General features: G+C 31.4%; 5 protein-coding genes and 1 long non-coding RNA gene across 15 annotated transcripts; 2 read left to right on the top strand and 4 right to left on the bottom strand.

The window, feature by feature from the left end:
• Positions 1–6577: 6577 nt before the first annotated feature.
• Positions 6578–151326, top strand: LOC130442438 (muscarinic acetylcholine receptor gar-2). 5 transcript variants are annotated; one of them, XM_056776547.1, is made up of 9 exons: positions 6598–6774; positions 100730–100885; positions 136605–137014; positions 137997–138196; positions 142377–142581; positions 143209–143491; positions 143583–143913; positions 145260–145740; positions 145795–151326. In XM_056776547.1, exons 2-9 carry the CDS (start codon positions 100785–100787, stop codon positions 146163–146165), a joined length of 2382 nt encoding a protein of 793 aa, XP_056632525.1. In that variant the 5' UTR covers positions 6598–6774; positions 100730–100784; the 3' UTR covers positions 146166–151326. The 5 variants fall into 5 exon arrangements, with proteins under 5 accessions (XP_056632523.1, XP_056632524.1, XP_056632525.1 ...); XM_056776549.1 differs by having other exon boundaries at positions 145260–145346; positions 145605–151326; XM_056776548.1 differs by lacking the exon at positions 6598–6774 and adding an exon at positions 74964–75080 and having other exon boundaries at positions 143586–143913.
• On the bottom strand, positions 21692–24981 carry LOC130442448 (uncharacterized). Its single transcript, XR_008909775.1, has 3 exons — positions 24787–24981; positions 23039–23260; positions 21692–22982 (listed from the first exon to the last, which is right to left on the bottom strand). It is a non-coding gene; the product is annotated as an uncharacterized LOC130442448 (long non-coding RNA).
• Positions 151327–152771: 1445 nt separating the features above from the next.
• Positions 152772–173377, bottom strand: LOC130442442 (uncharacterized). Of its 3 annotated transcripts, XM_056776559.1 has the most exons (9): positions 173021–173352; positions 171691–171773; positions 161156–161301; positions 158483–158596; positions 156250–156463; positions 156119–156192; positions 155493–155806; positions 154235–154319; positions 152772–153052 (listed from the first exon to the last, which is right to left on the bottom strand). In XM_056776559.1, exons 3-9 carry the CDS (start codon positions 161294–161296, stop codon positions 152894–152896), a joined length of 1101 nt encoding a protein of 366 aa, XP_056632537.1. In that variant the 5' UTR covers positions 161297–161301; positions 171691–171773; positions 173021–173352; the 3' UTR covers positions 152772–152893. The 3 variants fall into 3 exon arrangements, with proteins under 3 accessions (XP_056632537.1, XP_056632536.1, XP_056632535.1); XM_056776558.1 differs by lacking the exon at positions 171691–171773 and having other exon boundaries at positions 173021–173377; XM_056776557.1 differs by lacking the exons at positions 171691–171773; positions 173021–173352 and having other exon boundaries at positions 152783–153052; positions 161156–163383.
• Positions 173378–173489: 112 nt separating this feature from the next.
• LOC130442441 (troponin T) lies at positions 173490–196805 on the top strand. 4 transcript variants are annotated; one of them, XM_056776554.1, is made up of 12 exons: positions 173497–173550; positions 182203–182251; positions 182661–182693; positions 184995–185021; positions 188633–188834; positions 188895–189068; positions 191476–191694; positions 191871–191963; positions 194482–194562; positions 194754–194832; positions 196045–196269; positions 196564–196805. In XM_056776554.1, the coding sequence occupies exons 2-11, from the start codon at positions 182226–182228 to the stop codon at positions 196254–196256; spliced, it is 1146 nt and encodes a 381-aa protein (XP_056632532.1). In that variant the 5' UTR covers positions 173497–173550; positions 182203–182225; the 3' UTR covers positions 196257–196269; positions 196564–196805. The 4 variants fall into 4 exon arrangements, with proteins under 4 accessions (XP_056632534.1, XP_056632532.1, XP_056632531.1 ...); XM_056776553.1 differs by lacking the exon at positions 194754–194832 and adding an exon at positions 195443–195521; XM_056776556.1 differs by lacking the exons at positions 182661–182693; positions 184995–185021 and having other exon boundaries at positions 173490–173550.
• A 1801-nt stretch (positions 196806–198606) lies between these two features.
• On the bottom strand, positions 198607–206596 carry LOC130442450 (coatomer subunit beta). Its single transcript, XM_056776568.1, has 9 exons — positions 206303–206596; positions 205513–206064; positions 205313–205454; positions 205036–205244; positions 204633–204958; positions 203706–203983; positions 203424–203620; positions 200522–201525; positions 198607–198805 (listed from the first exon to the last, which is right to left on the bottom strand). Exons 1-9 carry the CDS (start codon positions 206391–206393, stop codon positions 198731–198733), a joined length of 2874 nt encoding a protein of 957 aa, XP_056632546.1. The 5' UTR covers positions 206394–206596; the 3' UTR covers positions 198607–198730.
• A 2714-nt stretch (positions 206597–209310) lies between these two features.
• On the bottom strand, positions 209311–210015 carry LOC130442969 (uncharacterized). The gene has a single exon (XM_056777388.1). It carries the CDS (start codon positions 210013–210015, stop codon positions 209311–209313), a length of 705 nt encoding a protein of 234 aa, XP_056633366.1.
• Positions 210016–216087: the final 6072 nt, after the last annotated feature.

Raw genomic sequence — 216087 nt, forward strand, 5'->3', positions numbered from 1 at the left:
AAAGTTAAGTATAGGCATTTATCAATGCAACTAATTTTTTTGGAGCTCCAAAGAAGAACTACTTCCATAATTATTGTTTGAGGTGTGAAATCAATTTCTGGAAGTATTTTAGCGCAATAAGTCAAATCTTTTTTTTCGAATAATTGAAATACTGAAATTTTGCCCCTTCTGTACATTGCTGTCGCTGCCGGTTATTCCATGTAAAAATAAAATATAGTTTTGACATTTGGGAGAAGCAGTTGCACTTTTTGAAGAATATATTTCTGTTCGCTGTTGAGCCTTTCCAGGTTTCAGAAAAAAAATATTTCATCTATTGGAGTCCTTGCATGTATGTAGTACTAACAAATCAACATCTTGTATTCGTTGCATCAAATTGTTCAATTACTCTTTCAATTATGAGGACATCTGAGTCATTTTGAGGTTTTTATACTTGTCTGAAGTGCCTGAGATGTATATACGTGGCTTATTTGTGCATATAATGCAGGAATGATAACTCTTAGGAAAAAAACGATAGGGACTATTTTGTTGAGAATTTTAAGATCTACAACTTTAGCTTGAGGTTTTTTTTTTTGATTTTTTTGATAAAAGTTTCCGATTTGAGAAAAATCCAAAAAAACCTTTTGACCTTTGACACTGAATAACTTCTGTAACACACATAGGATTGATAGGAATTCTTAAAACTTTATTTGTAATAGTAAACCCCAGCTCTCCACCAATATTTGGTTTTCTGGGAATTTTTGTTATTTGACCAATATTTTTATGTCTAAATTGACCGGACTATATGCTTTCACGTCACTATAAACCGCACTATTTATTATATGTAGTATATCACTGCATACCGTAGCGTCTCTTGCGAGTTTGTCAGCATCTTCATTTCCTTATATTCCTTGATGATAGGGAAACAACAAAAATCTAATATCTAAGTTGTTGTTTTAAAGTAAATGCAATTGAATCTTGATTTGTAGTTTGAGAGTGTTGTTTGTAAAGATTTTTTTTTAAGAACTGAAGGTATTCAAGGAGTTTGTTATAATTACAGTTTTTTGTAGGTTTGATCATTAAATTGTGGCCAAAGCTGGTAGGATAGCATATGTTTCTGCTGTTTGTACAGAGCTTACGTTAGGTAATACATATTTCAAAGGAGATTTATGATAAGTTATAGATTAGATTAATATCTATCCTATTCGATAATGTAAAAACACAGATTTCACGTTTGAAGTTTATTTTATTAAAAATATCAACATTTATGAAGCTGTCTTCCTCCTTTGATTGAATTATTCATGTAAGTTGAATTTAGAAAAAAATGAGTGAAAACTCGATTGCTTCATAATTGAAAGGAGTCAGTCAGAATCAGTCGACGCAACAGGCAATTTCCGCAAGAGTTGGCGAAACCTTACACAATTATACTTTTACGATTTATATAAATCATAAAACAAGTTTTAAATCTAATAATAATTGGAAATATGTTATGGATAGAATTTTTTACACCAAAGTGTATAGTACATTTATTTTATTTTCTTTAAGTACTTAATCTGTTTTCTTTGTGTTTGCTTCTATTATACAATATATCTTTTAAAAAATGAAGCTAGATATTTTCACAACAATGAATAGTACAAACAATCAATTGTAGCTGAAATATGTTATTAACTACACAATTGCGTTCTGATTCAAGTTTATTGAAGTAGTAAGTGGTTTCAACCTTGTCACGTGGAATTTTTCCATTATTAATGATACCTATTTCAGAACGCGTAATAATTTAAGATTTGATGCAAATTTATTGTAATTTGGGGCGTACATGAAACACATCAAATCAATCTGCAAGAGGTAATCATACTTTTTAATTGTGGCATTTTCATTACGCTTTCAAATCAAATTTACATTTTTTACATTCTACTTTGTATTCATTTATCATTTTAATAGGTCGACATCATTTGTCTTTTATTGTTCTTAACGGAAGAGTAAGCTCTTACTAGATGCTTTATTATGTTAATCTCGCACAGTAAATTTCCGCTTGCTTCATTTTGTCTTGACATTGTCGATACTCAAATATTTGACAATTCTCTTGATAAATTCTGCAAGAATACCCTAACTAATAGTTTATAAACTCGGTGCAACAATGATTTATTCATCTCTTATGATTTTATTTGCATTTTTCCTAAAACACAAAATATATAGGGTGATCTACTCAAAATAACAAAGTTCATTATTTTTCCGAAAAAGGAAAGATCTGACAACAATGTAGATACCACCATAATACCGCCGTATCACAAAACTTTTGCGCACAAAAATTTATAAAAATCGTACAAGCTACCGAGATAATTGAGGCGTTCCATACATAAAACTCACTCTGTATAAGACGGTTGAATTAATAATATAATTAATAAATGCATACCAATAAATAATAAGCAGCGTTACTTAATCAGTTTGAATAACGTTTCAAATAAATATTGCGGTCAGCATCTAATTTCAAATGTGGATACATGTAAGACAATACTTAGAAATGTGAAATGAATGTCATTGCGTTAGGTCAGTTTATTTGGCTGCTTCTTCTTTTACTTGATCTTCACACCTTATTGGTTTTTTTTTACTTCTCTCATTACAGACTCCAGCTACCGTTTCTCTTCGTGTTCATATAATTTAAGCCTCTGGGATATTATAGATGTCTTATCCTTCAATTATCTCTCTCAGTTCCTTATTTATTCATTTTGTCTTGCCCTAATAATCTTTCTGAGTATTTTTTTGGATATTCTACAGTTTTCTTTATTTCTCTTCATAAGACAAATGCCACAACAGGTCTTGTCTCTTATAAATCTATAGTATTTTCAAATTGTATAAAGTCCGTTTTCTCTTCTGCTCGACTAATATTCACTTTTGAAATTTCACTAGTTTATATATAACCATAATATACGTCAATAAACCCTCCCTATTTCTCAAATTTCAACTCCTTAGCAACAATCAAACATCAAACAAGAATTTCAGTCATTGTTCAATGGATAGATGATACGAAGAAAACAACCGCCCACGACAATAGCAGCAAACACCTAATTGATCGCTTCTGAAAATATAACGAAACCTATAGGGACTTGGCAGGATAATTTTGCTTGATGTGCCATTGTTTAATTAAGAAATCTGACGTTCAGCATCATCCGTCTATATATTATTACTTTTAAAAGCGGATAACTTACATGGGACGGATTAAAATTAAAAAAATATTTGTTGTCGACCTTCCACTTAATTCGAAAAGTTCAATAAAACATGAGTCTAGATTTTAAACGTCCTCTATATTTGCAATGCCTATCAGAGGTACTTAAAAGTCAAATTTAGTATATTTGTGATGATATTGTAACATTTTTCTTATTTATTTATATAATTTCTATCGGTGGGGTGAATCCATAAGCACTGTCTCTTACTTATTTAATTTATTTAAACACTAACATTAGACTTAACTTACAATAATTAGTCATTCACTAATACTTAATTGAGTTTTATAATTTATTTCAATTCACCGTTCCGTTCACGATGACTATTTATTTTAATCTAAACTATCTCTGCTAAACAAACTCGTTTATACACCCAAAAGCTTTCAAAAGTTCTAGAAAATCAACAAAGAAAACAAATAAATGAAAAGACTTTCCTAAAAATTAGTTCTAAAACAAAACAATATAAATAACTAGCCCCTGTTTGAAATAGATTGAAAAGACTTTAATATAGCACACAAACTTTTCTCATGTCCGTTTAATATCATTTTTTAGACGAGTGAATTCAAAGTTTGAATTTACTTTATCTTTCTAATTTCTATTATTGCAACATGGAATATCATTTTTTTTCTTTTAACAAATACACATGAAATAAATATGCTTTTACATTGATAATTCTGTATCACAAAAATTTTATTTTCACTAATCTACACTGATATTTTTACCTCTTCTCGTTGATTAATATTTAAACCAACTAACTTCGCTGACTTTTGCGTTTAAACGAAACTTATGGTAAAATATTGATTGTTACTTACTATACTTTATTTAACGAAGAAAAATAGTAATCAAAACATATTCACGCATAGTGCACGTGATCAGAGTTGAAAACAGCAAAGCCGAGCATGTAACAGGACCGCACTTGAGAAATAATTTGCCGTCTCATACAGCAGTTTAATAATATAAATTATGAATTATCATGCACAATTATTATTACAAAAATATACAATGTAAACGTGAAGTTTGAAATATGTACATAGTGAAAAGCCAAAATATGGAACACATTCATTTAAAAATTTAAAAATATGTGTATTGAAATAATAAAATGAAATCTTACTCAACCTCAACAAACACACTTTCTAATTCCCCATGGCATTGAGCTTCCACTGTCGTTAACGTTTATAATAATTACAACTTGCAAATCAATGACAATGACTATATTCCACATTTTTGTTTCAACCTTTTCCTGGACACGTTGAATACAATCGTTCCACTTATCAGGTGTAATTCTCTGAACAGCTTCGTGAAAAATATTTTTAACCTCCGAAAATTTAATTTAATTAATTTTATTTTCTGCTGCAACGTATTTCACATCTGCCCATATCAACTCAATGGGATTGAGTTCACTAAGTATCTTAGTTTGTTTTTTGGCCATTTCATCAATAATGTTTAAGTATTCTTATTTTCAAGCTCAAAAAGCTTTGCCTTAATCGTTTCATCAAAATCGATAGTTTTGTTGTTGAAATTTTTGTTGAAGTTTCTTCGTGCGATACGAAGCATTTTCTAATACGACAACACAATTCTCTTCAAACTTCGATAGTGTTTTCTAAGGTTTCCTTGGGTCGGCCTATGAATGATTAGCTCTTTCTTATTCCCAATCAGATGAGATTGAGCATTCCTCTGTTGTCAACATTTATGAGAGACTCAACTTGCACATAAATGAGACTGTTTACATTCCGCTTTTTCAATCTTGAAGAAGATAGATGCCGTTCTGAGAATAACGTCTTCAACAGTCTTGTCATAATTTTCTTGTATTTTATTTTTATAAATAATCACAATCATTTGATGTTGCTAGCTTTAAAATGAAGTTTTTTATCTCCTTTCTTTGGCGGAGTATAACAATTCCATCAGCCATATCCGTGTCAGATATGCTTAAGAAAGTTACAGAACGGACAAAAATAAACAATCTCACTGCAGTACGATAATACTATGCAGCACAGGCTCCTCCCACGCGGCTTTTTATTTGTGGTATATTATGGTGCCTCTGATATGAACCAATAACGATGCCGCGCTCCGTTTCGCCCGAGATATTCACTTGATGATCATGAACTGATCATTGTTTTGGTTAATTATTTCTCTTCCATAAATATATTTAATATAATTGATTTACTATAAATTCAGTAACTCGAGAATATTTTAATTGACTGCAGAAACTGACACCATTTCCAACCGTTAAATATGAAACAACTTCCTAGTATACTATTATTTTCTATTGTGAAATTATTTTCATAGTTAAAAGAAATTTAAATTTCGTAGAAAAATAGATTTTTAAGTAAAATAAAGTAACAAACTTGGGATTCAATAACAAACGAAAAACAACGAAGCAAAGTGAAGAAAATAATATAAAAACAAGTATGTATAACAGATCTGGATAAAAGTATATTATGCTCTAACACATAGAAAAGCTAAGAGCTAGACCGAAATCTATTATATTAATCGTGCCTCGAATGAATAGAAAGTAGTAGAGATTGGAAATTGGAAAAAGGATATTTTGAGCTCGAGACTGATATTTTCTTATTTTTTGATTGGGGTGAGAGGTTGACAACAAATTAATTACTTCCTGAAAGAGGCTAAAAAACAGAAGTAAACGCTATGTTACAATCATTCTTTAATGGAATAAACCAAGTATTTGAGGAAAAAACGTAACAGGCCAATTATCAAGTTATTCAAGGTATACAATATTCTGCATGAAAGTATACATAGAAAAAATCTATCTCAAGATGGGTGCCATGATTGGTAATTCTTATCAAAAACCCGTTCTCTTTAAAAACTATATCATTTTCAAACGTAATCCAAGTGAATATTATGATAAGGAAAATAATTTATTTTGATTCATCACGTCTGGCTGTTTATTCGCTGTTGTCATAGAAGAATTATACGAGCTGTGCTACGAATTATTGCCTCATTTACCATATCCACATGATCTGGTTTTTTCTAACTTCTTTCTCATCCCTAACCTAAAAAATCTATGATTGGAAGGTGATTTCAGACAAAAAAATAGGCATTTGACCAATGATATTATGTTGTATGTTATATACAATATTTTTTTCAATAGTGAAGTAACTTTTACATTGATAAGCCACTTTTCGTCTAAACTGCCCTCGTATTTGTTATAGTTTATACCATACACAATTCATGTCCACTTTTTATATGATAATATTTAGAACCTCCTCTATATTCTATAATTAAAATTAATAATCAACTTCCACTCATAAAATTTGAAAATATGCTGAAAAGACATACATTGCGCATGCATATTCCCATGTTCTTCTCGCGACGCCGCTATAAGCGTCGTTTCTGTAACTGTGGAATAGCACCGCGTCGTTATTCACTTGTTGTCCGACACCGCTCCAACCGCTCTTTCTGGCCAATCATGTATGCTTTGGTTTAACGGTAATACTGACTGTGTCGTCATTATGAAGTTTCCAAGTTTTTGCGCGGGAATTCCGGCTTTCATGTATTGAGGATGGACTCGTCAATTTTTGCGAAAACTTTGGAAACTATGAAAATCGCGCGACATGATGTAAGTAAACAAATTTCGTATTATTTTTTCGCATAACAATATATAAAGTTGATACCAAATTGACTGTATGAACCGGATTAAAACTTTTATACCAAACATGAACCATTGAAGCGGTTTTTTCAATTTAATAAAAAATAATGACATAAGTATGCAAATTTGACTTTTTTAAAATTGTTTCTAAGGTTTCAAGTAATTTTGGAGCGCTGAATTTGATACGATATTGGATTTTTTAAAGCGCTTCATTTGTTGAGACATAATATAACACAGATCCAAAAAAAATCTGTGTAATACTTGTTCGCTCTTTATCGAAGCTGTCGTTCAATTCTCCAATCTCGAACATCCAGTAATATCCTTCAATTATTTCATCTTCCTTTATAATGTTTTACAATAGCCTCTAGATCTCTCCACTTTTTTCACTGAAATCTCCGAAATTTTCCGATAAAATTCTCTGAATCCCAATTTCCTGAAATTTTCTATCATTTTTGTATCATTTTTTCTATGAAATGAACGTAGACCGAAATTTTCTCATTTGCCCAGAAAATTTTGAAAAACTTTTTTTAAAGTAAACTCATGCTTCCTTCTCTTAAAGATAATTTCGTCAGATAAAAATGTTTGGACCAATAAATTCTATTCTTTAAGTTTGGCTTATGTGAGTAAGGGCAATATATCACATAGATTTAAGAAATACTTGCTTATATAGACCATATATTCTTACAACCCATCTGTGATTTTGGTATCAGATCTTTTCAAGAACCAGAGCTGAATTTTCGTAACTCTCTACTAGATTTACAGAATGACCTACAGAAGCATTTTATTTCCATTGTGTAAAAGTACCGCTTTCAGGTTTCTTTTCGACTAGTCAATGGAACAAACAATTTTCATTATCTTGTTTATATCTTTGTAATATACTAAATCGATATCTTGAGAAAAGAAAATTGAACAAAAGCTATTTCTTCATATCTATACAATGGAAAAGATAGATAATAAATGTTGTTATTTCAGTGTATATTCAAAGTTGTGCCACAATTTCACAAAGATCTAATTCACACACCAAATTGTTGTGTAAATAGTCGTGGCTCGAAATTATCGATAAAGAAATCTTCATATTTTATTTATTTAGATAATGTATCAGTAGTATCAGTTCCAGATCATCTCTAGGAGGTACAAATACGGCAACTGAAGGATCTTGAGGTATGGGGTTAATTGCAGGCTAAACTGAGGATAGTGAATTTCTTTCTTCTTTTTTCAATTGAATTCTTTTATTCTGCAAAAGTACTGCAAAAGTAATAGTCATTATAGTGATTCAGTGATTCCATCCATCCAAGTTTTTTCTCTTAAGCCACTAGCGCAATTTTTTTAAGCAGCTCTAGCAGAATTTTTGATTGGATTATTCTGATGCGTAATAAAAGTACCAAAGTAAGCACAATAGACGCCTTATTTCTTCGTTGTCTCTTCTTGACATTTTCTTAACAAATATAATAGGAATGTTGGTATGAATCAACCAGTGTTGAAATGAATTTCTCATTAATAAAAAAAAATAATTTTGTCACGTTCGAGTATCAACCCATCGACTGTTCTGGTAAAATGCTCACAATACGACTAGTCCCGATATAAACTGAGCCTTTCAAGGCCAGGGAGATGACTGATGCGACAAAATTATTTACTTATCAACTACTACAAATTAAATTAACCATGGATAATAATAATTCTTTTCATATTATATTTGTACCAGGACAGCATGTTTGAAGATTTCTACAAATCTCACGTGATGGAATTTTTTTATTGTTTTCTTTTAATCAGCACTTCGAAATCTATAAGAAACAAGTTTATTTGCGAAAAATGAGAAGATATACGGTTTATTTGCTACATTATGTCACTTCGTTTTGTTTTTGGTTTTCCTCTCAGTCATTTTTGTTTGGTAATTCACTTCAATAACGCGCACTCTACATTATATAACTTTTTTTTAGAGACTCCTAAAATATGAAAAGTAATGATTGAATGTTATTAACACGCTTTTAATAGTTGGACTTTTATGTTTGTAACTGACTTTTTGACCGCTATTTTGTCGAACTTTGAACGATCACATTTAGTTTAAACTTTACACACTTTTCAAAGACTGACTAAAATGCAATAATTCAATTAAATTATTTGATATCTATATCTTTTGCATGAGAGTAAAAAAAATGGGACTAGTGGATGTTATACGCAAGCGCGGAGTCCCAGAACTAAAAAAATCGAGATGCAACCATCTGTATAACTTATCTGTACATATTAAAGGCGGGATTGAAATAGAAAATTGAAATAAATAGTAAACAATAATATACAGTTTAAAAACTGCTATTTCGAGCTTATTAAGGCAATGGAAAAATAAAGCCAAAAATGGAAAGGGAAATCCTATCATTCGGACAGTTCCCAAACTGGAAATCAGACTAAGATCTATTGGTTACAAAACGCAAAGTTGGATTTAAATTGCTATTTATTTCTCACTTTTTAGTTTGATTGTTGCCAAAGCGTGTTTTTTAGTTTTTTCAACTAAGATTTATTTTTAATAGTGAATTTCAACAGAATTGGAACCTAATAGCTAGGAAATGACCCAATTGGTTTTGTGAATTTTGTAAAAGTCATTCCATTGCCTCTAAAGATTCATGAATAAATTTGAGAGAAAATGTCTTAATCGATGATAACATACGTAGTAATTGAACGTATTTATGTGTAAGCATTTTTTTCTGTGATTTATCACAAATTCTGTATTAATTTCATAACCAGATCGACAATAATTTATTATCTACCGTGTCTCCGCTTCATCTGCAATGTGTCGAAGTACATTAATTAACTATATTAATTAATTATATTATTTAACACGTTTATCGGTAAAATAGCTATTTGCATACCAAAATGATGCGTTACCTCCTGTTGATAGTTTAATATGCATTTTCCTCTTGAAGTATGTATAAAATTTTTTGGTAAGAGTATGATATGCCACCCCACGACAACCATCATGAAATTATACATAGACTATTGATTAATTTTTCGTGAAAAGAATGCATTTTCATACTTTTTCCACAGAAACTTTTCTGCGCATTCGTCAATCATCATGACTTTTCACACACAGATAGATCTTGATGAGATCTATCGAACAAAGTTATACATGGCTCGATATATGTAAGCCTTCCTGAGATAAAGGCCACTTCCGATACCTCCTAAAGTAAATGGATATGATAAATCGATTCCTCGTAATATCAATAGTATATGTATAGAATTTCATGATGATTGTTGTGTGGTGGCTTATCATACTTGTGCCAATTGTGTTGACTATACCTTATGTATGGATAATATAGTAGTTCATACCCAAGAACTCTTTCACAAAGAATAGGATGGTCTGCCTAACCAAATCTTTCAGAATGTCTGCTGTCACAAATTATACACCTCACTTTATAGTAAAATGTTAACAAACAGCAAACAATAATTAATATTGTGGTTTCTTTTTTGTAAACCTAACTTGACGAAGTGAATCAAATGTGAGTAGCTAACATTATAAGTACAACTTTAGAAACAGTCCCTAAAAATTAAATACTGTACTCAAGGAACATGATGAATACAATCTCACTAGAAGCTTAATCAAATGATTCGAAAAAATATCCAATAAGAGACTAAAAATACCAAGCTACCTTGAATTCTCGAGTGGGAAATATGACCATTCTTCTTGTCAATGAAACCAAGATGAGAATTTTCGTAGTACGGCTTTAGAGTAGGAGACTGTTTAGTTTGCAATATCTTCCACAAGCTCTGACTCAAATAAAATTGTTTACATCGATATCCTACAAACATACCAGCAAGCAACGACTTGAATATGAATGTATTGCTTATTTGATAAAGATCTTTCAGATAGGTTTTTTAAAAATATTAGTTTTGCTCTAGAATTTTTAAGGGAGGAAACTGTTCAGTGTGCACCATCCTCCACAAGCTCTAGATTAGTTAAAGCAGTTAAGACCCTTAAGATATTTTGAAAAATTTTGTTTTTCTCTACAATATTTAGGTAAGGAGGGCATTTAGATAGACATTTCAAAAATAATCTGCTATAAGATATATTCTACATTTAATCTAAGTAATTGAGATAACCAAACTGTTGAAATATTTTCATATTATGTTAACTGAATGGAGACGCTTCAAATTATAATTTGCAGTTGAAATGATACCATATTTGTCAGCTTGTAACCAAATATTCTTTCAAAAAAATATGCTTGCGTGAAACATATTATTTGACAATATTCATTATTCTAAAAAGAATCAGTCTGATCATCGTAAACTAGGGAATGGTTGAAGGAAGAAGGATTCAAAAACATCTTTTCTAATAAACCTACCTACCTCATAGAAGTGATACTTTTCAAAGAAATATCATATATTATTGGATATAATAGATAGTAGATTTTCAACCAAAAACGATAATGATTATATTCACTACTACAAACGTAAACAATCCTACTTTTGAAAAACTCACTTTTAAATCAATGGCATGAACTTTCAATAAAATTCTACTCATCTGTTTGTAAATTACCAGTATTCATGAATTCGAGTTTCAAAGTCAATAATTCAATATAAAATAAGTTATTATTTACATCCATTATCCCGTGATGTTTATTACTGAACTGGTAGAACAGATAATGAAGTTAATTAATTTCTACTCCTATAAATCAAAACTATACTTCTCGTATTTCCAGTGAGATTCCTAATTATAAATTAATAGTAGTCAAGTTAATGGACCCTTATAAGTTAACTTTCCATTTCTGTAGTGAAAAATTATCAATCAACTTCGAGCTAGTTTAATATCGCATAAAAGCGATCCCCGAGTTTGGATTTCCACTTCGTGGGTATAGATAGGCCAACCGCATTGATAAATTTATGTTATTTATCACCTAAATCTTATTCTAATAGTTAAAATTTCACATTACTAATTTTAGCAAACTAAAAAAATAAAACTTATTTATTTTGATAACTATATTTTAGCACAATAAATAATATCACATTATGACTTTTACCAAAATTAGATTATAACAAGACTAGTAGCATAAGTTCTAACTAAGGTTGACTATAAAATAAGTCACTTGTTGGCGTCATATATTGGCTACCGATTGTTGTTCAGCGTTAAGGCCAGCACACACTTGTCATACACCACTCCTATCCGACTCAGGTCCGATTTTACACTTTAGAACGGATCGGTGCAAGATCAGAAGGGTTGAGCACATATCTCCAGCTCGATACCTTCGCCACTCTAGACCATCTTGATCCAATTAAAATGGCGGAAGGTTTTGTGCGCAAAATGGTCAAAAATTGTGGCAACTACTATTCAGGCATGCTCCAACTTTGTTTAGGAGAGGAAAATGAAGAAAACCAGAAACATTTCATGGAGAACAGAAGAAATCGCAGAGTAAGGCTTTAAGTTTAATCTGTAGAGTACCTTTGACATTTAATTCCTTGTGCAACTTTTTTCCAAATCATATCTTTGTAGTTGGCATTTCGGTACTGCTCGTTTGTCTGGTCATGATAATGAAACATGATAATAAAAAGTTGTCACGTAGCAGCAAAGTATTATTAGTATTATTACAGATAATAGAATACAAATTTCTGTTGAAACTAAGAAAATCAAGTCGGTGCAATAATTTGAATGTAACATTTTTCGTATTTATTTACACTCTTTATATTTGTGGGGTGAATTAATAAACACTGTCTCTTAGGTTCTTAATTTATTTACACACTGTACAACACATTTAACTTATAATAATTTATTTATAAATATCACTTAAACAATTTCTGCTATTACTTTTACTAATTCGTTCTCTTCGTAAAGACTATTTGTTTAAAACTAACTTACTGCACTACATAAACTTATTTATATACCACTTATAGAATTCTACAAAGTTCTAGAATAAAAAGAAACACAAGAAATAGATAAATAGACTTTTCTAGAAATTATTTAAACTAAATATTATAATAAACCGTCTAAAATAGAAAAATCATCAAAGGCGCATCCGCCATTTATAAAAAACAAATCAAAGGCACCCCACGAATTAGCCAAATTTTAAATTTCCGTTGTAGCTAGAGAAGGGCGGCCTAAGTACCCATTTTGCGAGATTTTTCGTAACAGTAATATGATTCGGTCGCTCGAACCATTTAGTTTGCATAATGAGACAGTTTCCGCTTGACTGCAATTAGTTCAATACATAAATATTTGAGTATTGTTCGGTTCGCTTCATGATAGTCAGAAGAAGTTGTGAGCTAAGTAGCTCGGGCGAGGAAATTGTGACAACTTTCTACAGCAGTGACATTCCGTGAAAAAACCAACAACTTAAAAGCGCTTGCGCACGACATAGGACGCCAACAAACGAATTATTGTAGAATCAACCTACGCCAACAAAGGAAATAGTTAATATTCTCGAGGGTGGTGCTATTTAGATATAAAAGATACAAAATCTTGTGAAGATCTCCGAATGCAAACTGTTCACGTAAAATATATGCGTGGCTACCGCCAAGCAAGTATCATAAAAGATTTCTTTGTAGCGTCTCTCAGTATACACGTTTCAAAGAAACTTTACGAAATTAGCGTGATGAAAATAAAGTTCAATTGTATTTCTAATAAGAGTTTTTTCCGAAAAGACTGTGTTCCTGTATATTGGAAGATATACAAGGTGTCCCCAAAAATTACCTTCTCAGAGCAGAGGCGTATAGGGGAATATTGAAGGCAATATATATATATATATGGTCTCAAGGTAGTGCCCAAATAAAGACACATTGGGAAATGTTTTTGTTCCTACACTTTTTTCTAGGTTTTTCAAAAATTGTAAAACATTGAAATATCATTGGTATTGTCTGAATTGTTTTGCATTTGTGTTTAAAATTTCTTTGTATTATGAATTATAGAACTACATTGATCAATCTTTACGTGTATGGTTATAATTTCTTTAAAATTACATTAATTCAACAGCACTATTCTTCGAATATTTTCATGGAAAATCTATGTAAAACGTAGAAGGCTTCTCTTAGCCATTACCTGCTTGAACTATGGATAATTTTTTTCACTGCTTATACTATCAGTTCTCCAATATTGTTTTCCAATTTTTATACATTAGAAATTTATTTATATTAATGCTGTTTCTTGTAATATTTAAAATTTGAACATAACGCTGTCAAAATTGAATCTTTATTAGTAAAAAGTCCTTTGAACCATTCAGTTTTGGGATAAAACTTCCAGTTCAACACATTGAAATCACTATTACAAAACTGAAACTTTCTATTTCATATCATATTCCATAGTTTTTTTATTCTATTGAAGCAAAAACAACCAATAATGAACCTTCTTGTAAGCTCTGGGATTAGGCTTGTTTCTGGAAAAAGTAGATTAGTCGCAGGATGATGTCAACTTAAAGTATTCATATTCGTCGAACAGATTGAAGGGAACATGTAATTTATTCATGAAATCTTGGGTTTATTTAGTTTATGAAAGCACTAAACATGTTTTGAATTTTGGTCTCACTTCCTTTATTGTTTAGAGAGGAGGAATATCATCACGTTCATCGCTTATTAATTATAATAATATTGTCAACTTCAACAACAATTTTCAAAAATATGTGAGTTGGAGATCATAAAACAGAAAAATGAATAATTTTGAATTGGTATGAGAAAAGCCGACAAGTTCGTCGACTACATTTTAAGTAATAATATACTAAAAGGGTATTTCCAAGTCCACATTTAACATAAAAATATAGTGTTTTTTGTAGACATATCTTACTAAAGAAGACTAAAATATTTCTCACACTGATTTTAATCAAAGAATATCAAATATATGTTCCTCAAACTGATTTCTCTTCAATAGGAAAGGAAAATAAAAAATTCTGTATCATTAATATAATCTTCGTCCGCAATCTTTGTCTATTATAGACATACATTGAAATGTATCCAGTATAACATCTATTGTAAAAAAGTTTCTTCATCATTATTTACAATTGTGGCTTTTTTGGTTTAGAACCGTTGCCATTTATTTGTCATTTACCACTGCCTTTTTTATTTGCTGCTCTCCACTAGCTGCTATTTATAGGTGATATCGAAGGTAGTTTTTCATTGAAATATCTAGGTCCAGCTTATTCAAGATCTGCTACGATAGAGTTGGTTTTTTTTTGTATCTCAGCTCTATTGCTCTTTTCAAAATAATTATTCTTTCCTGTAACTGGGTAAGACAATTCTCATCTACGCTTGAGTAGAAGGACTCATAGTAGACTTCTAATAAGCTTCTTCTATGATTGATTCAGGTATATAGCCCGTTTTTCTTCCAGCTAGCTGAACCTTCATATATTTGTCCATTTCTTTGGAAATATATATAGTAAATGGTCCAAATAGGTACGACTACATCTAGCGGTTGTAATCTATTTCTGGTGTGAGATGGGATTGTTAACACAATTCGATTTCTCGCGGCATATATTTATAGCCCATCGAATAGAAGAAGAATAGGATGAGAATTAGTACCCGGAAGGAGCTCATAATAAACTGGGTTGATTTTGAACTCTGAGATTATTGGTTTCTGAAAGATAATATTTTTCCTCTCAGCCGATGTGATTCTTCCAAGTTGTTTTACCCTCAACATTCCGGTCTTATTGACGTGGAAAATTCTGCCAAGTGGAAGGAAATGCTTGTGTAAACATCCTTCAACAAAAAAATCCCCCCACTTAGCGTTTGTGAATCCACCGTTCCATACTTCTTAGCGACGGCAGGGAGATTCTTTTCATTTCTATCTTGAAAAATTGCTTGCTTAAGTGCACTGTAAGTATTTCTACTTTTTCTCTTGAATATTTGAACCAATTCTAAAATAAAAAGAATAAATTGTAGATTAAAACAATGTTTGCTGGCAAACTTGGTGATATAATTTTTAGCTTTGCCCCCCGCAATTGATGTTTTTGACGTCATTTTTGAATTAATTTTTCCTGCAGAATTCCAATCTGGACACGAAAATTGTTTCATTATAAGAATTTTGAATAAGTCTAGGTTAAAAATGCAAATACAGTATTTTCAGTTATATTAGAGGTATGCTACTTCGAAGTACTGCTATCTTATCGGTAATAATTTGATAAAAATTTTGATTTCAAATAGTTTAGATTGGCTTGCAACTTTGATTGATTCAGCCAATAAAATATCTCAGACTTGTTTTCGAAATGTTAGGAATGGTATCAACACATTCTCATACATGTACATGTTTACTTTTGGGCTAAAAGTGTTGAATCTGGTGAATAGAATGAGTATGGATAGATAGAAATGCTCCTACGTTCAAAATATCGCCAAATAAAAACGACTTGTGGTATAGCCGATGAAGAAGGAAGACATTGGTCCATCTTATAGAACTTTTTAATTGCATACAGTTACTTTCCCTTTCCCTTTAAAGAGAAATTCACAATCGAAACAAATAATGGTACTAATTTCTCATAATTTGAAAAATTAAAAACTACGTTCTTGAAATTCGACTTTGATTAATAGGTATAGTGTGGACGAGGTGGATGATTGGTTTAGTATCAAGAACTCTCTATTCTGTCTTAGGTTACGAATCAGAGAGCTAGCTTTTATATCACATAAAAACATTTTCAATAAATACGATTCTCCATGAAGATGATCATTCGGTTGGCGTCCCATATGAAAATCAAGTGTTGAAATCCTCAGCACATACCATGCTAGATTATAATTATCTGTTTGAATGAGAGTTTGTCCACTGTTTACATATTTTCATCTATTTGTAATATCGAATAACGCCCAAATTATCTCTCTTCCTCAGATTCACTTTTACATCAGTTAAATCACTTGTAATCACTTACTGTGTAGGACTAAGATAATCGAGGACACTATTGAAAAAATACGGGAAGTAGGAACTTTGCTGCCTGAATGGATACTTGAGGAAACTAAAACAACGACAGATTCAGTAGGTTGAAAAGGAAATACCTGTATACTTACTTGATGCATGCTAAACAGTGAAGAAACTCAGGAAGCAGTGAGCGTATGTTATGAAATGTATCTATGGATTAGGAATGGAAGGTCTACTGGTTTTAGAGACAGTCTTCTGAAACTGAATGGAAAAGGGTGTACAAAATATCTTTTAGATATCAGTGAACCTTCACCACACTTTATTCAACTTACTCTTTTTGTCTGTTTGCATAATACAAATTTTATTATCAATATTTAACTAACTTCCCGTTTTACGTTAATTTGACGTGTTCACTTACTTCCGATGATAATACATTAATCATTTGAAAAATTATCGAAGTAATCGACTAATTAGTTCTAATTATCTAAGTTAATATTTCATATGGAGACATTTTTTCATGATTTCACCAATACAATGCGCTAATAATAATTACCTATATTCACTAAATAGATTGCAAAAGATGGTGCTAACAATATTAACAATTGAAATACAAATTTCGGTTATACCATTGCCAGTATTACTTTTTATATAAGTTATTATAATTAATTTTCTGATGTGGAACTAATTATTCTGATATAAATTAAGAATGCTACAAATTGAAATTTTGTGGGAAGAAGATCTTAATGTACTAAAAATTATTAATATTGATTACGATACTTTACCAATATAATTATAAGACTAAAATTGAAAAATAATATAGATATCGTAAAAGAATTTTTTCAAAAACCAAACTTCATAAACTTTAAGTGAATAATACGAGTATATTATAGAAGAAAACTTTTTGGAATCCAAAATTTTAAAAGTGCACAAAAAATTAGAACATAAGGATAGGATCGAGGTCGTAGTGGGTATGGATGGTATGTAAGACGTCAGAAGTTGGTAATAATAGAAGTTTCCCGTTTTATATAATTTTGCAAAAATTCTTCTCACCGTGCTTCTAGCAATTGGAGGCCATTTAAAATGTATTTAGTGGAATGAAGTAAATGCTACTTCATGACTTCCAAGTCTCTCATCGTAACCTACCATTGGAGGTGCCGAACACACTGGTCGTCCAACAACATGTCGTTCAAATATCAATATCGAAGCAGTGTATGAGAGTGTTGGTGACAATCAATGAACATCAGTTTGGCGTCCTGGACAAGAATTGCAAATATCAAGAAGCCCTCTAGACTAAAAATCTGCATCCATGCTTACAAAATTCAATTACCACAACAATTGAAGCCTAATGATCATGCACAGCGAAGAGAGTTTGTTGAATGGATTATTGACCATCAAGAAATAAATTCTGATTTTCCAAGCATAATCATCTTAAGCGACGAAGCATATTTATATCTTGATGGGTTTATTAATCGCCAAAATTCAGCTTTTGGGGCTCTGAGAACCGTCATGTGGTAGTCAAAAAACAAATGCATCCACAACGTGTCACTGTTTGATGAGCAATTTGGTCTGGAGGGATAATTGGACCATAATTTTTTTTGAAAAAGAGGGTGGTCTTTTTATGAGGTTATTTAAAATCATCAGAAGCCCACAACCACGCGTAGATTCAATGTTACATCAACGAACTTCGGCCACATTTATGGAAACTTATTCCATGTACTTTATGATTCAATGAAGAAATTACAATTAAAATAATAAAAACCATTTAATCTAAATCTTGTATTAATTTTTGGACATCTTTTACAATTGGTATGATAATAATTATAAAACTAACACTGACAAAAAGTTGTTTTAGTAAAAGAATTGAAAAAATTTTTAGAACTAGATGAGGTATCTTCAAGTTCTAATTATATAATTCGAAATCAAGTTTTATTGTTTTTAATTTATTGTTTGTGTTTCTGCATTTTCTTGAAAAATGAACGTTGTATGAATTTTTTGCATCACTTTTTCATAACTGTGTGTAATGAAATTTTTCAAAACTTTTGAGTATATCGAGTAAAAGGTTACTGAATACAATTTTTACACCACCACTACACCAACACTCACAATTACACTGTGTAAACTGAGTTTACCTTCAGTCTCTGAAGACGATAACTTGGTTATATGGTTGGATATGTTTTGTAATTTGTATGAAAGATTTTGTTTTCACGTGAGAGGTATGCTTGCTTCATTCAACCTTATTCCATTATACTGAATATGTTAATATGTCTTAATTAGAAAAAACTTAACTCAATTTGAAATCTACCTGAAGACATTTTTGGATTGCAATTATTATTCATCCCATTTCTCCATCACATCACTTTTGATTAATCTACTTTCTTGTATGCTAAATAGGCTCTTTTTCCCTCAAATAAATGCCAATAATTTTATCTGAATAGGCTTCGTTGAGTTAAGTACACACCGTTAGTATTGCCTTATTTCCAATTCAAATTATTTTTGCAAATCTGAATTTCTGATATGAAATCTATCGAACCATATCATACATCTCATCTTCTCTCAATTTCGTATCCTATTTGTGATTATCTTTAATTCACGTTCTTTCTCACCTCTCCTCAATTTTCAAGAGTTATTACACATATTTCTCAGAGACGGCTCTCGACTACCAAGAATACTCGTATCGAAAACACAAATTGGATTATTGGAAAAATACATTTACTAGTAAAACATTCACTCACTCCAAATACAACATCTGAATAGAATATGACGAATATACAAAAAGTATCCAAATTGTTTTGTTACTGAAGCGTTCTTTTCTGTTAAAAAATTAAATTTCTTTCTATCGTGTTCCACATCATAAAACATGAAATTTCACATAAAATTATTTGATATAAAATTTGGATCGATGGTTATTATGTATATTTTGAAAATAGTACAGTTATCCAACCCTGTTTTTGGCTAGCAATTCTTTCGGACAACAAATTTTTATTAACAATCCGGATATTAATTTATATTTTTGGGTTAATTTACTCGCTAGTGTTATATAATCTTACATCTATAATGTCTTGATGATCTAGTGATGTAACCTCTTATACCTGCTACTAGGTCTATTCGCCAACTTCTTTCAGTCTTTTCGCGTTGCTTGGTCTTAACAATTCGTCTAGTAGTGGAATTTGGTGGGTTTTTATAGTTTTGTGATGTTTGATGATCCTTTATTGGATAACTTTCTGTACAGTGGGCACTCGCAGGTCCGCGTGATTTGATACATACCATAGAATCTACTTATTTATATTAGATTTAGAAGCGCAACCCCACAGCTCAATTCCATATGTTCATATAGGCTTGATGACAGACTTGTATATAAGGAATTTGTTTTCAAGTCAGACTTTGGATTTTTTCTCTATCAACTAATGTTTTTATATCAAGTTTTATTTTTTTATGATGTGATGTTTCCAGTTAAGTTTTTTGTCCAGGTGGATTCCTTCGTATTTAGACTGTATTATTTACTTGACTGGAGAACATGTATCCTTACGTAGCACGAATTTTACATTTGTTGATTTGGTCTCATTCACTTAAACTCTCCTTTTTGTAGCCATTCTTGGATGAAGCTGAACATTTTTTGTTGCTATTTGTGGTTCTTGATTAGAAGTGTCGTCAGCAAAAGTTCATGTTGTTGTATACTGTGTCTCTGTTATATCTGATGTATACAGTATGTTAAGTTAAGTTAAAAGTTCGGACTTTTCCTCGTTCACTTTTATTTGGAAGGTTCTGTTGATTAGGTAAGATTTCAGAAGTAGGTGGTAGTTTGCGGGAAGAGTTCTTTCAATTTCGTATAGCAGTCCTTTGTGCCACACTCTGTCAAAAGCCTGTCCGATATTGAGGAAAACAACAGAGCAATATTTTGTGTTCTCCAGGACTTTATTTATTTTTTGCGTGAGTCGGTGGAATTGGATCCATTCCTGTAAAGGTAGGTTTTCAGCTATTCTTGGTAGCAGGCTTATTGGACGGTAAGATGACACGTTGATTTGGTCTTTGCCTAGTTCACCAATCAATATGATTTGTGCAGCTTTATATGATTTTGGCCAGTATTCAAGTCTTAGGATTGCGTATAGGTGGGGCTGTTATCTTAGGCCTTTTTGAATTCTTTATTGACTTCCAAGTGAAGTTATCTCCTCTAGTAAGTTTGGACACGTATTCCTTAAATTGTGTATCCCTTATCGCTTTTCTGCTATTAGTTTCTTTATTTCGAGTGGGACAACTCGTCAACACCAAGTCCACACAGGTCAGAGGTACATAAGCCCCTTAACAAAATAATGCAGGGAGCTTGGTTGTCAAATACGTGGCCTGATGTATGAAATAAAGCGTGTATAAGCAAAAATACACGCGGTTTAGAACAGCTCCGTGTGTACTCAGATATACACAGGCAGTCAATGTCAAAGTGTTAAGTCAATAAAGTTAGCTCTGATTATAAATTAAAGACAAAAATATGAATCCATCTCATGAGGAACAATCCAAATGAAGTGGAGGACTACTTCGTCTTCGATTTAATGTCACACAGACTAGAAGTGCACTTTTGGATAAATGTGTTAAAGACATATATCGTCGAAAATGTAAACTTTTCTCCTACTATACGGGCGGAAGGAGATGCCTCGGTTACAAGAGCGAATCGTTTCATGCAAAATCTAATTCTTCCTTTTAATCAGCACATCTCTCTATATATTATGCCTTCCTTGGAAATTTAGGAGAATTTGAAATTGAAACATATATAAACTCAAGTTTTAATGTTAGTACCAAAGATATTAGAATCATTAGAACTCCGAAAATATATTAGTTATGTTAAATTTTTTTGTTTAAATTTTGATACTCATTTGGGAATCATGAGAAATGCAGTGAATATCTTAAATAAATTAAAAAAAATTATTGTATGTCTATATTGATTACATATTATGGTGATATATTATTATTTTGAATGGAATATGGGAAAACATTCTACATGAGTATCGAATGAAAAGTATCGTACTAATAAATGTATCGATACCTCAAAGTCAGAATATCAATACATATTAGTCAGTAAATAAAAATAAAAGGTTTTGGCACACAAATTTATTATAATAGTACAGAGATTACAATAATGAAACGACTGTAACTTTACAAATTTTGAATTTTATGAAAAAAGAACTATTAATTTAGGCACTAGTCTGAGTCAGCTATAGGGAATAGGATTCTATACACGTTTGTCTTGCATACTCCACATTTTTTTGCTTTTCTTCGAAAGTTCTTGTCAAATCATTTTCGCTGTTGCTGATCCGTACATGGAAGCTAACATTCTTCGCCTGTGGTCTACCCACAATTTTGGAATCTGACGTAGAAGAGACGTAAAATAGTGCATCGTTAATTCTTGTCTAAAATCCAGAAGTGGCATTTTACCATTTACAAAACAAAAAACCACATTTCCATCGATAAATGCTGTATCTAATATTTGAGTAAATATAGGAAAGTACCATTTTTTCCACGTATTTTGATTCTGTACTTTGGGAACTTCCAGTCTAACAAATCTACTCCCCCCATAAACTTATTATATTCTGAAATCAAATATGGTTGAGGAATATTTTTTTTCGTTCTTTCTGTTCTGGACCATCTATAAGCTTTTGATAGAGGTAATATGCTTTCATGGTTGGAAAGCATTGTTACGCAATTATTGTCTTTTCATATTACCCCTAAGACTTTATTTTTGGTGTCAAACCTACTTTTTTTCATATCTTACTCAGACTTTATTCTATCAAATTTACATGTGCCTTTTGCGCGTATATTCATTTCTAGATGTTTTTGGACCAATGAAAAACTTGTAAAGAAGTTGCAAATCTAAAAGCTATTTAGTTGAGGATTTTCAACTTTTGAAAACAACCTTATTACAACGTCTCCTACTAGTCCATATGATACTTCAGGTTCTCTCGTTCTTTTTCCTTCATAAACCTCAAAATGGTAACAATAAACTCTAACTGAACAACAAATAGCCTACATTTTGAACCCGAATCTTATAGGTTTTCTTCTGATGAATTGTTTGAGATAGTGGCGTCCGAAGTATCTTACCATTTGTTCATCAATACTCCTGTCCTGGTTGAACACTCCAAAGGTCATGAATTTCTTATTTAGATGCTCAATTAACGGTCGAATTTTTGTCTCTTTGGTCATTAGGAATACCCAATTTTTTCAAACAGTTGGTGGATACGTGTTATTTTGAGCAGCAAACTTTGAACTTCCACTAAAGACGTAATCCAAAATTACGTCGTCAAAAAATAATTCCAAAATTTCAGTACTATCAGGGATTGTTGACTTCCTTTTCTTACTTTGACAAGGAGTGGATGTATTCGAATTTTCACTAAAATCATGTTCTGAATGGACATTATGTATTTCAAGATTATGAGATTTTTTTACCCTAGGCAACATTTTTTTTCTAATTGGCTGGTAACTCGAAATACTCGGACCATCATCGACAGTATCTTCTGCATGAATACTGTGAACTTTCAGTGTCTCAAAAACTTCTGTGGGATATTAAGCTTCCAATAGATTTTCGTCAAAATCCTCACAATCTGTGACTTCATCTACATCTTCTGGTGGTAATTCAACTATATTATTGGTATTGACGTCATCATTATCCTAAAAAGATCATTTAATATCGGTTCAAGGTCTCTTACATTTACAATAGGCCATTCCTGTGAGAAACGTGTTCAACTAAGAAGAGAATAACATGATATGTATCACGATCCCCAAATGTGGATTAATTAAAAAAATCGTATAAATATACGAAGAGTTTAGTAACTCTGATTTTAGTGCACTGCTCTCACTCTTTTTGCTTAAAAACACAGAATTCAGGAATTCAAGTTTAGATTTCTATCTCTAGAATTGAGGAATAAATTAACAGTACGAACGATACAACCCAGACAGAAAAATCAACAAAACGAAACTGCAGTAAGGCAAAACTCATGGTACTTAATGGGTTAACGATTAAACCTGCCTGGTTTGTAAAAAATGCCTTTTTGGAACTATTTTCAATAATAAAGTAAGATCTATGCACTTATGGAAAAAATTAGCAAGAAAAAATTTAAATATGTGAGTAAGCTAAGAGTTTGGTTTTCTAAAAATTTTTATAGCTACAATATTCACCAAGTTTTTCTACGTTAAAGAAAAATTTAAATTCACAGTTGAAAAGTTCAAGATTAGATAACGGGAAATCGGTTAATTGAAGAAAATAATATTCTAAACATCACAAGAACAATTTAAAAACAATAGAATAGAAGAATAGAAAAAAAAAAGAGATTTTCTGTCATAATAAAAATTGGAGTTTGTTAACATCAAATCAGTGTATCAATGTCCCAACGATGTGTTTAAAATTATAATTTTCAAATGCATGTGATTTTCTCAAGTTTTATTAAATCTTAGAAAACTGACCGTTATTTATTGAATTAATAATTGCAAGGATTGAATGTCGCTTCACTGCTTCTAAAATGTTTAATAAAATGAGACTGAATATTATTAGAAATTCTGGTAACAGCTTCCATGATATTATCAGAGGCGAAAAGATGTTTCTCAACGCTAACTCGATTCATAAAGTTTCTTATAAATTCACTGACAGAAGATCGTTTAACACTTCTTTCCATGCTATCCATTGAGAAAAAGTTCATATCCGAAATAGATAATTTTAATGACAAAGTAATTGCGAAATTTACGATCCGAAAGATAAGATTGATAAGAAATAAATTGTAACACTGTAACGAAGATTACTCTCAACATGGTTAAGTTACTGGGAGAGTTGCTTAAGTTAATTTAGCATTTATGAAAATTGCTTATTTTCTTTGAAGTCAATAAAAGTAAAATAGCAAAGTAAAGACGTTGCTAAAGACTGAAAGAAGTGATTGGTGATTCATATTTTTATTGTGTGATAAATGTTACAACAATCCATCAGTTTAGCACGAAAGTTGACGAAATCAATGCATATTTGACGAAGATGCCAAACCTTCTAAAAGATATGTTTTGTTGAAACATTGTAAAACACCTAAACCTTTTTTTCACCAGCCGCTACTATAGTTGTCGATAATATACCTATCTGTATTCGAAAAATGTAATATTCATATACATTTAATTTATTTAACTTGAATTATTACATTAAAGTTACAAATACTTACACGTAAATTTAGTTATTCAGTAGTATTTTAAATTGAAGTGTTTACCCATACAAAATAGCGAGAAAAAACAAATCCCTGTTAGCCAGAGAGACGAAAACCTTGAATTAACTATGAAACTTTTCAAATTGTTAACTTCAATATTCAGTAAACTGTTGATTTCACATTTTATTGTGCCTAAGGAGAAAGCTTAGAACTGAGCAGAGAATCTCTTGGAATGTGTAATATATCACTTGGAATCAGGACCGGCTTACAAAATAATTATATTGTATTATACAATAGTGTTAGATAGAATGTGGAGGTTTAATTTGAATAATGATGGAGAGAGATGGGTGTTATACCTTCATAAAATACTTATTATTGTCCGTTGAGAGAAACTACGGAAATGAAATAAAAACTGTGAAATATGAATTTTATGCAAGAATAACAAATGCACTTTTTGCATAATATTGCAACAAGAAAGTAGATACAATATTAATTTTTTTCAAATTATCCATGCAGTTATCGTGGAAAACGATATATAAAGCTTCAAATTTCAAGTCTCAAATTACCATCATTCAGGAGGAGAAATAAGTTTCACAGAATTATTGATATGGTAAAATTGTTATGAACGAATTCGAACAATTCACAAATTGTTTAAAATAAAAAAGCGGATGATTCCACCAATCCTAAAATTAAACATCTGCTATATAGTTAAATCAGCCAGGAAAATGGTTGAGATCCAGGATACTCTCGTATTAGATCCTAAGAAACATTCTAGTAATGGACGAAGGCTGTTATGTTTTGAAATTTAAATTTCGAAAGCATTAAAGTTGAAACATTCATCTTGGTCAAAAAATGGAATCAAATCGCGAACATTTTCGTGCGATGATTTCCTATGACTTTTGATGTGGATTAAACCAACAGTATAGTGCTGATCAACTCGCTCCGACTTTCCGTGATGAAGCACCATCTGTGTTACGCTGATTTTTTTAATTCAATCGTGGTCACACTTCACTACAGGATAAATTTCGTGAAGTTCATTTAAAATCGATCCGAAAACATAAATCGGTGCATAAACTGATATTGCATGATCACATAGGACATACCGTGAGATTGATACATACTTGGTCATTAGTTCCACTTGCATACATTCACAAAAAGTTCATGTTGATTGGTGCGAAGAAATTCTGAGAAAATTTATGGGTCTTTAAAGACGAACAAATTCCATCAAAAGTTGTTCGCACACGAAACACTTCGAAGCAAATGGTTCCCTGTTTTTTCGAGATAACTGGACATGTCATCACCGTTCCATTAGGGCAACGTAGATTGATCAATTCTGAATGGTACAACAGCATTTGTTTGGCAGAAATGTTCGAGCTCTTACTTTGAAAGAGAAAACATCGAGTTGATAGGTTGAGCCTTACTGCTCTTGTATGGTACCCAATGTTTTCTTCTTATTCCCAACTACGAGATCAACATTTTTCTGCTCCTGCAGAAGTGGTTGATGCGTATCAATCACATGTTTTGGAGTTACCTCAATCGGAATGGAAAAAATGCGTCGACAATTGGTGCAAACGTACACAAAAGTGTATTTATCTTAATGGAGAATATTTTGAAAAATAATAAAGCCATATCCAATTATAAATATTTGTTTTTATTTGTCTATCTCAAAACTCGCAACCCGCGTAGTGTATTTGCGACATCTTGTATTTAACTTCAATTAGTTGCAGAAAAAATAATTTTGTATTGTAAAAGTTTGTTTATTATGATCATTTTGAATATTATAATGTAATAAGCGAAAGAGGATTCTTCTGTTAAGCCATCCCTGAAAAAAAGCTACCACTCAAAAGACGTACAATAGTCTTACAAATATTAATACAGAGAAGCTGGTAGACCACAATTTGCCATGTATCCCATTTAAGTATTATCCGCAACGTATTTCTGTGGTTTCAAATCTATTGTCAAGACTGGAAAAAAGGATGAGGAAGATTGTGGAATTGGATTGAACGAGCTCATGCTGAGAACCTACTGGTTTCAATAGCGTCAACTCAGGATTAAAGCTCTCATATCAGCATTATGTAAACTAATCATGAGTATACTGTGTGAGGAGAGGTTCAAATAAGGAATTGTTACAAAGAAACATAAAAAATCTCACTCTCACTGTTTTAAAATATAAAAATAGTACATCGATTGTACGGAAAATTTTGATTCTTAGTAATTTCTAATACTTTCACTAGCTTATCGACTCCAGAATAAACAGTACGTGAGAAACCTCAATTCCACTTCATTGATACAATACTTTTAAACATTTACGTAAACTGTTATAAGGAATTAAAATACTCTTCACGTCGCGTCGTCCTCATTACGTGAGTAGTTTTCTATTCACGTATTTAATTGAATTCTGTAACAAAACGAGTCAAAGAAATTCCAAAACAAATGATAGTGACACTGAATTGGCCAGCAGAAAATACACGGTAGGCCTTCAAACTTGAATGGCACATTGAAACAATAGCTAATCTATTTTGAATCTACACTATATTCGATCCATAATAGAAGGAAAATTGGACTGATTGCATGAAACATTTGGAGAACATTAGAATTAGAATGTATACGATTCGCTCTTTCTAAAAATTGTAATTATGTTAGATCCAATAAAAGAATTCATAAACTCTAAAAAATTTTTTCGAATTACACATAGTTCCATCGAAGATTTTGGCTTTACTCCTTTCTTTATATGGAAATCTTTAATAAAATTTATACTAATTTTTAATCAACCTATCGATATAAATTATTCATAATTTCTCGCTTTACATGATAATACATGATTCAGTGAAAAACTCTTTAAATATAGAATAATATCACGTGATTTTTTTACTTCACCACCTTGAACGTTAGTATCCATGACAATAAATTTTAACTTCACTCAATAGTACTAGTTCTTACATGATCAAATTTATTTTAACTACTTTAGCCATCCATTTAGCTAGATGCTGATGAGACATCTCATGAGGCCACATTAGAGTTCTGGCCCAAAATTTGGAGTAGTTGTTTGCTCTCTCATTGCGTGATGTACCCTGGAGGCCTAGTAGCCATAAAAGAGTGCACTCAAAAGGCCTACAAGGCTATAGGAGAAAATGTAAATGTGCTGTCTAGCGAGGTTTCTGTTCAAATACTGATGTACACATATGTTTATTGCTCATAGCTCTGCATGAAAAATAGTGAATTATTTTTCTAGTAGTTCGGAGGGAATGTCATTTGGTCCAGAAATAGAGCTTGTGGAAGATATTTATTGACCCATGATTCTCGATAATTGATTACCACTTCAAATGGGATATCTGTGTCAATCATGCTATCCATCTGGTCCATTGGTATGTCATTGATTTCTAGCTTTATCTTTTTGGAATCCTTTTTAGATTCTGTGGTATCAATTTTTACGTCTGTATTAGTCTGTGGGCACCCTAAATGCCTATTTTCTCACTATCAGCTTGGGAGGAGGCAGGTTTAGCAGCTTCCATTTTTCAAATGATAAGAAAATCAAAATAGAAATCTGTTTTGACTTGAAAAATTAATTTTTACTTCGCTTCTATATCTCAAAAATATGTAGCAGCTATCAGGGACATAATCTACATTATCTAAATATTTCAGTAAACTGAAATATAAAACATCCAAAAACAGAAGAATTAATATTATATATCAAGTACCTTGTAATGGTTGCGACACTGCCTACATAGGACAGACATTTCAGTATTTGGAAAATAGACTAAAGGGCCATCAATACAATAAAAAAATAAAAATGTATCAACGAATCAAGAAATATCAGAAAAACCTAAATTCGAAAGTAAAATTTATAGCTCTATTTTGTAAATTTTAATACAGTACGAAGAATTGGACTGACAGTTGCTAAATATTTCTGAGACGCAAGAACTAAGAAAAAATAAATTTAGTTGAAACAGATTTCTATTTTGATTTTATTTTTATTCTATTGTGTTCTATTGATTAATATAAATATGCAAATTGTCAGTGTCAAGTCATATTTTAATAAAGACGTCAACAGAACGATCAAATTTCTATTTGTCTTCAATAATAAAATTAATTTTAAATCAGAACAGAGCTCAAATCAAGACGATTTAGAAATATGAACATATCAAAAGGTGTAAGAAATCAAATCTTTATATTTTATTATACTTAGTGCATTTTAAATGAAGTGTACTTCATGAATTTTTTCTACTTGTAAGTGAAAATCTGATGCTTTTTCAACAAAGTGTCAAATATGTATTGTTATAATGACAATCAGTATCTAGTGTGTATATGTACATCTACCATGAAAACTGTGCATAACTTGCACGGAAGAATTGAAATAGTAGGTTTACACTATAAAAATAATATGCTTATGTTACAAGAATTTATCACAAATTGTTTCTCGCTGTATTGTTTCCAGAATTTTATCTGAACATAAACAAAGAAAATTTATCGAACAGTTACATGAAATCCTTTCAGTTTCAGTATATTTCTGAGTCATATATTTACCTTTCGATACTATTTTAGTATTTTATACCAATTTAGAGGGAAAGTAGATATTTCCCCTGCCTTTACCAGGGTACTCTCATCACTGCTTCTCCGCTTTCCTTTGTACTATAAATATTGTAATAAACACAATTTTAGAACCTAATAAATATGTAATGGGTTAATTATATACACAAAAATTGAACTTAAAACTTTAGCAAGACAACATTCAAGCATTTTTTTTATTAAAACTAAAATTTCAGTCAGTACAACTCTGTATTATACAGTTGAACAAATTGTTTTGTTTGAGTCAGTATTGTATACGATGTTCGTACAAATCCTCCATGTGTAATTAATAAGGGAACTTATCTTTTGTTCTATCGTTTTTCCAGATTTTTTGCTACAGTTAATGCTGCTTAATACACATCTTCAAATTCAAAGTCACGAATTGTTTCATTTAATTTTCTATTGTTTTTCACGCAAAAAAGAAAGCTGAGTAGCTTAATTTATATTCACAACAGTGTATTCAAATTATAAGTGTACATTAAACAACAATGTTTATGAGAAAAAGGTCTGTATGTTAAGATGCCACATTATATTATAAAACAATGTTAGAATTTAATATCCATTATTTTCTCTTCTCTATAAAAACTTAATACAATTCATGAGATGTTATTTTAAGTAGTAGTAGCTAGGACGATCCTTTCAAATTCTATTCCGAAAACTAGATTCTCGACAGTTATTTCCAATAAAGTTAATTTCCTATACAATCACACCTGAAATGAATAACTACTACATTCAAATGAAATTGTAAAAATTTATGTTACTTTATTCTGTTTATTGAATGATTACATATAGATACATAAAGAAAGCCTCAATATTCAACGTTCATCAAGCTCTTTTATATCTTGGTAAAACCATTCTTTGGGCTTGGGTGCAAAACATTCTGCACTCTTTTAAACCTTAATAACATCATTTTTTGGTCTTGGATGCCAAAAATTGTTGCATTGCATTCTCAATACCTCCCAAGAGTTCAGAAAGCTCTTTCAGATCTGAGTACAACCATTCTACGAGCTTAGAGGCAAAACTTTGTTACACTGCATTTTAAACATCCCTCAATATTCTAATTTTTGGAATTGCTGGAGAGTGACGACGGCGAACTATTAAAATGGTTGAAGACGCTATTTAGGATAAAGACTTGATGCATATTTGTCGAACTCTACGAGATATTGTAACTTACGGCCATTGAATTCGACCTCACGTTAATTTTATTTTAAAAATGTAGAAGGATGTTGACATAATCGAGTTGTTGGGATGAAGCCTATTGCCAAAATTCCCGTGGATATTGCTTCATAATTTCTTAAATTAAAAACCCTGAATTCTTCACTGGTCATTTCTTCCAGCGAACACCAGATATTCTTTTACATAATTTAGACGCTACTTTGATCCAATTAAAACGATATGGAGGCTGGAGGAGTTCAAGTGTCGCAGAAGCATATATAGAATACGCTTTTAGTGGTAAACATCTGTTGTTCATTCCAATTTTCAATCTTCAGTAATAGAAGAAATTTCTTCTGAATAAAAAATTGCAATAAATAATTGTAACAGTTATCTAACATTCAACAAATTATTTGACAGGTAAAATATCAAAGTAGTTAAGATAATATAAGTAAATGTTTTCATTATTGAAAGTGCGAGTAGTGCGGGTAGAAAAAAATTGTGCTCTAAATACACAAGTAATTATTGTACAATGTCAACGATATCTCTCTAATTCGTTTTATATCAAATGTCCATTCGTCGAACTAATGTGTTTACGATTATTTCATATATAAGATTTATGTGCATCGATTTTATCGTATGTTGTGGTTGTTATACTGTGAATTTAAACAGACTACCCCGGATAAAATCAACTCTGAAAATTCATTAAAGGAACTATGTGATTGATTCAATTTACTTCAATAATCATTGAAAAAGTAGGAAATAGTACTTTTATTTTGGTATCAATATTGCTGCCTAATCAATAATAACTAATAAAGTATATATAATATTTCTTATTTCTTAGACCTATTATATATGTTTATTCTTCTAATTTTCTAATTTTCTTGATTTTAGGTCTCTTCTGTTTTATTTCAATAATTTTTTAGAAGAAAGATAAAAATTGACTTTTCAACTTATTTCAGTCTTTTCAAAAGTCTTTGCCAGCTAGATTATGGTAATGGGATTGTGGCAAAAATAAACACCAAAACACCAAAGTCTACTAACTCTAATATATTCCCAGCTTTCGAATACTTATGTATTCATCATCTGGGACTAAAATTATCATCAAGTTCAATATAAAAATATGTTTAAAACTATAACAATAATGACAATTACTTACATCAATTAGTTAAGAATTGCTTTATTCAAATTGACGCTTGTTAGAAATATTAAGCGTATTGATTCTGGTTACTATAGAAATCGTTATTAGTTTTCATTGGTTCGATTATGAAGATAAGGTTAGCTGGTTGTCAATGACGTTGAATTTATTTTATAGAATCTGTTTTTTCGAAATATTAAAGATATGCATAGATTACACGTCAAGGTTATTTGAATCAGTTTTCTTATTAATGCATTGATCATTTTGTGCAATATATTTTGTTTCTAAAAGTAGACGTGTGTTGTAGTTTTTCTCAGTCGTGAAAGCAGATTAATAATTCATATTATGTCCTTGATGGTAAACATGTGTTGCTAATGAACACCTGTCAGAATATAATTTGCTTTTGTGGGAGGTTATCTAATTGGAGAGTGACATCTTTGACTGACCAACGTCTCAATTTAACAAGGTATGCCTAACATACATTATATTTGTCAATTTATTGATTGGTGTTTTATCTTTTATTTTAGTAAAAATACACTGAGAGGGTTTGACTGTATGCTATCTTAATATTATGTTCCTTAAAGATTCTAGAAAGTTTAGGAATAACAGATTTCGTAAATGGTGGAGGTGTCTAAATGGGTGAGATAGAAATGTCGTTTGACGTTCGAAGATGATATCGGTACTATGTTAAATTCAGGCTATTATGTGTTACACAAAATGCGTTTCAAAAGATATGAAGGATATGAGTTTTCATAAAAAAGTTTGTGAAGTATTTTAAGGTTTTTATAGAGTATTGGATCAGAAATTTTATAGATGCTTTTCATTTTCTCAGTGAAATTCTAAGGAGTAGGCACTTAAGGCCATAGAATCAACATAAAAAAAGGGTGATTCTTTACGTGGAGTAGGCAGATAGACCACGGAATCGGATCAATTCTTGCCAATGAACAGATAACCACACTACGTGGTAGTAAAATGCCATAAACCAAAGGACGCTTTGATGAACGAGGGTATTTTCATTGTATCTTGAATAAAAGAGTTGATAAAACATCCAGTATGTGAAGGAAAATTTAACGATCTGGAGAAACGAGCACAAATATGTTTTAAAAACTTTGATGCAAGTTTTTTAACCATAAGAGTAAGAAATACAAATATTTTGTTAGAGAATTGTTGTTTCTTAATCATCATTAAATTGTCACTTAAGATAAATCTTTTAAATAATGGATTTTCTTTCTGAGATTTTGGAGCTGTGAGTGATGAGCCCCGGGAAAGTTTTCATCAGCCTATTATCAGAGCAAATGGAACCCAAGGATGTTGGTTGATTACTATTGGACGTTATCACTACTATTCAGGAGCTAAATTTGCCAGGAAATCATAAATTTTAAATTTATAATAGAACTTTTTCACGTGTATCGGTTATTATTGTTTGAAATATTTCAATTACATTGATGAAAAATATCTTGTCAGTTATTTTAAAAAGTTTAATTTATGTGGAATGACAAAGTACAAATTTTGTTCCTCAGTGTGATTCACCATCTGAGTATTCTTGATGTCAAACCCCGGTTAGATTTAAAGTTAAGAGTCTTATCTTTTCTTAATTTTGCCTTCACTTATTTACAATGCTGTCCCTACCAGCAATTAATTCAGTTTCAAAATTAAGGTTGGAGCTAGAATTAAATACTCTGCTGTGCCTGTAAATATTAATAAATGCAAATTCTAATGAAAAGAAGCTTGATTTTGATATGAAGTTGATATTAATCCTATTCTGTTATAAAGCTCAAAAGAAGTCAATAAAATTCTGAATATTATTGTTTGCACTGTATGCGATTTACAATTATGATAATGTACTTATCTCAAGATCAAAGTGGGCACAAGATGTGGCCCATGAATTGGGTTACAAATGCAGAAGGCGGACAACTTCTTCATTGGTATCCAAGACCGTGCTCGGTTTCAATTTGTGTTTATATAAGTATTTCGTTCTTCTGATCAATCAAAATAGAGTAAATACTATTTTAGTACTTCATCTCAATACTTACCTCCATGGGCAATTATTTTATCGTATCTTTTGCTAGCTCGACCTCAACATGAAGCATAATGAGCTGCTCCATAGTGATACTTTAGAGATATATCAAAGAAATTAGGTTATATTTTGATAAAAGTTTTTTGTAGTCTATTCTGAATTATGCATAAAATAAACACAGTTCTGTTAAATGATATGTATTTCTAAATTTCAAATTGCTATAACAATCAAGAGAATTCTCTGAAAATAAAATTCGTACTTTTTTAAATTGTGTGAGATACATTGTTTAGAAAATTAAATTTTTTTAATGCTGTAGTTAGGATAATACCATTCGAACTCTGTTAAAGCTAGAGTTCAGTAATATGAAAATGGGTGTAAAATGCTGAAATTTCTAGAAAACTTTCAAGACGTATTTGAATCATCTATCCGTTTAGTTGCATGACGCTACAAGACCGTTTTCATCAAATGCTTTTGTTTTCACTTGAATAATTAAAATGTTTAAAACAAATAATCCATTTTTCGGCTACATTTTTAACATTTTTTACGCAAATTTTAGATAAAGTAAGAGTTCGTTGAACTTGATGATGCTACGAGGCCCTTTTTTTTGATTGTTTTTGGAATCCACGCACAATTTCAATATAACTTTATATAAGGCATAGTATGCCTGAAGTCCACCATTTCTTAATTATTTCACATTTTCGAAATTTTTGGAGACATGCAGCCCTCCACTAAAAAAATTATATTTCTAAGCTTAAGTGAGCAAGGACCTGGCAACGGAAGAGATAAGGAAGGGGAGTGAAATGGTGCTGACTGAAAAGTCAGCAAGGGCATCATAATGGGCCTAAGGCCTCTGAGTGGATCTCGGCTGACCTATCACAATTTGCTCACAAAAAACGACCATGGAATTTCGAAAATTCAAAACTTGAATATTAGTATATATGTACAACGAAGTCGATCAAGTCACAATGTATTAATGGTCTAAATTCTGGACTGAGTGAATCTATGGTGATCGAAATGGAAGAGGTAAAAGAAAACTTCTTTGATTGTTTTATAGAGTAATTGATCATACTTACACAAACAACCTGAACAGTTAAATGATGTAAGCAAACATAAAGTTAAATGAAAAAATATCATACTAAATAAACAATAGTAAAACATAAAAAAATAGGATAAGACTGTCAAAATATTTTGTTTAAATCACCATAGTCAATAACCCCTACACACAAATTTTAATAAAAGTCATACGAATCCATATCGAAATATAGATCTCGTTGCGGGTCCTTGCGTATTTTACCTACATGTATATAGGTAAGTTTCAGATATCGGCATTTTTAAATAGGCAAAAAACAAAAAAATATATTTGTACTACCGCTCGGAAAGTACGTACTTTAAACACACTTTTGAGTGCCTAAAACTTTAAGCAGTAGTGCCTATTAAGGACCCCGTAGTTTAGTTGCCAGTGTACGAGGCTCAAATGCGGAAGGTCCCAGGTTCAAATCGCGCTGATACCATTTTTCTACTTATGTAATAATAAAATAATTTTTAGGTAACATTTATACATGCCGATCAGAAAAGTTGACAAATTTAATAACACAAATTTCTCTATTGTTCTGTTAATTTTGATTAAAATATTCAAAATATTAATAAAAAATAATATGTATTGAGGACAATCTCCATTCAACTTCTGTATTTTGATAAAATTTTCCCTAGCAGAAAAAATATTGTATGCAATTCGTGTATAAAGGCCATTTTTTGTATCATGTGATATTCACATTCGCCTAAAAACTATTGCCTATTAAATGTCAAATCAAAGACTCATAACTTTGCTTCGAAGTTTTTTAACTATCAACTGTTACTTATATTAATAGGTCGGTAATTCGCATTTGAGGACTCATTTTCTCGGACTAACACTAGCTCCTAATGAGCACTCACCTTTTTAAAATACATTTTCGTTTAGTTAAAAGACCTTGTTTTCTCCCTTCAATAAAATATATCTTACCGCCTAATAACTGATGCAAAGGCACGTTTCACGTTTCCGTCTTTTTTTATCGATATTATCATCATCAGTTTTCCGCGTACTACCAATACCATTATTATTCCATGTCCACAAATAAAAAAGTCTAATTGGTCCAATTAAGATTAATCGATATCAAAATTTCACAGTGGTATCAAAATCACAATCGACAGAGGCGTAGAATATTTTCCTATATGAATTGGATTTTCTGAAACGAAATTCCATAACCAAATAGAAAAACATAGGAAACTAAAGTCTATTAGTCAAAGAAAAATAGCAAACCAAAAACATGATCAGTACGTGATCAGCACGTGAACATTCCGGGCGAAACGCGGCGTGGCACTATTATGGGGGCACTATTACCATAATACCACAAATAAAAATCCGCGTGGGAGGGGTGAGCCCCACATCGATGGAGACGCCGTTAGATCAGATGTAGTAAAGGGAAGACATCGCATTATCATACTGCAGTGAGATTGTTTATATTTGTCTGTGTTGTAATTTCCTTAAATATTTCTGATGCGAACACATATGATGAAGAAGAGGACTAAAAAGCCTCATTTTAACGCTAGATAAAAACAAATGATTGTGATTACTTATAAAAATGGAATGCAAGAAAATGATAACAAGAATGTTGATGACGTTATTTCCAAAACGGCAAATATTTCGGGAGTATCTTTTTGAAATGTTCGAGGCTCAAACCAAAATGTGGAATATAAACATTGATGTGCAAGTTGAGCCACTTATTATAAATGTTGACGATAGAGGAATATGCTCAATGTCATCTGATGGGCAAGAAAATGTGTTTGTTGAGGTAAAAAATTAAGATTTTATTTTATTGTTTCAATACACATATTATCGATTTCTGCATTCGGTGTTAAAGTCTATTTATCGAAAAAAAAAACAAAAAATAGTAAACCAAAACATATTCACGCACAGTGCACGTGATCAGGGTTGAAAACGCCAAAGCAAAGCATGTAACAGGACCGCATTCCGCACTTAAGAAATAATTTGCGGTTTCATACAACACATTAATAATATAAATTATGAATAATTATGCACAATTATTATTACAAAAATATATAAAAGGAAACTTTTCATGTGATACAGAGAATTGATACTTTCTCAAGAGGAGGCAAATGTCCCAATTGTTGTATCTAAACGAGGGAGGAGAAAAGTAAAGTAAATTCACTGAAAAAAATATTTCAAGCATAAACTCTTTTTAACACGTCATTCGCCTTTGTGTTTATCACCACCAGATCATTTATCTCAAGTCTCTTTCCACTAATAATTTTAATAGCTTTTGGAACAGACAGTAATCTAAGATGGCTAGGTCAGGTGAATATAACAGACGTCCTAAGAAATCGTAACACAGTTCTATACATTTTTCTACAATAATAAAAAACGAATGAGTAGGCGTTTGTTGTTATCGAATAAAACTTCAAACTTCGTCATCAAAACGTCCCAGGCTCAATATTTGTTAGTTACTGGTTTTCCCTTTCCTCAATAATTGATAAATATTGAGCCTTTTAAATCCCATGGCCATAATCTTATCCATTGTTTCGACGAAAGTTTTGAGCCTGTGATAATATGATATATACAAATTTCATTTATCGTCACATATCAGGGTAAAATCAGGTAAATTATATCTAAAGATGATATAATTTTAAAACGAGCTAGCTTTTTATTAGTATTATACAATCGCGGCACCCATCTTGAAAAAAAATATTTCATATGTAATTTTTTAATCATATCCGCCACAAATTTTCATTTGACGATCGCCGATTTTATTTTATCTAACATTTATAGAGTACCTAGTTAAAGTAGATGATGAATGTTTATATTTTATATTCAAAAGTATATAACCAGTTGCAAATAATTCACTGGAAAAGTGAACTTCCAGAAAAATATTCACAAAATTTTTTTCGGTTTATTAATTGTTTTTCCATGTAAAATATGAAGTTAAATCACAATCCAAATTCACTCAATAATATTGAAACTATTTAAACCGAAAGACAATGTTAAACCACGAAAGTTACGTGGAATAAGGTCCAGGAACCTGGTGGTATTGAACTCCTACCACATACAGTACTTAGTTCGGATTTTGCACCGTCAGATTATTTTATCCAGATTTATCCAGATCCATGGTGAAATTTATGCGTGGGAAAAAATTTTTCATCCAAGCCAGAAGCATGGTTTTACCAAGGTCTTGAGGATCTTTCTTAACGTTGGGTTAAAATCATAGAATACGAAGGGATATATTTTTAATATCAAGGCTTCCTATTTGTATGATTGCTTAATAAACAAAGTGAACATTGAAAACCGATTTTATTTATAAGACACCCTCTATATTAATAAATAATAGATTAAAAAACTGAAAACAGGATTTAATAGCAAACCAATTAGAAAATAAAAAACTCTAAAAGGTACATCAAACTTGCTCGACTCCTATTTCTTTTATAATAATACTGATAATACATCTTCGTATCGAAAAAATGTTTACCATCGTATATTTCATATATACTTGATTATATCATAGTCTCTCATCATATATAAAAGAAAAGTTATAAGGAGAAAACAATGCGGCAAGGGAAAACATCAAAATAAAAGTACAGAGACTTAATTTTATTACATTTTGAATTGACAGTTTGAAATGATGCTCTCAATGTTTCCAATAAGTGGAAGGAACGCGTTCATAGAGTAAAATAAAATTCCTGATCAAATGAGAAAATGCTGATAGAAGTTATATTAAAATTTTAATGAAGATGCATTAATTTGAAATTCAAAACGTCTGCTTTATTTAACTTGTTCACCAAAATACGTCGCCGCAAAATTCCCGTAACAAGAAACACGATCATATGCAACCACAATAACCAGTTAAGAGTATTATTCCATACCCAGGTCTCGAGAACGGATATAAATTGTCTTCGTACTGTAAACACTGTGTTTTCCGCTAGGAATATTCATAACAGGACTGATTAAAATTTTAACTCAATATCTTTACGTGGTTTTATGTTTTATTATCTCCAGATTTTACATGATTACTGAAAATAAACAGTGCAATGTAAGGCCCAGCTGGAGGGGTTTACATATTATTCTGACAAAAAGAGAAGTAACAAAACCAATTGATCGATAACATAAATAATAATTTACGCTAATTATTATTAGATTTCGCTAAAGAGCAAATGATGAATTGGTTTGTAGAAAAAAATATAATATTTGCTAACTAGGATGAGTTATAGCCGTGCATTTATGACTTTATTGAACTCATCTTTCAAGCGATCGGTGGAGTTTAATGAATAAAGATAATAAACATAAATTGAATTATGAATAACTATTTTCATATATAGAGCGAAGAAATATTGCAAGGATTTTAGGAAATTACGATCTGTGATCAGGTCAGCTGATTGTGGATCTTAAGCCAGAACGAGATTTTGTTCACAGTTTCCAAACATCGCGTTCAATTTTCGGTGGAAATTTCATATTTAAAATTGGATCCACAATAACTTTCGACGCATATTACTTTTATAATTCTTCCATGATATTTATTCATTTGTATGATAGATTCTATAGGCCATTAAAAATAAGTCGGAAAATTTTTTCATCAAGCTGAAAATCATTTTAAAACATCTATTGCGTCCTAAATGCGTGTAATCTGGGTTTCCAACATTCCAGGTAGTGATATGATTTTTCTGGAATATCATTCTCAACGTCCTTCAAAAATTCGTCTACTTTGAGGTAAATATCAAAGCGTTAAATCACTGACTTAATATCCTCGCGACAAATGACAGCTGCGGCTTTCAGTATGCGAGCTTTGTTTCCAGATTTTCCATCAGGAATTTATGAGTTGGGACAAAGTTTTCGCAGTGTTCCATTTATGACAAAGTAAATTGGCATTGGTCTTTATTTTCTTCCATCTTTGTGCAAAAATAGTGGAATGTCATATCTTCATCTATCTAGGTCGGCTAACTGACAATATAGCTATTGCATCTTTTTCCAGGAAATTGATACTGCAGAATCTGTGGTACCTGGTCTCTACCTTAACCAGATCAACGTCAAAACGAATTCATTCAAGTACCTATATATGTACCTATACTATATATAGGTACCAAGTACCTATACTATACGGTAACTCGCCTATTTAGAGGCTATTACTTTTACAAATTCCTGTGATGTGTCCCCCCACATATGACAAATCTTTTTCAATCAAAAGTCTCCTTCTTATATTTTACTGCGTGAATCCCAACTGAAGCAAGACCTTGAAGTAGAAGATACTTCTCATCTTTACTTGCTTCTCTTTATTCATGTTTCTATTACCCTTTCTTTTTTAGTAGTTGAGGCCTCATCATATAATAGCTAATTAAAAATTTCGGGTAATTCATATTTGTAGATTTTGAACACGCCGTATAATCTCGGAAACAACAGAATACGACATTATAATACTTTATTTCAAGTATAATCAACTTTTTACTTGCACTATTCTGAAATTTAAAGAAAAACAGACTTTAAAATGATGTAAAATGTGTTTCAAAATTGACTGAATTAAAAAACTTTATATAATTTTATGTTTTACAGCTTTTAGTCTACGTGTTTTTTAATATGTGGTCTTGGAAAGACGAAAAATGTAAGTTTGCACTGAAATACAACTTTTTTTTTCGTTTTTAACATTCAATTTCGGCTATACTACTTAACCGAAGTTTTATATGTCAATTGACGCAGATTTAGTTCTCTGTATTTTTAAATAGAATGACATTTTCCATCAGACGCACTAGTTACAAGCAAAAAACTTGACATAGTGCAATATTTTAGCGGTTTTTTGTCTAGTAAAAGTTAAGCTCACCACCTGGGATGGTGCAAACTCAGATTACAGTTTTTTAGGAACAAATAGTGGTTTTCAAATGATTTTAAGCTTGCTGAAAATTAATTCCTCAAAATAAATTAATTTAATTAGTCTTGCTGGTTGTTTGATAATTGTTATTACCCAGATTTTGCAACAATCTTATTACCAATAAGCAATTTTATGTTGAAATGAAAAACGTTCAAAAAACCATTAACAAACGAAACAATTCATCAGCTTATCATGGTCTATCAGGGTAGAAAGGATCAACGACCAAAATCCAGACAACTCAAATTCACGGTCGTCCGAATCGTTCTCTAAATTCATAATAACTGGTTGGATTTTTTACTTTAACAACATGGTTTACCATACTCACGTATGAGATTATTATCAAATTGATGCTTTAGGTTCGTTCCAACCCATCAAAAAACCATCCTTGGTACGGCGACGATTCTGAGCAATAGAGATTACAAGATTACAGCCGGGCAGTACCGTAATACGATCGATTCTGTTTTGTGTTCCAATCGACTTAGGTATTGTTTGTGTCCTGAACGGTCATTTTGATACTTTTTTGATAGCAAGTACTATTTCAGTAACCATGTATAACCGGAGATTGCGCAGAAAATATCATTTAAACGCTTCCATAACCGTTCCAAGAACGGTCCAGACCGCCAGGTTAGAAGAAAACTTTTATATACATTTTTCTGTTAAACATAAAATCTCTAAATCTATTTCAAAATGATGATATTCTATTTTGGTACCTGGCTTAAATATCAACCAAGCATTTGGAATGAATCCCCTCCAAGGTCCAATATGAACTATTATCATTTGTTGTTCTTTTGACTTATTCATAAGCAAACATTTCATGGAATTGTCTTAAAACTCTCATTTCACTTCCTTCAATCAAAAGTTTCAAGATTATAAAATAGTTTCTGTTCTATTTTTGTAACACAAAACAAACAGGTTTTAGTTTAATGGAAATCGTGTACCATTTTTCGAATATCTCTGATATGTTATTAGAATAGAGATGTAATGTGTGCTTTTTGACTAATTTTTTAAACGGTGAAAAGTTTAGTTCACCGCATGTATTGAGTAAATGTCGCTCTTCTGAAATTATTCTTCAAATGTAGCTTATTGAAACACTTCTAACAAATTCCATTTCTATTCTAAGATTATATTTTTTATGAGAGGTAATATTTTCCAGGCTTCCAGAAAGTTGGAATTTCAAATTAAGTTCTCCCTCATTATTTTTGAAATAATTAAGTTCAATATCATTTCTCTCAATCTTGTTTTTTTTCCATAACCACATTATTGGGCCGCAAATTAGAAAGTTGCTGAATGATATTTATTTCACAGAAAAGCTTTCCATGAAAGAACTTAGAGGTTGTATTTCTTAAGGGTCGTAAGGGTTTTTTGAGCAACATAATGATACAAGCTACGAACAGTTAGTTAATTAACTTTCAGATTCCTCTCAATTTTCATTTATCATCAATAGAAAGGTGAAAGGCTGCTTCAAAATAACAGAACAATGGAAAATCGGTACCAAAAACGATGGGATCCACTCATGATGGGCGATTACTGCTGGTTCTTGGAGAGCGAAGATATGACCCTTATGAAAAAAGAGGACAAATATTTTTGATTTCTTGCATTATCAATACAGTATACAATACAATGTTAAAAACATGTGTGTGGTTTTTTAACGAAACATAAAAACCTTGTATGTTACCGCTTTTTTTGCCCATTTTTGTATTGGGATAAGTTAATTCTAATATATCCCGCTATTTAACTTTATGTTACAGTGAAAAAAATAACGAATATAATCGATATTAAAGGGCCAGCCTTTTTTGTGTGGCCCATTCTGTGTACTCTTTTATCTACGTTTTTTCACTTTTCAACGTATCTTTCTGACAAATATCTCTTGGGGTCCACGTGGTTATGAACACATTTGAGAAACTGATTCACCCCATTCATGTTAATGTATTTTAATACCTCGCAGATAGGCCCTTATCAATTTTACGGGGACAATTTTCTGGCTCGAAAATAGTTTAAGGACTCGTCGTCTTGGTTCGATCGTTTATATAAAACGAGTTTTTGTGTGTTGAAATTGGAAATTTCGCAATATCAGCGAGAGACAGAAAAATGAGTTATCCATAGAATTTCTTATGATATGGAGAATCTGTTGTTAGAAAATACAAGAATTGTGAGACATTTACAAACAGATGTTACGGTATGAATATTAAAATAATTAGAATTTCAAAGAAGAGTTTGGTAACGCTCATAATAAAAAAATATATTCTTGTAAATAATAGAAGTAGATATATGAATAAAATATGAGAATTTCATGAAATTATACCAATTTATCATAAAAAAATTGTCTCTCTGAAGTATGGTATAAGATGTCAAAGGAAGATATTTTATCGTTTTTCATGATTGACATATCGTTCTTCATAGTCGAAATCTTCTTGTCTATTAGCAAAAATCAACGAGTTTGACGTGGGATCCTCGTTTTTGCATAGAAATTTTTCAGTTTTCAGTTTCAGATCTCTTAGTCATTTTCACATCACTATCACTAAGAGGTCTTCTTAGAAATTGTCTTCATAAAAACAGTCAAAACGATTTAGAATAAATCAAGGAAAGATAGATTTAATTAATTAAAAGAAAAAACGAAATCCACAAACCAGAAATAGTGAAGTCGAGATAAGATAAAGAATTTACGCCGGATATAGCGTATATAGTGAGTACAAAATCGTAATGACAATAAGCAGAGTAACCAAATTAAAATTGTTCAAGATTACGATGAAACTCGTTGTTATATATGGGAAAGAAACTATGAGAAGAAACTAATATGGACAAAGAATAACCAAGGATATATAAGAGAAGAATAATTAGTGAAATTATTGGACCAGTAAAAATAGAAATAATGAATATTTGAGCATTTATGAATCATGTAATTAAGAATATATTAAAAGATGAGGATAACGTGAATATAGTTGAATCAAAAAGTTTACGATGGTATATATAAATGAAAAACCATAATAAGAAATATAGAAGCGCATTCGCCAAACTTTACAATCGATTGACATAATAGAATTGAACCAACTTAATGGTATATATCAGTGAGCTAGTTATGTACTATGTAGAAAAGTGTTTGCGTACGATGCAACAATTTGGAATATTACTGTGTTGAATTGTTTGATTTTTGCTTAAAAAGCAACTCAACTCTCCAATGAAATATAGTCCTTGAAGAATTGATCTTTCGACCCAAAACTTATTTTTTCCGGCAGCAGTTTTTTGTGCTTATTACGAATATTACATAATTTTGTTCCAGCATGTACTTTCATCAACAGTTGTTCTTTTGACTTGTTCATAATCAAACCTTTCACAGAATTGTCTTAAAGCTTTCATTTCACTTCCTACAAAAAAAATTTAGATTGCTTTGTATTCTCCTCCTTAAAAAATCAATGTTTCGAGGATTATGAATTAGTTTTAATTACATTTTTGTAATAATAACTAGAGGCTGAAACCCTTCGTGAGAGTCGTGTGTGGCTTTTTGAGCAACAATATGGAGACAAGCTACGAAAGATAGTTGTTGAGTTTCGAGATTCCTATACATCGCTTGGTTGTTGAATGTCATTAACAATTCATTTTCACATTTCTCATTTCACCCTTATAAAAGAAAAGGACAAAAATTTCTGATTCGTTACATCAATATCAATCATTTGATCTGTCCACTTAAAACTAATTTTTTCCTGCACCAATTTTTTGTGCCTATTGGGAATATTATATTGTTTTGTTTCTACAACTTATTATTAAGGCTGAGAGGCAGACACAATCTCTGTATAAGCTCTCCCCCATGTAAAACATTGAGCTGAATCAGGTATAATCCAAAATTTAAAGCTTAGAATTTAATACAATCCAGCATTCATTCTATTTGGTCTAAAATTGTTAAAAGTCGCTGTTATCGGCGTACTCAACTTCAAGAATGACAGACGTATAATTCGGTTCGATTCAGTAGATTTTGTCGCATCCATTGTAATTGATTCTTGAGTTTCCTTTTGAAAATTGATTGGAGTATAATATATCTTCTGAAACCACAAAAGTTTCAATTTCTTTGTATAGTTATTTTTAGGTGAAGTGGCAACCACGATAATGTTCTTTCAAAGAAATGCTTTATACAGTGAATTGAAAATATTAGGAGTGCAATTAGAGGCAGTGAAGCAGAATACAGAAAGATATCAAGTATGTTAACTATATCTAAAAAAAGGAAATGGATATACAAAAGATGTGCTCTCATAGATGTTATCTGCAGATTAAAGGCGGCAGAATGCAATAGGCATCATTAAAGACCGTCAACTTCCATTTGACTTTCCAACTGAGTTTTTTGAGAGAAAATTCATAAATAATGATCCAGTGCAAAGTAGTAGATATTTCCACTTATATTGAATTAAGCTGGAGGGAAATGGAAAAAAAATGGGTCATTATTAATAATATTTCCATCCACATTTTTCATTGACAAAGCTCAGGCTCTCAAAAGAATAGTTTTATTTAAAGAAACTATGATGAAATTATATTTAAAAAATTAATTTTTCTTGGGGGAAAATATTTTTTGTAGTAATATTGGTTATCAGTACCATCATTGGTCAATTCCTTGAAATAAGAGTTACATAATGCAGCCTTATCTAAAAAATTAAGTTGCTCCTGTTTTGCATTGCGGTCAGTTTCCAAACATCTGAACTTATCCACCTCCTTAAAAGTTAATTATGCACTTATTGAGTCGCATCTCCGATTTGCCCTTTCTTTCTGGGGTTCGTGTGGTGCGACTCGATGTGAGCGAATCTTCAAACTACAAAAGAGGAGATTGATAGATATTTACTCGGACTTAACAGCTGACTCTTCCTTCCTTATTCATTTTTAATCCGTTTGCCTAATTCATAAGCACGCTTCTCAAATTTCAGAAAGATTATTGCACGGCTATCCATTTAGGAACGCGGAGTACGACCTTTACCTTCCTACTCCATATTCAGAATTAGTTGAGAACTCAATATTTCACAATGCAAAAAAACGCACAATCACTTGCCAATTGAAATCAAATCGATATCATCTTTTCCCGCAATTCGCAATAATATGAGAATATATTTACTAGAAAGTGACTTCTACTCTGTAAACGACATATATTCTAATAATAATATTAAATTCCGGGCATGCTTCATACTGGTTTAATTTTTGGTATGGAACTAATCATTACAATTATCTATAATTTTGTTATTCATTGTGGTTTTCTTCTGTATATTGAAATTTTATTTTATTTGTACATTCATTTATTTTTTTTGTTTGTTTTTTAATTTTTTGACTTTAATTATCAAACTCAATTTGTACATTGAACTTGGTAACCAAAAATGAACTTGGTTTCTACTTTTTATTGTATGAAAATTAAAATGAATATCTGAATCGCCAAGCTACGAAATGAAGTTTTTTTGGAATAAACAAATAATGGTTTTTGTTTTTCTACAGTTTTCTTGAAAGTTTTTGTACGATGCACTGAAATGAAATGGTTCTTATGAATAATAACGTTTATTCACTTTGTCTTATAGATGGTTTGTTTGTTCGGGAATTAGGAAGGTGCCACACGTTTCGATTTGATTTATGAAGTAATTAAATACCTCAAATCCTACTCAAAATTGAAACATTCATTCAAAATTCATTCATTTTTCTATTATTAATATTCTTCTTTGATTGAAAAACATCATCACAGTCCCAATAAATAATTAAGATTAAGATTCTAATATAAAATTGAATATTATGTTAATACATTTGAAACTTAGTATATACCATCACCCAAATACTAAAGAATACGGAATCAAAGCTATCTACACTTGTAGGAAGATGTTTGGTAGAAAAGCAATATATTCATTATATATTGCCATCTACGGGTCAGTAGTACGGTAGGAATCTATGAAAAACTAAACAAACAAAAATAATTTTAAGTGTTGAGGATAGCAGTTCTGGAAATCACACCTTTCGATGTCAGAAGAATTATAGACATAGAACTATACTCCAAGAAATAGTAGGACAACGTATAAATGATAAAATATTCTCTCAAGAGAAGAAAGGGATGAATAATACATGATAAAGAATGCAAAAATCTCAATCTTCGATGTAATCAAACAGAAGTTGATGTACTTTCAAATTCAACATCCAGCTCGTACAAACCGAAAACTGGATGTAATATTCTTCAAGCAGTAGAGAGTGCTCTTAAGATAAAGTGGTGAATCAAACATAAACAAACAATCAACACAAATAACCAGGCAGCCTTAAGCGCACAATCAAAATTAGTGATGATACGTAATAATCTTGATAATAGAGGCTTACTTTATTATCTGCTGGATACTTGGCTACTATGTAGTAAAAGAGAGCATATATGATTGCTTTAAGAGGGACGAGAGGAGAGGATGCCGAAGAGACAGAAACAGTGCTACTACTGATGAAATTCTTGAATCATCCTATTTACACAAACACGACCTTCAGAGCGCTTTCACTAAGGTTCAATGATTCAAAGATTATGAAATTCACAAAACACTCAATCTAAATGACCATTGAAGTGATCACTATGCATTGTAATATTAGCACACGACTTCAGAAATGGAAAGTGACAACGGAGAACTGAGATAATAAGATAAGATCATGTATCTGCTCTGCTTCAACAAAAAAACACGTTCAATTAGTATGGATCTTGGTCTGGGTGAAAATAAAAAAGAAGGGTAACATATGAACCAGGACAAATCTAGATCGCGGTTGCCTGTACTAACTTAATCTAAATATGATATGTAAAGGATTTATTTCATCTATTTGATTGTCAGTTTAAAAGAAAAGAAAGTCCAAGACAACCATTTTCCATATGATTTCTTATCAGCATACAACTTCACTCATTCGTTAGTTCGCAATATTCAAGATAAGTGATTTATGGAACAAACCATAACCAAAATTTTAAATTATATCAGAAAATTTTGGATAAAAAATATCCCTCCACTAAAACTTCATTTCAAATGTACCCTTAACATATATGACTTATTTTTTTAGTTTGTTAGACTAGAGACTAGAGTATGGGAAAGAAATACTGAAGATAGAAATCTAGGAATCAATCACGAAAATGCATAAACGAACTGAAATATCTGTTTTTCATGAATTTTTAGCTCCTAAAACTTTCAGTCAACCAACTAATCATCATTAATGTTTCGAAAATATCAACAGAACAATATATTGTTGTGGAATAACCAAAACGGCGTTATGAATTTGAATAAATATTTCAATTTCAAGTATTTGATTCAATTATTCCTTCGCTGGATCAATTAGTAATGGAAGAGAATCTATAATGTTAACAATAATTTGAAAGTAACGAAGCCATCAAATTTCTAATATCCTTCTCTTCCCTATTTAACCAATGTTTACCAAATAGCGGAAATTGTGTCAAGTCTTTGGTATTTCGCGGAAATTTCGATGCACCTGCCGCAATAGGAAATGAGCAATCACACTGCAATGCAGAAGGCAGAAGTAGGTAATTTCTGGTAGGTGATGGTACGACTACACAGTGACAATATTCGATTCATTTTGAAAACTTGACTTTGAAAAATTTCGATTTAACACATTTTTTCTCAATCGACAACTCTACATTGCGCATCAACTAGTAAAAGCTATATATAAAAATTACAGGGCACCAGATCGGTTGGAAACAGAAAGTGGTCAACCACTTCCTTTTTCTTCCAATGCGGTCTCTTATTTGCAATTTCTGCCTATATATTATAAAATAATTATGCATAATAATTTCCTGTTACAGGTTTACCTTTTTCAAGAGAGTCGATGAACACAATCCTATAACCTCTAAAAAAACGCTCTTTGCAATCTACTGTATTGATTGTTTTTTTATTTGTTAATGGAGAATTCCAGTAGTGCATCTTAGTTTCATCTACATAGAAGCAAAAATACAACTATTTTAAGCTATTTTATAAAGCCCAGAAAATCTTCATTCGCATATACTTTGGCCCAAAGTCATCACGTCATTCAACGCGCGTATAACTTGCGCATGCATAATTCTTTAATCACTATATAGCCTTAATGCACCGAGAGCGTCTTCAATCTCTCGCAGTTATTTTGCATTACTGTCGTCAGTCAAGCTGATACGGTCACATTTGAATTCAGGTACCTGAAATTTTTTCTTTCAGTTGTGTAGTCGTATTGTTATTAAAAAACAAAGACAGCTCGATACTCGATTCTCTCAATTTCCAAAAAAAATTCTCTTTTGCAATAGTCAAAAAAAAACAGCAAAGTTTCCAGATAACCCTCGTATAAATAAATAAGATTATCACTATTTTATATCGACTACGCTGATCTTTGGTACAGAAACAGTAATTCATTCGAATTGTTACTCAATATATTGGAAGTGGAAAATTGCTTTAACCGTTTTCAATGTTTTGGTAATTGAATAAGTATAAAAAAAATTTGATTTCTACATGAAAACTTTATTTTGAAAAACTATGACTTTACAGTTGATCTATCAATTGCACTCGTATTTTAATCTTCAAATTCAGATCGTTCAAGTGTCCTGTAATGACTACTAGGAATGCAAAGTCACAAAGTAAAGCTGGATCACGAATTTGCGGAAATGTTTTCTCTTTCCTTCTCATATATTTATTTTTTAAAATCATAAAATCTTTTCAGCATTTTACCTTTGCTTAGCCATCTTACTTCACAATAATATGTCATATCATCGTGTTCTCAATAGAGTTGATCAAAAAATGCTCTAAAATAGTAATGGTTAAGACTGCGGGATTTAATGGAATTAATTGTATCTACTAGAGATACAATTAATTCAGAACATTCTTTATCCATCCATAACATTCTTTAACCATAACATTCTTTAACCATAACATTCTTTAACCATAACATTCTTTAACCATAACATTCTTTAACCATAACATTCTTTAACCATAACATTCTTTAACCATAACATTCTATAACCATAATATTCTTTAACCATAACATTCTTTAATCAAAAGTATTCTACAACTTGGCAAAAAAGCTTCTATATAGTGGCCCTTTTAGCGGCCGTAAAGCCACTTCTTCATCAACAGTCATAATATCTCTGCGTTGAACAACAGTCATAGCTATAAGCCCAATTTCTCGAACGCCTCCTTTTTTTGCGGATACAAAACGTCCATTAGGCAATTTTTAACAAAGTGTTTCTGAATAGACCATTTGTTGCAATTTCTTTGTAATCGGTAATTGGTTTTTCAATTTTATATTTTTTCAACTGGTCCACGAGTAAATTATATTGAACAACAATCTTACCGAAGTAATGCAGCTTCATTTTGTATTCTTTTAAAACAGAGATTGTTCCGTTGCACAATAAACACACAGGTTTATCACACACTGTGATAGATAAAAAAGTATTCTTCATTTCATTTGTTTTGAAATTAACTACATTCACATGTGGTAGAAGCTGATAGCTTTGAGGAGCTCCTAAACTATCTTCTGTTCCTTGGAATAGCTTACTGTTTTCTAAAATTAAGCTATGAATTGAATTGTTAATCTGTGTTTAAGTGATACATGATGTCAATGAGTACGCGCTTGAACATGCAGACCAATTCCCAGCAGACTTCAGACAATTATGTGTATAGTTTATGAGGCTAATTATGTTCTCATTATCATAGGTCATCTTCCATATTAAAAGTTAGTACTACCATTGCGTCAGGGCTCTAACATTGTATAATATGAGTTTGAAATACTTTGCTCGTTGAATATTGTTGGTTGATCTTTATGATCCTTCCCAATGGGGCGCATTATAATCCCATTGTGGAATTACTTCACGAGCGATGATAGTTTGATAGATATGATGTATATTTTGGACTGATCGTTCTAACTAACTGAATGCAATAAAAGAAATTAGTACATAGGGCACTATATTTATGAAAAATATGTTTGAAACCATGAAGAATTCTCCAAATTACGACAATTCAGGCACATTGAATTGATATTTGTTCGCTAAAAAGCTAAAATATAATGATAATGATGTTTGAATATGAGAAACAGTAACGCAGAAAATATCTTCTTGAATTTATTGTCCAGTAAAAATGTTCATGAATTGCTATAAATTTTAAGATTATGTATTTATGTATTTGACATAATAATCAGTTGGAAATGATCTGAAACTGACGTTCAGTCCTTTTTTAGCACACTGTGCGCCCCTATGTTGCCTGTTACTAATATCAAACTTATCTGTTGGGAATTATCTTCTCGAAAGGAGAATTACGAGACGAGGGGTTGAAAGTTGGGTTAAATTTGGATTTGGACTCGTGATTACATTCTGATGGGACTAACGCCGAAGGAACAATTACTTTCTAATTTTATTTACCTAGCGGCATTCGGGTTTGATACACTTTTATGCGGGTTAAGAAGGAACCTGAGTCAATATATATAGGCTACTGATCTGATTAGATCAATAAGACTATAAGACTTGGTTATTTGTTTCTTCAAGTATAATTTTTGTTTATATCGTCTCTTATTACAAGACATTATGCAAAAAGCCTGATATGAACTTATGAATTTTGTAATGATGATATAAAAGCTCTGTGTGATATGGCAATGGATTTTGTGGATAATTAAATATTTTTAAATTCGAAAAGTGCAATACAAAAATTATTTATAATATGGCTAATCTCAAGGCGGTATTATTATTATGGGAAAGACTTATGAACTACTCAGGTTAGAGCCGAACTTGTTGGCCATTTTCTGGTGGATGATGTTGCACACTTAGTTATGCCGGTCTAGATACACACTACAAGCAGATGTTATATGTTGGATGGTCTCTGATGTTTCTTGGCACTTTCTGCATTTGTCAGATTGAGTGTTCGGATCCTTAATAATATTTTTTTGTAGTTATTGTGTTAATAACTTGATCCTGGATAGCCATCATGAAGCCTTCAGTCTCTGGAAAGAGATTGCCGCTAGTAAGCTATCTGTTTGAAGCCTCCTTGTCAACATGCGGTTGGTTGAGGTCATGATGATGTCTACCTTGTAGTGCCTTTCGTGACCACCCTTCCAGCTCCTCGGTTTCCAATACTATATTTAACTCAGATTCTGGCGTGGCGATGCGAAGTTGAGAGGTGAATAATTCTTATCCGCTTTGGATATAATCTGGTGCAGAGTTGAGACTTCCGATTTAATATGAAAGAATTTACGTAGTTTCATTACCTGTCGAGAGCGCAGGTTGATAAGGTCGATCAAGCCTCTTCCACCCTTCTTCCGGGGTAATGTTGTTCTAATAGTGGATGACTTCGGGTGGTGGCTGTTGTTCTTCGTCATCATTGTTCGTATCAACCTCTGAATACCCTCTAGCTCTGTTTCCGTCCACTTCAGGATTCCAAAAGAATACGTTAAAACAAGTATGTCATAGGTCTTGATTGCCTGGACTAAGTTGCCTGCATTTAATTCGGATTGCATAAGTGACTTCACTCTTTTGGTGTATTGATCGTGGATTCTAACTTTTGCCTGCTTGTGGTCCAGCAGCTTAGCCTGTTGAAATCCTAGGTATTTGTAGGTTTCTCCGTTTTCCATTGCCTGTACGATATCTCCGTTGGGAAGTTACATATCTCCGTTCATGATAATACCTTTCTCGATATGTAGAGTCATGCACTTAGACATTCCAAACTCCATATGTATTTCGGTGGAGAATCGATGTGTTATATTGAGAAGGTGATTGATTTGATGCTTATTTGCTGCGTATAGCTTGATATCGTCCATATAGAGAAGATGGAAGATGGTACAGTTGGTGTCTCTGTTCGCTTTAATGTTGAATCCGTACTTTGTATCATTGAGCATGGTAGATGGCGGATTCATTGCAAGGCAGAATCACAACGGACTCAGGGAGTTGCCCTGGTTTATTCCCCTACGAATGGGTATTTCGTCAGTACTGAGGGAATTTGGACCGATTTGAAGATGTAGATTCGTTCACCATTTCCTCATCGTTGTTGAAAGGAAACTCACAATAGTTGGGTGAGCTTTGTAAATCCGCAAGACCTCCACAAGCCAGGAATGAGGTACACTATCAAACGCTTTCTTATAGTCTACGAAAGCAGTGTGTGTATTCCGGTGATCTTTCTGTGTTTGCCGAAGTATCAGTGAGTCCATGATAAGCTGTTCTTTGCATCCTTGATGATCTCTTCTGCAACCTTTCTGTTCCTCTGCTAAAATGTTATTTTCCTCGACGGGCTTATAAATTCTGTTAGTGATACAAGCTGTAAGAATTTCATATAAAGTGGGTAACCATGTGATAGGTCTGTACTGAGTGGGGTGATCCGTCTGGGAGCCCTTTGGAAGCAAATAAGCGGAATCCAGTGCTAAAAACGTTGGAATATCTTCTGGGTTATGTAGGAGGTGAGAAAATTGCTTCGCTAATTCCCTGGGTACGCTCGGGAATTTCTTATACTAGAAGTTTTCGATATTATCAACTCCCTGTGCTTTCCAGTTGTTAGTATTTTGGATTACGTCAGTGATTTCTTTCAGTGTGAAATCATCAAACTGCATTGGAGTAATATTTAATCGCATTTCTTCGGCTGCTATCCAGTCGGCATTTCTCTTGTGGATTTTGGGAGTTGACCACAATGAGGACCAATAATTTTCCAATGTCGGTTTTGATGGTATAGGTTGATTTTCTAACAAAAAGATACTCTTTGTTCAACTCCATAAAATTCATTGTTTAGGATATATGTAGATTTTTACATGCCAAGGAAACCGTTCGCCATAAAGAAACATTGTGAAGAAAATCATCTTAATAACATTTTTCCCAATAGGTGGATTTGTCCGAGAGGGCAATTTGCATGGCCACCACGTTCTCCTGAATTAAATACAATGGATTAATTTTTTGTTTTGGGGGATAAGTTACAACCTTAGTATATGCAATACGAAATACACAAAGAATGAAATGATGGATATAATAAACTTCCATTATGACGCTTTAAGGTAGATTCTTGGAATGCTCTCCCAATTTAAAAAAATATCCTCCGTAGACTCTGTAAGTGTGTAGAAGTGCAAGGTGCCCACTTTGAACATTTATTATAGTTTTGTTTGTTTTTATATGATAAGTTCTAGGCTAATAAAGTGTTTCTACTGCATTTACTTTCTTATTTTCTAAATTATTGATTAAGAATACCAGTTGTAGACACTGTGTATCCCTATGAGTTCCATCAACTTATACACAATTTCTTCACTAACTGTTGAAAATAGTTGTGTTGATTTTTCTGTATATATTTGAAAATTAGGGCAATATCCCGAAGTATATTCGTAGATTCTATGCATATGCATCTTTTTTATTCTAATTGTGGTTTCCGCGAAACTTATCAATGAATTCGTTGATAGGCAATTTCTTACTAGATGTATATATCGTGAATTTTTTTGCAAATGATCTATCATTAACCAATTCTGTTGGCGCACGAGGACCTACCGCAAAATTGCATTAGAAATATTTTTAAATCAGAAAAATCCAATTGCAATAAAAATTTGAAAATCTACTATATTGAAAAGTGGGTGAGGTTATAATAATTGTTATATGAAGATCAATATTTAGTAATTGGTAAAGAATACACCACCACTACACCAACACTTACAATTAGACTGTCTGACGCGCATTTCGATAACCAAGTTATCGTCTTCAGAGACTGAAGTTGAACAGTTTACTTCCAGTCTCTGAAGACGACAACTTGGTTATCGAAACGCGTGTCAGACAGTCTAATTGTGAGTGTTGGTGTAGTGGTTCGTGTAAACAGTGCATTTAGTATGAATATCGCCAACGGGTCAGGAAATTCCAACTTAATTTAGTAATTGGGTTGAAGTTCCAGATTTTGTATTAAAAATATTATTCAACAAATGATTTTGTTCCACCAGTTCAGATCTGTATAAATTTTTTGTCTACATTTGAGGGTATTTCATAAATTCTATTGAGTCATATATACCCTTTCTTTTATAGCAAGCATCAATATTAACGTAACGAAATTGGGCATTCTTACTTGAGTATACATCTGCAGCTTTTCTATTTTTATCTGCAGAGACCTAAAAAAAGAGTTTCTCTATGCATTTCCTCATATAAAGGAATTTTATCTGATTTGTTCCATTGTTCGAAGCATCGGTTCTGTAAAACGCTTTTATATTCATCTTTACTAGACTCAACTCGAATGTTTCATACCACTGCTACCAACTACTCGGGTTTATATCCTTCAACGTGGTCCTTACATTTTATAGTACAAGAAAATTGAGAACCATAATTTGAAGTACGTTTTTTATTTGATATAATTACGAGAAAATCAGAAATAATGTGAGAAATAGTATATCACACGCCGATCAAATTGGCATTTATCAAATTGTATATTATTATATGATGTATCTGTAACTTTAAAATAAATTTAAATAAAAAGTAGTTTATTCATAAATTTTGATAATTAACTATAAAATCGCTATGGAAATTTTAGTTCTAATTACACATCTTGTTTATCAATGAAATCAATTGTTAAGTTTGACCTAGTAGTAATCTAAATATGTGGGACTGAATATTAGGTTATTGGGTCTTTTTATGATTCATGTCAAGGGCCGGTATTATAGTGGTATTTACATTGTTGTTAGATCTTTCCTTTTCCCGGAAAAATAATGAAATTTGTTGTTTCAAATAGGTCACCCTGTATATTTTTCGCTTTTCGAAATCCTTAAGAAATACTTTTTATTTTTCATTTGATGTTTACTATATCTAAATGCCATAATTTCGGAGTTATAGCTACACTTACTATCTCCATCAAAGTTAAAATAATACATTTAGATTGCTATGACTTCTACAATAACAAAGTTTTAATAAATTATTATTGTTAAAGTTTATTGAAAGTCACAATGAATCGTTTATCTGACATAAAACGAATACTTCAATGATATTAGGATATGGTGATAGGCGTAGAAGAGGTTTAAAACATGTAATATATTTGATAATTTATATCCTGATCGAAATCCCATAACAAAATCTACTATGAGTAAATTAGTAAGAAAGTTTAACGGAGCTGGTTTAGTAAAATTTATCCAAATAAGGGCGCATAAAAGCTGCATCCACTGGTTCAAATCTTTAGATGGTTCTGTCTTGTTAGAAGACGATACACACTTGACTACTGGACAAATATGCAGGGAACTTGATATTTCGCAAACAGCCGTAATGAAAATTTTACGTGATAATAAATTCTATCTATACAAAGAGACGTTAGTTCAAGAGTTGTCTGATGACGATTTTGATAGATCTGAAGAGTTTGCTGACTTAATGAAGGAAAAATCAAAACGATTTTTTAAGTAATGTTATGTTTTGCGATGAGGCCACTTTTTGAATTAATGGAAACGTGAATCGACATAATTGTAGATACTGGTCGCGTGGTTTTATCGAATGGCACCCGCGATCACCCGACATGAATCGGACTATTTCCTGTGGGGTCATTTAAAAAACATCCCTTATAAACATATCCTGTCAATATTCAGGAATTAAAAGATAGGATTACCACAGAGATAAAAAGAATTGAGCAGTCAGGGATGTTGCAAAATGTATTGCAAAGTTTTAAAAATCTCATGGCTTGTTGTATTGAAGTGAATGGACAACATCTGCTGTAAGCGCCTTCACCGTATGTTTTCGAAAATTTTTGTCTTCAATTCTTCTTCACAATTGTAGATCTACTTCTAACATGACACAAGCATTTAAAGATTTGTCTTCAATTGTTGTAGGTTTTCTGTACCATGATTCTCAAATATTTTACTGCACCAGTTTTGTTAAACTTTATACTAACTTACTGACACTAGAGCTTGTTACGAGATTTGTATTAGCACATAAATTATTAAGAAATATTCAAATTAAACGAGTTTATTCAATTTTAGCCATATAAGGTACAATATTTATCGTAACTTTGGTGGAGATACTGTAAATATAGCTATAACTCCAAAATTATGGCATTTAGGTATGGAGAATATTACATGAAAAATAATCAGTATTTCTTAAGGATTTTTAGAAACACAAAATATATAGAGTAATCTATTTGAAATAACAAAGTTTATTTTTTTTCTGCTCCATACATAAAACTCATTTTTTATATTTTATCTCCAATATATGTCTTATTATTTTTGAAATATTCAACGTATTTCTCAGCCATAGTAGTTGATTGCCAACCGTCATGGGGTTTTAGGAGAGTTGTAACTCCAGTATCTACGAGTGTTTTCTGGAAAATCTCCGATCTCAACTGGAGTCTGTCAAAATTTATCAATATAATGATTTGAAAAATCTCATTACTTTTAACCAAAGCCAAAAAATAATTATTCAGGTGAGAAAGTCCTTTGATTTTATTGTTAAGCTACAGATAAAATTTCATTAGTAGATGATGCAGATCACCACAAATTCTCTCCTTTCCCTTTCCATCTATTTATCTACTCGTACGAATATGTCAAAAATGTATCGATTCGTATTCAAACTACATCTCTTTGTATTTAGATGTCAAACTGTGCACAGGGTATTTTATCTCTTTTCGTAACAACAAATTATTTTTTTGGACTTTCGTAATCAATCTCATCCGTATGAAGCTTGGAAGAGTTACGAATCGCGAGGTTTTGAGTGAAAAGAAAGGAGGGATACTAATATGATTTTTGGCAGAGCAAAACAAATATGGATTTGTGACAGAGAGTTGAATTTTTAAGTGGAAATAATGCAACCATTACTGAAAATGCAATTTATTCTCCTGGTTTGTTTATATTTAATTTCTGGTTATTCCTCAGTATTAACGTGGTCGATGTTTCCCCTACGATGGATGAGATAGATGAAGCAATTCATCAACTTTTTAAAAAACGAGTGGGTTCAAGCTTTTAGGTTATAGAAGCTTCAGTTAAAGAAGTGAGGTATTGAAGTAGTTGGTGATTACTTTTAGCATACACCTGTGTATATATTTAAACCTTCAGTGTATAGTACTTCATTTTACGGCAATCAATCATTTCTATAGACTAATTGCAACAGACGAGCACAAAATGGAAAAAAACTAAGCTTAAAATATCATTGTATAGAGCTTCATATTCATGATACACTCAAATTAGAACGTAAAAAAGGTTAATTTATTGTTGATTGGATGTAACTGAACCGTATATTTTCATGCCACAACAAAACATTCGACGTATTTATTGTGTGGTTTACTATATATTGATTATTATCAGATTGATTTACAATTTCAAATCCCATATCCAATGTTTTATTCATATAAACTGATAGGTATTGTTATTGTACTGACTGATTCACTCTATTGTGATATGCATCTTCTTATTCAATTTATTTTATTCCATTCAAATAATTCCATAGATATTCTTATCACTTGCTATTATTTCAAGAAGTTTTTCCATACATTTCAATTCAGAAGACAGCCTTTTATAGGTGAAATAAATAAAACCCTTAATGGCAGGCTTTTTTCAAAATGGTGATTGAACTTGTCAAAAATATAGGAAATAAATGTTTTTAGAATATTTATCCAGAGAAAACTGTTGCATTTGAAATCTATAAAGGAAGTGGAGTAAACTCACTCAATTTTTTTTGCTGCCAAACTAATCTACGTAAAGAGAGGAAGCATCTACGAGGATTATCCCAGAAGTATATGACCCAACAAAGAAAACACAAAAATTTTAGCTCCATACAATATTCCCAGCAATGTTCAATTAGTTCGATACCCTTTTTATGATAAGAATAATCAAACTCCTCAAAATAGCCATCAATTGACATCAAATCTTCATTGTTGGAAAATCTTTCACCACCGAGTCATTTTTTCAAGTCTGGGAACAAAAACTGATCCGAGTGGGCTATATCTGGCGAATAGGGTGCATAAGGTAGCAATTCAAACTTTATTAATTAATTCATTAATTTTGGTCATTGCAATAGAGGATGTGTGGGCTGGTGTATTGTCTTGATGAAGCAACACTTTCTTCTTAGTCAAATGCGGCCGTTTTTGCTTAATATTTTCGATCAAACATTGCAATAAGTTGGCATAATACTCGCCGTTGATAGTTTTTCCATTTTCAAGATTGTCCATGAAAATTAATCCACACGTATTCCAGAAAACCGACGTCATGATTTTGCCTGCAGATGAAGCGGTTTTTGTTTTTTGTAGAGTTGTTTTGTTTGTTTCGGATGTAAAGTGGTACACCCACGATCCATACAAGGTTATGAAAGGGTGCAAAAATTTGGTTTTATTTTTGTAAAACACTTGATGGAAATATCTTCACGGAGCTGTTTTTGTTCCATTGTAAGCAAGCACATAGCTTTCTCATGTTCAAATTTTCAGTTATTTTGCGACGTACCACACTTCTTGAAATGCCTATTATGTCTGCTAGCTCGAGCACTTTCAGTCGACGATCATCCAGTACCACTTCGTGAATTTTCTTCATCATTTCTGGAGTCATCACCCCATTTGGTCGACATCTGTGATGCTGGTCTTCGCAGATCGTACGGCCTCGTTTAGATTGGTTGGTCTCATAACTTAAAATATAAAATAAAAGTATTATATCTCATAACGATGACACATTTTGTTTATAAATTCATTAAAAGCGTTCAGTATTGATGGCGTCTTTAAACTTGAAACATATGCTGTGTGGATTGTGTACTTTCCAATACAGTTGTATATTCCAAGCAACTACGGCCATCTCTAGGTGAGGCCAAGTATTTCTGGGACCATCCTCGTACAAAAATCGTTGTGAATGTTTTATTTACATTTGCGAATTCTGAGATGTTTTATACTTCATTCGAAAGAACTTGCTTCAAAACGTCCTTCACTCTCACGGTATCGCTAACAGCTCTGTTCTAAAATAAGATTTTCATCAACTCTCAGTTTAACGATTTTCACCTCATGTTTTGGACATTAACTCGACATCTTGATACAAATAACTGTATCATTCTCCTAATTTGGCACATTGTGACTTCGTCCTCTTTTTCTAATTTAAAAAATCTTCTAGCATTGCTTCATGAGCATATTGAAATAATTTCCATGCTAGGAGAACAAGTTTATGGAAAAATGGATCAAGCTTTGCTGGATTTGCTCGAAACGAGCCTAGTTTGAAGATGATTTGTATTAAAATACGCTCTTTTTCTGATCACTACTTCCTCGGGGAAAATCTTTTTATTCATTTTTTTTATTTTTACCCACGACAGTTGTATAATGTACCTTTATATGTCTACTTTCTCGACAGTAATAATACCCACTATTCACGGTAGTGATTAATATATCATTAATTACTGCTGATAGATCCTCATAGCGGCTTTCCGGCTGAAATTAGCGAGTCCAGAACAATATTCCAGGCATAGTTTCCACAGATCTTCTACAACATCACTGGTTGGTGCTGGCGTGGATATTACTACCCTTAAAAGACACTGTGGATGGAAGTCTACTACCGTTGCAGAAGGCTACATAAACGACTCTTTCAAAATAAAACCGATACGGACAACAAAATTTCATTTTCAATTCAACCAAAAGTATTATTATTAACTATAAATCGATATCACTGTTTTCTAAAATTAGAAACGTAATATTTTTAAGCTGAATACATGGATTTTTGTGTTAATTATTATAATATATTATATGAAATATTTGTTAGAATAAAATAATAGTGTTTCTAAAACAGTAACAAAATTTTCCAACAAAAAAACTTCAACAAAAATATTTAGTAGTTGTGGATAAAGTATAATGAGTTATTATTCACTCAGTGAGTTATTATTACACTCGTGCTTAAGATACAATCAGAAAATGTGATATATTAATCCATTTATAGATACTTTTCCTGTGCTATTTTTGATGAAATATTACAAGAGCATAGCTATTAAAAACTTCATTAGTACTTAGCGTAGCGTAGAATACTGGAGATCCTAGTAGTGGTTTCATTCGAAAACTTTTGAAAGTGAATAGCTGTTTGAAATTCCACGTAAATAAAATCAAGTAACGTCAAGGAAAAGAAAACAATGAATTTTATATCAAACATTGGAAGGATATTTCTGAAGTCACTATAACAAGATGTTACAGTAAGCAATAAATTTTTTATTTCACATAGAGAAAATCGATAATCCCGAAACAACTGCAGCGTCACAATGAATAAACATTATTCATATAATTTCATATTTATGTTTAGAGATTCATACCAAATCAACGAATCTCATTAGTAAAAATCACAAAATATTTCATTTTCGTCTTTATATGAATTGTTATTTGATAAAAATTACCATATCAGGCTCTAGTTATTTAAAAATGGCACGATCCAGTAATTTCGAATTACCTGACATATCTTCACATTGAAAATTTATACAAAATACTAAAAGAAAAATTACGTATTTCAAAATTGATGTATGAATATTTGATTCTGTACACTGGACTATTCTATTAAAAAGGCGTAGAAGAAATAAGTCGATTGCTTCTGACAGTTTTTCAATAATTTCACCACTTTAGATTTAGATTGACGTCTCTGATAGGCACTTATTGATTAAACTGTTATAATATACCTCGTACAGAAAATTCCACTTTTCATGCCAATTTAATATAATTACCAAACAAAAAAATTCTAATTTGAACCATAGGTTTTATATTAAAATACTTGTCAATAGTTGTAATGGAATTAAGATAATAAAAATTTGGAGAAAAATAAAGTACATCTGTACCCTGTAAGTTGAATTGTAATTTTCATAGTTTTATGTTTTTATAAAATAATTAGTGGCTTTAGAATGTGCACTATAATGGTTGGGATTCTTTACAAAAATTAGGAATCGAAATATGTATTGAAGTCATTAAAAGAAAATGTAAAGGTCAAAACGTATTAAAGTAGACCTATTGAAATATCCGTTTCTTACTTTTTCCTTCATGAAAAATAATTTCGTAGAAGATCTCTTCAGGAACTTGGAAGAATAAATACATAAGGTCTTTCTTATCAATTATACTTCTGGTTAATCTCAATAGGGCGATAACAGCCGTGAAAACGATATATTTTCTTCTCTTCTTTCTTTTAAAATTGATAGTTAATTTGAAAGTTACTTTCAATGATAGTAATAAATGGTATCAGGAATGGCCCACCAATATTTCGGTTTTTTGATATAAAGAGGTGTCTTTATTCCTGAAGTAAGGAGAAGTATTCCAAAATAAAATCTTTCAAAACAAATTCATTCTTTTTTAAACTAAAAAAATACAAAGGCTAAAAACAAAACAATTAAGGTGAAAATAGTTTCCCAAACAAATTTTTTCAAAGAAAGATCTGTACTATTCAAGAACCTTATAAATAAATTTATGAGATATTGTATTACTCATCGTTTATTATATTTTTAGTTTATCACATTCTGAAGATGGCAGCCGCAAAATCAATATATTTTTCTCTTTGTTTTTTTTTTGAGACCCATAGTGAACTTTATGAGCCTGACTCCCTTTCCTAAGCTATAACAGCGATCCATGATATCAAAAATGGCCCATTATCAATATTCTCCCTCATTAGAATAAAAGTAACTCTATTTATTGAGTATAGAGAAATATTTAAAAATTATGACTCTCATAAGAAATGGATTCTGATTTTAAACCAAGAAGTTAGAAAGTTTAAAGTCTAGAAAATTTTTCTAACTTGTATTGATGTACGAGGAGTAGAAGTATCTTTATGTAAAACAATACTTCTATTTGAAAGGCTTTAGCCCAACCAATATAAAAGCTGGTCCAGATTCTACTCTAAGTGAAACTACTCCTTCGTTATCAACAGTGAAATATTGGGTAGCAGAGTTGGAACGAGGCCGTACGATCTGCGAAGACCAGCATCGCAGTTATTGACCAAATGAGGTGACAACTCAGAAATGTTGAAGAAAATACACAAAGCGGATGATCGTCGACTAAAAGTGCGCGAGCTAGCAGACATAGTAGGCTATCCCAAAAAGTATGGGATATCACATATTAACTGAAAACTTGGACATGAAAAAGTTGTGCGCAAGATGGTTTTCGCGTTTGCTCACAATGGAACAAAAACAGCGTCGTGAAGATGTTTCCATCGAGTGTTTGGTGATATTACACAGAAAAAAACCGCTGTTTCATAACTATGGAAGGAACGAGGATGGACTGAAAACGGACAACCAGCTCCAAATATGACAAAGACTGTTCCATCTGAAGGCAAGGTCATGGAGACGGTTTTTTGAAATTATTGACTTTAACGTTTCAGCGAAGAAAGCAATCAGAAAAGGTCTCATTTGGTTAAGAAGAAAGTGTTGATTCATCAAACCAATGCACCAGCTCACACATCCGTTATTGCAATTACCAAAATTAATGAATCGAAGTTTGAATTACTACCTCAAGCACTCTATTTGCCAGATTTAGCCCATTCGGATAATTTTCTGCCACGTAGCCATTGAAAAATGGCTAAGTGGTCATATATTTGCAGCAATGAAGAGGTGATGTCGGCAGTTAATGGCTAGACATATTATAATAATGGAATCGAACTTATTGAACATCGACCAGAAAAAGAGCTCGGAAATAGAGCTAAAAGAAGATTGCGTTGGAAAATAAAAATATTTTTATCCAAAATTTGTGTTTTTTCTTTGTTGGATCAGATACTTCTGAAGTCATCCTCGTATCCGTTCTGATACTGCAGTTATCAGTCAAAATACTACATAAGTTTTATCCACGACGATGCTTTAAATATTCAAAGCTATCTTGAATAAAACTTTTGGTTGGTTAGTTTTCAAATCTATAAGAAACTTTTTGAGAATAGACACAACAATTCCAAAGTCTCCAGTAGCACATATTTCTATCTGCTCTGTTGTCTTTTTATATCATAATGAAAGACGGTTTTGTCAAGTCAATTTCTCTTCTTGAGTTTTTTTAGTTTTTTAGGCCATTTGATGAACCGGAAAAATTACATGAGACAAATAGGATGAATATATAATTTGAAATAGGAAATGGATGAAACTGTACTTCTACTCTAATCTTTGTCATGAGAATAAACTTACTGATACGATGAAAATGTCACTATTAGGTTATCTAGAAGATGGTTTATTGACCCCATTCATATACATTGAGCACAATTAAAGTCAATTTAGTAAATACAGTCAGTGACATAGGTACACATAAGTACCTCAATATCATAATTGTCCTAATTATAATATATAATTGATTATAATAACTGAATATGATTTCTTCGAATTATTTTTTCGATTACTGAAAATGATTCACTAAGTAGGTCTCCTTGTTCCTTCATTTTACAGTTCTCCATTTAACTAATTCGTTAGAAATGGTCATGTCGAATATCAGGATCGCTGTTTTTTGCTATAATTTTCACTAGTTTCTTTCCGTAACAAAGAAATAGTTAAAAATATTATAGAGAGCACTTCACGCTTTCATAATAGTGACATAAATTTTCTCATCACTAATTTCATTCTTATACCAAAAATTATATTTCTTTCTTCTCAATTCTATTATCGCCTACTTATTTCTCACTCTTATGCAAAGGATACAAAAAGAATTTTGATAATCCTGATGAATCCAATCAGGATAAACAGATATTTTAATCGAATTGTTACTTTATCATCAATCTTGACAAGGGTGCAAAGTTTAAATTAAATCTAATCCCCCAAAGTAGGACAAATTAGAGGCTCAGTTACAAACCTTCCGAACATACAGGTGAAACTAATGAAAGCGTGTTGAAAATCTGTCAATGAAGTTTTCACATTGCTCGAAATGAATTGAATTTGACATTTTTCAATTGAAAAACGAAATTATATTCTCTAGTTCATATTTCTGGTTAGTCCAAGCATTTGAATATAGAAAGTACTTTTTTTATTTTGATCAAAACTATTGACCAAAAGTTCAAGCTCTGACCACATTATTTCAACATTAAAAATATTTTGAAACCGCATTTTATATGAAATAATTGTATGAACATTTTATTATAGTCACTTGTAATTTGGCGTATCATGGATGCGCGTTCGCCATAATTTTAATAAAATCCTTACCAATAATTTTAGTTCCGATGTATCAGACTGAGAATCCTACAGTTTGCAAGTGGAAATAATTTATTTAAAGAATTCTTAAACAGTGTGAGTCAACTCTAGTGAGCAAATTCTTTTAAACACGTTTATTCTCCATTGGTCATAATAGTTGACTAATTACTACAACGTTTTTATGTAAATTTGTGTATAACAAAAATTTAGAAAAGTCTTCTGCTTCTGCCAACAGAGATCAAGAACTTATAAACAAAAGTCTACTTTGTAATAGATGATGAATATGATATGGATGATATTTGTTCTTTCTAAGAATCCTAATAGCAATGGATTAACTTCCATCTGTTTATCTGGCATTTTTCGAGGTGTTTGGACTCTGAACTATTAGTCATAATACCGTAGTTGATACCATCGTCTTTTGCTTCGTTTTTATCTGTAGTATGAAATCTTCGGGATATTTTTGCTTACAAAACAAAGAAAACAACAACGTTGACAACGATTCCGTTTATCAGCTTTATGAAACATTTCTATTAGGATTTTGATAACTTCAAAACAGTTAGAGATAAGTACAAGGATTACTTATGCACTATTCCAGTAGAGTTCTGTTTTCATGACCTAGACCTTTTAAGGTACTTTTGGCTTTCGAAAAAGGTGGGAGGAAGCTTATTGGACAGTATGGGCTAAAGTTAGTTGTAACCGTATTTATTTTTATGTCCCCAAAATGATGAGTATACCAATCAAATAGTTGGTATTCAAAAATTTGGAGCAGATCCTTGCATGTTGATACTATGTTAATTGGATGATCCTAGATAATATACAGAATATGTGTTCTAACGTGACTCCGTTAGCATTACAGCGAATAGTAGCAGATCAAAATTCAGGTAAGATAGAAATCTGTAACTGAGGCAACTGGTTACGTTTAAGAAACTATTAGCAACAAGAAGCATATTTCAAATATTATTCCAAGCACAATTAGTAACCTAAAGCCCTGGCAAATATACTTGAAAATATATTAGGCAAATACCACAAAGAGAATATAGGAAAAGACCAAGAAAGCTTTGAAACAGATACATCGACAATTGACCAGTCTTCATGCTTATGCTTTTCATGCTATTTATAGATTACGGACGGGTCTATGAAATCAGTAAGAAAAAAATGTATAAGGTAATGAGAAAGTTGAGTACACCAGATAAATTGAGGAAACAAGTGGAAATGACGATTTGAAGAAACCGGGAGCAATGTACTTTGAATTCAACATAGAGAAAGGTGTCAAATAACGAGACCCATCATTAACAATCCTCTTCTGTGTAGTTCAAAAAATTATATGTATAAAAACCCGATGCTTAATTTATTGAAGTAAACATCAATGCCCCGCATATGCGGACGATATAGGAGTTAGTGGAAGAGGTTAGAGAATACATTAAAATGAGAGAAAATTGGAAAACCGATCTTAGATAATTGTGAAGAAATTGGCTATAGAATAGAAAAAGTGTCATTACAACAACAAATTATGACGATGAAGAAAAGAAAATATGAGAAAGAAAGACAAAAGGCAGTTAATTGCAGAAATGATATCGAAAATATTGAACTATTGAACTGTATAAGCATCCAAGTATAACCCATATAATTGAAGCACAGAAAGCGAGATGATTGGGACATATAGAGTGAATCTCAGTAGATACATGGGTAAAACAACTACTAAAAGATAGAAAAGATGGAAAGAAGAGATGAGAAAGAATGAGGAACAAATAGTTGGAAAAGAAAATAAGAAGAAATAGTGAAAGATCTTGAAACCGAAACAACGGGCAGCGTGCGATTGTTTCCGTTGTGATGGACAATAAGAAGCAACTTAAGCAGACACCAAAATATACGTAAATTTCTTCAATTTTCTATGCCTCGGACACTTTCATATATTTTTGTTATTAAATTGATAAATACCGAAATCGGTCGAAACGTCATTGTTATAAAAACTAATTGATTTTTTGATAAAAACCGGAATAGGCGAAAACGGTTTTTTACCTGTTTGATAAACTAATTTTCAATTAGATGATAAAGAAAATAAAAAATAAAGACAATTGAACAACAAAAAATTATATGTGGTTCGCGTGCGTCTATACAACATTTTCTTCACTTTCTAAGAACCTCTTATATATAGAAGCTCAAAAACAAGATGGATATTACTACCAAATAATACATGAATGGCTTGTACATCAACCACTTAGAGAAAAACTGAAAACAAAGTTATCGTTTGGCTGGAAATAATTTTATAACTGTAAGATACTAATACTAATTGTAAAATACTTTTCTAAAAAATATCGGTATTTTGTTATATAAATAATGTTGAAAGTCACATTGCATAATTGATTGATGCATAGTAAATATGTACGCTTTTGTATATCATAAAATGTATTATGCTCTGAATTGAATACTAGCATACCAAAATTTGATTATAACAAATTAGATTTTATCATTAAAACTAATATAGTTTATGAATATTAAATTTTGAAACCATCCGAGTTTGTCATGATTTGTATCATATATCAAACCGAATGAATTATTCATTACACAAAACCGAATTTAGCAATATTTAAATAGTACAAAGTCAACGAAGAGGTAACTAACTATTCCGAGTTTGTTAAAATTTAATTAATACTCTGTAGTGTCAACAAAGTTTAAATCAAATAATTAAAAGAGATGTTTGTGTTATGTGTTCATGACAATTCATTATGACAGTTTTTCGAAGTGACTCTGCTCTATTGAAACGTATAATAATTTAGATATTTTCATAAGATATAATAATCACAGAATAACACCGAATTGCTGTTTTGTGATGATTTATGACCGATATCCTTGCGAAATGAGGAATAAATAAATACGACTTTGAAAGTTGATACTTTTGTTTAGAATTAATTCAACGCAAACGTTTCTAAATGTTTCTTCTCCTATTTTTTTTTAGTTTCGGTTTTTCAGTCATTATATATATACATCTGTTAGGATGTGTTCTATCAGTTTTGTTGTCACCATTTCTTGTCACAATATCAAAACTGCTAGTGATACGGGCAATCTCGACCTAAATGGTTCACTCTAAGGCGCAATGTATTATCACTTATTTTGCATAATTTTGGAACTTGTTAACTACCTAACCAACTTTCCATATTTTTCTCTTTTATTGCTGATTTTCAAACATTTACAACTCAAATGGAAGTTTCCTACTTTTTCTGCTATTTCTTCGATGCAATCTACTGTGCCGTCTGCCAGCATTTTATCAGACAAATCACTGCTAGTTCTCCATTGTTACTCTCCATATCTGGAGTTCCAGTACAATGCCCAGTAATCATATCAATAGTCTTCTGTGTTGATGTGTAGATCGATGTATTTCTGTTTGATTCACGACTTTCTTTCTGCGTAAATTTCTTTTTGATATATCCAGTTTTCAGTCTCTACGACTTCTGGGCATTTTCGTTTGGAAATACATCAGATTCTTTCACCTTCATGATATGTCCATAATTCTTTTGTCTTCAAATGTTGTTCACTTTCAACTGTAGAGCACCTTTTGAAGTTACACCTTTTGAGGTTACACCTTTTATGAACAATTCTATAAGCTATAGCATTGCTTCTAGATTAACAGTGCTGCTATCCTCTGCACTTTCGTGAATACTACTATTTGTGCATCAATCTATATGTGATAGATTCAACAGAAAAAAGTCGAGTAATAGCTCCTTCTTAATAGATATGATACATAGGATATTGAGAATGGTGGTCTTTTCTTTATATAATGTAAAATTGAGGAAGTAGAAATAGTGGAATTGGAACTTTGGAAAAGATATTATTAGCTATGGCAGAAATAACATACGAACTCCACTCCACACGTCTTTATATGGATAGAATTATGTTATTATTAAGCAAGGAGCTTTTTTGGGTCAATTTGTTTAACTAATCAACTGTTTCTTATATATATTCCAAATTATATCGTTTGTGACATATTTCTAGAAATCGTTTGTGGTAGCTCCGTGATATTCAACTCTAAGAATGAAAAAACTTCGGTGCCACGAGAAACAACAACAACAAAAATTTCGTAATTCCGACAAAAAGGCTCAATTATATTCAACTTCTCTTTTTTATTGTAAGAGTTGAATTCGAGCTTTCACTTAATATATAATTACTCGATATGATCTCAGATACGACCGCGCTACACTTATTTGCGTTCTGCTGGAAATCAAATATTTAAATAGGCTCAAGGATTAGGAAAAAGGATTAACTGGAATATGATTAATCGATTAAAATAATCCGGCGCATTCTTCCAAAATCAATATTTAGTTCAACTAGATTGTTAGAGGTAACCGCAATTAAAGAAAAAAAGAAGAAATTCGATCTAAAAATACAAATTAGCCTTTTTATGTGAGTTACCAGTAGCGGAGTTAAATTAGGACGCGGTGGGGCGACTACCCATACTACCCATATATTTACTTGCAAATTCCCAAGATTAAAAATTAAATAAGTAATCAGAATCTTGGTTTTATAAATTGTATAACTGACACATAGATGGATCTGCCATTGTTAAATCCATATGACGTTTATGAAGTACCAGCTTTCAAAAGACTATGGTTAAAATTTCATGACATTTTGATCAGTCACTAATAAGTGACAGCCATTTAAGTGAAGATACTTTTATAAGTTTCAAAACAAAGGATTCAAAACAATTTCGTGTGTTGATTTATCATTGCTTATTTATGAAAAGAAAAATAATGTACTAGCTCACCAATGGCTTCAAAAGTGTTATACGGAGTCTGCTCCATTACCGGTTTGATGAATTTAAACATAGTCGTACATAAACCGATGATAGTGAACGCTCTGGTCGTCCAATTGAGGTGGTTACTCCATAAAAACATCAAAAATGTCCACTAATTGATTCTATTTAATTGTAAATTGAAATTCTGTGAGATACCTGAGACCGTGAAGTTATCAGAATGCAGTGCGTTTACAATTATGTATAAACATTTGATTATGAGAAAGCTATTTTCAAAGTGACTGTCACGACATAGTCGATCAAAAACCTTTTGATGATATAGTATATACTATTTTGTTATCTTTACACGAAAAGAATCAAATTTTTTGAATTTTGAATCGATATGTGGCAATGGATATCTATAACTTCACTCCGGAATCACAACGTTCATCATCTGAGTGAACTGTAGCCGGTAAACCTCGTGCAAAGCATCCAAAGGCCCATCAATCAGCTGGGAAGGTTTATTGGGATGTGCATGGCATAGTGTTCATCGACTATCTCCAAAAGGGAGAGACAATCTCAATAGCGAATACTACATGTACAAAAATGTCAAAGAAAAAACCAAGATAATGCACCGATTCACAAGTCGATGGCAACGATATTTAAATTGAAAGAATTACACTACGAATTGTTTCCTCATCCACCATATAGTCCAGATCTGGCCCCCAGTTACTACTAGCTATTCGCTTGTCTTTAAAAAAATGCTCGCTGGTAAGAAATTCAGCTCAAATGAAGAAGCAATTGCTGAGACTGAAGCCTATTTTGGGGCAAAAGACAAATCTTTCTAGAAACATGGCATCGGGAAGCCAAATATCGTTTTTATTCATCAATTTAGACTCTTTTAAGAGCAGTAATGATTGTATTTCTGATTGTATTGAAGGGTATAAAAAAGATCGATTTTTGGCCATAAATGTGTTTTTCTTAGTTAGTCACACGACTTATTGAGTGATGTGTTAGATTTCGGAGCAGCTACACCTTGTCAAATTCTGTGATGATTACAAATTAAAATTAACTGCAAATTATAGTATAGTAGCCTTATCATAATGTGTTTTTGTTCAAATTGAATAAAAAATTTCAGCTTAAAACATTTATACACCAACAATGTTTTGCTAATATCATTAACTATATCCGTAACAGCCTGTTAATGAGGAAAGTAGTTTTTCTAAGCATAAAATTTGGTATTTAGTTAGCTATTTGCTAACACTAACGAGCACTTCATCTCCACCTCTCCTATTCTGTGAACTCAGCCCCTCTACAGTAGAACATTGGACGTGGCTCCTAGTATTAGCAGTTACGAAAGTAACAACAGAAAAGCATTGCTGGCTTTGTTGGAGGGAAACGAAATTGACAAGGCTTACCAAATATAATTACAGAGGAGGAGGCCAGTATTATCGCATAAATATTATTTTGTTGTCCAGATGGTTGAAACATTAATGATAGTGAATGTTCGCGTACAGAGCACGACATGTATTTCTGTATTCAAGCTCAGGTTTTCAGTTTCACCTTATATTTATTGTATATAGATTTTTTGATGGAATCAACTTATCCTTAATAATTTTCCTTGCTTTTCTTGTATCTTACTTAAATCTACTGGTCTGAATTTCAATTTTAAGTTTCTTCACACAGAAACTGATTCTTTATCTATGTTACTAGAAGTGCTTAAAGCGGATTTTATACTAAATTGTTCCAATTTTCCACTCAAGGTTCTAAAATTATAAAAACAACGAACAATACCAAGAATACCTGTTACAATGCAATAAAGTTAAACTTTCAATACACTCGAATGAAAAGTTATTTCATACGAGACGATCTCTACTTACAGAACTTTGAGTGAATAGATAGACAAAAATAGCATGATCTGAGAACAAATGAGTTACAAGAAGAGAAGATGAAATGGGATGGTATTAAAGATGTCAAGTTGGAGCAATGTTGAAGAATAAGGGTAGAAGAATAGGTCAGCTACTGTTAACATACAATAGAGCCTGAAAGGAAGAAGAAGTATTAATAAATTAGGAAATAGTTATTATTGTTTCTGTTAAAAAAGAGAGCACAATTTTGTATATATTATTCCAAAAGTGTATTTACGGGCATTGGAAAACAGACTGATAAAAGATATAAGACCGCAGTTAGAAGAATATCAGAGCGAGTTTAGAAAAAATAGAGCAAACATGAGTACATTTTTGCAATAAAAGAAGTGATGAGTTATGGAAAAACAAAAAACGTCAAAGGATACCGAAGCTTTAGACCGAGTCCCAAGTTTCATGCTAGTTTTTCTATGAACTCTTTAAACTTTGAATTGGTTTTCTACAATTTTCTGAATGAATAGAATTATTCATTGGAACTAGAGTGAATAATAGAGTACCTTTCAGACACAAAACTTGTATTGAGGTATATTTAAAGAACGCATGAGTGTTAATAATGTAATTTAAGCAATTAGTAGTAGGTAGTTACGCTTATATACACTTTTAAATATTTTCATTTTGTTAGCCATCGAATTATCAATATAGGATTCAGCATCATCGCTAGATTCACAACCCCCATGACTTTTCAGAGTTAGGAGATTTGCTCCTACATTAAATACGATAATCGCAGAAGACCTTCGAAATCCGTGGTCTATATATAAGACCGGATTTGGTAATTGCAAACATTACGCTATATATATTTCCATGCTGCGAAGTGCGAAATTTATGCATCCCCACGGGCTGTTTTGTACATTTGCCAATTTGGTAATTGAAAAAAACAGTGTCCCGTTTGTGGTTCGATTGGAATATCAATTAGAATTGTTTCTTTGAAGAGTTTAAGAACAAAAATAATAAGAGAAAAATAAAAAGATAAAGAATGATAGACATCTTCAAAACTCTCATATTTTATGTCACATCCAATAATATTATTGCAAGTGATTTACTCACAAAGTTCACTCACGTCACTATTGAAAGACATAATTATTAAGTGTGCCAGAAAACGAAGAACGAGGGAAACGATATTAAAAAGGTTTTTTAAAAAAATAATCATTTTAATAGACATTAGGCGGCAGGTGCCAACAGCTACTATAAGAGGGTGGTGAGAACAAGTGGGAGGGTCGTTATTTACGGGTTGTCCATCGATTGATTTTGCATCATTAATCAGGTTATATATGAATTACCTTGGATTAGGGTAAGCTAATTTTACTAGATAGATCGTGTTAGTCAACATTGGAATAGGCCTCGATCAATTTCATATCATTAATAATAACTGGTTCATTTTCTATTTGATTCTATTAGGTACAATAAGCGGAAATCGAATATATATATATATATATATATATATATATATATATATATATATATATACTTAATAGATTGGCTGTATACAGGTGGTTTCGTCTTGCAATTACATTATTTATATATTCTTACCTTTAATTAAGATTTTTACTAAATTCTTATTTTTTGTGCCTCTTTGTACAAACTTAAAATAAAAATATTAATATTTATTTTTGAAATAATCCTTAAAGAAACTCGAATAGCTCAAGTCATTAACAATTTTACACGGTTTTTATACCTTAACTGTTTATTCAAATGAAAAATAGTCATGATAATAAAAATATTCTGTCTAGTTCTAGAAATATTTCATTTATTCAACAATTCTTTCTGAATGAATGAATGAATTCCCAAACGTCAAAATTTATTCAGCTTTCGGTTCGTACAATTCACGATATATTTTCAATTCACATGGTCTATTACTGATGTATTTCAGAATTTTGTAATATCTATCACAGTAACATCGAACGGTACAGCCAAAGCCGGTACTACACGATACGTCCAACGTTTGCGCGAACATTTGTGTTCCGATGTACGGCTGCACATTGGAAGGAAGCTGGAACCTTTCTTACACTTATCTAAAGTAATAAAAACGTGGCAAAAAAGTGATGAACAGTATACAACAGATGTAGATTCTTTTAATAATGTCCACATTATACTGACAGCTTCGATTTTCCATACAAAAACGTAGCATTCACGCGCAAAGGAACAAGAACTGTGTGTAGTTGTACCACAAGTGTAAGTTCCCACTTCGTTCCAATCTTGGTTACTCCTTTGACGCAGATCAAAGAACCGACTCTCCATGTTCAATGTTCCAGTGCAAACGTTAGAAGCGAAAGATTCGTCGAATGACATGCCAGCAGTTGGAATCATTGGACGCATCGTGTGTTACCGGCTTAATACTACTTATATCGGTTCGTCTCTGCTATACAAAACATTTATGATAGTTTCCAATCTCTTGAGACACTCTCAAAAATAGGTCATTTCTCATCAAGTGCTTAAAAAAGCATATGAGTTGTAATATTGAATTTCACCTCAATAGACTCTAAAAATACGTAATTTTTTATCATGCTCATCCGGTATACCAAGTAAGCGTTAAATTCTTTATATTGGACACTCCATTTCGAAACTGTTATCACACAACTGAACATTGATCGATAAATCACTGGTCTAATGACCAAAAAACACGTTTTTCAAACAAATTTCGCTTAATACATCTTCGCCAATGATATAATCAGTGTAACGATTTTCCATTATGTCAATGCCATTTCATAGAATAATTTCCTTGGATCTTAAAATAAGCTTGTGATTCAACGATAAATTCCTCGTTGTAAGATATTTATCTCCTAGGATTTTTTTTAGATTTGGAAACAATCTCTGGGAACTGAATAATTTGGATAATATGGTTTGTTTGTAACAAATGCGAAGGCCATCATTTTTATCGACTCAGTTCTTTTAATGGAAAAGATTTTCTGTTTATAGACTATTTCTTCAAATCGGCTCAATAATATGAAGTATTTGTCACTTGCAATTTTTCTTCCTTTCCAAACAGCTGCCGTGTGTATCACAAATTACAGCGGTTACAACTTTGCATGGGTTACAGTTAAGTTTTCTCGATATGAGCAGTTTTCATTGGATTTGTCCACTCAGAAGAGTGTATCTAATGATAGAGTTGTGTTTCACGCATGGTATTATTTCGCCTAAGGAGCTCCAAATTTGAATCCAAATCACCATTGTAAGGAACCTCTTTAGAAAGAAGCTTTGTTATGCTAAATTGCTTATATAAAATGATGAGATGATTATAAACTCACCCCCATTCAAAATTTCTTTCATGTTGTTCTGTACGGTCATATTTGAATCTAGCATTAGACTCAACGACATATAATCACTTTAATAATTTCTAATAAACTATTGAAATTAAGGTAAAAATTTTATAACTGTCGTTTAAAATATGTTAACTTAAGAAAAAAATATAAAATATGGTTTTTAGTTGCCACTATTTTTAAGTCCAAGAGCTTATTGGATGATTAGCATTGTTTTGAAAAATTTAGTGGGTAGTAGAATGCCGTTTGAATACTAATGTCAAAATGTACCTCTCAATGCCCCTCCTACTCACGGATTTTTATGTTTATTTAATAATCATTAGGCAAAGCTGAAATAACTCATGCAATTCTAATGTTATCACAAATTATGTTCCCCATAAAATAGTTTCTACCTACTAACAGACTTGTTCTTGCACGACTCAAAACGTACTTGAACCTATCGATTTATCATAAAAAATGACCTCCTGTTACAAAAGTTAAGTTGGAAAGAAATATTAGTAGTTTTATTTTTGATTATTGACTGAATTTATTATTCATATACGTAAACTTCGATGGTGTTTCTAGTAAGTGTATTTTTAATGATAACATTGATAGATAAAGTTCAGTTATAAAATCGATTTGAGAGTTACTACTTCAAAGGAATATTATGTATGTAAGTGTCTAATAATAAATTTGAATAGTCTTGTTGAATATGAAATTACGCGAATATATTTCATATTTTGGAAACTTCAGTCTATTGAAATAGAACATTGAATTATGAGGCATATTTTTTTGTCTAAAATAGAGAATAAATCTCGAAATATAAAATCAAATATGATCGATTGGTTTCGCCAGATACCAAATTTTAATAATTTCATTTATTATGAACAGTGACGTATTACTGTACAGCTTTGAAAGGTTCTTAATATGTAATGTGAATCATGAATGATTTCGCAAAATGAAATATACACAGGGCGACCAACATATTAAATGCAATATCATTGTGAATCAACAAATTGCATCTGTCACTATGTAACAAACGTTTGACAGCGTGCCTCTTTGTTCAAAGAGAAGACTTGTAGACTGTGACTTTAGATGAAAAGTTCGTGAGGGTCTATCGGCGTTGGAGCCATCTTTAAATTTCTTGACTCTGCTCTCTAATTTTGAGGTTTTGATGTTGTATTTCAACGCGGTTCTTCTTTACGACAACACATATTACAGCATCAATTGCTAAACTCATGGACTCTTCATCTACTTATCCGCGTATCTTTTTTTTATATTTTCGCACCATGATTCTGCAATAAAATTTTAATTATCAGATTGACTTAACAAAAATATTTCATTTTATTGGAATCGGAATACGTTATAAATAAAAACTATGTTATTCTGCATTTTATTTCATAAAAAATAATCTTAGGCGAGCAATCGTGCGCGTATGTATGAATGTGCCCCTTGTCTAACTGTCCGAATGCATCCCTTTCCTTTGCATAAACTCAAAATACAACTATATACAAATTCTAAATTAGTTTGAGAAATTGAGTAAAACTCAAAATAAATAATTTGAACATTGATCAATAATTCACCATTTTGTCAAAACATGGCACTTCTACTTACAATTACGAACTAAACTTAGATAAAGAATTTACTCACAGCATGCGAAAACACGTTCTGTCTTGTCAGATGATACACCGTGGTGTGACTATCGCGACACTTTAGTGGCAACGTGGTGGCCGGCATATCTATCCACACAAGCAAAGGTGTATTTGTGTGGCATTTAGTTCTTCTGTTATATTGTATGTACTAATGTACCCCACTTGCGAATTGTGACTACTTTCCCCTACTTCTGTCCACACAAAGATGGTGGCTCTCATAATAATTCAAACGTTTTAATAATCTATCCATAATTTATTTGTTGTTCTTGATTTATTGATAATTTTTTTGTGACAAAAACTGAAGTATATTTAACAAAAGTGAAGCGTAAGATCGAATATACAAATCAGCAGTCTGCTATAAAATCTCATGTTCTCTTTGAAGCCTACAACGAATATTTTGATTGACTTGTTCAGCATCGAGACCCGCCATAGACTCTACATGTTGTTGGCAAGAGCCTAAATACCAAAATGAACACACTGTTTACACCACTACTACACCAACACTCACATACACTGTCTGACGCGCGTTTCGATAACCAAGTTATCGTCTTCAGAGATTGAAGGTAAATTGTTTATCTCATTATGAATATCACCAACGGTTCCAGAAATTCAAACTTAACCAAAATACCAAATCAATGACTATTAGTTTTGCATTGTAAATCAGAGTAGAACACCTAAAGATAAAAATACAAATGCTAACCTTGGATTTTCTTTTGCAGCAATTGTACATTTCCAATACCAAAGCCATTCAAAAAATATTTGTATAAAAGTAGCTCATTTCTTAGTTTTGGTGAAAATAATTTTTATATGAGACTTGATATGAGATTTTAATGACTTGGTTAGAGGTTTAAATTCTGCCAAATATGAAACAGAGCTTTTAGGATGAAAACACAGAAAGCAGACTAGGCAAGGAACAATCTCAACGTTCAAGAATATGGATATTGAAATAAAATGAAAGGCAGGATAGAAGAAATTAGCATATCCAGTGGTCCTAGCCAATGACGTTTATTTATTCACATTGATTACAAAAAGCTGTTTTTTCACAAAAAGGAAGTAAATCCTCATCTTTGTCAATCATTCATTTGGTAGGTACATCTGAAAGAAAATGATTATAGTTTTAATAGCTTGCTTGAATTTGTGGAGTATAGCGAATACAATTGAGAGCTGATTGGAAAATAGTGGAATTTATTTATTTATTTATCTGTGCTCATGGGATAGCAGAGCGGATACTAAGCACGGTATTCAACAGTCGTGGCCTGTAAGAAGAAAACGTTGTATCGGAAAACAAATCGTAAAGTTTGAGGCGATTGCTAAAGCGAACAAAACGTTAATGCTCTGTACATTTAAAAGCTTCTGGATACTTAATACAGTTAATTATTTATTAGAAGTGAAAGTTGAAGCTTTGGTTTTTGACGTTCTGCAATTTTTACAACATTGTTGAATTGTAATAAAAGAGCGAGTTAGAGCCATTTCAAAGAAGTAGTTTCTGGATTTTTAAGAAATAACAAAGCTGAACACGGCGAAAAGTTAGTTGAGGAAATGATACCACGGGCTGCAGGATTACATTCATAGCATTCAGAAAAAACAGGAGAACGTTTTGATCAAGATATTATGAGCTTTTAACAACGTTATCAATGCCAAAACGATGAAAACATAATGGTCATTGAGAGAAAGTACTTAAGAACATAAAATGAAAAGTTAATTGATTTAATTGAATTAAGCATTTGTTTGAATGGATTCATTTTCAATTAAAAATTCGAACGACGTTTTGAAAAAAATCATTCTATCGGTCTCCTAAATACAAAAGCATGTCATATATACTTTTTTTTACTGCTTGCGACCTGAAATTTCGACATTAGAGTCAAAGTAAATTTTTTTGACTCTGAGTATCGTTAAAAATACGAGGTCTGGCTATTAAATAACGAGACTGCGCGCCTAGAGAGCGCACTAGAAGGGGGGGTTAAAAACAAGTAATTCGTTGGGTATCTAGATATCTTGTCTATGCACGTTCCAAAACACGTTTCCGTCACTATTATAGTATTTGTGCAGTAGCAATTTGAAATGAACGAGTTTTTTTCTCGTGCCGAAAACCATGTGTAACGAAAAACAAGAGCAATGTATCAATCTCAAATTTCTCGTTAAATTGAAAACAATTCTGACTGAGTGCTATGAATTGTTGTAAGTGGTCTATGGGGACAATTCTCTATCTCGTGTTTTTGAGTGGTATAAGCGCTTTAGTGAGAACCGAGAGAGTACTGAAGATGACCAGCGCCCAGGTCGCCCTATGACTGTTTCAACTCCGAAAACAGTGACCAAAATCAACCAAAGAAACGGTTAGAAAAATTTTACAAGAGGTATTACACATGACAAAAGTCTGTGCGTAGTTGGTACCAAAAAATCTGACTCCTTACCAAAAGTTCTTGCATCAACGGGTCTGCTGAGATTTCCTTGAAAGGTTAGAAAAAGTTCTGCCTTGAAAGGGATTCAATTTGAGTCGATGGAATCGGCAAAGCAAAAGACGGCAGAGCTCCTAAAAGTACTCACCAAAGAAAATTTCCATCACTGCTTCGATCAATTAAAAAAACGTATGGAAAAGTTTATGGCAAGGGTAGGGGAGTATATTGAAGGGGAGCATTCGAATGTAGAATAATTTTTACAATAAAAACCTTTTTGGTAACCAGTTAAGTTATTTAATAGCCAGACCTCGAATTGTTGAGAAATTGTGAAACGTAACTCTTTTTCTGTGAGAATAAGCATAATTTTATACGAGAGATATATAAGATATACAAAAGAGAAATTTTTGCTCTGGGTGTTTCCAACAAAATGACGAAGGAAACTACTCCACAAACATACAGGATGTCACGCACAAGAACCGGGGCTCAAATATGTAGATTGTGGGCTCAGAATTTCGAAAAAAATTAATTTCTCTGCAACTTCAAGTTAAAAATAACAAATTTGGTGCATTGTATGAGTTAAATTATCGTAAGTAGAAGGCGATAGAACCATTATGAGATGTTAATTAGGGGTCACCTAAAATTAAAATTTCAGGTTTTTTTCTGTCAGTTGATATAAAAAAGTTCATTTCCCTACCATGGATAATTCAATTTATATTTAAGGAAAAGTCTAATGATCAAAGACATGTTAGGAAAAAGTCAATAGTTGGCTATGAATTCATACACCTAATTTTACAAATTGTAGTTCTTCTAGTAAATAAATTGTTATATTTTTTCTAAATAAGTGGAAAATTCTCATTCAGCTAACAAGTGAACATATTATTGGTTTTAGATTTTTGTGCACAAAATAGGAGAATAATAAATGTCCCTCAAACAAATTACTCACATTTATTGAGGTCTTGCGAGCGGAGAGACCAATTTTGCAACGATTATTTCCTTGTCCAATCGACTAATGGCAATTCAAAAATTCATATTCACATTAAAATGAAGAGCATGCATAAACTAATGTTACAATTTCAAACTATAAATAAGTTTGGCCAGTTAGGTGGATTGGTAAATCAACTTATCCAATCAAATAATGATCGATAAGACCGACTCAAACATTAATCTTAAACTCATCTTCAAAATGTCGATGAGAGTTTTTTTAGTCATGCAGTCCTTCATCCATAACTGTTTATCTTATTAAGCATTCTGAGGTAGCTATACTAATTAAGAGTCAACTACATCGTGGATACAACAGTTTATTGGTAGCACCAAATTTACATAGTCTTCTATCAATATTCACTGAATGATGGCTTTATCGTATGGTCAAAGGCTGTCAGTATAATGTTACACTAATCAATATACATGTAGTGGATGTGTTCGGCTGTCGATAATCGTATTCCCAACGCTAATAAAGATTTAATACCTAATATGAGTATCTAACCACGTTTCAAAATAAAGTTATTTCTACGATCAAATATATTTAAGCCTCGAAACGTTTTTGTTACATGATCTTTTTTCGTCGCTTACTTTTCATGCACAAGGGTGCGGATTTATTTGTAATGAATTATTTATTATAATCGTCGTAAGAAAAAAGTTTTGAACGAAAATTGAGTGCTAAGGATTGAATTTTTTGGAACGTCATTAAAATAAGAGAGGTATGCTGGTACACATATAACTGTGATAAACATTGCTTTTTGTTTTCACATATTAATGAGACCTCTAACTCCCAATACACACGGAGTAACTTAGAAGAAAATAAACTCAAAAGTGACTCAAGTTCACTTTTTTCAATATATATACTGTTTATTGACAGAAAATATATATGATATAATTACATTGAGTTGAAACATATTCACTTCAATAAACCCATAAATAACCACAGAAACTATCTAACTATCTCTACGATAGTATTTACGTGGTGGGATATTTCATTAAATCAAAACTACATAAATATATAAAAATAATTAAGTTCTTATTCCTAAACTAATCTACGATAACTGTAACATATAAGATATGAAACAAAAAGTGAAGTATAAAAGTTATTTCATATAACATAAAATCATTATTGTATAAATATGACATCACAATCAGTGTAAGTTTTCAGTTCCTTTTAGATAAAGAACTGTCAATTGATTCATGTATATCTTTTCCTCATTTTAACAATGTGCTCCACACCCCCTTTTCAAATGTAACTATAAAAAAAGTAAATTACTATACGTCGAACCAATCAATCCAGTCCAAACTTCTTTTGCAAATATACAAGCTATCATATTCGTCCTTTGCTGCCACATTTGGAGTTTAGTCCCCTGAAGATGCTCAACTCACCACAGAAGACAGCAATTCGACTTATAGACAATCCAAAGTTGACCAGAGGACAGCTTAAAGCATATGAGGAAGGTCGCTGCCTGACTATGTTTTATCGATACAACCACAGCAGATGCTGTCCAACATAATCCCACATAGACTAGTATTCGAAAGACGTATTCGACAGGCAGAAGTGCTTCATGAACACCAAGACTTCTGGAGAAATACAAGCCTGTGAAAGCATGTCTTTCTCGAACGCTACAACCTACAGAAGTTCAAGGTCAATATAAACAGGCATATCTTTACACGGCAGGCCCCACTTGTACTAGAGTTTACCATCTAGTTCTTGTTTTTTTTTTATAAAAAATAACAAATATAGTTCCAAGAAACAAACATCAAAAAATAAATGAAATGAAGACAGTAATTTTGTCGTTGTCGTGATCAGACTGAAAACAAAATAACCTTCGTCAATTGAAACCCTTGAATGGCAGGTAATTTGCCAACAAAACAACAAGTCAAACTTGTTCGGACCGGTTGCCAACAGGTTGCAGACTAGTTGGTAACCAGTTGCCCCGTCTGTAGTTCCAAGAAACAAACATAAATAATAAATAAAATAAAAACAGTAATTTAACTAGAACGAATTACTACACTGTTGAAGTGGAAAATTTGTGTTGTCTTGATCAGACTGAAAACAAAACAACCTTCTTCCATTGAAACCCTTGAGAGGCAGGTGATTCAAGTTTCCAACAAATTAAGAAGTCGAGTCTTTTCAAACCGGTTGCCAACGCGTTGCCGACTGGTTGGCAACTAGTTGCCCCGTCTGTAGTTCCCCATTCAAGTACAAAGGTTATTACTCATTGCTAACTGGTTAGTGATTTCCATCAGAAAGGAGTTCTTTTGAGTTGATCCGTGTGTATTTGGTCTAAGAATACATTTCCAATGCAGGCAGGCGAAGAGGAAACACTTGTTTGGCATACGAGAAAGAATGTCACTATTTCTAATGCAATCGAAGACTAACAACCGTGGTGACACAGTCCACTTAAGTTGCAAGCAACAAGATTTTGCACTTCGTGCCGTGCATAAGACATGCGCACTATTTTTATTAAAAGGTAGAAAAGAAAGATGAAAAACTTTGAACAAAGACTGGTAATCTCTAAGAGAGATAACCAAAAGCTAAAATATTGTTCTGAAGTTTGGAAAACAGCCGAAAAACAATGGATCTGAGATTTTTCCTAAAAATTGAGAACAAGATCTGATCATGAGACGAAAAATCTGTATACATAGATCATCATAAGTTGTTCGGACATATGTGAATAATGAGTAGGAAACGAATTACTAGGAACTAATATTCGAAGCCAGAATAATAAGACAGAAGTAATGGAAGAACTGGATGAACTTAATCATCAAAGCTTCTGAGAATAGAGAAAATAACCATCATGACATTACAATAAAGAATAGATCGATAGAAATGGAGAGAATTTTGGAGTAAACACTCGAAGAAATAAGAGAATCTTCTCCATGTTTGCACTTGTAAGCGTGAAAAGACATAAGAATTTAATAAGTAAGGCCTAGGTTGTTGATTTCTTGTACAACAATCACTTGGGAAGAATTCACTTGTGTCACCTCAATATGATGATAAAAAAGGAAATATTTATCTTATCTTTCTTCTTGAGATTCTGTCAATTCTATCATCAGTCATCGGGGTCATAAGTTACAGGCGCTGGTCTTAGTGTCGAGCGTAGTGGAGAGTTAGCACAAGAAACAAAGTTTGATAACTTGAACTTATTATAATATATCAACAAAACTATATACAATGAAAAATGAGAAACCACGTCGCGCGAGCTAATTCTTTGTAAACTTCGGTGAAATATCAGTATTCGAAATCTAATCGCTTCATTGTCACAAGACAGAATACATTTTTTCCTGGATTCCAAATGAGAGCAGGTATTGGTTTTTCCTTAGTTAGGTATATCGGAGAGGAACATTAAGAAGGTTACTGGGAATTTCCTGGGTCAGGTATCGGTCAGTCAGGTGTGGACGAATTATCGTTTATTGCAGTTTGTTCGGAGAAATGTATACCTGTATTAAGTATTTTTAAATGCAAGGTCACATGGAGTGGTCGGCATAGTCGTCCCAGCCTTTTTGGGAGTCTACTAACTTCAGGTCTTCTTGTGTTTTTATTTATTCTTTAAGTCACGTGATCGATTCTAATTCATTGGTTTCGTCGACAATATACTTCACATTTGTTTCTTCTCATGATTGGTATATAATATTATTATCCCTGTTGCTATTTTGAAAACTGTTGGTACGACACATGAGATAATGAAAATTTGAAAAAATATATAATTTTTCTCACTAAAATTTACTATTATATCATTTTGAGTCTTACAATAACGGTAATTAAAAAAACAGTGATCGAACAAAGAAATCGAAATATTAACTTCAAATTGAAAGCTCCAGCAGTAGAAAACTTTTAATTACAAAACGAAAGTTGGTGGTTTCTGCAATATTTAGATAATTTACAGATAATATCCTGGAAGCCGTTCGCGAATACAAACACCATCAGCAAAGTACTTAACTAGTTATCACTTAAAGGAAATTTTTAGTAAATGCTTTCAATCGACCTTTCAATTTACTTGTTTTTTTCGTCGATCTCAGTTAAGGTCAAAAGTTTCACGATCAGAAATATGTTAAGCTAAACGAAATAGTAAATAACTTTTGATGTTTTTTGTTATTAACAGATAACAATCAACTATTATGATCACTTTATGCGACTCTAAATGCCAAAGAAAAAAGAAGAATTTAAAATAATAGGTTACAAGAATAAAATGTGAAAGTTAGTAAATTTATGAAATACGTACGTACCACTTCTCAATAGCAGAAAGATTCTATAGAGTTGATTATTTATTTTCTTATATTAATAAATTATATTTGCGTTCTAAAGTGAATGGTGTCGAGTAATTGAGAAAATTTTCAACTACAAAAATTGTTGAACGAACCGCAGCTGCAAAATTTCTCCTGACACGCTTTTCATACTTGTGGAGAATTTATAGTGAATTGACAAACCAGACCATTTTTTGAAAATGTGAAAAGACTTATATGGTGTGTTTTGGTATTTCAATCGGAGATTAAGACAAAAATTGAGCTCCTCATGTGTGATGAGTCAGCGGTAGCTTCAGTAGTTAAAAAGAATGAGAAGAAATAGGTCTTCTGCAGTTCCAATGGTATGGCCAGACATATCTGAGAATAGTCTTTCGTCAAGATAAAGAAAGGTATTTTTTGGTAACGAATGGATACAAGACACGAAGAGCTAATTAATGAATTAATGATTTATTTTCTTCATTTTCATTTCTAGCTTTCTAGCTATAAGGTTTTTTAAATGCGAGTGTTATAGCTTTTCCTGGCAATTTTCGTATTTAATGTGTAATAAGGAGAAAAACGAAAAGCGAAGAAGAAAAATTCGAAGAAAAAAGTGTCGGCTTATAAATATCTTATCTGTCTTTCAAAAATTATGAAAAAAATTGATTTAAAATCAGAACAGACCTAAAATCAAGACGATTTAGGAACATAAACACATCAGAAGGTCTAAGAAATAAGAAATTGAAAAACTATATAGATATATAGATACAAATATCAGAAAAGACAAAAGTAGATATTGAATCAAGAATTCTTATAATAACATATTCAAGAAAGAATTAAGTGATTTAAAGAAAAGTAAACTAAAACACGCTATTCTAATCAAACATATGAGAAAATTGATAAAATAAATGAATTGGACAGAATCGGGAACGAAAATATAAGGGAAATTATCTATAATGAATAAAGTAAAATCGGTATAAGTATATAATGAGGCAGCTAAAAAAGACCAAGTAAATAATGTTAGTACAAGCCAGGCACAGAGAAGTATAAAAATATAGATGGGAAAATACACGATGCCTTAGACAGCGTGATGATGAAAATGAAGAAAAAGAAACCTTTTCTAGCGTTGATTGTAAGTGTGTCATATTCATTGCAGCTCCAAGGGTCTAATGTGACCCTATTTCCCACCGTGCTACTGGTTATGCCAGTGTTTACAACTTATCTGTAGATTCCATTTCTCATATGAAGTTAAAGATATGTCTCTAGCTGTCAGAAATCTTCTTTCTTTATTTGATGTGCTCTCTGGTGAAATGCTCTGGACCTCTGTAGTTTCTCATATTTCTATAGAATGTGGATAGAGGCTTCGTCTTCCACGTTGTAGAATCTGCACGTCCGCTGAACCTGGTATTTATATATACTTAAATTGCTCTTACTAAGGTTAATATATTCAATAAACTTTCTTTGTATCTTATAATATTCATTCCCAAAATAATAATTATTACTTCACATTAGGCCGATAGGTATTTTCTCCAAACGTCGTTTGATATCTCAATTCTGTTTTGAGTCGAATAGATCAATTATTGAATTAAAAAAGTTCAAATTTTAGGGGATTGTTTCAATGAAAGTGAGAATATTTCAAATGACTATGATAAGAACGCTCACAATTTTTATAATTGAGTATTATAAATTGATACAACAGTCCCCATCATTTTGTTTAATATTTTAGCAATTCCTGTACATATCAATGCATGTTAAAAGTTTATAATAGAAGGAAAAGTTCAATTTCTACATTGAATGAAAAGGTTTTCTATGTTTCCCGGAAAAGTTAAGAAGTTGCAACTTAACTGCATCTTTCCAATCACCAAGATTTTCTAAACTTGACAACAATCACCAATTGCCTTTGTGAAATACGTATCACGATTAATTGCAGGTCTCATGTTTAAAATAGGAGTCTCACCTATTATTTCTAATAATATCATTGATTGATTACTTCTTAGAATACTTTTATGAAAATATCAAATATTTCTTAAATTGATGGTAACGGCATCAATTATTTTAAATTGAAATGAAAAACTCGTAACTACCAAATTATTTTCATAGTAATAGATAAACTTATTAATTGAAATCAAAATAATCATTCTCCACTCTAGTGAGCAGTGTTTACAGAAATAATGAGCATTGTTAGGGCAACATATTCCGTCGTTTATCGTGGCATTTATCGAATATTAAAAATCTCGCGTGTTATTTAGACTTTGAAATGAAACCAAATAGTGCTTCTGTTTTGGTTTTTTGAACGTGAGTGTACAGAGTACGTGAGTGCGTTGCGGTATTGATGGAAATCTAACGTCGGGTTAGCTGGCAAACGGAGAATTGATGGTATAATATACATTTACATATATATATATATACAATATATTTATGAGTGGATTATTAGAAATAGCAAACAATAATGAGTGACCAGCTCTTGGATACATAACAACATATCATATAATATCGAAGTATATGGAGTTTCATTCACGAGAAAGACTTGTACGAAAAAATTTGTATATTTGAATCTGAAAATACTTACCTTACAGAAATAGTGGAGAATAATACATACTAAAAGTGAATTTTGGTTATTTGGAGGATCGTTGGAGAGGAACATGCATAAATGTTTTAGGTTATATCGACGCGGATCCACAGAAGAGTATGAGACAAATGGCCAATAGGGTTTTCGAAAACTATAACCCTGGTTCAGGTAGATCACCTATCATCTGAAACCTAGCTCAGAAGGAGATTAAGATCATAGTTTCCCAACGTTGTGTTTTTCGGTGAAAATTTCAAATTTAAAACATTCCAGTTCTACAAGAAATTTTGATTTTCATCACTTCTTTTTGCGTTTATTCTCATCTGATATTCATGTAATTATATAATGAACTCTAGAAATTTAGTGATTGTTATTGTGCAGGACGATTTACCTTACTCCTTACCCTTACTCAGGGATTTTGCACTAAATTTTAATGCCAATAAGCTATTTTCATGTTGAAATGAACCATAGTCTTAAGTAATCTATCAATTACGCTGCTTGTGTCAATTAATTTATTAATGTTCAAAAAATCATAGAAAAATAAAGCAACCTAACAGCTGATCATATTCAATCACTGGTCTACCGGAGTAAAAAGAATCCTCATATGATTACGAACCGATTAACTTGATCAGTTTCCAAATTAACGTGATCCAGGTTAATTTTTGAAAATTCTTATAATCGAAATTCTAAAATAAGTCCAGTTCTGTCTTCAGCTCTCCTAATCCAAGCACCAGCAATACTACTTTAAATAATACTATCAATTATATATCATATCCCCTTAAACCAAATTGTCGATAAAATCCAAAACCTTCCGGCTTAACCAGCTGGTGTAGATAAAATTCCAATTCCATTAATTAAAGGTCTCTCAGAACATAAAGCAGTTTTCGCCGAATTTGTAATACCTTGTAAATCTCTTAAGAAAAACACTCAGTTGGTGAGGATTTTCTCTAAAGAAAAATTCATCAAATTTCATAACTTATATTTAGCAAATGATTGGATTGATATTTTCGAAGATATTGACTCTAAATTTTCGGAATTCCTCGATAAAACTATCAGGTGCTTCAATAGAGCATTTCCTTTTCGCCCTCGTAAAACTAATTATTTCAAATCATGGACTACGAAAGGAACACGTACTTTATCCAATATGAGATCACTCTTGTATATTAAAAAGTTCACATACTCAATTATATCTATAACTATAAATTGTATTGTATCGGAAAATTATAAAAACTATTAAATAAAACGATTAAAACAATCTCATCTCTAGAGCTAAAAGTCCCTCGAGAGAAACTGTTATCAACGATTTTATGACCCAGACGTTAGTAAGAATATTAGCTCAAAAATATCTCCAAGTCGTGATGCTCTTATTTTTCTCTTAGAACTGTAGATAATCCATTGAAAAGGGATTTTCCTTAGTTGTCAAAAATAGCTATAATTGTTCTCCTGCACAAGGGTGGCGAGACAAATAACACTAGTAACTATTGTCCTATTGCACTATTACCAATCCTATCGAAGATTATTGAAAGACTAATGAAAAGTTGTCTATTGAGTTTTCTTTCTAAACATAAAATTTTGAAAGCTTTACTAATTAGCTTCTATCCTTCATGTTCTTAATGAAATGTATATTTCACTTGATAATAAATTTTCTACGACTTCGGTGTTTATCATGAAATTCTGATTAACAAACTAGAATATTATGGCATACCAGGTACTTTGGATGTAGAAAACGATTAGTGGGAGCTAATGGTAAAGTTTCGATTGATTTACCAGCTGGCAATGGCTCAGTTTTAGGTCCAATTTTATATTCAATAGTGATGTCACACATTTACGAATTCACTCTATTTGCGGATTGACACCAGTGTAACCTGGAGTGGTCTAGATATACAAGCTTTACATTCTATCATGGGCAAAGATCTCACTACTATTAAATCCTGGTCTGACGCACAAACAGGCTCTATTTAAACATTTAGTTTTATCCTACAAAGGATTTTGAAACCACTTAAACTCGAAAATGACTTAATATGAATCTAAAACTCGATTAAGTTTCTTAGTCTATATATTGACGGTACCCTTAGTCTGTACATGTAGAAACCTTGGCGAAAAAATTATCTTCTTCTTGTTTTTCCATTGAATTTGTGTCTGAACGGCTCTATTCTTGAACTGCTTTAACAACTTACAACTCATTGTTCGAATCGCATCTTCGTTATGATTTGTGGAGGTCCTTTTGAAAAGAGGTATTTGTTACATTTATGGTTCAAGTAGTAAAACTCATTGCGAATTCTATTTTGAAAAATACAAAATTTCAACTCTCCCCGCTTTTTTTATGTTGAAATCCGTTTGTTTAATTCGCAAACACTTTCACAACTGAAATGAGAGACCCATGAATAGTTACCCTCCTAAAAAAATTTTATCATTTACTCAACAATACACACCTATGACCTGATTCCATCATCTTCAATGCCAAAAAATTATTCATTCAGCTATCTGTCCAATGGTAAATACATTCAATAAGTTCTGGAGATTTACCGAGGCATTTCTGCTTGAAAGACCTTATTTTCTGTAGCAGAATTCTACAATCTTCCATAGACTGGCATAATACAATTTAGTATAAAGTGGGATATTAATATTTTCTTACAATCATTATCAAGCCAAATTTTTATTTTATATTATTTAATATCTTGTGTCGCTTTGTCCATGAAATTATAAAATTTTCTTATGACAATGAAGCTTATATCTTATCTAAAACGTACGTAAACGAAATAGCCACATCATTGTACTTATTATTTATTAAATCAATATCAGAAGGTTTTTTCCCTGGTATATGAAAAACGGCCTTAATCGTTCCCTATTGTTTAATCCGGTAGTGAATATTTGGTGGGAAATTATCGTCCAATATCAAAACTGTTTATTATCTCCAAATTATTCGAGTCATTTATTTTTAATTACTTGATTACACATGATAAGCACATTATTGATGAGTTGATGAGGTGAAATATAATGATATATTTCTAAAGGATTTCAACTAGCTGCCATATATACTGACTTCGGAATGGCCTTCGATAAAGCCATTACTTAATATATAAATCAATGATATATCTGAATGCTTTGTAAATACAAAAAATGCGGATAATTTGATAATTGCTTATGACATGTTGCTTATTGTAAAAAACTAGGTTTTTCGGATTTAAAGATTTAAATAAATGCAACGCTATTACATTGTATAGAAAACTATGCATGGTTCATTTCCAGTATTTTTTTGGGAATCGCTCAATTGAATAGTTATTACAGATAAAAATAAAAACTTATTATCGCCCAACGCATCAATTATATATCAAAAAAGCTAATGAGACGTTGGACTTTATAATCAGAATTTGTCATTGACTTTCAAACTTTACGTTCATTGCGGTCATTACTTTCAGACTTGACTGCAAATGAATTCATAAATTAGTACAAAAAGTATTTCTTAATAATAATATCGTTTCAGTTTGGCGGAATTTGAATTTGATTTGCCTTGAAGATAAACGTCAAATGAATGATGTTGAATTTGAATACAAACTTTTTAATAATCTTATTGATTTCAAGGAGATTACGAGTCTTATCAAATTGAATATTCCAGTATGTATTATAAAAGATATCAAAATTTTTGATACCAACTTTATTGCCCTCAAATATTATCTAAGTTCCATATCATAGTTGCTGAAAAACCTTCAAATCAGTTTTTAACCATGTTGATTTTGATACATTTTTTTCATTCATAATATTTTTATGAATACTGTACTTGGGTTCATCCTGTTTGTATTCTTTTCTCTACTGAATCAAATAATAAAACAAACAAGTGGAGGACACTTCCTTTCATCTTGCTTATACTGCTTTCACTATTCTTCTCTAGGATAACATCATCTACTTTTCCATTGCTATCCGATTCAACTATAACTTATGTGTTTCCCCCCTTCTTTTTTCCTCTTTCGCCCTCTTGTTGGAAATTTACCTTCAGATATAATGTTTACGACCCAATCACTTTGTACTGTTAGAAATCATGTTATTTTTTGGTATTTATACAGATTCTCAATCTTCTGGTTCGTTGCTTTTCTCCAATTTTCCTCATTATTGTTCCGTAAATTCTGATTCTGGAATTTCTGGAAGTTTAAATCGGAGCTGCTTTTAATTTTGAGATCTTCTTTGGTATAATGGTTTCATTTTATGAAGTGCGAGGTTGAAACTTGAAATGCATCAGAACCAAATTACGTTTATATGTTTTTATAGCCACTAACCTTAAAGTGTGTAAATTTTATTGTTTCTAGGTAAAAAATTATTATTCCCTAAACATATGCAATTGAACGAGTGAGTTCCAAGAAAGGAAAACTGTCAATTGTTGAAATAACGTCCCCTAGGGATTGTACGAAGAAAATTTGATAAAATATCTTTTTGACTATTGAATTTCCTTTCAAATGATACTGAATGGAATTCAAGAAGCGACACAAAAGTTATAACTATTTTATTGAGTCAGCTTCCCCAAGTAGTCCAAATGTAAAACTTCACTCGCTAAGTAATATTATCGGAATCGAAATTTTCTGGTACTATTAATGTTATAATATTTTTTGTTTCACTATAATTGAATTCACCTTTCAACGAAGAGTGTGAACTTGAAAATTACCAGTAGTTTCTCTCTGCAACTTTTTCCCAATTCGAAAGAATACAAACTTCTAGGTATATATCAATATATCTATAAGAATTTGTTTTAGCTCTCCGACCAAATTTAAAAATTGAGAATACTATACAAAACAGCACACTTTATACAGTAAACATTCCGTGACATTTTTTCTTCCATTTTCCATTACCTTGTGTAGTTTAGACGAAAAATAACCATTCACTTGAATATCGAAATCAGTTGGAATTGCTTTTTGTGGCCTGTGGCTTTTCAACGTATCAACTGTTTCGTATCCCACGAAAAATTTATAGAGATATCAAGTGAGTTTCTCTTCGGTTTTGTATTAAATAACTTTGGTTTATTCTAGATGTCACATTTGATTTGTCTTCGAATCGATCAAGTTCTGTTCACCATCAAAAATATTTACAATTCGAAAAAATCCCTTTTTATTTAAGTGTAACCCATGACATTATTCGGAGTGAGAGAATTTTATATATTCAAAAAAATGTGGAAGATGAACCATAATACTGGATAAATGTGTATTTGTGTATGTTATGTGTGAATATTTTGGACATACATTTGGACACATAGAGTTGCGGGTCTCCATCTTGTTACAGCCGAATATTATCTATTTTCTTACAATGAAATTTTTGAATTGAGAAGCAATTGAAAATACTCAGTTTGGAAATAAGTTCACCAGCTTACGTGTAATATTATTTAAGATTGAATTTGAACATGTTATTTTTTCAATCAACAATTATTATATCGTTCATAATTATTGATATAGAATGTGGAATTATTCCATTAAACAATTTACGAAGGTAACTCTCTATATTATGAGATGCTAACTACTAGAGAAACTAGAGTTGGAAACACTGCATTTACAAATATCATTATCTTTGTAGTATGTCCGAATGACAGATGGTTTAAATATCTTGAACGGTTGAAATGCACATTTGGCGATAAAAGTTCTTCATGGGCAACTATTCCACTGGTAAAGCGAATTTAAAAAAGGGCCGATAAACCTTTGTGATAAGACACGAGTTAGTAAGTCCTACTCTTTGGTTACTGCTGGAATCATTGCAAAACCTTCCTATTTGCCTGATTTGGCCAAGAGTGATATTTCTGGTTATTTTTCAATCCAAAGAAACATTTACGTGGTCGATATATCACTCAAGATGAGATATCACTCAAGATGAGATAAATTGAACAGTTAATTAATTTTTTGAGAGCATTAGGAAAGATCACCGGCTTTAAAGTTGTGAATGCTTTGATTATTAAAATACATAGACTTAGAGTTTCATCGTATCTCAAAATATCTGGCGTGGATTTACAAAAATTGTTTTCACATATTTTTCGTCCCGATTTGGTAACGTCTTTCGCAGCAAAATATTAATTAAACTTTTTCACAAAATAAATCTTGTTGAGTGATTTCGCTTAGAAAATAAATTATTAGAGTTAAAAATGTGCTAGCCGTTTGTGAGATAATTGTAATGTTACGTACTTATAACTCAATCTGTATATGAATGTACAAAAAATTCTTCCAATGACCCCATTGTAATCAGGAAATTCTTGAAATGATATAGAACAAAAGTGTTTTTTTCACGTTTATGTATTTTAGTAAGCTATTTTCTTTGTATATCCTTAAACTGGTCCGTCTACTGTAATTGTCTGATAAATCTATCCTTCAATACGAAGAAATCCTTATGTTGATTTCACTATTCCACAAAGTCGAAGAGATGAGAACAGAATAGGAAAAAGATAATCGACTAAAACTGGAAAATGGGTAGTTGTCGGTTGAGAAATACCACATACAAAGGGATTGTACGTATTCCGTGTAGAGTTAAAATATCTACTAGCTGTCAGTGGTTTCAGTAAATCGATTTAGGTAAGATGTTAACTATTGCACTAATCTATAAACTAGAGGATAATCCCTGTGTCGTGTATAGTACAAGAAAAGTTATAGGTTATATATTACATTAATACTTTGACAGAAATATTATAAGATTTATATCTCACGAAATGATGATAAAAAATTATGTAAGTTCTTACCACTTGGTGCTATTTCAAATTTATGGTATAAAAGGTTCACTAAATTTAATAGACATTTTGTAGTTGTTATTATGTAACTAAGTTAAGCAGACTCCATGGTTTCAATCTAACTGAATACAAATGTACATAATCTACAAAGGAATTATTCCAAAATAAATAATTGAGTATAACCGCAAAATTATGTACAAAATTATGAAAGGTAAGAGGAGAGAGCCCATAGTCCCTTGGATGAGCACCACGATAAAAAGGACAAAGATAATGTATAAAGGTATTGCTTGGTAGAGGAATCTCAAACATCAGGTAACAGGGAAACATCTAAGCAATAGAGCATTACCCTGAATTGCATTACAGGAGTAACGAATCTGAGTATATATTTACTTGAAACAAGTACTGCGAGTGATACAAAGAAATGGAAGAGCATGTCGTCCTCAGAAAACATACCATGATATGGTATGCTGATAGGAGGCGCTAGAAATATATCGTCAAGAACCACAAATTCCGAAACAAGCACATTCTATGCGAAAGTTATAGTCATTGAAAGTTGTGCTTGATTCAATTTAGATAAGAACTTTTAGAGAAGAAACATATCAATCGTATTCCAATAGTTCAGAAGGCATGAGACTGTCAACTCACAAATACTACAGCTGCTCATGGAATATCTCGAGTTACTAAATGAACTAGGGAAAGATTACCTGAACTGTTTGCTAGAATACTAAGGTATACATCAGATCAGGACCATTGTCGTCTCAAAGGGTGATTACTTAAAAACAGACCTTAAAAAATAGAAAATCTCAGTCGAGCTTTCTACTTCCTATCTCACGCATCCGTATCTGCTCCTCGGATACTATAACGACAGTATTAAAAATACATCGACTTAAGTAGTGCCTTCGCATTCCTGCATTGACAATAATGGAAAATTGAACAAAAAGACCGGATTACAATTTCTAAATTTACCCACATCTAGAGCGGAAAATCTACTTATCTGAACCGTTTTGAATAATAGCATTCACCAAAGGTTTAAAACTGTGTGAAGATTTCAGTGCAAATGTCTAGCTATAATAATAGGAGACACAATGAATTTTGTTAGATTCCAGTGTACATGCAACTCCTAAGATGTCGTTTAATCTGAAATTGAAGTATTTGTATTATCAGGAATTATTTTTGCTTTATTTTATGATATAAAACATCGATGGAAAAGGTTATAACTGTATTACAAATAAATATAAGAATTTTGAAACCATAATATAGAAAGAAGAAGATAATCCAGCAGCTTACGTTTGGAACACATCTCTAATGCCAAAAAAATTGGGGATTGAATCAATTTATCATGAAAAATCAATTTTTAATGTAACACCTCTCAAAAATAAACGAAAAGAGATGGAAAAATCATTATTTATTATAGTGATGTATTGAAAAACTAACTGCTCAGCCTCTTAAATTGTGTGGATAACTTTATTGATTGAAAATTTCGTAATATTCAAAATTTGATGTATACTTGATTAAGCAAACACCCTTCACTTACTCCCGATTCAATCGATGATGGAGATGGGAAAATAGGAAGTAAAAGTAGAGGTGGGCTATACCCAGGTACAATGAAAAGGTTTTGATCACAGAATACAATCAAATTACAAGTAAACCACAGATCTATTTTAATTCTAAATAAGTACACTTATTGAAGAAAATCATCTGCTTGCCTCTACGAATAAAATAGTGAAAAATCAAACCGAAATGCCAAATCACCGACACAATTCTAGCGTTTTTATTTATGCATCTTCTTCATCTTCTTTTCAAACTAATAAGTAATTATATCGATTTGAATAGTACACCTTTACAAATTTAAAATATGCAAATGTAAATTATTTTGCTTTTATAATTGAATTTTCAGATTGTTCAACGAAACGTCTGATCTGATAAAGTATTTGTAACAAATCTAAATACATGATGAGCCATACCTTTTTGTACTTTTGAATTTTTCGTGAAAAAAAGAAAACATCTTCTTCCATTTAGACTGAAAAACAATTGTGCAATTATTTTTTTTTTGTTTTTTAACAAGAATACAAGTGATAGAATCACTGAAAATCATTTTGAATTAACCTAACCAATGTATGTGAATATGTAAGTTAGTAAGTCTTACCCATCTGATAGTTCGATGACGATACTTACTATTTGTACAATAAGAATGGGTAGTACGGCTAATTTTTGATAGTGTGGCCGACTGGACTGCACCGCACACACAAATAATTATCAGTTTAGGATCAAGTAAATATATACTTTCCTTTTTTTATCCCTTTTATTATTCCAAATCTGCACAGAGGAATTAAATTCCCTCTGCAGATTTATGGTGTTACGATGGGCTATTTAAAAAACTATGTCATTGTAAATAATATCTGTGATGTTGTATGGATAAATGTACATAAATTGATAAAACTCTGGTAATTAATAAATAAGTGAATAGAAAGATACAAAAGTAGCCGCCATCTCGTGGATGGTATTCCTGAAAGCTGTCCTAGATTTTTTAAAATTCTTCTACACATACCTATTTCTTAACGAATATTTCTCTTCAAAAAGAGGATTGTTCTTTTTTTTCATATAGATTTTTAAAAGAATCCCATCTCATAAAAAATCAGCTGGTGATAAGTCTGGGTTGCGGGGAGGCCATGAGAATTGTTTGGTTAGGTTAGTATTTCTTTAACCATTAGTAAACTCTGTTAAAATCTTTGACAGATTGCGCCAACTTGTTGCATCCATATTCTATTGTCTCAAAATAAACAACAGTTTCACACAGTTATTGAACCGCCGCATGCAATTTCAAAAAAGTACTGGTCAATTATGTCTTTTAAAATATATTACTAGCCAAATCACTTTTAGATAATAGAAAGATCTTGGGTGTTTTAATTTAGGGTTCAGTCTATTGTAAAAGTATTCATTAAATCATTTTCTCTAAATTTTGGCACTAATCTTATCTTGAAGTATGCGATTCAATACCCGGAGCATAGTTATTCAAGGTATCGCCAAAGCAACTGAACACTTGAGCTTAGACAACTTTGGATGGTCACGAGCAGACTTGTGTACTTACGTCACGGTCTCTTCGCTTCTTCTGCTCTATAGCTGCGCTGCTTGCTTTTTATTGATCTTATTACCGATTGTTTCCAAGTTTTTAATCTTTGATTTAATAACATTCATACTTCTACACTGATTAATATAGTGTAATTCTAATAATATCGAAATTAACCGCCAATAATGACTTGAAAATCATTGTTTTTGTAAAAATGATGTATACAGAATTCGAGCTATTCTCCCATTATCCAATCCATCGTAAATAAATTCCGAAAATGCTGAGAATCGCATGAGAATATACCCAACTCTTTTCCACGCAAGGTTTCTACACTAAAACGGTTAAAAAAGTACAAAAATGTATGGCCCACCCTATATTTTTTCAACATAAATCGTTTAAATTATCCCTTTTGAGAGACTTAACCTATAACCCTTTTTTGAAATGCGGCCTTTTATTTATTTAATATATTACGATGTATTGGATATAGCTGGAATTTTATCTATTGCCCCTACTACCATATCCAAGAACCCCACAAAATGTAGACATTTCATGATAAAAATATTATAATACCACTAATAGTCCTTAGTTTCTACTACCTATGTCTTGTATAAATTTATAACATATATGTTCAAATTGGCAGTTCAAAATTACCTATATTAAGTAAAGCACCAGACAGATAAAAGATGTCTACGTCCCTACATAAGGATAAGAATTTACTGAAGATTAAATAGAAAATGACGAAATATTTAATAATTATATGGTGTATACTGGAAATATTGGTTCGATTAATTAGAGAGAGTCATTCTTACAAATTATTCCAGCGTTTGTACAGTTCCTTCATTTCATATTTTTAAAAAATCAATTTTCCAATATATTCCTTTATGTTTTAAATATTACACTATTATGTCAATATTCATCTTGAAGTAACTCAGAAACGTGGCCTCGTATATCTGCAAGGATATTTTCATGCAAGGTTGGTCAGAGATAGGGACAGGGATTCAGGGTCATGCCTTAACGTTTCCGGAGACAGTTTGTCACAAAATGTACGTTTTCACACGCTATCAGGTGTAATAAATGTATCTCTAAATATACTAGAGATAGTGAAAAGATACAGAAAACTCATTTAAATTTATTTCCGGTTAGAGGCAGTAGAGCGGAAGACATGAGTTCTTGGTTGAATTTTTTCTAATGTCACCCATTTTTATTTATTCACGTATGCTACACTATATTACATACATAACATATTTCTATGTCAGGGTTTTCCAATCTTTGTTTTGTTGAAGCACCCCAGACAATTAATAATTTTTTGATGACCCCCCTCTCTTTACAGTTTCGATAAATGGAAAAAAACGCACATTATGTACTTAAAGCCTTTTATTTTAATAATAATAAACAATTTTCAAAATTTGGAATTGAAATAATAAATAAGAGTAGGTACTAATAAGACACTTGATATTGCATGTTCAGAACCAGTTGGTTAATTCTAGGTTCTGCTTTTGTCAGAACTATCATTAGGTCTCTATCGACATCAAGACGATTTCACTGTTTAGTTTTAATCAATACTAGAGCAAAAAAATCTGGGTTACCCAAGTTAGTTGAAGAAAGAGGAACTAGTACTCGTAAAGCAAAAGAGGTAAGTTTTGATTCAAAATTGCTCCAATATCAAAAGATGGAAGATCAGAATTCTTCCTGAACCTCTTCTCGTAACTGTAACACATCGACAACAAATGGATTTCTTGTCATATACCATATTGGTGATTCGGAATCGATGTCTCGATAGCATCGGCGAAATTCGTCTTCCTGCGCTTGCAAATGAGCTTTTATCTCAGCTTTCAAATTTGCGTCCATTATTTTTAGTTGCTTCAATAGGAGAAAAAGATATAACATTTCCAGAAAATAATGTTTCATTCCAAAGCTGAAGCTTTGCTATGAACCCCTGAATATAATAACAATTATTTATCATAGTACGCTTTCTGTCCTGAAGTTTCAAGTTCAGCTCATTCAAGGCACCAAATATGTCAGTTAAATAAGCCAACTTCCATTGAAATATGTCATATTCGAACATTGTGAGGGAATCATGTTTTTCTTTGAACTCGAGAAAAATAATTACCTCTTTTTTCAATTCATAAAGGCGAGCAAACATGTTGCCTTTGGAAAGCCAGCGTACTTCTGTATGGAACAGAAGATCTTTATAATCAGAATCAAGATCCTTGCAGAGTAATGTAAATAACCGACTGCTCAAAATGCTGTTTTTTGATGTAGTTGACAATTTTTATAGCTGAGTCCAAAGTCTGGCGTAACTTCTGTGGCAAAGTTTTGGAAGCCAAAGCTTGCCTATGAATAACATAATGTGTACTAACCACTGCGGGATTTTTTTCCTTTAGCTTTTTAGCTAAACCCGATCGTACACCTATCATTGCAGATGCACCATCTGTGCAAAGTCCAATGAGCTTATTCCAATCAAAATTATGTTTTTCAAAGAAATTTGATATTTAATTAAATATACCTTCAGATGTAGTACCTGCTGTCAAAGATTGGGAGTAAAAAACCTCTTCTTCAAGATATTTCCGCCGATGTAACGAACATACACCATTAATTGTGCACAATTAACGATGTCGGCAGATTCATCGCAACTAATGGCAAAAAATAGCTTTCTGCTGCAATGTCATCGATTCTACGCTGGACTGTGTTATTCTAAACAGAAATAGACTTTATCTTTTGCTCTGCATCTTCGCCTAAAATTATCTGCGTGGCTTTTAGGACACATGGTTTTATTAATTCTTCACCGATAGTATGTGGTTTCTTTTGCTTCGCTATCATAAAAGCTATTTCAAATGAAGCTTTGAGATGCCGCGATACGCTTGTGTAATAACTGATTCATCCATTCTCATCTGCTTGAGTGATTCTGCTTTAGAAGAAAAAAAATCTTCAAAACCAGGGACACACTGAGGCAACTATGACTCGTCTTTTTATATGAAAATAAATCCAAACTTAATGTAATCTTCGGAAAACTTTTTTTTTTTCGCTGACACCTTGCATCTAAAAGTTAAGTGGAGTTAAGCGGAGCGAGTGAGCGCGTGTTTCATGTTGTGGCTTGTCGAAACTTGTATATGTATAAATTGACGACATCTGGTTTTAAAACAGTAGTTGACAGAGAAAATGAATAGGTATGATGTTTAATTTCATTAATATTATGCATGTAAAATGAAAATCAAACATTACATTGAGATGTTATTTGTTCATTTTTTGAAACTTCTTCAGTATCGTTGTGATTTGAAAATCTATGAACCGAAAAAGCGACAGAATGACGTGTGTTAATACATTTGTGTGCGCATGCGTAGTACAAATCTTGAGAAAAGGCATCACAACAACAATGGTGTTTTGTATGTGTAAATCGCATGATAATGCTGATCTGATGATGGAGCTGGAAGGTAACCGTAGGAACTTCGCAATGAAACTAAACAAGTGAATTGCACACATGGTTTTTTGTTTTTTCTTGCCTGTTTGCTACCTCAGTGGTATAAAAACCATCTCTCTACGTCCCCTTGGGAGGCGTGCCCCCCTGGTTGGAAACTCCTGTTCTATGTGATGATGCTAATCTACAAATAACTATGCACATAGTTGTTGCAGACTTAAATCAGAATTGTCTTTTGAATATATGATCGGTGTGAACATAATATCTATAAGATCCCTTCTAATACACATCCACCAGCAAAGGGCGATGACCTTGAAAAAGCTTATTAGACTCGATGGCTTAAACCTTTCAACGTCATTGAGTAACTTCCCGTTATATGCTCCGTTTGGATACCACATTATCCGTGATACCTATAGCATAAAGATAGAGTTGTAGATGACTTTTTGTGATTGAAAAACCAGTAACTTACTGGATTCTATACCTGTGTAGTAGAGCTACACCAAGAATAGCATTTGATCCCACTGGTGTTTTCGCTGGTCCCAGTCGAGCACCCAAACAAACAGGACATTGCAATCATCACTCAACAGTTCATCTAGAGTACACTGTTTTAAACGTAATGGCTTTTATGGCAGATGTGCCAGAGCAGATTTAAATACTTGAAAGACAAAAGAGGATAACCTGCAATATTTGAGGTGTACTTCGGCAGATAACCCATCAATTCAATGTTTTGACAGTTAGTTAGTTGATATATACATTATTCGTTGCCTGTCATGATCTTATAAACATCTTTCGAAGGACCGTGATTGAATTTCTTTTTACCAATCGACAGGATTTTTTTTAAAGCGATTGGCAAATTATGCAGTATCCAACGTGAACAAATCTTCTTGACAGCCAAATGTTCATGCAATTTTGGATATATCCAAGTGGAACTAATGCCCAAGTATGTCTCAATCTCACGGTATGTCACATGACGATCTTGCAATATCGGTTTACTCACGTAATTCTTCCGATCATGATTGATTTCGAAAATCATCACACGGAAATGTTTTTTTTTTGGAATCTTAACATTTTTACTTCAGTGTTGCTATATCTTAAGAGGCAGCAACCATTTTACAAAGATCAATATAAGTATAAACATTTTTTAAAATATTTTAAAAAACCAATTTCACTTGATCATTCCTTTTTAATTTACAATTATCATTATACTATCAATTTGTATCATTATAAAGTTTTACAAAAAATTAGGCTTCGATTATAATATCCCCAGACATCCTGAACATATTTTCAATAAAGAATTGTTGAAATTATAGTATATGGAGCAATTTTTTTTCAGACCGAGAGAAAGAAGCAATGACTACATTCCGATCACCGGCTACAGGTGAACCAAGATGGAGAATCATACCACTACAGAGTTCTCTTTACTCAGTACTTTGGAAACTAATCGTACTACACCAATTTATACTCTCGGACCAGAATTTTTTGCTCAATGGTAAGTTTGGATTCTTCTTCTTTTCATGCCGTCTTCTCATTGAAGGCTGGCAACCATGTTTTTAAATGTGTCTCTGTCCCATGTAACATGAAACAATTCTCCTACGCTGAGATTTGTCCATTATCTTATGTTGCGAAGCAAGGATTTCTTCTTCCTGTCGATGCTTTTCTTTCCCTCTACTCTGCCCTGCATTATGTTCAAAGTTTGGATTAGAACATCAAAATAATTTGTTTGAAAAACTAATTATAGTATCAAAGGAAATTTTTTTGTGAATTTGCATATCCGTGTTCTCTCAAAGACCACAATTAGCTCCTTAGTCATTTGATTTCTAAAACTTTATTTTGAATTGCTTTGTTTATTGATTTTATTCTAAGTAAATAAAGCAGCTAATCACAATACTTTGAACAATGTGATAAAAAGGTAGTATCAAAAACTGTGTCTGAAACTGAACAAAAGTTGATTGAACAATGGTGAATCTGGATACGTTTGTCCTAAAAACTATAAAAAATGCTGATTCACTCGTATTAGTCTATGTTATGGTCTGATATATGTACTAAAGGTTTTTACCACATTTTGTTCAACTTACTAGTAGTTGATTTGCTTGTTTGTTTGTGTGTCTGTTTACATGAAATCTTGTAATAAAATTTTGATTACTACAGTCATTTCGGAGGCCGTGGAAGATATTTGAAACATTAACACTTTATGGTATTATTATATTCATTTACATGGTCTGATTAAATTTTATCCGAAGTGCATATTAACTGTACTCGTAATTTCTAATGAAATTACCAATTTTGAGAAATCTAATTTATTTAGTGGCAAGAAGCACTTACTGAAAGTCGTGAAGTCGTCAACAATTTTTACTTAGTCCAAACCTTCAAATGTAGCTTGTATAAATTTGATAATTGTGCTACTATTAGTTTCCGAGTTAGCAATTTGTATGAACCTTAAATGAATATTTGAGTATGAGAAAGTTCTCTTCCAGGTGAATACTCACATTCGATCAAAAACAATAACTTATTTATGATTCTTAGCAGTACTGGAAGCTGTTTAATCATGATAAACTCAAATGTTTTCATTAATACACTTGAGACACTGAAATCCAGTCTATAGACCACCGAGTGGACTGTACGTGATGAAGTGACTCAAAAGCGTCCAAGATGCAAAAGTCGACTGGCAAGGTTATCGCATCATTTTGCAATGCGCCTTGTATAATATTCATCGATTATCTTAAAAAGGGGAAACCATAAACAATGACTATTATGTAGAATTTGGAGGAAGAAATCGCGAAAAGCAGCCCCATTTGAAGAAGAACAAAAAGTTGTGTCTTTAAGACAATCCATAGTATCACAAATCAATGAAAATTATCCTCCAGATCTGGCCCTCAGTGACTTTTCTTGTTTGTTAACCCCAAGAGATGGCTCGCTAGACAGAAATTTCGCGCCGATGAAGGTAACTATTTTAAAGAAGAAAATCAAATTCCATAAAACAGAAGCTTTTTCCATGTTTCTATGGTAGCCTAGAAACTATTTACTATTTTAATTATTACTAGTAGCAAGACAAACACGATATTCGTTGTTCAACCATCGCAATTATCATATTTAGTTCCATTCGACTTTTTCCTCTTTTCGAAACTCTAAGATACGTTTTGGTAATGCGCTATGAATTCATTGAATCAAAAAAAATTAAGGTACTGGAGGCTATTCCAGCCAAGACCTACTTCATGTGTATTAAAAATTTTGAATAAAGATCTGTTTTACGGTGGTAAAAATTTGACTTTTTTCTAATCCCTGGTCAAATTTGATCAGATGTACTCTTTTATTATTTTTTTACACATTACAACTAATAATTTTACTTTCCATGAAAATAAATTTTAACTTGTTTCTTTTATATTTCTGTACTATACTATATACTTTTCAACTTCTTCATCATTAGCATCTATTATTTATATCATCCTTAAAGAGCAATTGTAGGCTAAAAAATTTATTATTTAAATAATTCACGCATTTTAAATGAGGTCTCTTAAAAAAACTTTTGGTTTAATTGAATTAAAATACATCCAATCGATTTCTCAATACTTTTTCGTTTTATGTGGTAAAATCACACTAAGAAGCAGCCAAAATTTTCTTCATCACTTCAATTAAGTTACCAAAAGTTAATATCAAACAAATTTGCAAAGTAATGGCGGTAAACTTACGAAACTCTACGGAAATACAGTTTCCAAAACAACAGTAAGATAAACGTAAACTCGAATTCACCCATAATTTCAGACTGAGCGGAAATTAAGAAATTCCTCGAACGCTGTCATGAAAGATATTCACAAAATTTTTACTAAATTAGTAAAGATACCGTAACATTGGCTCCAAATTAAAAGGATGTACTAGTCTATAAATCTATAGTGTAATCAAATACTAGAAATTTGAGGATCCATTCAGCCATTAAATAAAGAGAAACATACATAAGTCTCCAACAAAAGTTATGGTGTTTCTACAGAGTTATACAAAAGAAAAATCTTTTGAATCAAACTTACATAGAACAATTCCTTAAATGTATATAAACAAATACTTCAGAATTAACCGAAAGAAGAGAAAAGCCACAAAAATAAACCTCTGAAAAAGTTTTACACACAACGTACCAAATGTTTACTTTAAGCAAACAATTTTCTGAAGAGAAAGACGTTTTTCTCTGTCACTGTATTGATGGTGAATGGACTAAAGGGGAAAAAGGACCAAAGGATATGTCCCTCATCAAGCGGAGGCCGTGTTTGCTGTCCGCCTAACGCGGATTTCTCTTATATTAGTTCCACACTTGCTCTCCTGAATCTCAGATTTACTGAATAAAATATGAGATCGCAGCGTTTCCGATTGATTTTTTCCTTTATTTAATTTGATATGTTTCATCATTTATTGCATAAACGATGTGTCTACAATGTTCTTCTACCTATAAGCTCTTTATTAAAAGCTACCGTTTTTATTTAGGGCTAAAAGAAATTGAAATGTTTTTATTGAAAGAGATTTATTTCTAAATTTCTGAAATCCATGATAGCTATTTACTATAAATAATTCTCCAATAAACAACAATAGAATAATAGATTTCATATTCATAAAGAAATGAATTCAAAACTTGCTGTATGATTGATTGCTTCTCTGGGGTTTCTTTCCAACTTATTTTCATTTGGTGGTAGCTGCATTTTTTGATACTTTACTTTAAGTTTCGTTATACATATCAAGTGATAATAGATCTGTCATAAATATGATAACTTTGTATAATGTGGTTGATATAAGAAGTAATATTAGATTACGACCTTCATGTTCGTTGTATCCTATCATCATAGCTGATGTTGTCATTTACACCTCTTTCTCTTGTTATGTCCTTATGAACTTTAATATTTTCGGTAGTAGGATACCACAATCTCCCCAGTAAAACTCTTAAAACTTGAACATTTTCTGCTTTGGTTTGTGATAACAAACCATTCTGTCCCAGGTGAGGTCGATTTTTGCTCTTGTTACAAAATCTGGTCTCGCCAATTTCTGTTCGATCCACATTCACCAGGTGTTTCCTAAGACAACATTGTCCTTTTAAAAAGTCAGTAAAAAGGTATAGCATTATTCCTTTTTCTGAAATTCTTTCTTTTACATACACTTCACTATCTGAAAATCTCCAGACATGTGAAATGATTCTATGCTACTTTCTTGGGAATTGTATTGACTCATTGACTTTTACCTAGCCTATTAGTTTTCAGTGGTACTTCTAGATCAGTTTTGAGCCGATGACATGGGAGCTAATTGCTTTGTTAACAGTTTTTGTAGACTCTCACCTCACCCCAAAATAACAATAACAAGTATTTCTGCTTGAAAGGCTTGAAAGTGGTAAGTATGATCACTACGGGACCTAGTCTCGTCACGGATTTTACAGTTTGCGAATATACTTTATTTCCATCAATAAATATTTTCCTGTTATTTTTTAAGGAAAGCAATAAAACAACTTTTAACAACCTAACCCATCTTCATAATCACTGTTTACTTCATTGCAATAACTCAAATCTATCCATTTGTCGTAAACAAAATAGATCTAATGTTGATGTAATCTAGCTCTACCTTACCCAGTATATTCCGGCTGCAGAAACCGCATATTCTGTAGCAATGTCGGATTGCGACTAGGACGTATGAAACGAGTCGTAACCACAACGCTACCGCTATATAGCCTGAAAATAGAATACAGATAATTTTCCGTTGCCTCGAAGGGTGCCAGACGATTTTCCACTGGGTTTGACATGAAAACGAAATCATTTTCATGAATATTTCTGCTTTCCTCGTTTCCAGGTATCTCTCAGATAAGCGTAGAGTGATGGTAATGATAATAATGATCCGGACTTTGCCCATTATATCCTAAATATTTTATTCAAATGACATCAAGTATGGATTATATCTATAAACAGTTTTGTCGTTTCGACATTTTTTCTGCCGTCATCGAGTTTTCAACTGATACCAGGGTGGTCTGAAAAGTTTCCGACCCCAACCTGAAGATGTCGATACTTTTCAATATAAATTAAGGAATATGTATATTCACGCATATCTTTTCTCACTAAAGTTTCAACCGTTTTAGGCGCTTACTTTCTGTCAAGCAATTGAATAAATGAGTCGCCGAGAAATTTTTTTTTTTAAATGGAAAAAATAGAGGATCTACCTGCCACTAAATATTTGTTCTGGAATGGCAATAAGTCTACGCAAATAGAAGAGAAGTTAGACACTATCATTCGTAAGTCATGAAATTTATGCAACTGAATTCAAACTGACTTGACTAACGACGAACATTTAGGACGGCCAACATTTGCGACAACTAGCGATACCATGAAAAAAGTTCACAAAATGTTACTGGATGGTAGTCGGATTAAGGTTAGAGACATAATATACGAGTAAGAGACTATCGATATATCAAATGAACCTTACCTTATATTGATTGTAGAATGACCCATTTGTAATCTATTCGCGCTTTTGGTGCCGTGTTTACTAGCTTTGGACCAGATGTGCATTCAAATGAACATTTCCTGGGCTGTTGACACAGTTTAAGCAAAATCATTTGAACTTTTGGATCCACAACTACACTCCTGAAAAAAAAAACAGCCAAGACGGTAGATTTCAAAGGCCGAACTGGTTCCGAAGAAAGTAAAGAAGGCCCCAGAAGTAATAGTAGTCGTTTTTTGGAATAGTCAAAGGATTGTGATCATCGACTATCTTCCAAAAAGTGTGAACAATAACAAGAGAGTATTACGCATCATTGCTTGATAAGGTGATGAAAGATATCGTAACATAGTGACAGCATTTGAAGAGAAAAAAGTTTTTCCATCTGGACAAAGCACCTTCTTATACTTCCCTGACCGCCATAGATAAATTTCAGGAATATCACTTCGAATTGGCTGATCATCCTCTATATTCACAAAATCTAGCAACCAGAAACTCTTTCCTGTTTGCTACCCTCAAAGTTTCACTTGCAGGAGAGGGATTTCTCTTCGACGATAACGTTATCACATACGTAAACTTTTCAAACAACCCTCATATATGAATACCCAAAAGACATTTTTAATCATACGAAGATCTTCTGTACTCAATTGTCAAATTAAAATTGTAATTTTGGTTATTCATAGTTTTTGAATATGTTTCAAGGACTTCTGACTTTATATTTAAATTTATGTCTTTTCTTGTTTCATGATCCGTTAATGCATTTTTTATATCGTATTTAATCTATTATCTATTTTCTGGATACTAAGATGTTTGTCTTATCTAAAAAACTATTTAGAATATATACAATATGACTACTTTTATTTCTTGGAAGCTTATGAAGTTTTATCCTAATTTCATATTCCGGAAAATAATTTGACAATAATTTTCTTTCTACCGATGGCAAGTATAAGTGGTTCACATTTTAATATTTCGAATCATTTTTATTTCGTTTCTCAGTTATTTTTTATATCAATTTCTTTTTCAGTATTTGACTTCCTAAGGATCTGCTAATTGATATTTATTCAAACTAAATTTTAATTTTTTGCAGACGTTCGAAAAACATTTCTCAATTTGTTTTCTCAATTTCTGCTAAACCAACTGACTTTTATACGTATTAGAGTATTATGCACTCAATCTCACATTTATTGGAATTTGAACTTTTCATTTTGTTGCCGGTGATGAAAAATAACTAAATTATTATTATTTCATTAATTCTTTTAAAAGCTAATGAAGAATAAAGAAGTTATTACGTAAAAATTTATTATCAGAGTGACTTGAAACTCTGCAATTCAAGAGTTTGAATGAAATTCTTTCTTTCTGGAATCTGTTGATTCATAAAATGAAATTTTGATATGTATTTCATTTGAATACGCACTGATTGAGCTAAACACATTTTTCAGAATACTGGAAAGAAAAAAAATACCTCCATATTACCACAATTTTCTTAAGAATTCATTACTCCAAGATTCAATAACCGTTCACACTTTGCTAATTCTCATAAATTTTCTGAACTTTTTTCTCTTGCGGCATTTTTTACTGAAAGAAAAATTTTCAATAGAAATATTCTGATATCACAACAGTAAATGTGGTTGGCCAACAGATACTCCCTATTTCAACATTAATTAATTTCTCTAGAACGATTCGACAGAAATTATTTTTGATGTGGAAAGGCAGATGAACAAAACTAAAGAAAGGTACGTGAAATATTATCTTGTTTCTGTCCTATGGATTGATTTGTAAGTACTTCTTTGCTTTAAATATAGCCACGTATGATTCTGAACATCCTGGACCATCAATTATTGTAACTTTAATGGCTTATGCGGATTAAAACCTAACCTCACTTGCTTTGAGAGTTCTAAAGAATATAAGAATATCTTTAAAATTAATCTAAGAATTCGAAGATCGTTTTATTGGCCAATAAGATCATGGCAACAAAGCTTTCGAATTCTAGGTGTGATATTTGTTGATTTGTATACTATGCTAATTTGCTAACTGCATAACGACTGTACTAGCATCTACGCGAACTATTGAAAGTCAAGTTAATGATATGACAGAAAATATTCAGAAACAACAGATCAAAGTAACGGTTTTTCGTTGGATGAAAGTGTTGACATTAACGACATTTCCCAGTTGTCAATTGATGCAAGATATTTTAACAATAACCGTGTGTATGAAGTACTGATATGTCTCCTATTATTCAGAGGAACGACAAGGATAGATGTACATCAGAATTCTGTAAACATTTTGACAAACAGGGACTAGACTCAGATAAGATTATTGCGTAGTTATGATCTGAACACATAAGGGAGTTGTACTCGTATCTCTTATCTCTGCACACAATTCTTGATTACTTTCAAATTTTCTTAACGTTTTAAGGAAGTTCTGCGCGAAGATCTCGATCCGTGATGGATATTGTTGTAAAAGTTATCAACTATATTTCTGGTCATTTTTGAAGAAATTAAATCATTTGTGTTGCAAGTAAACCAGGGCTTCTTAAGCAAAATAATCGTCGCTTGAGTTCTAATACAGTATAAGTCCAAAATATATTTTATTAATTTCTTAATTTCATAATGTCATTCGATAGATAATCGAAAGATGCACCTCTAGGCAACTGATAGGAAATATAAAATATAAAAAAGCACAGTTATTTGCTCTCCTGAAAATTTGTAGATTGACTAATATTGCAAATCATCTCGACGAATTAAACCCCAAGTTCTACTAATTCAAATTCTCCTAAATTTGTAGGTTCCTGTTAGTTTTTTTACATGAAAACAGATTATTCACGATATTACCTACCATACATATAAATACATTCCAATTCTTAAAACATATTCACCAAACTCTCGTATTTTTAATAATCCTTCATATAATGATGTAAAATTGAACGAATTCAAAATAAAAATTCAAAATTTTAAACTTTATCATATTGATTTTAAATAAAGATATAGACATGAATCATAAATAGAAGAGCTTTCACAAGAAACGCAAGGACAAGGATCGCATTGAAAACAATAAAGTCTGTGCTGTTGTGGATCATTTGATTATAAATTTGATATCTTATTTTTTCGTATAAAACTATAAATTTTTTTTCTAGTGGGACTTATTCTCGGTATTTAACACTGGAAGCAATATTACATAAATGCATGCATCGCAACTGAACTAGAATCCCCGAGTGCCTAGATTCAATATCAACGATGCAGGAGAGAATGCATGTTCGTATATATTCGAAAGCCTTTTAATGGACGACATCGTATAATGGTCTCTTATCATCTTCTTTATAATATGAGTGAATCACGGATTTAGCTGTAATTTTTCCAGAATTACGTTAATTTTTGGAATAAGTATGATCTTATTCCGACACAAATTGGATATTATTTTTTCAACTACCATTAGAAGAGATTTGTCCCGGAATGACAAAAAAATAATGTTTTTATTAAAATCTTCATTGTCTCCTTCATAATAATCTCATTTTGAACAAATACAAATATGCCGATGCTTAATCCAATCTTTTTTCATTACACCCTGAAGCGAATTTTCGAAGAGAAGAAAAATACGCAGGAAGCTAAATCTGATATAAATGGTGGCCAAAAATCAGTAACAAACTTACTGGAATATGTCGGAGCATTATCGTGATAGAAAATCTATAAATTGTCTTTACAAATTCGGTCAATCACGACAAATTGCTCCATATAGATGCAGTACTACCGACCCTGGAACGGATTCATGTCAAACCACACCACGGTAATCGAAGAAAACTATGGACATCACCTAGATTTTCGACCGAATTCGACCGAGTTAAAAGGGAATATCATTCACTAAGTTCGCAGTTTTCACTAAAGAAGTACTATTTATCCGTTACAAGTTAAAGAAAGGAACATGAGTAGACAAGTTTTAGTATCAATATTTTCATGTGAAGCTATCAAGAATGAAGTTACGCCAAATATACTGCTTGTCTATATATTCTCTATATCAGAATATATCCTTATATTCTCATGATCTTTTATGATCCGTTTGTGAATTATTTATGTACAATTTAATTTTCACATAATTTCACATGTCTTCTCCTCATTTATTGAATACTCATGTTTATTTTTGGTATGTTTCGAACGTAGCATGGAACGAAGCTTTCCCACTTCACAGACCTTAATCAATAAATAGAGAAAATAGAGAAGCGCCTTAATCTATACAAAGCTTTTAAATGTATCGTGCCAGAAATATTACAACAACGATGCCACGTGTTTGTTTTAATTTTTTTTTTCTGTTTTCAGGAGATAATATTCAAATTTTCTCTATTATAATGTAGATTATATAAGTTATGATAAATTGGCCAATAGAAATTACGAATATATTAATAATCACTACGGCTTTAGGTGGATTTCAAGATCTTTAATTCATTTATGATATAATCGTAACAAATACCTCTAGAGAAATAATTGATTATAATTTCCATTGTAACTCGACGACGTAAGCCTCTCAACACACAATAATTTCATTTCTGCAGCTACCAAATTGACATCAATTTACAATACGCCAACTTATCGGCCCATCAAATTTTGACGTTTATCGATCATTCAAAAACGAGTCAATTCGGATATTTATAATTCGACGCAAATAACACACTTACCATCTTTGATTGATCATTTATCTGTATTTTGAAGGTATTTTCTATTTTATTATTACAAAAGCAACTAACAGGAAGGCTAACATATTTGTAAACTACCATATGTTTTTTAAAGAATCCCCTTCGAGTGTGTGATTAAAACGATTAGAGCGGACATACAATTTTTCGATACCGATTTGTCTTTAACCTCAATTTAGTCTTCAGTTTTGGCGATCCCCTGTTCATCGGCGCAAAATATCTATCTTCTTTAAGCCTTAGAACAAGAAAAAGTCGATGGGTACCGCTAGAGAAAGCGGTGAATGCCGATATAATTCAAGCACACTTAGATTTTTGATACGGTGCATTGTCTTAATGAAACCGTACTTTCAACTCCTTCAAATGGGGCCGTTTTGTGCGATTTTGTACTCTTTTTAAGATAGAATATTATACCATGCTCATCCCAATATACTGATGCCATAACTTTGCCATTCGACTTTTGTGTCTTATCACGCTTTGAAGTCAGTTTATCAGTATAGATCAATGTTCCATTCAGTATCACATATCAATTGTAAAAACTCGGGTTTATTAAGATGGAACAGCTCTAAACATTGTTCAGATTCAACAATTCGTTGTTGCCGATATGTCCAGCACGTTTCTTTGATATCTTTAAATCCTCAGCTATTCCAAGCAACTCCACTCTACGTTTATACAAAATTTTGTGGACTTTGCTGATGTTTTGATCAATATCAACCTCTTTGGGCGATCTGCTACGCACAATGTCCTCTGTGCTCATTTCGCCTCAGCAAACCACTGGTTGATTGATTTTCCTGGTGCCTTACCTTCAATAATATTTTGTTACGATGCTTTGTTAACACATGAAATTATTTTCCATACATTTTTCCAAGCTAACAAAAATTGCTTTGCTCAAAATTCTATAACTACTCTATAACTTACAAATAAATAGTGTGACAACTGTGAAATTTATACATGTGTATTTTAAAGGTTGAATTGATACTAGAAACACAGTGTACAAATTTTAATCTTTTAGTAGTTATAGATTTAAGTTAGGACATAATTTTCATTTGATTGTATGTTTACACAAATCATGTTTTACCAAAATACAGATTCTCCATAAAAATAGTTGAGTTAAGCTTTGACTTGGACTCTGCATACATATTTAAACAATTCTTGTTGAAATTTTAAAGGCAACTGCTAATATCTGTACGAAATATGAATTGAGTTGAAAAGGTCTTTCAACGCCTTTTTTTCAATTTAAAGTATTTCAGCAAATTTATAGCTTATTAACGCGATTGCGAGTTAGGCTTTTTTCCACTCATTTTCTGAAAGTATGTGGTGGATAATGTTGTTAATCACCTGACTTAAGATTTTATTTGCGCTTTCAATCACTTTCCTTTAGTGTTCATTTCAAGTTAATTAGACTTTATTATTTTGGAATACTTTACTAGAGGCATAAATGCAATTAGAAGTATTGATGCAGGAAAATCAGAATGCCTAGTTGCTATTTCTTCACATTTCACACATTATATTACTATAATTATTAAATAATTAAAAATATTTCGACTTATACAATAAGTATTGTATCCAAAAAGTGGAAGTTTATTATCATATTTTGCCACGGTCTATTAGACTGGTACAAGGATGGTCCCAGACGTACCTGATCTGACATAAAAATGGCGATAGTTGTTTGAAAAATACCACAGTATTAGAAAGTACACAATCTACACAGCATATTTTTCAATTTTGAAGACGACACTTTGTTTAATATCTGGCAGAGATCAATAGTGAACGTCTTTAGTAAATAATTTTAATTGTCATATAATACAATGGTGATACAATACTTTTATTTGAAAAGATTCAGCACAACAAATATAAAAGCTGAACTAGATTCTGCTCTGTGCTTGCAATAATTTTCATTGACTATACTGAAAAGGAAAGAACTACCCATTGCAACCATTATGAAAACTTATTGCAACATTTGAACTAAGAAATCAAGCAAAAATATTCGGTTAAGAAGAAAGTGTTAATTTATCAAGACAATGAACCAGCTCATACATCGTTATTTCCACCCTATTCGCCAGTTTTAGCCTACTCGGACTATTTTCTGTTTCCAGACTTGACAAAAATGGCTCGGTGGTTAAAGATTTCCCAACAATGAAGAGGTGATATCAGCAGTTGATGGTTATTTTGAGGGTATCTAACTAATTGAACAACGCTGGGAAAGTGTATGGAGCGAAAAGGTGATTACGTTGACAAATGAATATATTTTTTTCCAAAATTTTTGTATTGTCTTTGTTGGGACAGGAACTTCTGGGACCAGCCTCGTAGAGTGTTATTAAGAAATACGAATTCAAAATACTGCAAATATCCATACAATTGTAAATAAAGAGAAATCAGTGACTGTTGAAACTTTTATTTTGATTTGTCAACATCGTTTGGAATTTTATGACTTAGGATATCCAGTTTTTTGTTGAACTCATGCTCGTTAATACTACCGACGTGTTTTGAATTGCCTCTCCGTCAGGTAATAGCATATCGACTGGAATAATAAAATAAGTTTCACGTGAATTGATTTCCACCTACACATTTTCCGGTAAACAGATATGTACGTTTCAAGGTGGAGAATTATCCTACACCATCAAAAAGATAGATTTAAGTAGAAGAAAAAGGTATGGATGTCCTGATGACAATGAATAATTGAGTAGCTGATGCCAGGTTGATCTTTTAATAACGTTTGAGCTCATACCAACGAAGAGAAGACGTTTACATTTACATCCGTATTATTCATAAGCACCATGTAACTTCTAGCTCGTCTTGACTTTGACAAGGTCATGGCAAAGCAAATGAAAGCCATTACAAATGAAGCCTTCCAGACACGCGACGTTGAGATAATTCAACCAAGGGTAGTACTTTCAAGGAAATTAATTAATTCATGTTACATTATAATGAGTTTTTAATATATTGTAACTACCCAGTATATGATACACTTTTCCATTTACATCAAAATTTACATGCTGAAATTATTATCAAAGCAAAGAAACTGATTTCATTGAATCATCAAAAAGTAATAACAACGATATTTACATTTACCTTTCATTGATTCCTTTTATTCTATAGAACATAAATTGTTAAAATCATCTGTTTAACCTACTAACATTGAACATTCAATGCGTATAACGTTTTATTATTATAAGATTTCGTGAAAACGTGCCCTTATTGTTAAACATGACCTTGAAATAAAATAACAAATGCCGTGCAAGCTTCCGATATCCGGCGAACAACCAAGAACTATGAAGGTAAATCATGATTTTGTTGGTTTAGTCCGGGGAAAGTCAGTTTGAAAAAAAGTTACCGAACATCGCTTTCAATTTTCAGTAGATATTTCAAAGTTAAAACATTTCAGTTCTACAAGAAATTTTCATATTTATTACTTGTCTTTACTACTATTATAGATTCTATACGTTTCTGTCTTTTTATTGGGCAGTTAAAAACTATGTACCACTTTAGTGTTAGTTTAATACTAATAAGCTATTTTTACATGCCGAAAAGTATAAAAGTAAACCTCAGTAATCTATCAATGATGCCTCTCACGGGAATTGATAGTAAACAGCAATTTTAGGGAAATAAAAAAATTTCACAGTTTAAAATACCATAGACAAATGAAACAACCTTTCAGCTGATCGCATTTATCAACTGTTCTACCAGGGTAGAAAGGATTAGCTCAACCAGTTTTCGAGAAACAATTACAAAAAGTGTTATAATTTGATATTTTTCATGTAACGTGTATTTAATAGTGTGCAAAATACTGTTCTTTTTCCTGTCGCTTTCGCTCACAAAAACTCAAAAGCCTAATCAAGAGATTGTTATGGTCCAAAAACTGGATGGCCTTCACATGTGATAGTAGGTAGTTAATTCATATTTTTATGATGGCTACAATTCTTTTCTGTATAGAGGTGATAGGATGTTGTCAGTCTAGCAGGAAACTCATCGGAAAAAGAAATTTTCCAACATCTGTACCTATGAGAAAGAATTTAATTCGAAATATTATTATAGGCACCTTAAGACATGTGAGGCAGTGAAAAACAGTTCAAGTGATTGCTTCCTGTTATGTGTATGTCGTATAAAATGATCATTTAGATTCGGCATTATTTTTTAATAAAAGTTGCTTTCAGTATTTATCGCTGAATTGTGTGTGCTTTCCCGTAGGGTTTGTGGGAAATAAGGATGTTGCTGCTCCCATGGATAAGACTGGGTAACGCACCAAATTGGTATTGTTTGACATTACACTAAAAAAGCCTCTCAAGTAGGAATTATCCTAGGAAAGACAAGGATCTCAATGCTCATCTAGATTCAAGATTCAGAAAATTTCGAGTCCCATACCAAAACACTTCCACTATAGTCTTGGGAAACGACAAATACAGATAAATATAAAAATGTATGTTTATTGAGTACATTCGCTTACTTTTAACTCGAAAAATTTTGTTGTTTATAGCACAAGGTGAGACAGCCACAGTTAATGTATCTGAAATTAGTGAAAAAAAGGAATTTTTTTGTGTCTCTGGTGAAAAATTTACAAAAACAGCCTAGAGAGTTCTGGTAACTAACCTAACCTAATCTAAACTAATGAAGATATGTGGAACTGCATAAATTGCAAAATTATTATGTAGTAATAATTTTATTTTTCCCTTCCTTGCTATAAATATTCAGTCTATCTGAATAAAAAAAGTTCTATTTTTAATATTACTGATGTACATAATTTTCAGTTTTGTGATGCCCATGTCAAAATATGATGTAATGTAAATATGAATTTCATATAAAACCATATTTCTGCCAATATGTAATGTTTTCTGATTCAGAATGTCAGTTTTCTTTGCTAATATTTTGTATATAAATGAATAAAAAAAATTGTATACCTATTCAAACAGTCCTATTATGAGAAATTACAGACGTATCAGCTCTGAATGTGATATGCTTTTTAAAGAATTTTCTGCTTTAAAACACAACAATAATCACCATGCATTTCAAATAAACCTAAGAAAAATCATATGTTTGCTACGAATTCCCGGAATTTTGCGAAAATAACGGCTCTCGATGTCTGCAGTCAGATCGTACTTCTTAAAAATTTTTTTTGCTCAAAATATATTATTTACCTCGAAATTTTGAACCTCAAAAAGCTGTATACAATTTCAGCAAATCAAAAATTTGATACAAAAGACGACGGAAGTTCCTTTCACAAAATATTTTATTCATTGTACCTTAATAAAATACTTTTTAGAATGCTTTGTTTCCATATTTTATGATCCTGTTAACGATTATGTAACAATATCATAACTGTATTTGTAGATTTTATATAATATTCTTTTTGCTGTATAAAGCTTCTTTAAACGACTTTAGAAGTGTTACATAAATGTATTCTATAGAGCTGGCTATATAACGAAAACGATGTACAAATATATGCTCATTTTAGCTCAATAACCGCTCTGAGAACACATTTATTGAAGGCCCTAAACATTCTTATAGCTTTAATAGAATACAAAATTGTTAATGGGATTCTAGTTAGGAAGAAAATAAATGGAGTGTTTTAACCGTGATTTCTTTCTTATTGTCTTGCATTTCTTTGATATTTTGAAATAAAACTTATCCTTGCGCTCAATCTATATTTTAATTTTAACCTAATCTATTCAATAATTTACTGTTTAATTTTCTCGTTGAATATGAAAGCCATTAAGAACACACTATTCATATAGTTAGAGTCACATCAATACAAAATAGGGGTAAGTTAACTCGATAAGTTAATGGAACTTGTGTCTAAGGGACATATGAAATTGCCTCAGTAAGACGTTGATTCCCATCAGGGAATGGTCAGTTTACAATAAATCTTAACAAATCCAATAGTTAGTAGTAGTATTAATTATTATGATAGTAGATTTATGATTATTCACAGACACTTTAATATAAGAAAGAAATGAGGTAATCCGAGACCATACGTTAATGGAGCATGAAAAGGGACACATTCTATGACTTAATATATGGTTACCAGATCTTAAATGTTCCCTTCAAGATTGTCGAGGTAATTCGCACTTCACTATTTTGGCTACCTGAACTGGAGTTTATATTACTCTATGGTTTGAGAACATCCAATACTTCATTGTTTATGGGATTATGGAGTAGTTATTCATGAACTTCATTATTGTTCTTTGACTTTTTGTATAAAGAGTGACTCTTTAGGATCATTTGTACAAGATTGAGAGAAGAAACGAAACAAGAACGACCGAAGGAAAGTAATCAGTTACCGAAAATATCATTCGGACAAACACGGGACTGACACAGATCTATCCATTACAAAACGCATTAGTTTAAAAATAGAAAGCACCCACCGTTTTTATAATAGTGACATTAATTTTCTAATCAGTATGTTTATGCCCAGAATTATTATTTACTTTTTAGTTTGATAATTGGTAAACGTGTGATTTAGGTAAATAAAATTGATATGGGTAGATTTTCCTTTGTTAATTTGAATACACCATTTATTAGTCCAGATATCTATTTTCTTCACTGAATTTTGAAGACTGTTTACCACATCTTTAATTGCTTCTTCAGCAACTGGAATTACAGTGCAGTGTCGCTTGCGAATGTGGCTAGTTACAGATTTTTGGTAACAGGGATGTCACAAATATTTAATAGTTACAGGGGTCCGTTACAACTCGTGACGACTTTTAATCCGTTGAGATAAGAATGCGCCAACTCGGGACGGGGATATTTCACGTAAACAAAAAGGTAATCCGATTACATGATACAACTCGCCATGGAATCATTAAAGAGTATTAGATGGAATTCAGTACCTAATCCAATTCGTAAAGCTGGAAAATCCAAAAATTGGAGCCTAGAATTTCTAAATCCATTAAATAGCATTTCAACATTAGGTGGGTACTAAACAATATACAATAGAAAAATTTGCGGAAACTGTGATTTGTAAAATTCAATTTAACACATTATACACTTGCAATTGGTTAGGTTATATATGAATTTGTGAAACAGGTCTTTCATAGATACAAAATGTAATATATTTTAATTGTTTAAATGAAAATATTTTTTACTGAAATACCCTGTGAATATATATTTTATTTTTGTTTTGACTCTTAATGAACTATCCTTCATCAAAAATGTAATAGCAGGATAGGTGGATATTATTTGATTCTTAGTTACGAACTCTTTTATCAAATGCTTGTTCTTCGCGCAATCTATTTTTTTTATTTTATGAAGCAAAACTAATACTCATATTGACTCATGCTCTATCCGAATATATTCGTCTCTTTTCAATTTTAATTGAATCATACTAAATAAATGGCATCTATCAACGCTTCCAGATAATCCGGCGATCTATCGGCAAACGAGCCCAAAGCCAATAAAAGCCAATTAATGCTTGTACATCGGCTCTCCATATTTTGCAATTAACTATTAATCGCTAATAGAAGTAATCAAAATCAGATAATTATCTGATGGAATTATTAAGGAAGTGCCGGAATAACAAAGCTAAGTAATTTAAATTCGCAGATTGAGTTAAATCTTCATAATTTGAGTGATTAATTAGTCATAAACAAATCCAACAGTTTGGTTGAAGAGGTGGTGATACATAAAATTCATTATTTTCCTTTTCAGAGGAAATGCTCCGTATTCACAACAAAATTTATTGATAATACATGTTTATTAAATGTTAAAAAGTTCTATAAGAGGTTAAACAAGTTAAAATAGAATGATTCTGTTTGTGATTCAACTTTTCAAATACTTTCAAGATAATAGTTTTTTCTTGAAACTTGTAGACAAATATTTTCAAAACATCGACTTTTACGACCTTATTTACCAACAATAAAAGTTTCTTCCCTTTTACATTGGTGTTGAATACTTTTATACGATTAAAATTTATCTTTAATGGAAACATGATAGTTTACTATCTGTTTAATTGACCATCTCTGCAAAATATGCGTTTGTATCTGAATTAACACTATACTATGACCTTATAACACATGACGAATTATAATTTTCGATTTTCGAAAAATATTTTAAAAAATTTATTTTACACAAAACTACAATAAGTTGAATGAATATAATTAATCTCACAATCGAACTAATTATAAACATTGAATGAACTATATATTCAAGAGGGATACATATATTCATTACCAAGTGAGTTGTTTACAATAATTCAGATTTATAATAAAATAAATGGTGATAAAGTGTTTACGATATTTAATACAATTGCGTTATATAAAAATGTCCTTCAAGAATTTTCTTCATGTAACTGACGCAACATTTTTCAACTACAAATATATCATAATAAATGATTCCTACTATTCACCCCTGAAATAATTTCGCAGTTTAATATTTCGAAAATATTTTCTTCAAAGGAGGAAACTACTTTTCTGGCTAATGCCTCGACGAATATTGAATTACATCTCCTCTGAAGAGCCTGATATCAATCGACATTTTTCTCGATATTAACATCCCCAATGGCTCGCAGCTGCAAGGAGGGGTTTGTAACCGCTGACTAGTTTCGACGTTATTACGACTCGTCAGAGTGATTTAACAACCCTCGTTCGGGCTTGCGACTCGAACTGACGACAAGATCAGAGAGTTCATGGTTCATGAAGTTAAGCATTCCCCAACGAATGCTAACTGGCACCATCCTCACTTCCAACTGTGAATCACTGGTCAGGAGGAAATCTAGCGTAGTCGCCGATTTGGATGGTAAATGAGGTGTGTAAAATATACCCAAATAAACGATTCCTTCTATTCACCTTTTAAATAATTTCGAAATTTAATGTTTCGGAAATATATTCTGTGTTCTAATTCTAAAAAAATACCAAATCAGAAACATAAACATATCGAAAGACTGCAACAGGTCGAAACGTCAAATTTTTATAGGTATGTACATATACATATAATTTATATCATCCCTGAATTGTAACATGTCAAATTGATACGACACATTTCCAAAATTTCAAACTAATTCAATAAATTCAAGGTCAGTCACATCTCCAATCTCAATGTGAATAAGAGTCCGGTTAAGTATAAAACTGAGTCAGATTTTGAGTTTACTTTGTATGTATCGATAAATATATCGATAATTTTCTTTAATTTCTTTCAATATATTTATATTTCTAAATGGTCTTTAATTTAGATGTCTTCTGATTGAAAATTAGCTTTTTAAATACAAAAAAAAGTTTGATCTTTGATATAGACGAATGTCGAAATGTAAAAATTTTATCTGTCTTTAAAAAACTAATTTTCTATCAGACGATGTAGAAACATTAATATATCAATAATTAGCCAAAGAAATTACGATTAGAAACTTAAAATTCTTGGGGAATCCAGAGTTTTCTCTAATTACACAGTATCAATATTTTTAAAATTCAAAACTTTCCTTCAGTTTAGTAACAAATTTCAATTTAGATCATGACCCTGTGATGGAAAAGAATAAAAAATGATCCGAATATTTCTGTTATTATAGCTACTCGACAGTATAGTTGAACTAAGAAAATTTGCATTTAATGAGCTTTTAAAATTCAAATTGTATCCTGAAGTAGGTCCATTTGTCGAGGGTTCGCAAACATTTTTTAAAAGCCAATTTCTGCATCAGCAGTTGTACTGAGAATAAAAAGAGTCTGGAGGTTTTCAGGAAGAAATGTAGCGAACATTTTTTCATGATTAGCCAGTAATAATGTAGAGTCGAGGGAGATAGACAATGAGTTCGTCGAGGAATCGATAAAAATTTATTTAATTATACAAGACAGTAAAAAATTCCGTTGACTTTAGCTACAAGAGTATGCGAAATATTCTAGGATATATTGGAGTCATTACAATTATTTTATTTACCTCTAATAAAATGGAATATCTTGGTTAAAAAAAAACAAAATAAAGGATTCAGAACACAGAAATACTACTGGAATACTTGATGTTGAGCCCCCTTAAATATATCGAATAAATCTACTTAAACTGATGAAAAGTTAACTTGATGAATCAGATGGTATATTAATCGACTTAAAAAATGCATCATGTATGCAAAGGCTACTCACATAATTTATCGATGACTATTCTCCATTTTTATGTAGAGCTAATTTATGAATCAAACAATGCAAAGTACTCAAGTGAAATTTCTTCAAAAGTTGACCAATGTTATGTCGGATCTAGTATAAACATAGATTAAAGGTACTTTGGAAACATAATACTTCATTGGCACTTTCTTTGATTGATGTAAATATTTTTATAAATATATAAAAAATGAGAGAGTTAAGAAATTCAATTTTAATAAAGATATTTATGGTTATTTTGGAATATTTACTACATGTTGAGGATAGGTTCTTTTTTTTAGACTTGTGTGTATCGAATATTATGAAAAATCATTTGAAAAAATCTTCCATAGTCTGCTTCCGGAAAAATTCTCGTGAGAAACCTTCACGGTATTTTCTTACTTTCTTTGGCCTATAGAAACTACTGCATTTTGTACTATAATGTAATATCAATATATCATACAACATAAGTATTAAAAAAAATCTTTGTTAAACACAATTTCTAATTTATCCTTGGTCATTATATTCTAAAAATAACTGGTTAAGTTATTCGTAGTTGCATTACAGGAATACAACTATAAATTTTATTCAAATCTTTCTTATCATTGACAGCTTTCTCATTCTTCAAATCTTCAATTTTCAAAAATTCTTATTTTCTTGTTTTTGATTCCGATTCAAAAATTTTTTTAACTTATATATTTCAATTTATATGTTTTATATATTTCACGGTTTGTTGATAGAGGTTTTTTTTGGAGTTGATGAATTTTTAATCTATTTTCTAAATACTGAGATGCTTGTCCAATGTAAACAGCATCATAATCATTACTTGATATATATATATATATATATATATATATAATATATATATATATATTTACTTTATATCAAAATAGACCTAAAATAAAAACGATTTGGCAACAAAAACATATGGTCTTGAAAGAGGAAACTTAAAGAAATATAGAAATATTATAGAGAAACAAATATGAAATAAAATATTCAATTTACAATATTAAAATTAATAGGATGAAACCTTTGAATATAACTGAATTCAATGGTTGAATTGAATATTAACTTCAGCAGGTTACAGGTGATTCTTAAAAATCAATAAACTCAATATGTCAATTTAAATATTGATATTTGAATCGTAATTTATTTTTAAAGAAACAAATGGACGTTTCGACGTATATCGGACTTTATCAAAATATTGGTAGGTAGTCATTATTTCATGTATGAGAATATAACTTTCCATTTCCTCGAATAAATCATCTTAGTAACCGGAAAATTGATGAAAACTATCAGAACATCAATATGAGAAAAAATATCTTATCTTCAGCAGACCTTGTATATGTATTTTGTGTCGAAGTTATCATGAAAATACATATTGAAAAATGATTCACTTGATTCTCGTCTTTTACATTGTTCCTACAACTCAAAGTATTTTCCTTTGGGAAAAAAAGTTGACTTCAAAGAAATTGTGAAGAATTTAATTAGTTTTATACTATCTCAAAGTGAAAAAAGATCCTGTTGTTGAAGTTAAACCATGATAAAACTGTCTCGTAAGAACTATAATGAAAAACAGTTCAAAGTTAACAAGACACTGATCTCCTAATTCTCTCAAAACAATAATTTTCCTAGTGTAAATATCAGTAGTGTCTCGAATTATTTTACAAGTAATAAAAAAATTAATGATGAATATTTCTACATATTTTCCAGTTTCATACCTAATTTGAAAACAATAAATAAAAAATCAAGTGAATACAAAGTGACGTATCCAAAGTGCGATAATTGCAACTATAATATATAGTTATGATTACACAACTAATTATGTTAATATACGAGGAGCGATAAAAAATAAAGATGATAAAACAAAAATTCATTAACAATAAATGGGAAATCCGAAACTTAGTTAGGAGGCATAATTTGCAGAACCAACTTAGTCAACCGGTCTTTTTATAAACCAAATTCCTATCTGAAGAGTCTCGGAAAAAAATGTTTGTCGAGGCTGCTCTTGGTGAAGACGATATGTTTTTAACGTCTTCAGTTCCATTACAACTCTATGTGGATCAACCTAGGAAAAATAAACTTATTGTGTGACAAAATCCCCGTCCATCGTCAACTCATTTTTGATTAGGGAAACAACATAAGTGGAAGATGAAATTTCGAAACTTGAACCTACTACCAATTTGCTAGGTAATGAAATTATTGCAGTTACCTATACCTGCGTAATGACAATGATAAATGGCAGTTTGTTATGCTATTAGGGAAATTTCTTCTTTGCAAATATGCTACATATGTAAGGCCAGTCCTAAAGATATGAATGATATCTAAATATCATTAGAGAAATCAGTAACCCAGCAAAATTTGAAATTTGGATTGACGAACCAACACGGATAAGATTCTTTGTATGCTTCCTGCACATTTCGGACAAATTTGACCTTAAAGTGTTGAGAGAACGAATGGAATTGCGCGTCGATGTAGCTAAGAGTGGTAGGAGTGGAACCAATAATGACGGCAATACAGCTCGATGTTGTTTTGATGACTCATCTCTTTCTCCAGTGAGATTACGGGCATAGATGAAGAGCTCATTAAGCGATTTTCTGTTATATTACACACATTATCTTATGGTTATACAATGAATGTGCAAGCATTTGAGGACTACGCTTTGGAAACAGCAAAATTATGTGTCGCTAAATATCCATGGTATTACATGCCAGCTATCCTGCATTAATTATTACTTCCTGGAGCTATAATAATCAAAGACGCTATTCTCCTTATAGACCAGTTGGGATGAAAAGATTGAGCTATGATTCGCTTTCGAATGTCCCGCATCATCCAAGTTCAAACGGTCACTTTTAAAAGCAGAGATCTATTTACAAATCATTCCATAGGACTTCTGGATAATTTTACGTAATTCTTCTTCGGTTTATTCTATTGTTTACCCACCTTAAAAAATTTCCAAATATTTTTCCATTTTAATACTTCCTAAAAATAATTCACATTGTTAAAAAATTTCTTGATGATATTTATTATTATTATAATTCAAAAAATTTTTACTAATCTATACTGATACCTACTTCTACTTGTTGAACTGAATGTACACGATAGCTACCTTGGCTGACTTTCGTGTTTCAGCAAACTTTTGAAAAAAATTCGGTGTTTTTCGATTATTGTTAACATTTCTACACAGCTTTTTTGAGCAATCGTCAAATTATGCGATATTGAATGTGTGCAAGTGAGAGTGCGAATCTCATGATATGTCACATGATCTTGCAAAAACAGCCAATCTTAGTACCTACAGATGGTGAAAATCATAGAAAATCATAGAAAATCATAGAAAATCATAGAAAATCATAGAAAATCATAGAAAATCATAGAAAATCATAGAAAATCATAGAAAATCATAGAAAATCATAGAAAATCATAGAAAATCATAGAAAATCATAGAAAATCATAGAAAATCATAGAAAATCATAGAAAATCATAGAAAATCATAGAAAATCATAGAAAATCATAGAAAATCATAGAAAATCATAGAAAATCATAGAAAATCATAGAAAATCATAGAAAATCATAGAAAATCATAGAAAATCATAGAAAATCATAGAAAATCATCACACGAAAATGTCCGCGATTCAATTCCATTTTTTTATGAAGATAAATGTTTCAAGTAACTATTGACGACTACAATATAATCATACGACAACAAAATAATGTAATCGGAAATCAGGAAAGTATTTTTAACATTATGAGAGAGAATTTCACATCCACGATTTGATTGGAAGATTCTATCTAAATAAGCAAACAAACAAATAAATAGACAAACTAACAGAGTAAGTTAAACGAAGCGTGGTATGTGGATACATCGGAACAATCACAAATATATGCCGAGACGTAAAATATGAATATTTGATCATTTCTAATACCATCATCTACCAGAATTTCGGAGTTGATGAATAAACTTTTAGAGCTACAGGCATGGCGGATAATATTGTATATAAACTCAGAATCTGGAAAAATGAACTATAATTTGTTTGTTTCGGATTCACCTCAATTAATTTGATATCTATCGAGTCGAAAAAAATGGAAAATTAAAGTCAATACACATATACCCGTAGGATTCAAGTTCACAAATGTATTCTCTTTTCGGTCTTGTTCCAGCAATTCGCTACTCACGCTACTGTGAACATCCACGTGCCACGGTAATTAGAGCGGCAATATCGGTGAATAAATATACGTGTATTCTTATGTATCACTAAAAACAAACTGCTGTATGTCATTTGAAGCGAGTTAATTCCACTGTGTATTTTGGAAGGTTTGAAAATGTTCGAAAGCGTTTATTAAGATAATTATGAGATAAAATCTGATAAACCGAAGGAGAAAGGAGAACTTAGGTTTCTCAAACTGGACTTCATTTATAATTAATATCAAGATCCAGATTGATCTTCACTTACAATATTTGAGAGTGACGATAGAGTGATGAGAGAGACAATATCATATCCGGATATTTCTATTTTTGTTTCATATTTATCGAAAAAAGAATGATATGAGAGCTATTGAATGTTATTGCCGGATATTTCGGCAGCTCTCCGTAAGTCTAGGAATAAGTATTTGATGCTTAATCTACATTTACGTAATTATCATAAAGATCCCAAACTCTAATTGCTTAACTAAGATTAAAAAAATAACTGCAATTATCTAGTTATCAAAAACTTACAAGGAAAAGAAGAAAGGAGGAGATATGAGATAGAAATTCAATACAAATCATAGCTACAGACTTGGAATGTACAAGGAAAAAATTAATTTTGCGAGGGAATTAGTTGCTGCCTTGTAAAGTTGCAAGCTTTCGGATTGTGTATAAAATGTTTGTTTTTTTCTTTCTTGTATTTAACTAATACTACAACTTACTTTAAGACATTTCCTAATAATAATAGTATCCTTGGTGTACAGCTTACATTGTACCGTTTTTTGAGCCATGGGATAATTTTCATTGACTATTTTGAAAAAGAAAAACTATCAACGTCGAATATTACGTATTTGAGTAAAGAAATCCTGCAAAAATTGTCGCATTTGGCTAATAAGAAAATGTCGTTTTATCAAGACAATGCAATGGCAAAAATTAATGAATTAAAGTTTGAATTGCTACTTCATGCACCGTATTCGACAGATTTAGCCTTCTCGGTTATTTTCTGTTCCCAGACTTGCAGAAATGGATCGGTGGTCAAAGATTTTTCAACAAAGAAATGTCAATAGTTAATGGCAGTTTTGAGGAGTTTGACGAATCTTATTATTAAAAGGGTATCGAACTTGTATTGGGTATTGAACATCTCTGGGGAACGTGTATGGTACTAAAAGGAAATTACGTTGAACAAAAAATATATTTTTTTCCAAAATTTTTGTGTTTTTTTTTGTTGGGCCAGTTACTTCTGGGACCACTCGTAGATGAGCTGTGACATATTTATTGATACGACACAGATTCAGTATTTACTCTACATTCGTTAGATCAAGGACATTTATATGTCTGGTAAACAGTAAGTGAACACAACTCAATATTTGTAACTAAACCCGATTATGGATATCAACTAAGGTATTTGCCAGTAGAAGGAAGAAACCATACTATCCACCACCCCTAAATAAGAAGCTAATAATATAGAATGTTTTGATAGAACACAGAAATAAACTTTTTTGCGTGTGTCCGATGGTAAAGCTGCTTATCTAATAATATCCTTGAAGTCGTCAGGGTATTTCCTTTGACCAGTCTTTCTGAAGATATACTTTATAATATCTTGAGTAGTTTAATAAATGTTGGAAAACTGAAATGTTTATGGATAACTTATTACTAATTTTTTAACTCTGTTTAATTGAGGAGAATTGAGACATTACAAATTTACGTATTCTGTAGTAGATGTATAATATTTTTCCAACCGCAACGGGTTGCAAATAATAATTTTTAGTCAAAACTTCTGAATTGTACAAAATGTTACATTTATTCAAGTATTTGTGTAACAATAATTAAAAAAAGAAAAACAGTAAATAAAAAAATTAGAATTAGAAAAATTATGAATATAAAAGGATAATCAAAGTCACAGTGGAAGATATGCTGATTAAATTTTGGAATATAATAATATACATAAATAATGCTACACAAGAGAACAAATGAAATTAAAAAGAAAAAAAGTTGAAAAAATACCTGACTACAGTACCATCAGAAAAGACTGAAATTAAAAGATTAGTTAAAGAACAAAAACACAGTCATAGTGAGAATTTAGAGAGAAGATGAGAATGTCTTTAAGAAAAATCGAAAACTATTCTTTGCAGACAGGAAATGTGAAAAAAGCACGTAAAAGAACATATAACAACAAATGAAGATGATGTCATGGGAAAATGGAAACAATATTTCAGATATATTTTGAAAGGTGAGTAGATAAAAGATGCGGAAAATGAAGAGACTTGAGGACAAGTAAGAGTCGCAATCTCCCAAACAACAAAACATGAAATAATGATATAAATTCAAAAGAAATACAAAAACTATAGCACCCCACAAATAAACCAACTAACAAGATGGTAGAATCGACAGAAATGAATAAAAGAATCACCAAAAATCATGAAGAAAGAAATACATTTAGCAAAATATATGCGAAAAATGCCAAACTGAAAGATGAACTAGAAAAAACCATAGAAGATTTCCAATAAAGATTAAGAGCAAACAGATGAACAACACATGCAAACTTCACAACTAGGCATACAGCTGGAAAAACAATGAACGAAAACAGAGAGATACACATTGAAAAATCATTCAACAGAATAAAAAAAAAGGATGTATGTAAAATTCTAGAATTCAAAGAAATAGAAGGAATGAACGGAGTAAGAACTTCATAAAAATAGACGAAAAATATCTCAGAATTATGTAAAAGGTATGAAAAAGTAGTTAAGCAACGATTTATACCAAGCCTATTATTATTCATCATAGTGTTGGAAGTTTATTAAAATTGGTAGATTCATCTGAATGGGAATTTTTTAGAGAATTAATAATCTAAACTCAATAAAAGAACTTTTTCTATTGAAACCTTTATGGCACTGAGAAAGGGGGCGAGGTGACGAAGTTAAAAGAGATTTTGTAGTTTTAAAAGTTATGAACTGAACAACTGTCACCCAGAGGAAAGCCTTTGGCTGACGCTAGGTTGTCATGCTACTAATCATAATAATGCCTGATTAATACACATAACGGTACTGATTTTTTCTGACTTAACCTTATCCTTATCAGTGATCACCAAAGCTTAGGACAAGACTAATTAGTCAGGCTAAGCTTTGAAAAAGACGAATTCACCCAGCCTTGGCTATACCAATTATTACCGAAGCTTCGGTTCAGCATGATTAACACAGCCTTGGCCATACTAATGATCATCTAAGCTTTGAAAAAGACTAAGTGACCCAACCTTGGCTATACCAATTATTACCAAAGCTTCGTTCCAGAATGATTAACACAGCCTTGGCCATGCTAATGTTCATCTAAGCTTGGAAAAAGACTAATTGACCCAACATTGGCTATACCAATTATTACCGAAGCTTCGGCTAAGAAGGATTAACACAGCATTGGCCATACTAATGATCATCTAAGCTTGGATAAATACTGCTTGACCTAATCTGTCTTGGTCGTAACAAATATCACCCAAGCTTGAGCCAGGACTAGAAAACCCTTACAATGGGGACTCAAGCTTATATCTTTCACACAAATTAAAAGCGCTCCGAAACATGGCGTCCACTCCAGTACATGTTGGGTTCGTAGCATATGTGTCACCGAAAGATTTCGCTAGTTGCACAACGGTTTCGTCCGCTACATGCGACCATTGATTTATTTTTCTTCGATGTCCAACTACTCTCAAATTCTGGCAACGTTCAAACGTGATATCATTATCTATGACGTGCATCTTCCATGAATAGAAAACCACAGACAACTTTGTGAGCTGCAAAAATTTCCAAATATAACATTATGTTCAATTTCTTGGTTATCATGTACCGAATAAATTATCCAAATAATTATTTGATCGTTACTCATTTGCTTCCGTCATACCACAAAGATAAATCTAAAACTTGAGACAGTATAACAATGAGTTTCCGTAGCAACTCAACTTATTGTTTACAACAACTTTAGTGGGTGTTTCAGAGCAGTTTTACTTTGCGCTCGCCTGTCCTAATTCCTGTTGAGAAATATTTTGCATTCAAGTCAGGAAGCATGTAAAGGTAGTGTATTAAAAGTTATAATGAGTATACTTTCACAAATATTCATACAATATTAATTCCAGAGTGGGTAGAATTTAATTGTTATCCTATATGGAAAGTATTAACGAGAATTACGGATTTAATTGATACAATAATTACTATTCCACCGAGAATTGTTCAAAGTTAAATTTTAAACGATAACTAGATGTTTATTTTCATAGTTATGCTGAATCCGAGTTTGTTATCGTATAAAAGAGCGGCAGTTAGTACGCGTTCTCTGTTACATGTTTAATTTTTGTCTGCGGGGTTTGGCTAAAGTTGTAGCTTCTAGGAGATAAGGTGATTAGACACGTATTCCAGAGAGTATGTGATTCTCGAATTAAATTTCAGTTTGAGCTTATTTATATAAGCTTAACATTCAATTCAACCAAATATTTAGCGATAATAATAGTAAATAATAGTCATGAGAGGTAGTGAAAAAGTGGAAATAGATAATTGAATACCTAATTTTCACGATACAGCATTATGTCAAAATAGGTAGCCATTGTGTTGTCATGTTTAAAATCACATTCGAAACACACCGAAGTGTCTTTAATCATTTATAATAATAATCAATTTGTTCTGAATTATATTCCATTATGGCACTAGATAGGCTTTATAAAAGTCATACACTATTCGTCGAATAACTTCTTTGTTTGTAACGTTAACTTTTATTAGTTTTTAGTTCTGGTGTATGATCTAGGCACTTATGCACTCAAACTAAAGGCCGCTTGATATGAGGCAAGACAACGTGCAAAACATTGCATGCAATTTCTTGGAAGATCAAAATATTGCATAGAAAAATATTACACGCTGCTTAACATTACGCCAGTCTCTTCCCATTACATCATGGTTGCCATTAATGAAAATTTCACAAGAAAAAGTAAGCAATTACCTAACCTCAAATTTTATTTTATATTTGTGGCAAAAAAGAGCACCTAGGCGATAGTAGGCCAAGCCCTAGCCAGATAGAATAAGTGTGTTCAGCTATAGAATTAGTCGAGAAAACAAAATTACATTTGATAATAGATGAAGAAACATTTGCCGATAATGTTGCAAGTGGGAAATCTTGCATGAAAGAATCAGCAGAACTTCTTCTACGTATAAATTTCATCGGGAAATATTGCTTCTTGCATTCCATTACACGTTGTCTTACGTCATATCAAGCAGCCTTAACGAAGAAAATCTAAAATAAATACCTAATTTCTATTATTTCGCTAAGCATATGAGTATGGTTACTGAATAGAGAGATTATACGTCCTTGACAACCGCGGCTTTTCTCATCTTGCTTATTGTCCCTCGACTTTAACACATCAATCAAACTAAATAAGGTCCTTTCTCGCTCAATTACTCACAGGATGTTTAGCCTGTAAAACAGTAGATGTATGTAGTTTCTGGCATAACATGTCTGTGTATTTGTTAACTTGTCAAGGACTACCTACATTTTCAATTTCCAGTAATCGAAAGCATCATTCGGACAAACACAAGACTGAGAATCTAACTCAAATCTATTGTTATTTAGTTGAAAAATGTCATAAAAAGCACCCCACACGTTTATAATAGTGACATCAATTTTCTCATCAGTTATTTTATGTTTATGACAAGAATCATTTTTTACTTTCAAGTCATTGCTAACAACGCGTTGTTCAATTTTTATCAACTAGAATTTATTTTATTACTTTTTAGAAAATTCTCCATCAAGTTTAATATACTTTTCGAAAGTTTAATATACTTTTCGATACCTTTAAACCAATTTTCATAGCAGCTTTCCATTCTGATTGAAGATGTCCAAAATATGCTTTTCAACTTTAAAACAGCTTATCCGGGTATTGAAAATTATTAACCGCATAGTTTGTTTTTGAATGGGAACAATATTAAATTATGTCAAATCAGAACTAAATCCATTGTGATCCATTATCTCGACTTCTATACTGGTTTAAAATCAAATTGTTATGGACGGCATTTCTGAACATCTTCGTCGTTAACATCAGTCACGTTTGAATCCATCATACCAGTTTTATATAACACTATAGAATATAGCTTCATAACTATATGAAATAATTAATAAGAAAGTGAGTAACTTTTTAGAGCAATTTTATTCTAAAAAATTACTAGCGTTTTGTCTGTTTACTTCCTATATAGCTGTATATGTATGGAAACGAAAAAAATTTTGGGCATTATCAGGAAAAAATTAATCAAAATCACCAAAATGTGATCCCATTAGCCAAACGACCTCATATGACATGAATTGACGTTAATCTACATGAATTCACGTCAATAGACATCATAAGACATCGATCAACATCAAATGACAATAAGCCAAATATCATGATAATTGTCAAGACATACAAAATACAAATATTAAATAAATAAAAATATTGAGATTTACCTTGTTTTATTTTTAATGGAAACGTATAAATGAAGATTTTTGTTAATATTTACTAATTGCTAACGTTAAAAAATACGTCTCTCAACTCTAAGTTTTTACTTTTTAATAATAGTAATCTTCAACTGCAACATTAACCAAAAAAATGTTGTAGTTGAAGTTATGCTCAAAAAAACACTGGAAATGTCAGTGATAGACAGAAGCAGTTAGTATTGCCAGTATGAACAAAACCTAGTTGAACTATTACATGGAATAAAAACTACGTATAGAGCTACAAAATTCCATAATAATTCAGAATAATTACTAGCGAAACGTTGGCAAATTACCAAGTATTGAGAAATTATCAACAAAATTTATATTTATCACGGATCAACAGCAATCAAAATCAGATAATGAAATTCTTTTATTAGTGACTATGAACTATGCTTATCTACTTATATTTAGTTCAAAAAACAACAACCAAAAAACAATATATTAAAGATTACACAGACCAGTAAACGGTGGAGAAGTATTTATAACTACGAGCACCATCTGTATATTTTGAGCTGCCATGAAATCAGAGAAGTCAGATCCGGCAAAAATGTATTCAAAGATATCACCATTGTATGATCTACCATGATTTCAAGTCTTGAACTGTTATAACGCGCATATGATGATGAAAGTTCTTTAAAAGCAATTCAATTGCGAATTTAAAAAAAGACGGAAATCGTTTGGTGATTATGGGTGATAAATAATTTCTAGTTAATCTTCAACCTAAAGTAATATTTACTTGGTCGTCGTTTCACAACGGACGATCAGATAGATCAAGAAATTCATCAATTTTTTAGAGCAATCTAAAAGTTGACTGGGTTCAAGCTTTTAAATTATGAAAACTTTGTTATAAAAGTGCTTTGATGAAGAAAGGTGTGATTCCACACAAGGGGTGACCCACAATATATAGCGTCATTTATTGTATGAATATTTTTAGATTTATTATCATGGAAAATACTTATGCACTAGTCAGCTTAGATCTTACATATCCCGGATACAAAGTATGAAAAGTGTGGCAAGTAGTCAATATTACAACCTTTAATTTCAATTGCGAAATCCGCGTATTTGGCCAGTTTCCCCCGGTGTTTGTTGAGAACGTTATGAGTGGTCGGTATAACTACATCGACAAGACTTCTTGTCGATGTAACTATCGTAGTAGAGTCCAAAATTTTCATTTTCGAGCACCTTCTGTGGCTGGTACTTGTAATACGATATATAAGTATTGAGAAGACGGAACTTGTGGGCCAGTTTCTGGTGGATGATGTTGTACACTAAGTTATACCGGTATATATAATCGCTATTAGTTAACACACTTCAAGCAGGTATTATATGTTGAATGGTCTCTGATATTTGTTGGCACTTTCTGCGTTTGTCGCATTGAGTGTTCGGATCCTTAACAACATTTTTCTTGTAGTTACCATTATTATTATCATTATTTTATATGTGTGTTTAGGAACAAATTACGTTTTCGAATATTTATTCGTTTATTCAAACAACTACCTTTCTTTCAAACAATTAAACACAAAATTTCAGTCCTTCAAGAAACAAAGATAATCAGACAATTCATCAGGGAAAGTCTTCTGTTTCATCATCGTGTGTAAACTGTATGAAGGATTATTCTTACACATCCTCTCGTACAGTACACAAACATACATAGTATCAGATGCGGGATAAACGGGTATTAACGACGAAACAAACAACCACCATCATCGTTATCTTCTCAACTGACATTACCTGTCGCTTCTCCATTGTTTAGGCTTCAATTGATTATACACTCGGCTCGTTTGTTTGTTTCTAAGTGGGATAGTGAAGAGAAGGGGACTTTTAGTCAATTTTAGGGTCTCCTTTTCACGCGTATATATTGTGGAAAATTATGTGGGACAAAATTTTCAATCATGGCTGTTTGTTATGGAAACATAAACATAGCAAGTCGAATAGTTTTTGGGCTCGCTTATCTCAAAGAAAATGGAAAATTTGGATGTTTTTTGAAGAGTCACGTGAAAACTGCTAAACAGATTTAGGTGAAATTTGTTATACAGATAGTTTATCATCTAGATCAATAGATTACAGCGTAGAATACGTTTTCCAGAATAATAATGTACCCGTGGGAATTTTAGAAAACGATCTATTTTCATATATTCATACTAGTCAGATATGTCGGCTCGTTCACTTTGACTTAGGAATAAAGTTTCCTTGTCTTCTTGAACAATGGTAACAATGATCGAAAAATAGGTAATGAACAAATTATTTGTGAACAGCTTCTGTCTATGTCTAGATATATAAAAAACATCGACAGATTGACTTACTGGAACATTGTTATCCTCAAATTGTCTCGTACATCATTTATAACTGTTAAAAAAACCATTTACGCAAATTTATAAGTATAGAATGTAGTTGTAGTTTTCAATGGCGATTTTATCAGCCTTGATATTTATCCTGCATGGTTATTATGTTTGAATATTCCTCATTATGATTTTCTAATTCATTATGAAATTCATCTAAGGTCTGTAATTTGACATTCAAATTAGTTTTTGGGAACATTTTGTATAATATTTCCGAATATGTTTTATAGCTTGATATTTTCTAGAAAATTCTTTACTATACTTGATATGTTTATTTTTTGAATTCTCTATTCTATTGATATGCTTAGCAGGACAAAAGACAAAAGAACAAATATATCTAAAGCAATATGTGATTCTCAATGTTTTGTTTTACTCATAAGACATTGGTGTTTACTTAGTGATTTGGAATCATTCTTTGATGTAGATTTTTCTTTATCCAATATAAAATTGAAAGCCTCACATAAACATATCCAAAAATCTAATAAGAGAGTTGTTATAAGTAAAAAAGTTGCCATCAATTTCTATACCATAATCACACACGTTTCAATAGTCTCCGGACCCTATTATTAAATCCATGTGAATAGAAGCTAAAAAATAATTATCCTCAACTATAAAATAAAGATGATCCTAAAGCTTTTGTTTAATGATTCAAAGTAACCCTCGTATAATCAAATACACGTACTTCAATTCACCTTCTACCTTTCCTGCAATGAAGTGTGTCACACAAAACCAAAACAAAATCTGAATCTAACCGGTAATGCTCATTGATTTTTTTCTATTTTGGGGTTTATCGTTTTTCCGTTTCTCTATAGGAAGCGACTCAATCAAACGTTTTATTACTTCCGATTGTAAAGATGTTCATGTTGGCAGCTTTGTCGAAAATTTTTACATTGGCGTACCTACGTCAAAAAAATATGCAACTATACTCACCTCCACAATAGTTTTGATAAATTTTGTTACATCGTGGCTAAAATGATAATCGTAAATTCAATTTATAAATATTATATACCAACCAATGCAGTAATTTAACCATGTAGATTATTTACACGGAGTGTGTAGAGAATAATGGGAAAAAGTCAGGAGCGCCAGTCTTTTTATTTTTAATTCTCGAATTGTTAAATTATTTTTCATAAAATTTGCAAAAATTTTGAATCAATAACCTTTACGAGTACTTCGTCCCTGGATTCAAGGCAATCTGTGCACCACACATATACATCATAAACATGCTGAAAATGTTATCAAGGTCAAATGAGCAGTATGGGAACTATAAATAAAAAACTAAATCAATATTCTAGAGATCTATAATTCGGAAGCGAGGGCCTCTATGGAGAAATTTATACGAAGCACTAATATTATTTCGGCTCATACTAAATGCTATTTTTTCCCATGAGTCCCTGTATAACAAGATATTTTGTAATTTTTTTAATAATATATGCCTAGAAGACGCAACTGTTTTCGATAGCTTCCAGATTCATAGCATCGTAAATAAATCTACAACAATAATTTGCTGCACTAAAAACCTCTCAGTTTTCAAATATCTCAGTTCACATATTGATATTAATGTTACGAACTCGGCCACGATATGGACCGTGAAGCCAGTCTTGGTCGGTTATAATAGAAGTCCAAACAGTGGCGAATACGCCGGTTCGGGGAATTCGTTTGATGTTTTTTATATATGTTTTTATCGTAGCATCGATTTGCTTATATTGTTTTTTCATGTGATTTCTAGCAAAGTTTTTTATTTACTTGTTAGTTTGTTTATTTACTTTCTAGAATTCTATACATTCCTTTCTGATATATATATTCGAGCTTGCTTAGCAGCGAAAGTTAGTTCATAATTAAAAGTCATATATAGGTCCAGCGATTCTTTCACAAAGAATATGACGGTGTACCTAAGCAAATCTGTCAAACTGTCTTCTGACGACACATAACTCAATTCATAGTAAAATGTGAGCAAACAACATGAAAATACATAATGTGGCTTCTTCCTTGTGAACCTCACTTCATAAGGTGAATAGAACGTGAGTATCTTCTCACAGTTTGGTAATGAAAGTATTTTTCCTTGTGAAAGAGTCCTTTATATGGGTCTACCTGTATTCCATTTGTTATTGATCGTGTGTCTCTTATTTGACATTATAGCCATGTGTCTCAATCATTTTAACTGGTTGTTTTCTACCGTTTCAGCTATTGATTCAATATACTATTCCTTCCCTTGCTACTTGTTTCTAATTCTGCCCTAATCCCTCTCTTTAAGTACTTCATCTCCATTGTTTGTTTTCTGTTTAATGCTATCACTTCCATATGTTGATATTGGCCGGTATCTTGGTTTCCCTACTGATTTATTTTTGCCTATGATTGACTTTGAAATTATATTCATTTCCGTGTCGTCTATGTATGTGTGCATTATCGCTCCTTAATATTCAATCATTCCTTTTCTATCGCAATACTCATCTATTCATTTCCCTTCTTCTATGTATGCTACTTTTGATTCTCAAACATTAATTTCCCCAATTCTCTTCTGTAGTTATCTTTCCCATATTTCATTTTATTTATTAAATCGTTTTCGGTAGATGTACAATTCATGAAGTCATCAGCAAAAGCGTCTTGCGGCAATTCTATTGGGTTCAATCTCCAATATTCACTTCTTACTTTTTTGTATTCTTTTCTTGTTTCTTCAATTATAACATCCATAATTATTATAAGCTACAGAGGGCTTACTATACATTTCTGCCTTAGTCTAACTTTTATCATGAAATTTTTAAATTTTAAGTTGCTTCTCCCGACATAACCCTTATTGTTGTCTTTTTCAGTCTTTAAGGTACATTTTTCTGGCTCAGACTATCCCGAACTGTTTGTTTTACATTGTCAAAAGCTGTTTGTAGGTGTAGGAAAGCAATATATATATATCTTAATTACTACACATTCAAATTCTAATGTTACGCAGATATCTGGTGGTTCATGAAATATATCTGTATCCTATTTATAAACCAACCATGATCTCTGTATATTCGTTGTTTCAGGAAACGTCAAAAACAGCGGGACAAAATCTGCAAAACAATCTACAGCGGCGTCCTAACTCTCACTGAATGCTACGAATCGTTTAATGTATCCCAAAACATCCCTTGGGATACAGACGATCCGCTCAACCTATTTAGCAACACCGACTGGAGTGGTGGTAAATACAAATTACAAAATAGTACTACTGATTATAATGGTACCGGTACTGGAAACTTCGACAATATATTAACTCCCGTTCTAGCACCATTCAATTTATGGCAAACTATATTAATCGCAATTAGTTTGGGAATTTGTATTATACTAACGGTAGCTGGAAATATATTAGTTTTATTGGCTTTCATCGTCGACAGGAACATCCGTCAGCCCAGCAATTATTTCATAGCTTCTTTAGCAGCTACAGATATGTTAATTGGTAAGTTGATTTTAATTTGGATACGTTCTCAACGTGTACGAAAACTGCGTTTATTAGAGATAATGAGAGAAGGGGCTTAAATGAATGGAATGCTGGAGAAGGTGTTACATACTCATATATGTGCGTGGGCTTGAATTTATATTTAGAAGAGAAAAGGAGAGTGATAAATAGTTAAAATAGTAACAGAATTCATTTTACTCATGTCACGTCTCCAGCAGTATTATCTGAATTATTCTTGAGGACCAATTGTACTAAGATCAATGTTAAAATAGTTTATTAAAATATAAGAAAGTTTGTCAATCCAGCAACAGTTAGTTCTAAGGGACGAATTCTGTAATGGCCTTCTGTTACGAGTGTTTTATACTTTTGTTTCTGTTTAGGCTTGTATTCACATTATTTATAGAAAAATGGAGAAATTGGTCGGTTGGTAGCACTGATTCATGTTTGACAGTTGACTTTGGAAATATTATTTGAATTTAAAAGTTTGCTCGCGTCACAAGAAAAAACCAAATCCTGTAAGCGGGTGAAGAACTTCAATTTACAACCCCAGAATTGAAAATTCGTCACTTTAAATTTGTATGTTTTGTCCATATTTTTTTACTTTATTCACTTTTTCTAAGAACTCATAATTTATTGTCAATAATATATTGAAATTAAAATAACCTCACACCACCCCATACATGACCGAATAATGCATCGTCCAGTCCAGCTGTCAAAATGAAACTGTTATTTAGAGGTACCAATCCACTACAAAAGATTACCAAAAGTCGTTTGAGAATGGTGTCCATTCTTACACGCAAATGCGCGCGAAAATAACGATGTTCTAATACCGAAACAGAAATTTTATTTCACAGTGGATTTTAAATAAATTATCATAATTTATAAATGTGAATGAATAAAAAAAAATAATAAGAAAAGAATTAAATGTAACATGACAGTGCTTCCACGAAGTATTCTTATAATCACATTCTTTCCATTTTAGGTACCGTGTCAATGCCTTTCTATACAGTGTACGTTCTCATGGGTTATTGGAACCTCGGTCCATTATTATGCGATCTTTGGCTATCGGTAGATTATACCGTCTGTCTAGTGTCTCAATATACAGTACTTCTCATCACAATTGACAGATTTTGTTCTGTGAAAATAGCTGCGAAATATAGAAGTTGGAGAACTAAACAAAGGGTTAGTATAAAAAATAGTATAATTATATTTCAATAGCATGTTGTTGAGAAAAGTAAAAATGTGTTGGTTACCTAAAATCTATTTTCTGAGGGAGGTTCGACGGGTGTGTGCAATGAAAATTTAATTAGTTGAAAGAATAACATTTCTTTCCATCCTGAATTTCTTTTAACTCTACACACTTAGTCCAGAGAGATTCCAATCCTCAATAGCTTATTACCGATCATTATTTTAAGCTTGAGAACAGAAAGTAATTTGAGAAAATCAGATCAGGTGAATATGGCGGAGGAGGCAAAAAATCATAGCGCAGTTCGGCTAATTTTCCTGCAAGAATGGCGTTTATCGTGATTGAGCAAAACTCTTATCTTTAACGAATGCGTTTGTTTTTTCTTAATAGGCAATTTCAACACTATGTCAAGTTAATGTCAAAATCAGTTATTTTGGTACAATGGGAATTAATTTGAGATGGTCTTTTGTTACGCTATAAAATGTAAGAAATAAATTTTCAATAGTTTCTAGAGTTCTCAATTACAAAATAAAAAGAGCTTAAATAATGTGGTCCGCTTTCTAATTCTAATTCTAAGCATTAAACTATATGCGTTCAGGTACTGGTACGTTTGCTGACTTTTCGTTAGGTTAGGTTATATTCATATTTGTAATTTTTGGAAATTCAGCTGAATTACTGAAACTTAACAGATCTATTTTTCCAAATTTTTTTGTTTCTCAATATCAAGGTTCTCTGCCTTTATATCAATGAAATAAATACTCATATTGCAGTCTTAAAACTATGCTCAACACACAGAAACAACAAATTGAAAACAAAAAGAAGCGCTTCAAAAGTTCTCTCGAAAATAGGCGTTGATGTTTATTTGCAGTACTTCTTGATATTCTTAAAAAGCAAATATTTTGTAAGGCTTTTATGTCTGTTTCTTTTTTCCTATTATACACAGAAATACTTAAGAGAGATCTATACAATGAGCCAGCTGAAGCCTAATTTCTCATTACAATAATGATAATTTATGATAATTTTATTCAGAATGTCTCTTTTTAGTGAACGGTTTCCTTGGCATGTACAACGATCAAAAAATCTTTATATCCCCTAAACCATTAAATTTTTTCGAGTACGTTTTTATTGAAAAATCGATTGAAAAATTCATTTTCAATATATTCAGATTGTTTAGGTTATACCTGTAAAAGTTGCGGATTGTCAATCATTGGGCATGGACGGCCCATAATATTCCAATGTATAATTTAGAAAATATACTTAAATGTAAGTTCTCATTTCGTAAGGCCTGTAACTCAGAAACGAGCAGTAGGATGAGAAAGTTTTTTATGCCACAGCATTATTTCCCGTCATCTATTCACTCCCAAATGTATGTTTTGCATTAAGTCCCGGAACACTCTTAATATTAGAGACATAGTTTTCAATGTGCGAACTTAGCAAGCGTTTAAAACCCATTATTTTCAATGGCCTCCAACTCATCCAAATTAATTTCGACAGAATTATTCATTTGCAGTGTATAATGACTCACCAATGGTTTACCTCCTTCAAATGAAAAGCTTTACCTCATCCGTCTTGTAGTCCAGATATTTCACTCGGTGATTTTCATTTTTGTTTTATAAATTTATACTGGAATTGCGAACTAAGATGGAAAGCAATGGTAATTTTTGACGAAGAAATTTCAAACCTTGATCTATGTTAAGTTCAATTATTTGATAACTATATGGAAAAATGAAATTTAAATCCCTCGTTCAGATTAATGAATGAATATTTCTTTTTCTTGTGATAGTTTATTAAGAGACGGATAACTTCAATTTGGCAATTTTCCGTATGTCAGTTTTCAGCCGACTTTAAATTATTTTAGTATCACAACGATACAGGGACCGTTTCAGTTGGAAGACGTTAAAGTTGCACATGCTACCACATATTGCAGGAAATATGTTACCAACGATTGATTTCACGAAATGTAAAATTAGGCAGATAAAATAGGAACACTTTACCACTTGGAATCCAACATTTGACGAATGACTACCGAAACACTACTGCAAATGTATGTGTAAATTGAGATTCTAGATTATTCCATTTTGGGATGTTTTATTATCTTTGACATTGTTAATATTAAAGAATTCCTTTTACTTGGGCTTACAGTCCATTCGTGGTGTAAATATAAATGGAGCAATCACGTCGCCGAAAAGTATGCTCTCAAGACAGATAGAAACATCTGGCATAAGACAAGGTAAGACCCACATAGAGGGACCTACTGCTAGTCAAGCAGTAGGTACAACTGATAACTGGTCTTTCAACTGGACATTGTCATCTGAGACGCCATCTCCATACTATAAGCATCACGGACGATTCGGAATGCCATTGGTGCATGGAGGATCAAGAAACTGCTGACCCAGTCATCGGTGATTACCCACGATTCACACGTGCAAGGTTGTAACTCACCCTACAGTTTACCAAAAGATGTTCAAATCAAGGTGCCTGATCGGCTTTTACAAGGATAGCATTAAGTGAGACTCTATGTGGGCTCTTGACCGCTTACTACAATAATTATGCACTATAAATGATCTTAACTTCGTATTTTCTATTTCCGAAACGTTGTTACATTCTGAATAACACTCGTATTATGTTTGATATTCCAAAGTTAGTTCCTAAAAACTTTGTACTTTCTTATAGAAGAGTATATTTGATATTTTGCTTTTATTTTAATGTATCAGTCCATTAAATGTTCTTTTTTCGCATTTCTACCTCGCTTCCAGTTGGAAATTTCTCAACGAAGAACTGTATTTATACCACTTTGGTTAATAATGAAATTATAAAAGCCACTTAAGTCCTGATTTCAAACAAATTACTCATCAACTTTCTCATTGTATGTTTAAGGAGTGGTTTTGGACTCATTTTTTTCCATTATTCTCAAGTTCAGCCACCCTCTTTGGTTATGAAAATAAAACACTCCCGTAAAATAAAACATGTTGTAGGTTCCCTACACAGCACAAAGTAAAATAACTTTTATTTCTTCAATTTATATCAATAATAAAATAGTTCAAATATTGAACATTTGAATTCTCAAACATTTTTTAATAGCAATTTCCATTCAATTATTCAAATTGGTTCGAAATGTTCATGGCCGGATTTACGGGAGGAGCTCCAAATTGGTGATTTGGGAGAAAATCCAAACACCAGTGAACAAATTTCTTTCCACATTTTTTTCGCTGTGTCAGCTTGGCATGTATTACAAACTTCGTGCAGTGGCGGTTCGTGGTAAAAAATTTTAGCTATTCTGAATTGTTTTAAAAATAATTTTTTCCTCTTTGTCAAATTTCCGTACTGAAATGAAAATGAAACGGCTGCCAGGCAAAAATATCATCAACATTGTAAAAGATTGTTTAGATGTGCTTATGGATTTTAAATCGCATCCAACAATTCAAAAGCTCTACAAAATTTAATAATTGTTGACAATATACACCAATGCAACGACACGTTTTCATTATGCCCCTGTATATTAAACCAATAAGTAGTATCTTATTGAACCATAAAATTGTTTGATTTTGGTAACGCATATTCCATGCAATTATACAAATAACTTGTACCCTAGATCACTGACCTCTATTCCCGTCCAGGTTTTATCACCAAAAGTAAACAGGGAGAACAATATAATGCAATTCTTGGCAACAACTACAAATGTATCCATTTTATTTAGCATAAATATATTAAGTAAGTTTTCATGTGTAGCGTTTTCCCCTACTTTCAACATTCTTTTCTTTAACAATAATCGGCAATGGTTTTGGCTTTTTAATTCTATATTTTCTAGACAACTAGACTTGGGACCTTACCCGCGTTGTATTACGAGTTGCGATGGACTAAATGCAGTGAACTTCTTCGTATAAATCACGAATTCTGCAACGCTGTAGCACTTATGTACTCGAAGCCCCTAAAGAATCATATTTTCCTTGAATAAAAAAAAATTGATTCATTTATAATCATTCACTTCAATCAGGCAATCAGTAAAATATCAAAATCGCAAATGATCATAAAAAAACAGTTGCAGTTTACGTGTTCATTTTATGTGGACAACTACATGAGGAGAAATCCGTTAATATATTGCGCCAAGGTCTCCATACTCTTAAATCTGGCCCTGGAAATACATGTTAAATAAAATTATCTACGTTATTTATTTAGGTGATATGGATGGTCACCATAACCTGGATCATACCAGCTTTACTATTCTTCATAAGTATTTTTGGTTGGGAATATTTTACTGGATATAGAGATCTACAACCAGGAGAATGTGCGGTGCAATTTTTAAAGGAACCGGTTTTCAATACTGCTTTAATTATCAGCTACTATTGGACTACGCTCATTGTTTTATTCATTCTGTATGGAGGTAAGATCATAAAAAAGTTTCATATCAACTGTTTGAAACACTGTTTTCACCTTTCTTTGGTAATCGACTATTTCCTAAAATTATTATTATTTGTCACTGAAAATGGAAGTCTGATCTTTCCTGAAATTAGAGCCCATTTATAAACAGCATAACTCACCTAGGAGGGCAATCAAATAAGTATTTAGTATATAGGAGAAATGAAAATTTCAGAAAAAAAAACATTGATTTTTCATTACATTTCCTTTTATTTTGATACTCAGAGATGCACCAACTTCTGTTACCTGTCTGAAAAATACGTTTTCTTTGGGTCTGCAAAAAGGCTTACGTGAAGGCTATGACCTCCTCATTCGTCTCTTTCTACAAGTGACTTTTTTAGGTTTGGAAACTAAAAGAAGTAGCATAGAATCCAATCTGCATAGTACGATTAATGATTGTTACTATTTGGATGTTGTTTGTCTATCTGTTTGATACAATTGTGGAGATGTATGTCAAAAATTTCTCTTCAAGGCTACACATATAAATATATGAATTCAATTCTAAAAATGTGCTCTAACAATATCATAAGAATATTAATTCCACAGCTTCTTCTGGAATTCTCTGCTTAGATAACAAAAATAAAATTTCCAGGTATTTACAAAACGGCTTTTGATATGCAGAAAAAAAGCGAAGCGAAACAACGGAAAATGCAGTCTATGGTGGCATTAAGCGCAGGTGCAATGAGTGGTATGGCGGGACGAGCAGCTGGAATAGGTCTTTCCAAAACTCAAAGTAACTCGGAAAATGTTGATAAGCCTCTTCCTATTAACAATGCTTCCGTTGTCAAGGAAAACCAGGACAAAAATACTTTGACTGTTTTAGAATCCTACCAAGCTGGAGGATCAGCTGATTCCAATTCAAGCACTACCACTAGGTAATTATCAACATACATATACACAAGAAGATCCAAAATTCTTGTCTGTTTTCTAATTCTTTTCATCATATAATAATTTAATTGTATGAAGTAGTGCAACTACGACTACAACAACCACAACTACAGCAACTTCTTACGAAAAGAAGAATCTTTGTCCACCTAAAGGTAAACCGGTACAAGAAAACGCTGACAAATCAGAAAGATCGAGTAGTCCTGCCTTCGAATCTGACGAAGACAGCACAGCTCCAGTACAAGAAAAGGAGAAATGTAAGGAAAAGGAGAAAAATTTGGCTTCGAAGAAGAGAACGTCGGTAGTTGGGTTGATTATGCAATCGAGTGCACCGTTGCATGTTTTCACTCATACCAGAATCAATGGGGATATATCTCCTGCTAAAACAATGGGTCGACATCATGAAAACATTGTAAGTATTCCGACAACAAGAGAATCTTTAATAGGACGCTATAAAATGAATCGTTACTGATTTATGAATGTGTGCATAGAATGAAGTTTACGTTTAAGTAGATGTAATGCATAAAATCATAAAACTTACAACTTTCACTTTTGAGAATAAATGTAAACACTTCACATACGTAAACAATGAGAATATTAGTAAAAAACAAAATAAACTTGAATTTGAAATTAAGTAACCTTGCAAGAAAACATTCGTTTTTATCGATTTTATCAATTTTTTTGATAAAAAATTATCTGTCAATGTTAATCTTACAATTAGCGTCATAAAAATTTTATTATTCAACAGTGAGCGGAATTGCCGCTCAATTTAATGGAACGAGAAGCGTGAGAGATGCTCCAAAATATGGAAAAAGCGACGATGCAAAGCTAGATATTTTGCTATCATTAGAAGACAACCCTCAGGGAACTATAACAAAAATTGCTTACAATAAAGTGTAAGTCAATCGTTTGTAGTAAAGGAGTTAAATAAAGAAAGAGTTCATCCTGTTCACGAACTCTCAGATGGTTAGGAAGTTTGTTAAGTCTTCGTGAGGCATTGTGAACCAAATATTTTTCTGTTATACTTTCAAATGACGTAACGTTCTGTTTAAGTGGTACAGTAAATTGACACAATTGTCACTACTGATTTTAGCAAATCCCCACTGGATTCAGACATAATACACTCAACTGAGGCATTTCCGTATCCAACAATAAGGAGAACTTAGATGCCATTATTTGTTAGTAGTACACCACCACATTATGGTTTCAAGGTTTCCGTATAACCAGTTTGGAGGAAGAGTCATCTAAGTCAACTGATCTTATACCCCTTCCAATTTATTTCTGTGGTGTTATTTAAAAAACCGGGTCTTCGTTAACTAACCACACCAATTAGAAGATATAGTGTCCATTTGTACGATAAAAGTAGAGAATTTTACTAGTTTACTAGTATTCTCAATAGCCTCGGATAGAAAAAGCTAGTTCCATTATTTGCATTAAATGAAATATTTCGTTTAGTTTCGACTATTAACAATGGCAATTCGCATTGTATTCAGTATTCAATGTATTTTATAATTGTTTTAAAATTTGTTGCTCAGAAATCAAAATTTAAGGCAATTATCATATAAAAATTCCTATCTCTTTATCAACAACTCTATCAACTCTTATAACAAGTTAGTTATTTTAACAATTTACTCCGCTGAAAAAGCTGGACTTTTTTGCTAGTTTTTCTTTTTACCGGTTACTTCTTCAAACCAAAATTGAACAACTATTCTAGTGTATTTAATATAGTTTTCATATTTATTTCTTCCATTTTTTTAGCACCAGCCCAAACCAGAGAAGCCTACCTTCTTTCAGATCACCGAACATGAACCTTTAGTCGACTCATCAAAATCAGAAAACTACACAGTAAGTGCAAAGCCCTCTCAACCCGACTGCCCTGTTACAATTGTAAATAGTAAAAGTTGCGACAGTACTTTGCAGCCCTCTGTAGATAGTAAAAAGTTCTCTAATAGTTTATTAAAAACCAAATCCACTTATGATTTGTTGCTTGGCTTAGATGGTGCTGATTTACGTTTTATGGACGAGAGTTCTATAGTTGTACCTTCCCCTACATTAGAAAACCCTCCTCCTATGAGTAATACTAGCTCTCCTCGTCTTGTACAGGGCGAGCAGAAACTTCAGACGGAAGTAACGATTACCGCTGATCGGCCAATAACATCAGTAGTCAATGAGGAGGAGCGTGCAGGAGAGACTGAGGAAAGCTCACCATTGGGGGGAATTTCAGCTATTAGTCAAACAGGTAAAAACGGTCCTTTCAACACGTCCTACAATAATAAACCTAAATTTTGTTCAGAATCCATAGATAATCCTAAGAGGGTATTTGTTAAATCGATAGGAAAGAAACTGAAGGCCAAAAAGAAAACTATCGGCCCTCTAGGCTTCGGAAGACAGAAGTCTAAATCCGAAAACCGAGCTAGAAAGGCTCTGAGAACGATATCCTTTATTTTGGGAGCATTTGTTGTTTGCTGGACGCCGTATCACATATTTGCGTTGGTGGAAGGGTTTTGCACAGATCCTCCTTGTATCAACAGTCACATTTACATGTTTTCATATTTTTTGTGCTACGCCAACAGTCCTCTAAATCCATTTTGTTATGCTTTAGCTAATCAGCAGTTCAAAAAAACTTTTACAAGGATTTTAAAGGGGGACTTCCATTTAACTTAGATAAATATAACAACTTTAGAGTTGTTCCTTCCAAACAAATATTCCCAAGAAATTAAATGTAATATAAACAATTCCAAATACAAAACAGAAAATAAAACATATCATAAAAGTTTAGTTTCACTCAATGATATACATATCCATTTATTTGTAGCTAATACATGTAAAAATGGATTCAGCTTCAATAATAAAAAATATTTAATGAGGTCCTCCTTTTCCTTGCCGATTACATTATATTTTTTCTGTAAAATCAACTCTAAAGTTTGTTATTAAATAGATAAATAGAAAATAGTGAGTTTATAGAAATAGAACAAGGTACTAGAGTGCCATATCAATAACCATCTATATATTTGTATAAAAAATTGGCTGTAACTTCACTTGTATGGTTGGATATAGCCTAGTACCTAATTGAAAAATATTGCATATATTCAAATATATTATGTTGATGAAATACTACATAATTGACAATAGAAATGATCAAGAAATGTATAAAGCACAAAATGAAGTAACTGAGCTTTCAAAAATTTTCTCGTCCTTCCACTCTATGTATGATAAATAAATTAAAGTAGCTCTTATGACTTATTATATTAGAAACAAAAAATGTGTGCACAGTACCACTCTGTAGATATGGTTGAAAAACTGATTCTGACAAATATATTCGCACATATTATTTGGAATCACGCCGGCCCTACACTTTTTGTACTATTATAAGCGAAGGTGAGAAATAGTACCGAAGATGGCGTTGTATTTTTCATGGTAATTTCAGGCTAATCGATTTTATGGATAGTTTAGATAAATATAATCGATGATTCTGCAGGCACATCCAAGGTAGACGGGAGGGATACAAAATTTTGATTATGTAAAAACGAAACAATACAAAAAGTTGTTGTGGTCGCTTAATAATTTGTGGAGTGATTGTTCGCATAATAGAAAAAATCACATAAATTTCAGCCGCACAGATAACGGTGGATGACACGTCAGTAGCCGATTTACACTTGATTAAAAAATTAGTTTTGATTTATTTCATTTCGAATGAAATTCAAACAAAACACTATTTTTAGGATATAAAGGATTTTCGTGAGCTGACTGACAATATAAATATACATAGAATCTGTAGATTAGAATAAATTTAATAGATCGAAATACCAAGTGACATAGTAAACAGAAAAAACAGTATTAATAATTTCTAGTATGACAGTTTTCAACCTACGGTCAATGTGAATTAATTCAGTCAAAATATAAGTAGAGATTTTATTTATTAAACAACTGCCGTTTGTTGATAATCTACTCACATTAACAAAAAGAAAAATTATTGTCAACATTAGCTCTTTCCGAGTCTATTATTATATAATTAACTAAAACTTTTTTCTTCAATATGTTATCGGTGTATATTAAAGTCTATTTATCGAAAGAAAATAGTAAACCAATACATATTCACGCATAATGCAAGTGATCAAAGTTAAAAACGCCAAAGCCGAGCATGTAACAGGACCGCACTCCGCACTTAAGAAATTATTTGCGATTTCATACAGCAGATTATCTAATACCATATATTATAAATAATTAAGCACAATTATTATTATTAAAAATATATACAATGTAAACATGCAGTTTGGAATAGATATAAAGTGAACAACCAAAACACACACACACACACACATACACACACATAGCATCTTATTGTTAACACCAAGCTTGCCTTGAGGATTGTATGGTGGATTCCACCCAAAACTTATCCTTAGTATGTCCAGCGATACCCAGTTTCATCCAGGTAGTAAATTTTTCTATTGTTTTCACGAAATTTATTAATTATTCTAAGGTATTATCGGTTTCACACAATTATTTCTGCTTTTTCTGGTAATAATCTGTTCCTTTCTTGTTTTTTGTTCCAATATCCCATTTTATTCAATAAATAAAGTCCTTGGCTTCTTTAACAACTCCTAGAACTTCATCCACTGGTAGATAATTCATTTTGCAAGAAAAAATTGTGCACAATCATTTTCTTGCATTTCATTTTTATAAATATTCACAATCATTTGTTTTCGCTAGCTCTTCTTAGGCGGAGTAAATCTAACGTCAACAACTTCATCATCTGTCTCCGTGTCAAACATATTAAACATATTAAACAAATTAAGCACCAGACACATATAAACAATCTCCCTGCAATACGATAATACGAGGCCGTCCCTGTACTACACTTGATCTTTAGGCGCTTGCCACAATATACCATGTGGTATATTGTGGGGCCACTGATCTGGACAAACAACAATGCCGCAATGAGTTTATCTGGGATGTTCACGTACTGATAACGCACTGATCATTGTTTTGGTTTACCATTTTTCATCGATAAATAGACTTTAGATTCATCGTCAATGTTTCAAAAGTAACGAATTTTCAATTTCTATTCGTATCCTTTTCGTTTTATTTCAAATGGAACTTTGATTTAGAATGATTATGATAGAAGAATAGAGTTTGGTGGAACATGTCTTTTGGAGTCAACGTCATCCCTAATTCTAGCAATGAATTCTTTAAATGGGAGTGTTATAAGTTGTTGCCATTATTGTAACGAAAACCCGCATATCTTCTGGCACAATACTCACGAACAAATAGTATTATTGGACTGAATCCTTCCTGATTAACATTAGTTCATTTAATCGTAATCAAACTTTTCTAAATAACACAAAAGTTACTAATTTACTGAATAGTAATAATCTTTTTACAAAAAATGAATCTGTATCAGTGATTTTAAATTTTTGAAACTAGTAACACTTTCCTTTTAGTTTTTTCACACATTATTTCGCTACTTCTTAATTTTTCACATTAGAAATCTACTACCTATCTCAACGGTGCAATGAGTGGTATAGATGTTTTTTGAAATAAAAAATCTTTTACTTTTAACAAATGTTTGTCAAGAATTTATATTATATAGGTTTTGAATGGTCATTTACACATCATGTTTCTACATTCCTTTAATTGGATAGGGGGTGTAAGTAAAATTTGTATGTTGAGGTTCGATCAGACAATAAATAATGCAAATTGTCAATTAAGAAATGTCAACTAGTGATTGTGATTATAAAAATCTTCATATAAATAGGACAGTAAAGGTGAGTTCATTCAGAAAAAAAAGATAAGAGAAAATGAAAATAACATAGAGTTAACACAAAGAAATAACATAATCTAAGATATAAGCTCCACTTAATCAAATTTTGTGCGTGCCAATTTCAATATCACTTTGTCCCGATATTTTTCTGAACCTAACTAGAAAGTAGTATTTAATACGGAAATTTTTACATGCTGACCTTTTCCAAAAATACTCAAAGAATTCCAAAAAAACATCAAGAAAATAAACTTTTTTAGGTTACATCTACAAAGCAACTTTAGTTTTCAACCACGGACAAGTGATTTTGTTTGGAATGTATGAGAAAAATCTATTAGTGCTAAAACGTCAAAGCCAGTCGTGGAATGCGTTTTCACAACAAGCTTAAGATATTTTGTGAGGCTGTGTTCAACTATGAAAAATGCTTTTATTTTCATATAAATTTTGGTATGTTATAAAAAACAAAAGCACTGCCTGAAAAGAAATATGTTAAATTTTGTAGTCAAGTTGAATATACCTGTATATGCAATATTTTTTATCGATATCAAAACCCAAGCACTGCAATTTTCTTGATAAAACGGCGATAATTATAAGAAAAAATATAGTTAGTGAAGAATAAATCAATAAAATTAGTAATAGTAAGCAGACAATAATAGATAATTCCGAATTAGAAACTTATATCAAAGTGATATAAAATTTGAAATTATGGCAGTTTTTTATGAAGAAGTAATTCTAGGAAGCATTTTGAATTAATTAACTCATATAAAATATTTATTAGTATTTTGTCTCAAAAATAGATTCAACAATTAATAATTTTTTCTTATCATTTTCTCAATACAATAATTGTGGTATTTATACGAATGTGAAAGAATAGGTTAACTCAAACAGTATTATAACGATTTAATGTACTGTTTTTACTACCCCAACTCTTAAAACAAATGAAGCTTGTTTAAAAGGTTGGTTGTTTCGACGCCTTCGAAAAAGCTCCTCTTTAATTAAAAAAACACTGGGAATTTTTTTTGCTTCAGAACAACACGTACCTCTACAAAATCTAACTTAGTTTTTCGGTATAAACATTTTTTATGAGAATTTATCAGGGAAAATATAATTTTATACCAAATATAAAAAAGTTGACCACTGAAATCAATAAAACAACAATATTTGATCAAAATAACAATAAACAAAAATCTGAATTAAAAAATTTTCCAGGTTGATTCAGTCTATTAAATTAAAAAAAAAAACAAAGATATTCAAATTGATATTTTTATTTTAAAATTACGATAGAACAAATGTTATTTTAATATTTATATTTTTTCACTCAAAGCCTCAAGTAAACTTTCTTTCGTGTTGTCAATGACTTGTCTTCTATAATCATCTAAGTTTGAATGAGGAATTGTTTCTGTCCTTCATCTTTTTTATCAAATCCTTGTACTCTCTGTTATTCATTCAAAACAAGCTTTAGAGGGCAACGCAAAAATTTAATTTTTAACAACCACCCTTTTGTTCAATGTATATAAATAGATACTTATCAGCTGTTACTACAAACACTTTCAGAAAATCAGTTTCAGAGAAGTACAAACGAATACAACTTATTATAAGAAGTGTTTACATGTTTTAAATAATCTTAAATAAATTTATACTTTAGTTTTAACATAACTACACAATTGTGAACTTTTTCACAAATTCTCAAATTTTGTATAGACATTTTTACACCTTTCTATTAATACAATTTAATATAGTATGTTGAAAACTTTTTATCTAATGACATTTACATAATCACTGATACATTGTCGTCTTATTTGATATATTTTTGTTATCCTCTAAAATATTCAAAATGCTTCATGCTTTCAACTAGAAATGATCTTTTTCCAAACAATTGATACTCACGATTGATTTATATAAGAATTGTATGTATATTTGTATTGTATAATAAGTGTAAACTGTAAATTAGATTATAAGAACCATTTAGTTTACAAAAAAGTGATGTTAGCCTGCTGTATTTGAGCCCTAAAGCACGATAACGTCGACTTATGTAAATAAAGTAAAAAATAAAGATGATTTTTCATATCTTCTTTTTATTCTAAATCTTCCTCCGGTCACCCTAGTTTCTCAACATAATTTGAACACGTAAGGTTTGGTGTGTGACTCTGTTTGCTTAGTGGACAGTATTTTGTTTGTTGCTGTGATGTATTATGATTGATTGATTGATCTATTTATATGAGTAGAACTGAACGAATGCGATAACTCAAATTTATTTTCCTTCTATGAGGGCTGCTACTTAAATTCTGACATTGTCATCATGAAGTTTTAACTATGTTGGAATTTCTGGAACCGTTAGTTATATTCATACTGTATATACTGTTTACACCACCACTATACCAACGCTCACAATTACACTGCCTGACGCGCGTTTCGATATCCAAGTTATCGTTTTCAGACACAGTTTACCTTCAATCTCTGAAGTTGGTAACTTGGTTATCGAAAAGCGCGTCAGACAGTATAATTGGGAGTGTTGGTGTAATGGTGGTGTGAACACTGTGTGCAGCATCATGAAGTTTGACATTTTTAATGATGAACGTATCAGAACGTGTTTTCATACGAGTGCTTCTTTTGTTTACAGATACTTGAAACATTCATCTTGGTCAAAAAATGGAATTAAATCACAAATATTCTCGTGCGATGATTTTCTATTATTTTCAATGTAAATTAAACCAACAGCTTCGACTTTTGGTATGAAAAACCATCTCAAGCCACCGTGCTTCGCTGATTTTCCGAATTCAATCGTGGTCGCTCTCCGCTACACATTCAATATTGCATGAACATCTGACTGTCAAAAAGTTTTTTCGCGTTGAATACTGCATAGTTTGACAATCGCTTAAAAAAGCTCGTGTTGATTGTCGCAAAGAAATACTGGAAAAATTCAATAGCGGTACTTCAAAAGACGTCTATAACAAGCATTTTTTGTCAAATATCAGAGAAACCAATCGCAAAAGACGAATCATTCTCCATCACGCGAGCTCTCACAAATCAAATCAAACAAAAGTTTTTGAACAGACAAAACATGGAATTGATGAGTTATCTGCCTTAGAGTCCTTGTTTTCCACCTAATGATTTCTCCTTATTCCCCAGATCAAAAATAAATTGTAGGATCAACGTTTTTCTACATCTGAATAAGCGTTTGATGCGTTCAAATCTTGGAAGTACTTCAATCGGAATGGAAAAAGCGCTTCGACAATTGGTTCAAACGCATACAAGGGAGAATATTTTCAAAAACCGTAAAACCATATCCAACTATAAATATTTTTTTTTCATTTGTCTATCTCAAAACTGAAATAGCAACCCTCGTTTACATTTATACTTCCTGTTTACTACCTCTTCCTTATACTAGATGTCAAGCTTCTGTCCCGTTAACCCCAGAGACTTGGCTATTGAAAATATACACCATAGGTGGGTATATAAACATTAACACACACTTAACATTGAGAGTTAGTGCTTCCTAATAAAAACACAAATTAAGCTTGCGAATTTATATATTTCTAACATATTATATATAATGTATTGTGAACATGCATCAAATAATGCTGTAATCAGTTTATTCTTGTTTTCAAAATATTCCTAGCATCGTTTATTACTATCAATGGACAGGTATAGGTGTCATTTTTGGATAAAGCATATTGTCCAAACAATGTTTCCTGATCTCTGGTAGTGGTGCTCCATTTCCAGGTCTACCCCAAAATCCAGTCCAAGTTGAGAAGTGTTTCTTACAAATTTCATCCTCCTTGTTTTTCATTTCCTAAGAAATAATAAACTGGTTAACTCTTGGTATCTAAAGTATGTAAAGTAAACGCAAGTATGGATGGTATTTTTCGTATTATCAAGATACTTGATGAATATTGTGCAATCCATGAAGAAATTGTTCATACTGGAATGAAATATCTTATTTTCAGTACTAGTACTAGTTACAGTAGCTTAAATGAACTGAATATTTTTGGCATCCGCTAAACAACGGCATTACCACTTACTTAATAAGCCTCTAATGTAGAATTTAGAGATCTGACAACATTGCATTTCAAACAAGCAACTATTTACTGAAGATAAATCTAACCTAAACATAATCGAATTTTGATAATTAATATTTTGAAAATAAAAAACATTTTGTTTAAGTGAGGTATTTAATTGAGGTTATTGCACTTATGGATAGTAAAAAGATGTGTGCTGCTTTTACACCTTCAAATATAACTTAGAAGTAAAATAAGTGTTCTTAAGCCAACAAAATACACTACTTAGCGTCTTCATATCGCCAAGGGACTCTATAACAACGTTGGTGCAATTGTCTCTCAATCACCCTATGAACTGGCATAGAAATATTTGTATTTTTCTTCGTAATTATTCATTTTTCGAAAATGTGAAAACATTCATATTGATCATGTATGCTGGTTAAAAACACATAATAAAAATTGATTTGTGTCAACGGTCGAATAGAGATTTTTATAGGTATGATATTATTAGGTATGTTACACTTGTAATAAAATATCAATAGTTGAAAAAATAAAAGCAAAATAGATCAAGTAAGAGGTGATATTTCAAAGCTGATGAAGCATTTTCCACACCCTGAACATACATACTCCCATTCCATAATGTCTGCAATTTCTTGCTAAATTTCAAGATAGCGTTTTGTTTCACATTCACTTCAAGTTGGCTTTAGTATCGTTGGTGTCTATTCATAAGTTTCTGTTGATTGACACCCCAATGAGTTACTTTTCATCATTTGCGTAATAGTCCAGGTCTGCCCTGGCTTCATGCATACTGCTTACTTACATACTTAAAACATGATTAGTTCGTTTTCGTTTGATTCATTATAAATGAGAGCAACGGTATTGTTAACGCAAAGAATATCAAAAATAAAGATCGAAAGATTCAATAAGTACATAATCTTAATACCACCATTTGCTTTTAGATTAATAAATAATATTACCTTCATTTTTTGTTTTTTGTACATCATTTGCTCTGCCAAAACTTTCAAATAGGCAGACCCTTCCCTACTCCATATACCTGGGTTCCTACAAAAAAATATATATATATATAAATATATATATATATATATATATATATATATATATATATATATAACGTGATTTATAATTAAAATGATGAATTGTGAGTATAGAAATAAGTACGGTAGATCAAGGAGAAAATTTCTATTTTCTGGAACATATTGTTTTATGTGTATGACTTGTTAATTTCGGATTATATCTACAAAATTGTTTAATTTGCCTTAAAAATTAATTCTTTGTCAACAGATCGATCAATAAGTACTGAAAAGATGAAGAATTCTATAACATTAATCTTTAAAAATGTCTAAATCTAACAAAATTTTGAACCCAATCACTACTTCTTACATTCGTGTCTTCCTACATTCGTGTCTTCCTTGAGAGTAATGCAATCAAACTAACTCTCATTCAAATTTTCTAGGTAAGTTTTCTGCAACGATTCATCTTTGGGTTTTATTTCAAAGATAAATTCCCTATTTGATTGATATTTTTGATTGATTATTCAAAGGCAAGGAATCACTATGGAGCCAGATCTGGAGAATATAGAGAAGGTGAAAAAGCAATTTCAAATTCAGTTCAATCAATTTGACCCTCATTGTCGTGAGGATAGAAAATTTTTTAAGTCGTTTCTCACTACTTCAATCGGTAAGGTACAGTAAAAGTCACTGTTAATAGTTTTCTTTCTTTTGTACCATCGACGATTCCAATCCAACCCTCAACAACAATTTTCAAGCTAAAACTTTATCTCAATGGTATGTTTTTCTGGTCAAAAAACAAGTCACTTTATCCTTTTTTTTTTTAAACTCGGAGACATTTATAATTTATTTTGCACAGGATATTTCGTTTTTCAAATGTCAATTCCAGTTTAGTCATTAATAATCGATATTTATTCATTGAAGATCCTTCTACATCAATTAAAATTATTTTCAATAAAACAATAGAAAACCATTTTGAAACCGTAACAGCATCAAAAACGCTTTTCGATTTTTAGGTATCGTGAAGTGTATCTACGGGAATATAAAATCAGCCAAAGTAGCTAATTTAAAATTGTAGTCCAAAATTTGACACATGTCATTTGAAAGATGTTACTTCAAGAAAAACATATAAAACTGTGATGACCTCTCTTCATCAAACCTGGGACTTATTGACCAATTTTAAAATTATTAGGAAAAAAATTATTACATATTGCCCATTTTCTTCTCTGAAGTAATATCCGAACTACACAATGGAATTTTTGGTGGATAATTTCTGTCTTTTGCTAACAGTGTTACCAACTCTACACCTTCGTCCTTATTTTCAGATAAGGGAGAGAGTTTTCTGTTTCTTCCAACAGGAATGAAATTTCTTCTAGGATATGCTATGGGATCCAACCTCAAAGAAGGTTTACAAGATGTTATATTACAAATGTAATTCGGTTTATTGCCATTTATTTTTTTGAAATTGGGTTTCGTGGATTCCTTTCCAAGATTTTTCAGTGTGGTTTCGTCAGACCAACCCTAAAAAATAAATGTCATTTTACCGATTCTGTTTGTTTAAAAAATTTCACAAAATAAAAAAATAAGGATTAAATATATATTAAAATTAATGCGGAAAAATAAATGTATGAAATCTATTCAAAATTGTTTCAAATTATAAATGGAGCTACACAAAAAGTGTAGCATACCATTGATTTCAAAAATTGTTGACCTATTCTATTAGGTTTTCTCCAAAGCTTTCCACCAGGTCCAGGTCTTCCCCAAGGAGAAGCTTTTAAAAACTTCAAAAATGTTTTACATACACAATATCACTTCCTTTAGTATCCCACTTACTTGTTCCTGATGAAAACGTATATTATCGGTTTTCTCCTGTTTTTCTTTTTGCTTTTTCTCTGCTACTAATTTATCTGCGAATAAAATCCCATTCTTATTCAGTAGATTAAGTTATTGTATGTGAGTCTTACCTAATTCTTTCTTATATTCTTGCTGCTGTTCTTTGTTAGTTTTATATCTAAGAGTATTATCTACGCATCTCCTGAGATCTTTACTTCCGAATTGAAATCTAAGAACTGGATCTTCGCATGTTCTTGTAATTTTCTTTCCGTTACTAAAAATCGGTGCACCCCCGCCTCCAATTGGTCTATTAATATCTGAACTTCCACCAACATAACGTTTTGCCTTAAATTGATTTCACATTTTCAAATTTGTACGGTGGTTTAGAATGATAATAAATAGAAAATAGTGTCAAAAAAAATAAACACAAACAACGTTACATTGATCTCAGAAGTGGGATTTAAATAGTGACATAAACATGGCCAAGAGACTAAGTAACCTGAAAGTGACGTAACTGAAAGCCGAACTGGAGAAGTGGTACTGGCAAGTGACGGATTTGATCCAGAAACTTATATATTCAAAAACGAGTCCTCCATCTTGATCTTGGCAATTTAGACTGAAAAACGATAATTCTGTCAATATATCGAGCATGAAGGACGATATTTCAACTATGAAAAATGATATTTAGGCCGATATAGACAAAAATATTTTAAATGTAGAGAATGATATTTCGACCAATATTGACGACAAGATTTCCACCATGAAGAATGATATTTCGACTATTAAGAACGATTTTACGGCTAATATCGACGAGAAGGTTTCGATCACGAAGAGCGACATTTCCGCTGAAATTTTATCATTGAAAACCGACGTCGCAAACAAAATGTCCTCTCTCAAATCGGATATCGACAACAAAATGACAACGATGGATAAGAAAATCAAGGAGTTTGAATGAAAGATCGCGAATTCGATAGCAGAAGATATTCTAGTAGAAGAGAAGAAGATCGAACATACAGTTCGAATGATAGCGCACAAAACTGTGAGTGAGACTTTAACTTAAAATTTTATTTCATTGCAAATTTGAAAACTTTTCGATAAAATAAAACATTTCTTCGTAGAAGACTGTTTGTAACAAGCAGAAAGTGATCCCACCCAGCTTGATAGTATTATTACGGGTGATGAAAGTTTCATCAGTAAGACTCCGATAGTCAGCAGTGGTGAACTACTTGAGAGACTATTTGATAGACTTTGAAAAAGGTGAGCTAACTGTGCCCAGAAATCGCCATCAATTGGGTACTACACCTCGACAACCAACCCTGCGTTAACTGTTTTTAGCTTCCAAAAAGCTTCCTATTTAGGTTATTCGAAAACTAAGTTCCAAATATTCGTAGCTAATTCAATATCGCATGTGCTATTTCAAAATGTTTAAAGCAATCGATCAGCAGTAGAAATTCATAGACAAATAAGCGACGTGTTTGACTAAAATAGTGGTAAAATCTGTAAGTAAATGACATATTTCAAGGACGACGTGATGATTGATGAATCACATCGACCATCGATGGTCATAGATGATTTGGTCAATACCGAAGATTCCTGAAGATCGGCGATTCACAATTCTCAATTTAACATTTGAATTTCCAAGCGAGTAGAAAAATTACACAGAATCGTTCCCGAAATGTAATTTCGCAAATTGTTTGCACATTGAGATTCCGGGCTGCGGAGCACAAAGTGCAGAATGGATTTCTCATAATACCTAAGAAAATAAACGTCACTCAATGGAATGCAATCATACAAGATCATCCTCTTAAGGTCATGCATACAATTTCAACAGGCAAGATATTGTTGGTCGAGTTTATGCTGCAAGAGGCAACAATAAGCAGCTGTTTACGGCGCTACTCTAACAAAAATTAATCTTGTAAAACTGAATAAACGATGTGGTCTCTTGACGTCTGGAGTTTTGTTGCTACGTGAGAATGCGAGCCATTTTCACCCAAAATCTGATCAAATCTTTTGGATCGGAACAGATATACCACCCATCATTCAAACTTATCACCGAGTGATTTGCACTTACTCAGCTACCTAATAGCGTTTTGTTTGAAAAAATGTCATTTAGTGAGCATAACTCTTCTCCCAAATACTGATTCTAGAAATTCTTATATTAATAAATCTAGACAAAATCTAGTCGCTAAAATACGCCATAATACAAATAGAAAATATATAATAATTGTGGGAGCATTACAAAAAAGTTATTAAATTTCAATTTAACAAATTATCTACAGCAAATTATTTTCACACAAAAAACGATATTCACTTATTTTTCACCAGGACTGTGTCAAAATGCGGTGATTAATTAGGATTACTTACATTCATATATTCTTTATTCGGAAATAATTCATCTAGTCTAATATTTCTTAAACCTCTCGGTCTAGCATCAGTACCTTTACCCCACGGCCAGTAAGTATCCATCATATTACGGATCTAAAATTATTTGTTTTTTCTTAAACTCTAATTATAGTTACATAAGATTTATTTCTAGAGTAATTTACTCCTTTATTTCAATAAATCACTAAGTCATGGGTTCAAATAGAACAGGTAACAACAATAAATTTATAAAACATAAATATATATGTATAACTGTAGACGGTGGATTGAATTCATTTATTTACTTATCAATATTTCAATATACTACAGAATAAATTTTTACTTCTAAACAAACAGTATTTTTAAAAGCCCCCATTTGCATATATTCGTAGAAAATCGACCCTTCATATACATATTCCTGATAGGTGTTAATATTTCTCAATATGATTCCTAATCAGAATTTTGATGAAAGAAAACACATGAAAAAGTTACCTGCAAGGTGGGTGCTGTGTTTCCTTAATGCTGATCAAAATATCGCCCACATTAAAATTCCATTTAAGGCTTGGATATCGCTTAGATAACAAGAAAATTTTCCGTCAATATGTGACAATAGGCGATAGATACATAATAGCTCAAAGTTTAAGATGATTAGGCATACTAAAAGGATGCTGATAAACCAATTTGCAGAAAAGGCCATTGATAATGGAGTAGTAGGTACAAGAAGAAGAGGAAGACCAAAGAAACACACAATTATACCCAAATAACAAATATATTGTCAAAACAATGATCTTCGCCCAAGGAACGTGCTTTCAAGCTACATCCGTTTTTTCACAATCACAGCCACAGTTTTCTGTGATTTCTAAAAAGTAATCTTTTTCAATTATTTTGAAAAAGAAATAACGATATTATTTTCATTTTGCTTATACAATTGGGTGCTAACCTTTTTTCCATCTCGACAATACACCTGCTTATTGATACTCTACTGTTAACATTATTCTCTACTTCCATTTTCACCTGATCTAACTCTCTCCGATTAATTTACCACACTTAAACAAATGGCTTGATTGATTTCAAATTTATTAAGAGACCCTGGCAGATGCAAACGTATATTTTTAATCGTCTCCTACACTACTAGCGTTTATAGAGGTTGACCGAATAAAATAGTGTAGAGACAACTTCTTCTCGTGCAACGATCCTTGTCGGTTTGATGCCCGAATCAAAGAACTTTGAATGAGACGAAGTTCGAATACGAAGACTATACTACTCGGCTCATGTCAGTTTGCTTAGTTGTGTTATAATAAGCAAGAATGCATGATGCAAGAGTAGCTGTCAGTTTAACGTACATGTTGCCAAGTGTGCAAACACTAAGAGACTGAGCTCCTTGCGATGTTGCACGATCACGAACTTGCGCTTAGAACTTCGTGGAGACCATCATCAAAGAGTCAGAGCGCGTAGTGTAGTGGGCATTTGTTATTATTGGCACTAGTTATTGTGATTTAATAAATATATTCATCATTAAATTATTATTATTTCCACTCGTAAAATAGATAACCAAGAACATACAACAGATAAATATATTAATAAGCATAATATCCATATCACGACGATTGATAACAAAATATTAATTATTACTAGATATTAGATTCAGAACACATTTTAAGAGAGCTTATAAAAAATGTATATCAAGACGTATACTGCATCGAAGATTTGCTGTACCACATCACTAGAAACTACATAGCTGCCCACTTAGTATGGGCTAGAAGCAGCATAAATAAGCATATTCCGCAGAATAGAAATATCTTTTTTACTAGTAAGTAATTGATTGTATTAACGAGACATTTAAATGTATGAAGAGGACGAAGACGTACAGCGTAGACCATAAAGGAACTGAGACATTTTAAGTACAATTTATATATCACAGACGTCGACAAGAACTAGTCCATCTATTAGAGAAATGCGTGGGAAAAATTTGATTTTTTTGGACGATTATAGTCGAACACTTCGCACAAAATACTTATGTTTGACATAGTAATATTTAGAAGACCTAACCCACCGAGTACTTATCAGGAGCCGATTATACCGATTGAGTATAGCACCAGATTTTCTATTCTAATCATTTCAATTACAAATTTTCATTTTGAGACTACAATATTGTAAACGACAACCTGTTTGTTTCATTCGATTTCTTATTATATTAAACGACTAATTATTCAACTGCTCAGTTCATACACAAAAAATGATTGTCTATTTGTAATTGAGATAAAGCTAAATAATCTGCTCAATTCGCAAACAACGAATTTATTAATTATTCTGATTTATCCAATATAAAGTGAAATAACCGTTAGCTAAACCTGAAAGATATTCAGATGATTTGATAATTCGTTATCTTTAAACGATGCTTTCGAAACCTTCGTACTAATGAAAAAATTCTAAATGATTAATGAAAGCATTTCAAGCAGCTTGAGAGATTTTATTCTATTTAATTTTAGCAGTATTTGAGTGTCAATGTACGATAAAGAATGGCACTAAAGAACACTCATTATAAAGATTTACAAATTTTGCGAATATTAAGAAATCAACACCTACTTCAAATGATTTCATTGATTTATATTCTAGTAAGAGACACATTGAATTGAGTATTACTTTTAACTGATATTTGGTCGTCATTATTTATACCTCTTTTTGTTCTTGTATCTTTCTTCTTAATTCAAATTCCTTCTGTTTTTTCCATAAATCTAATCCTTCTTTGATGCTACGTTCTTCAAATGCTTTCTGTTCCATCTTTCTACTTGTCTGTACTGATTCATTTACCATCATGATAACTAAAAAATAATTGGCAAAATACGCAGAAAAATAATCAATAAATTTCTGTACGATTATGTTTAGAAAGTATTCAATTTCGACTTTAAAGAGAAATTTTAACAAAAATGATCTAAAAACAACCAAAGCTCACATGAGCAAAAATAAAATGAAATATGACTCAGATTGTAGCATCCAAAAAGATTCTAGTGCTACCATAGCCACCCTCTTTGTCGAATCTACTGCCTTGTTATTCTTTCTCTTTCACAAATTCAAATATTGCAACAGAAACGTATTTTCAATGGATCAAGAATATCCAAACAACTGAGACGAAAATGCCGTCAGAGATTCGAATCAAAGACTAAAGTGTTAATTTTCAAACCTCGTATTTCTTCAATACTTAGCACAAATATGACTGCGGACTGCCTCTCGATGAAAATGAGATCATAATGTCCCGAAAATCATGGTCATCATTATTTCAGCTGGCAACATCTGCAAATTTTAATTTAATATGGAAAGTTGATAGGTAATCAAATTTAAAAGGTAGCATATGATCCACACTGTATAATATCATTCAATTTTGATTTGATTTGTAAAATAATAGAAGAATAATGACTGATAAGAAACTAATCCTCAACATCAAAAGAATTGTTTAATTTTATAACAAATATTATCTTAAATATGATCTACGTACCCTACTGTATATCTATTCACACCCAAACAAATCGTAAAGGTGTTGAACTTTATCAATGAACTAATACTGTACAACGATCTATTCAAAATGGCAAAAATTCCTTCAGTTTCAGTAACCTAATAATACGTTCTATCGGTGTCAGACACTACCAGGGATAATAACAAATGAGGTGCACTATTACTCCCACGACCCCCTTACATTTTGTCCTATTGGTTTAACTTTCGTGATGACATCCAATATGCAAAAGGATATATATAAATTTATCTGAGAAAATATGTGATATACGACAGTATAAAGTGGGTTGAATCAATAATTTTTGCATGCTAATCTTTTAAGAATATCGTTAGTACGTTCTAATATATGAGACTCAATTTAATCTAAATTCAACTGTCTGTCCTCGGTTAAATAACTTTACACCTTCCGTTGTCTACGACTGACAAAGTGGACGTAAAATGAATTCCTATCACCATCTGGTGACTATTTAAAGCTAGATTCTGTTCCAATAAAAATTTAATGATTATCAACATTATACTTGGAGTACAAAATTATGAAATACCCTCTTCTGTAATAATTGTTAATGCTAGTTATTCACAAACGGCACACTGATATATTAAGATTTTCCGTGGGATTATATACAGGGTTTTTCAAAAAAAAAAAGTCCAGGACGGAATCATCAGGACACTTTCGAACTAACGAAAATTCCGGTTTATTACATTTACATTAATTACTTTATTGGTACACTTGTTAATAAATATTATTTAAATGTTGTTAAGAAATTTCCAATTATGAGGAATCGGATAATAACAAGATTTTAATTATATACAATATTTAAATATTTTTCAATATTTGATTAAGAAAAACAGAATGAATGATATTAATTGTACAATTTTATTTATTTTGATAAATAACCATGTTATCGATGTTAATATCTAAATATTCTTGTCAGCTTTAAGAAATTGTAATTTTAAACATTTAGTCCATCACTGAAATAGGTGAAATCAATTTTCTTCTACATTTTTCCAAAGCTTCCACTAAATCATAAGCCTTTTGAGGCTTTTGTGTTTCCAAAATCTGAGGCCGATATCGAATTCATCTTTCTGGGTGATTTTGTTAACACTTTCATCAAAACCCAAGAAAAAAATTTCTTTTTTTAAATTGTATCACTTAATTTATCTCAAAAGTATTGATCGATTCCAAAACAAAGTTTTGGAAGTTTTGTAGTAAAATTGGTGTCAAATTATGTTGATAGCATTTTTTCAGTATTGGAAGATGAAGTTGTAGGAGGTTCTTCAGTATATTCAGAACCAACACAAATTTTAAAGTTACTTTGTACAGGTTTTGTATTTATGTGTGACTTTTCAGGGCAATTGCATCCGTTTTATCAATGACAATATTTTTCTAACAAATTGTACAGTATGTACTATAAAAGTCTTCGGACTATTCAATCCAGGAGGCAAAAACTAATATCCATTCAGTCTTAAAAACACATTTTTTGTATTCCCGTGCGTAAAACTTTACTTTACGCACTAGTGCGTCAATAAACATATTTTAAGTAGGTTCAATTTATACTGGTGCCATTTTTTATTTTATAACGTTATATTATATGATATAACTATGGTCAAAATATTAATAAATATGTAATATTTTTTATAAGGAAAATTGCCGTTAAACTTTTATTTTGATCAAATTGTCGCTAGTAGAAAAAATATTGTATGCAATCCGTGTGTAAAGCCCTTGTTTCGGCACGTGTGATTGTCGAAAAAAAGCTACTTTACACACTTCAACTTAACTCAATCGAAAAAAAACAAAAATTTAACTACTGCCAAGTTCATATTTTCAAATTTTGAGCTACAATGATATAATATACCCGAGAGTACTAAAATACTTAATAATTTAACTGTCAAATAAAAATAACAGGCAGGCAAAATGTGAGTGAAATTGCTTTTTTCCATTGCGAATTGGAATTACCGTAATTGAATACATACAGTATCTAATGCAATTCAGTATGTTTGGCATTTACTGGAGACTGCAGGGTTTAGGCAAACAGAAATTAACTTGATACTTCATACAGTGAATCACCACTATAATAGAATATTATAAATCCTAGACAACAAAAAAATTCAGTTCCAAGAGCCAGATTCGGGGCTTTTCCCGGTTTTCCAGGACGTCTTTCGAATTTTAGGTTTTCCAGGATGCGTAATGTAACGTATTGTGCTTAATATACAGGGTAACATACAAGAAATGACCGATGGGGCTTCGAGTCTAGACTAGAACCTTCCTTAACCATATAAAACGAGTGCGTCGGCGTGACGTGAGTAAGTTAAGTCGAGTAATCGAAGCGATACGGTTGAAGAAGGATTTTAATTTTACAGCGAAGTAGTGATTGTGAAGGTATTTTACATTTGTTTGTGTCGTTCGCGTGCGATATCCATAATTGTTTTGTTGAATTCCATAATTTTTACAATTTTGTCACAATGTCACAATAACGTAAAGTTGTTAGTAAGTGCAGAGTTTTTCAGTCTAAATAAGAAATTGCATATTTTTTCATAGAATGGAAAGATAACCACTGTGGTTGATTTCCAATCGAATAGCTGCTGTTTGTAAGGAGTTCAATTTGAAGAAACTATGATACGAATCATAAGTCAAAATTCGATTGTTACACTGAAAAAAATAAGAATCGACACATTGTCATCTTTAAAATCTAAACTTCAAGGTCAACAATCGATGTTTACTAAAGCTAATACAGGGAGCGAAGATGCCCTGAAATCAAGTTTTATTATTGCATTAGAAATCGCGAAAAGCTCAAAACCTTTCACTAATGGTGATTTTACTAAAGACTGTATGTTGAAAGTTGCCGATGTTTTTTTCCATTTCAAAAGTCAATAATTCAAAATATTTGGCTCTCAAGAAACATTGTTGCTTCAAGAATAAATGATTTATCTCAAAATTTGGTTCTTCAACTGAAAGAGAAAATTTACAAACTTTTAACTAGCTGTTGACGAGAGCACTGATACTGTTGATACAGATCAACTGTTTTTATCCGACGCATTAACAGTAACTTTGAAATAACTGAAGAACTATTAAGGTGCGTCCCATTCACATGTACTACAACAGCAAATGATATTTATTCTGCAATTTTAGCATTTAATAGCAGATATGAACTCGACTGGAATATTCTTAGCAGCACAACTACGAATTGCGCTCCTGCCATGTCTGGCAAACATTCGGGCATTGTAACTAAATCAAAACAGAAAACATCAGGGAATTTTGTGGGATTTCACTGTATAATTCATCAGGAATCATTGGCATCCAGACATTTGAAAATGGACCATGTCATGCAGCTTATAATTGAAATTATAAATTTTAAAAGGAGCAGAGGACAGAATCACCGACAGTTCCGGCAACTTTTACAAGATTTGGACGAAAAGTTTTCTGATATCTCTGATTACACCGTAGTTCGTTGGCAAGCCAATTGATTGAGACAATGACTGGTAGTTTGATTGTGCCTTTTTGGTAGATATGAATAAACACTTGATTGATCTGAATGTAAAGCTACAGGGTAAAAATCTGATTGTCAGACAAATGTATTCATATATTCAAGCCTTTGAAACAAAGTTTAGGCTGTGGGAAAATTAGTTAAAAAATCAAACTTTGGACCATTTCCATCATTTTAAATCATTTGGCACAGCGTACCAAAAAAACAATCGTTTTGAAGGTTTTCACAAAATGAATGAAATGGAATTCCCAATTTTCAACAATCCATTCAATTTTGAAGCTTCTCAGGCACCAGTTCATTTGCAAATGGAGTTAGTAGATCTTCAATCGGACAGTATTTTGAAAGAAAAATATAATGAGATTGGATAATTACCCGGAATTAAAAAAGCATGCAGCACGCATTCTCTGCATGTTTGATAGCACAAACATCGCACAAGACTTACGAATGAACATCTCCAATCAATTCTTAAAACGAATAAGATACCTGACATCAATGAGATTGTCAAAAACAAGAGGTATCTGGATCCTCGTGCTCAACATAATTACCTACCATCTCTTATAACTTTGATATTATTTTTAACAACCGTATATTATATACTTATATAATTTAATAAATAAAATGTTATAATAATATACGTATATTTTTTTTATTTTCAATCTGGCCCACCTACGAATTGAAAATTTAATATATGGCCCTCTGCAAAATTGAGTTTAACACCCCTGCCCTACAGAATATCCTGTCTCATCAACCTATTAATAAATTGTAATAATCATTTCCTACATAGTTAGAAAAGTTTGCCTTAGCAAGGTCTTATCATAATTCATCAATTCCAGCCGTCTTACAGTTCCAATAGATGAATTTGCATGCAAAAACAGCACAAGATGGGACCTGGCATCTTTACAATTGGTACTTTAAAATCTCGTTATTGTAAAGCAACAGAAACAAAAAATTTACTATATAACTCACAAACAATACTACATAGAGCACTGATCCAACTTAGTTTTAAGAAATCACCAAATGATTAGAATAAATATCCAATACCTATTGTAGGAAAATACTATCCTCAACTTTTAAGTCACCAAATTGGATGTGTACTGGGGTACTGGTGAGAAAAGTGTGACGTAAGATCATAGATAAACTTTATATACGGAGTTTACTGTTCAATCTTCCTCTATTACATTTATAATCATTTGAAAATCTACCTACGAAAATTCACACGGATCCACACGGATATTATAGAAGAAGTTTTTGATTTATATACTTTTTTCAATCAATTCTCACTCTTAAATAATTCATTATTTCGTTATTTATTTAAAATGGACTAAAGATGGCGGACTCACAATGACACTTGACACTTTATTCTATTCTTTCGGTGTAGGCGTTGAAAGATCATATTGTAATTAAATCACAAAAAAACATATATTTATTTGGATTCAATTATCAAAGTAACATCAAATGACATGAATTATTATAGAATAAAAGATTAATTAATGTTTATTTTTAAACATATGGTGAATATGGTGAACTGTCACTATTACATCATTACATCAATATTTCAATGATTACTTTGATAGCGATTGCCTAGAAAACATTCTGTATAAATGTCAATGTCAATATTCAAATAATAGTAAATCTACTTTATAAGTTTATTAACAATTCGCAGATATTTATTGAAATGGATATGTATGAGAAAAAACATAAAAAATCAAAAAATAGTCTATTTACGGGTAATGGAGTATTCATTAGTACTGGACAAGATCCGTGCGATTGTTTGGAGGTTGATTGCCCTGGATGCTTCTATCCATGTCCTCATTGCCGTTCCCAAAAATGTGGACCTGTTTGCCGTTGTAACAGACGGTTTTATTACACAGAGAAAATATTCCTTGAGAAGAAGGAACTTATAGAATTGCTCAAGAAGCTAAAGTTGGAAGAGGAAAAGAATCTAAGAAAAATCGAAGGAAACATAAGTCAAGAGAATCTGATCGAGTAGTGAAAAAGGATTTATGTCGATTTGCTGTAAAACTACAAGTCCTATGGAAGAAAGTTGAATAGCAAGTGTAAGTGATTAAAAGAGCCACAACTTTCACAATTTTTTTACCTAACCTAAAAATTTATGTGCAAAATTCAAGTAACTCAGTTTTTGGTATTTTTATTTTCATCTATATATGTATCAAGGTACTAACGTCATACTTTTTGTCATCAAGCTGAAGATTAGTTGCCGAATCAGAAAACGAGACTTTTTTCAGAAATTGACCAGATTCAAAAATACTTGCGAAAATATTTGTAATCGAGGCGAGTAGAATACGTTATGAATGCGGCGTTTACTTACACAAATGAATAATATAATTATTTCTTTAAATTATGAAAATCTTATTTCTTTTCATATCGTAATTTTAAAAAGCTGATTGACTGCTGTCAAACATGGAGCGGGTGACAGTTCAGTTACTTCAGTGTCTAGACACTAAAAAGCGATTTCACTACCGATTTCTATCACTTTACTGCCGTTTCCGAAAAGGAATTATCACATTACATTATTTTTTTACAAAATTTGATGAAAACTGTTTGTGTCCTGAACACTATTTAATTTTTTATTTTAAATATTCAGTTTTTTACCTTATTTTAACCATATATGTAATAGTTCTATATATACAGTTCCTATAAGTGGAAGGTGAAACGAACAATATATCGTTCTCTCCCTCCTCCAAGCGCTTCAGTTAGTTCTGCGCATCTTTTACGCGCATGAAGCATGCGCAGTATAGATAGTATCTAGAACGAGAAAGAAAATAAATATTGTCGGCATCCCAATGAAGGAACGTTTTTTCCCATACCAACTGTCCATATAGGAGTGTTACATATATGATTTCAACTTATTATCTAAAAAGTACCCAACTTCCAATTCAAGTCAAACAGTTGGTGAGCTTTTTGTCGGTTGAAATAGGCATATATTTTTTGTTAGTGTGAAAAATACATATAATTATAGTAAGTTTTCTCAAAAAAAGAAAAAACATCGAAAATAAATTTGGATCCAGAAATGTTTTTGAATCATGCACAATTTTAAGCTAGTTAAATTTTTTAATTAATTATGTGTCTCAATGAAACATGAACTCTCACGTGATTGGTGTAATTGAAGTGTGCATTTTGTATTAATAACTAAAAATTATGTATATTATTGTCACACCATCAGAAAATAGACTTGAATCAACAAAATACCGACTTTTACAAATAAGCCGATACTTTCACGAGAGAATTTTCAATTGAAAATTAGAGTGAAATATTCAGTAAAAATAAATATATGAAATCAAAAAAATTAGTGTTTGGGATATGAAAGGCTAAGTACTTTGAAAAAAATTCTTAAAAAAATATAATAAAAGATAAAAATAAAAAAACAACAACTTGGTTATTTGAGTTTTTCCCATAAATTTTGAGGTTTTGTGAGAAAAGTGTGAGTACAGCTTTGTTATTTAACTATTTCCATTAGGACTAGCAATTTTAATCAAATTGAGATGAACTGCTTTTTATCCACACAGGTCTAAATCATGATATTTTGGTTTATATTGTTCACAGTTTGAAAGTTAATGAAAAATAAATGTTATAGTTACGTTTTTGTTATTTTTTATTATTATATGAATTATTATAACTATCTGCAAACTTTTATTTATTCTATCGCTTGAATATATAATAAGAAATGTAATTGAAATTTGAGAAACAATTAAGAAGCAACGGAAGTTGAGTAAACGCATAAGCAGAGCCCTAATCACAAAAAAACAATAAAAAGTATGTGTGAAAGAAAAATTAGACAGAGAAAAAGTGGGGTTGAAATATATAAAAATAAAACAAAAATATTAACATATAGCGCAGAAACAATTATAATGACAAAAAGAGAGGAAGTGAAGTTAACAATAATGGAAATCAATATGATAAAAACAATATTAGGACCAATCAAGATTGATTATATTAAATAAACAAATTATAACGCTTTCAAAACTGTCTTGGCAGTCATTTTATGCTATTACCCGTTCCAATATTCGGATATCGAAATTTATCGCAGGATTTCGTTCATTTAATCCCAATTAAACTTGAAGAAAAATAGTAAACCAAAACATATTTACGCATAGTACACGTCATCAGGGTTGAAAACGCCAAAGCAAAGCATGTAACAGAGCCGCACTCCGCACTTAAGAAATAATTCGCGGTTTCATTCAGCAGATTAATAATATGAATTATAAATAATTATGCACCATTAATATTACAGAAATATGCAATGTTGCCGTGAAGATTGACATAGATATAAAGTGAACGGCCAAAATATGGTACATATTTATTTTAAAATAAGGCATTAATAATATTCGAATTTTTTTAATGATTATTTATAGCAAGAATGCTTGCCTTGTGGATTGTATGGAAGAGTCCATCCAAACCTTATCCTTAGTATATTCATTTTAGATAGGTAGTAATTTTTGTATTCCTCATGAAATTTCTCAATTTTTCCTAGGTATTCTCGCCTCCACACAATTATTTTTGCCTTTTCTAATAATAAACTGTTCCTTCCTTGTTTTTCGTATTGAAATTTCTTTTAATAAATTATAAAATATGATCTTTTAAAATCCGGCAAGTCCTAATATTCGTCAACTACTCCCAGAACTTTATCCACTGTAGGTATGTCATTTTGAAAGAGAAAATTTTAAACAATTCTTCTGATGGAGCTCCTGTCGAAATCAACAATTGAATTTAATTTTTTTTCTTCTTGGATACTTTTTTGGGTCGGCCACTAAATGATCAGCTCCTACTCCCTAAATATTTGTCATTTTGGAAATTATGTCACAATCTTGTCATAATTTTCTTGCATTTCATTTTTATAAAATTCACAATCATTTGCTAGTGTTAAATGAAGCTTTTTAGCTCTCTTCTTAGACAGAATAAACCTAATGCCAACATCTTCATCATCTGTCTCCATGCCAAACACGCCTTTCCCACGTCGCTTTTTATTTTTATTATATTATGGTGCAACTAATATGGACTGATGCCGCGACGTGTTTCTTCTAGGATGCTCACGTGCTGATCACCCACTGATCATTATTTTGGTTAAGTTAAATTTTTTGCGATCTCTTTCGAAATACTGATAAAGGGATGACCTTTACATCCTTATTTTTGTTTGTAGCTCTCCAGCGTCTACCAAATCGAACTTAATTAATATTCCTTCCTTTAACCGTTTCCATAACAAAACTATCATCACCCAGTAATAACATCTAGCATATTTTTTCTATTTTGTACATATCCCCTATTAATATTATATTAAATAGCAATGGAATTGTTTGTCAAATTAATTTTAGTTTTTTAGATTTTTGAATAATATCACTTCAAAGTAGTTTTGCTTAATAATTTTTAAGAGATTGATAAAAATTATTAAGAAAAACTAATTTTAAAACAGAAAAGACCTAAAACCAAGAACATTTGGCATGAATGATATCAAATACTTATACATCCGACTTCGATTATTGACGGTTCAAAACCAAATCGTGAACGAAATCAAATTGTGTGATTGGATTTCACCAGACCGAGATCGGATCGCAAATGAACTGTAATCGACCTTATAGTGTGGATCCAACCTTAATGTCCGTTTGATTCACCTCAATGCTCTTTTATACATGCATAAAATTTAACGAGTACTTCTTATATAAGTAATATATATAAATGAATCGTAAATTCCTTAAATTAAGGCAAATATGCAATAACAATGATAGTAGATAAATATACAATTCAGCCATATCTCTGCGCTAGTTTTGTCGATGCTCTTAAAAATAACTAAAATTTTTTTACCACTGTACTATTAATAGTGAATTTTGATGTAGCGTCTATGTGTCACTTTGGTGGCCGGTTGACGATGATAATGTTGAATTTTTTTCAGTACGCTCAAGAATGGAGGTCAATATAAGTTAAAACTAGAAATTTTCAAATGAAAATACAAACGCGTGAAGGTACCTGATGGAATATAGAATTGAATAGAATATAGAATTAAATGAAATTAGTTGAATCATTAAGTCGTTTTCCAAGAGTTTAACCATTAGTATTTGTATTAATCTCAATTCTTACAATGTACAATTATCCAAGAATACGAGGTATGATAATTAACTAAATTATTTCATTGAAAACAAACTTCAAAGGTATCGAAAAACTTAAATTAATCTCATTCGAAGGATTCCTATCGGGTAGCATTGTACTTACTCACGAATTGTATCTCGGCCGTTCCTGGTCCCTAATTGATTCATTTGCACTCTTGAATCGCTCATATTGATGATTAACAATATCTGAAGTTAGTAAATCATCAACATAGACAAATTTTAGACAAAACTTTGTTGATAATAAATGCTTACAACAATTAACAATATCTGAAGTTAGTAAATCATCAACATACACAAATTTTAGACAAAACTTTGTTGATAATAAATGCTTGCAACAATCACCGCAAATGCCAAACGACTATAATGCAGACTTCAATCACCGTTCCGATATACATTTTATACTTTCGCGCTCCCCTCGTTTTTTGGCTCTAGAAAATCGTAAAAATCGGTCGATTTCGATGATTTTTTTTAAATCTTCGTTTTTACGACGGATTTATGAAAAAATATGGGAATAAAAAAATTTAAAACTTATATTGGTTAGGTTAGGGGGTGTGCTAAAAATTCAGAACAATTGTTCACATTTGGTCTGCATATCAAACATCCCACCTACGCCTCTCGCCCCACTTCCAATTCTCTCTAAACAGTCAACCTTGTAAGATACCAGTTTTGCAAACGATTATATGTGAGAAAAGGTCAATTTTAAGAGATACTGTTATTATTTTTGATTGTAAAAACATGATAAATCAACATTTTTGTATAAATTTTTTTTCAATTTTTTCATTTTTTGTGTATATTACGAAAAAAAATATAACAAGTTCATTCGATTATTTGAAAAAGAGTTATCAACAATTATACGTGAATGAGTGCATTTTCATGAACAATTAAAGCCCTGAAATAATATGGTTTCAGTTTTTTTCCCATATTTTTTTTCGTAAATTCGCCGTAAAGTCGAAGATTTTAAAACAAAATTCATCTAAATCGCATGATTTTTCGATTTTCTAAAGACAAAAAACAAGGGGATTACGAAAATATAAAATTACCTATATTTCTTTAAACCAATAACTTTTCACACTAGCTCTGTAAATATGAATAAAAACGAAAAACGTCAAAGGATTATTTTTGTATAAAATTGAAAGATCTACAGCTTTTTTTAGACGTTTCTTAGTATCACTGTTTTTTCAAAATATAAAAAACATTTCTATCAATTCTTTTCACCCAAACGCAAAAAAATACCCGACGCACCTACTTCGGATACTTCAAAGTAACTTATATGAAAATGCAAGAAGTTGCCTAGAAATCACATATGAAAACCTATTTTCTTGGTCTATACTGCTACTGCTCGTAGCTAACAATCAAATTATTCCATTAGCGGTTTCAAATTTTTGAAAATTGTCAATTGTTTAAAGTGATATTGCATTTACTCCTCTACGTACGTGTGATTTGTTTCACATTCTTCTAATGGTAATTGTTAATTATCAACACAAATTTATTTACAGTTTCAATATAAAGATTTTGTATCCTAACGAATAATTATGCCCTAATTTCACTTTTATATTTAATCGTCCGTCAATTTCCAATCTATCTATACACCAAAAGTGTCATTTTAATGAAAACTGATGCTTGAAGTAGAATCTAATGAAGTGTTACATTGTCTAACGTAACAATTTGAGACGCCTTGTACAATTTAAAAGTCCACCCATACATATATGATTTAATTACATCGTCTCAAGCTTCACAATTCTCGTATACTTTTCTCTCGCACAATATATCTGCAAAAGTAGATATAAACTATTTAGAAACGTAAAACTAGTATTTTCTAAATAAAAATCGTTGCCAGAAAATGTCGATGTAGGAGTATGCGCGCGCATATTTAGCTTTTCACTGGGAATCCGAGCTAGAAAATAGACAGTCACTGCGGACTCCCTGAGTTGTGTGGTGCTCCTGGACCTCTTTGTCATCAAAAGTAAGTAGCGAAACCTTTAAACCGTTCAAACCACTTTTAATTCACACTACAAAAATGTTTTTATTATAAGTTACTCCAATTTTTGTGCTAAATGTGCTTTTAGGTGAACCAGTGATCATTGTCACTTCAAACGTTTATAGTTTTAAGCGAATCTTACCATAGATGATACAAAACTATATCTAAATATAAATAACGTTTTTCAAATTCTGATGTTCTAATAATAAACGCAACTAATCTATTTTTATCTCATGTTCAAACGTTTGAAAAATCAGTGAACTCAATTAATCCACATTCTTTTCGCCGTATTATACAATATTTCTAAAATATTTTATTCGTACATGTTGATATTGCGATTATTAACTGACAATAGTTAGGAAACGCCTAATATGGGAATTATTAAATAGGTTTCCACTGGGTTGAAAAATTAAATTTTCACCATAATAACTCCAACAAGGTTTCCTAAGAGGTATGTGAAATTAACCAGTGAATTAATTGCAAATTCTTTGTTAGATACGAACTCAACCAGCGGATAACAAAGTTAACTGTAATTCAATACTATACTGGTTCCTTCTACTCCTTGTATAATATTATATTCACTCAATTTTCAAATACAATGAGAATTATTTGTACGTTTATAAATTATATATTAAAAAACCGTAGATTAAGTGGTATATGAGCAGCAACATTACCTCTACTATAAAAAAAATCAAAAATGTTACAGTTGAGTACGTAAGACGTAAATCGTAATGCTCCTTCTATTAAATTTATTCCAAACTCTGTGTAGCTTTCATTATCTATCTATCAAAATTCATTAATTAATTTATGAAAATAGTGTTCCAATCAAATATGATAGACGCTGACAAATGATGTGAAAAAATTCAGTATTATTCAAAAAGTCAAATCTATTGCGTAGCTCTATCCATTAATTTTCCTGAAAACATCTAACCCCACTTATATCTGACCTGAATCAATACAGGTTGGAAATTTAAGATTTAATATTTATTTAGAAAGAATAACCATATGTCCTTACGTAATCCTGGCACCTAAATTACAGAATTTTATTTATAAATCCTGTAAATGTGAAATATTTTTTCTCATTGTATTGCCGATTTTAGCGTATAGCTTTGTCTAATTATAGAACTTATGGCAGCAGTTCCAGATTGCTCAATCACTAAGAATCTTTATTTTTGTTATTCTCAAAAAGAATAATATTAATATTGTGGATATTTTATTGAAATTTGATACTTCTAATAATAATGTATGAATTTAACATATCTTATTGTAAATAATGTGTTGAATTAAATCATTTTTGACGAAAACAATCTACCACAGAACAGTATATCTTACATTGAGCCATTCTTTATAAAGCACATGTAGCTCTTTGTATTTTCTCATAAAATAACTAAAAAAATTCCCTAATCTATTATACGTATCTTGCAGATGAATTTTTTATTTATTACTTTTATTAGGTCATATCAGACACTAGTCTCAACTGTCTCTCTTTGAATATAAAGATTTTATCTGCTATATTCTGAAATTGTTTTCCAAATAGTCATTTGTGGACAACCCTAGGGCTTATTTTTTTATTTCACTCCGAAAGTTCTTTAACCTTTTTGTGCCCTCGAGACTCTGATATCTACCACACCTATTTGAATTGATTAAAACCTATATCAAATCAACCATATCTTTATACTACGTATAAAAATTTTATGAACTATCTTATAATAATTATGATTAAAGCTTCAGCTGTCTAGCAGGGTACTTAAATGTTATCAAAAATAATAATACCTTATTTCAGATACTTCCAAAAATAACAGAGACACAAAGCACACAAAAATTGAAACAATACAAATAAACCATTGTTAACAGACTGAACCTTTGTAATTGACTCTTGCTACCTGCGATATCATCAACGTTTCGATACAAGAATTTTTGGTAATTATCTCGACTACAAAATGTAGTCAATAGCATAATTAATGTATAAGAACAAGCGTTGTATCTATTCCTTCTATCCCATTGTCCATAGTTCTTTTGACGAAATATTGCATATTCTATTCCAAGCTTTTAACTTTCCAATTCTATTAATGTAGAAGTCACTTTGGTAAACCTAAATCGCGGCTATCTGTTTATCAGTTTCATTTTGTCTACTTGGCGCTTGCCAACTTGCAAACGAACAATTAGAGAAGATAGTTCTGACAATTAATTCCATAAAATGAAATAAAAATGAGAATTAAAGAAATTTAACCAATATGAATAGTTTGAAAGATATGAGGCAATTAAAAAAAAATTTATATTGATAAAAAACGAAACAAATATTCAAATTGAATACCACTTTTCATACTGTTGAGAATAATCACTTTTAGAGACTAGTCAAACCAAAAATCACTGGAAATATTCGAAATTACATTGAATTAAAAGTTCTCAAAAAAATCAAATTTAGTTGTCACTTAGAATTAGATACTATGTATATAGTGTGGAAATATCATAATTACTCATGAGGTATTAAGGTATTAAGTAAAAGAATCCTGACAATTAGCTTCCATTCTAAAAAGTTGTAACGGCTAGGAATACCTCAAAACGAATTGTTTTTGTTCCTTTAATTTCTTCTACTAAATTGTTTCAATTTTAGATCTACTTTGATTGAAAATTAGTTTTTAAAATAGTCTTTCACCGATTTGGGTTTGTATCAAAATATTTTTTAAATAAATTGAACGAAATATGCTCATATTGAACTCTCCTTAATATAGCATAATACAGTATCCAGTTGAAAAACATGTTTGTCCTTCCTTCAGTTGATTATACTCGTATAAGTAAATATAGTGCAAAACAGTATAGGTTATAAAATTGTGTACAAGCTGTGCAAATTAATGATACAGTTTATACAGAATAAAATTTTATACATTTTATAGAGCGAGTAAGAATTGATAAAACTTGAGCCAAATTACGAGGTTATATTGATCATTTAATAAATAAATATTCTTCCAAAAGGTTTAGCTATTAATCACAATAGATAAATATGCCCAAATAAGCTGCAGTAACGTAACAACTGAACTCAAAGTGATGTGAACCTTGACCTCTAAGGTGTCCATATCTATTACTTATTAGCACGGCCCTATTAATTTATCCAAAAATTTTGGTAAATACATATTTCAGGCTTTTCAGTGGATATAATATGCGGATACCGTATGTCGTGCTTCTAGCTCCTTTCCTCCTTTAAATGGCTTTAGTAATGCTTGGGCATTAAAGAGAGCCCACATAAATCCAAATATAATCATATTATAATCATAATAAACAATTTTTTATCAGAAATATGTTTGAAAAGCTGAATGCGTAACCAATGAGGGATATATAAGGTCAAGGGTCATCATTATATAGGTATCGCCTCTGAATTTTGAGTGCTTATAATTTTAATAAAATGTTTATGTTAAGAACATTTTATGATTTGATCTAAAAGTTACACTTCAAATAAATAACAATCTTATAAATGACTAAATACCATTGAAGTTTTCATATTTGAAATCACCTCTTATACTGCACTTAGGGATAGTAAAGATCAAATACTTCACGTACAAAACAGTGAATTAATAATGCTTTTATTGTTTTAACATATTTGCACACAAATAGAATAATTTTTGAGTGGAATTGTGAGAAAGATTGAACGAATAGAGTTGAAATTAATTTTAAAATGTAAACTAACTTATTTCTTTCAACTACCAGCTGACGCTCATGAATCTTAATTTGAAAGAACCATAAAGGTAAAACCGTGTATAATTTTTAATCGAATATGGATCATAATTTGTCTACTAATGGTTTATATCTGTCTCTGTCTAATTTCACTGTCATTGTCAGTGGCAGATAATTCAATAATTAATTTGAGTTCAGTTGAAGTAAAAGTGAACTTAAAGCCTCCTCAGTTAAGTGAAAATTTGAAAATGGCTGGACAGAAAGGGTTATCAATTATAGAATAAAGACAATTTTTCCTTAAATACTTACCAGTTAACTTTATATTGGTAACCATGACAACAAATATCAAGTATATTTGCAAAGCTAAGAAATTGCAAAAATCTATCACAAGCTATTTCAATGAACAAAAGTGTACATATACGATTATATCAAATATAGATTTGTCTTAAAAAACGTTAAATACTCTAATTAGCACGTGATGTAGTGATGTATAAATATCAAATCTGTATAAATGCAAATACTTTGACAAAAAATTTTCTTTTTTCTATTTTTGCAATAAAATGTTACGGATAGATGTGGGAGGTTGTTGCATATACTGTTCTCGTACACATAACTTTAGAAAAGCTATAAATGAAAATTACACCACACCAGTCACGTCTAACCGGACTGTATTTGGCAACGTCCTCAGTTTCGGTTTATTCTTGGATCAACCGTGCGTTTGTTATTCTCAACACCGATTCCAAAAATAACAATTTTCAATGCATTGAAACCGCCGAAATATATTCTAAAAAATATTTCACGAAACTTGTCACTACATTTTATATTGTAATGGTATTTACAGTAAGATATGGTTAGTTGAATATTATTCCAGCAATAAATAATAGGTGAATGATAAAAATATGAAAAATAAAATAATTATTAGTATCAAAATGAATAATACCAACAACCGTTTGTCTAACTGATAAACTATCTATGGTATTAAAATTGGTAAGTGAGCCTAAGAAACCGTTTATTAGGTTTCAATTTTCTGATCATTGATATCAATATACAATTTTACTTTTAATTTGAAAATCACCATGAGACTGGAATCAAAACTTACATTTGAACAACCCATATAAAAGAAACGCGATTTAGGCAACAGGAAGGTAGAAATGTCTTTAGTTTTATTCTTATTTAAGGAACAAAAAAAAAGGTAAAATAAATAAAATAAAAAAATGTTTTGAGCATTCAGCAGTCTCCCATTATTAAATAACTTAAATTGTACTATAATAGACGATAACGTTATAACAATATTTATATATTATTGGAATTTGGAAAGAGATGAAATGATTTCGAATTTCTAACGCATAACGTGCTTGAACTTTAGCCTTTGTGTTCATTATTCTTCTTCGCGTGCTGGCTCTTTGGCTCCTATATTAGCTATAATATTGACTAATATTGATGTATTTACTGCTGCGCGAAATAGCTCAGTTATTGATTTCCCGAACTATTAACGAAGATTTTTCAACCACGATTCTCTTACTCATTATTTTACCAGATCGTATTTGCAAGGTTGCGCGTAACATGACCAAAGTACTAGTTTTGTTCATGCATTCAAGAACTTCGGTGACTGTAACTCTAACGACACAAGTTAACTTTGTCTTTTCTGTGAGCCCCCATGCCTCTGCACCGTATAACAGCATAAGAAAGACATTACATCGGGCCATCCTCATACATGGATCAAGATCATGACTGCAAAGGATCTTATTTTAGTATTCTAAAACTTGCTCTCTATCTAGCTATTCTTGCTTGTATTTTCGTACTAGATTCCCATTTATTGTTTACTACGATTCCCCTATAGGTTAATTTTTCTACTAGACCTATTTGTACGTTAATAAAATTTCTTCTTGTACATTTTATTGTTCATTTTTGACCATATATTTAGTCTTATTTGTATTGAGCTTTAGTCCGTAATTGTGACAGACTATATTATATTTATGAATTTTTGTAGTTCAGTATCATCAGCATAGCGTATACAGTTGACAACTTTTTCATTAACTAAGACCACTTTCATCAGCGTTTTCTAAAACTTCATTGATCATTTCTTCAGAGTACAAATTAAAGAGTAATGGAGGTAGAATGCACCCATGTCTGGTGTTCATTATACATCACTCATCAAGCAGACCCTATACGATCAATAATATTGTCAATATTTTGCATCAGTACGACCTTGTTTCTTCACGATGAAAGTTTGCGTTGACATAATTTTGGCTGACAAAATATCGATGTTGGACGAAGGATTGGTAGAAAAGATGTATTTATATGTCACTTTAATCGATGATTACAAAAATTATTTATAAATGGATGAATGAAATAATTGTTTATCCGTACTAGAACGATTGGTTGTAACCATAAGATATCTGGCCTCCGGTATAAGGTTTAACGATTTGAAATTCAACTGTAAATTCACTAGCTCCAATAAGCATAATCGCAACTCGTATTGAAGTATGATGAGTTTCTTATCATTTAGTTCACATATACGCGATATGTAAAGCTTCATACAGTTCAATAAATTGTTTAAGAACTAGCTCATTATCCTCTAGGTTTTGAGAACTCTCATTGTCAATGACCATCCATAGTGTTATAAGATTCCAACTGATTACACTGCTCTGCACAAAAATCTATTCAACCTTTACACCGAGCTTTGGTTGAGGCCTTAGGGTCTCAACTATCTCAAGCAACTTCACTTTGCAATCTTTTTGGGGCACCCACGGTGCTCCGTTTGCCTCGTCCAAACTCAAATTTATTTCACTTATTTTCGTCAACAGAAACATTAAAATATATTCATTTTTAAGTCACGTTCACATCATTGTTCAAATTTTTATTTGGTTTGTATCTGAAAAGAGAATTCTGGAAACAAAATTATTTAACACGGAAATTTTTTATTAGTTATTTTAGTTTAGTAGCTAAAAATATTTATGTAAGTTCACCACAAGCGTTCAAATAAACACAAGATCGCCCTGACGTGTACCTACTACTAATTACAGATATTTATTTATGCTGTCAACCGAGATTACCTTCTATTCAACACGACACGGAGAGATTTACCTTGTTAAAAATAATTTCGTTGGTGATAAAATGCTAAAGAAAATATCTGTTGGCACTAGGAACGTGGAAGTTATTTCCTTTAGCTGGAAAAATACGAAAACAAAATACAAATTTTTCAGTTATAAAACCAAATAAATATGTTCTTGAGACTAAAAAGATTGCAACTTTGTCTTAGAGGTAGACTTTTCCTTGGTTACTGTAATTTTTTTTAATTCTAAAATAAAGTACAAAGCTAGTCCTTGCCTGAATTTTATTGATTATTGTGGCATGTGGTTCTAGAGACCAATACTGAATAAATTATTGAAATAAAATACAAAATTAATCCTCGCCTCAATTTCATTGATTATAGAAGTTTAGAGACTAATATTTGTTGGGTACTGTCAAACTAAAAGAAGAATATAATTGTAAAAAAGGAACGGATCTCAGTTGTTGATACAGAGAGTCGCAATCTACTGCTGTTGCTTTCCAATTGCATAACTTGAACGTAGGAATATTTCAAACGCATTTTTCAAATTGACTTATTTGGTGTATTCCACTGAGTTTTCACAGCTCATGAAATACTCTTTCCGGCGTTCTTCATGGAGGCTAAGATGATTGTCATCACTGCAAGAACGTGACTAATGACGTCATGAATAACGCTCACGAAGAGCAATATCAAGAGGTGGGTCGAAATGGGCGTTGAAAAAAAACTAAAAGCAACAAAAATTCAACTATGAGAATCTATCTCATTATTTGATGTATGTGATATTATAAGTCATTATGAAGCATTCTTGTGGCGCATATCCAAATCTTACTATCGCCGCAGAAGACATTTTGATTTTACTTTAATGAAAATTAGTTAAACACTCCACTAACAAATTCAATGACTTATAAATAATTGTATGATTAATATATTAATAATTGTTAGTGAAATAATTGAGAAAATATATTCATAGGCTTGCAACAAACTGTCTTATATATATAAAGCCAGTAACATCAAAATGACAAAAGACATAAATATTGAGTCTGTTAATCTTTGTCGATATTCTATTGTTTTTAAAATTGAAAAACATCCAATTTAAAATTAGGTTAGATCTTTACAAATGACATCGAATTTTCATGGGTTGAGTTAGGTTAGGTTGTTGCGAATGACGTTGATTTTATTAGAATTTGTTTTTTCAAAATGTAAAAGGTGAAAGAAATGCTTAGATTGCTAAGGTTATTTAAATCATTTTTTTAAATAACACACTGATAATATTCAGCAATATATGTTGTTTCTAAAAACAAACGTTTTTTGTGGATATTTTTTGTTATCAATACTTTGGTAGATTTATTATCCATAAATGGAGTTCAGTAAGTGAACATCTGTCAGGATATAATTTTCTATCACTATTTTGAGATGCATTGCGCGATTATTGATTCACCTTTTAGATTGACCAATGTATTTTTCGACACAATTTATATAAGGAATTTAATAAATTTATTGGTTGGTGATAATATTGATTTTATTAAAAATAGAATGGATTGTAAGGTGCTGTTTGTTAGTGTAATAATAAAAAAACTGATTCAAATAACCTTAGTGTAATATATGCATATCTTTTGGATTTTTATACAACAAATTCTATAAAGATTCAACGTCATTCGTAAGTTTTAGTTAGAATTGTCCTTTATACAGTCTAACGTTAATTAATGGCCACAAAAGAATGTTGGCCAGATAATATAATTAGGCATAAGTAAAGCTAAAAATATATCTTATTGTTAGCTAGGATCCAAGATTTTAAAAGCTTTCTAGAACAATTTATTTTTATGCTACCCCGATTTGTTATTTGACGAGTTTACCATACGAACAACTAGTAGTTTTTCTCGAAGCTCCCAGTTATTAATTAATAATTTTTGTTCCAGAGTTTTTTTAAATCTCCTTAACCATGTCTGACGAAGAAGAAGTTTACTCGTAAGTACATAAAACTTGTTGAAAGTTAACGAAAACGCCATAGGAGCTTGAAGCAATAACTCCCTATTTTCTATTTGTTTTGGTTAAATTTGTATTATATACTTTTTATATGACATGTGATATATTTTTTTAATATTATCATTAAAACGATGATATTCTATTTAATTTGAGCGACCATTATATTTTTAGATGAATTTCGAATCTTTCGAGTTTTATAAGTAACTTTATCCACATTTATCAACAACCAAGATCATATTGAAACCTATATTTGAACCAAATTAAGGAAACAAAAAATATTCACTACATGTCATGTAAAATGTTTTTATTTTTGGGTCCCTTGAGCTTTGTTGCTAACAGCAGCGAAAAATCTTTTGTTCTTGTATTCAATGTTTTATCTCGATATTTTCAGCGAAGAGGAGGAGGAGGAGGAAGTCGTTGAAACGTAAGTAGCTATAAAAAACTTTAACAATAAACAGAAAAATATTAGTAGTTACTTTACGGGATGCCTAAACAAAAACAGACATAACTGTCGACTTTTTGTAAGCTACCCGTATTTACTAGCATTTATAATAATAATTCGAAATAGTAGTCTAATATTTTGATGTGTAAAAATTGTAGATACCTATATTTGTTTAAACTAAAAGTGCAGTTCTAAGTAAGAAATAATTGTTTAAAAAATTATACGACAACGAAATCCACGAATTCCTGTATATTTTTATTTCTGTTGAGGAACAAAGTATAGAGTTATAATAACTTGATCTGACCTGAAATCTTCATGAAAATATCTGAATTGACCACTTTAATATCGTTGACTAAGTCAAAAATTAAGATTTCCCACAAGTTAAGATTAAAGTTTAGACACAGACACTATTCCTTCGTTAACGCCTTTTTCTTCATAAATATAGAAAACAAAATCGTTTTAAATTAATATGCTCAGAAACCTTAATTATTTTTACTTTCCGAAAAAATATGACTTGGTTACTTTCTCTTATATAAAAAAAGAAGACACACTTGACTATAATGTTATCAAAACTGAACTATTGGAATTCAAGTCCGAATCACTTTCACAGTTGGAAGTCCACGTTAGCTGAGCATAACCTCAAAACGCTGTTTATATTTTTTTCTGGTATTAATAACCCTCTGGAATAGACTGGTGAAAAATTTTAATAGAATATCAGCTGATATGTCTTTACTATAAACTCGTAGAGCATTATAACAGTATAATTTTATTTCAAAAGAATGCAACCAAGTTAATTTTTAGAGTTTTCTGAACCTTTGTGTAAATTTTGAAGACCATGTAAGCTTAAAATTCACATAACTGATATCTTTTGGATTTCTCTTGGATAAATTACCTTGTTAGTAAAGTATAGCTTCCTTAAATACCAAATCGACTTGGTCATGTTTTACGGGACAGGAGTGTCGTCTTTACTGACATACTGAGTCTGTTTTACCGATACTACGACGGCAAATGCTCTTCCGAGCTACACGACAAGCAGACGAGGCTCATGGACACCGAGTTCGCCTGCAGACGCTCAGAACTTCAATTTATCAGGAACCATTGCTTTGGAGAAGTACAAGCCTGTGGAATCAGCTACCAATGCGTCTTTCCCAAGCACTACAACCTACAGAAGCTCAAGATCAAGATCCACAGGCATCTCCACACGGCAATCACTATTCGAAGAGCTCGAGTGTAAAATACAAATACAAGACTCCTTAATTCATAAAGAATATCTATATTCTCAATTTTTTCTAGATATTAAATTTGATTTTGAAGGAAATATGTTTCAAATTATTCTATGGATTATTTGAAAAAAAAATGTTTGGAGAAGGTTTATATATTTTATAGCCAGAAACCTTTCAATGATAAAAAAGGTCTAAACAAAATATTTGGTAAGCTAGAGGAAAAATGAGTGGGCTTCTGAAATAAGGAATAAGCAAATGCTAGGAAGAGTAATCAGAATTTGAAAAAGAGCATTTTTAAAAAAGGTTTATATATTTTAAAACCAAAAATCTATTAATGATAAAAAAGGGCTGAAAAAATATTTGGTAAGCTAGAAGGAAAAGGACTGGGCTTATGGAATAGCGAATAACCAAATACTAGAGTAATCAGAATTAAAACGACCAAACAGACTTCTCAAAAATCATTGCAAAAATCTGAAGAAAATAAATAAGATACTTATAGGAAAGTACTTAGAGTGAAGATGAGAAGAAAAATGCTTAAAACTTTGTGATAATGAGAATGAAATTTTCAGAACGCGTTATCTCATAGTCTCATACTTTGTTCCAAATAGAAATGTTAAACATAAAATTACACTAATTTATAATAAAAATCTCCCTGGAATTATAGAAAAGAAATTCTTGCAAAAAGTATGGTTCAAATGAAAACCTTATAAGACAAATATTATTGTAGAACTGCACAAATTTGTAGTCACTTAGTCTTGTTTTAATTGTTTGTGTTTTCTTTTTATTTTACAGAAAAACGTAAGTTTTTCGTCTAGTACTTCAAATAAGATACACCTGGTAGAATCGTATGTGTTCAGTAAAAATTAGTAGAGTAGTATAATTTGTTCATTATTTTGTTTTTTATTTTTAATTATTTTTAACTGTAGTTTTAGTGTTTTCTGTTCTCACCTAAATATATGTTTTTTGTATCGAATTTTTCAATATTGTTCGATATTTTTTCATTTTTTCCTTTTTTTTCCAACGCCAACCCCACCCTGACCCCTTGTGACGTTCGCAATAGGACTACCACCACTACCACCAAAGTCGAGTAAGTTTTTTGTAGAAATTAATGTTCGCAGCTTCTCAGCTTTCAAGCCGATCCAGAAGCATAATATTTTCGTACATATCAAAAAATAAAAAAAATATAAAAACTTTCTAAGATATTTAATATGTTTTTAAATTCTCTACACAGCATTTATTTTGATAAAAAGTAGACAGACAGTTGTTATACATTTGTTCATATATCAAAAATAAGCTTTTGTGGAAAGTTCATTTAAATAGTTGATTTGAGTAAAAGTCCCTTCTACAACTTTTTGGCAATTCTGTGAATATTCTTCTACGGACTATTAAATTATAGTATGACAAATCGAATGTTGCAAATGATATGTAATAGTTTTATTTTTACTTTTTGAGCTCAACTCCTCTAGATTCAGGTTTCACTCAAACATTCTACATCACAATTTTTGGACTAATTATGAAATTTGAACTAATCAAATTTTATATCAATCAAAATATGACTATTGGGAACTGGAACTATTGAACACACTAGTGCAATCCAGGTAATGAACTGGTTAAAATTATAAAGATGTCTACCTGTACATTGAAATCACAATTCTGTAGAAATATAATTACTTTCTTAACATCTAATGAACAGCTTGAAAGTTTTCAGTTTCACACAACATATATCATTTTCACGTCACCCTAAATTGATATTTCTTAGCTCTAGTCGAACAAGTTTCATTGTTGTATGTGCAGAAACTCGTAGTCTCCAATTTTAAAATCCAACAATGACAATCTTCCTTGATTATAACAGTGAAAACAGCAAAATATGATATTAAAATGAATTGTGATAGAAAGTAAGTGGCCAAAATAGCACTTGAGAAAAAAAAACGAAATACAAATCGAATAATGAATATCCCAAATACCATCCACGAAAAATAAAGTAAAAAATCTCGTAAATGACCTGAACGTGCCCAAAATATCTTAGGCGGGTCTTAAGCTATCATTTGGAATGACTCTCAAAGCGAAGATTTATATTTCAGTTGAAGGTGTAAGTTGAGGACTGGTATAATGATTAATTGACAAGCGGATTTCCATATATTCTGAAATCCGAGCTCCAATCACGTAATGTGGAGTGAAGAGTAGAAGTCTTAATGGTGTATTATGACTCAATAGTTCTTGTTTTGATCTTGTAAATGAAGTCATGAGGACCGAAACTATTACCAATATTAATACTAATGTTACTGACGATTAACCACCAAATTTTGGTTAAGGCTAATCTCTCAAGAGGTTATAGGATCTTTCATGCAATATAAATATGATGTTAAAGAAATTTTCATAATTGTCAGTATTGTTTGCTGATATCTTGCAAAAAATGTTTAATCACTGTACAGGTGACTTTTCTAATCAATTCATTATATTTCGTATGCTCAATGCAAGGTTAATGGTGAAGCAAGGTTTATCTTTACAAATTTCACTTAGAGACCTTATTGAAATCTACACTTGTTGATGTTCCAATGTCAATCGAGTTAAAGTTACTTCAATCAATCTGTCGTTTTGTATGATGTTTGTAGAGGCTTCATTATTCACAATCTAATTGTTTATGTATGATTCACCGTGTGAGGGTTGCTATACAATTCCATGTTTATAACACAAATATACTAGTTTCCACTTGCTGAAATTTCTAATGTCAGTTAACGTATCTCTTGTTATAAGATCCCAATAGTGGTATGTATATCTTTAAACCAGATTTCAAATACTTCTCGGTACAATAATAAAAGAATCCATAACGGGATTTACGATACATTAAATAAAAATATGTACGAAATGTTATACGTATGCATTATACGCCTTTCCAGCTACCCATATACGAGCCTGCATTAAAGTTTTTCGGTTTTTTACACGGCAAAAAGCTTCAACGAACTACAAATATTTTAACAAAAAATTTTTGGTCACAGCATTTTGTTTTTACTAATACATTTTACGAAGCGAACGATAATTGCTTTTTTTTTTTGAAAAAATGTATGAGTTCGCTTACGTTTACGTAATTATTCAGAATAATGGTTTTTGTTTGAAAACGTGAGTAAAAAAATACATTTTCAGAATTTAAGAAACATGCTAAAAGATTTTCGAAAATTTGGAATATATTTCCCCAATAAATCAATACCGCAATTTAAATTTATACTATTTCCAAAAAGGTGAAATATATTCTTTGCTTGTAGCACGATCAACTAAAGCTTTAATGTTGAAAAGAAAATAAATAGATAAGCGCGAAGGAATTTACGAATTTCTAGTTCGCAAAAAGATATTTGAGTTTCAAATTATCATTGCTTACTTTACAATGAAATAATACAATACAGCGAGTAGTAGAAGTAATTACTACTACGAATTTGTCATCGCGCCTCGTACATTATATATTATCTGAAAAATAGTAAATTCTGCGTTTATTGTTCAACCAGCACAGAGTCTATTATAAAATAGAAAACCTACTTTGGGGCTTTTTGGGTTACAAAATAATGTGATTGTCTTCATTTTCCACATCAAACGAATTTCAATATATTTTTGAATAATTTAATATTCGAATATTGTAGATTACAAACATTATTTTATTAGTTTTTTAATAATTGTTGTACATATTCATAAGCTGATCTTCACTTATTGTAATGTACCCCGTGTTAACAAAAGTGGTTCTTAGGTTCTCCGTACGCTGCTACTTTCACCAAGAAAATGATCTCTACTATGCACAATTTTATATTTCCTTGGTTTGGCTGACTCCAAAAGAATCTATAAGCATTTTCAATGCTTTTCTGGTTCGAAAATGTTATTTTATAAGGTTTGCAAAAAATTTTAATTGTTCAGAAGAATCAGTAGCGTTTTATCAATTACAATTTTTCTTCTTTAGCTAGGCATCAGTCGGATAATAGCAACCTGTAAATAAAATTTCTTCTGATACTTTTTATCCACTAACTTATCAGCCGTGTGGATACATTTAATGAATTACTCCTTGTTGGCACTAAACATTTTTCTTTGTTTTGTCGATGTGCTTGAAAATTCTGTCCATTTATCATCAGAAATTTCTTTAAGAGCTTTTTTGTACGAATCTATTACAATTTTCGATTTGTAATGTAGTAGAATAAAGTTTCCAATTAGATGATATTCACTTTCCCCGTACTTCTTCACAATAACTGTTTCAAATTTAAAATCCGACCTGTTCTGTATGCCAACAGCAACAACAAGGAATCATTTATCGTCATCGCTATCAATCCTAACATTTTCAAGACATACCGGCAGAATTATTACTTTTATTTAAGTTGTTATACAAATTTTCATAATAATAATTCTTAAATACAGTCCACAAATATGACTAGCAAACACAACAACAACAAACTAACAATGGTCACTTCAGTCGGATTGGACTTTCTAAAGTTATAGTTATGACACAAGTGAAACACTAATTTATGGCGCGCAAATATCACTAATAGAGTCATCTATTGGAGTTATTGAAACGGACTTTATACATATCTTAAAAACAGAACTTACTTCAGATATTAGTTATAATTATCAGGAGAAATATTTTCTCAAAATTTGATAAAAATAAAGACAGTTGATCGTGTTACTAATGGCTTACAATATTTTAATTCCTCTATTTCATTCATATAGAGAAGGAGCGGGAGATCCAGAATTCATCAAGCGTCAAGACCAAAAAAGATCAGATCTTGATGAACAACTTCGCGAATATATTGCAGAATGGCGTAAGCAACGTGCTAAGGAAGAGGAAGACTTAAAAAAACTTAAGGAAAAACAAGCTAAACGTAAGATTACACGTGCAGATGAAGAAAGGAAAATGGCGGAACGCAAGAAGGTATTAAATACGCAACGAAATCTCGAATGCATTTTTTTATATTCAAATCCTTGTTTACAGGCTGAAGAAGAGCGCCGCATCCGTGAAATTGAAGAAAAGAAACAGAGAGACATTGAAGAAAAGAGACAACGTCTTGAGGAAGCCGAGAAGAAACGTCAAGCTATGATGCAGGCTCTTAAAGACCAGAACAAAAACAAAGGACCTAACTTTACCATTACCAAAAGGGATGCCGCAGTAAGCAATAAAGTTCTTTACACTATTTATAGAAGAAAAGAGTAATAGAGGGGTTAAACGTATGATAGGTAATTGCCTACTTTATATACGATGGCAATATTTAGCTCAATGATTTTGATTTTATTTAGTTAGTAGCGGTTGTTAAATAAAGTGTTTAATTAATCTTATTATATTATTTTGTGGCAGTCCATTTGTTATGTTTAACTCCTTTTGTTACGTTTTCTATGTATTTTATGTATTTACCAGTTGCTCCTAGAATTAGTATTATATTTCGCATTGCATCAACTAAAAATAATTCATCCTCCAATTGTTTTAAAAATCATAATTTAGTTGTGTTTTTAAATTAATTAAAATTCGAGGTACATCATCATAAATCACTCCTAAATGAATTAAAGCAGAATTTCTATTTTTATAAATAGATTGTAACGATATGACCGATTTACGATCTACGACGGGTACATTTGAATCGAATATGATTCCAAAGAAATCGTACTATTTGACAAAAGACAGGCAAAACTTAAGACCTCGACCAGAAAGGGCGAATTTTGCACGTACGTTGGGTCCAGAAAAAGTGTACCAACGAGCGAGCATTTGATGACAGATTCAGGACAAAATGATCTAATTTTATTGGTTTGTTACTAATCAATAAATATAATAACTCATCAATATCTTTCTTTTTCTATTAGGATTCATTTTTATCAGAAAATATTGAATTGAATTCTTTCCGAGCTCTGCGTTCCAAAATTCTGGGGTGATTCCAAATCCCATTTCGCCAGTCTTTTCTCTACTTTGCCTATAAACAATTCAGTATCAAAATGTTGCAGCTCTATTTCCTTTAAAACGTGTACTCGCTCTGAGTTGCTAGCTAAACTGGCGTACCTGGTATCTCGACTCGTGCGTGACACGTGCGAGCCGAAGTTTCTGCGTAGTGGACGAGATTTACTCGCCAACATGCTTAGGAGCTCGCGCGTAACGATTCGGGACGAATTAGCAGTTTCTAATGGCACAGCCATAAATATAGGAATACTATACTACATTCATATATTTTCTTTATTCAAAAGTTGTTAAAACTTCTAAAAACTGCCTCTAGTCTAAATCAGAGCTGTATATATTCCATTTTGCATTGATGGGTGAAAATATATAAGGGAGTAGATAAATGGATATGATACAAGAATTTAGAAGGAACATTTCTAAAATTTGATAAGGATAACTATATCTAGCTTTTTTTGGATTTCATTCTAATATTGGAACACGAATTTCATTGAACTGCTCTGGTCATGAAATATAAATCACCTGAAAGGGAAAGTAACGTTACCATATTCATTAATCATATAGATTATTAACATAGATCTTGATTTTATGATCTATTAGATTGAGATAGACAAAAAACACATGATCTTTAAAATGTTATTGTCGATTACAGAAAAAACCGTATTTAAAGTGTAGTGTGATCTCGAATACTGTTCATATTGTGGGTGTTTCTATTTTCATTTGACTCGACAACCATTTACTTCATATCACCCTAACTAGGTACAGGAAATATTTGATTATTACATAGTTTATCACAACATCAACCGATTTTTTTTGAATACGTATACTTAATAAAATATTTAATATAGTTATTCACTTGAGTTCATGATACTGTTTGAATTTTAATTTTTTTTTTTTTGCTGAACTTGTCGAATTATAGAAGGAACGGAAAAAAAATTGTTTCAAAAATTTATTCAAAAAGAAGCAAAAGTATAAATATAAAAAAGAACTATAATTAGTGAAAATTTCATGCAAAAGCTAAATGATATTGGGCATATTTATAAGCAGAAATTATGGTAGTTCGAACTACTATACTTTCTAGTTATTTCGAAACCGTCAGATAAAGAAAAAGTATGTAAAAAATATCAACAGCTTTATTTTGTCATTGCTAAAATATGATATAAAATTTTAAAGACTGTACTGCAAAACAGCTCATCATGGATTATGTAATACACCACAATAGACCAGTAAAATTAATGATTTCCTTTTCCATTTTATCTCGGAATGACTGCAATAAGTGATTGGCCCTTCCACTTTTCTTAAAATCGTGCTTTGCTTGATTTAACTGACACTAATAAGTGGTAACTGATAAGTATCGAAAAAAAATCAATTTTTTTGGATTCATGTTATCAGTCCCTTAATAATTAACTATCTGCAAGTTATAAATTTTTCTAGTATGTGACACAATTTAAGATTATGGAATATTTTATGAATCGATGTAAATATTAGAAATGTTGAATCTGAAAAGATTTTGGAAACTTCGAGATGTTAAATAGCAGAAGATCGATTTGTATGTGTAGGTTGAAATGCATGCAATTATTAGTAATGCTTCAAAATGTTACAATAATATTATTTCAATAAATGTTATCTGTTCTAGTCTAACCTCTCTGCCGCTCAACTTGAAAGGAACAAGACTAAGGAACAATTGGAAGAAGAAAAGAAAATCTCCTTATCTATCCGCATCAAACCCTTAGTTCTCGACGGTCTTAGCGTAGACAAACTCCGTGAAAAAGCACAAGAGCTTTGGGATTGCATCGTTAAATTGGAAACTGAGAAATATGACTTGGAAGAAAGGCAGAAACGTCAAGATTATGATGTAAGTATAATTCATTATTAAACGATAGGTGTAATAAAATTGCAATATTTTAATGTATCACATTATAAGAAATGGATAAACTAAAATATATATCAAAAATTGGATATTGAACTAATAAGTCAATACAGGTAATACAAGTAAATTAATATATTCATACAAGAATAATTCCATTTCAGCTTAAAGAATTAAAAGAAAGACAAAAACAACAATTGAGACACAAAGCTTTGAAGAAGGGTCTAGACCCTGAAGCCCTTACCGGCAAGTACCCAGTAAGTATGAAACATTTTCTATATTAGATCGTTTTATTCCATTTCTGCAATCATTAATGTATTTTTCGTTACTGTAATTATTGGTGGAATTAGGTTGTTCGTGTGGAGAAAAAGCAGATAAAGATATACAGGATGTCCCAAGTTGTTTGTCGCAACCTTACAATGTGGTTATGTCAAATAACAAGCCCCAAGCTGAAACGAAAATTACACATGACATTTATATGGAAATCATCAGGGCTTCTCAATAACTATGATCATTTCAAAAAAAGTACAAAACCCCAAAAATCTGTCAATTATGCTGCTCATTGAAAGGAAAGTAATAACTTTCAAAATTAAAGAAATACAAAAAAACGATGACCCTTATATACGATATTGCAAGGCTCTTATTTATACAAACGGTGTATCTCACTTACGGAATTGATTTATACACTAAATTATTCACTATCCACTAACACATACTACTAAACACTTATCTAATGTATTTAAATACACAGATTAGTTTTTCCTATTCTGATGTGTTTACTTTATTATTTGGATTCTAGTATGTCGTAAAAAAGCCTTTCTAGAAATTGTATCTACGAAAACAATTACAACATAATGTAAACAGCTTATAAAAACAGTACAAAGAATTTCCGCATTATAGGAAAAAACATAATGTACCCGGCGAAATCCGTCAATCTTTAGATTATATTAACATAATCTATATCAGTGAACGAGTTCGTAATAATATTCTAGACTAAAAAATATGTTACGAGCCAATTACTTCTGTTTGATAGATCATTATCGAGCTGATCCGATCATAGTTTCTAATAAGCTCCATATTAACAAGTAAATAACAGTTGTATGGAACATAAATCACACATAAATAACACCATGTATGATAATCTTGAAATACCATTTGTGAAACATGTCATCAAAATTCCAAGCATAACAATAGAACATAAAATAGCCCAAATAAACTATTCATTCACTATGTGAACCAAACAACAGTAGAAAACCTCAAAAGAAATGGTCAACTGGCTCAGTAGTGGAAGGGTAGATAGCTCCCATGTCATCAGATCAACTTTCAGAATATTGTGATTCTAATTACTGGATGTACTAAATAAAAAAGAATACATGAGAGTAATTCAACTTACTTCAATCAAATACCAAAATTTTCATAAAAATATATTATGTTCGACGACGACGAAGGCGTCTATTAACTGAAAAAACGTTGGGCGCCAATTGTGACGATATCGAACACGATATAAATATAACGATATAAATAAAGAGAAAATAAATATATTCACCTACTATTGGCTATACTTGGAATTATACATAAAGAAAACTTTCTCTCCCTGGATTTTATAGTAATGTGTAAAACTATCATAAAATTTTGATTAATTAGCCTGAACATTTGTATTGATTTTAAGTCAAAGAAATTCATTATAAATTGTCGTTATTCAAGTTCTGTCATTTATGACAAATGTTGAAAAATATAAATAAATTTTGACAAATATGCAAATGTTATATGATTGGTTATTGAAATTGGTTTACATCATTTGTAAAGTTAAATTTTAAAAATTGATATCCTATCCATGCCTAGTCAAACTATGTTAATTATTATGACGATCTAAAATTTCAGTCCAATATGTTTTTCACTATGCGCTCAGAAATCTGTGTATCTGTGACAACTCGTACTGGATCTTAAGCACACTTCAGGAATTTTTGTTTTTATTTAATTAACCGCTTAGAATCTTTTAATCACCATATACACTTTCGGATTTTTCTTTATTCACTTACTCCCGTAACACTCCGTTAGGATTTTTCAGTGACCACTTATACGTCAAAGTTTCTTATTTACTTTTGGTAGCTAACTACAACCTTCTTTTTTCCGCCTCTTATAGACTTTTTCAACGATTGTCAATTTTTTATTATGTACTTTTACGATATGTTTTTTACAAAACACTGAGAGTAAACTCTCCTAATTTCTTCTCTATATTATGTTTTTAACGCATTTAAAAGTTCTTGATTTTAGGTCTCTTCTGTTTCAAAATTATTTTTTTTTGATAATTTTTAAAAGAAAGATAAATTTTGACGTTTCTACTTTTCTTTAAGTCTCTATCAAAATATGATATTTGAAACAGAAGAGACCTAATATCAAAAACATTTAGATGCATTAATATATCAAAAGGTCTAAGAAATTGAAGAAATTTATTATTTTTATATATATATATATATATATATATATATATATATATATATATATATATAATTATAAGATTAGAGAAGTGACAATGTAAGAGTCAACTTCAATTTATGGGTTATATATGATTGTTATTTTAAAAATTAATGTTGATTCCTTCATCTTCATAACTAATTCTTTCTACATACATCATGTTTATTCACCATTATTATAAAAGAATTTCGTTTTTAGTCTGCTACCGTAATATTTCATTACAATATAAACGAGTATACCATTTGTTTACATGAATACATGAACTTTTATCATAGTGACAATCATGATTTTTAATTTCAGCCTAAAATTCAAGTAGCGTCCAAATATGAACGTCGTGTTGACACCAGGTCATACAGTGATAAGAAACATCTATTTGAAGGTGTAAGTATATTTATTATATTATATTTATTATATTATATATTCAATACCAACAAAAAAATTATCAATACAATTAAAATTCAACCAACTTTTAAATTTAAATTGACACTATTGTCACAAAACAAGAACAGTTTGATATATTTTTATATGTTAATAAATAATATTATTTTGAATACAATTATACGTTTTGCTAGGGCTTTGATATGCTCTATTTGGATTTCTTGGAAAAAGTTTGGAAGAACAAAATTGAAGAATTTATGAACAGACCGCGTGGTACGTTTTTTTGAAAATGTCCACAGTCCTTATTGAAAGTTTTGAGTAATGTCAATTAATGTACTGTTGTCCCTCGTCCTATTTTTTAAATTTCATTTTTTGTTATTTCATCTTGAAATATTGTGATGAATGAGGTATTAACATCAAAAAAATGTTTAAAAATATATATAAAACAAACTACTAATATCCTTCTGATACACAAAAGGAGTAAATGCATCAGCCATAGATAAAAAGGAGTAAAGTACAGTATTTTTAGCATTGCAAGTTATCAATATGTTCTTTTAGATGTATACAGTTAAAACTAATCATTCTTGGTAATTTAAATAAAATTATGTAACATGAAAGTTATAAAATTTTCAACATTCCTTTATTATTATGACTTTCAGACAAGACGGCAAAATCGTGAAGACATATTATTAAAAATACTTGAGTTCCATAAACACCAAGTTTATAAAATTTTTATAAAATAAACTCTCACAAACACACGCCTAAAATCTATGCTTTAGATAACTAGGATCAGGAGGATAAATATTTGTTGAAATCACTATATTTCTGATTTTTCGTTAAGTATCGTTGTTTTGTTTGAATGTGTTTTTGTTTGTTTTAACAGGGTTTTGAAGAAATCATTAAAGAATTTAATGAAAAGAGCTGGAAAGAAAAATATGGACAATTTGACGGCAGACAAAAAAGTAATTTGCTTTAATACCTGTTTAAAAATTACTTGAGAGTATTTGCATGTTATAGGCTTTTGCATGCCCTTTACTAACTGAAATTTTAAAAATATATATTTAAAAAGTATCAACGGGCAAATTTTATACATACACAATAATCATTCGAATCATATAATGAAACTAAAATCATATGATTGAAAAACAAAACAATATGATTTTCTAAAGTTCCATTTGCTGTCATGTTTCTAATGTTATTATTAAAGTCAAATATTTAGAATCAAATTAACCACAAACCCTTGATTTTTATTTTACTATTAGAATATCTTACTTTGACTATAGAACTTCTATGCATATAATTTTGAACAAACCGCAATTGATTATATATAAATACATTTATTACAAACAAATAACATCATCATAAAAACGTCCCTAAGCACCTTCCTCATTTTAACTATTTTTTTACACCCCACTAATTAAGTAATAAAAATATTTTTCACACTACACCATAGGGTAAAAATTAATTGATCTTGTTTTTATTTAGCAAAACTTCCCAAATGGTTCGGTGAAAGACCAGGCAAAAAAGCCGGAGACCCAGATTCACCTGAAGGTGAAGAAGAAGGTAAACAAGCTGCTGATGATGATGACGATCTTAAAGAACCTGTAATTGAACCAGAACCAGAAGAAGAGGAGGAAGAAGAGGAAGTAGAAGTCGATGAAGAAGAGGAGGACGATGAGGAAGAAGAGGAAGAATAAATGCCAAAATAAAGTAAGTAGTTGCGTATAATTTTAAAGTACAAAGATCTACGACATCACCTAGTTAATGTAGTTGTAGAGTCTCCTAATAGATTGAGTGAGAATCAGATCATATGTATACATGTTTTCTGTGAGGAAAAATAAACATGTGAATACTTCTTCTGCGGGATAATTTACTTCTATCAACTTGAGCTTGTGTATATAATAATCATTAAAAAAATAACCATACCCTCAAGGTTCTTAAAATATTTACTAAATGGTGGAAGTGAACTATCATCAAAAACTAATGATCATTTTTTTGTTTCAGAATTTATGTAGGAAAATAATATAATGTAACATCAAATTCTCATATAAGAAATGAAAACCAGTTACTTCAACATACATAACATTTCAAATTTTGTTTTATTTTTTGTTCCAAGTTGTTTAAAATGTTTATTTATATTTATTATATAAAAAGTTGTATATGTAATCTTAAAGCAAGGTTATATTATAATGGTGTTTTATTTGTATGTTAGGTTTAAGCCAAAAATAAACCATTTGAATAATTAACTGTGATATCTATTTATTTGATTTGCCCACCAGAAATTCATTCCAGATCTTCTGTGAATACTTCCTACGAAGCGGTCTTTGAATATAACACCATAATCTAATAATTTTTTTAAAAAAATCACCAAATAAATGGACAAAACATTTTCAATTGGTGCAATACATTTGTGAAATTTTGACTAGCACAAAATTAGAAGCTCACTATTCTTGGGGTTCAGAGTTATGCGGGCTGCATTTTTGTCCTTGTGACGCGATCGCCATCTAGCGGTCAAATACGACAACTGGGCGTCGGTCATATTGTTGATGCGTTTTTCGTAAACAAACTAGGATGAGCATAGCACCTTACTTCCAATTACTGAAAGATGGTGAACTCCGGGTAATTCTATATTCACAGGGTTGATAAATACCTTGATAGAATAAAAAATAAGTCGTGGGTTGCGTATAATTTCTATCAAAAATTGAACTGCTCATATATATTAACTTCTATTACAAAACCTAGATTGATAGAAAGAAAGAAGAAAACGTTCGACATGAATATAATAGAAAGTTATGGAGTTTTCGCACGGGAAATAATGAAACTGAACAAAACATTATGAGAGACCGGAAATATCGAAATGCCAAAGATGTTCTGAGGCCCTGAATTTATTAGTATGATATCTAAATATCTCAAAAAACCTCAATTACTTCCAGGGACGCAAGACTTAAATTTCAGCGGGGAAATTGAAATCAAGTGGAAAGAAAGAAACACTATTCAGTTGTATATTGTTTCATCGAATGGAAATATATAGGGACTCACATAAAATGATTTATGCAATGAAAAGTGAGAAGAAGTTATTCGAACATTAAGACAAAATATGATCAGAGTGAAATCCTGATTCCAGAACACTATGGTGCCACATGCACAAAAAGTGGAATACAAACCTTGCCGAGCTCTATCACACGTTCCCCTGACAGCACTTTCACACCAGGACGATATACATGGTTAGAGGTGAGGAAATTCTGAGCTTTTAAACTCTTGTGATTCTTTATAGCTTCTTTGGTATAAAGCTAAATACTCCAGTCTGTCTAATAAGGTAACGCGTGGCCAGTGGTCCTATTTTCCTCCATATCTTCGTACCGCAGCTCAAACGGGTCACTACCACACTCATGAACTTTCTTGTGATAGTGCTCACGGTCATGATATCACTATATAGGTCACTATATAGTGATATCAGAAAATTTCTAGCAACAGGAATTTTAGTACTAAAAACATGTGAAAAAGGAGGCAGATGATTCAGAGCCTTTTGTAGTGAGAATAAGTCGGTTTTTGAATTTGTAGTTGGTGAAATATAAAGGTTTAAATCCATAATGTATACAACTCAATTTCTTCAAATTTTGAATCAGTTCGCTTTTATTCTCATTGTGTGAAATATAAGTTTTCAAATTTTGTATTCATAATAGAATTCCATACAAATGTATTGATATTCAGTATGTATAGGAAAATAACTTGCAAACTAGAATAGATGGAAACACGAAACTAAACTAACTAAAAATGATTTGACTATGGTATATTATGTCTCCTCTTACTTATTAATTTGATATTGATTTGAATAATAGACCTGTATAAGACTAGTATAGCATCATGAAGGCAAACCTTTGTGACATTCATTGCTACTTATTGACATTCAGAAGCAAATGAAAAATGTTTTATAACAAAATGCTTCATCATTTGAAAATGAACTATCAATATACAATGACAATCAACTAGAAACCAAACAGTCTTCTAACTTTGTAGTCTATTGATACAATTACAATGAAACGCCAACTGCACATGTGCAAAATATTTTATTTTTATATAATTACAATATAATAATTGATAAACTGAAGTTGAATATAAATACAGAAGCAATGAAAAATAATAGTAAAAAGGATTCTCTTCTTTTTTCTACTTATGCTGCTACAACTTTTGTTTGTGTACCTTTTTGTGTCATATTGATTTTGTCTCCTAAACTTAAGGCCATACCCTGAAACAAACAAAAGGACTGTGATTAGCATATTTAAAAGTTACCTAAAATAACCCTCTACCACATATAAACCCATTTATGGTTCACCAATATTAATATTTTTTTACGTTATGTTGCACAAGCAATAACTATACGTATGGTGGACATTTTAATTGTTATGTTGGCAATACGAAAATATTTTTTGTTGTCCTCTAACGTCATTGCTTGCAGAATGGATCCTACTCGTTTTTATAGCTCTCAGAAGCATGTTAATACTATACCTGCGGACGGCTCGCTTAGTGATGATGAATTAGTTTCTGATTCTGATAGTGAATATGTTCCTCTTATACAATTTCAACGTCACAGACGATCTCTTGTTATACCCGAAACAACTAGTGATTGCTCTGATGATGAAACTTACCCACCACCAGCCACGCATTAAAAAGGAAAGGCAAAAAAAGATAAGCCCACTAAAATAAAATGGGAGCCCAAAAAATTAAACTGGAAATACCGTCATTTTGTTCTTGTTTTTATTTCCTTAGGATCTGATACAAAACAATCTAATTTAAAATCTGTTTAAGACAGTATAAACAAACTAACATAACTAAACCAGAAATGGAGAAATTTATTGGCATGGTAATATTCATATCTATAGTGAAATTACCTGCCCCACAATAGTACTGAAACAAAAACAGCGACAAATTTAAGAAACCATGACAACCAATAGTTTTGAAATAAAAAAACTAGTAATAACATTTTAAAATTGAAATTTCGACCTACTTCTGTCAATTTGCATAATTATATCAATCAATAGATCACCTACATGATGAATGTCAAAATAAATATGAAATCAAAATACAAATCTGTTTTAACATAAAAAATTAATTTTTCCTTAGTTTTTATATTTCAAAAATTTTAGCAGCTATCAATCAAACAACAAAGCTATTAATGATAAAAAAGATTATGGATTAGGTAAGGGTGTTCTTTGAAAATAATTAAAGATGTTAATAATTGAAAGATTGACTTGACTCTAGAGTTTTGGAAGTATGTCTTTAAAATATTAAGGAGCAGAAAGAACCAACTACTTACAATAATTTAATATTCTGGGTCTGTATGTTATATATTTAAAATTATACCTGATTTTATGATTTGTAACTCAAAAACCCTTATCTTTACTTTTAAGAAATACTAAAATAAATTCTTTTACAAAACAATGTGTCCATCAACTGTTATTCAAATAGAAAACTTTCGCTTCCAAATTATAGTGAACTAAAAATATGAAAAGTATAATATCTTAAAAAATGACGACTCTTCCCAAATTTGTCTCTATATTGCTGTAAATGTGGACTTAATTATTTTATTTAATTCATGTCGTCGCATGTTTCCAAATAATTTTTTCGATGACGATATATTTTTCGTCTTCGGACGAGCTTCAGCTCCAAATTAATGTAGCAAGATATCTAGCCGTTGGGCTATTTTATTTTTCAAAAGATACCTCGGCCAGCTTAGAATTCAAACATAAAGATAACCTAAGTTGGCATTTGACGTTTGCCGCTAAAGCTAATCTGCTAAAGTGAAACATTTCAGACTTAACCTTAAAGTTCAAATTAAAAGAACATTTAGGCTAAATGGCAATTATGAAATGCGCAGCTTAATTTACAAGTAACTTTAAATTTAAAGCTACCTTTAAGTGTAGTATGAAACCAGTCGTAAACTTAAATAAGTTATAACACTTACCTGACTCTTTGCCCTGATTCTAATATGACCACTCACTGGTGCATCTGGTTTGCTAAAAGACTTCTCTATACTTAAATTAGCCAAAGCATCTTCACCAAAAATAGATCTGGCATACATATTGGCTGCCATAAAGCCGCATTGACCACTGAGAGCTTTCTCCGGAGTTAAACATTTCATGTTTGTACTTTTCAGTAAATGATCTAAATATTCAGATAAATCCGTGAGAGGCGTATTAACAGTAACCTTATTTTCCCATTCGAATTCCGCCCACATTCTCATAAAATCGGTGTCGGTACAACTAGCCGGCACTATATAATCCATAATATCTATGTGAATATCGTTTAATACTACAACGTTCCTGTCGGATGCCGCTCCTGTTACATCATATACGATATTACCGAATATTATACCATTTTCAGTAGATGCTACTTTGACGTTTGCTTTTATGTTGCAAAAATCTTTAGGTGCTAATACAACTGGTTGAGGTTTTTCCACCAATTTTAAATCTCCGAGCGTTGCCAATTCTAAAGTGCAATTTTGTAAAGTATCATTAGTTTGATTAACAATTAATACATCAAGGATGATATCATACTGATTCACATGAACATAAGCTTCCGCATATACGGGATCAGAAAATCCTGTTAATTGTGTGATTTTATCTAATTTGCAAGAATTTAATACTGATTCGCCACCTGCTGGTCGACCTCCAACCAGTGCTTGCGACAGAGACATTTCAAAGACGTTTTCACCGAGTTCTCCAGTTTTATCAGTTTCTAATTGCACGAAACTAATAGCGTCGTCTGTTTGCACAGTGTGTTTCTTTTTTTCTTTACTTTTTTGGTTGGTGGCTTCCTCAGTTTCTTTAGCAGCTAACATATTCTGCAACGCCGATCTACATAAGTTTTCAAAAATATCCACGACAATTGGAGTACGTTCTGATAAAACTCGCAAGCAGAAGAGAATGTGGTCTTTATCATCATTTGTTATCGCTTTTGTTGGCAAACCTGAAACAGTAAATGGTATGTGAGAGCTACATATAAACTGAAAACTGTTCTTCAATTGAAACAAGAAATTTTGGAAACAATTGTAAATATGAATATATTTCTTCAGTTTCTTACTTATAGACTTTTTTATACGGTTTTGTTAATTAAATTGTCTTTTGTTTTTAGATCTTTTACAAATAAATATATAACAGTTAAAAATATTGACATTTTGACCTATTGTGGTCTTTATCAAATTTCTCCAAATTTACAATTATTCCCTCATATTTTTCGACTTATTTTCCTAATCTTCCCCAACTAGATATATTTTTTCTTTTGCATCTTCTATTGTTTTTGTCAAGACATTCTTATCATTTTAATATCATCTTCACTGACCCATATGGTACAATACTAGATGTTTTTGTTCCTAAGCATTGTATATTAAACAAAGCATGCCTGCAACTGCCCCTAGTACATAACTATGAAGTATTTTTATGTCCATTGTTCAGTTTGATTTTTGCTAATCCTTTTTACTTTGTTTCCGTTCGCATTCTTCAGCTCTATTTCTTTTCCAATGATATTTTTAGTATTCCAGGTACTATCTTTATTTATTTTATCTCCTATGTTTATTATTCTTTATTGCTTGATTTTTTACCTTCTGTGTTATCCTTTTCGGCTGCTGCTCTAACTTTTTGTCATTTTTCCCATCTTTGTCATCATTATCTGTTTCTATATTTGAGCATTTGCTTTCTTTTGATGTTTGATAATCTTTATTGTTGATTATCAGTTTGTTTTATTTAATAACTGTTCGTTTTCTATTTACTAAAATTAAACAAAAATTCGAAAGTATAAGTAGTGACCAGAAAACCAAACGGGGAGTTATGAGAAGTGAACAAAAAGATAAAAATCCGAAGTTTTATATTGTGATTGAAGGTTTCTTAACGATTAGTTGAAATATAAAAAAATAATGAAGAAATTTCAGAAGTATAAGACCAAATGTTGAGGATCCAATATGAGTTATGAAAGTCAAACAGTTTTGGCAGTATTATCTTCTTTCTTCCAAGATTTCTCCTCAACCCAAATATCAGTTCCATTGAAATATTTTGTATTTCGTAGAATTTTTTTTGTAAATTTCACAACTTCAACAAAATCTGGTTTCTTTCCCTATATAGTTTCTAATTGACCTAACATCTTCCAATTCAGTTTTATTCAAGCTAACTCACATCTGTTCTAATATTCTTATTATTTTGTCTTGGGTAATAATCTCGGATTCAGTGTTTGTATCTGTATCTCTCTAGCTTTTAAATCCTTTTTTCTTGTTTCATCACTTTATCCTGCAACATCTTGTTTTTTCCTTCTTTCTCATCTAATTTTTGTACTAGGTTTTCTAATTTATCATACATATATTTTGTTTTATTTATAACCTGGTAAATAGTTCCCCTATTTTTTCCATTTTAGTTATACTCAACGATAATGGTGTCATCAAGTCCAATACTTCAGAGGTTGGTAAATTATGGTTTTCACATTATGTTTCAAGAATTTAAGCACAAGCCATAATTTATTTTGTTGCAAGTCCTTAATTGCTATTAGCTTGACACTTGATAACCTTTTAATACCTGCAATTGCAAAAATAAACACTTTTCACAAGTTTTCTTAACTATTTTATTTTAAGAGTATTTTATTTACCCCATTTTTACTATTTGCAAAATTATTTCTCAGATCTTCTGGTAAAGAGATGAAAAATAAAAAAAATCTCTTCACACTTAAGCACCATGTTGCTAACCCAACAATTGTGAATAAATGAAGTAGAATTTAATATATAATAAATTTAGTATAGTTTAAGCATTGTTGTTTATCTCACAAATTGTGTGATGTATGTATGTATGTATGATGAAATCATATATCTGTTGAATGAAACTTACCAGATTTTCCCAAATGTAAAATCCCTGCCATAATAAGCATAATTTTAGCATTGAAAGCACTACTTTCTGCTGGTGATGCTACATTGTCATATCTTAAAGAAATTTTTGTTAAAGTTGAGGCCAATGAAGCGGATATGAAGAAATCACCATCCATGAGATATTGCCTTAAAGTGGGTCTCTTTTCTTTGGTAGATTTACTAAAAGATTTATTAGAATCATATAAAATAAAATATTGGTAACATTAGTTACAGTCATCAAATTTTTGTTTTAGTAAACAAATACCTTATGGTGTTAAAAGCTGATTGAGTAGCATATGTTCCATCTGAAGTTACTAGAGTGGTAGCTCCTTTCTGAACAACAGGAGTAGTTTCCTCTTCTTCTTCTTCTCCAGATATCAATTTTTGTTCAGCTTCTACTAGAGACCCTTCGCCAAGTAATCTTTCTATTTCCTCGACAATACTTTGAAGATCATGAATATGATGTGCGTATTCACCCAAAATCCATAAGGCTGCTCGGTGGACTTTAACTAATTTTATATCTTTAAAACTTTTTATCAGTGTCTGCAAATTAAAATTCCAGTCATTGTATTGGGATAGAAGTATATAAAAAAAACTTTTATAACTAGTTTTTGTATTTCAGAAAAAAATAGATTCTAATAAAATTATTAATCATTTTTGTTTTTAGTTCTATTTATAGAGGGGAGAGATAATAACCCCCATGATGTTGACACGACACTTTGTATTTACAAAATAAATTTTTGAATGTTGATCTAGGTTTGTTCTACTTTGTTCTAGAACAACATAAAGCTGCGAGTTCTTTTATATTGTTCCGAATCTGATCAAAAAATTGTTTTTTACAAATTTCGTGACAAATCATTTTTGAGCTAGCACTGAAAATTCGAGCTATTGCGATCATGTTCATTATTTTGAATTGTTTAAAATTTCCTCTGAATTGATTCAGAATTTGAAAAAAATTATTCTTCAAAATTTTTATGAGTACTGATCTCAATTTCGTGAAATCACTATTATATGAGTTGTCCTATGTTTTTTCTGCTAAATTAAGATGGCAGTGGGATATTAATTGAATAATATAACAATTGCTATTAAAGTTTCCAAAAAATAATTATTATATATGCCTTAATAATTTGAAGGTGTATATAGGTAATTAAATTTATAAATGTAATTATGCAACAATTATTTTGTCACTTACTTCAAGGATCAAAGGTTGCAGATCATTATATTTCTGTATAGCTTCCCTCAAGAACAACAAAACATCAGTGGCTACCAACTCATTATTATCAGATAAAAATTCCATTAATACAGGTATAACACTTCTGGCAACAATTGGGAATTTGATGCAACAAGTATGTAAAGTTCGAACCAATAACTGCCTGTACTTTCCAGTATCTTCATGCTCATTATCAACAGTTTTTGATACTTCTTTAGTAAGAACTAATACCATTTCTTCTATGTTTCTCGATGATACAAGCTCCAATGCTAAGTTCAATGTTTTCTTTCGAACTTCAAGATCAGGTGCTAAAAGTGCATTGAATTATTTTAGAATATTAACAAAGATGTTTCTTTTTAATAATTCATATTAATAATAACCTTACCAGCTAACACTCTAAGAATGTCCATAACTAGATCTTGTAATATCCTTTCATGGTTTGGATGTTCTTTAAGTGCAATTAATCTATCCAGTACAATAAGTTTAACATTATTGTCACTTTCTTTGATGATCAATTCAATGTAACAACTTGCTGCAGCTTTAACTGCGGTGGGTGCATTAGAAAGGGTTACCAAAGTTCCAGCTGCTTCATATCTATCAAAAAAATTAAAGTATTTCCAATAGTACCTTGAAATAAATTCTTATTCCATTTGAATATATACCTGACTGCTGGACTGCTCGAATTTAACAAATTGTAGATACATCTTATAAATCTTGATCTCTCAGAAGGATTGGAATGACATACTTTGTAAATAAGTTCAACAATTACTAACTGAAGAATGTCTCCGAATGAAGTAACCTGATCTAAAAACAAAAATAAATTTATTATTTAAAAATTAAATAATATAATAATATATGTTACCTAAACATGAAGCCAAGTAAGATAATGCCCGTTTTTGGTCAGCATGAAGAAGCATCAAAAAAGCATTTCTTTTACATGACATATCATTTTCTCCATCTAAATAATTAGAAATCAACTCTGGAGCATCTGGTATTAGGAATTCGAAATTTCTATAAATCGTAAAAATGGCCAAGACTGCATTTCTTCTTACATAACTATGCCTGTGTTCTAAACATGATCTAATACTTGGCATGAGAGGTTCTAGAAGTTCCGGTTCTTTCAATTTGCATAAAAATCTCAAAGTTGAGCCCCTTAGAAATTCATTAGGATGCTGTAGATCTTTTCTATAAGCATCACATACCAAAATCATCTCTTGCAGCAATTTCCCATCTGGTGAAGTTTTTGGAACTATTTCCCAAAATATCAGCAACAACTTTTTAGCTAAATGATCCTGAAGTGGCAAAACATTTCTAATTATGGTCATAAGAAATCCATTTGGTAGTCTATCGCCAGCTAGGATCATATGAATAATCTTTTCAAGGGCCCGTATCTTTACCTTCACTTCTCCTTTTTCTATAAAGCAAAAAACAATATCTGTGCATTGTGCAAAGTTACAGTTACATATAACAACATAATTAATGGAAAGTATATTTAACGTAAAATTGAAGAAAATACTTATAACGTCTATGTAATATGTATCAATAACACATTGATATATTCTAAGTGAGTTAAACAGGAACTTTATACTTTGGATATAAAAAGAACTGTTTATGTTTTATAATATTGATCAAATAAGTAAATCTATGCATACCTAAGTCCGTCTTGAGTTGCATTTCATTGTAAGGCTCATAATCTGTTGGTAAATTAATGATAGTGTAACAAGGCTGTTCTACTGATGTCATTTTACTTTAAAAACGACTAGTCGAAATATTATGATAAAATTTGAGATGGGATAAATTATATCGAGATCTTTCTATTTTATTTTGGGTTTTTAAAAAAAACAGAACGTCAACTCACACACTTATTACGTGTCAATTTGTTGACGTTATGACAATTTTGACGTTTTTAGATTAGATGTGTTTTGCTTATTACACCGAAAGGGATTAAGTTTTATGGATAACTATCTGAATCATATATGTAATACTTAGTAATATTACATATATGATCTGAATACATAGAGCAATGATGAAATTATATGTGTAATATTTATATGGCAATCGTGCTGTCGGGCTCAATTCCGCATCCAGCGCTTGACCAGAGCGTATGCGTCATGAAACTGCCAAACGTCACATCGTTTAGTTTGTATTTTGCATTTTGATGTTGAGTTTACTATTTGTGTATTGAATAATGTGTGCTAATACATAAAGCCAGCTTCGTACATAATATGGGGAAACATTGTTCTGCAATGTTATCACAAGAATCAAAATTGATTTTAAGGAATATATTTAATTATCAACTTTCAAGATACTGTCAACACATAAAACACACAATTAAAGAAAGTTACTAGTTTCCGTACTAGAATCCAGAAGATTACCTACCGAAAATCCAATTCTATACGAATACGCGATGTATTGGAGTACCGATAAGCGATTCTACCATATATGTAATACTCATATGGGAAAAAAATCCCTACGTTACTGTGCCGAAAATATTCATTTTGTCTCTTCTTGGCACACTTTATCTATACTCCGCATGCTTGAGACTGCGCAGAGCCGAGCTGGAACCTCGGAGAATAGAGAAATCGTTGCCATTCTGTCTTCCTTAGTTGCAACAGCTTCCAACTGTCTATATAGAAGTATTACAAATATGGATTCCACGAATATTGTTCGTATCGATTTCAATGAGAATTCTAATCATCTTAGTCTGCACACTGATCTAAAAATAAATAGGAATAACCCAAGGAATTAATGTAAGTTTTTAGATGAAATTGATATTTTTATGGAGTAACTAAATAGAATTTTAAAAAATTATTCTCTTTTATTTTTTCCTTCCAATAGTTTTCTAACTTATGTTCTCTCTGATTTTGTTTTCCAAATAATAACTGAACTTACGCACATGATATACTCACTATGCTCACATGATAGCGGAAATGGAACGGGATTCGTCAAAATTATTATATAATAAGCAATCACAATAGAAACATTATTTTCAATATATTGATTCTAAAATAATTATTGGGAATTGAATCTCACTAATTTTTTATATCTGTGATTGATTATTATTTCAATAACTTTTTCACCTAAAAGTTCATGACGCACTTTTTGCTCACCATTTAATGTGAACATAGTGTTTCTTTTTTCTTTTCATATTCTTATATATTACTAATTCATCTGTTTCATTATATATGCATTAAATTTTCTTGTTCAAATTTCTATTCATGGTTTTGTTTTTTTTTCTATATTATTCATGTTTTAATTACTTTGATTTTTATGTTCTATCTCTCAAAAATTCCATCTGTCATACCTTGTTAACTAGTATGAAATCTCTCAATATTTACATTCCGTCATTTTATATTCCTTTCATTTCCACAGTCTATGATCGATTCCATTCCCCATATCGAATTTTTTTTCAATTCTTGAGTGTCATTTTATTATTTTCTTTTATTAGTGTTACCAACTGCTATTATTGTTGTTTCACATTGTCTTCATTTGCCATTGCCATTTCATTTATTATTATCAGTGATTTTGTCTTTCTCCTTCTTTTCATTTATCAATTCGACTTTTTTCAATTTTTTTATTGATAAATTTATTTCCATATCTTGACATATTTTCTCACCTATTGTCTTGTTCAAGTTCTCATTCCTTTCTTCTATTATATCTATGATTTCATCAATTTTCTCACTAATAATTTTACACTAGGGTAAAACAGGCAAATGTGCCCCACTATTCGAAAAATCGAAATAAAAATCATTTTTTGTTTAGAACATGTTTATTAAAGTAATCAGTCTTAACCTCTGACTCAATTGGCATAAAAAAAACTAAAAAATCTTCTAAAATATAATTGAATATAACTGAGATCAACAATTTTGTGAAACTTAGGGTGGGGCACATTACAAGGATAGATCCGTCTTATGTGCCCCAGCAAAACCTCTCATTTAGAGGTACTTTTTCCTTTCCCTTTTTCTTTGGTACCGCAGTTATTGCATTTCTCTCTATAACTTGTACAGTCTTCATGTAACCAGCCAGAACACTGCAAACATCGAATCCATTCGATCTTTTTCTTGGTACGGTAGTAATTCTCGTGACATTCTACACATGTGTTTTCATTTTCATCAGAACATTCTTGTTCTTGTCATCTAGATTCACTAAGCTGCAACTCTACTTCACTTTCTGATGACGATGATAAATCCCTCACAACAGTCTTCTTACATTTTTTCTCCTGTATTTTTTTTGTCTTCAAACAGTTTACGAATTGTCAAATGAATTTTTGATGTCAAAACCTTAACAGATTGCTTCCTTTTACTTACTTTTTGTTGAATAATAGGCAATGGACTAATTATTTGTAAGGTCTTAGATGGTGTTAATTCTTGTGCAGTCTCAGAAGATTCTGATGTGGACATTTGAATGGCTTGATTATTATTATTACTAATCAGATATGTGGATGTACTTGGCAAGGAAAGAGCTATAGTGTTCTGAGTTGGCTGTGAATGATTATTAATTGCTTGCGAATCATCATTATTCTGAATACTTCCCATTGATGCATCAGAAATTCTGAAGAAATATTCAGGCACAGCATTGGGATCATAAGGGCAAATCCCTGTTGCTTTAAATCCTGAAACGCCAATTGCTGGTATAGCAGACTTGAACCAGGCATCACCAATCATTTTTGAAATGTGGTATCGATTAAAAGGTCGGCCTTGTTGTTGATAAACCAAGTGGAAACTTCTTTAGACAAGTAACTTTTGAATGGCTTAAAAAAACTTCTATCCAATGGTTGAAGAACCTGAGTAGTATGACTTGGTAGACAGAGGATAATCACATCGTTTTCAGATGCCAATTGTAGCATTTCATATGAATTGGAATGCGAAGAATGCCCATCTAAAATCAGAAGAACCTTGCCATCTTGCTTTCGTGGTATAAAATGCTCTTTCATCCACTTCAAAAATAGTTCAGCGTTGATGTAAGATGATTTCTGATATATGTATACATTTGAGCCAGGTGGTAGACCCTCACAAAATTCCGGTTTTTTGTATTTACCCTTCAGTATCAAAATAGGCGGAAGGAAAGTACCTTCCGCATTGCAGCACGCAATCAAAGATATATTTTCACCTTTTTCGGTACTGGTTACAGTATTTACACATTTCGCACCCTTGCTAGCAATTACGCGTCCAGTTTTATTGTTAACTTGTATTCCGCTTTCGTCCATGTTGTAGATTCTTTCTGGTTTACTAATCAAATCGTTATCAGTCAATACCTTCAACAACATTTCAAAATATTTATCGACATCCTGTCTATTCATACCACTAGCTCTTGCCAATGACAGGCCTTCTGCTTTACGTTTACTCAGGTCTGGATGACGCTTCATAAATCCTTGAAACCAATCCCAGCCTGCTGACTTCTTCTCATTATTGAATCGATGTGGCAATCGAAGATTTTCAGCAAAGTCGTAAGCTATAGACTGCAGTCTCGATGGCTCCAAGGGAAATGGCTACATGGATTCAAGCTTTTTAATGTGAGCTACAAGTTTTAGTTCGTTCTCATATCCCAATTCAGAAGGTCTTCCAATTCTCTGCTTAGACCTCCAACCCTTGAGGATGTGTCTTCGCAATGTGCGCGAAGGTATTTCATATAAACGACTCGCTTCATTTACTCCCATTTTCTTATTTATTACATCCTCCACCGCCTTCTGCATATTTTTTCCGTCCATTTTCTTGGATCAACAGCTTTAACCTTTCCCATTTCCTAAAAAAAAAAAAAATATTAAAAAGTAATCAAAATAAGAATTCAGGAATTATCTACAAATGGGGCACATTAGCCTAAAAAAATCGGGGCGCATTAGACGATGTACAGTGTAATGTGCCCCACTTAAATAATTCTGATATTTGTTACGAAAAACGGAACGTAATTATAGGCAAATAAAAGTTAAATGAGGTTAGTTTTCGATAAAAACTTTAAAAACACGAAATAATATGGAGCAAATACTTTTAATCAACGTGAAAATAGATATAAAACAAATTCATGTAGTCATACAAAACTTTTAATCACTTTTTCTCACTAAAACTAAATAAAAACCAGCACAGTGTTGTTTACATCGCGGCCATACTTGGAACACTGACCAGCTAGGACAAATAAGCGCCAAATTTAAAATGCTTCACTGAGTTTCGTGAGTGGGGCACATATCCGACTGGGGCACGTTTGCCTGGTTTACCCTAGATGGCGACACCATACATAACGATAGTATGAAGAATAAGAATTTTACGAATTTACAAGTGTCGCGCTGACTTATAATCATACGCTGAAAATTCTAGTCTGGATTTCGATGAATCTGATATTACCGAAGTAATGGAAAGCGACAACGAAGCTCCTACAATTAATATATTAAGTGAGAGCGAAATTGCTAATTCAGTTCTAAATGCTAATGGAAATTGTGAAAAGACTTTGAAGCAGTTGAGGAAGAAATGTCTACCCAGAGTTTAATTGACGTTCTCGGAACGGCAATAAAGGGACTTGAATACACAGACTGTATTACTGAAGAATAAATTTTCTCTGTTTATAAAATTAGAGAAAACCTTATTGAAATGAAAATAAAAATGACGTGCAGTTTTATATTTTATGCATACTTCTCCCTCTGTTCACATTATTATGTAATGCGATATGATTTCTCGTTAGCACGATAGATGGCGCCACCATGCATTCAAATGTTTGTATGATCTAAAATACTAGTCCTAGAGCTGGCTACAAAAAACAGGGTCGATAAGGTTCGCGCCATTTCTACTTACAAACTGGCGGCCCCAACTTAGTACCAAAGATTACATACTCGATAGATCTGCCACTCTATATAAAAATTTGGCGACAAAGTTCGATCCTAGCGACATCTCTTGGACTGCCTCCGTACAAAAAAAGATTTCTGTAATCAAATTTTTGATGTAAGGTTCATATCCATGCTAATTTCGCGGGAAATTTGAAAGTAACTCGAGTAATTTTAAATGCTCAAAGCTAGTTGTCGCATCAAATTGTGAATGAAACGAAAGTATTATACAAAATACTTACATTTTGCTAACATTTCAAATTCAAATATTGTTGTTATGCTGTTTAAATGAAGTATGTATTTTGTAAAATTTTTTGTTTCATTTACAATTTATATGACAACCAGATCCGACCACCTAAATTTCACAATTAAATGGTTTATATAAGATATAGGTAGATGGAATATTGAAACACAGGATGATTATTATAATTTTAATAATAAATTTGTTTTTGACATTTTATAACTATATATCCACAAACAAAAAAATTTCCTTCACACTTTAGCATGCTTAGGACTGTCAACAGTGAGATGTTGGCGTGTTTAAAAAATGTTTCTGTTTGTACATGGTACATACAATGGTATATAAAAAACTGATTTTATAACCATGGTTAATTAATGATTACCGTTGTCTTTCTTGCAACTTTCCCTATATTTAACATATTCCATATTCATCACAACATTCTTTATATTGTTGATCTTTGCCCTTCAAAATTTTATTAATAATACCTATGTAATGAAAGCATATGTTAAAACTAATATTTACAAACATATTTACATAATCCTCATGATCTGAACAAAATATGGAGGAAATATCTGTCAAATCCTCCAAACGAAATATTTGTTTTTTTATGCCTAACGAATTGATTAAATGGGGCAATCTTTCGAAAATTTTATTAGAAAAACTTTTAAAAGTATCACAGTGCTGAAGGCGCACATAATACATTTTTTATATGTTCTCTGGAATATATTAATGAATTTGCCTTAATTAATTCGTTTGACAATATTATATTTTTACACAAGTGGCATTTGAGAACTTTTAAATAATTTCTTCGCTACTGAACCTGCCACATAAGGAGTGACAAGATCTAATCCTGTATATTTCGAGCTTCTATTGAATGGTTTATAAATTGGGACATTGACTATTGGAGGAAATAGCAATTCTTTTCCTCTGCATAACTTTTCACTAGGATTCATAAGAGGTTTATTGTCACAGTAAATATAAGTACTTACCAGGTAAATGTAGAGTTGGCAGTGAAAGTGAAAGTAAAATAAGGATAAAATCATTATAGATATGAACTTAATTTCAATTTAAATACTTTTATGTTGATAAATAGTAAATATTACTTTCACCTTATCCCTTGCTTTTTCGTGCATCCTGGTACACAGCAGGCCTTTACTCGTTTACTCATATTGAGTAAGTAAACACGACAGCACAATTCGCAACAAATAATAACTTTTAAATGCACAAAAATGCAAATAGCTAATAATCAAACAATATCAAACACCTTTGCAAAAATTTTATACACCTTTGCAAGATGGAAGTTGTTCATTCAATAATCTCGGTTGTTTCTCGATGCATGGTTGCAGCTTAGTTTCAGAATCCAGATTGACAAAAATTCAAAAATAAAACACCAAAAAGCTTTTAGAAGTGAGCCATTAACAGAGATGGCTTTGAAAATCGTCCTGAACTTCTTCTATTCCAGTGCACAGGCCCTGCTTAGTACATTACCAAACGTCACTTCTTGAGGTCAGCACAGGTCGGATGTGAAAATACCAGTCGGTTTTCCCGAACGGAAAAATTGGGTTAAAAACTTCAAAACGTGCGCGCGTGAAACCTTTTGTAATGTGGGATTTGCACCTCAAATAAGAGAAGTGTAATAGCGCAAGAATTTTTGCAAGCCGGAAAATTCTCGTAAGAAGTGATCGAAAGTACTGGAAAACTCATCTTTTATATTAGATTTTTGGAGTCTCAACTAAGAGCGGTGTTATATCAAAAAGTATAAATATTCCCAGAAGATAAAAAAAATTGATCTAAATCAATTAATAATCGGCGCAGTAAATAAATTAAAACCGTTTTTTGCGTTGCTGCATAAAAAATGATTATATTTCAGCGAGTTTTCATCGTATCCCGATGATTTTTTTTAAGTTCGAGTAACTTAAACAGATATTTTGATTGGAGTCATCAAAAATAATTTTCCATTAATCGGAACACGAAAAATTTTTCCGGCCTGCAGAACTTCTTGCGCTATCCTACCGCTCTTAGTTGTTACTCCAAAAACCTAATAAAAATGTTTCGCGCGCGCACGTTATGAGGTTTTTCAGATGAGTTTTTCGGCACTTTCTATCACTTCTTACAAGGGTTTTCCGGCCGCACATTACAAATGGTTTCACTGCGCACGTTATAAGGTTTTTCAGCCAATTTTTCCGTCGGGTAAACCTGCTGCTATTTCCTAAATACGACTCAATATTTCTAACTTATAATCTAGTAGGCAAGTATCATATTTTTGTTAGTTCATGACACAATTTGTATTTGACACGATTTTCCAAAAAACCGGCTGCTATTTCCTTTCCCAGCGATTCCGGATTTACGAAGTTGTACTGTGTTTCAAGTGTATTTTGTACATAGAAGCTATATTTGTTGTATTTTCAGTGTATTCAAACTAAATAATTTTTATTAAACATTTATTATCAAGTGTTCATTACGTTGTCTAGTTTCTATTTTCAAATTACGATGTGTATCCAGCATTCAGTCACTTTTGTATGTATGTATATAAAAACAGACATTATAATTCAAAACTAGATTATGCTAATAATTCATGGAATTTATTTTCCTCATCCTCTTGATCGAATTCAATCATTTTCTTCTAAGAAGGCTACAACTTAACGTTTAATCATAGAACATAGTTCATTTAACAAATTATCTCAAATTAATCAATAATCATAATAATCAAAATTGATATTCTGTAACAACTCATTTTCAATGCACAACCTTGTTTTTGACGACAATCGCTAATCTAACATTGTAGAGGGATGTACATTTTTTATTCTCTTCGTCACAAGCAATCGGTAGGCTATATATACTTCGGAAAAGTTTCGATCATATCTGATTCAACGACCCAATTAAGCATTTTCAATAATATTAATAAATTATTTATATTATTAATCAATTCGGGTTGAAGTTTGATGAGAGGAATAAATTGCTGTAATTCACAAAATAATTCAAGTTGTAGATTATTCAAATAAATCTCTACAGAGAGATTCATAAAGAATATTATTTCTGAATCGGTCAAAAAGCGTGAAAAAAGTACTGTAACATGTCATTTCTTAACGCGATTATAATATTGTTTTATCAAAATAGTGGGATGTGAATGCTTTCTTTCTCATGTTAATTCGTTTCTCCTCTAATAAGTCACACTTTTATTTCTTGATATTCGTTCAAGAAAATCCGTTTTGGGTCTAATTAAAAGGAGTGTAGTATTATTATTAGTGATGGAGAGTAATAGCGATGAAAGTTTAAACTGCACACCAGAAGATGTTGTTGAATCGGCAACTGCAGCGACTATGAATCTTCTCCCTGAGAAATCCAGGGGACAATATTTAAAGGAATATAATTCTTTTGTGGAGTGGTGTACTAAAAAAGGCATAAATAGCTTAACAGAGTGTTACTAGCTTACTTTGAAACTAAATCCAAAAAGTCTTCAACACTTTGGTCGACTTATTCAAAACTGAAAGGCACCTTAATGGTAAATAACGATGTAGACATCAGTAAATACTCGAAACTCATTGCATATTTAAAAATAAATCAATTGGCTATAAACCAAAAAAATCTAAAACATTTGCCCGTGAAGAAAATAATAAGTTTCTGTTGCAAGCTCCAGACGATCATTATCTCATGCAAAAGGTGTGACAGCAAAAAATTTTTATATTAGCTTAGATATTATTTGTAACATCTTTCAGGTTGCTTTAATATTCGGAATTGCAAGAGCTCTGCGGAGGAAGGAATTATATAAAATGAAGTGTAACGATATTAATAATACCGGAAATGTTTTAAATATCAAAGTACCTGATACAAAAACTCATTTCTTTTTGCAGTATAGAAATGGAAAATGAAAAAACTCAAGTTGTAGGTATCAATACCTTTTCAAAAATTCCCTCCCTTATCGCAACATATTTGAATTTACCTAATCCAAAAAACTACAATGGGCATACATTTCGACACTCTTCGGCGTTTCTATTAGTGGATTCCGATGGTGATATAATTCAACTAAAGAAGCACTGTGGGTGGAAATCCAATACAGTTGCGGGGGGTTACGTAGACGACACAATAAAAAACAAAATGGATTATGCAGTGAAAATTTTGACGGGAACAACTATTTCGACTTCAAGCAACATTGTAAATATTCACAATCCTACCAACAATCCAATAAGTACTAATACAACTATAGACGATGTTATTTCTTTGAAGTCGTTAAATGTTGCCAATTCAAATACGAATAGTAATGTACCTTCTTCATTACAAATTAATAATGCTCACAGTTGTACTTTTAATAATACTATGCATTACAAAATACAAATTGTTAAAAGTTTTGTCGAATTTTTTTAAGTCTACGGACCTAGAAAAAAATTTGT

The sequence above is a fragment of the Diorhabda sublineata genome, chromosome 4 (assembly GCF_026230105.1).
Source record: "Diorhabda sublineata isolate icDioSubl1.1 chromosome 4, icDioSubl1.1, whole genome shotgun sequence".
Lineage (NCBI taxonomy): Eukaryota > Metazoa > Arthropoda > Insecta > Coleoptera > Chrysomelidae > Diorhabda > Diorhabda sublineata.

Bases quoted from the DNA above. Each gene is read 5' to 3' on its own strand.
- LOC130442450 (XM_056776568.1), bottom strand. From the start codon at position 206,393: ATGACATCAGTAGAACAGCCTTGTTACACTATCATTAATTTACCAACA. The intron at 206,065-206,302 runs GTATGCATAGAT...TTTGCTTTATAG, and splicing joins GCAACTCAAGACGGACTTAG to AAAAAGGAGAAGTGAAGGTA. The intron at 205,455-205,512 runs GTAACATATATT...TTTTGTTTTTAG, and splicing joins TTACTTGGCTTCATGTTTAG to ATCAGGTTACTTCATTCGGA.
- LOC130442441 (XM_056776554.1), top strand. From the start codon at position 182,226: ATGTCTGACGAAGAAGAAGTTTACTC. The intron at 194,563-194,753 runs GTAAGTATATTT...ACGTTTTGCTAG, and splicing joins AGAAACATCTATTTGAAGGT to GGCTTTGATATGCTCTATTT. The intron at 194,833-196,044 runs GTACGTTTTTTT...GTTTTTATTTAG, and splicing joins ATTTATGAACAGACCGCGTG to CAAAACTTCCCAAATGGTTC.
- LOC130442969 (XM_056777388.1), bottom strand. From the start codon at position 210,015: ATGAAGCGTCATCCAGACCTGAGTAAACGTAAAGCAGAAGGCCTGTCA.
- LOC130442438 (XM_056776545.1), top strand. From the start codon at position 100,785: ATGGAGAATCATACCACTACAGAGTTCTCTTTACTCAGTACTTTGGAA. The intron at 137,015-137,996 runs GTAAGTTGATTT...TTTCCATTTTAG, and splicing joins AGCTACAGATATGTTAATTG to GTACCGTGTCAATGCCTTTC. The intron at 138,197-142,376 runs GTTAGTATAAAA...TTATTTATTTAG, and splicing joins GTTGGAGAACTAAACAAAGG to GTGATATGGATGGTCACCAT.
- LOC130442442 (XM_056776558.1), bottom strand. From the start codon at position 161,296: ATGATGGTAAATGAATCAGTACAGACAAGTAGAAAGATGGAACAGAAA. The intron at 158,597-161,155 runs GTATAAATAATG...AAATAATTTTAG, and splicing joins AGATACAAGAACAAAAAGAG to ATCCGTAATATGATGGATAC. The intron at 155,807-156,118 runs GTAAGTGGGATA...TTTATTTTTTAG, and splicing joins TACGTTTTCATCAGGAACAA to GGTTGGTCTGACGAAACCAC.